The 218,283-nt window shown below is 56.5% G+C and overlaps 7 protein-coding genes across 7 annotated transcripts; 5 read left to right on the forward strand and 2 right to left on the reverse strand.

Moving 5' to 3' along the window:
- The first annotated feature begins 5,254 nt into the window (after nt 1-5,254).
- On the forward strand, nt 5,255-27,975 carry LOC128897713 (elastin-like). Its single transcript, XM_054166983.1, has 22 exons — nt 5,255-5,435; nt 13,412-13,462; nt 13,907-13,933; nt 14,110-14,142; nt 16,405-16,449; nt 17,023-17,115; nt 17,491-17,559; nt 17,675-17,740; nt 17,826-17,873; nt 20,156-20,227; nt 20,463-20,492; nt 20,703-20,774; nt 23,483-23,509; nt 23,967-24,035; nt 24,325-24,369; nt 24,508-24,591; nt 25,117-25,361; nt 25,767-25,817; nt 27,218-27,394; nt 27,479-27,538; nt 27,673-27,804; nt 27,905-27,975. The coding sequence occupies exons 1-21, from the start codon at nt 5,354-5,356 to the stop codon at nt 27,799-27,801; spliced, it is 1,575 nt and encodes a 524-aa protein (XP_054022958.1). The 5' UTR covers nt 5,255-5,353; the 3' UTR covers nt 27,802-27,804; nt 27,905-27,975.
- LOC128897714 (elastin-like) lies at nt 27,856-32,142 on the forward strand. Its single transcript, XM_054166984.1, has 12 exons — nt 27,856-27,964; nt 28,638-28,781; nt 28,996-29,049; nt 29,249-29,395; nt 29,565-29,612; nt 30,017-30,091; nt 30,688-30,729; nt 30,853-30,879; nt 31,167-31,208; nt 31,677-31,706; nt 31,827-31,877; nt 31,992-32,142. Exons 1-12 carry the CDS (start codon nt 27,856-27,858, stop codon nt 32,039-32,041), a joined length of 819 nt encoding a protein of 272 aa, XP_054022959.1. The 3' UTR covers nt 32,042-32,142.
- Nucleotides 32,143-33,891: 1,749 nt separating this feature from the next.
- Nucleotides 33,892-46,721, forward strand: LIMK1 (LIM domain kinase 1). The gene is made up of 16 exons (XM_054166820.1): nt 33,892-34,054; nt 36,180-36,276; nt 39,695-39,833; nt 40,723-40,832; nt 41,448-41,639; nt 43,085-43,190; nt 43,277-43,440; nt 43,527-43,710; nt 43,832-43,918; nt 44,470-44,601; nt 44,714-44,773; nt 44,858-44,923; nt 45,020-45,176; nt 45,299-45,354; nt 45,707-45,864; nt 45,961-46,721. The coding sequence occupies exons 1-16, from the start codon at nt 33,997-33,999 to the stop codon at nt 46,112-46,114; spliced, it is 1,920 nt and encodes a 639-aa protein (XP_054022795.1). The 5' UTR covers nt 33,892-33,996; the 3' UTR covers nt 46,115-46,721.
- A 5,884-nt stretch (nt 46,722-52,605) lies between these two features.
- On the forward strand, nt 52,606-69,220 carry SEPTIN4 (septin-4). Its single transcript, XM_054166532.1, has 13 exons — nt 52,606-52,711; nt 59,439-59,561; nt 59,781-60,080; nt 60,342-60,435; nt 60,549-60,635; nt 62,411-62,534; nt 63,567-63,701; nt 63,791-63,908; nt 64,266-64,367; nt 64,770-64,866; nt 65,165-65,327; nt 67,811-67,910; nt 68,660-69,220. Exons 1-13 carry the CDS (start codon nt 52,619-52,621, stop codon nt 68,717-68,719), a joined length of 1,596 nt encoding a protein of 531 aa, XP_054022507.1. The 5' UTR covers nt 52,606-52,618; the 3' UTR covers nt 68,720-69,220.
- Nucleotides 69,221-77,264: 8,044 nt separating this feature from the next.
- CCDC183 (coiled-coil domain containing 183) lies at nt 77,265-83,664 on the reverse strand. The gene is made up of 14 exons (XM_054166985.1): nt 83,527-83,664; nt 82,344-82,465; nt 82,111-82,225; nt 81,219-81,448; nt 81,019-81,123; nt 80,705-80,827; nt 79,920-80,042; nt 79,723-79,771; nt 79,541-79,641; nt 79,102-79,262; nt 78,588-78,762; nt 78,322-78,447; nt 77,993-78,089; nt 77,265-77,374 (listed from the first exon to the last, which is right to left on the reverse strand). Exons 1-14 carry the CDS (start codon nt 83,660-83,662, stop codon nt 77,265-77,267), a joined length of 1,773 nt encoding a protein of 590 aa, XP_054022960.1. The 5' UTR covers nt 83,663-83,664.
- Nucleotides 83,665-86,852: 3,188 nt separating this feature from the next.
- SBDS (SBDS ribosome maturation factor) lies at nt 86,853-92,634 on the reverse strand. Its single transcript, XM_054166612.1, has 5 exons — nt 92,486-92,634; nt 91,130-91,259; nt 89,870-90,070; nt 88,536-88,700; nt 86,853-87,349 (listed from the first exon to the last, which is right to left on the reverse strand). Exons 1-5 carry the CDS (start codon nt 92,611-92,613, stop codon nt 87,221-87,223), a joined length of 753 nt encoding a protein of 250 aa, XP_054022587.1. The 5' UTR covers nt 92,614-92,634; the 3' UTR covers nt 86,853-87,220.
- A 244-nt stretch (nt 92,635-92,878) lies between these two features.
- LOC104300243 (S-adenosyl-L-methionine-dependent tRNA 4-demethylwyosine synthase TYW1) lies at nt 92,879-207,049 on the forward strand. The gene is made up of 16 exons (XM_054166986.1): nt 92,879-92,891; nt 94,358-94,506; nt 95,769-95,909; nt 97,457-97,558; nt 98,672-98,866; nt 100,027-100,308; nt 101,513-101,635; nt 112,721-112,847; nt 119,815-119,867; nt 126,729-126,847; nt 136,524-136,633; nt 143,435-143,612; nt 151,621-151,756; nt 178,534-178,644; nt 185,945-186,112; nt 206,591-207,049. The coding sequence occupies exons 1-16, from the start codon at nt 92,879-92,881 to the stop codon at nt 206,810-206,812; spliced, it is 2,229 nt and encodes a 742-aa protein (XP_054022961.1). The 3' UTR covers nt 206,813-207,049.
- The last annotated feature ends 11,234 nt before the right edge of the window (nt 207,050-218,283 follow it).

Genomic DNA, 218,283 nt, shown 5'->3' on the forward strand with positions numbered 1-218,283 from the left:
GTTCCTTATCAGCTGGTGAAGCAAGGCAGGAAAACACAAGGATGCTGAGCCATGGGAAGAGGAGGCTTCCCTGTCCCTTGGTGCTTTAGATGAAGCCCACAGCTCCTTGCTGGATGACACATGGTATCCAAACATGAGGCATGTGCTGCAGTGCTTCTGCTGCGTGTGCATTCCTCCCTGTGCTCCTCACTCCCTGCAGCTGCATCTCTCCCAGCACCAACTGCCTTGACTGGTCCCCTGCAGAAACTGAGCCACAAGACACGAGGGTGATGTGTTATGCTCACAGACATCTACACTGGTGTGGGCAATCCTCTCTCCTCCAGCTCACCAGGCTGCCCAGGGCAGTGGTGGAGTCCCCATCCCTGCAGGGGTTTCAAAGCTGTGGAGATGTGGTGCTGAGGGAAATGGTTTAGTGGTGACCTCACAGTGCTGGGTTAATGCTTGGACTCCATGGTCTGAAAGGTCTCTTCCAAGCAGAATGATTCTGGGATTCTTCAATTCTGTGTCTGCAGGTGAATGCAGAGCACTGGGCCCCATCATCATCATCATCATCATCATCATCATCATCATCATCATCATCATCATCATCATCATCATCATCATCATCATCATCATCATCATCATGACCCGCATGACGTCTCCTCTCCAGCTCTTCTTTCACAAGCTGATGCAGGGCAGGGCTTCCCAGGGGTGCTGTCCTGGGTGTTTCAGGACATCCCCAGCTGCAAACACATCTTAGGCCGGGACTGTGGAGAGCTGGGAGATGCCTGCTCCTGCAGGATCTGGAACCAAGGCTGCCTTGAGCCAGCGCTGGTGACGGTGCTGCCGGGAGCCAGCGCTGGGGCTGGACACCTCGGCGGGGCTGTCCCAGAGGGGTTCGTGTGACCGGCTCCTCGCACATACCTTTCCTTTGAGCGCATCCCCTGCGCTCCTACGCAGGCACGGCAAAGCCCTCTCACGCCCGTCAGTGAGCACCGTTTCCTATGACAACAGCGTCAACAGCAGGCAGCGCAGGAGTGGGGTCCTGGGGGGGTGCAGGTGTGGGGCTCCTCGGTAGCTATGGCAAAGGGATGTTTACTTCTGTGTTGTGCTTCCCGGCGCTGCACCCGGGACAGCTCGGTGTGGCGGACAGCAGGGTAAAGGCTCTTCGGGCTGCACCCGGGACAGCTCGGTGTGGCGGACAGCAGGGTAAAGGCTCTTCGGGCTGCACCCGGGACAGCTCGGTGTGGCGGACAGCAGGGTAAAGGCTCTTCGGGCTGCACCCGGGACAGCTCGGTGTGGCGGACAGCAGGGTAAAGGCTCTTCGGGCTGCACCCGGGACAGCTCGGTGTGGCGGACAGCAGGGTAAAGGCTCTTCGGGCTGCACCCGGGACAGCTCGGTGTGGCGGACAGCAGGGTAAAGGCTCTTCGGGCTGCACCCGGGACAGCTCGGTGTGGCGGACAGCAGGGTAAAGGCACTTTGGCATCTCCCCCAGTAACCAACATCGAGTTAGCTGGTTGGAAAAGATCATTCAGTCAGACCATAACCTAACATCTTCCTACACACAACTGTTAGACCATGGCCCCAAGTTCCTCATCCAAATGGCTTTTGAACACCTCCATCACCTCCCTGGGGAGTCTGTTCCAATGCCCAGTGACCCTTTTGGTGAAGAAATTTTCCCTGATGTCCAACCTAAACCTGCCCTGATGCAAGTTGAGACCATTTCGTCTCATCCCACCACTTGTTACCAGGGAGAACGGACCAGCCCACCTCACTCCAACCTCCTTTCAAGGGAGCCTTAAAGAGCAATGAGGTCTCCCCTCCTTTTCTCCAGGCTGAACAGCCCCAGCTCCCTCAGCCAGCCCTCACAGGACTTGTGTTCAAGACCCCTCACCAGCCTATGGCAGCGTTTAGGGGAACCAAGTGTGATCTGCACCTGCCAGCCACCACGACAGGACCCACACCAGAGACTGGCTTCAGGACACATCCTCCTGGGAGCTACCACAGCTGCCAGCAAAGCCCCCAGCCCTTCACCTGCCTCCACACTGGTACAGGCAGGTGCTGGACGCGGTCCCAGGTTGCTTTTGCTCCAACCCTTGCTCGTGTTGGGGTTTTTCACCCAGCTGTTGCACGGTGCAGCAAACCCCCCTCTTTCCACGGGGCCCCCGCTGAAGGAAGCATCTCTGCCTTCCCCCTCTCCCGTCAGAGCGTGCCCGTGGCCGTGGCTGCCCTGCTCGGGGCCAAGCTGCACAGCTTTTCCCCGACACTCTGCAGACTTCGGGGAAGGCTCCCAGCCCTTCCCCGCGGGCAGCTCGGGGAGCATTGAGCTCTGCTCTGGCCAGATCACAAAGGGCTTGGATCCCGCTCCCCGGATCAAGTGCCAGGGGCGGGGAGATCTTGCCTTGCATCTTTTCTTTCTAGGTACAAAACAGGCTTTCAAAAGTCAGAGCTGTTTCGCTGGCAAGAGCTGCGAGCCGGGAGCGACCGCCAGCTGCCCCACTTACGATTCCCAGCAAGGCCACTTTCCCAGTCCTCCTCTCGGCATGTTCTGCAGGCACACACGCTCAGGCTGCATCGCTCGGACCCCCAGCCAGCCCCAACCGGGGGTCTGCATGCCCATTAGCCTCATCTGAGCCCCGGGGCTGCCGGGACTGCTGCCAAGCTGCTCGACCCCGCGTCCGTCCGCTCCCGCGGGGCTCCCCTGGAGCAGAGCGCTGGTGTGTGGTGACCACGTGTGTGTTCATTCAAGCCTTGCGTCCTTCCCCACACTGGCTGACTGGGACGGGCCGGCCAACCTGCCTGCCTGGACCTTCTCCACATCATGGGGTGCTCTGTGTACCACCCCCCAGCCGTTTGCAAGGGTGCACATGAGCAGAAAATGATAGAGCCATAGAATGGATCAGGTTGGTAGGGACCCTCAGAGGTCATCTAGTCCAGCCCCCTTGCAGTGAGCAGAGACATCTCCAAATAAATCAGGTGGCTCAGAGCCCCACCAAACCTGACCTTGAATGTCTTCAGTTTTGGGGCCTCCACCACCTCTATGAGCAACCTGTGTCAGTATTTCACTACCCTTACTGTGCAGAAGTCCAGCCTAAAGCTACTCTGCTGCAGTTTCAAACCACTGCCCCTTGCCCTATCCCCACCTGCCCTCCTAAACAGTCCCTGCCCAGCCTTTCTGATACTGAAATGCAGCTGCAAGGTCTCCCTGGAGCCTTCTCTTCTCCAGACTGAACAACCCCAACTCTGTCCCCATAGGGTAGATGCTCCAGCCCTCTGACCATCTTTGTGGCCTCCTCTGGACCCACTCCAGCAGGTTCTCCCTGTGTTGAGGACTCCAGAGCTGGACACAGAGCTGAAGTCCTCAACAGTCTGCCGTCAGCCAGCTTCCATGAAAAGCCCACAGAGGAGGCAGTGGCTCCTGCACGGCCTCCATCTCCTTGCTGTGTCCCAGCACTGGGTGTGGAGGGCAAAATGCTTTGCAGTTTCCACCTCCTGGATTTCCTGTGGCCGTAGCCTGAACGAAAAGTGGGAGCTGAGAGAAGCCAGACAGCCAGGCTCCAGAGGGATGGTCCTGAGCATGGCTTTAGCTCACACTGCTTTAAGCAGGGGGTCCAGGTTTGGGACTTCACACCTCTGGCAGGCAGAGGAGGAGGAACTGGGTGGATTTGCTGATAATTCACTGCCAATTTCCGTAGCTGTGGAAGGAGCCTGGGGAATGAATGGGGAGTAGGGAATGGAAATGGGGAGTAGGGAATGGAAATGGGGAATGAGTGGGGAATAGGGACTGGAAATGGAGAATGGGGAAGGGGGAGTGGAGTTGCTGACAGGGAGCCCCGTGGGAAGGGGGTGCAGACAAGGCATTTCCTTGCACGTGTTCTTGTTGCCTGAGCAACAGATTGGAGCTCATGGGGAGGTCAGGTACTGGGGTGAGCATCACCTCGGCTCCTGGCAAAGAGGGGAACCCCCTGTGCTGGACCTGCAGTGAGGAGCCCAGTGCTTGGGCATGGGCAGAGCTGCAGGCTGCAGGGAGAGTGGTGTTTTGTGCTTCTTGCTCTTTGTTGCCCCTGTTTAACTCTGCCTGCCCCAGCTGCTCCACCACACTTGTCCAGAGACACCCCATCGGAAGGGGGATGAGGTGGCCAAGGTACCCCGAGAGAAGGAGGGGGACACACGCTCTCTGGGTTTGTACCAGCACCTGGTTTTGCACCCAGAGCTGCCGGGTCGCTCCGAGCCCGGCTGCCCCCGAATGCAGCGGGGCTGCAAGGGGGGAGCTGCCCAGCTCAGTTGCAGTGGGCTCGGGAGGTGACCGGGGGACCATCAACGGCCACGGCCGTGCCAGGTTGGGCGCTGCGTGTCCCCAGGACACCCCGGGGCCGGGGCTCTGTCCCGGTTCCAAGCGGGACATGCCTCGGCCAGCCGCTCGCTCTCCCCTCCCGCCGCCCCCCGGACACCCCGCGCCCGCCACCTACCGGCCACCGCCGGGGGTGTCCCGCCGCGTCCCAGCGCCGGCACCGGGACCGCTGCCGGGACAGTCCCCCCTACCCCTGCACCCCGCGACCGGGAGCGGCTCCCCGCTTAACGCTCCAGTCACACCCCCAGCCCTTCTCCCGGCAGACCCCCACCCGTTCCTCACCCTCCTTCTGCCCTCCTGCCACCCGGAATGTGACACTCCCCTCCTCCCCGGTGCCACCCGGGGTACCAAATCCCCTCGGGATGCCCCCCCCCCCCCCCCCGGTGCTGCTCGGGGTACTGAAGCCACCGGTGCCACCCGGGATGTAGGACACCCACCCCCGCAGGGTACCACTCTGAGAGGCAAACTCCTCCGGTGCCATCCGGGATGCAGAACCCCTCCCCCGGGTACCAAACCCCACCGGGGTGCCACCGGGGTACCAATCCCCCCCCCCCCTTCCCCCCCTCCCCCCGATGCCACCCGGGGACGCGGCGGTACATTGGGATGGGTGCAGCCCTCCTTTGCCCTCCCTTTTGGACTGCCTTGGCAGTTTCCTTCCCCCCCCTCCCCTTTTCTTCCAGCTTTTTTGGCAGAGGCTTGGGAAGAGCAGGGAGGGAGAGGAATTAGAAAAAAAAATAAAAAGGGGGAAAAAAAAGAAGGGAAAAAAAAAAAAAAAGAAAGGAAAACTAACCAACCAGGCAGCCCGATGGGCTGGAGAGGCTTGAGTGTGTTTGCCCTTTCCTCATGACGTAGTGTCCTGTGCCTCTCTCCCCCCTTCTCCCTCTCCTTTTCCCCTCCCTCCTTCCAAACCACCCCCCCTCTCGCCCCCCCTCCCCTTCCCCTCGCATCCTTGGAAGCAACAATTAAGCAGCTCTGGGATAAAACACACAGCCTGCGGGAGCACGGGGGCATTGCTTCAAGAGATGGCAAAGCAGGCAGCTGCACCCCTCCTGCCCGGAGTCCTCCTCCTCTTCCTCTCCATCCTCCCGGCTTCTCAGCAAGGAGGTAAGGAACGAAAAGGCTCCTTCCCTAGAGCCCCCGCCAGCGCTTTTCCTCTGCGGGAACCGGGGATCGGCTGCTGCGCCCCCACCCCGGGCAGCCCCATGCCTGCCCCGGCTGCGTGTCCCCGGGCAGGGACAAGAAGCTCCTTTGCTTTGCCTCGGGGACAGGCGACCCCCCTGCCCTGCCTCGGGGGCATTACCCAGCAGGAACGGGCAGCCCCCTGCCCTGCCTCGGGGACATCACCCAGCAGGAACGGGCAGCCCCCTGCCTTGCCTTGGGGACATCTCCGAGGGTGGGAGTGCAGCCCTCTCCTTGAGTGTCACCTCCCGGCAGCGCTTTTTGCCCTAACCCAGCAGGTGGCTTGTGCCATGCCCGGGTGGGATGACCCCGAGGGAGGTGACACAGAGCGGTCCAGGAGTGGCTCTGCTGCATCGGGCTGTAAGGTGTAAGCTGGTGAGAGGCTTGGGGACATGGCAGGCAAGGGGGCTTGAGATGCTCAGGGGCACGAAAGGCTCAGGACACAGGAGGCTTGGGGACATGAGAAGCCTGAAGACACAAGGGACTCAGGGGCTCAACAGGCTCAGGGACATGAGGGGCATGGGGACATGAGAGGCTTTTGGACAAGAGAAGCTTGGGGACACTGAGTCAGGGTACAGGGCAGGGCAATCAGGAGTAGCCACCAAGCCTCCACAGGGCTGACCAGTGCAAGGGGCCAGGAGAGCTGGCACCTGTGCCCCCTGCCCAGTGCAGTGGCAGTGTGAAGCTGTGGGGCACGGGGTGGGTGCACATCCTAAAGTCCATGTCCTTGGGGCTGGTGCAGCTCAACCCACCCATGCAGGCTCTGGGTGCATGGGGAGGGTCTCATGCTGCCCTTGTGCCACCAGCGTGGATCTCAGCCTGTGGCATGGGTTGTGGCTCTCTGGCTGGCCCCTGGCTGGTCCCTGGCAGGGGCTGTGTGACACCCCAGCATGCACAGTGGCACTTCTGGGGTGGGGAGGTGACAGCCACTGCAGGGATGCTCATCCCACGGCTCCATGTGACAACAGCAGAGCCACCAGAGCAGCAGGTGCCTGCCAGGGTGACTCTGCTGCTGGGGCCAGGCAGAGGTGGGGACAGCAGCTCTGAGCACAGATTGCCAGCCCACTGCCACAGCCAAAGTGGGCAGAGGTCTGCAGGGTGGGGGCAGCGTGGGCAGGAATGGAGCAGCCACCTCCAGAGTGCCAGGTGGTGGTTGCCTCCTGTGGTGCCAGAGGGAGGATGTGATGGACAGGGCCACCGTGGGGGATGGGGTCAGGGACAGAGCTGTCACAGCAGGCTTTTTGGCCAGACAGGACTGAGCAGCAGAGGAGAGGAGAGGGCAGGGGAGAGCAGTGCCAGGGCTGCATTGTGGCACCAAACAGCTCCAGGCTGGACCATTCCTTGCCCAGGGCAAAGCCCTCAGGGCTCCACTGCCAGCAGCTCCATCTGCAGCTCCCTGACCTTTCCCAGTGTGGGGGGGCTCTGGGGACTCCAAACATGGGCTGCTCTGCCCTGGCACTCTCAGGCAGCAATGTTCTGCTCTGGCTTGCTGAAGCACGGTGGCTTTGCTCCCTGGCTCTCGAGCAGTGGCCAGCTGGGACAGTCTCAGGCAGACTTTGGCCCCTGGACAAGATCCTGCAGCAGCTCCTGAGCAGTTTGGGGCTGCTGGCCCTGCTCCAGCCCCTGGCTCCAGCCCCAGGGGTGTTTCCTGGATTGGGAAGCAGCTCACAGAGGAGGTGGCCCTGGCCCTGGAGATGGTCTCAGTGCTGATGGGGACACCAGAGAACATTTCTCCATGGAGGAGTGACTGGTGTCTCTGCAGCCTGGTGTCCTGCACGGCACGGGGCAGGCTCAGCCTTGCCCTCTCTGTCCTTGGAGACTGAGCTGGGACAGAGGCACAGCCAGTGGCATGCTGGGGGGGATGCCAGAGTGCTGTCAGGGGGATGCCAGGATGCTGTGGGGTGCACCTAACCTGGAAGGGGCTCAGGGCAGCATCCTCCAGCACCTGCTTCAAACCAGCCTGGGAAGAAAGAGACCCTTGAAAGATCCCAGGGTTGAGGTAGAAAAGTCTCCCTCAGAGCAGTGCCAAGGGGCTGCTTCCCAGGTTTCAGCAGCTGGTGGTACTTGAGATGCTTACAGCAGGGGGTCAGGATCAGCCCCTGCTGCTCTGCATCCCCCAGGGAAGCAGAACTGGGCACCATGGGGACATGCATGGCTGAATCCAGACCACTCCATGGGGGGACCCACTTTTTGTGTCCCTGAAAAGTACTAAGTGCAGCATGTCTGTGTTTGGAATGGACCATCTGTCCCTCAGTCCTTCCACTCATCCCTCAGTGCTTCTTATGCCAGAGCACAGGGCATCCCCCAGGATTAGTGGGGACAAGAGAGACCTCAGGGGGTCCCAGCCCTGCAGGCTCTGGATGGGTGCAGAGGGGCTGGCACCATATATGTTGGTATTGCAGACACCCCCTGAGAACACCCAGAGTCCCTAGGGTGTCCTAGGAGCAGCAGTGCCAGTTGCAGGGCTGGGGGGGGCACCTCCTTTTCCCAGCCAGGCACCTCCCCAGGGCACCAACCTGCTGGAGCTGCTCCCTCCACAAACAGCTTGCAGGGTGCAGCTCATCTGCTCAGAGGTGAAAGCTGAAGCCTCGATGGGGAGGTTGGAGGGGTGCCAGGCTCCCTGGAGCCCCTCCCTGCTCCCTCCTGAGCTGCTACCAGCAAGCTCAGGCCGAGATGCAGCAGAGCTTCAAAGCTGCTTGCAGACTGCATGTTTCCAAACCCCATCCTCCCAAGCAAAAGCAAACAGCAGCCTGAGGGAGGAGGGAAGATCTCTGCTGGGGCTGCATGCAGAGTGATCATCCATGGGTGCAGGGAGGGTGGGGAGCCAGAAGGTTTGGTGAGGGTGTGAGCTTGTGTCCTGTGGTGGATTCCCCAGCTCAGGCTTGGCCTTGAAAGCTGTTGCAGAGAGGGAAAAAAAATAATCCCTGTTTCTTGCTTGGAAAGGAAGCTGCAAGGAGTGGGGCAGGTGGGAATGGTGCAGGTGGCAGTGGTCAGCCTGGAACAGCATGAGGGACTGGTGTGGATGTTGCAGACAGGGGCCTGTGCCTCAGAGCCAGGGGAGAACAAGTCCAGTTTCTGCAGACAAGGCTCCACACCACGTCCTGAGCACCTCCAAGGGTCAGACCCTGCACACATGGGTGAAAACTCTCCCGCCCCTGACTTGAGAGCTCATCCCCAGGGTGGGCGCTGGGGGCCAGCCCTGTGCTCTGCTTGCAGCCGGCACTGACCAAGGAGACAAGCTGGGAGGTGGGAGCAACCTCATTCCCCACAGGCCCAGCAGGCTTGGACCACGGAGAGCAGCACTCAGGGGGCTGCTGACTCAGTGTCCCCTTCCCCAATGTGCTGAGGGAACGGGGGATGGAGAGGCCAAAGGGGGAGACCAGCAGGAGGGCCACTGGCATAGCTCCGGGTGGCCTTGGGGAGCCCATGGTGCAGCCAGTGCCAAGCACGAGGGCTGCTGTCAGCACCTGAGCCGTGGGGGAGCTGCTGCTGGGTGGGACTGGTGATGCTGAAGTGAGTTTGACTGCATGAGGCTGGTCCTCAGCCAGAGAGCTGAGCAGGTCAGAGACCTCTGTGCCCCTTGGCAGTGCCCACAGCTGGGCTGTGGTCACTGCCTCCCCACTGGGACAAGCCCTGCTGTGCCAGTGCCAAGGCAGCTCCTAGCAGAGCTTCAAGAGAAGTGCAGAGCTGGCCAGGCTTGGCAGCAGAGCTGGTCAGGGAGGGCAGCAAGAGGGGGAGCAGGCTCCTGTTAGGGTCCTGAACAAAACCCTCATCTCCCCAAAGCCACATGGCAGCTCCCTCCCAGCCACCCCCCTGCCCCTGGGCAGCCAGGCTCCTGCCAGGCCTTGCTGACCTCCTCCACCTCCTGGTCTGGCCATGGAGATGGGGGATCAACAAGCACACCCCCTGCAGTCCTCCAGGAGGTCCCCCAGAGTCCCCCAGACCTCCCTTGAGGCACTGGGGTGGGCACAACAGCTTGGCCCTGGGGGGGTGCCTGGGGGCTTCCTGGGGAGAGGACAGCCACAGTGGCACTGCAGTGCCTGGCTCCACAACAGCCAGGAGGGTGACAGTGGCGAAGGGCTGAGCGTGGCTTGCAGGCAGGTCTCACCTGGACCTTCCTAGGGTCCCCCATGCCCCCCAAGAAGGCAGTGAGCCATCCTTGTTCTGTCCAAGTGTGCCAGGGGGCTCTGCCAGAGGGAAATCAGCCTGGAGTGCCTGGCATCACCTCAGCACCGGGGGTGTGGAGCCTGGGGTCACCACGGGGGCTGAGCACAGCAGGGACCCTCCCTCCCCTCTCGGTGGGGGGCAGTCACTGTCGGTGGGCATGGGGGCAGGGGGGGTCCCAGGGCAGAGCGTGGCCCTCCTGCTGGCTCTGGCAGGGGGGTGTCCACCCCCAGCAGGGCGGGGGGCGGGCACTAGGGGCGTGTGGACGCTGGGAGTTTGTTTGGAAACGGGCAAGAAGCTGGGATTTGTTTTTCCAAGCCGGGGGGATGGGGGAGTGTTGGTGGGCGGGGGAATGTGCCGGGAAAAGGAGCCGCTCCATCAGCCCCTGGCCAGCAGCCGGGCCGGGCTGTGCCGTGCCAAAGGGGTGAGCTGGCTGGAGGGCGACCAAGCACATGTCCCCTGCACCGCTAGCGACAGCAGCTGCTCCGGGGCGGGATGTAGCCCGCGGCCCCGGCAGGGCTCCGGGAGGTGGCTTTTGGGGAGGCACAGGGTCGAAGCCTACACCTTGGCATCGCTGGGGAGTGCGGGAGCTGGGTGCCAGGTCCTGGCGCGGCTCCCGTGCCCGCCTGCGCGACCCGGAGGGTGTGCGGCTGTGACTCCTGCCGGGCTGAGGCTGTGTCCTGCCGGGCTGAGGCTGTGACTCCTGCCGGGCTGAGGTTGTGAGTCCCGTCGGGCTGAGGCTATGACTCCTGCCGGGCTGAGGCTGTGACTCCCGCCGGGCTGAGGCTGTGACTCCTGCCGGGCTGAGGCTGTGACTCCCGCCGGGCTGAGGCTGTGTCCTGCCGGGCTGAGGCTGTGCGTCCTGCCGGGCTGAGGCTGTGAGTCCCGCCGGGCTGAGGCTGTGAGTCCCGCCGGGCTGAGGCTGTGAGTCCCGCCGGGCTGAGGCTGTGTCCTGCCGGGCTGAGGCTGTGACTCCTGCCGGGCTGAGGCTGTGTGTCCCGTCGGGCTGAGGCTGTGACTCCTGCCGGGCTAAGCCTGTGCGTCCTGCCGGGCTGAGGCTGTGACTCCTGCCGGGCTGAGGCTGTGCGTCCTGCCGGGCTGAGGCTGTGCGTCCTGCCGGGCTGAGGCTGTGACTCCTGCCGGGCTGAGGCTGTGTGTCCTGCCGGGCTGAGGCTGTGACTCCTGCCGGGCTGAGGCTGTGTCCTGCCGGGCTGAGGCTGTGACTCCTGCCGGGCTGAGGCTGTGACTCCTGCCGGGCTGAGGCTGTGTCCTGCCGGGCTGAGGCTGTGACTCCTGCCGGGCTGAGGCTGTGCGTCCTGCCGGGCTGAGGCTGTGCGTCCTGCCGGGCTGAGGCTGTGAGTCCCGCCGGGCTGAGGCTGTGAGTCCCGCCGGGCTGAGGCTGTGAGTCCCGCCGGGCTGAGGCTGTGTGTCCTGCCGGGCTGAGGCTGTGACTCCTGCCGGGCTGAGGCTGTGTGTCCCGTCGGGCTGAGGCTGTGACTCCTGCCGGGCTGAGGCTGTGACTCCTGCCGGGCTGAGGCTGTGTGTCCCGTCGGGCTGAGGCTGTGACTCCTTCTGGGCTGAGGCTGTGAGTCCCGTCGGGCTGAGGCTGTGAGTCCCGCCGGGCTGAGGCTGTGTCCCGCCGGGCTGAGGCTGTGAGTCCCGTCGGGCTGAGGCTGTGACTCCTGCCGGGCTGAGGCTGTGAGTCCCGCCGGGCTGAGGCTGTGAGTCCCGCCGGGCTGAGGCTGCCCCCCCTGCCGGGCTGAGGCTGTCCGTCCTGCCAGGCTGAGGCTGTCCGTCCTGCCGGGCTGAGGCTGTCCGTCCCGCCGGGCTGAGGCTGTCCCCCCTGCCGGGCTGAGGCTGTGACTCCTGCCGGGCTGAGTCCTGCCGGGCTGAGGCTGTGCGTCCTGCCGGGCTGAAGAGGGGGGGTGTGTCCCACCTGGAGGGGTGTCCCACCTGGGTGAGTCCCACCTGGGGGTGTGTCCCACCTTGATGTGTCCTGCTGGGGGGGTCTGTCCCACCTGGGGGTGAGTCCCACCCACACTTGGTTGTGTCCTCCTGGGGGGTATGTCCCGCCTGGGGGTGTGTCCTGCTAGGGCATGTGTCCCAGCTGGGGGTGTGTCCCATCTTGATGTGTCCTGCTGGGGGGGGATGTCTCACCTGGGTGTGTCATCCTGGGGGTTGTCCCCCACCTGAGTGTGTGTCCCACCCAGGTGTGTCCTCCTGGGTGTGTGTCCTGGCACACCTGTGGGTGCATCCTGGGGACCCATGCCAGCTGCTGTGGGCACAGGGGAGCAGGTGTGAGCAGGGCCCAGGGGAAGTTCTATTCAGTGCCACCTTGCAGTGGGCGCCTGCTGCAGCGCCATGGGGCACTGTAGGGCACTCTGGGATGCCACCAGAGTCTGTAGCACACCTGAGATGAGATGTGCAGTCCCATGGGACTCTCTGCCACCTGCCTGGCATCTGCTTGTGCTGGCTGCTTGCCCGGCCCCCGGGCACCATGCAGCCTGCAGTGGGGTTGCCAGGGCCATGCAACTGCAGGCACCCAGCTGCTGGAGGTGCCAGCTCCCTGCCATCCTGGCTGGGATGCTGGGGAAGCAGCCTCAGAGGAGAACAGCAGCTCCTCAGGTCCCACAGCCATGCCACTGCAGGATCCCCTGTGCCCATCTACCCTGAACTCCCTCTTCTCAGCCCAGAGGAAGCAGGACAGGACAGCTGGGTGCAGCAGGACAGCTGGGTGCAGCAGGCCACTGGGGTGCTGGCCTTGGCATCCCTCCACTTGCCTACACATGGCCACCCTCACATCCTCCTGCAAGCTCCACTGCAAGCTCTGCCCAGCCCTTCTGCAAACCCTGCTTGCAAACCCCATGGCAACCACCAAGCCCCAGTGCCACCAACGTGCTTCAGCCAAAAGCAGAGCATCCAACCTCCTTGTGCCACCCACCCCCCTGCAAGCCTCCCCCTGCCCCATGGTCCTGATGGAGCAGCAGGGACCAACCCAGGGCACGGCTGCCCCCAGGTCTGCAGCAGAAAGACCTTTGCCAGGGTCCAGACCAGTCAGATAATGTTGCTGTGGTGCCTGAGCATGACCTCTGAACGTGAGCTCTGGATGCCCTGGGAAGTGGTGGCACCGGGGTGGTGGCACCTGGGTGCTTATCTCAGCTTCACAGGGATGGGTAGAGGCACACAGGTGGTTTCCATGGGTCTCAACACTGTCCCCCCAGTCCTGCTGGCCTGAGCTGGCTCTTCCCACTGGCAGCTCAGCAGGCAGCATGGGCATGGGGCAGGCACAGCCAAGCAGGTTTGGCTGGGAGCAGTGTGGGCTGCAGGGCTGAACTGTGACAGCCTCACCCCCAAAGCATGCCCATGCCAGAGCCATGTGGAGCTGCAGGTGATGGAGAAGGAGATGGCTGTGGGACAGGTTTGGGGAAGCAGAGCTGGGCACCAGCCACCCCTGCTCCCTGCCAGCTCTGTGTTCCTCCCTCCCTTGCTGGGCCAAGTTCTGCTGACACCTCCACCAGGATGCCCTTCCTGGCTCCTAGCTGGGGCACCTCCAAGCCCCATTACCAGTGGCACAGTGGGCAAACTGACATGCACAAGCAAAGGGCCTTGCCCTTGAGCCCTGCATCCCCCACCTCCCTAGGGAGCACCTCCCTGTCCCATGGGGTGGCCCCAGCTGCAAGCCCTTGGGCACACTTGGATCTCTGAAGGGGTTTTCACAAGGCTCTCTTTCCTGACAGGGGTCCCTGGTGCTATCCCGGGAGGAGTACCAGGAGGAGGCTTTTTCCCAGGTAAGGGGGTCCAGGCAGTGTTGGGCTGCGGGGCATCATCCTGTTTGCAGGGATGGGACAGGTGTCTGGGGAGGTCCCCTGGTGCCTATGAGAAAGTACAGAGAGCTAAAGACCTGACAGCTGGGGTCAGGGGACAAGGGGACTTCCTTTCTGGCTGCTCAGCTCCAGCTTGAGGATGAGGGGACAGGACTAGGTGGCAGTGCCAGGCTTACAGTGCCCAGGGCTGGTACCTGCACCTTACCCAGCTCTGTCCATGGGAGATGCTCAGAGCTCACAACCTGTCCCAAGTGTTTCAAACCAAAAGCCTGGGGACATCTCAGGGGGAGTGCCTCACCCCCTTTCATTCTTGTGACCCTCTCTGCCTTCTCGTGGCCCCCCAAGAGCCTGGCATGGGTGGGTGGGTGCTCACAGGGATGGGTGCTGACACTGTGCTGGTGCTTGCAGGTGCTGGAGTTGGAGGTTTGGGAGCAGGTGAGTGCTGGGACCCCTTTGCCCAGGGTGTGCTGGAACAGGGAGGGGGGCATCACCCCCAGCAGTGCTGCCCTGTGGTGGGCACTGAGGTTGGCACTGTCCTGCATGGTGTGTTGCCCTCAGGGGGTGCTCAGAGGAAGAATGGCTCTGACCCCTCTTTGCTTGCTCTCCCCTAGGACTCGGGGCTGGAGCAAAACCTCCCAAACCAGGTAAGATCCTTCCCTTGGCTCTCTCACCATCCCTGCCCATGCCAGTGGCCAGGATGCTTCCTGACCCCTGCTGCCTTCCTGCTCTTCCCATGCCACCAAGGCGACCCTCCCCACCCTGGGCACCCCCATGGCCATGGCACACAGCAGCCAGCGCTTTCTGCCATGCCACTAACCCCTGCCAAGCCCCCAGAGCTGCAAGGCAGCCTTCCTCCCTTGTCTCCCCAGTTGCTTCGGCACACTGCCCCCCCAGGCTCCCCATTTTGGGGTGCTTGCTGCCTGCAAACCTGCTCCAAGCTGCTGGGGAAGCTGCCAAGCTGGGTAACGCTCGCTCAGCCCTGCCAAGAGCTGGTGCCCACGGGAAGCTGGCAGCATCTTCCTGGCTGAGAAGCTTTTGCTGGGGCTCCTGCAGCCCACGCTGGGGTTTGTCTGGCCCAGAAATGAGCAGCTTCTGCTGGAGCTCCCGTAGCACACGCTGGGGTTTGGCTAGTCTGGAAACGAGGAGGAAAGAAGGGGCATCACCGGGAGAGAGAGGAGATGCTGGCAGGAGGATGCACAGCCTGAGGGCACCAAGGCAGGAGGTGCCTAGGGCACGTCTGGGAGGCGCTGGGGCAGCAGAGACCAAATGTGCGGGGGGGGGGGGAGGGGCAAGTCCGGTGCTAGTGGAGATACCCAGGGCAAGATGCTTTTAAAGGAGGAGAGGGGACTCGCCCTCTCTGCCCATCCCAGGGGTCCCCTCTTCACGCCCAGGGGCAGGGGCACCGCAGCGCAGCCCTCAGCCTTCCCCCCCGGCAGCCCGAGCCGTCTGCGCGGCGGGGGCCGGCAGCCTCCTCCTGCTCCGATTTCAGCTGGTGGAAAGCATAAAAACAAGTCCTTTATTTGGGCCTAATTAAAACCAAACACGGGGCGGCCGCGAGAGCCCAGCCGGAGCAGTGTCCGCAGCCAGCCAAGGGCCCTGGAATCCGCGCCTGGAGGCAGCGAGGGCTGATCAGCCGCAGATGTTGGGAGGCAGCGCTGGCCGGAGCCGCGGGGACTCATTCCTCAGCCATAAACATTGCAGCTCCGTCCCCTCACGGCCCGCCGGGGTGGGAGGCGGCTTGAGGCCGAGAGGAGAGAGAATCCTGGAGGCTGGGAAAGAGCTTCAGGAGGGGTCGTGTCCGCCCGGAATCGTCACAGAGTGGGTTGGGTTGGAGGGGACCTTAAAGATCATCCAGGTCCAGCTCTCCTGCCGTGGGCAGGGACACCTGCCACTAGAGTGTGTCCAGTTCTGGGCCCCTCAGTTTAAGAAGGACATTGAGATGCTGGAAGGTGTCCAGAGGAGGGCAAGAAAGCTGGGGAGGGGTCTGGAGCACAGCCCTGGGAGGAGAGGCTGAGGGAGCTGGGGTTGCTTAGCCTGGAGAAGAGGAGGCTCAGGGGAGACCTTCTTGCTGTTTAAAATTCCCTGCAGGGAGGTTGTAGCCAGGTGGGGGTTGGTCTCTTCTCCCAGGCAACCAGCACCAGAATAAGAGGACACAGTCTCAAGCTGTGCCAGGGGAGGTTTAGGCTGGAGGTGAGGAGAAAGTTCTTCCCAGAAAGAGTTATTGGCCATTGGGATGTGCTGCCCAGGGAGGTGGTGGAGTCCCTGTCCCTGAAGGTGTTCAAGAGGGGATTGGATGTGGCACTTGGAGCCATGGTTTAGTAGTCATGAGGTTTTTGGTGACAGTTTGGACTTGATGATCTCTGAGGGCTTTTCCAACCTTATTGATTCTGTGGTCCTGTGATAGAGCAGGTTGCTCAAGACCTCATCCAACCTGGCCTTGAACGCCTCAAACCTTCCTGGCCAACCTGTTCCAGTGTTTCCCCACCCTCACTGGAAAGAATCTCTTCCTAATCTCCCCTCCCCAGGCTCCAATCCATTCCCCCTCCTCCTACCACTACAAGCAGTTGCTAAAGATCCCTCCTCAGCTTTCTTGCAGGCTCCTTTCAGGTCATTTCCTTGAACAGGTTTCAGGAGATTCACACATTCTAGGAGGCCAAGTTCCAATTTGGTTTCCATGAGACAGGCAAATCAGCCTCCTCCTGAAATGCTAACCCCACCTCCTCCAGATTAAGTCCTTTCCCTCCTGTCCTGTATGCCCACCTATAGTGCTGGTGGGCAGTGTTTGTCACCTGTCCCTGTGCCCATCCCCATGGGATGGTGCCACCCCATGGGATGTTCCTGTTCCTCTGGCCTTGGCCACGTGCCCCCCTCCCCCATCCTCCACCTCACCCCCCTTCTCTTTTCAGGGGTCGGAGGACTCGGGGGACTTGGCCCACTTGGCCTGCAGCCAGGTGAGCACAGACCACCAGCCTCTCCCCCACTCTGAGCTGTCCCCAGGATGATGGCCCTGGAGAAGCACCTTGGCACAGGTGCTCTCCACCGCCTGCCTGGTGGGTGCCATCTGTGCCCCCGAGGGGCTGGAAGCCACCAGCAGGCAGCCCTGTGTTCCCCCAACATCATGGCATCCACCATGGGTGACCCCAAGCAGGGATAGGCAAGGAGGGTCCTGGGGTCCCTGTGGTGTCTGCAGCAGAGGGATAGTGTCTGCGTGCCACCAGCCAGCCTGACCAGTGCCAGAGCAGCTGGTGACACCACAGGGTGCCCTGAATGGTGCTGGCACAGCTGGTGATGGGTGGGATGTGGATGGGAGAAGTATTCTGTGGGGGGAGCAGGGAGAAGCCAGGGCAGGACAGGGCAGTGCCTGCTAACCACCACCTTGCCCAGCCTAACGCCAGCCCCCAGCACTGCCACACAGCCCCTCATGGCTCACCATCCCCTGTGCCCACTGTGGCTGGCATGGAGGGCAGGACACCTTCTTGCCAGCCACTTTTCAGGGATCCTCAGGCTGCCTCTCCTCGCTGCAGGTGCTGCAGGGCTCTTCCCTGGAGGTGTCTACCCCGGGGGAGTCTTCCCAGGTGCTGCCTCTGCTGCTGCTCTCAAGGCTGCTGCTAAAGCTGGTGAGTGCTGGGGGTGCCCTGTGCCATGCCAGACGACGATGCAGGAGGCTTGGGCAGCCCACAGGGGACACTTGATGCCCCCTGAGAACCTGGGTTAGATGAGCTAGGGAGCTGCAAGCGAGAGGTGCTGCTCTCATGGGACTCTGGCAGGTCTTGGTGTGATGGAGAAGGGGCATTGGCCAAACCTGAGCCCCCAGGAGCAGAGGGCACCGAGCTGGTCCTCATGCCCAGGGCTGGAGGACAGATCTCTGGTACTGCCTCAGGGTCTTCCCATTGCCCCTTAAGTTCCATCCTGAGCTCATCCCTTCCTGTGGCACCCACCCATAGCCCAGTGGTGGCATCTCACACTGGTACTCCTCTTCCCAATGCCCCCAGGTGCTGGTATTGGTGGCGTGGGTGGCATTGGTGGCGTTGGCGGTCCCGGTGGCCTCGGGGTCTCCACAGGTAGGAAACGCTCCTCGTCCCCAGCATAGCCAAGCCTGGGGCAGAAGTGTCCCACATGCCTGCCAGGGTGGGCAGGAGCCAGTGCCGGGGGCTCAGGGGTCTCTGCTGCCTGCAGGTGCGGTGGTACCGGGCGGGGTACAGCCCGGGGTTGGCGCGGCAGGGAAGCCCCCCAAAGTACCAGGTAGGTGCAGGGCCCCGAGGCCAGGGGCCGGGGTGGGGGCCGGCTCTGCCCGGGAGCTCAGCCCTGGCTTCCTCTCTCCTGGCAGGTGCTGGGATTCCTGGAGCTTTCCCGGGGGGTGTGCTCCCAGGTGCAGGTAAGCTGGGGTTCCAACAGCACCCCCAACCTCTCAGTGGGGCTCCTCACCCCACTGGCAGCACCCCAAACTCTGAGGGGTTCCCCGTTCCACCAGCAGTGCCCCAAGCTCCGAGGGGGTCCCCAACCTCCAAGCAGTGTCCCAAGCTCCAAGGGGGTCCCCAGCCTCCATGCAGTACCCCAAACTCTGAGGGGGGTCCCCAGCCTCCAAGCAGCACCCCAAACTCTGAGGGATTCCCCATTCCACCAGCAGTACCCCAAGCTCCAAGGGGATCTCCACCCCACCGGCAGCACTTCAGTCTCCAGGGGGATCCCCACCTTAGCAGCAACACCCCAACCTCTGAAGGGGTTCCCCATCTTACCCACAGCATGCTGAGCCCTGAGGGGGACCCCACTCCACTGGTAACACCCCAGCCTGCAAGAGGGTCCCCACCTGGTGCCAAGACCCCAAGCCTTGTGGCCAGCTGCACCCTGGGCAGTATCCCAGCTCTCCTGCCTCACTCCTTGCCTGCCCACTCACTGCTGCCTGCAGCCTCCAAACCCTTTAGCTGGGGCCAGAGTGACATTTCCACCATGCCACAGGCTGCAGGACCTGGTGGCTCTGGGGGGCTGGTGCCAAGCTCTGTGGGAGCAGGCAGCAGCAGGAGAGGAGCTGGCACAGAACACACCAGGGCTGGTTTGCCCAGCCAGAGGAGAGGAGCTGGCACAGACCACACCAGAGCTGGTTAGCCCAGCCAGAGGAGAGGAGCTGGCACAGAACACACCAGGGCTGGTTTGCCCAGCCAGAGGAGAGGAGCTGGCACAGAACACACCAGAGCTGGTTAGCCCAGCCAGAGGAGAGGAGCTGGCACAGGCCACACCAGGGCTGGTTTGCCCAGCCAGAGGAGAGGAGCTTGCACAGAACACACCAGGGCTGGTTAGCCCAGCCAGAGGAGAGGAGCTGGCACAGGCCACACCAGGGCTGGTTTGCCCAGCCAGAGGAGAGGAGCTGGCACAGAACACACCAGGGCTGGTTAGCCCAGCCAGAGGAGAGGAGCTGGCACAGACCACACCAGGGCTGGTTTGCCCAGCCAGAGGAGAGGAGCTGGCACAGGCCACACCAGAGCTGGTTAGCCCAGCCAGAGGAGAGGAGCTGGCACAGGCCACACCAGAGCTGGTTTGCCCAGCCAGAGGAGAGGAGCTGGCACAGACCACACCAGAGCTGGTTAGCCCAGCCAGAGGAGAGGAGCTGGCACAGGCCACACCAGGGCTGGTTAGCCCAGCCAGAGGAGAGGAGCTGGCACAGACCACACCAGGGCTGGTTAGCCCAGCCAGAGGAGAGGAGCTGGCACAGGCCACACCAGAGCTGGTTTGCCCAGCCAGAGGAGAGGAGCTGGCACAGACCACACCAGAGCTGGTTAGCCCAGCCAGAGGAGAGGAGCTGGCACAGGCCACACCAGAGCTGGTTAGCCCAGCCAGAGGAGAGGAGCTGGCACAGGCCACACCAGGGCTGGTTTGCCCAGCCAAAGGCAGCGTGGGAAGGAGGAGGAGGAGGTGGTGGCTGGAGGAGGGAGAGGGAGAGGAATTCCTCATTGCAAAGTAATTTGGGGGAGGAAAACTTGTGAAAACAAGCTGTTTGGACACTGTCAGGAGGAGAAGTGTGTTTCTGGTCAGGAATGTCTTTTCCATGTCTGAGAACATGTGAGCTCTAATGGAAGACATTTGTAAAAGGGAAGAACTGAAAACAAACAAACAAACCACCCCCAAAACCTAGCCCAGAAGGCTGCAAGGGCAAAGCCCTGCCTGCTGCTGCTGGAGGGCTGGGGTTCAGTGGGTGGAATGCTTATCCCCCTCCCCTCGTCCTGCTCCCCACAGTGCCCTGGCTCACACGAAGCCACTGAATGTTGCCAGGGCAAAGAGCAGCACCCAGGCTTGGTTATACCATGGCATGGGCTGGCACTTTGGGGTCACAAGTGGGATTCACTTGTGGGTGCTTTGTACCTGCTGTCACCACAAGCTCCTACATAGGCAGCTCTGCCCCTGCCCCCAAACCCAAAGCCTAGACACTACCACAGCTGGAGCAAACCTTTCCCTGGCAGCTCTGCCTGAGGGTATGGGGAGGTTGGCACAGAAGGGTCCCAGCAAGCCCCTGGAGGATGAGGGCACCCTGTGGCAGGGTAGAAGGGCCAGTGCTGAGCCAGAGTTGGGTAATGAGGGCTTGGGAGCTGCATGCAGGGTTCTTAGGTGCCAGCAATGCCATGATGCTGCACCATGCTCACCTGTCCCCTTCGGTCTATGCTGCAGGTGTTCGCTTCCCTGGTGTAGGGGTGCTGCCCGGGGTACCCACTGGTGCTGGAGTCAAGCCAAAAGGTCCAGGTAGGTCCCCTCCATCTCCTGGGGACACTGGGTGGAGGGCAGGTCCAGGGCTGTCTCTCCAGCTTTGCCCTCATCCCTATGCTCCGGGGGCTGGCTCAAGCTCACCTTTGGGGGTCGCAGCCCCTCATGAGACAGGGGCAAGCAAAGCTGACCTCCAGCTGAGCCCACACAGAGTGCTTGGGACCCCAAGAACCTGCCGTGAGGCTGACGTGGTCCCCTTTGTGTTTCCGTCTAGGAGTAGGAGGAGCCTTCGCAGGAATCCCCGGTGAGTGTCCCATCTCTCTCGCCCATCCTTCTCTTCCTTCCCAAGCCTCTTCGTCACAGCCGTGGCTTCCCCACGCCAGAAGGTGCCTCAAGGGCTTCCTGAGCCACCGGCTCTCCTCCTCCCGGGGTGCGCCGGGGCACTCCCCTTGGGCAAGGACCGGCGGCAGCCTAGGCGCGGGCTCCAGGTGAGAGTCTGCTGTTGGCTTTGCAGGACTGGGAGGTTTTGGAGGTCAGCAGCCCGGTGTCCCTCTGGGGTATCCCATCAAAGCTCCTAAGCTCCCAGGTAAGCTGCCACAGCCCACGGGGCTAGGGGTGAAGGACCCCTAGCAGTGCCAGGAGAAGGACCCGCCGTTCCCCAGGGCTGAGCCGTGGTGGCCTCAGGTCCCCTGGACCTGGCAGTGCCGCTGCTGGCCCTGGGACAGCAGGACAGAGCGAGGGATGCTGGGCAGGTGCCTTCAGCAGCAGCTGCCTGGCTGCTGCTCCTGGTCTTGCCCCCAGCCCATGAGGGTGATGCTGTACCTCTCTCACACTGTCATAAGATAGGAAAAAGCATGTTCTGGGGACATGCTGTGGGCCAGGTCACCCCAGGCTGTCCCTGCCAGCTCCTCCTGGCATGGGGCACAGCCCTTGCAGACTGTCTGCTTTCTGTGGCTATGGGGCTGTGCTGGGCTGTGCTGGGCATTCACCTGGGCCAAATGTCCTGGCTGAAGGACCTCTGGCCAAGGTCACCACCAGCAGGCATGCAGGTGAGGATGGGGCTCCTGGCAGGTGTCCCTCTGCACTGCCCATCCAAACACAGCTCAGCCCCAGCCCAGGGGATCCTAGGGGTGCTCAGCAGCTCCATCTCCTAGTTCTCTGCTGGATGCCAGCTCTGCCCATCACCCCATAGCCACACAGGGACAGTGGCAGGGCAGGCAGTGCCAGGCAGACACTACTGGGTGCTGCACCCTCTCCAAGGGCCATGTTGCCAGCCTACTTGTCCCAGGATCATCCCTAAGGAGTAGGACATCCAGCTCAGTGTGGGGCCCCACATCCTTGGGGTGCTGGGGAGCAAGTAGATCCGTGGGCATTTCCCCACGGATCCATGGGCAGGACAGGCTTGAGGGAGGGGACCCCAGCGCTGCGGAGCGTCTCCCAGCCCAGCAGAGGCTCCAGCCCCAGCAGCTCCAGCAGCTTCCCCTCCGCGGGGCCCGTCTCGGCGGTGCTGCAAATACTTGGCCGGCTCCGGCTTCCTCCCGCAGAGGCAGAATTCCGCTCGTTAGGGCGACCGGGCCCCGCCGCCATCGGATACTGTCTGGCCCCAAACCGCCTTTCATGGGGTGCCCAGAGCGGAGAGCAAACCACCAGCACATGGCGCGGTCACGCCTGGCCCCCGCCCGTGGCAGCTCCACCGGTGGCCTCCAGCCCGGGCGGCACAGCGCCGCCGGCTGAGCCGCGCTGTGGGGAGCCGGTGCTGAATGCACCGGGGGAGGACGTCCATCCCCTTGGCCAGGGAGCCCCACCGAGGTTGTCATGCCTCTCACGGGGATCAGCAGGACGCTGTCCCCAGCTGTGGTTTGTAGCTTTTGGGTGCCAGTCTGGGCACCCTGCAGGTCGGGAGGGTGCTGGTTTGTCACCTCTGAGGGCTTGGGGCAGCACAGGGACTCACTGGGCTGGCTGCAGAGGTTCTGGTTTTGATGATGTAAGGCAGACCCTGGATGGACCCTCTGTGCCTGCCTATGGCAAGAGGGTTGCAACTAGATGATCTCTAAGGTCCCTTCCACCCCAGACCATCCAATGATTCTGTGACCCCAGGGCCTGCCATACATCCTCATGTCCCCATTGTGGTGTCCCAGCTGGGGTAGGTCTGACTGGAGAGGAAGGGACAGCAGGGAAAAGAACATTTTCAGTGGAAAGTCTCCTTTTTAGATGATTTTCTCCAAATGTCCATGCCAGCTCCTGCTCTGGTCTGTCCCTGCTCAGGAGGTGGTCCTGGGGCCACCCCCACTCACTTGGGGTTTAGCCTGAAGCTGTGGTTGAAATTAGAGTCCCACTGTAGGACTGGAGACTGCTGCCCACTGCCCAGTCCTTTCACATCCATTTGGGGGTGGGGGGGAGCTGGGCTTGGAGCTGGCAAAACCCTTGGAGACCCAAGGGCTTGGCCTCTTGGCCTTTGGAGTCGATTCCATGTGTGTCACCCAGTGCTGGACCGCTCTGCAGCTTTGGGGTAAGTGAGGTGCTGAGGAGGTGCCTCAGGATGGCCAAGGGTGCCCCCAAGGTGGGGGTCACCCAGCATGGCTCATGGCCAGCACAGCCTGGAAAGCCTCCACCTTCCAGCAACACCGTGCTGGCGTGGGACAGCCTCGCAGGGTGGAGGGAAATCTGGTCCCTCCAACAGGAGGGACCCCCACCCCCCATGGTGATGTGACAGCCCATCACCCCTCCTCAGGCTGCTGCCAGCAGTGCTGTGGGTGTGGTGCTGCCAGCTCTTGAGGGCACGGCCCCTCTGAGCCCCGGACCTCCCTGTGCCATCCCACGAGGTGGGATCCTGCTCTTTCACAAGGGGACATTTCCCTGGCCACGCCGTTCCCGCTCCTAATCCCTCCCCGTCCTTTCGTGCCGACCTCCTAACGAGGTCAGGTTTCAGCGGAGGCTCCCAAGCCCTGATTCCAATTAAAACCTTTCCTTCGGAGCTGGCCGCGGTGCAGCCATCTGGGTACAGCTCTTGCCGCGGGGCTCCCGGGGGACCCCCCACCGAAGCCGGGTCACGGGAGGCTCCTGCAAACCCAGCTTTGGGCTGCTGGGGCTGAGAGCGAGTGGCTCTGTGAGAACATCTCCCCGGCCCTTCTCCGTTACGGTGGGTTTTATCCTGGAGGATTTGCTATCCCGGTGCAAGGAGCCCCGAGGGCTGGCACCACACGGTCAGCTGGCAGAGAGGGGCTACTCCGAGGGGCAGAGGGGGCACAGCCACGGGCAGCCGGGTGCTAACCAGCTGCTTTCTCTCCTCTCCAGGTGGCTATGGATTGCCCTACAGCGCTGGTAAGCTGCCCTATGGGGAGTTCTTGTAGCTCTTGCTCCACGGTCGTAGTTCCCTGGGGCTCTGCTGGCTGCCACCCTGGCCCTGTGTTCAGCCCTGATGCTGCCAGGGCAAGGTGGTCCCTCAGGTGACCTGTATCTTACCCTGCTTTGATGCTTGTGGACCTAGATGGGAGCATGCTGGCATTCCTGGCATCCCATTCTATGGGGCTGGGATCCTCCAGTCTGCTGGTTGGCTTTTCCTGTCCTCTTCCTGAGCCGCAGCCAGCTCCAGGGCTGGTTGAACTGGCATCTCAGTGGGGGGTGGAGGGGGAGGTAGCTGGCTCTGGCATCCTACTCCACATCCCTTGATGCCAGAGTGGGGAGATTGTTTGGGCCAAGGAAGCTGCTCCAGCTGCCTCCTTCCCCCTTCCTGGGGACAGCACCTGACCTGGCTTTGCCTTTCTGTTTGTGCCTGCAGGCTTTGGGCCTGGAGGGATAGGAGCTGGCATCGGAGCCGGAGGAAAGGCAGGGTATCCCACTGGGACAGGTGAGATCCCTGCCCAGGCAGCCCCAGGGACTGGCAGGGGCATGGCAGGGGCACCGAGCCCCCAGTCATTTCACCAGTTCTTGGATGGGGTGCTGGGCACCGCCTGGGTGTCTGGTGGCCCCAGGGTGGCAGTGTCACCCCAGAGACAGCCCAGAGAGGTGTGTCACCTCCCAAGGGAGAGGGAGATGGATGCTGACAGGAGGGGCTGGTCCTCAGGGTCCCTGTGGGATGGGGGAGTGGTGGTGGGCATGCTCTCAGGACCTCAGCAGCTGCCCATGTCCCTTCACAGGAGTCGGAGCACAGGCGGCGGCGGCGAAAGCGGCAGCCAAGTATGGTGAGTCCATGGCACCTCCAGCAGCCTTCTGCCCAGCAGGGCAGCTGCTCCCTCCCTTCCTCCCTCCCAGGCTGGAGCGAGGGGGTGCTGGTGGTGTCCCTGCATCACCCAGCTGACAGTGTCCTTCTCCCCTGGCAGGAGCCGGAGTCCTGCCTGGTGCTGGTGCCATCCCGGGAGTTGGGGGATTGGTGCCTGGTGCTGGCGTTGTCCCAGGAGCCGGAGGTGAGGCGGTGGTGGGGCTTGGAAGGAAGCTCTTTACTCTGAGGGTGATGGAACCCCAGAACAGGTTGCCCAGAGAAATGGTGGAGGCTCCATCCCTGGAGCCATTCAAGGTCAGGCCACCTGCAAGGCAACCTGCTCCTGTTGGGGATGTCACAGGTTCTCAGGATGTTAGGGCCTGGAGGTTCCACCTCACCCTGAGGAGGAACTTCTTCCCTGTGAGGCTCCCAGAGCCCTGGAGCAGGCTGCCCAGAGAGGTTGTGGAGTCTCCTTCTCTGGAGCCTTTCCAGCCCCATCTGGATGTGTTCCTGTGTGACCTGTGCTGGATTCTCTGCTCCTGCTCTGGCAGGGGGGTTGGACTGGATGATCTCCTGAGGTCCCTTCCAGCCCCTACTTTCTGCGGGGGGGTTGGACCAGGTTGCATCTAGAGGTCTCTTCCAACCCAGTGCATTCTATATCTTGTCCCTGGGGCTCGGGGAGGGTCACCTCTCACCGTCCCACCCCTGATTCTCTCCCTCTCTCTGGCAGTCGGAGGGCCGGCAGCGGCGGCGGCGGCAGCGGCGGCGGCGAAGGCGGCGGCCAAGGCAGGGGTGGTGCCCGGGGCTGCCGGGGTCCCCGGCCTCGTGCCCGGCGTTGGCGGTGTCCCCGGCTTGGTACCCGGTGTCGCAGGCGTCCCGGGAGTAGTGCCCGGCGTCGGAGGTGTCCCCGGCGTGGTGCCCGGCGTCGGAGCTGTCCCCGGGGTGGTGCCCGGTGTTGGAGGTGTCCCTGGAGTGGCAGGTGACGATTCCCAGGAGCGCTGTCCCCACCGCCCAGCTCCGCGGCGGCCGCGGGGGATGGTGGCTGAGGGTGCTCTCTCCCCTGTCCCCATCGCCCAGCTCCGCGGCGGCCGCGGGGGATGGTGGCTGAGCGTCCTCTCTCCCCTGTCCCCACCGCCCAGCTCCGCGGCGGCCGCGGGGGATGGTGGCTGAGGGTCCTCTCTCCCCTGTCCCCACCGCCCAGCTCCGCGGCGGCCGCGGGGGATGGCGGCTGAGGGTCCTCTCTCCCCTGTCCCCACCGCCCAGCTCCGCGGCGGCCGCGGGGGATGGTGGCTGAGGGTCCTCTCTCCCCTGTCCCCACCGCCCAGCTCCGCGGCGGCCGCGGGGGATGGCGGCTGAGGGTCCTCTCTCCCCTGTCCCCAGGAGTCGGGACGCCAGAGGCTGCAAAGGCAGCAGCGAAGGCAGCTAAATATGGTAGGTTCTGCGCAGTGCGAGGGGGTCCCCAGCAGCTCCCGGGAGACCCCTGATGTCCCTACCCACCCCTGGCACTCCAAGTGCCCCGGCAAAGCAGATGTTCCCTGGGCATCACTCCTCATGGCTCTTTACTGGGAAGCAGCCAGGGATGGGATGTGCCCAGCCCAGCTCCCAGCCGCTGTGTCCGGGCTTGGCTTCACCCCCAGGGCAGGACCTTCTCCCTCTCTGGGGTTTCTGCAGGCTGCTTGGTGGAGGTGAACAGAGGAGACCAAACTTAAGTCTTTGGACCTTGGAATTCTTGGGTTTTGTACCAAGTCTGGTTTTCCAGCAGCAGACCTGACCCAGGGTCTGGTGCCCACGGGCTCAACCTTGCTGCCCAGGTGGGCAGAAATCGCTGGCACAAGGATCCTTGGCCAGGGTCACCACCTTCCAAAGTCCTGGTGGGATGCAGCAAGTGCATCCAACTTGGTTTAGCAAGACCCAGGTGCCCAGCAGGGGGGTTGGACTGGATGATCTTCAGAGCCTCTGTCATTCCATGGTAACCTCTGCCAGCCTCTGCCAGCCTCTGCCAGCCTCTGTCATTCCATGGTAACCACTCCCAAGGGAGTTCCACTGAGCAGGAGCCTGGAGGGGATGAGGGACATCACCAAACAGCAGAAAGCTGTGAGCCTGGTGCAGAAAAGAGGTAGAATTGGTCCCAAGGCTCCATGCAGAGTCCCCTGGGGAGCAGCCATGCTTGATGGCAGCTTTTCTTTGAGCACTAAACCCTTGCTGGATATAATTTCTCCTCTGCATCATGAATAACTCCACCACAGGCCTGGGGAAGGATGGGATTTAGGGATAAACTTGGCAGTGTTAAGTTAATGGATGCTGGGGTGCTGGGCACCTATCAAGCAAAGAGCCATAAGGACAACTCCTCTGGCACTCAATCATTCCAGAAGTGATCTGATGCTTGTCCCTTGCAATTCCCAGCAAGTCAAGGCTGTCACTGTCACTGGGCAGCTTCCCAGTCTGGCCAGTTCCCAGGGCACCCAACCCTTCCATGCAGCTACTGGGAACCCCCAGCCACTTGTCCTTCATGGCCTGTTTGGCTGCAAGGCTTGACGTCCCCATGATGATGACCATCTGGAGCCCCTCATTATAATGAGGATCATCATAGTGCCCTGTGCTGATGATTTCCCAGCCTCCTTTTCATGACAGCAGATTTCCTATCCTCACTGGGGCCTCTTGGGAGACACAGGACCAGTCCCTCCCTTGCACTGCAGTGCATCTCTCCTGGGAAGAGGCAGTGGGATGCTCCTCTCCCCATGGCACGATGGCAAGAGCAGAGCTGTGAGGAGCTGCCACCTTCCAACTGGTGCTGCAAGGAGATCTAACTCCTCCCCTCTTGCTGCCTGCAGGAGCTGGTGTTGGTGTTCCTGGCATTGGTGGTGTCCCTGGTGTCCCTGGAGTCCCTGGTGTCCCTGGAGTCCCTGGTGTCCCTGGTGTCCCTGGAGTCCCTGGTGTGGCTGGGGTTCCTGGTGTGGCTGGAGTTCCTGGTGTGGCTGGAGTTCCTGGTGTGGTGCCCGGTGTTGGAGGTGAGCAGATGGGCTGGCACAAACTGCTAGGGTGGTGCTGGCCTCGCTGGTGGTCCCCTGACTCCCTTCCTTCTGTCCCTGCAGTTGGTGGCCCAGCAGCTGCAGCGGCGGCGGCGAAGGCTGCAGCTAAAGCCGCGGCTTATGGTGAGTCAGCATAGGACAGGACAAGAGGTGCCTGCAAATGGGCAGGGTGGGGGCACCCCTGGCACTGGGGAGGGCAGTAGGGCCCTTGCCTATGGAACCTGTCTGCTCAGACACATCCCCAAACCTCTCTGCAGGAGCAGGGCGTGTGCCCGGAGTTGGTGTTCCCGGTGCTGCCGTGCCCGGAGTTGGCGTGCCTGGAGTGCCTGGAGTTGGAGTGCCTGGAGTTGGAGTGCCAGGTCTGGTGCCTGGGGTTGGACCCATAGCAGGTGAGATGGTGCCTACAGGATGCTTGGGATGTCCCCAGCAGCGTGGCCATCATGGCCATCATGGCCCATGGCTGCCCCTCACACTGCCCTTCTCCCCCAGGAGTCGGAGGTCCAGCGGCCGCCGCTGCTGCCAAAGCAGCTGCCAAAGCAGCCAAGTATGGTAAGCTGGGGGCAGCCTGAGGCTGCCCCACACCTCCTGCCACCTCCCCACCCCAGGCCAGTGTCTACCCCTTGGGGCTGAGGCCTGGCACTGCACAAGTTCCCTGTGGAACAGGGCAGGTCCTGGCTGCTCTCCTGGGGTGCTCTGAAGAGAGCTGCTCTGAGTGGAGGGTCCTAGGTTCACCATCCATACAACTTCTCAGACATTTGTCCATCCACTCTCCCTTCTACCAACCTATCCACACCACCTGCCAGTCAGCTGACCACCTCAGTACCCATGTATCCACTCATCTGTCCAGCCATCTGCACAAACATCCATCCATCCATCCATCCATCCATCCATCCATCCGTCCATCCTTCCATCCATCCACCCACCCACCCATCCATACACCATCCACCCATCCATACATCCACCCATCCATCCATAGAATCACAGAATCAGTCAGGGTTGGAAGGGACCACAAGGATCATCTAGTTCCACCCTGCCTGCCATGGGCAGGGACACCTCACACTAGGTCAGGCTGGCCAGAGCCTCATCCAGCCTGGATCCATCCACCCTTCCTTCCCTCCCTCCCTCCCTCCCCTCAGCCCAGCCTGCCATCCTTCCTCATGCATCTCCTTCCACCACCTCTCCTCCTGGGCTGAAGTCCCAACCCTTCCCTCTCTCCTTGCAGGAGCAGGTGGCCTGGCTCCTGGCGTGGGTGGCCTGGCTCCTGGTGTAGGTGGTCTGGCTCCTGGCGTGGGTGGCCTTGCTCCTGGTGTTGGTGGCCTTGCTCCTGGTGTTGGTGGCCTGGTCCCTGGTGTTGGTGCTGTCCCAGGTGAGGAGGAGGAAGGCAGGTGGTGGTGACAGCCTGGCTGGTATGGGAACAGATCTGGGCCCAGGACAGGTGTGAGGAGGACCTCGGTGGTCTCCATCAACTCCTGGCCATCCCCTGGGGGATACAGACAAGGTGGGAGGGATGGGGTCTGTCCAGCACAGCTGGAGAGGACCACCCTGGGGACACTGACCCTGCTCTTGCTGTCTCTGCCCAGGGGTGGGAGCTCCAGCAGCAGCAGCGAAAGCAGCAGCCAAGGCAGCCAAATACGGTGAGTCGGCCACAGGAGCCCGCAGCTGGCAGCCCCACCTGCCCTGTGGGCATCTCCCCCAGAGCCCTGCCCTGGCACAGACTGCTCAAAAAGAACCTGGGGGGCTTCCAGGGTGGGCAGCCCGTGGCAGGCACATCCCATGGGAGGATGGGGATCTCACAGGGGTCACCCTGCACTGTCTCATCCACCCTCTCCACAGGTGCCGGAGTCGGAGGGGTGCCCGGAGCGGTGCCCGGAGCGGTGCCCGGCGTTGGTGGAGTGCCAGGAGTGGCACCTGGTGTTGGTGCTGTGCCCGGGTTGGTACCGGGTGTGGGGGTACCCGGTACTGGCATCCTCCCTGGGGCAGGTACGTGCCTTGCTGGAGACCAGCCTGGGGCCAGCGGTGCCGCTGAGCCTGGCACCAGGGTGAGGGGGTGGCAGGTGGGGATACAGGGGGGGGACTGGAGGGATGGTGGCACAAAAGAGGGGTGCAGGGGAGCGCCATCCTGACTGCAGCCTCCTCGTTGTCTTTGCAGGCATCCCTCAAGTAGGGGTGCAGCCTGGTGCTAAACCTCCCAAGTTCGGTACGTATCCACCACGCTGCCCCAGGCCCACCCTGGGCACCCTCCTGTGTGGCCATCAGGGTGCTGGCCTCAATGTGTGTCCCCTGGGTGCCCCCTGGTGACCGGTTGGAGGGTGGCCCAGGCGTGGGAGGCGGTGTGCTGTCACCCGTGGGTGCAAAGTGCCACTCGTGCCTCATCTCCTGGACTTGCTGGGGGCATTCCTCTCTTGCTCTGCATTGTGGCAATGCCATGCAGGGGCTGAGTCTGCTTTGGGTCTTCTTGCTCTGGGTGCTGTGAGGTGGGTGCTGGAGACACCCAGAATTGGTGTTGGGGCCATGCCAGTGGGTCCAGCACTGGCTGGGGGTGTCCTGGGATGGGGGTGCTGGGCTGTGGGGGTACTGGGGTTGATGGTCTCTCTCTGGCAGGTGTTCCTGGGGCTGGTGTGCCAGGAGTTGGTGGTGTGCCAGGAGTTGGTGTGCCGGGAGTCGGCGGCATCCCAGGTAGGTGCTGAGCCCAGGCAGTGGGGGTGTGCAGGCAGGAGGATGTTCCTCCAGAGGGATGTGGGCAGGGGGATGCTCCCCCAGATCCTGGGGGGAAGGATAGGCACACATGGGGCTGAGGTGGGGAGCGGAGCAGGAGCTGTGCTCACCTGGGATTCCCATCACAGGTGGACTTGGAGTCGGTGGCCTTGGAGTCGGTGGGCTTGGTGCTGGTAAGTGCTGCTGGCCCCTGGGTTGAGATGCAAGGAATGGAGCAGCCTGCTGACAGAGGTCCAAAAAGGAGAGGAGATGCATGGGATGGGATGGGTGTAGGGTCCCCTCCTGGTCCCAGGCCATGGGCCCAGCCCCACCTTGTCATGGTGCCCTGTGCCCTGTCTGCTGCCTGCCCTGCTCCTGGGGTGTGATGGGGCAGGAATGCCATCCTGAGGAGGTACCAAGGGCCATTGCACCGGGGTTGCCCATGCCATGGGGGCTGGGGATGGTACTCTACCAAGTCCCCAACCTGCAGAGCTGCAGGTCCCTACCTGGGAGGCTCACAGTGGGGTCTGTGCTGAACCCCTTGGTGGGGGCTGCACTGACTCCCCTCTCTGACACAGGGGGCTTGTTTCCAGGAGCTGCTGGGAAACCCCCTAAGCCAGGTAAGAAACAGGGGCTCCTCCAGCTGGGTGAGCAGGAGGTGTGACCCCCATCCCTGTCCCCATCCCTGTCCCCATCCCTGTCCCCATGCGCCCTGTCCTCACTAGGGCTCTCCCATCCCACAGGTTTTGGTGTTGGGGGGCTGCAGCCAGGTGAGTGTCACGGTTTGGGGCTGGGGTGGGAGTATGTCCCCATCACATCCTGCTTGTCCCTTGCTTGCTGTCCTCACCCTGCTGCTGTCCCCCACTCTGCACACCACTGCCAGGGCGGGCACTCCAAAGCCAGAGAGGTGCCATGCCGGGCACAGAGGCTTTTACAGTGGCTTCTGCATTGAACAGAAGGCTCTAGCTCGGCTGTCCCCAGCTGGGGTGTCCCCAGCCAGGGGGTCTGGGGTGGCACTGCTGTCACAGGCTGTCACTGGCTGTTGCTTTTTCCCCAGGAGCTGGAGTTCCCGGCTTCGGCGTGTCACCGATATTCCCAGGTACCATCCCCAGCTCGGTGCCTTGGCACTCACCTAGGGCACATCTGAGTGCCTTGGTGCTCACTGAGGCCACATCTCGGTGTCTTGGCACTCACTGAGGTCACATCTCGGTGCCTTGGCACTCACCTAGGGCACATCTGAGTGCCTTGGTGCTCACTGAGGTCACATCTCGGTGTCTTGGCACTCACCTAGGGCACATCTGAGTGCCTTGGTGCTCACTGAGGTCACATCTCGGTGTCTTGGCACTCACTGAGGTCACATCTCGGTGTCTTGGCACTCACCTAGGGCACATCTGAGTGCCTTGGTGCTACTGAGATCACATCTTGGTGCCTGGTTGGCTCATGGGGACATGCACAGCCCACGGAGCATGGGGACACGGGCTTGGGGAGGGACCTGGGGGGCTGGGAGGGTGCAGGGCAGCGCAATGTGGATGCCATGTGGGTGCTGAGGGCTTTGCTCTCCTTGCAGGTGGGGTAGCCGGCCAGCTGGGCTTCGGTGGTGAGTGTCCAGCCCCCAGGAAGGGCTTTCCTGGGGGGGCATGTGGGGGGTGCATATCCCCCTTGTACCCATCTGCTGAGCAATGTGTGGGGGTCTCACGTTCTGCCTCCCCCCCTCTAGGGAAACCCCCGAAGACCTATGGAGGAGCCCTTGGTGCCCTTGGATTTAGAGGTGAGTGAGTGACCTCCTGCTTTGGTGGAGGTCGGCTCCTGCCTGCCCTGCCCTTCTCCCAGGAGTCTGGGGGGTGCAGGGGGGGCTCACCCCGTGTGTCCCCTCCCGTGGCAGGCGGCGTGGGCTGCGCACAAGGGAAGTACTGCGGGAGGAAGCGGAAGTAACCGTCCCCCATCACCGATGACCTCATGAACTTTGGTGCTACTGCATGGTCCAGAATGTAAACCCCAAGCAAAGCTGAGACAGCCCCCCTCCCCACCCCCCCCCCCCCAGTCTCCCTCCTCCTCCCCAATCCCAGGGCCATCCCTGGCCCCACGTTCCCAGGAGGGATCCCACACCTCCAACAGTGCCTCGTTGTTGTCTGTCGTCCCCTCCCCCCTCCAGCCCCTCCGTCCTGGCAGGGAGTGGGGAAAAAACTGTGGGGAGCAGCTGTCCCCCTTGGTGCTATCGCTCCCTGCTGGATTTGCGGGGGGGGGAAGGGGGGGTGCGTGTCTTGGGGTGTCAATCCCCCCCCTCCCAGCCCCGGAGTTGACCCTGGAGAGGGGGAGCAAGATGAGGGGCACCCCACATTGGAGGGAGGGAAAAGGGCTCCCGGCGGTGGAGAGCTGCACGGGAGGAATGTCCCTGTCAGCTTGGGGTGTCCCCCCTGGAGACCCTGCGCTCCCCCCCGGCCCGGGGGGGCTGTGGCAGGAGGGGCTCAGTCCCTTCATGTTACTCACTTTGCTATACCTGGGTGGGACACCCTGTACCGAGGGACTCGCTTCCGACAGACTAATAAAGGACAAGTTTTTAAAGGACTCTGGCTCCACCTCGTGTCCCTCTCCCCCCGCCCCGTGGTGGTGGCAGTGGTGGTGGCCTGGCACAGCAGGTGGCACTGCCCCATGTCTGGTTGTGCCCGAGGTTAGGGACTTGTTGAGTCCTTGGTGTGGGGATGATGTGTGCTCCACTGCGTGGTCACAGCCCTGAGACACAAGGGGGTGGGTGAGGGGATGGCCTGGGCACCCAGTGCCCATGTCCTGTCCCACAGTGACAACCCTAAGGACCCAGGGAGAGGTCTGTGACCCTATCCCAGCAATGATGGCCTGCGGGAGGAGTGGGACATCCATGCCCTGTCCCATGGTGGCAGGCTAGAGACCCAGGAGGAAATCCATGCCTCATCCCATGGAGATGGCCTGGGGATGACAGATTTTCATGCCCTGACCCATGGTGACAGCCTGAGGACACCAAGGGGGGATGTCCATGCCCTGCCTTTGATGACAGCCCAGGGGATGAGTGATGCATCCATGCCCTATCAGATGGTGACAGTCATGGGAATAAAGGGGATGTCCCCACCCTCCCCATGGTCACAATGCAAGGGATGATGGACACTGACTGCCCAGGGACCCATGGAGGTCTCTGCCCTGGCCCATGGTGACAATCTGGGGGATGAGGGAGATAACCATACCTGGTCCCATGGTGACTGGTGAGGGGATGAGGAATACACCTGTGTGCTGATCCATGATGGCAGCCCGGGGGTGCCATCCCTGCCCTCCCTATGGTGACAGACTAAGGGATGATGGGGATGTCGATGACCTGTCCCGTGGTGACAGCGTGAAATGAAGAGGAAACGCCACGGTGACATCCTGGGGAAAGATGGGAACACTCGTGTCATTGTCTGCCCACGGTGACAGGCCAGGGTGGGGACACCCATGCTGTTCTCTGCCCACGGTGAGCGTCCGATGTGGGGGATAGGGACACCCATGTCGTGCCCTGCTCACAATGACAGCCCGGTGACAGTGGGGGACACTCGCGTCATGTCGTGCCCACGGTGACACCCGGCGGAGGCCGCGGGGACACCCCGGCCTTGCTCTGCCCGCGGCACCACCCCCACGCCCCCCCGAGACACCACCCACTCCCTCCTGGCTCCGCCCACATCCCGATAGCCCCGCCTCTTTCACCGAGCCCCGCCCCTGCCCCTCTGGCCCCGCCCCAGCACCGCCCCCTGGCCGCTGCGCCTGCGCTCTGCTGCCGGCCTCCCGTCCCCGCCCGCCCGCCGGAGCCGCAGCGGCAGCGGCAGGGCCGGGGCCGGGGCAAGGGCAGGAGGGGCAGGGCCTGGCGCGGCGCCGGGCAGCGCGGCTGCATGAGGTTGATGCTGCTGTGCTGCACCTGGAGGGACGAGCCTATGGGAGAGGACGAAGGTGCGTGACCCGACCCCCCACCCCCCCAGCCCTGGATCCTCACCCCCCTCTCCCGGCTGACTCAGCGCTTCCGCCGCCACTGGGGTCCTGCGACCCCTTCCCCACCATCTAGTCCACGTCACTCCCTGCATCTCCTCTGCATCCCTTCTGCATCCCTGCATCACCCCTGCACCCCTCATCCAGCCCGCATCACCCCCTGCAGCCTCGCATCACCCCCCGCACTCTTCCAGCCTGCATCCCCTCCTGTATCCTCCTGCACCCACACATCACCCCCTGCCTCCTCCATGCATCTCCCTTTCAAGCCCACATCACCCCCTGTATCCCCCCTTCTAGCCCGCACACCCCCACACCCCTTTTCCAGCCATCACAATACCCTGCATCCCCCCTGCATCCTCACATCACCCTTTGCCTGCCCCCTGCACCCCCATTCGGCCCACATCATCCCCTGCATCCCTGCATCACCCTCTGCCCCTTTCATCCAGCCTACATCACCCCCTGCTCCCACCCTGCGCCCTGATCCAGCCCACACAGCTGCTTGTACCCTCCCCGAACCCCCACATCCCTCCCTGCACCCCCTTTCCAGCCTGCATCCCTCCCTGCACCCCCACATCCCCCACACTCCTACATCTCCCCCTGCACACCCCATGTCCTGCTACTGCAGCCCCTCCAGCCTTCATCCCTTCCTGCAGCCCACAAACACCCTGCACCTCCCTCTATGTACCCTGATATCCCCCCATATCCCCTTGCCTCCTTCCCCCACATCCCTACTGTGCACCCCCTGAACCCCTCATCCCTGCCTGCACCCCCATTGAACTTGCACCCCAGTACCACTGCAGCCACCCTATGTCCCCCCACCTCCCCCTGTACTTCCATCTCTTCTGGCTGCACCCCTGCATGCCCCAGCACCCCTTTCCATCCTGCATCTCCCATCCTGCATCTCCCATCCTGCATCCCTCTGTGTCCCTTCCATGTATCCTGCACCCCCCAGCACTCATCCTGCACCCTTGTATGTCCCCCCATGCACTTTATGTCCCACTGAATCTCTCTCTTACACTGCTTTCATCCTGCCCCACTTCATCTCTCCCCCTCACACCCATCCTGCACCCTTTAATCCTCTCTTCTGCACATCCCCAGCACCCCCCCAGTCACCCCTGCAACCTGCCTGTTTCCTGTGCTGGATGAATCCTGCACCCCCTCCATCACCTCCGTGGGACACCCCTGGGTCCCCAGTGCTACCCCTTGCCCTCATCCCACCTCTGCACCCATCCTACACCCCTGAATCCCTCCCTGCACCCCTTCTTTCCTCCTTCAACCCCTGCTCTCTGTGCATCTATCCTGCACCTTTACATTCTCCTTCACCCTCCCTTCATGTTCCCTGCACCCATCCTGCACCCCTTTGTCCCTCCCTGCACCTATCCCGTACCCCTTCACCCCCGCTGCATCCCCCCTGCACTCTGTGCACCCATCCTATCCCCTTGCATCTCCTCTTCATCCTCCCTGCACCCATCCTGCACCCCTTTGTCCCCTTGTGCCCTGTGCACCCGTCCTGCCCCCTTGCATCTTCCCTTCATTCTCCCTGCACCCCTGTGTCCCCCGTGGCATCCCTTTGCCCCCCTGCACCCTGTGCATCCATCCTGCACACTGGCATCCCCCCTGTATTGCCCCCTTTACCCATCCTGCACCCTTTTACCTTCCCAATACCCCCTGCACCCTGGCATCCCCTCCTGTATCTCTCCCACCCACGCTGCACCCTCTGCCCCTCTCCTGCACCACATCATCCCTGTGTCCCCCCACCCCCATGGGTTCCCAGACGTTGGAACTCATGGTCACAGCAGTGCCCCCGGGGGAGGGGGGCTCTAGAGGTGGCCTGGCACAGTGCAGCCCTGGCTGGCACCACCATGCTGTGTCCCTGCCCTGTCCCCAGCCCCGGGGGTATCAGCACCACGACCTTGTCCCCACTGTGGGATCGATGGGTGGCGGGGGGTGTGTGTGGAATTCATCAGGCTGGGCAGAGGGACTTCACGCTAGGGGCTGTGCCTGGGGGCTGTTGTGGGGAGGCTGGGGACAGTGGGAGGGTGACAGCCTGGTCCCCGTTGTGTCCCCCCCTCCCCCCGAATCCGCGCAGGGAGCGACTTGCCGGTGTGTGCGAGCTGTGGGCAGGGCATCTACGATGGGCAGTACCTGCAGGCGCTGAACGCCGACTGGCATGCCGACTGCTTCAGGTAGGAGGTGGCCCTGGGGACCCCGGCACGCGGCCCCCCCCGGTGCCAGCCGTGGCACGGGCACGTCACAGGCGCCCGGATGCTGGCACATCCCATGGGGCAGTGCAGGCACGGGGTCAGCCGGCGCTCCTGGGGCGATGCCCAGCCTGGCGGGAGGGCTCTGCTGCCTGTCCCCCCACGCTGTCCCTTCCTGCCTGGTGACAGGGTGCGTGGGGCTGATGTCACCCAGCCCCCTCCCTCCCTGTTTCCTCTTTCACTCGAGCCCTCCCGGCCGCTCCACACCGAGGAGGAGGAAGATCTTGGGCTGGGGACGGCGGGAGGGGGGTGTCCAAAGGGTGACGGCGACCTATCGGAGCTCCCCGTGGGGCTGGGGATATCGAGCGTGGTGGGGGGCCTAGGGTGGTGTCCCCCTCCCCATCCCGTGGAGGATGCTGGCAGCGGTGCTGAGGAAGAGACGGGTCCTGAGCTCCGGAGCCAAGTGAGTGTGAGCGGGTGGGGATGAACCCGGACCTGCGGGATCCCCCCGACACCCCTGGACCCCCGGGGTGCTCGGCCTCTCTCTCGTCTCCCCCATCAGCCCCAGCAAAAGCAGTGCGGGGACCACAGCTGGATCCGGTCCCCCCTCGCCCCCCCGCGCTGACCGGCTTCCGGCAGCCCTGGGCTCGCTGCTGCCAAAGCCATCCTCCTCCTCCTCCTCCCCCTCCCCCTCCTCCTACTCCTTCTCTTTCTCCTCTTTCTCCTCTTTCTCCTCTTTCTCCTCTTTCTCCTCTTTCTCTTCTCCCTCCACCCCCATCCCGGTCCCACTTGCACCCCTGGAGGGGATCGTGGCCTCAGCCCCCTCACGCGTGGGAGATGCGGGGCTGGGGCGGGGGGGAAGCGGCAGCGCAGGGGTTAAGGGGGCGAGGCCACCCGGCCCTGTCGTGTGCCCCTCCACAAGCCCATGGGAGGCTTCGGGCTGAGCGATGGGGCGGGGGAGATCTGCCGCGGTGACGTCACGGGGTGGGGAAACTCCGTGCCGTGACGTCACGGCCGGGCTGGGGTTGGTGTGGCACCTGCGTGTGCCCGCCCCCGGCAGAGGAGCGGGGGGGAGAGACTGCGGCAGTCCCTCAGCACCCTCCTACAGTATCCCCTAGAGCACCCCCTACAGCAACCCCCTACAGCATCCCCTATGAACCCCCCTACAGCAACCCCCTACAGCATCCCCTATGAACCCCCCTACAGCAACCCCCTACAGCATCCCCTATGAACCCCCCTACAGCAACCCCCTACAGCATCCCCTATGAACCCCCCTACAGCAACCCCCTACAGCATCCCCTACAGCAACCCCCTACAGCATCCCCTATGAACCCCCCTACAGCAACCCCCTACAGCATCCCCTATGAACCCCCCTACAGCAACCCCCTGCAGCATCCCCTATGAACCCCCCTACAGCAACCCCCTACAGCATCCCCTATGAACCCCCCTACAGCAACCCCCTGCAGCATCCCCTATGAACCCCCCTACAGCAACCCCCTACAGCATCCCCTATGAACCCCCCTACAGCAACCCCCTACAGCATCCCCTATGAACCCCCCTACAGCAACCCCCTGCAGCATCCCCTATGAACCCCCCTACAGCAACCCCCTACAGCATCCCCTATGAACCCCCCTACAGCAACCCCCTACAGCATCCCCTATGAACCCCCCCTACAGCAACCCCCTACAGCATCCCCTATCAACCCCCCTACAGCAACCCCCTACAGCATCCCCTATGAACCCCCCTACAGCAACCCCCTGCAGTATCCCCTATGAACCCCCCTACAGCAACCCCCTGCAGTATCCCCTATGAACCCCCCTACAGCAACCCCCTACAGCATCCCCTAGAGTAACCCCCAGCAACCCCCTACATCAGTCCCTGCACCCCTCCTGCAGCACCCCAAGCACTCCCCTGTAACAAATCCCCTATAGCACCCCCTGCACCCCCATAGTGAATCCCCTGTAGCACCCCCTGCACCCCCATAGTGAATCCCCTAGAGCACCCTCTGCACCCCCATAGTGAATCCCCTATAGCACCCTCTGCACCCCCATAGTGAATCCCCTAGAGCACCCTTTGCACCCCCATAGTGAATCCCCTAGAGCACCCTCTGCACCCCTATAGCAAATCCCCTAGAGCTCCCTCTGGACCCCCATAGCACCCCCTGTACCCCTCCTACAGCACACCCCCAGCACTCCCCCCCCAGCAAATCCCCTCTAGCCACCCCCCACAACCCCTGTAGCTCCCACCCAGGTGCAGCACCCCACTGCACAGCCCCCATGCACCTGCTTGTGCACCCCCAAAATTCACAGCTCCCTCTGCACCCCTCTTGCAACCCCCTGCACCCCCATCTCATAGTGCCAGAGCAGCCCCCTGCACCCTGTTTGCAGCACCCAGGGCATTGCACCCACAAGGCTGGCATGGTGGCATGCCCATCACCAGGGTGTCACCTCTGTGTGTCTATGTTTGTGACCAGGGTGACGTCCCTGTCTGTGTCTGTGACCAGGCTGGCACGTCTGTGACCAGGGTGGCATATCCCTCTGTGTGTCTGTGACCAGGCTGGCACGTCTGTGACCAGGGTGGCATGTCCCTCTGTGTGTCTGTGACCAGGCTGGCACGTCTGTGACCAGGCTGGCATATCCCTCTGTGTGTCTGTGACCAGGCTGGCACGTCTGTGACCAGGGTGGCATATCCCTCTGTGTGTCTGTGACCAGGCTGGCACGTCTGTGACCAGGGTGGCATGTCCCTCTGTGTGTCTGTGACCAGGCTGGCACGTCTGTGACCAGGCTGGCATATCCCTCTGTGTGTCTGTGACCAGGCTGGCACGTCTGTGACCAGGGTGGCATGTCCCTCTGTGTGTCTGTGACCAGGCTGGCTGTGCCAGGGTAGTGTGTCTGTGACCAGGATGGAGCATGGCTCCGTGTATCCATGACCAGCATGGCACATTCTCTGTGTGCCTGTGCTAGGTGGAGATGCACCCCCTCCATGTGTCCATGACACCAAGCTGGCACATCCCTCTGTGTGTCTGTGACCAGGCTGGCACATCTGTGACAAGGCTGGCACATCTGCAACCATTCTAGCACATCCCTCCCTGTGTCCATGACCAAGCTGGCACCCCTCTGCAGGGCTGGCACCTCCTTTCCCCATGCTTTTTCCCTGCCTCATATCCCCTGCCTCATCCATCCCAGTGCTGCTGCATGTCCCCTCGCTGCCAGCCTGCACTGGCACCCCCAGAGCCATCTGCTGCCACCCTGGGGACAGTGACACGTGGATGCGGTGGCCCTGCAGCAGGGTAGGGAACGGGGGATGCAGCTTGCCCAGAGAGCCCTGGGGCAGATGGGCACTGGCTGCCCCTTTGGGGGGACAGTGGGGCCAGGGTGATGTGGTGTCCCTGTCCCCTGCACAGGTGCTGTGAGTGTGGGGCCTCCCTGTCCCACCAGTACTACGAGAAGGATGGGCGCCTGTACTGCAAGAAGGATTACTGGGCACGCTTCGGCGAGCTCTGCCACGGCTGCTCCGAGCAGATCACCAAGGGGCTGGTCATGGTGAGCACCACGGGGGCCTGGGGGTCACCAGGAGGGACACACAGAGCCCTGGGTCATGGTGAGCACCACAGGGGCCTGGGGGTCACCAAGAGGGACACACAGAGCCCTGGGTCATGGTGAGCACCACGGGGGCCTGGGGGTCACCAAGAGGGACACACAGAGCCCTGGGTCATGGTGAGCACCACGGGGGCCTGGGGGTCACCAAGAGGGACACACAGAGCCCTGGGTCATGGTGAGCACCACGGGGGCCTGGGGGTCACCAAGAGGGACACACAGAGCCCTGGGTCATGGTGAGCACCACGGGGGCCTGGGGGTCACCAAGAGGGACACACAGAGCCCTGGGTCATGGTGAGCACCACAGGGGCCTGGGGGTCACCAAGAGGGACACACAGAGCCCTGGGTCATGGTGAGCACCACGGGGGCCTGGGGGTCACCAAGAGGGACACACAGAGCCCTGGGTCATGCTGAGCACCACGGGGGCCTGGGGGTCACCAAGAGGGACACACAGAGCCCTGGGTCATGGTGAGCACTAGGGGGGCTCTGGGAGTCCTCAGGGGACACCCATATATGGAGCCCTGACACATGCCTGAGCTCCCTGGAAGGGGGATGAGGTGGGGAGGGGGTGCAGCTCCACCAGCACAGGTTGGGATCTAGGATAGCAGGGGACCCTGGATGGGATGTGCCCTCATGTGGGGACTGGGATACAGTGGGGTGGCTCAGGGTGGTGGGGAGATGCCCCTGCAGCCCCCTGATGCCATGGCCATCCACCCCCCGATGCCATGGCCGACTACCCCTCCGTGCCTCAGCCTTGCCGTTCCTTTGGCCTCGGTGCACCCGTGGGTGCTCCCAGCACGCCTGGATCCCCAGGGCTGATGGCATCTCCCCGCAGGTGGCTGGGGAGCAGAAGTACCACCCCGAGTGCTTCAGCTGCCTCAACTGCCGCAGCTTCATCGGGGACGGGGACACCTACGCGCTGGTGGAGCGCTCCAAGCTTTACTGGTACGGCCCAGCCCGGGCGGGTGGCTGAGCGGTGGGGAGGGACACACACATGTGGAGGCATAGAACTGTCAGGGTTGGAAGGGACCTCAAGGATCAGCCAGTTCCAACCCCACTGCCGTGGCCAGGGATGCCTCACACTACAGCAGGTTGCTCACAGCCACCTCCAGCCTGGCTGCAAACACCTCCAGGCAGGAGGCTTCCACCACCTCCCTGGGCAACCTGTGCCAGTGTCTCGCCACCCCCATGGGGAACAACTTCTTCCTAGCATCCAAACTGAAGATTTTCACAGCAAGGGTGGAAATCCTCCTTGGAGGTGTTCACAAGCAGCCTGGACAAAGCCCAAAGCCACCTAGTCACTTGGGGCTAGCCCTGGGTGGAAATCCTCCTTCCTAACATCCAATCTCAACCTCCCCATTTCTAGTTTTGTTCCATTCCCCCAGTCCTATCCCTCCCTGACACCCTCCAAAGTCCCTCCCCAGCTTTCTTGGGGCCCCCTTCAGATACTGCAAGACCAGAAGAAGGTCTCCCAGAGCCTTCTCTTCTCCAGACTGAACAGCCCCAAGTGCCTCAGCCTGTTTTCATAGGCACCCCCACCCCTGCTCTCTGTCCCCGCAGTGGGCACTGCTATTACCAGATGGTGGTGACGCCGGTGATCGAGCAGATCCTGCCGGAGTCGCCGGCCGCCCGCATGCCTCACACGGTCACGCTGGTGTCCATCCCCGCCTGCTCCGACGGCCGCCGCGGCTTCTCCGTCTCCATCGACCAGGGCTGCGGCACCGAGCACCCGCGCACCGTCCGCGTCCGGGAGTGAGTCATGCAGTCATGGAACTGTCAGGGTTGGAAGGGACCTCAGGGATCAGCCAGTGCCAACCCCCCTGCCATGGCCAGGGACACCTCACACTGCAGCAGGTTGCTCACAGCCACCTCCAGCCTGGCTGCAAACACCTCCAGGCAGGAGGCTGCCACCACCTCCCTGGGCAGCCTGTGCCAGGCTCTCACCACCCTCATAGGGAACAACTTCTTTCTCACATCCAATCTCAATCTCCCCATTTCTAGTTCTGTTCCATCCCACCCAGTCCTATCCCTCCCTGACACCCTCAATAGTCCCTCTCCAGCTTTCTTGGAGCCCCCCTTCAGATACTGGAAGGCCACAATTAGGTCTCCTCAGTGCCTTCTCTCCAGAATGCACAGCCCCAACTCCCTCAGTCTGTCCTCAGAGCAGAGCAGCTCCAGCCCTCTGCTCATCCTCGTGGCCCTTCTCTGGACACCTTCCAGCATCTCCAGATCCTTTCTGTAATAGAGGCTCCAGAACTGGCTGCAGTACTCCAGGTGGGGTCTCCCCAGAGCAGAGTAGAGGGGGAGAATCACCTCCCTCGACCTGCTGGCTATGCAGGCCCTGGCCTCACTGCTGCCCTCCCCTCCCCTGGGCCCCTTCTGCCGGTGCCATCCACGCTCAGGCATTACAGGCTGCGAGGGTGAGGGGTAGGGCTGCGGTGCCCCTATCAGCTGGAGGTGGCCAGGGGGACACATGGTGGCATGTCCCCAGCTGGTGATGTGGTTTGTGTGGACCATGCTGGTGTGTCCCAGGGTAGGTTGGTAACATGCTGGCATTGTCCCATCTGCCAGGGAGGGGGAGGGTGTCCCCCATATGCTTGGGATGGCTCATGGGTACTGTGCCAGCATGTCCCCATCCAGGAGGAGTGACTCGTGGGCAATGTGCCTGTGTGTCCCCATTTGGTAGGGGAGACCTGTGGGCAGAATGCCTGCCTGAGTGTCCCCAGCTAGCAGGGGTGACTTGTGGGTACTGTGACTGTGTGTCCCCATGCTGGAGGGGTGACTTGTGGGTACTGTGACAGCAGGTCTCCATCGAGCGAGGGCGGCTCGTGGGCAGCATGCCTGCGTGTCCCCATCCAACACGGGCACCTTGCCTGCGTGTCCCCAGCTAGCAAGGGTGATCCGTGGGCAGTGTGCCTGCTTGTCCCTGTCTAGCAGGGGTGGCCCATTGGCAGTGTGCCCACGTGTCCCTGCCGAGCAGGGGTGGCCCGTGGGCTGCTCTCCCACTCGTCCCCATCTCACAGGGTTGACTTGTGGGTACCATGACGACATGTCCCCAGCTGCCCCCAGAGGTGACTCGCAGGAGGCATGACAGCCTGTCACCATTGGCTGAGGGTGGCTGGTGGGAAGTGGCTCAGCACATCCCCACCCATGACAGTGGGTGGGATGTTGACTCCCCTTGCCTGCTGGCCCCGCAGGGTGGATCCAGACTGCATCAGCCCTGACATGAAGAACTCCATCCACGTGGGCGACCGCATCCTGGAGATCAACGGCACCCCCATCGGCCACGTGCCCCTGGACGAGGTACGGAGCCTGCAGCACCGCCCCTCAACCGGCCCCCTCCCTGGGCTGCCCCCCAAACCACCCCTGCCATCCTTTTCTGCCCCCAGATCGACCTGCTGATCCAGGAGACCAGCCGCCTGCTCCAGCTGACCATCGAGCACGACCCCCACGAGCCCCTCGCCCGCGAGTCGGGGCTGGCCTGCAGCCCCCTGCCCACCCCGGCCCCTGCGCCCTGCGGGGAGCCCGGTGCCATGCGCCAGCGGACCGTCATGTGAGGGCCACCTTCCCGGCCAGCCGTCCCGTTGGGGTCCCTCCTCAGGGGTTGGCTGACCCCGTGTCCCTCTGCCCACCCCGCAGGAGGAGCTGCAGCACAGACAAGTCCCCGGGCTCGGGCTCCGTGGGCTCCCCTGCGTCCCAGCGCAAGGACATCGGCCGCTCCGAGTCGCTGCGCGTCGTCTCCCGCGCCCACCGCATCTTCCGCCCCTCCGACCTGATCCACGGCGAGGTGCTGGGCAAGGGCTGCTTTGGCCAGGCCATCAAGGTAGGGTGGTGAAAAGAGGGGCTCAGCGCCCCACCCCCACCAGGGGGGAGGGGGAGAGGGTAGGCCAGAGGTGAGGGTGGCAGCGGGGCACTGGTGGCTCAGCCCCCGTGCTCCCTGCCAGGTGACACATCGGGAGACGGGCGAGGTGATGGTCATGAAGGAGCTGATCCGCTTTGATGAGGAGACACAGAGGACCTTCCTCAAAGAGGTGAGCATGAGGGTGTGCAAATACCTGAGGGGTGGGTGTCAAGTGGCAGGGGCCAAGCTCTTTTTATGGAGTGCAATAATGAGAGGAGAAACAAAAGGGTCAAGCTTGAACAGAGAACGTTTCACCTCAACATGAGGAGAAACTTCTTTACAGTGAGGGTGCCAGAGCCCTGGAGCAGGCTGCCCAGGGAAGCTGTGGAGTCTCCTTCTCTGGAGCCTTTCCAACCCCACCTGGATGCATTCCTGTGCAGACTACCCTGGGTGATCCTGCTTTGGCAGTGGGGTTGGACTGGATGATCTCTGGAGGTCCCTTCCAACCCCTAATGTCCTGTGATCCTGTGATCCTGTTTCTGTAATCCCACTGGTCTGCAGTGGGGCACACAAGGGGTGGTGCTGTCTGTTCCTGGTCCCCACCCTGACATGGGCTGCTGGAGTGGAGGTGGCCAGGCAGTATGAGGTCTGGGCTGTTCAGTGGAGAACACACGAGCAGTGGGTCTTCCTGGGTGGGTGCTGAGTGCCTCGGGGTGTCACGGGCATGGGGGTGTCCTGCAGGTGAAGGTGATGCGCTGCCTGGAGCACCCCAATGTGCTGAAGTTCATTGGGGTGCTCTACAAGGAGAAGAGGCTCAACTTCATCACGGAGTATATCAAGGGGGGCACCTTGAGAGGCCTCATCAAGAACATGGTGAGCACTTGTCAGGAGCAGGTCAATCCTCCCCCACCCCACAGCTCCAGTGGGGTTAGGGGACCCTTCTCCTTTGTCCTCTTGTCTGGCAAATTCCCCTTCCTGCCCCCAGGACAGCCAGTACCCCTGGAGCCAGCGGGTCAGCTTTGCCAAGGACATCGCTGCTGGCATGGTGAGTGCCACTGGGGGATGGGTACTGGTGGGTAGGGGACCATGGGGATGGGGTGCCCCAACTCTCAGCCCATCATTCCTCCAGGCCTACCTCCACTCCATGAACATCATCCACCGTGACCTCAACTCTCACAACTGCCTCGTGCGGGAGGTGAGTCCCACCTCAGTGGTGTCCTCCCCCAGCCCAGGCAGGGGTCTCAGCCCCCTGTAGGGCTCCCCCATGCCTCACCCCTCTCCAACATCCCAGAACAAGAGCGTAGTGGTGGCTGATTTTGGCCTGGCACGGCTGATGGTGGATGAGAAGAACCAGCCTGAGCATCTCAAGAACCTGAAGAAACCAGACCGCAAGAAGCGCTACACGGTGGTGGGAAACCCATACTGGATGGCCCCTGAGATGATCAATGGTGAGTCTGGTGCAGTGCCAGGAGGGGAATCCTGGCCAGCCAGGGTCCTCTCTCCAAGCAGGGGACACCTAGTGGGGCATGGAGAGGATGTGAAGCATGGCTTGACCCATCTCTCCCTGCAGGGAGGAGCTATGATGAGAAGGTGGACATCTTCTCCTTCGGCATCGTCCTGTGCGAGGCAAGTGCCACTGAGCCTGGGGTCTTCCCTCTGGGATGAGGGTTCTTACTGGGGTTGAGCTCTCGGGCTGGGATTTCTGTTCAGGACTGGAGTCTTCATTGGGCCTGTGGTCTTCAGTTGAGGCCTCCTTGTTAGGGTTGGGATGTTCCATGGGAGTTGGGATCTTCACTGGAGCTGAGATGTCCCACTGGGTTTGGGTTCCTCGTTGGGTTTGGGTTCCTCATTGGGTTTGGGTTCCCTGTTAGGTTTGGGTTCCTCATTGGGTTTAGTTCCTTGTTAGGTTTGGGTTCCTCACTGGGTCTTGGTTCTCTGGTTGGGGCTGAACCTGCTCCTCCCTCCTACCCTCCCCCAGATCATCGGCCGGGTGAGCGCTGACCCTGACTACCTGCCCCGCACCACTGACTTTGGCCTCAATGTCAGAGGCTTCCTGGACCGCTACTGTCCCCCCGCCTGCCCCCCCAGCTTCTTCCCCATCGCCGTCTGCTGCTGTGACCTGGACCCCGAGAAGCGGTGAGCGGTTGGGGCCCCCCAGCCCAGGCCCTCACCCTGGTGGTGGGGTGGGGGGGACAGGGCCAGTGGAGCTGCCACTTGTCCCTTCTCTCTCAGGCCGTCCTTCAGCAAGCTGGAGCAGTGGCTGGAGACCCTCCGCATGCACCTGGAGATCCGCCTGCCCCTCAGCTCGCAGCTGGAGCAGCTGGACCGAGCCTTCGGGGAGACGCACCGGCGGGGCGAGGGTGGGCTGCCCGCACCCCCCCGGTAGAGCACCTGCGCCCCCCTGAAGCCACGGGAGAAGGAGCTGCACCCCGCCGCCACCATCTCCTATGGCTGCCACCCCCCCGCCCCGGGGCTGGATCCCCGGGGACTCCCCGGACGAGACCCCCACCAGGGCTGCCGAGTGCTGCTGCCCACACCGCTGCCCACCCCTGCCCCGGGAGCTGGCTCTCTCTGGGGCTGCATCCTCCCCTCCCAAGCCGTAGCTCTTGCCCCCAGGACAAGCCTGGCCGGCCACACTGTGGGGACAAGTCCCCGTGTCCCCCCACCCTCCCATCCCGGCTCACTTCGCCTTTGCACGCCCGGGGGCTGCGTGGCTGCCGCGCCCCCCGAGCCCCGTGGGCTCCCCCGTACAGAGCCGCGGCCTCGCGGCGGTGCCTTGGCTTTCCGTGAACTTGCACTGCGACACAGCAGGGACCCCCCGGGTCCTTTGGGGGGGGACATGGCCACAGGTCATCCCTCACCAAGGGGAGCGCAGGTCCTGGGATGTCCTCGTAGCAACACCCTCATCCTCGGCCAGACCCTCTCACGCTGCTTCTACCGGTACCCCAGGCTCGGGGGGCTGCCGGCACCCCTGGCCGAGTGAGGGATCCATGGTGGGGGGCTAGGGGGGGGAAGATGTGACACCCCTATGAGGTGGGGGCAGGCACGTAGCAGTCCCTGCCGTCCCCACATCCCTGCTGCCCCGTGACCACGCATCCCTAGGGCGATCCAGAGGGATGGTGGTGGTGGGGGGGATGGATGCAGCTCGTCTGGGTGCCCTGGAGCAGAGGTGGCCGTGGGGTGGGGGCAGGGGGGGGGGTTGTGGTTGCGCCACGCGGTGCTTTTCATGCTCTTTATTCAGGTTCATTTTTCTGTAAGATATTTAAAGAGAAGAGTTTGTATTATTTTTTCATACGACCCCTAGCGTTTGCCATTTGTCACTGCCTCGGTTCTGCTTTCCCCCAAGGGATCAATCAAACTGTGAAGCCTCTCCGCGCACTTTTCTTGCCCGGGAAGTCCAAGGCGCTGATGTCCTCTCTGGAGGTGGGAAGGGAACTCAAAACTGTGATGTACCCCGAGCCGTGAGTCAATAAATCCTTCCCCGCTCGCTGCCCGGCCTGCTTGGGAATCGCTCGGCTCCCCCCCGCCCCTGCCCGGCCAGCTGGGGAGCTGTGGGGAAGCTGAGGCAGGAGGGGACGGTCCCTCACTGCCCGAGGTGGTACCAGGCGTGGGGGCATCCGCCCAGGCTTGCGCGGCAGCGCTGTTGGACCTCGTCGCGCCGTTCCCGCCCTCCGTCATGGTCCTCCCCCAGCCCTGGGGCTGATGCCCTCTCTCCCTGCACAGCCTGGAGCCCAGAGCCCTGCGTCCCCTCCCTGCCTGGCTGTGCTCACTGTCCCCTTCCTGCCTGGCTGTGCCCACTGTCGCCCTACAGCTGCCAGAGCCCACGGTGGTGACCGGCAAGCGATGGGGCTGCACAGCCGTGGGCACAGCAATGTGAGACAAGCTCCAAGGGACACTTGAGGGGCACTGAGGTGGCCTGTGCCCCACACAGGGGTGGTCCTTGGCCATCTGTGCCCTTGTCACCTTCCTCAAGGTCCTCAAGGTTGGGGAGCTCCATCATCAGGGGTGGTTTGAACTTCAGCTAGAGAACATCTTGACCCCAAGCAGCACATGAAGGGGTGACAGGGAAGGGACTGGGGGATGTCCTCAAGGATGTCCCTAGGGATGCAGCAGCTGGACAAGGAGGGGAGGGGACAGTACAGCCCAAAGTGGTCCTGGAATCCAGACTGGACCCCTCCTTTGGGGGGACCTTGTGGATTATTGCTCTGGGGGTGCTCAGCCCCAGTACAGGGGGGGTTGAGGTGGGGCAGGAGCATTGGGTTGGTGCTGGTGGCTCAGTTCCCAGTGGGGGTGTCTCCTTCATCTGACTGCCTGTCCCGTGCCACCCCAGTGAAGGGACAAGGACAAACCCCCTGCCACCATCATGGGGCTGTCATGACCCCCTTGGTGACATCACACTGTGTTGGTTCTTTGTTCTGGGAGCAGGACACCATCCCTAGGAATATGAGGGGGCTGAGGGACTCATTGTGGCTGTCACTCCTGGGGAACACTGTGGTCCCCCAACTCCCTGCTGCCATAGCAGAGCAGGACCCAGGGGGACCCCCAGCCCCACAAGATCCCCAGGTCCCTCACATCCTCTGGCCCAGCTGGATGCAGCTGCAGAGCAGGATCTGTCTAATCTGCTCCAGTGCCACCAGGTCCCCAGGCCTGGCACCAGAGATGGGCAGCACTGGCTGGTGAATCCCTTGCAGAGAGTTTGCTGAGGCTGGTGACATGTGCTGAGTTGTGGCAGGGCTCAGCCAGGGCTGGGACAGGCAGAGGCCTGCAATGGCTGGGGCTTGGAGTGGGACCTCCTAGGCTTGTGGGTTTGGATCACTCTCCCCACTGCTATGCCACTGTCCCGTGGAGCTCACCCTGTGCCCTGCTGAAGGGCTGGCACTGGCCAGAGACAGGGGATCACAGACCCCAGACCCACCTACCCTGACTGGGGACTGGAGCTGCCTGGAGGGAGAGCATGGGGGACTTGGAACTGGGATGGAGTGACTGGTGCATGGGCTTGGGGGGCTGGGAGCCCTTGGTGTGGAGGTTTAGGGCCTGGGAGACACTGGTGCATGGGATTTTGAGGGGTGGAAGACCTCAGAACATGGGTTTAGGGGGCTGGAAGACTCTGGCATGTGGGTTTAGAATTTGGGGGATGCCAGCACATGCATTTGGGAGCCATGTGCTGCCCGGCAGGGGTCTGGCATGGGGAGTGACCCTGGCAGGGGCGGCTGGGACAGGCTTGGGTCAAGGGCAAGGAAGCAAAAGGTAGGAATGAAACTCCACCCAGGCTTTTGTGGTGCCAGGCTGAGCACAGCCCCTCAGCCCTGCTGGACCACGCTCAGGGTGGCTGGAGCAGAGCTAGGAGGTGAGGGAGTCAGTATCCTTGGAGGCAGTCAAAAAATCCCTAGACATGAGACTTTGGGCCATGGTTTAATGGCCACAGTGGTGTTGGGCTGGTGGTTGGACTCAGTGGTCCTGGAGGTCTTTTCCAACTGAAACCATTCTGTGATTCCATGGAGGGAATCTCTTTGCTGGGAAAAATGAGTTGCTCTCCAGTTTGGAAGCTGTTTGGCTGCTTCAGAGACTGGAAAGAGCAGCTCCCCTCCGGGCCTGGCTGTTGCCTCTGCCTGTCCTTTGGAGTGGCTTTTGGGTTGGACCCTTTAGGGCTTTGTCCCCTGGGACATGTTGTTGGGTGCAGTGGCGAGGTGCTGAGCTCTGGCCAGCATTCCTCAGCCCAGCCTCCACTCTGGGAAGGCTCTGAACTGGACCCCTTGCAGCAGGGCTAAAAATAACGTTTCTCACGGTGGATGCAGAGAAGCATCCGAACTGCTGGCCTCTGAACCTGTCAGCACCCCAGGGATGGGGCTGCCCACCCCCCCTCAGCCCCACCCCATGGCCAGCAGACGCTCCTGTGACCTCCACAACCCCAAATCCTCCCCCACTGAGCCTCACCTTGGAGATCCTCCACGCCAAAGCCGTCATTAATGCCGGGGCAGAGCGGGGAGCGTGCAGCGAGGAGCAGGCAGCCTCCTGGGTGGGGGCAGCGAGGAGGGCAAGGGGTTAAGCTCCCCACGCCTGCCGGGTGCAGCATCCTGGGCTGGGCCCTTTCCATCTTGTTTTGGTTTGGAGGAATCAAAGCTCTGGCAGCAGCGTAGCAGCTTCCCAAAATAACTCTGCCTCCCATGGTAATTACAGAGCTCCGGTCCCCAGCAGCAGCCCGTGCTGGCTCCTCAGCTCTGCTGGGCCGTGCCAGGGACCTGGCAATGTGCTGCCAGCTGGGCTGAGGGAAACTGGGGTACCTCAGGGACCTCTCCTCCTGCCTCTGCATCACCCTTGCCCCCCTTGCATCGTGCCCTGACCAAGGGAAATGCAGACCCCGGTGTGTGTCGCGTCCCCCCCTCCCCCAACTCCACAGCTGATCCCTTCAGCTTCTAATGCTCTATTTAAAGCCCAGGCTGCAGCTCACCAGCTTTGATGGGCACTGGGCTACTGGGGCAGAGCTGGGGCAAACTGGTGGCTGTGCCAGGCTGTGCCCAGCAGGCTGGCTGAGAATGCCCAGCTTAGCCCAGCAGTGCCCAGCCTGCCCTTCCCGGGGCTTAGCACAGTGCCTTGAAGGGCAGGAGGGAGAGGGCTGAGCTCCTGGAGCACCCAAGCCCCTAATCCCCACTAATCCCGGAGGAAAGCGCTGCCTGAGGGGATTAGGGATGCCAACAGCCACCCTCACCTGCCTGCCCCTGCTTGCCCCCATGCCTGCCCCCCCTGCCAGTGCTCCCCTGCCCCGCAGTGGCTGGGGCAGAGGCGCCAGGCGAGTGGGCTCGCTGCCCGGGCACCCCAGATGGTCCCAGTCTGGGTGGCTCCTGGGGCTCCCCCACCCCGCGCTGAGCCTGCGTGGGTTATTCCTGGGAATAAAGGGAATGTGGAGCCATCTGCTCACAGCCTGGCACCGAGATGGAGCGAGGGACCAGGCCCTGGGCGGTGACAAGGTTGGAGACGAGGCTGAGATGGTCCCTGCAGCATCAGCCAGCCCCAGAGGGAGTCTCTGTGGGGCTAGGGCTGGCATTTCCTGCCGGGACATTGCCACCGGCAATGGCGTGGGGAGGGAAATTGAGGCAGGGAGGAGCTGCCAGGAGAGGGATGCCCTGGGGATGTGGGGGGCATTGTCACCCTCCCAGCATGGGGGGCGGTTCGGGGGGGGCGGGGACAAAACAAGGGCATCCTGGACCAGGAGGCTGAAATCTGAGGGTGGCTGAGCCTCTGCCAGCTGCTCACCACAGGGAATGGCCACCACCAGCCAAGACCCCCCCAGCCCCTTTCATGGCCAGGAACACAAGCACCCCATGCCACCCGGGCACTTGTGCCAGTGTCCTCCCCTGCCCTCAGCGGGGACAAGGGGACAGCCACATGCCAGTGGCCCTCACTGCCTTTGAGAGCACAGGCCTGGAGCCAGGGGCATCCCAGGAAGAGGCTGCAACCCCTGGCATGGGATGGGCATGGGGACAGGGACACAGCCTGTGGGTTACTGGTTTCTTTTACCAAGTTTCCAGCCTGCCAGCTGTGCCAGGGCTCCAGGAGGGGCAGGCAGGCTGGACTGTGCAGAGTGAGCACTGGGAAATAGTGCCCCATGCCCAGTGCTGAGTGTGGGCCTTGGTTGTGTGGTGCCCCATGTGTGGTGCCAGCGTGTTTGCATGATTCCCAGTACCCAATACTCACTAACTGGTACCCAGTGCTCCCAATACCCAGTGGCTGGTGTGCCCAGTGCCCAATGCCCAGTACCTGCTGAGCAATGCCTGGTACTGGTGCTCACTGCCTGCAGGTCCCTTCCTGGTGCTGGGGCCATTCCCTCTCACCTGTACCAGTGCCTGGTACTGAGGTCTTGTACCCACTGCCCACTGCCTGCTCCCTGTGCTGGAACCCTGCACCTGCTGCACTCTGCTGGAGCCCAGTACCCAGTTCCTGTGCCCTGTACCTGGCACTGGTGCCCTCTACCTGGTGCAGGTGTTCCATTCCCAGAATCCAGTGCTTTGTACTGAGGTTCTGGTGCCCCATACCCTGTACCTGGTGCCCCAGTGCTGCTGCTGCTGCTTTGTACCACATGTGCCCCATGTTCAGTGCCTGGTGCCAGTGCATGATGCCAGTGCTGGTGCCTGGTATACAGCACCTGGTCCCACTGCCTGGTGCTGAAGAGAGTGCCAGTGCTCAGTGTACAGTGCTTGGTCCCAGGGCACAGTGCCTGGTCCCACTGCCTGGTGCCAGTGCCTGGTGCCAAGTCCATGAAGTCAGTACTGGTGCCCAGTGTAGAGTGTTGGTCCCAGTGCCAATGCCCATTCCTAGTGCCTGGTACTATTGCTGGTGATGCCCAGTGCCAGTGCTGGTTCCAGTGGTGCAGCTAATGCCCAGTGGTGATGCCAGTGCTGGTGCCTGCTGTTCAGTTCCTGGTCCTAGTGCACATTACTGGTGCTGGGTGCCAGGTGTATGATGCCAGTGCTGGTGCCCAGTGTCCAGTGCCTACTTCCAGTGCCCAGTACTGATGCTGGGTGCCAGGTGTGTGCTGCCAATGCCGGTGTCCGGTCCCAGGGCCACTGCCGATGCTGCTGCCGGTGCCCAGTGCTAGTGCCGGTGGCCGTGCTCAGCGTTCAGTGCCCGGTGCCGGTGCCCAGTACTGAAGCTGGGTGCCAGGTGTATGATGTCAGTGCCGGTGGCAGGTCCCGGTGCCAGCGCCGATGCCGCTGCTCCCGGTGGTGCCGAGCGGCCGCCCCCGCCCCGCCCCGCTCCGCCCCGGGCCGCCCCCGCCCCCGCCGCTGCTATTTCTACTAATCCCGGCGGCGGGGCCCGGCCGAGCCGCTCGGAGCCGCTGCTCCCGGACGGCGCCCGGCGCCGCAGCCATGGTAAGGCCGGTGCAGCGCCGGGGATGGAGGGGGACGCCGGACCGCACCGCACCGGGCTGCGCCGCACGCCAGCGGGGAGCCAGCCCCGCTCCCGCATCCCGCTGCCCTCCGTGAAGGTGACGGTGCGGCGGGGGCGGAGCGGGCCGGGGCTGCCGGTGCCGCCGGTGCCGCAGCGGGGCGGGGGGGGGGACGGACGGGGACGGGGGACGGACAGGCGGTGCGGCAGCACCTGCCCGGTCCCCGGTGGACAGCGTCGTCCTGGGAATGGCGTTAGGAGACACAGTCGGGGGTGGGGGTACAACGGGACCTCCTGCCCGCCGCCACTCTCCCTGGCACCGGGGCGACGCTGCCTGCCAGACGCAGCTGCGTGTCCCTACGTGTCCCCCGTGGTGTCCCTGCGTGGGCAAGGAGGGGGAGGGGGGCTGCACTCGGGTGGCTTCGAGCAGAGCATCGGTCACCCAGCAGTGCCTTGGCAAGTCCCCCGGTCTGCGGTGGCACTGCCAGGCTGCCCGGGCCCTCCTGCGGGGACCATCACAGGGAGCCTGGTCGCGCTGTGGAGCCGCTTCTGCCGTTACCGGCGTGGTCCGGAGCCATTCATGCCCCCCGCCCCAGCAGCCTGTCCTGCCCTGCTCGTCCTCCTCACCCCTGCTTGCTGGTGGCAGGTCCCGAGGAGTCACTCTTCAGGGCCACGTCCCCACAGGGATCTTGAGGCACTTGCCATGCCCAGGGTGGGGATGAATTTGGAGGGTTGTGTCCGTGGCCCGCGTGGCACCGGCGTTGTGGCCGCTGGGCCAAGTGCCCTTGGTGGGGACCGTGGTGGCCTTCCTTCCCTGGCAGCCGCCGTGGGAACGGGACCGGCACATTCCTCTGGAGCAGGACATAGCGGAACCAGGGAGCAGCTGGCCCGGCGTGCTGCAGCCGGCTCCATGAGCCCCTTCCTGAAAGGCTCCAAACCGTGGCCTTGGGCACAGACGGATCCAGGCTTGGGGACATCTGAGGGGGAGGGTGACAGCCGTAGCTGGGAATTGGAGCGCAGCTGGGCTCTTGTGAATGTAGATGTGGGGTGAGCTGGGGCTGGAGGTGGGTGTGGATGAATCCAGAAGGACCCACAGAGGTGGAGCTGATGCCCCTGACACCAGTGCCACATCCCTCTGTCCCCAAAGCGACCCATGGCTTGTCTGGTGAAGCAGGATGAGCAATGATTCCCCTCAGACTGTACTCCTGGCTCGTGGTGGCCAGGGTCTTCTCAGCCATCCCCACGTGCTGACATTCTGCCTTGTGTCCATCCTGGACAGGCTCTGCTGTCACTTGTAGGGAGCTAACCACACATGGTCCCCTCCCAGTGCCTGCACACAGGCACCTCCAGATCCTTCAAGCTGAAGGATTCCCTGCAGGAAAGGGGCAGGAGCTGCTGCTCTGAGGGTTAGGAAAGGGGCAGGAGCTGCTGCTCTAAGGGTTAGGAAAGGATCAGGAGCTGCTGCTCTGAGGGATGTTAGGAAAGGGGCAGGAGCTGCTGCTCTGAGGGATGTTAGGAAAGGGGCAGGAGCTGCTGCTCTAAGGGTTAGGAAAGGAGCAGGAGCTGCTGCTCTGAGGGATGTTAGGAAAGGGGCAGGAGCTGCTGCTCTGAGGGATGTTTGGAAAGGGGCAGGAGCTGCTGCTCTGAGGGGTGTTTGGAAAGGGGCAGGAGCTGCTGCTCTGAGGGATGTTTGGAAAGGGGCAGGAGCTGCTGCTCTGAGGGATGTTAGGAAAGGGGCAGGAGCTGCTGCTCTGAGGGGTGTTTGGAAAGGGGCAGGAGCTGCTGCTCTGAGGGATGTTTGGAAAGGGGCAGGAGCTGCTGCTCTGAGGGGTGTTTGGAAAGGGGCAGGAGCTGCTGCTCTGAGGGATGTTTGGAAAGGGGCAGGAGCTGCTGCTCTGAGGGGTGTTTGGAAAGGGGCAGGAGCTGCTGCTCTGAGGGATGTTTGGAAAGGGGCAGGAGCTGCTGCTCTGAGGGGTGTTTGGAAAGGGGCAGGAGCTGCTGCTCTGAGGGATGTTTGGAAAGGGGCAGGAGCTGCTGCTCTGAGGGATGTTAGGAAAGGGGCAGGAGCTGCTGCTCTGAGGGGTGTTTGGAAAGGGGCAGGAGCTGCTGCTCTGAGGGGTGTTTGGAAAGGCTCTCATCCTGTGTGCTTGTGTACCTGGTGCTGACGCCCTGCCCAGCCCTGTTCCACTGCCTGCAGTGCCCAGCACCACCCCTCCTCCTCCTAGCAGACTCAGTTTCACAGCTGGGGTGCTGCTGATGGGGTGAGGGGGGAGAACTGTGACAATAAACTGGTTTCAGCACACCAGTGGGAGCATCCCGTGCATCTGAGCTGCTCCTGGGAAGAGCCAGGCTGGTGAGGGCCACCATGCCCTTGTCCCCCATGGAGCCTGTGCTTCTAGGACAGGGTATTTGGCACTGGGATGCTCAGCTGTGCGGTGCTGTGCCGTGGGTGGCACATCGAGGTGCCACCTTTATAGGCTGGGTATCCCCACGGCTGGCCCAGCACCTTACTGGGACATTCCCTTCCTTTTCCCTGCAGAAACAGGCTGGGAAAACACATCCCATGGGAACACTGCGCCGGGCAGCAAGTTGGTAATGGGCAGCCAGGGGTTTTCCCAGCCGAGGCTTTACCCAGTGCCCCGGTGCCCCGCTCTGCCTCGGGCTGTCGCTGCGTGGGGAAGGTGAGATGCGATGTGACAGGCAGGGGACACGCCAGCTCGTGTGGCACCTCGCTGGAGCTGGCGGGGGCCGGTGACAGCCCCGGCGCCGAGCGGCGGCTCACACTCAGCCGGGCATGTAATCCGCTTACGGGGGCACCGGCGCGGCCCCGGGCTCTGCCCGCCCTAAATCCCCGCTCCTGCCGGGACTGCGGGCGGTGGCGGTCGGGCAGCGGTAAGCGCTGGAGCAGAGCTGTGCTGCGCTGCGGTGCTGGGGTGCTGCAGCTTGTGATTACAACTATCTGAAGGTGCCAGCCTCTTTCGGGGGTGTGCTGTGATAGGACGAGGGGCAACGGACGCAGGCTGGAGCCCAGGGAGCTCCACCTCAACACAAGGAGAAACTTCATTACCGAGAGGGTGCAGGAGCCCTGAAGCAGCCTGCCCAGAGAGGTTGTGGAGTCTCTTTCTCTAGAGACTTTCAAGACCCATCTGGACACGTTCCTGGGTCATTGCCCTGGGTGATACTGTTTTGGCAGGCGGGTTGGGCTTGACCTTCAGAGGTCCCTTCCAGCCCCTACCATTCTGTGGGGGGAAATGGGCTGCAAAACCATCGAGGAGGTCCCTTACCCAGGTGTGGTGTCAGCTGGGGATGGTGGCACAGTTCTGTGACTGGGCTGAGCAGGGACAGCTGAGTTAGGGTGGGGACAGCAGGGTCTCTGCTGCTGGTGTTGAATGGCCTCAAAGCTGGGTTGAGGTAGATCTGTTGCTGGAATTAGGAGCTGGAGACTGGCACAGGAGCATCCAAGCACTTCTTCATATCCAGCAAGGCCAAGGTTCATTGCACCAGGCCCAGCTGATGCTTCTTGCCTTTGAGTGCTTCCTTGGGGAACACAGCCCTTCCAACCCCAGCTCCATGCCTGAGCTGCTCTGTTGGGTTTGTGTGGCCAGCTTTTGGCAGTGGCAGGGGTACAGGGGTGGCTTCTGTTGCAAGGTGCTAGAAGCTTCCCCAGTGTCTGACAGAACCCTTGCCAGCCAGCTCCAAGATTGACCTGCTGCTGGCCAAGCCCAAGCCCAGCAGCAGCAGTGGCAGCGCCTCTGGGGTAGCATAGTTAAGAAGGGGGAAAAGTTACAGTGCAAGAACAAGGGGAGTGAGAGAGAAACCACTCTGCAGACACCAAGGTCAGTGAAGAATGAGGGGGAGGAGGTGCTCCAGGCACCAGAGGAAGGAGGCTGTGACCCTGTGGGAAGCCTGCACTGGAGGAGGGTCCTGGCACGACCTGAGGACCCACAGGGGACCCACACTGGAGCAGTCTGTTCCTGAAGGACTGACTCCTGTGGAGGGGTCCCACACAGGAGCAGTTTGTGAAGAACTGCAGCCCATGAGAAGGACTCAGGCTGGAAAAGTTCATGGAGGACTGATTCCTGTGGGAGGGACCCCACGATGGAGCAGGGGAAGAGTGTGAGGAGTCCTCTTCCTAAGGAGGAAGGAGCAGTGGAGACAACAACAGTGTGATGAGCTGACCACAAGCCCCCATTCCCCCTCCCCCTGTGCCACTGGGAGGGAGGTGGCAGAAAATCAGGAGTGAAGCTGAGCCTGGGAAGGAGGGAGGGGTGGGGAGAAGGTGTTTTAAGAGTTGGGTTTATTTCTCATTACCCTGCTCTGATTTGACTGGTAAACAGTGAAACTAATTTCCCCAGGTCAGGTCTGTTTTGCCCATGAAGGTAACTGCTGGGTGCTGTCCCTGCCCTTATCGTGGCCCATGAGAGCCTTCCTTGTGCTTTCTCTCCCCTGTCTAGCTGAGAAGGGCAGTGACAGACTGGCTGTGGTGGGCACCTGGCATCCAGCCACCCAAGCTGCTCTGATGCATCTTGACATGCATCAAGGTGAATCACCATCCCCTGTGACCTCGATGCCACCCGCAGCTCCTCCTGAGGCACCATTAACCCTTTGCCTCCCCAGGGAAGCCAAGGCAGAGCTACTGCAGATCCTGCCAGGAATCCCTGTGCTGGGCATCATCCCTGCTCCTTTCAGCCCAGGGTTGGGTCCTTCCCAGCTGGACCCATCAGGCCCAGCCCCAGCAGTGACTTGGAGCCTTGTTGGGAAGCTTTTGGATGCAAAATTGTTGAGTTTTCAAACAGTCTTTCAGGGCAAACCAGGTTTCTCCTCCCAAAGAGGCTGAGAGGCTGTGCTGGGGTGGCTATGGAGGGCTCCAGGGTGAGGAGTGGAAGAGGACCTGGTGCACCCTGGGGCACCTGTCCCAGGATGGGGGAGATTTTTGCCCTGTGTTAGAGGATTTTTTTTTGGACCTGGGATGAAGGAGGTTCTAAGTCCTGAATGTCCTCCTGGGCTGTAGCCAAGCTGTGTGCTCAGATCACGAGTTGTGCTGCTGGTGGTGGGGCTGCTGCTGGTGGTGGGGCTGCTGCTGGTGGTGGGGCTGCTGCTGGTGGTGGGGGTGCTGCTGGTGGTGGGGGTGCTGCTGGTGGTGGTCATCCAGCTCCCCAGAATTTGCTTTTCCACCTCCTTGGCCAACAATGCTCTGCTGGGTCCTTGACATCTCAGCAACTGGGCAGGAGCTGGGTTTGGTCTCTGCCATGGTCTCCCTCTCCCCTCCTGTGCCCCCCGCACTGGTCCTGCCCCCAGCACCCACAGGGACTGTGCCTGGGTGCCACGGGGCCTGCCCAGGGTGGAGTTATGCTAATGTTGCTCCCCAGCCCTCGGCGCAGTCGGTGCCGCTCGCTCCGCATCTTCTCCTGGCCGCGGGTGACACCGGCTCTGCCATGGCCACCACCGAGCTGCAGCCTGGGCAAGAGGTACGGGAGCAGTGTCCCTCCTTGGTGGGGCGAGAGAGGGACAGACGGGCGTGGGGGACCCAGTGCACCCCGGCGCTCTGGGGAGGTATCAGAGTGGATGCTCCGTTCTTGGGGTGGCCCTGCTGGGAGCTCTGCTTGCTGCAGGACCCCCCAGGATCTGTTGCGACCTCCCCACCCCATGCTGCAGCATCGCCGAGCCCATCGGCTTCACTGAGGTGGGGACTGAGGGGCACCCCAAAGGGCTGCAGCCCCGTGGGCTGGGGCTGGGAGCGCTTGGTGGTGGTAGCACCACCTCCTATCCCTGTGGGGCTCCCGGCTGTGCTGTGCTGGGGGCTGGTGCCGACCCCCCCACACACCTCCAAGGTCCAGGTTGGTGAGGAAGAGGATGCTGCGGTCACAGAGAGCCACCAAGCGCTACCGACGCGCCGGGAGAGAGAGGAACGTGGGGGATCACAGCCCACACCGTGGGGGCACCTGCTGCCCCCCCAGCCTGGCACCGTGTCCCGCAGTGCTGGTGGCTGCAGGGGCAGCGGGGAGCAGGGGCAGGCGTGCGAGCGCAGCCCCCCAGCGCTGTGACCTTGTTTCCAGACCGCTGCCTCGCTGCGCTTCGCCTTGCCGCCGGCACGGCTGCGCCCCGCCGCTGGAGCGGGGACACGGGTGGCGGAGGACACGTGTCCCCACGGAGGGCTCTCGCCTCCGGGCTCTGATGGGGGGGGAGGGCACAGACCCCTCGATGTCAGCCAGCAGGGTTGGGGGCTTCTTTGGGGGGTGTCGCCTCGCCCATGGGGCTGAAGTCAGCTGGCACTTGCCGCGGTGAGGCAGTGGGGACTCTGGTGCCTGCTGGCTTGGTCCCGTGGGACCCGCTGCCGGACGTGCCCTTGGGAACACGTCTCCTCCCACCAGTGCTTGTAAACAGGATGTGGAACCATCCCAGTCCCAGCGTCCTTGTCCCTCATCCCAGCTCCGACACCCCACAGGGCCACCAGCTTGGGGACCGCTGCGCCCGTCCCTGCTGGGGCTGCTGCTTGCACCGGCTCTGCGATGGGGAGAGCTGGGCCGAGGGAGTGTGGGGGTCCCGGTGCGTGTGAGGACATGGCCGTGGGGTTTGTAGCCCTTTTGCAGCTGAAGCTGATGACAGCTGTGGCTCAGGTCCCTTGCCCTGCCTGTCCCCTGCCCTGCAGGGATGGGAGTCCCTTGTGCCATCACTCGTGAGAGTGGGCAGGCCGGGGGGCACAGGCAGACACCTGCCCACCATCTGCCTCCCCACTGGGCTTGGCTCTCCTGACAGCTCCTCCGCTCTTCATCTCTTCTTGGTGTCTCTCCCTCCTCCCTGGCACTCCCTCCCTGTCGTCCTGGCAGGCCATGGGGTGTGGGGGTGTCCTGGCTACCCCAGAAGATCCTGAGGAGCGGCAGGGTGCCCAGGGGAAATGTCCCTGTCCCCCGGAGTGCCAGGAGCTGGCTGCTGTCCCCATGCCACAAGCTGTAAGCGCCCAGGGTGCATGGGACCATGGCTGTCCCCACTTCCATCCCCGTGGCTGACCCCCGGGTGGTGTCCAGTCCTGCCTCTCCTTCCATCCCTGCCACCCTTGGGGTGCATGTGCCTGGCTGCTGCAGCCCGGGGGGCTCGTGATGCTGAGGTGGGTGATGCCACCTGGAGCTGGCCCTGCCACCGTCGGTGTTCTCTCCTTCCTCGGTCCCCAGATAAAGCGTTTCCTGAAGGAGGACTCGGAGGAGGCTGAGCTGACCCAGTTCCTGCGGGATTGCCCCCCGGCCGACAGCCCCAGGAAGGTGGAGCCCCCCGAGAGCCGGCGGGAGGCCGGCCACCCCCCCTCTGGCGTGGGCAGGGTCCCCTCTGAGGAATCTGCTGACGAGAGGGACGCCAGGATCCTCTCCCGGGCACGGCCCTCGGATTTCCAGCAGCACATTGCAGCCCCTCCGCCCCCCAGCCCCAACCGCCCACGGAGCCCCTGGGGACAGCTGGACCCCTACGACTCCTCCGAGGTGCAGGATGTGTCCGTGGGGAAGTGGAGGGGGGGAGGGGGGGGAGCGGCGGGGGGGAGCATGGGGCTAGGGGCTGCAGGAGTCATGCTGGAGGATGTTCCCACTCTCCAAACCCAATGGGTTCAAGCAGGCATGGCCACATCCTACAGCACTCCAACCATGGAGGACCCCTTAGGGTGGCAGTGGGGAAAGGGGTGGCCTGCCAGGATGAGGGTGGTGGGATGGGGGTGTCCCCTTGTGCCACGTCCTCTGTGCCCTCAGGATGACAAGGAGTACGTGGGCTTCGCCACGCTGCCCAACCAAGTCCATCGGAAGTCGGTGAAGAAGGGCTTCGACTTCACCCTCATGGTAGCAGGTATGGAGGGGCCCTGCCTGGCACAGGGACCCCACTCTGGAATCCCAAAAGGCCTGGAGTGGGGTGGGGGTGTACCAGCTCCACCCCCGCACCCTTGTCCCCCTTTCTCCTAGGGGAATCTGGGCTGGGCAAGTCCACCCTGGTCAACAGCCTCTTCCTGACGGACATGTACAGGGACCGCAAGCTGCTGAACGCTGAAGGTGAGGAGGGGGACAGCCCCTCTGGGGTGTCCTGGAGCAGGTGGCAGAGCCTTGTGCCATTCCCAGGGTCTGCAGCCCCTCTCATTGCCCAGCTGGGCTCCTCTGGGTCCCTGAAGCAGTGTATGGCACATTGCCAGCTACCCACTGGCCCTGGGGTCCGCTCAAAGGCAGCAGAGACCTCCCCTGCCCAGCACAAGGACCTCCCATGGGGACTTTGTCCCTGCTGGGAAAACAAGCCCCAGCTTGTTGAGGATCTGCTGGAGCTGATCTGGGAGGCTGGGGGGGCGGGGGAAGGGGGCAGAGCTGGCTCAGCTGCAGCCAGGCTTTGACTGAATGCTGCCCACACTTGTCCAAATCCTCAGGGCTTGTTTGGACTGTTTGGTGGAGGTTGTTTGATTTGTTCCTGTTGCTTGGAGCAAAAGCCAAACCCCTGTGGCCAGAGGATGCAACAGGAATGTTCTTGAGGCTGCAGGGGCATGGAGAGGTCCTGGGGGTCAAGAGGAATGTGCAGTCCTGGAGCCATGGGGGCACATGTTGGGGGGTACAGGGAGCCAGAAGTGCTCCCACAGTGATGCCCAGCCCCAGCAGCTCCCTGTGCTGCTGGAGCTGTCACAGGGGTGGTGGTGGGACTGCCACCCGGGGATGGGTGCCCATCCATGTGGATGAGGGGGAGGGCATAGCTTGGAGCATCATAGATTCATAGAATGGTTAGGAAGAGACCTGAAAGATGCTCTAGCTCTAAGCCCCCTGCCATAAGCAGGGACACCTTCCACTAGCCCAGGTTGCTCAAGGCCTCATCTAATCTGGCCTTGAAGCCCTCCAAGGTGGGAGCATCCACCACCTGCCTGGGCAACCTGTGCCAGTCTCTCACCACCCTCATGGGGAAGAATTTCTTCCTAACACCCAGTCTGTATCTACCCATTTCTAGTTTCGCTCTAGTTTTGTTCCAGTGTCTCACCATCCTCACTGGGAAGAATTTCTTCCTGATACCCAGTCTATAGCTACCCTCTTAGAATCATAGAATTGTCAGGGTTGGAAGGGACCTCAAGGATCAGCCAGTCCCAACCCCCCTGCCATGGCCAGGGACACCTCACACCGCAGCAGGTTGCTCACAGCCACCTCCAGCCTGGCTGCAAACACCTCCAGGCAGGAGGCTTCCACCACCTCCCTGGGCAGCCTGTGCCAGGCTCTCACCACCCTTCTTAAGAGGACACAGTCTCAGGCTGCGCCAGGGGAGGTTCAGGCTGGATGTTAGAAAAAAGTTCTATACAGAAAGAGTGATTGCACATTGGAATGGGCTGCCTGGGGAGGTGGTGGAGTCGCCATCACTGGAGGTTTTTAGGAGAAGACTTGACGGGGTACTTGGTGCTGTGGGTTAGTTGTTTGGGCGGTGTTGGATTGGTTGATGGGTTGGACGCGATGATCTTGAAGGTCTCTTCCAACCTGGTTTATTCTATGTATTCTATGTATTCTATGTATTCTGGGGAACAACTTCTTCCTCACATCCAATCTGGATCTCCCCATTTCTAGATTTGTTCCATTCCCCCCAGTCCTATCACTCCCTGACCCCCTAAAAAGCCCCTCCCCAGCTTTCTTGCAGGCCCCCCTCTTCCAGCTTAAAGCTGAATCCCAGTGCATGTCGAGACTGATCCTGCCAAGCCACCCCAGCTTCCTAGGCTGGGGGTGACGCCTGGGGGCTGCAGCACCTCCCCAAGTCACTCCCATCACCTCTCACCCCTGGTGCCACCCCCTTGGGATGTTTCTTGCCGCTGCAGAGCGCATCACGCAGACGGTGGAGATCACCAAGCACGTGGTGGACATCGAGGAGAAGGGCGTCAAGCTGCGCCTGACCATCGTGGACACGCCAGGCTTTGGGGATGCTGTCAACAACACTGAGTGGTGAGTCCCAAGGAGGGGTGCTGGGGTCCCCCCAGGGAGGTTATAGCCAGGTGGGGGTTGTTCTCTTCCCCCAGGCAAGCAGCAGCAGAACAAGAGGACACAGTCTCAAGCTGTGCCAGGGGAGGTTTGGGCTGGAGGTTAGGAAGAAATTCTTCATAGAAAGAGAGATTGGCCATGGGAATGTGCTGCCCAGGGAGGTGGTGGAGTCCCCATCCCTGGAGGTGTTTAGGAAGAGACTGGATGAGGCACTTGGTGCCATGGTTTAGTTGGTTAGATGGTGTTGGGTGATAGCTTGGACTTGATGCTCTCAAAGGTCTTTTCCAACCTGGTTAATTCTATTCTATTCTATTCTATTCTATTCTATTCTATTCTATTCTATTCTATTCTATTCTATTCTATTCTATTCTATTCTATTCTATTCTATTCTATTCTATTCTATTCTATTCTATTCTATTCTATTCTATTCTATTCCTGCTCTATTCTATTCTATTCTATTCTATTCTATTCTATTCTATTCTATTCTATTGTATTGTATTCTATTCTATTCTATTCCTGCTCTATTCTATTCTCCTCTCCTCCCCCCTTCTCTCTCCTCCCCCCGGGAGATACCAGCTTGCTTCTGCCTGATCCTTGGCTGCATTGTTTTGGTTAAGTCTAACAGCAACTTTCTCTGCTCCTGTCTCCCTCTTTTGTGCACGAGGGGGTCTGGGGAGGCAGAAAAGGAGCAGCTGGTAGCTTCCCCTGGTCTTTGCCCAGGGGGTTGGTCCTTGTGCAGTTTACCAATTGCAAATACTTGCAAATATTGTGAACCCTGTAGGTTTTGCACACATCCATTGCATCCCATTGTAGAGCGCAGGTTTGCCTGGGCACACAGCTTTCACTTGCTTCCAGCTGGGCTGCTCTGGCCAAGTTCACGCTGGGGGCGCACTTTCAACCCACCGCACATGGGAAGTGTTGAGCTGGGGGTCCAGGGAAGGCACGGGGAGGGGGTCCTGCAAAGGCCTGTGGTGGTCACCCCCCTGCCCCCCGCAGCTGGAAGCCGGTGGCCGACTACATCGACCAGCAGTTCGAGCAGTATTTCCGTGACGAGAGCGGCCTCAACCGCAAGAACATCCAGGACAACCGCGTCCACTGCTGCATCTACTTCATCTCACCCTTCGGCCACGGGTATGGGCAGCCCCTGCCTGTGCCGCCGGGAGGGGGGGCTGCTGGGGAAGGGGCTCGGTGGGACAGCGCTCACCAGGCTCCCCCCGCAGCCTCCGGCCCCTGGATGTGGAGTTCATGAGGGCCCTGCACCAGCGGGTGAACATCGTGCCCGTGCTGGCCAAGGCTGACACCCTGACCCCCGCCGAGGTGGAGCGCATGAAGAACAAGGTAAGGGGAGGCTGGCCCAGCCTGGAGGCATCTCAGCGGCTACCTGGGCATGGGACTGCCTTGGGGGGTTGGGGGCTTTGCTTGGCTGGGAGCTCTTTCCAGCCCCTGCTTGGGTTTTGCTGTGGAGCATCCTCCGTGCCCGCAGCACCGTAGAGCATGTGGCCACCAAGGAACCGTCTCCCTGGCGCTCATCGGGGAGCTAGAAGCGTGCAGGGGGCTGTTCATGGCATCTAGCCTGGGGGTTCCTGCAGGGGCTAGGGGTTTGTGGGTCCTTGGGGGACACTGGAGCTGTGTGGTGCTTCTCACCACACTTCCAAGAGCCAGAGCCCTGTGCTCAGCAGAGCTGTCTGCCTCCAGATCCGGGAGGAGATTGACCACTACGGCATCCGCATCTACCAGTTCCCTGAGTGCGACTCGGACGAGGATGAGGAGTTCAAGCTGCAGGACCAGGCACTGAAGGTGGGTCAGAGAGTCATAGAATGGTTGGAGTTGGAAGAGACCTTTTGAGGTCAGCTAAGTCCAACCCCCCTGCAAAGGGTTGGACTCCTCCAGCCCTGTGGATGGGAGCATTTGTCATCCTGGCGTACCCCTGGGACCTTCTGGGGCCAGGCAAGCCCTCCAGCAGCCCCAGCATGGTGGGGTTAGTACATAGTGCACTATGTGGGCATGTTACCCAGACCCTGACAGGTGTCACCTGTAGCTTGGTAGGATGATGTGAAGAAACCCATGCTGTGATATCTGCTGCCCCACCTCCCTATCTCCCGGGTGCCTTGGCAAGTGGATGCTGGATACAGCAGGGGAGATATGTGTGGTGGATGTGGGCCACGGTGGACAGGACCAAAGCCTGCTGTCCTCTTGCAGGAGAGCATCCCCTTCGCTGTCATTGGCAGCAACACCATCGTGGAGGCCAAGGGCCGGCGTGTCCGTGGGCGCCTGTACCCCTGGGGCATCGTGGAAGGTAATGCTGGGCTGTGTCCCACCAGCCCTGTGGGGATGGGGGCATCATGGAATGCACTGGCTTGGAAGGCACCTCTAAAGGTCACCTAATCCAACTGCTCTGCAGCCAGCAGGGACATCCCCTACTACAGCAGGTTGCTCAGAGCCCCATCGAGCCTGGCCTTGAGCGTTGCACCTCCCGGGGCAGCACTGCAGGCTCCATCTCCACGCTGCTCAGTCTGGGGCGGGAGGGGGGAGGTTGGGTGGGGGTGGGTTGGAGGGGGCTGGCTGTGGCCCCCTGACCCCTGGCTCCCCCGCAGTGGAGAACCCTTCCCACTGCGACTTCGTGAAGCTGCGGACGATGCTGGTGAGGACTCACATGCAGGACCTCAAGGACGTGACGCGGGAAACCCACTACGAGAACTACCGCACGCAGTGCATCCAGAGCATGACCCGCATGGTGGTGAAGGAGAGGAACCGCAAGTACGGGGCTGGGAGAGGGCTGCCCGCCTCGGGGAGGGGCGTGAGGGGGCGGGGGGGACGCGGGTCCCCTCTCTTTAGGGTGACCCCAGCCCGCTGTCGGTGGTTGATCTCGGAGCGGGAGGCTGGGGCTGTGTGCGGGTCCCTGCGGGGCAATGTGGAGGGCTGGGTGAGGAAACTTTGGCAGCCTGGTGGGGGGTCCTGGTGTGGTGGTGGGGGGTCCTGGTGTGGTGGAAGGGTCCTGGTGTGGTGGGGACTCCTTCCTGTGCAATTGGGCTGGGGCTGGGTAGGAGTGGGAGGTGTTCTGGCAATGAGGGGCACCCTGCACCCCCCCAAGTTGGATAGAGTGGGATACTCTAGCAGTGATGGGGACCCTGTGTCCCCCCAACCTGGTGGAGGGGGATGCTCTAGCAGTGATGGGGACCCTGTGTCCCCCAACTTGGATAGACTGAGATGCTCTGTCACTGATGGGGACCCTGTGTGTCCCCCCCATTCTGACTGGAGGGGGATGCTCTAGCAGTGATGGGGACCCCGTGTCCTCCCCATGGCTGGGTGGGTGTGGGAAAATGCTCTGGCAACAAAGGGGACCCTGGTGGGGCCAGGTGGGGGATGATGCTCCAGCAGTGAGGAGGGTTCTGTGTGTCCCCCCTGGGCTGGATCTGTCTGAAGAGGAATTGCTCCAGCAGTGAGGGGGGAACCCTGTATCCACACCAGCTCCAGGGCTGGAACAGGAGCCAAGCAAGAGCTGGTGCTGGGGCTCTGCCACCAGTACCACCTGGTTCCCTGGCAGTCACATTCCCTTTAGCCACCCTGAGATGCTAGGGGGAGTCCCCCAAAGCAAGGTCCCTGGTGAGAGCCTCCAGCTGGGGGGCTGGAGTGGTGTGGGAGTGAGCAGGAGCTGAGTGGGTGGTGGGGGGCTGAGCAGTGGGGCTGCTGGTGGCTGTAGGTGCCTCTAAGCTGCTGTCTCCATCCGTGCCTCCGGAGAAGGCGGCATCCCTCCGTGCTGAGGCTGTGCTGTGCCAACTGCTGCTCCGACTGAGCCAGGATCTGGCCAGGGCCATCTTGGGCCCCCACAAACCTCCTCCTCCCCCTGCCCGACCCCCTGGCCCCTACATAAAGTGTTTGCTGGTACCTAACGCTGTCTTGGTCCTTCTGTGCCCGTGCAAGGGCCAGGCAGCCACGCTCAGGGAGACCTGGCCCTGTGGCCACCCACCCGTTGCCCACACAATTTGCCCTTGGGATGCTGGCACCACTGGGCAGTGCCAGGAGGATGCTGTGTGCTGGTGGCATCAACCCAGTTCACCCAGGCAAAGTGGTGTTGGGGAGACATGTCCCTGTTTGGTGGCACCAAGCTCATCCCTGCCAAGGGCTACCCAAGGGAAGGGCTGCAGGATGGGCACCCCCATCCTGCTGCCCTCCCAGGGGATGTGATTTGGGGGTGTAGGAGGCAGCAGCAGGAAAAACTTGGACCCTTTCACGTGAAGGCAGCTTGTCCTGGGCTGGTGAAGCTACTTGCCCCATTGCCAGTGCCCAGCTCAAGCCTTGTCCTGCTGCCAAGGCTGGAAGGAGCTCGATGTGCTCCCCTCTGGCTTCCCCCCGTGGTGAGGAGCCAATGACAACGGGCACCGACTTCCAAAGCAGCTCCAAACGTGGTCAAAAGCCATCCTCTTGCCACGGCACACTGGCACAAGCCCTCAGGCACAACAGGACCCCAGAGGGCAGGGGCAGCCCAGCAGCATCCTCCGTGTCCATCACCCCTTGGCACGCAGGGAGGCTGCCCTGGGGGTGGCATGGGGCGGTGGCACGTGGCAGCACGCGTGACCTCTGCCAGCCCTGCCGACGGTGTCCTGGCCACGTGGCCACCACTGGGGCAGTGTATGGCCTCCCCAGGGACCCAGCAGGTCCCTCCCCACTGCTGTAGGCATGGGAGAAGCCATGGATGGGAGAAGCCATCAATTTGACAGCTGCGGTCCTGCGCGGTGAGGGGCCCCGGGGGGCTGCCTGCAGCTCCCTCCAGCTTGAGGGAGGGCTTGAGCAGGAGCTGAAGCCTGGGAAAAGAGATGTGGAGCATCCCTGGGGCCGGTGGGGCAGTGGGGTGCCCGCCCTGCAGCAGGGCTGTGGGGGAGGAGGGAGATGCCAGGTTTAAACACTTCAAAATAGCAGAGAACCTATTGGGTGACCCCAGCAAAAAGCACCCAAGCAGGGCCCTGTGCCTGTGCTGTGCTGGTGCCACCCTGGCTCCCCCCACATTGGTTTGCAGTAGGTCCAGGGTGCCAGGGTTTGGGGGGTGCCTGGAGCTGCGTCCCTCTGCGCCAGGAAAGGGCCAAGCGTGGCCCTGGCCGGGGATGCGCAGGGTCTGTGCAGGTGGGTGCTGGGTACCTGCGAGGTTTGGGGTCTCTGGGGCTGCAGTCCCCACGAGGGAATGTCCCCCACGGAGGGGCTGGCAGGGCTGTGGCAGCCTCCTTAGCTCTTCTCTCTGCCCACAGCAAGCTGACACGGGAGAGTGGGACAGACTTCCCCATCCCTGTCATCCCCCCGGTGCCCGACGCCGAGACGGAGAAGCTCATCCGGGAGAAGGACGAGGAGGTGAGTGTGGGGGACAGCTCAGCCCCCCCTGACCACCCTCACCACGTCCCAGCCATCCCTCCTGCAGCATCCCAGCAGCTGCTGCTCCTCAGCCCAGAACGAGGAGGTGTTGGAGGGGCATCAGAGGGTTCCCCCTCACTGCCCAGCACACAGCTTTTGGGGGCTGGGGGCTTGGACAAGGCAACCTCTGAGGGTCCTTTCTAACCTGCTGCATTCTGTGGGGCTGTACCAGGCTGCTGGTCCCCACCCTTCCCAACCCACTGCTCTTGGTGGTCCTGGTCTACTGTTCACCCTCACCTTTCCCAGCCCACAGCTCTGGGTGCTCCCAGTCTGCTGTTCACCTTTCCCAAGCCACAGCTCCCAGTCTGCTGTTCACCTTTCCCAAGCCACAGCTCTAGGTGCTCCCAGTCTGCTGTTCACCTTTCCCAGCCCACAGCTCTGGGTGCTCCCAGTCTGCTGTTCACCTTTCCCAGCCCACAGCTCTGGGTGCTCCCAGTCTGCTGTTCACCTTTCCCAGCCCACAGCTCTAGGTGCTCCCAGTCTGCTGTTCACCTTTCCCAAGCCACAGTTCTGGGTGCTCCCAGTCTGCTGTTCACCTTTCCCAGCCCACAGCTCCCAGTCTGCTGTTCACCTTTCCCAGCCCACAGCTCTAGGTGCTCCCAGTCTCCTTAGGACCCTGGACCCTGATATGTTTGCATGCCTGGGGGGTGCCAGCATCCCACCCCCATCCCTGCTCTGCTTTCTTCCAGCTGCGGCGGATGCAGGAGATGCTCCAGAAGATCCAGAAGCAGATGAAGGACTCTCACTAGTCCCCTCCTTCTCCTCCCCCTCCTTCTCCTCCTCCTCCTGCCCCTCCCCCTCGATCAGAAATGTTTACATCGTGCTCCATCCTGCCCCAGCCCTGCTGTGACACTCGGTACCAACACTGCACCCGTCACCTTAAGCTGCTGCGGTATCGCCTTATCCATGGGGACAGCCCGGGGACAGGGACAGCCTGGGAGTCCCCTGTCCCAGCCAGGTCACTGCCCCGGCTGCCCCCCAACCCCACCAGGCTGGGATTGCTTTGTTCCCCGTGGTTTGGCTTTCTCTGTTTCCTTCATGGCTCTGGGGAGGGTCAGCAGCCAGCCTGTGCCCCACGTCGTGTCCCTTGTCCCCACGTCACCTCGGGCTGCCTGCTTACAGCCTTTGCACTCAGCTTAGCCCTGGCTTAAGGGAAGAGGGGAAGGAGGGGGGACTGGTCCCTGCTGTGGGGGACAGAGTAGCTCTCATCTGGCCTTGGCTGGCACGGGGGGAGCAGCAAATCTTGGGCACTGCAGGTGGCCAAGGGGATTTAGGGGCAGCCCCCATCCTGGCCAGGGGGGCAGCTGGCTCCCAGCCCCTTGGCTACCTGCATGCCAGCACCAGCATGAGGTGGGATGGAGGCTCAGGGGTGAGGTGGGGGACAGCCATGGCATGGGGAGCACTGGGAAAGCACAAGTCCCCAAAGAAAGTCCCTTGAACCCCCAATCAGAGGCTGGGTCCCCAGCCTGCTCCCCTCTTGATGTCGTCCCTGTAAAGCAATAATGACTGTCCCAGCCCGTGGCATCAGCCCTTGCTGGTGTTTCAGCCCCTGCTGCTGCTTGGCTGTGGTGTCCCTGCGTGTCCCCAGGGTGTCCCAGCCCGTGCTGCTTCCTGGCCTCTGCATCAGTGTGTCCTGCAAGGATGTCCCCAGCCCTGTTTCTTCCCAGCAAAGCACTGCAGCCTGCCCTTGCATTTCCCCCTCGATGTCCTCATCACTGTTGCTGCCCTGCAGAGCACTGTGGTGTGTCCCCCTGCTCCCCTCCAGTGTCCCCACGGGTGTTGCTGCCCTGCACAGCACTGTGGTGTGTCCCCCTGCTCCCCTCCAGTGTCCCCACGGGTGTTGCTGCCCTGCAGAGCACTGTGGTGTGTCCCCCCCAGGCTGTCCCCATCCGTGTTTCTTCCTGGCAAAGCACTGCTATGTGTCCCCAGGGCAAGCCCTGGGCCTGCACACCTCCTGGCCAGCAGCCACAGGACATCCCTGGGGAGATGCAGCTGACCTCCCCCCTCCCCAGCTCCCTGCACCCCCTGGGTATGGGTGGAAAGCGAAGGGGACAATGAGGCTGCAAGCCGGAGGCAGAACCTGCAGCAGAAGGATCACTGGGAGCTTGCTGGCATGCAGACATCTTCTCCCTGGCAGGGCCACCTGAGTGGGGGGGGGTCCCCTGGGTGGGCTCCCCCTTGGGTGAGGGGTCTGCATCAAGGCTTGGCCGGGGGGGGCTGTGTTTGGCTGAGGCTGGGGGTGGCCGGGTACCGCCGGGGCAGCACCCAGCGTGTGCCACTCGTGTCCCTGGGCCAGGCAGAGGGTCCCTTGCCCACCCCCCTCCCCGGGCAGGGGTCCCCCCCACGGGCAGGGTCCCAGAGGGGTCTCTTTAGTGCTTTCCTTTTTTTAATCTAGCTCTTTTCTTACCGAGGAAGCTCCCTGGGCCCGGGGGCAGGGAGGTGGCTAGCAGGGGGTGAGCAGAGCAGAGGTTTATAGATTCTTACAGATAGAGCTCGTGGAAATATTTTTATCCCTCCACAACTGTTCTCAATAAATGCAGCTGACCTGGCTTGTCTGCAACACCCCCTCCCCCCCCAGGCCTTTCTGTGTGGGTGGTGGGCACCCCACTTCCCCAGGGAGATGACAAGTGGGGGGTGATGGTGGCCAGCCCCAGGGGCTCTGCCTCCTGCCTCCCTGGCAAAGGCTCAAAAGGGACAGGGGGGAGGTGGGGGTTGTGCTGCACCCCAGGGACAGCCTCCTGGGGTGGCGGGGGGGAGGGCTGGGACCCAGCTCTGAAGGGACACAGGAGGATGAAGTCCTTCCTGCTTGCTGCTGGCTTGGTCCCTTCTCATGGAGGGGTCCCATGGCCCCCGGGCTTCTGGTTTGGGGGCCACGATGGGAACCTGGGGTGGGAGCAGCATGGAAGCATGAGCCAGGGGTTGGAACCTGGAACTGCTCCCCACACATCCTCGTGCTCCCCGTGGTGGGGTGAGCCCTGCTGGGAAGCACCACGGGCACCCAGTGTGGCTGGGCACCCCCTGTGAGTACCAATGCCAAGGGACCCCAGCTTGCCTTTGCCAGGAGCTGCCAGGGTGAAGGGGTGAGCTGAGTGGCACCAGGGTGGGTGAGCACTCTGCAGACCTGGCCTCAGCCCAGGGCAGCAGGTGGGGGTGACTGTGGGTCCTTGGCACCCAGCAGGTGGGGGTGACTGTGGGTCCCTGGCACCCACCACGTAGGGGTGACTGTGGGTCCCTGGCACCCAGCAGGAGGGGGTGACTGTGGGTCCCTGGCACCCAGCAGGTGGGGGTGACTGTGGGTCCCTGGCACCAACCACATTGGGGTGACTGTGGGTCCCTGGCACCCAGCAGGGTTCTCAAACACTGGAACAGACTCCTCAGGGAGCTGGTTGAATCCCCGTCCCTGGAGGTGTTAAATAGCTGTGTAGATGTGGTGCTGAGGAGCAGGCTTGGCAGAGCTGAGAGAATGGTTGGACTGGAGGAGCTTCGAGAGCTTTCCCAGCCAAACAATTCTGGGATGCTGTAAGACACAGCAGGTTTGGTTCTCCACCAAGCTGAGTGGTGCAGTCAGGGTGCTGGAGGGACTGGGTGCCATCCAGAGGGACCTGGACAGGCTGGGTCTTGGGCACAAGGTTAGGGAAGGGTCTGGAGCACAAGGCTGGGGAGGGGTCTGGAGCACAGCCCTGGGAGGAGAGGTTGAGGGAGCTGGGGTTGCTTAGCCTGGAGAAGAGGAGGCTCAGGGGAGACCTTCTTGCTCTCTCCAACTCCCTGAAGGGAGGTTGTAGCCAGGTGGGGGTTGGTCTCTTCTCCCAGGCAAGCAGCACCAGAACAAGAGGACACAGTCTCAAGCTGTGCCAAGGGAGGTTTAGGCTGGAGGTGAGGAAGAAATTCTTCCCAGCAAGGGAGATTGGCCATGGGAATGTGCTGCCCAGGGAGGTGGTGGAGTCCCCATCCCTGGAGGTGTTTAGGAAGAGCCTGGATGAAGCACTTGGTGCCATGGTTTAGTTGATCAGATGGTGTTGGGTGACAGGTTGGACTTGATGATCTCTGAGGTCTCTGAGGTCTTTTCCAACCTGGTCTATTCTATTCTATTCTATTCTATTCTATTCTATTCTATTCTATTCTATTCTATTCTATTCTATTCTATTCCCATTCCATTCCATTCCATTCCCTTGGTGCCATGGTTTAGCTGCTCAGATGGTGCTGGCTGCTAGGTTGCACTGGCTGCTCTCTGAGGTCTGTTCCAGCCTGGTGAATTCTGTGCTCCATCTAAACCCCAGCGCTGGTGACGATGCCAGCCTGCACCTAGCCTGGGCTGTGCTTCACTCCATGTGATTTTGCTCACACCTTTAAAAATAAAGAGCCCCAAGCCCACTCTGAGCCTTGCAGGGCAGAGATATTTCCGTGCAGGCTGCGCTGCAGCTTCCCTGCTGTCCTATTTTGGGCTTCTCCCCGGCGCTGGCTGCAGCGATTGGTGCTGGATGGCTGCTGGCTCTCCTGCCGAGACGTTGGCAGGCACTGCAGGGGGAAGGAAATCTGGGATGCTCAGGGCAGGAAAAAGCAAATCTCACTTAGAAACACAGAACTGTCAGGCTTGGAAGGGACCTCAAGGCTCAGCCAGTCCCAACCCCCCTGCCATGGGCAGGGACACCTCACACTCCAGCAGGTTGCTCACAGCCACCTCCAGCCTGGCTGCAAACACCTCCAGGCAGGAGGCTTCCACCACCTCCCTTGGCTGTGCCACCCCATGGCTGCCACCTAATGAGCCCCCAAATGGCATCTGCCCTTAATTCCCCTCCCTCTGTTTCAGAGAATCAGAGAATGGTTCAGGTTGGAAGGGATCCCAGAGGTCATCTACCCCAACCCCCCTGCCATGGGCAGGGGCACCTCTCAACTAGACTTTGTTGCCCGGGCTTGGGGCAGAGTAGCTGGAAACTGCCCAGCAGAGAAAGACCTGGGGATGTTGGATGATAGCTGGCTGAGAATGAGCCAGAATGTGCCCAGGTAACCAAGAAGGCCACCAGAATCCTGGGCTGGGTCAGTAGTGTGACCAGCAGGACCAGGGCAGGGAGTGTCCCCCTGGACCCTGCTGAGGCCACACTTTGTGTACTGGGTTCAGTTTTGGGCTCCTCACTCCAAAGAGGACATTGAAGGACTGGAGCAGGTCCAGAGAAGGACAAGAAAGCTGGGGAAGGGTCTGGAGAACAGGGCTGGGGAGGAGCAGCTGAGGGACCCTGGGGGTGTTTAGTGTGGAGAAGAGGAGGCTGAGGGGAGACCTCAGTGCTCTTTACAACTCCCTGAAAGGAGGTTGGAGCCAGGTGGGGGTTGGGCTCTTCTCCCTAGTAACAAGTGATAGCACAGGAGGAAAGCCTCAAGTTGCCCCAGGGGAAGCTCAGGTTGAATATGAAGAACAATTTCTTCCCCCAAAGGGTTGTCAAGCCCTGGCCCAGGCTGCCCAGGGCAGTGGTGGAATCCCCAGCCCTGGAGGGCTTTCAAAGCTGTGTAGGTGTGATGTTGGGGACCATGGCTCAGTGGTGACCTGGCAGTGCTGGCTTGATGGTTGGACTTGATGGTGTGAAAGCTCTTTTCCAAGCAGACTGGCTCTGTGATTCCATTCCACTTGTTAATTCATTCCTTCTGTCATTCATTCAATTTTCTCCCATTGGAGAGCCCTGGTGCAGCCCCACCTCGTTCTCCACTACTGGGGATGGGTGCACAGGCTGAGCCCCGGTTTGAGAACCTATCCTGCATGGTTCTCTTGCCCTACAGTCTGTGGGGTGAGGACAGAGCCCTGCCATGCCCCCTGCAGCTCCTCTACCCTTTACAGGCAGGGAGGTCCTGCCTGGCCCAGGGCTCACTTTAGCAGGAGGATGCTTGGATGCTCCTGAGCTGCTCTTCCTGCTGCTGCCTTCCCGGGGCCCCCCACGGCTGGGTTTGGGTGGTGGTTTGTGGGTTTTTTTTTCAATCCAGAAGCCAAGGCACTGTGTGTCTGGTCTCTCCTGTCTCTCTCTCACACCTCACCACCGCTTGTCACATCCATTTCCCCTGCTGCCTCTCTCGGCTCTGGCTCCGGCGGCAGCAGTCAGCCTGATTGCAGCCCGGCGCTGCGTGGCTGCGAGCTGCCGCCTGCCAGGCTGACGCTGCTCCCCCTGGCCTGGCAAACGTGATGAGGATTTGGGATGAGGGTTTGGGATGCCCTGTCTGAAGGCATCCAGCCAACACACGTGATGGAGCAGGGAGCCTTTGTGTCCCCTGCTCACGGCCGGGTGCGTTCAGCAGACCTGAGACCTGCTGCGTGCTGCTGCTCCTCCTCTCCTTTGTAAGCAGCTGAAACATCCCCAGATGAGCTTGCAGCTGGCAAATGGGCCACAGAGCAGCTTCTCCAGCCAGCTCTAACCAAGAGAAGCCTTCCACGTGTCTTGTGGCTTCTCTGTTCCCCATAGCCCGAGTGGGAAAGAGCAGACCAGCAGCGTGAGAGCAGGTGATGGGAACCCTGTGTGCAGCCGGGGGTGGCTGGCTCTGCTCCTCACCAGGTGCCTGTCAGAGGCTGAAGAAGTAACACTGCAGCCCTTTAGGGAGGTCTGCCCCAAAGCTTTCCAGTGTCTCTTTTTGCTCCTTTCCCCCTCCTCTCCCTCTCCTTTCCCCCTCCTCTCCCTCTCCTTTCCCCCTCCCTCTCCCTCTCCCCCTCCCTCTCCTTTCCCCCTCCCTCTCCTTTCCCCCTCCCTCTCCTTTCCCCCTCCCTCTCCTTTCCCCCTCCCTCTCCCTCTCCCTCTCCTTTCCCTCTCCTTTCCCTCTCCCTCTCCTTTCCCCCTCCCTCTCCCCCTCCCTCTCCTTTCCCCCTCCCTCTCCCCCTCCCTCTCCTTTCCCCCTCCCTCTCCCTCTCCCTCTCCTTTCCCCCTCCCTCTCCCTCTCCCTCTCCTTTCCCTCTCCTTTCCCTCTCCCTCTCCTTTCCCCCTCCCCCTTTCCTCCTCCTTTCCTCCCCCTTTCCTCTCCTCTCCCTCCTCATGCTCTCCTCCTCCTCTCCTCTTTCTCTTCCTTCATGCTGTCAGAACACCTGGAAGTGGGGCATTGAAGGGAGGTTGGAGCTTGGTGGTGTCACTGCTGAGAGGAAGGTTTCTCAGCTACCTGAGACGTTGGCAGGTGTCTGGGGGCTCACATCTGCTCGAGGATTCTTGCTGAGGGGAGAGATGCAAACCTCTGCTTGCCCTTGCAGCACGCCTGGGCTGCATGCTGGTATCTGCATCACCAGGGGAGGAAGGGAAGGCCTTCAGAATGTCCTGGGGACATCACAGGAGGAAGCCACACCCCAGGTAGCTATGTGTACACAGCTGGAGTCTCTTTGTGTTATCAGCTGGGTTCAAACCCTTCCTATTGTCTCAGAGCTGTGGTGGCTGTTGTCTAATAGGCATAGTCTGGAGCTGCTGCTTCTGAGCCAGTTGAGATGCACATTGGTGTTGGGGAACTCATACTGTTGGGGAACCCTTTCAGTCAAGAAGTTTTTTCCTATTGGCCAACCTAAACCTCTCCTGGGGCAGCCTGAGGCCCTTTCCTCTCCTCCTATCCCTTGTTACCAAGGAAATGAGACCAACCCCCAGCTGGCTACAGTCTTCTTTCTGGGAGCAGTAGAGAGCAATGAGGTCTCCCCTTAGCCTCCTCTTCTCCAGACTCAACACCCCCAGCTCCCTCAGCTGCTCCTCCCCAGCCCTGTTCCCCAGACCCTTCCCCAGCTTTCTTACCCTTCTCTGGACCTGCTCCAGCCCCTCAATGTCCTCCTTGGAGTGAGAAGCCCTAAACTAAACCCAGGATTTGAGGTGTGGCCCCAGCAGTGCCCAGGAGAGGAGCACCATCCCTGTTCTGCTCCTGCTGGCCACACTATTGCTGATCCAGGCCAGGATGCTGGTGGCCTTCTTGGGCATTTGTGCACATGCTGGCTCATGTTCAGATGGCTGTTGACACCTCTGGGCTGCATTCAGAGGAGTGTGTCTCCTCCCCCTCTACTCTGCCCTGCTGAGGCCACACCTGGAATATTGCATCCAGCTCTGGGCTCCCCAGCTCAGGAGGGACAGGGATCTGCTGGAGACAGTCCAAGGGAGGGCTGCAAGGATGCTGAAGGGACTGCAGCACTGCCTGGGGAGGAGAGGCTGAGAGCCCTGGGGCTGTTCAGTCTGGAGAAGAGAAGGCTGAGAGGGGATTTAATAAATGTCTATCAATATCTGAGGGCTGGGGGCAGGAGGGAGGGGACAGGCACAGGGACAGGCTCTGCTCAGCTGCACCCTGGGGTAGGACAAGGGGTAATGGATATAAACTCCAGCCCAGGAGGTTCCACCTCAGCATGAGGAGGAACCTCTTCCCTGTGAGGCTCCCAGAGCCCTGGAGCAGGCTGCCCAGAGAGGTTGTGGAGTCTCCTGCTCTGGAGCCTTTCCAGCCCCATCTGGATGTATTCCTGTGTGACCTGTGCTGGGTTCTCTGCTCCTGCTCTGGCAGGGGGGTTGGACTCAATGTCCTCCTGAGGTCCCTTCCGAGCCCTCCTGTGAGTCTGTGATCCATGGCTGGGTGTGTGTGCCCCATCAGCAGGGCTGGGATTCCATCATGGAGCCAAAGGCTTAGTGCAGCATCTCCTGCTGTCCTTGGTCGTGCTGGGTTAGACCTTACCTCCAGGCACCTCCCTGCAGCCTGGAGGTAACCCCTGATGTCTGCTCTGAGCTCACAAAGCCTGTGCAGAGGGGAGGGGAGGGATGAGGCATGAAAGGTCCACAGACAGCGCAGACAGCTCCAGGTTAGGAGCTTCCCCTCAGATGTGACTCTCCTCTTCCAGCACAGGGGCTGCCCCTCTGCTCCCACACCTGCACACAAAGCCACCCAGCCAGAGGGCAATGCCCATTCAGGTCTTGGCCCCACATTTCCCCACAGCTGCCTTGGACAGATGCTGTGGGGCTCCCAGAGTGGTCTGGGGGGGCAGAGGTCCCAGGAAGGTGTTGGTGCCACAGGACCAAGGGTGAGAAGGCCACCCTGGCTTCTGTTCTGCTCTGGCTGGGAAAGCTGAGCCCACCCAGCCCAGCCCATGGCCAGCTCTGCAGGGAGAGCAGCTGGCTGGGGTGGGCAGGGAGATGGAGCTGCCTCCCAACCGACCTCAGCACCCTTGCCTGTGTTCTGGGTCACACAAGTGAGCAGGAGCCCTCATTCCTAAGCTTTAGCACGGGCTTAGGAGGAAGGAACAAGGTCTGCTCTATTAAACCTGCTGGGAAAAAAAGGCCCAATGGGTGGTGCAGGGCATCCAAAGTTCTCTTGGAGCAACTTCTAGTGCTTGGCACTCTTCTTCTTCTTCTTCTCAATCAGCTGCAGCCCCTGCTTCTTGATGTACTCCCGGGAGGGGACATGGCCGTGGCCCTTGTCAGCAAAAGTCAAGTCTGGAGTAGAGAGTGGAGAGGAGCAGGCTTGGGAGAGGGCCTGTGGGACCACCTCTGTTGTGCCCTCATGAAGAGGTGGCACAGTTTTGAGGGCTGGTGGCATCCCAGAGGCCTTGTGGCGAACCCTTGGGCACAGGCACTGCTGACTCTCTCTTCCAGCCCACCACCACCCCCCAGTCTCCCAGGGTGAGCTGCAGGGTCTGGTGATGCTGTTGCCCATCCTCAGCTTCCCATAAAGAGGTCTGGAGCTGCAGGGTGGTGGTACAGCTCCAATAGCTCATTGTCTCCACCAAGAGCATCAAGCAGGAGGAGGTCAGAGGCAGGGCTAAGTGCTGAAGTCCTGCTTGCTCTGCACAGCCAGGGGCTTGTGAAGGTGAGGGTCTCCCTCCTCGCCCTGTGACACCTCTCCTCCTTCCTGCTGTGGGTCGACACTCACCCCCCCACCAGCTGCCTTTGTTCTCCCCTGTTCCCACCCAAACCCACCACCTGTGCTTGCAGACAAAACCAGCCCCAGGGTCTGGAGGCAGTTCATGAGTTGGGGTTAAGGATGTCCAGAAGTCCCTGTGGGCAGGAGCTGGGACAGTCCCTGTGGGGCATGGCCCTGCTCTGCCCTCCTACCTTGGATGCTGCTGTCTGAGTCCTCCAAGGAGATCTTCAGATTCTGTGGATCATTTGTGGCTGCTTTCTCCAAGAGATTTCTGACCTTGGTGAATGTCTGTGAAGGACACCCTGGGTTACTAGCTGGAGGGGAGCTGAATGTCACAGCCCAAAGGGTGCCCCACCTTGACCGCCCCCCAGAGGGGACACCCTGCAGTGCCACCCAAGCCTGAGCTCTTCTCTGGGGCCACCTCCCTCCTCCCAGCCGGGAGAACAGCTTGGCAGGAGCTGTCCAGGAGAGCTCCATGCAGGTGCTCAAAGCCCAGAGCAGGGATGTGGCCTCCACACACCTCATTGTCCTCGTCAGGGCCGTGAGTGTCTGGGGGCAGGTCAGCCACCCTCCGCAGCAGGAACTGCAGCTTCTGCTGGCACTGCCGCAGCTTCTCCTCCGCCTCCGTGGCCTCAGCTGAATCATCCTGGAGTCAGAAGGAGGAGACCACCACCTTGGTGGGGGAAATGAGCCACCTGGGGTGATGGGGGCTGCACCAGGCGTCACCATCCTGCGCAGCAGCTGGGGCCAGCCGGGGCCACGCTCGCCCCAGTGCCCCGCGGGTACCTGCTCGGGCAGGGTGATGCCCCCCAGGCGGGCACTGAGGCTGTTGATGCCGCTTTCAAACTCAAGCAGGAGCTCCTGGTTCCTCAGCACCCGGCCTTGCAGCTGCCGCAGCCGAGCCTCCTCCCTCTGCAGGTTCATCCTCCTCTCCTCCTCCAGCTGCCTGAAGCCAACCACGCTCACATGCCCCAGCCGCAGCGGGGACCCCCCGAATCTGCTGCCCAAGCCGCCCGGGCTGCCTCCCTCCTCCCACTGCAGAGCAGAGATGCTGCCTGCAGCCCAGCCCCATGCTGCTGGTACCACCTCCCATGCCCAGGGGAGGAGCGAGAGTCCTCCTGCTGACACTGTGAGGGCTTTAGAGGAACACCCTGCTCAGGAAAGCTCCTGGGGCAGAAGCCAGGGGTGGCTGCAAGTGGGATGGAGAGAGGGATGCCCTGTTGGGACACCTCTGACACACAGTCGTCCTCCCTAAGGATGGTGGCCCAGCTGACAGGAGTGCCCCTGAGGCCAGCAGCACCTGGTTGTGCTGGGGGGCTGGTGAAACATCAGCTCAGCCAGCTTCAGCTCCAGCTCCTTCAGTGTCTCCTTCAGCTGCTCCTTCTTCTCCTTGCTCTCCTTGATGCACTGCTCCAGGTCTGCTGAGCACTTCTGCTGTGCCAGGAACCTGCTGGGGATGTCCTGGCCAGGGCAGAGCATGAGGACTCAGCCCATGGCACTCCTGCAGGGTACAGGATCTGGGGCCATGGCCTTGAGGAGCTCTCTGCACCACGGAGCATTGCCAGCTCACATCATGCAGAGGAGCAGCTCCATCCCTGCCCACACAGGAGGGGCTCTGGGGAGTTGCAGGAGCAGAGGAGAGCAGAGAACTCCCCAGTGAGACAATGTGAGCAGAGAGGTCTCATCTCCCTGGGACCTGAGCAGCCCTGGGGCTCCCAGGGGATGGGTTTTGGCATTACCCAGAGGCAGGAGCACTGCACCACGGCCTTGGCCCTCTGCACCTCCTCTGTCACCCGGGCCTCATGCTCCAGCTGCATCTTGGTGGCCTTTGTGTCAGCATCTGGGGTGGGAGGGAAGCATCAGGGAAGGACATCTGCAGCTGTGCCCCCTTCCAGCCCCCTGCAGCCCACCAGGCACTCACCCACCAGTGGTTCCTGATGTAAGTCCGTGGTGAGGTCATACCTGGATTGCTGCAAGGATGTTCATGGTCACCCTCTGAGCTGCTGGCACTGGGGGGGAGCTGGCCCTGCAGCACCCCCTCCCCCTCCATGGGAGGCTTGGCACTGAGCCCTGCCCTCTGCCCACAGCCCTGCCCGTGCCAGGTCCCCCCCAGCTCACCTCTATCCTTGCCCTGGCTTCCTTCAGCCACTGCCTGTCAATGGGAACCCTGGCAGAGGCCAGGGAGTGGAACCTGAGCTCTCTCTCCTTGACGAACTGAGCTTCCACCTTGGCCATGTCCTCCTGCAGCACACCAGAGAAAGGAGCACCACAGAATCCCAGAATGGTTTGGGCTGGAAGGGACCTTGAAAGCTCATCTAGTCCAACCCCCCCTGCACCCAGCAGGGACATCCCTGCTCAGAGCCCCAAGCAACCTGACCTGGGATGGTTCCAGGGCTGGGGCAGCTCCCACCTCTGTGGGCAACCTGGGCCAGGCTCTCACCACCCTCATATCTAGTCTAAATCTCCCTCTTTTAGTTTCAAACCACCACCCCTTGTCCTGTGGGGTTGCTACAGCTGGGATGGACCTTTGTGAGGCAGCTGAGCTTCTGGGAGGGCCAGCTTCCAAAATTATCCCTCCCTCCACCTCCCTGGGGGAACAGGCTGGGAAGGACACCAGGCAGCAAGGGCTGGATGATGGAGCATGCTGTCTTCACCATGGCTGGTGCTTCAGGGGGCCTGGCCCATCAATGAGTAGAGTAGAATAGAATAGAATAGAATAGAATAGAATAGAATAGAATAGATCAGGTTGGAACCCAGGAGGAGCTGTGAGGGCATCTGGGTGCTGTGGGCAAGCCCTGCTCAGTCTCTGTTTCTGCAGGAAGCCTCCTCAGTTCAGGTGTGTGGTGCCATCTGTGGGCTCTGGAGGGTGGGAAGGGGCCCCAAGAGGCTTCAGATCATCTCACCTTGGTTATATGAGTGGTTCTGAGGGTGTCAGAGGCCATGAGCTCCATGTCTTCCAGCTCCCCATGGTACAGGTTGGCTGTCCCACACAGGAGGTCCAGATGGCTAGGCAGGTGGGCCAGCTCCTGGGACACAGGGAGCCAGAGCCTGTCACCTCCCCAAGCCTCGGGGGCAGCTCACACTGTTGCAGGGGAGGGGGTGAAGCAGGAGGAGCTGGCTGGTCCAGGAGGGCATCCTGCCAGCATCCCCCTTTGGGCACCTGATGGCCTTTGCAGGGCTAGCAGGTGGGATGATGACAGAGAGAGGAGGAGCTCACCTTTCTCAGGACCTCCCCTAGCCCCAGGTACAGGGCTGTCACCTTCTCCCCAGCCCGGCCTTTCGTCAGCATCTTCTCAATGCTGTTCTCCACCTGGTGAATCACCTGGGGCAGAGATGGGGGGGGGGGGGGGGGGGGGTGATAAGGGGCCACTCAGAGCCCACCCAGGGGTGCAGGGGTTGGAAGAGTGTCCTGTGTACCTGCAGCTGGTCCTGGTTGTCATCCACCTCAACGTCCTGCAGCTGCTGCAGGCACCTCTGCAGCTGCTCCCGGGCCTGGCTCCGCTGCCTCACCTGGTACAGCAGCAGGTTGCACAACTTCACCTGGTCATAGATTTCATCCTGAAGCTCCTCCTGGGCTGCCTGGATGGATAAGTTCACCAGGTTGGAGACAGGGCTCACCAGGCACTCATAGAAGAAGGAATTCCTGCCTGCAGGAGAACTCCCCCCCGCTCCCAGGCAGAGCTGGGGGTGCTGGGATGTGGCTCCAGGACATCACTGCTCCCTGGCAGGACCTGGGCTGGGGGAGCTTTGCTCTAGGGGGGGTGGTTGGGGCAAGGCAGAGGGGAGCATCTGCTGATGGCAGTGGTGGGTTGGGCTTGGGGACCCTGCAGAAGGCAGACCTAGGGCTGGGTGTCAATAATATTGACTGGTGCCCCAGCTGTGGGGGCTGGCACAGAGCGCTGGCACCGCTCTGTCCCTGCCCCCGGGGCAAAGGCAGCTCTGTGGGGCCACTGCCTCCATCTCCATGAGCTGCTAACCAGGTCATAACCTTGGGGCAGGCAGTGAAGGGCAGAGGCAGCATCTCTCTGCAAGGGGTACAGCTGGACACCACGGGAATCCAGACAGCCCTGGGCACATGCAGAGTGGCACAGCCAGGAGCTCTGCTGGCACAAAGGATGTGCTCAGGGAGCTAGAGGAGGACCTGCACGGATGGGACCCGTGGTGGAAAGGGACTCATGGGACCACACATGAGCACTTTGTGCCTTGTGGTATCCTTGTGCAGCAGGCACCTGGTCTCTCCAGCATGCACTGCTCTTCCAAGCATCCCCAGAGCCCCAGCCCCCCGTGGACGGCTTGTGCCCTCCCGAGCCCGTTGTTACCTCTGCTGTCCTGCTGGTGAAGGCCATGTCCGAGTGCTCCCGTGCTCCAAAGACCTTAGAGACAGCGAGCTTCCTGCTCTGGGGGCAGGAGAGGGCTCTCTCCACCTGTGGGCAAGGGAACCTGTGCTGTGCACCGGTCGCCTGCTGCTGCTGCCCCATGCTGCCTGCTGCGGGGAGAGGAGCGGCACGGGGCAGGGGTGCAGCACCCAGGACCTGCTGGTACCTTCTGGAGGGCTTCCAGGGCTTGGCTGTCCTCCTGCATCAGCTCACGCAGGCCGGGGAGCAGCTCTCCGTTCTGGCTGAGCTTTTCCTCACACCATTGGGTGAAGAATTTCCTGCCTTGCTCTGAAGGACATGGAAGAAGCACGGAGCCACAGACTTGGTTTGGTTGGAAAAGCCCTCTGAGATCACCCACCAGCAACCCAGCACCAGTGGGACCACTAAAACAACTCCCCAAGGGCCATGGCCACGTTTCTTGAACACCTCCAGGGATGGTAACTCCACCACCTCCCTGGGCAGCCTGTTCCAACCCCTGGCAACTCTTGCAGGGAAGAAATTTTTCCTGATCTCCAACCTAAACCTCCCCTGGCACAATTAAGGTGCTGTTGGTACTGTGCAGGGTGATGGAGGGACCAAGAACCAGCACCCCCCCCCCCCCCCCCAGCCTCCCCCTGCCTCAGGTCACAGAATCAATGAGCCAGCAGTGTGCCCAGCTGGCCAAGAAGGCCAAGGGCATCCTGGCCTGTATCAGGAAGAGTGTGGCCAGCAGGAGTAGGGAGGTCATTGTGCTCTGTGCTCAGCACTGCTGAGGCCACACCTTGAGTCCTGTGTCCAGTTCTGGGCTCCTCAGGTTAGGAAAGATGTTGAGATGCTGGAAGGTGTCCAGAGAAGGGCAAGAAAGCTGGGGAGGGGTCTGGAGCACAGCCCTGTGAGGAGAGGCTGAGGGAGCTGGGGTTGCTTAGCCTGCAGAAGAGGAGGCTCAGGGGAGACCTTCTTGCTCTCTCCAACTCCCTGAAGGGAGGTTGTAGGCAGGTGGGGGTTGGTCTCTTCTCCCAGGCAACCAGCAGCAGAACAAGAGGACACAATCTCAAGCTGTGCCAGGGGAAGTTTAGGCTGGAGGTGAGGAGAAAAGTTCTTCCCAGAGAGAGTTGTTAGCCATTGGGATGTGCTGCCCAGGGAGGTGGTGGAGTCCCCATCCCTGGAGGTGTTGAAGAGGGGATTGGATGTGGCACTTGGAGCCATGGTTACGTCATGAGGTCTGTGGTGGACTTGATGATCTTGGAGGTCTCTTCCAACCTGGTTGATTCTGTGATTCTGTGAATCCAACCAAGGTTGGAAGAGACCTCCAAGATCATCAAGTCCAGCTGATCACCCAAGCCTAACCCAAGAAGCCCAAGGGGCAGCACCTTGCAAGCCTATGACGGCACACAGCTCCGGGACGCGCTGGCTGAGGTTCTTCTCCTGTCTCTGCATGGTGCTTGGGCCCTCCAGGCTGGCTGTGTGAGGGGCAGCCATCGTGGCTCCCCTGCCCACTGGAGACATTGCCATCATGGCTCAGCTGCCCACTGATGTCACCAAGCTGTGACCACAGAGCAGCAGAACCGTTGCTGTGGTGCCTCCAGCTGCTTCAGGCCATCCACCTCCTACTTGCCCATCGCCTCCCACTTGACCTCTGCTGCCCACAGCTCTTTCCACTTCTGCAGGGAGCAGGTTAGTGAATAAGCAATGATGGAGCTCTCTGAGGTAGCCCCCAGGCAGGGTGGGCAGCTGGGATCCCAGCTCTGTTTCCTATCACCATGGCTACGGCACTCAGAACCCACCCTGCCTCGGGAACTCTCCAAGGCTCACCAGAAACAGGGTGAGGAGAGTTGCAGGGTCACTAGGTTGTCAAGGCTTTGGGCTGGGCTGGGTGTTAACCCTCTGATCATCTTTGTGGCCTCTTCCGGACCTGCTCCAGGAGCTCCAGGTCCCCTCCTATGCTGGGGACACCAGCACTGGATGCAGTACTGCAGGTGGGGGTCTCACTAGAGCAGAGGGGCAGAACCACTTCCCAGTTAGCTCTGCTCTGACTCAGAGCAGGACACTGGTGCCCACTTGCAGGCAGACACACCAGCAGAGCTCTCCTGGAAGCTGCCAGCTTGGCTGGAATGGCCTAGAGAGAGAGCTCAGTAAAGCAGAGTTAATGAGCTAGGAAAGGCTTGCACAGGGAGTCAGGCTCCTGTTGGGACTGGGAAGGACACAGCAGCTACCAGTTCTGGCATTTATTTAGGTGTTCACCACATGCTCTTGCTGCACTACAAGTATGACAGGAAATGCAAGCATGTACATTCATTTGATGAGAAATAAAGGCCAGCTCCTCTTCCCAAAGGAACCCCTGGGGGGGCAGAAAAAGGCTTTGCAAGGAAACTGCCTCCCGAGCATCAAGCTCATCAGCCAGCTTAGATTAAGCTTCTGTGCCTCAAGCTCTTTCACCTGCAGCCATCCTGCTGTGCTCCAGGGTCTGAACACAGAAGACAAAGAAGTTCTAGGATGGTGCCATCAAGTTTTACCCACACAGCATCACCTGAGGCTCTTGCCCAGGGTCTCCTTTGCTGATGTATTATTTAGTGCTAAGTGGCAGTGAGAAGCTAAAGGGCAGCATTGATCCCCTTCAGTGCTCCAGGAAAGGAACAGGAAGAGGTGGCCAGCTGGAAACCCAGCAGCTGAGGGCTTGCAGGCAGGAGGAATCTCACCAAGCTGATCATGTATGCAGAGATCTCCATGCTGAGGCTGTCTCCTCGGGGCCAATACAGTAACTAGGCCACTCTCTTCCCCAGGCAGCATTTGAGATCACCTTGGGGGAAAAAGAAAGCACCTGACAGTGGATAGGATGGTTCAGGAAGCTCCATTTCACTGGTCCTCAGCAAAGTTCCACAGTGGCAAGTGCTTCCAAAGTGTCACTGCAGAACTGCAACCCAGCTGTGCCCAAGCTCCTGTCAGGAGACTGCTGAGGAAAACAGCTGCCAAGAGGAAGCTTTTGATCAAGGATCTAGCCCTGAAGGTCACTCAAGCAGCCAAACCTCTACTCCTCCAGCTGACTTCATCTCTCCCTGCTTCAGTTACAGAAAATCCACAAGGTGTCAGTGGTAGGAAGGAAAAGGTCCCACCAGGATCTGTTTAACTGCCCTAGAACAGGCAGTGTCCTGCACTCAGAGCATCAGCAGCAAACAATGAACTCAGCGCGGGCTGGAGAGATGCAGCCCTTGGCTACCTGCAGCTCCTGGCGTGCTGCATACCCTCAGCATGGGAGCAGGTCCAGAGCACTAAAGGCTTCCTAAATGCCTGCTGGTTTAGCTTGCAGTCCCCCCAAACACAGACTGTGCCTGGTGGTTTGTATTTTTAGCATCTCCTTCCCCAGCTGTTGTGGATCTCCAGGAAAAAAGGGAGGCCAAGCTCAACTTCAAGGCATTTGTTTTAAGATGGCTGAAAGAAGACTCCACAGAATTACCAAGAGCCACATCCTGTGCCTCAGCAGCTGGCTGCAGATTGTGTGTGTGTGTGTATACTAGAAAGCAGCAGAAAGAGACAAGAGGATAAAGGAGAACTGCCAGGATTGTCCTCTGTCAGGCTGGGGGGGAGAAAAGGGCACACACAAACAGTTACCTCTGGGGCACGAGGGCCCAACACAAACCTGTCTCCATGGCCAGGGGGCACCGCTGCCTGCCTGCTCCAGATTCCTTTTGTCACCAAAGGAGAAGAGCTCACACTCACCCTTCAGCCCTCAGAAAGGCAGAGAGAGCTTCTGGATGGTTAACAAAAATAATGACTTTATTTCTGTCTCTAGAATATATATAAATAGATGCTCAGCCTTTTGCATTTGCTGCAGCTCAAGAGATTTGATCAATAAGTTATCTGGAGGACCCTTTTGGTTCCTTCCCCTCCCTCCCCTAAGTCAGCAAGTCCTCTTACAGCCAGGGAAAAGAAAATCTGTAGGAAAGCTCCTTGAAATGACTCCAATTATCAAGCAGCCAACCATGGAAGTCTCAGTGAACTTTCATGCTGCCAAGAGGAAAGAATAGAATAGAGTAGAATAGAGTAGAGTAGAGTAGAATAGAATAGAATAGAATAGAATAGAATAGAATAGGAATGGAATAGAATTAACCAGGTTGGTAGAGACCTTTGAGATCATCAAGTCCAACCTCTCACCCAGCACCATCTGATCAACTAAACCATGGCACCAAGTGCCTCATCCAATCCCTTCTTGAACACCTCCAGGGATGGGGACTCCACCACCTCCCCAAGCAGCACATCCCAACGGCCAATCACTCTTTCTATGAAGAATTTCTTCCTCACCTCCAGCCTAAACCTCCCCTGGCACAGCTTGAGACTGTGTCCTCTTGTTCTGGTGCTGCTTGCCTGGGAGAAGAGACCAACCCCCTCCTGGCTATAACCTCCCTTCAGAGAGTTGGAGAGAGCAAGAAGGTCTCCCCTGAGCCTCCTCTTCTGCAGGCTAAGCAACCCCAGCTCCCTCAGCCTCTCCTCCCAGGGCTGTGCTCCAGACCCCTCCCCAGCCTCCTTGCCCTTCTCTGGACACATTCAAGTGTCTCAATGTCCTTCTTAAATTGAGGAGCCCAGAACTGGACACAGGACTCAAGGTCCTAGATGGGGTTTAGACACTCTTCACCTCTTTAGAGGTGCAAATGCAGCTCCCTTGTCCTAAGGCAACCCTCCTCCCATCCAAACCCCACCCCCCCTATGCCACCTTCCACTCCACGCCTGACGATTTGCCGTAAAACCAGCTGGCAGCGTGGCGACCAAACACTCTGCAACAGCAACCCTCCAAGCAAACCAAAGCTGGGCCAACCTCCCTGCCATGTTACAAACTCTTTCACACAGCCCTGACACAAAAGGCTCCCCCAGGCAAAGCCATTTGCAAACCAAGCCAGTGTCACACGAGTTAGAAGAACAAAAACCACCCCAACCAACCCCCACTGCATGGACAAATCCCAAGGGATCAGTGTCAGAATGTATTTGGCAGCAAGAGATGGGGGAAAAAAAAACCATGAAGGCCTAAGAGAAGAGAGGGGCTGAGGCCAGGGCTTCTGCAGGGTGCTGCTTCCATCACTCCAGCTTTTCGTCTCCTTCCTCCACGTCTTTCAGGCTGAGCACTTCCAGAGCTCCTTTGCCTTTGGTCTCGCTGCGGACCAGCTCATCCAGCTCCCTGAAGCAGCCAGGGTCAATAAGGCACACCTGAAATGGTCCACAGGGCAATGGTCAAACAGCAGCACTGGATTTGCAGCAGCCCCTTCCCAAGCTCTGCCATGAAAACTTCAGTTTTAAAAGGAAAAAAGAGGGTTTAGTTCCTAAGGAGGACCCTGCAGAGCGGCCGAGTGAGTTCCACCACCCTCTCCATCCTGTTCAGTAGCTTTGTTGATGATCTGGAGGAGGGCACTGAGTCCATCAGCAGTAAATGTGCAGATGACACCAAGCTGGGGCAGGAGTTGATCTGTTAGAGGGTAGAAGAGCTCTGCAGAGGGACCTTGCCAGGCTGCACAGATGGGTAGAGGCCAAGGGCAGGAGACTGAACACATCCAAGTGCCAGGTTCTGCACATTGACCACAACAACCCCAGGTAGTGCTACAGGCTGGGGGCAGAGTGGCTGAGAGCAGCCAGGCAGAGAGGGACCTGGGGGGACTGGTCAATGGTAGGCTGAACATGAGCCTGCAGTGTGCCCAGGTGGCCAAGATGGCCAATGGCATCCTGGCCTGCATCAGGAAGAGTGTGGCCAGCAGGAGCAGGGAAGTCATTGTGCCCTGTGCTCAGCACTGCTGAGGCCACACCTTGAGTCCTGTGTCCAGTTCTGGGCTCCTCAGTTTAAGGACATTGAGACTCTGGAAGGTGTCCAGAGAAGGGCAATGAGGCTGGGGAGGGGTCTGGAGCACAGCCCTGGGAGGAGAGGCTGAGGGAGCTGGGGTTGCTTAGCCTGGGGAAGAGGAGGCTCAGGGGAGACCTTCTTGCTCTCTCCAACTCCCTGAAGGGAGGTTGTAGCCAGGTGGGGGTTGGGCTCTTCTCCCAGGCAAGCAGCACCAGAACAAGAGGACACAGGCCCAAGCTGTGGCAGGGGAGGTTTAGGCTGGATGTTAGGAAGAAATTCTTCCCAGCAAGAGAGATTGGCCATTGGGATGTGCTGCTTGGGGACGTGGTTGAGTCCCCATCCCTGGAGGTGTTTAGGAAGAGCCTGGATGAGGCACTTGGTGCCATGGTTTAGTTGATGAGATGGAGTTGGGTGATGGGTTGGGCTTGATGACCTCACAGACCTTTTCCACCCTGCTCAATTCTGTACTGTCCATCACCTCCCCTTGCTGGGCATTGAGAGATTCTAAGCTCTTCTCAGAAAGGTTTTTACTACTGCCCAAGGACTGGTTTCATCACTTACAATTTCCAGCTGCTCATGGAAGTCTTCACTCTCAATAACTTTAATCAGAGGCTTGAGCCTCTCTTTCAGTTTCTTGCCCTCCTTAAGTGGAAGGATGAATCTCAGCCTCATGTGAGCACGTTCGATTTGCATCGTCTCCTTCAACTGCCTGATCACTTCCAGTGCCTGTGGGGACATGAAGAAGAAAGAGCATTTACACTGCTCTGGAAAACCCACCACACACCCCAAGACCTCCAATCCCTTCCATTGCCTTCATGGAACCATTCTGAATGGGACAGACCTCTAAGCTCATCCAGTCCAACCGTTCTCTATCTCTGCCAAGGCTGCTGCTAAACCATGGCCCTCAGCACCACATCTCTGCCTCCTGGAAACGCCTCCACCTCTTCCTAACATCCAATCTGAATCTACCCACTCCTAATTTGGCTACTTCCCCCTCCCCCCCAGCTGTATCACCACCCAACACCCTAAAAAGTCCCTCCCAGGCTTTCTTGTAGCCCCCTTCAGATACTGGAAGGCCATAATAAGGTCCTTCCTGGAGCCTTCTCCTCTCCAGACTTATGAAAACTGTACCATAGCATAGCATAGCATAGCACAGAACAGAACAGAGCAGAGCAGAATAGAGTGGAGTGGAGTAGAGTAGAGTAGAGTAGAATAGAATTGAATAGAATAGAATAGAATTAACCAGGTTGGAGTAGAGTAGAGTAGAGTAGAGTAGAGTAGAGTAGAGTAGAGTAGAATAGAATTAACCAGGTTGGAGTAGAGTAGAGTAGAGTAGAATAGAATAGAATAGAATAGAATAAACCAGGTTGGAAAAGACCTCAGAGATCATCAAGTCCAACCTCTCACCCAACACCATCCAATCAACTAAACCATGGCACCAAGTGCCTCATCCAGGCTCTTCCTAAATACTTCCAATGATGGTGACTCCACCACCTCCCTGGGCAGCCCAGTGCAATGGGCAATCTCTCTGTCTGGGAAGAATTTCTTCCTCACCTCCAGCCTAAACCTCCCCTGGCACAGCTTGAGACTGTGTCCTCTTGTGCTGCTGCTGGTTACCTGGGAGAAGAGCCCAACCCCCACCTGGCTACAACCTCCCTTCAGGGAGTTGGAGAGAGCAAGAAGGTCTCCCCTGAGCCTCCTCTTCTGCAGGCTAAGCAACCCCAGAAGCTGCTTGCAGCCAGCATTCAGCTGCCAGGGGGCTGAGCAATCCCTCTGTGGGCTTTGGACCACGGGGCTTTGCTGAGCCCTCTGCCACTGCCAACAGAGACACTGCACTTGGAAAGACTACAGCTCTGAGCAGGAGCTGACTGGGAGAGGAGCAGAGGAAAACCAACCTGCTGCTTTGTGCTCTTGTTGGGTTTGACAGAGTAGTGAATGTCCTTCATGGCTCTCTCTATCAGGATGACTGTGTATGGCCTCTTGGTCTCGGGGTTCACACACTTGTCGGCCACGATGGTGGCGATGTCCCGGAACATCTGCTCCAGCTGCGTGTGCCTCTCTTTGTCTGACACCTGCAGCTCCCCCTTGGACAGGATCTGAACAGCAAACACAAAGGAAAGAAAGGTTATAAGCATCACACCTCTGACCAAAGAGCAAGCACTCCAACAACTCAGTTACATTTCATTGCTTGAACGGATTCGTTGGATGTGGGGGGAAAGAGCAATCAGTTAGGATAGGATAGGATAGGGTAGGGTAGGGTAGGGTAGGGCAGGGTAGGGCAGGGTAGGGTAGGATAGGATAGGACAGGATAGAATAGAATAGGATAGAATTAACCAGGTTGGAAAAGACCTCAGAGATCATCAAGTCCAACCTGTCACCCAACACCATCTCATCAACTAAAGTTGGAACCAAGTGCCTCATCCAGGCTCTTCCTAAACACCTCCAGGGATGGGGACTCCACCACCTCCCCAAGCAGCACATCCCAATGGCCAATCTCTCTCTGTATGAAGAATTTCTTCCTAACATCCAGCCTGAACCTCCCCTGGCACAGCTTGAGACTGTGTCCTCTTGTTCTGGTGCTGCTTGCCTGGGAGAAGAGACCAACCCCCACCTGGCTACAACCTCCCTGCAGGGAGTTGGAGAGAGCAAGAAGGTCTCCCCTGAGCCTCCTCTTCTGCAGGCTAAGCAACCCCAGCTCCCTCAGCCTCTCCTCCCAGGGCTGTGCTCCAGACCCCTCCCCAGCTTTGTTGCCCTTCTCTGGACACTTCAAGTCTCTCAATGTCCTTCCTAACCTGAGGAGCCCAGAACTGGACACAGGACTCAAGGTGTGACCTCAGCAGTGCTGAGCACAGGGCACAATGACTTCCCTGCACCACTGAAAAGATCCTGGCACCTTCTTCTTGACAGCCACCCTTCAGATATTTGTAAACATTGATAACATGGCCTCTCAGTCTTCTCCTCTCCAGAGTAAACAGCCCCAGGACTCTCAGCCTGTCCTCCTCACAGAGAGGCTCCAGTCCCTCCATACAGCAGCACTGTATTTTGTGAAGAGCTTTCATTATCAACCAATCTAGCACATCCATGTGATCCTCAGGGAAGACATTCAGAAAGCCTCCTCTGAGCTTTGTTTTCAAAGCAAAGGGAGTGAAACTTACCATCTTGCAGATTTCTGTTTGGTCATCTGTCCCAAATGCTTGGACCAGATCTTCCTTTTTCGCCACCTGCCCTTTGGAAACGTTGACAAACACTGTGTGTGTCTGCAGGACCTCATCCAGATCTTTCTCCCTGGAGAATGGAATAGAATAGAATTAACCAGGCTGGAAAAGATCTCAGAGATTATCAAGTCCAAGCTATCAACCAGCACCATCTCATCAACTAAACCATGGCACCAAGTGCCTCATCCAGGCTCTTCCTAAGCACCTCCAGGGATGATGACTCCCCCACCTCCCTGGGCAGCACATCCCAATGGCCAACAACCCCTCCCCAGCTTTGTTGCCCTTCTCTGAACACCTTCCAGCAGCTCAACATCTTTCCTAACCTGAGGAGCCCAGAACTGGACACAGGACTCAAGGTGTGGCCTCAGCAGTGTTGAGCACAGGGCACAATGACTTCCCTGCTCCTGCTGGCCACACTCTTCCTGATGCAGCCCAGGATGCCCTTGGCCTTCTTGGCCACCTGGGCACAGCTGCTGTCCACCAGTACCCCCAGGTCCCTCTCTGCCTGGCTGCTCTCAGCCACTCTGCCCCCAGCCTGTAGCACTGCCTGGGGTTGCTGTGGCCAATGTGCAGAACCTGGCACTTGGATGTGTTCAGTCTTCTGCCCTTGGACTCTGCTCATCTGCCCAGCCTGGCAAGGTCCCTCTGCAGAGCTCTCCTACCCTCTAAGAGATCAACTCCTGCCCCCAGCTTGGTGCCTTCTGCAAACTTACTGATGATGGACTCAACCCCCTTGTCCAGATCATCAATAAAGATACTGAAGAGCAGATTGGGGTAGGGTTAGAGAAGCTGCTAGGTCAGCAATGCAAGAAAGCACACAGGAGCTTTTAGCGACGACGCACAAGTCCTGCTGCCAAGGGCTGAATCACGAGAGCCTGGAAACTTCTGTCACCGAAACGTCAACAGAGGGGAAGGGCAGGGGCACCACACAGCGCCCCGGGGTGCTCCCTCCCCCTTCCCTGCTCCGCACCGTGATTCACAGCTGGCTCCCACCCGAACTCGCTGCCTCTCTCCACACCCGGCCCCACACCGGCCTCTCCCCCTCGTCATAACCAGGTCCCGACAGGGCCCTCCCCAGCCCCTCCATATGCAGGCCCCACACGAGCCTCCTCCTCCTCCTCCTCCTCTCCCGAGCTCTCCCCGCAGCCGGGCCTCACACCACCGCCCTCCTCTGACTCCCTCCATAGTCGAGGCCCACACGGCTCTCGCCGCCGCCCCAATCAGGGCCCCATAGTGGCCTCCCCCTAAGCCCTGCTCCCCTCGGCCGGGCCCCGGCGGCGGCTGCCGGCGACTCACGCTCCGCTGCGCCATCCCATGACCTTGTTGCGGTAGCAGGCGATCTCGAAGCGCTTCCCGCCGCGCCGAGCCCGCACCACGGCCACGTTTGTGAGGCGGATCTGGTTGGTGGGGGTGAAGATGGACATGGCGGCGGCGGCGGCGGCGGCGGCGGCGGCGGCGGCGGCGGCGGCTTCCCCGGCGCCGGGCGAGCGCGGGGCTGAGGGGGCGCTGCCGCCCCACGCTGCCTCCCCATTGGGCGGCGCTGCGCTATGCCCGCCCGCTGGCGCACCAACAAAAGGCGTCCGGAGGGAAACAGGCAGGGGTGGCGGCGGTGGTGGCCGGCCGGAAGGGGAAAGAGAAGCGCGTGGCGCATGGCCTGAGGAGAGGGGGTTCCGCTAGTGGGGAGCGGGCATGGAGGGCCGGGGTGAGTGCGAGGGCTGTGTCTGGGGGGCTCAGCCGTGAGGGAGGGGTGCGTGTGGGGGGCAATAACCCTCATGTCGGTCCCTCGGGGGGGCTGTACCTGGGGGACTCACGCCGGAGGGCTCAGTCCTGGGAGTTACCTGTCCAGGGGGCTCCAAACCGCGAGGGAGGTGTCGGAGGGGCGGGGAGCGGGGGGCTTGCAACCGTAAGGAAGAACTCTGTGTGGTGTGGAAAGAGGGAGGGATGCACCTCAGGGGGGACATGACCAGGAGGGGGTGTGCACGTGGGGTGCAGCTGCGGGGAGGGATAACCGTGAGGGATGTGTCCGAGTGTCGGCTAATAACGGGGGGGGGAATAACGGGGAGGGGGACGGGGAGAGGGGGAGGAATAACGGGTTGGCGGAAATAACGGGGGCGGGGATAGGGAGAGAGGGAGGAATAACGGGGGGGGCAGTAACGGGGAGAGGGGTGTGGGGGGATAGTTATTTGGGGAAGGGGTCATAACATTAAGAGGCAATGTCTGGGTGGGGGTAATAACCATGAGGGAAGGGGGTAATAATAGTGAGGGGGTAACCAGCTCCTGAGGTCTGCATGTGTTGGGTCTGTGCAGAGCCAAGGCCAGCAGGATACAGTGGGTGCTTCCCAAGGGCTTGCTCTTGTGCCACCCTCAAATAGAGTGTCCAGTTCTGGTGTCCATGGAGCAAGTCAAGAGGAGGGTCCCAAGGTTGATCCAAGGGCTGGAGCACCTCTGCTGTGAGGGTGGGCTGAGGGAGTTGGTTTTTTTCCCAGCCTGGAGAAGAGAAGGCTTTGGGAGGGACCTCAGAGCTGCCTTCCAATACCTAAAGGGATCCTACAGGAAGGCTGCAGGGGGACTCTTCATCAGGGTGTTCAGTGATGGGACAAGGGGGGATGGTTTGAAGCTGGGGGAGAGCAGGGTCAGACTGGATCTCAGAACTTTAGTACAAGGGTGGGGAGACCCTGGAACAGGCTGCCCAGGGAGGCTGTGGGTGTCTCCTCCCTGGAGGTGCTCAAGGCTGGGTTGGATGAGGCTTTGAGCAACCAGGGCTGGTTGAGAGGTGTCCTTGCCCATGGCAGGAAGGTTGGAGTAGGGGATCTCTGAGGTACTTTCCAACCCAAGCCATGCTCTGACTTTTTACCTCCAGACACTTGCACAGCACAGAAGTTCCCTGTGTTGCCTTAGACCAGACCCTGCCAGTCCAAGAATGAACCCAGAGTTTCTTTGTGGCAGTCTAAAAATACTAGCTTGGATGCACAGAGAGAACTCAGCTGACACCTCTGAGGAGGCAAAAAGCTCCTGTGATCAGCTGATTTTGTTGTCTTTAGCCAAAAGCTGCTTCCTGCAGAGCCAAGGGAATAGCTAATGGCATCAAACTGGGTACTGGTTTTTGTGTGTGCCCATTATGACCTCCTCCTGTAGGAATCACCTTGTGCTAAATCTGATTTCTCCTAGGTTTGGATACCTCAGTGGATGCATGGAACTTCTTCTCTACTTCCCTGGTGTCCTTATGGCTGCAGAGGTTTTATATCTATGCTGCTGTTGCTTTGGGGCTCAGCATTTGGCTCATCATTCACTTCACCACCACCACAGGAAAAAAGGAGGTAACTGAAGAGGTAGGAAGAGCCCCAAAATCTGTCTGGAAGTGAATAGTTGCCAGGTAAAGAAACCCCTGGTGCAGTGAAATGAGCTCCTGCTCTGTGTGTCCACCTGGGTGGTCTCAGACCCCAGTTCATGGATTCACAGAATGGGTTGGAAGGGACCTTAAAGATCATCCAGTTCCAACCCCCCTGCCATGGGCAGGGACACCTCCCACCAGCCTCATCCAACCTGGCTTTGAACACCTCCAGGGAGGGGACATCCACAACCTCCCTGGGCAATCTCTTCCAGTGTCTCCCCACCCTTCACTGGAAAGAACTTCTGCCTAATCTCCAGTCTGAATCAGCTCTCTTCAATCATTTGAGGGTTATAACCCTGTCTGGATTGTTTCATCTTTGTGTTTCATCAGTCCCCTTCTTGCTCTGATGCTAAAGCAGATCTCAGCTGACCTCTTGTTACTGGGAGAATGTTTCGGCCTGGGTCACTCTGTTAGCTCAGGTAAATCACTCTGTGCCCAGGGTTTTCACTTTCATGTTTCCATGTTAATGCCAAGATTAGGCTGGGTTTGGGATGGGAGTGGGATGAAGCTGTTCAGCACATGAAACCCTCCTTGTGCAGGTGAGTGAAGTTGTGCTGGGGGAGTTGGGAGGCTCTTGGATCCAGGTGGATCCTGTTGTCTCCTCATTGTGTGGGAGGAGTGTATTGTAGCATGGCTTGCTACAGAGAAGTAGTTCCTTCTGTGTCTTAGAGGAAATAAAACCAGTTGGGGCTGTTCAGCCTGGAGAAAAGAAGGCTCTGGGGAGACCTTAGAGCAGTTTTCCAGTACCTGAAGGGGGCTGCAGGAGAGCTGGGGAGGGACTCTTAGAGGGCTTGTAGTGGCAGGGTGAGAGGCAATGACTTTGAGCTGGAAGAGGGGAGACTGAAGCTGCAGATGAGGAAGAAATTCTTTCCAGTGAGGGTGGTGAGACCCTGGCACAGGTTGCCCAGGGGGGTTGTGGATGCCCTCTCCCTGGAGGTGTTCAAAGCCAGCTTGGATGAGGCCTTGAGCAACCTGGTTGTCTGGTGGGGAGGTGTCCCTGCCCGTGGCAGGGGGGTTGGAACTGGATCATCTTTGAGGTCCCTTCCACCCCAAACCACTTTTTGAATCAATGAAAATACTTCAGCTGTTTGTGTAGTGCTGAGAGTCTGGCCTTTAAATGCTTTGGGGGGGGAATGGAGTTAAAATCCCTTTGAAAAGGAAGTGAATGTGACAGTGCTTGTTTCACAGGGCAAGAACTCCAAGGGGAGTCCCACTGCTTTGGAAGGAGCAGAAGACAAACTGGTGAATGGCTCTGCCACCCTGAAGGCAAAGGAGGTCTATGTTGCTGGGGTGAAGATTTTCTATGGGTCTCAGACTGGCACAGCAAAGGTAAAAGTTACCTTTTTCTCCATGTATTGAAGTTGTTCTGACATCCTCAGCTGCAAGGATGTTGCCTACCCTGCAGAAAGTACACCATGTGAAAGGTCATTAGAAGCCATTGTCTAACATGAGTGACAGGCTGGGGTCAGAGTGGCTGAGAGCAGACAGGCAGAGGGGGAGCTGGGGTACTGGTTGATAGTAGGATGAACACGAGCCAGCAGTGTGCCCAGGTGGCCCAGAAGGCCAATGGCATCCTGGCCTGCATCAGGAAGAGTGTGGCCAGCAGGAGCAGGGAAGGCATTGTGCCCTGTGCTCAGCGCTGCTTAGGCCACACCTTGAGTCCTGTGTCCAGTTCTGGGCTCCTCAAATTAAGAAGGACATTGGACACCTTCAAGTCTCAGAGAAGGGCAACAAAGCTGGGGAGGGGTCTGGAGCACAGCCCTGTGAGGAGAGGCTGAGGGAGCTGGGGTTGCTTAGCCTGCAGAAGAGGAGGCTCAGGGGAGACCTTCTTGCTCTCTGCAACTCCCTGAAGGGAGGTTGTAGCCAGGTGGGGGTTGGTCTCTTCTCCCAGGCAAGCAGCACCAGAACAAGAGGACACAGTGTCAAGCTGTGCCAGGGGAGATTCAGGCTGGATGTTAGGAAGAAGTTCTTCCCAGCAAGAGAGATTGGCCCTTGGGATGTGCTGCCCAGGGAGGTAGTAGGATCCCCATCCCTGGAGGTGTTTAGGAATAGCCTGGATGAGGCACTTGGTGCCATGGTTTAGTTGATCAGATGGTGTTGGGTGACAGGTTGGACTTGATGATCTCAAATATCTTTTCCAACCTGCTTAATTCTAATCCAAAAGGAAATGATGCAATTTTTCTCCTCCCTTGAAGTGGGACATGCAGTAGAGGCATCCATTGTGAAGCTCTGACTCTTAATTTGCTAGCAGGTTGTCTTAGGCTGGTTTGGGTGCTTTCTCAAGCTGGAATTCATGTGTAAATGTGAATTCAGTCCCTTAAAATCCATGTGATCACCTTTCAGCCTCTTTCATATCTCATCTGTGAGGAATTGGAGGCCCAGTGTCCAGTTCTGGTGTTATTGTTCTTTCTGTGCTGGGAGAAGTAATTGGCCATTGGAATGTGCTGCTCAGGGAGGTGGTGGAGTCACTGCCCCTGGAGGTGTTCAGAAAAGGCTTGGATGTGGCACTTGGAGCCATGGTTTAGTTGTCAGGAGGTGTTAGGTATTAGGTAACAGGTTGGACTTGATGATCTCTGAGGTCTTTTCCAACCTGGTTGATTCTATGATTCTGGTTGTAAGTGGCTGCCCACAGCAGGGCTTCTTTGAGCCTTTAGTTCATAGAATGCCTTGGGTTGGAGGGGACCTTAAAGACCATCTGGTTGCAACCTCCTGCCATGGGCAGGGACATCTCCACCAGCCCAGTTTGCTCAAGGCCTCGTCCAAGCTGGCTTTGAACACCTCCAGGGAGGGGACAGCCACAACCTGTTCCAGTGTCTCCTCACCCTCACTGTAGTTGTGTTGCAGTAATTGCTAACTTTCCCCATCTCTTCTCTCAGAGGTTTGCCAAAGGCCTGGCTGAAGCTGTTACTCCCCTTCATTTGCCTGTGGAAGTCATTAGCATGGGAGACTATGATCCAGAAGATTGCTTATCAGAGGAGGTGGGTGTCATTGAGTATGATAAGTGCAAGATTTTTTTCCTGGGCTCCCTGAAGGCTCTTTCCTGCTTCTCTTTATCTCCTGTTAGCCTGCAAATCTCCAAACCTGTGTGGTTTCCTCCTGCTTGCAGCACTGGTGAGGCCACAGCATGTGTACTGGGCTCAGTTTTGAGGCCCCCACCACAAGTAGGATCTTGAGGGGCTGGAGCATGTCCAGAGAAGGGCAACAAAGCTGATGAAGGGTCTGGAGAACAGGGCTGCTGAGGAGCAGCTGAGGGAGCTGGGGTTGCTTAGCCTGGAGAAGAAGCAGCTCAGGGGAGACCTTCTGTCTCTCTGCAGCTACCTAAAAGAAGGCTGGAGTGAGGTGGAGAGGTTCATAGATTCATGGAATGGTTGGGGTTGGAAGGGACCTTAAAGATCATCTATTTGGTCTCTTCTCCCATGTAACAAGTGACAGGAGAAGAGAAACTGGCTTCAAGTGGCACCTTGGGGGGGCTTTGGGCTGGCTACTAGCAGGCATTTCTTCCCTGGAAGTGTTCTGCACCCCTGGAGCAGCTTGATCTCTGCTGGCTGTTGTAAGATGGCTTTGCAGGGGGGTGGATGCTCACCACCAGTGGGATTATCACCTGCTCCACCCCCACCAAGCTGGAATTCATCTGTAAAGGTGAATCCAGTCACTTAAAATCCATGTGATCTACTTTCAGCCTTCTATACCCTCATCTGTGTGAGGAATTGGAGGCCCAGTGTCCAGTTCTGCTGGTGGTGGTCTTTCTGTGCTGGGAGAAGTAATTGGCCATTGGAATGTGCTGCCCAGGGAGGTGGTGGAGTCCCTGTCCCTGGAGGTATCACAGTATCAGTCAGGGTTGGAAGGGACCACAAGGATCATCTGGTTCCAGCCCCCAGTGTGCCCAGGTGTTTGCAAAAGGCTTGGATGTGGCACTTGGAGCCATGGTTTGGTTGTCAGGGGGTGCTGGGTGATAGGTTGGACTTGATGCTCTCTGAGGTCTTTATTAGCCCCCCCTGGTGAAGCTCTGCTCTCCTGACATGTTCCAGCTGCCTTCTGGGTGTGAAGTGCTCTGAAGCATGGGGTGATCTCTGCTCTGCTTCTCTCCTCAGACAAGCAGCAGGAACATTTGTGTGTTCCTGGTGGCTACATACACAGATGGGCAACCCCCTGAGAGCGCAGCCTGGTTCTGCAAGTGGTTGGAGGAGGCTGCCAGTGACTTCCGCTACGGCAAGACCTACCTGAAGGGCCTGAGCTATGCTGTCTTTGGCTTGGGGAACTCAGTTTATGTTGATCACTACAACACAGTAAGTATCTGCTCTGCAGCTTTGCCTTGGGGTCTGCTCTCCTGAAAGGCCTGGTGTGGGAGCACCAAGGTGCCACAGACCTGAACACCGCTGGCGCTCCGCGTGGGGATCGCAGCTGCTGCGCACGCTGGAGCAGGGGCTGGGGGTCAGGGCGCAGGCAGTGCAGCTCTGAAGCAGCCTGTGCTGCCCTTTGGAATGGGGAAGGAGGCCCTCTGAGCACTGTGCTCCTCTGGGAATGCACTTGGTAAACCCTCAAGGAGTTCATCTCCCACTTCTGAAAGCTTTCTGTTACCCCCTGAGGGCCCAGGACTGCCCAGCCTCTCGCTCGCTGTTCAGAGGGCTTTGAGCTTTCTGCCTGGCTGCACTGTGGGGATTTGGGCTTTACTTCCTGGTGTCAAATGTGAAGGTTTCAGCCTGATGATTTAGTTTCAGCCACAATAATGGCATGGCCTGTCACTGGGGCATGCCTGTGTAGCTGGGGCTATGTGAAATGTGTTACACAGTGAATGAGAGACACGGGGTTGTGGTTAGCTTGGGGTTGAACCTGGGTGATTTGCTGCAGCAGGGGAAGCTTAGGCTGGAGGTGAGGAGAAAGCTCTTCACTGAGAGAGCTGTTAGCCATTGGAATGTGCTGCCCAGGGAGGTGGTGGAGTCCCCATCCCTGGAGGTGTTCAAGAGGGGGATTGGATGTGGCACTGGGTGCCATGGTTCAGTCATGAGGCCTGTGGTGCCAGGTTGGACTTCATGATGCCTGAGGTCTCTTCCAGCCTTGGTGATTCTGTGAATTTCTCTTCTTGCTTCTTTGCTCTGGGAGGGAACCTGATTTGCTTCTGCTTGGCTCTGGCTGCGTTGCTTTGGTATTAACTTCTCTGCTTGTCTCTTCTGCCTCTTGTACAGGGGGGTAAGGGAGGGCAGAGAGGGAGGAGCTAGTGGCTTCCCCTGGTTCTTGTGCTGTTTATTACTGGTCAATCCCTCTAAAGATTGTGACTCCTCTTGGGTTTGGACACATTCATTGCATCCCGTTGTGGTTTTGCCTGTGGATACAGCTTTCATTAGATTCCAACTGAGCTGGCATGGCAAATTTGATGTTTGGGGGGGTTGGAATTGCAACCCCTCTCCAGTTTAATTGCCCTCTGAACTGTTTTTTCTCCCTCTCCCAGGTTGGCAGGAAGGTTGACAGGTGGCTGTGGATGCTGGGTGCCAGCCGTGTCCTGACTCGAGCCGAGGGGGACTGCAACGTGGCCCAGAGCAAGCATGGCAGCGTGGAGGCTGACTTTGAAGCCTGGAAAACCAAGTTCCTCAGTAGGCTCCAGGCCCTCTGCAGGGGGGAGAAGCAGCCCTGCAGTGGGAAGTGCAAGAAAGGGAAGTGCAAACCTCGGGGGAAGCAGAGCAAGGAGAGCTCAGATCAGGAGCGTGGAGCATCAGAGTCTGAGACTGCTGAGGTACAGCTCAAATTCATGGCACCTCTTCTCTGCTTCCTCTTACAGCCCAGAGGGGTGTGGTGGGAGCTTAGTGCTACTTTGTGCTGCTGCAGAGGGGGAAGAGGGATGGAATCCTGTGGCAGATAAGCCACAATGGGCAGTCCAGAAAGAGTTGGTGATAGGCCTAGGCTGGATGTCATTTAGTCAAGAGGAAGACTCCATCCTCTAGAGGGAGGTGTGTGTTGTGACGTGCCCCAGGGAGCCAGTCTGGGCTCTCATTGGAGTCTTTACTTTGTCTTATGGATCTCTGAGGTCTTTTCCAGCCTGGTTAATTCTATTCTATCTGAAGAAGTAATTCCCTCTCTTGCTCTGCAGTGCAGAGCTGCTGTGGCACTTCAATGCTCCTTGCAGGCCATTTGTTGTGGGTTGGAAAAGGCTGCTGTGGCCCCATGGAGTTTTGTAGGGAAATGGGGGATCTTGTGGCTGAGTTGGTTGGGGAGTGCTGGGACAGGAGGAGGAAACCCTTGGTGTTCCAGCAGTGCAGTTTCCAGAAAGGGAGACAACTTCTCCTGGGCTTGCACAGCAGATCTCTCACTCCCTCTGCATTCAGACAGGGACACTTGGAGGGGTTAAGGGCACTTAACCTTCCAGATCATCACAGTGAGCAGTTGGGAGTTGGAGTTCTCATGGGAAGAGATACAGATGATGAAAACAGAGCAGTGAGGAGGCAGGATACATGGAGTGAGTTTTCATAGGACCAGTCAGGGTTGGAAGGGACCACAAGGATCATCTAGTTCCAACCCCCCTGCCATGGGCAGGGACACCCCACACTAGATCAGGCTGGCCAGAGCCTCATCCAGCCTGGGCTTAAACACCTCCAGGGCTGGGGCCTCAACCACCTCCCTGCACAACCCATTCCAGGGCTTTACCACTCTCACAGGGAAGAACTTCCTCCTCACCTCCAGCCTGAATCGCTCCAGCTACATTCCATCCCCCCCAGTCCTATCACTCCCTGTCACCCTCAAAGGTCCCTCCCCAGCTTTCTTGGAGCCCCCTTCAGAACCTGGAAGGCCACAATGAGGTCACCTCAGAGCCTTCTCTTCTCCAGACTGAACAGCCCCAACTCCCTCAGTCTGTCCTCATAGCAGAGCAGCTCCAGGCCTCTGCTCCTCCTCATGCCTGGCAGAGCTGAAGGTCTCATTTCACTTTTTCTCTGGTCTCCTAGGCAGAGGAGGTGTTTGAAAGCAGCAGTGAGGAGGAGGCTGGTGCTGAGGCAGCTGGAGGCACAGACTCGGTCGTTGATGTTGAAGACCTTGGCAAGATCGTGAGCCACGTCAGGAGGACAAAGGTACAGTGAGGAAGGAACTCTCTGGTGTCTGTCACTGCTCAGCTGAGCTGGTTGAAGTACCACCTGCTGGCTTTGAAGCTAGAGGATCTAGTTAGAGGGAGAGCAAAACACAAGCTGTTGGAGAGCCTGTCCCCAGGAGTGTTTGCTGTAGTGATCTGCTAACTGTGACCTGTTCAGTGGTCATAGAATCAATCAATAAGGTTGGAAAAGACCTCAAAGATAGTGTCCAAGCTGTCACTCAACACCTCATAACTAAACCATGGCTCCAAGTGCCACATCCAGTCCCCTCTTGAACACCTCCAGGGATGGGGACTCCCACCTCCCTGGGCAGCACATCCCCAATGGCCAACAACTCTCTCTGGGAAGAACTTTCTCCTCACCTCCAGACTAAACCTCCCCTGGCACAGCTTGAGACTGTGTCCTCTTGTTCTGGTGCTGGTTGCCTGGGAGAAGAGACCAACCCCCACCTGGCTACAACCTCCCTTCAGGGAGTTGGAGAGAGCAAGAAGGTCTCCCCTGAGCCTCCTTCTGCAGTCTAAGCAACCCCAGCTCCCTCAGCCTCTCCTCACAGGGCTTGTCCTCTAAGATCAAGTCCAGCCAACAACCTAAGGCCACTGTGGCACTTGCCCCCAAGTGCCATGTCCTATGTGGCAAACTGCTTGGCTTTCCTTTGGAGGGAGCAAGTCCTGCACATGGGAAGGAAGAATAAACTGGGAGGGGATCTGCTGGAGAGCAGCCCTGTGGAGAAGGACCTGGGATTCCTGGTAGACTCCAGGTTCTCCATGGGACAGCAAGTGCCCTTGTGGCCAAGAAGGCCAATGGGATCTTGGGCTGCATTCAGAGGAGTGTGTCCAGCAGGTCCAGGGAGGTTTTGCTCCCCCTCTACTCTGCCCTGGTGAGGCCACACCTGTAATATTGCATCCTACTCTGGTGTTCCCAGTTCAAGGGACAGGAATCTGCTGGAGAGAGTCCAAGGGAGGGCTGCAAGGATGCTGAAGGGACTGCAGCACTGCCTGGGGAGGAGAGGCTGAGGGCCCTGGGGCTGTTCAGGCTGGAGAGGAGAAGGCTGAGGGGATGTAGTGTCCATAAATATGAGGGCTGGGTGTCAGGAAGGGAGGGTCAGGGACAGGCTCTGCTCAGTTGTACCCAGTGACAGGACAAGGGGCAATGGATATAAACTACAGCATAGAAAGTGCCATCTCAACATGAGGAAGAATTCCTGTACTGCAAGGGTCACAGAGCCCTGGAGCAGGGTGCTCAGAGAGGTTGTGGAGTCTCCTTCTCTGGAGCATTTCCAGCCCTGTCTGGATGTGTTCCTGTGTGAGCTGTGCTGGATTCTCTGCTCCTGCTCTGGCAGGGGGGTTGGACTGGAAGATCTCCTGAGGTCCCTTCTGACCCCTAACATCCTGGGATCAGTGTTTCTCACTCGTGCTCTGCTGGTCTCCTTCCTCTCCAGCATGTGCTCACCACTAGAGGTCAGTGACAAAAAGGGAACTTGGTTTTCTGCAGCTGGGAGATGATGTGGAGCAGGGCAGGGAGGTGGTGTGGTCCAGCAGCCCTATGGAATCTCAGGCATGGAGCTGTCTCTAAGTGACAAATCAGAGCAACACCAGGAGCCAGGAGGAGAGTAAAGCAGGAAACCCACAGGCTGTGGATCAAAAGTGAGCAGAGCAGTGGAGTAAATCCTGCTCTTAGCTCCTCATGCTCCCTGTCCTGGGAGTGAACAGGGCTGAAGTCATCATGGCATGCTCTTATGCATAGGCAGTGACACTTCAGTGCTCTCTGGCTTTGGCTGATGCATTTTTCAAGCAATTAACTCTCCTTGCTTTGCTTGAGCAAAGACTTGCAGATGACACCAGGCTGGGGGCAGGAGTTGATCTGTCAGAGGGTAGGAGAGCTCTGCAGAGGGACCTTGCCAGGCTGCACAGATGGGCAGAGGCCAAGGGCAGGAGACTGAACACATCCAAGTGCCAGGTTCTGCACATTGGCCACAACAACCCCAGGTAGTGCTACAGGCTGGGGGCAGAGTGGCTGAGAGCAGCCAGGCAGAAAGGGACCTGGGGGGACTGGTTGACAGCAGCTGAACATGAGCCAGCAGTGTGCCCAAGTGGGCAAGAAGGCCAACGGCATCCTGGCCTGCATCAGGAAGAGTGTGGCCAGCAGGAGCAGGGAAGTCCTTGTGCCCTGTGCTCAGCACTGCTTAGGCCACACCTTGAGTCCTGTGTCCAGTTCTGGGCTCCTCAGCTTAAGAAGGACATTGAGAGACTTGAAGGTGTCCAGAGAAGGGCAAGAAAGCTGGGGAGGGGTCTGGAGCACAGCCCTGTGAGGAGAGGCTGAGGGAGCTGGGGTTGCTTAGCCTGGAGAAGAGGAGGCTCAGGGGAGACCTTCTTGCTCTCTGCAACTCCCTGAAGGGAGGTTGTAGCCAGGTGGGGGTTGGTCTCTTCTCCCAGGCACCCAGCACCAGAACAAGAGGACAATGTCTCAATCTGTGCCAGGGGAGGTTTAGGCTGGAGGTGAGGAAGAAGTTCTTCATAGAAAGAGAGATTGGCCATTGGGATGTGCTGCTTGGGGAGGTGGTGGAGTCCCCATCCCTGGAGTTGTTCAGAAAAGGCTGGGATGTGGCACTTGGAGCCATGGTTTAGTTAGTCAGGAGGTGCTGGGTGATAAGTTGGACTTAATGATCTCTGAGGTCTTTTCCAGCCTTGTTGCTTCTATGATTAAACTTTTCTCTGTTAGAGAACAAGAACATTCCTCACAAAACTGGGTCACCAAAATCTGCCCAGCTGACTGTTTCCCAACCCCTCCAGAGCAAGAGTTTAGTATATTATTATTACTATCACTCATGCCAGCAATTCATAAGTATGAAGGTTAATAAAGCCACTTCCTGCCCTGGGAACAAGTCTGGAGTGATCTGGCTCTAGTTTATCACAGCCTCCCAGCTGTGAAAGATCATCTACAAGCAGGACTGGTGTCCCCATGATTAATGGCAGACTTGCAGGCCACAGGCAGCCCCATTAGAGCTGACATTGTAACTGATAAATCTGTTTCAGGGGAGTCACTTTAGAGGACAGGGAAAGTGGGGCACAGTTGTAAGAGTTCTTAAATCCACTGCTCATAGAATCAATAAGGTTGGAAAAGACCTCAGAGATCAGCAAGCCCAACCTGTCACCCAGCACCTCATGACTAAACCATGGCTCCAAGTGCCACATCCAATCCCCTCTTGAACACCTCCAGGGATGGGGACTCCACCACCTCCCTGGGCAGCACATTCCAATGGCCAACAACTCTCTCTGGGAAGAACTTTCTCCTCACCTCCAGACTAAACCTCCCCTGGCACAGCTTGAGACTGTGTCTTCTTGTTCTGGTGCTGGGTGCCTGGGAGAAGAGCCCAACCCCCACCTGGCTACAACCTCCCTTCAGGGAGTTGGAGAGAGCAAGAAGGTCTCCCCTGAGCCTCCTCTTCTGCAGGCTAAGCAACCCCAGCTCCCTCAGCCTCTCCTCACAGGGCTGTGCTCCAGACCCCTCCCCAGCTTTCTTGCCCTTCTCTGGACACCTTCAAGTCTCTCAATGTCCTTCTTGAACTGAGGAGCCCAGAACTGGACACAGGACTCAAGGTGTGGCCTCAGCAGTGCTGAGCACAGGGCACAATGACTTCCCTGCTCCTGCTGGCCACACTGAGTCTGCTAAAAATCACAGAATGCCCTGGGTTGGAAGGGACTTCTGGAGGTCACCTAGTCCAATCCCCTTGCAGTCAGCAGGGACACCCCCAGCTAGAGCTGGTGGCTCAGAGCCTATCCTCAACTGCCTCCAGGACTGAGGCCTCCACCACCTCCCTGGGCACCTGTCCTGGTGTTCCTCACAGATACTCTGGTCCCCTCATCACCTCTGTTGGATACTGCTCAGCATGTGCCTGTCCCTCTTGAACTGGGGAGCCCAGAACTGGCCACAATCCTCCAGATGTGGTCTCAGCAGGGCAGAGTAGAGGGGGAGGAGACTCCCCCTTGCCTAAAGGAACAGCACAACACATGCAAGCAAGAATCTCACTGCACACACTCAGAGCTACTAATGTGAGGGTGGGACTGAGAGAGCCTGGAGTTAAACAACAGAATCCTCCCTCCTGGGAGCAAGAGTCTGATCAAGACAAATTATTTTCATAACTGCAGATCATCCTCCTCCTTCCCAGCAAGCCTGCAGCATTTGTTTTCATTACAGTAAATAACTGCCCCTCCAGGATCACTTCACAACTCAAGTGTTTGCATAAACCTGTTCCAAGCCAATGCTCACATCTCCCAGGAGGTTCCCCACCAAGCCAAAGTCATTCTTTCTCCTGGCTAATGAGAGGGATAGCCAGCAGTTCAGGCTCCCTCATGAAATATTCACACAGCTAGAGCCTACCCTGGCTCTGGAGGTGACATCCCCCCTCCCTCCCTTCCTGCTCCAGAGTGGAGGACTTACATGGCAGTCACCACTGAAGGCCTTTTCTCCATTACCTGCTCTGCTTACAGAAGCATGAAAGCAGAAATGTAGGTTGCAGCCATGCAGAACAGCAGCAGAGGGGCCAGCAATGAGAGCTACACTGGTTAAGGCTTTAACAATTAGTCCAAAGAAGAAAACCCCTCTTTGAGTAGAGCAGCACAGTTCAGTGGCAACAGCAACAGAGAATGAACTCCTGGAGGGAGTTCTGTGGAAAGCCACAGATGAAGGGACTGCTGCTGGCCACAACAACCCTAGGCAGCACTACAGGTTGGGGCTGGAGAGCAGCCAGGCAGAAAGGGACCTGGGGGTACTGGGTGACAGCTGCTGAACATGAGCCAGCAGTGTGCCCAGGTGGCCAGGAAGCCATTGGCCTTCTGCATCAGGAAGAGTGTGGCCAGCAGGAGCAGGGAAGTCATTGTGCCCTGTGCTCAGCACTGCTTAGGCCACACCTTGAGTCCTGTGTCCAGTTCTGGGCTCCTCAGGTTAGGCAAGATGTTGAGCTGCTGGAAGGTGTCCAGAGAAGGGCAAGAAAGCTGGGGAGGGGTCTGGAGCACAGCCCTGTGAGGAGAGGCTGAGGGAGCTGGGGTTGCTTAGCCTGGAGAAGAGGCTCAGGGGAGACCTTCTTGCTTTCTGCAATTCCCTGAAGGGAGGTTGTAGCCAGCTGGGGGTTGGTCTCTTCTCCTAGGTAAGCATCACCAGAACAAGAGGACACAGTCTCAAGCTGTGCCAGGGGAGGTTTAGGCTGGAGGTTAGGAGAAAGTTCCTCCCAGCAAGAGAGATTGGCCATGGGAATGGGCTGCCCAGGGAGGTGGTGGAGTCGCCATCCCTGGAGGTGTTCAAGAGGGGACTGGATGTGGCACTTGGTGCCATGGTTCAGTCATGAGATCTGTGGTGAGAGGTTGGACTTGATCTTTGAGGTCTCTTCCAACCTTGGTGCTACTGTGATACTTGAGCTGTGAGGGGCAGTGACACTTCTACCTTGGTGTGGAATGCTGAGGTCTGTCCCTTATCAGACACCCTCTGCCCTAGACTCATCAAGAATGGGCTTCTGCCTGCCCATGCAGGACAGGCTGCCTGTATGGCAGTGAAAGGGAAGAGATGAGGTCATGAGGTCTGTGGTGACAGGTTGGACTTGATGATCTTTGAGGTCTCTTCCAACCTTGGTGATTCTGTGATTGTTTTTGTCCTCATTTGTAGAGGAAGGAAACCAAATCCTTTAGCATGAGGGGGGAATGGATTGAAGCATCAGGAAGGCAGGTTGAGGCTGGAGATGAGGAAGAAATTCTTGACAGTGAGGGTGCTGAGACCCTGGCACAGGTTGCCCAGGGAGGTTGTGGGTGTCTCTTCTGGAGGTGTTCAAGGCCAGCTTGGGTGAGCAACCTGTGCTAGTGGGAGGTGCCCCTGCCCATGGCAGGAGGTTGGAAGTGGATGGTCTTTAAGGTCCCTTCCAACCAAACCAGTCTATGATTCAGTGAATCCTTACACTTGAGCCTCAGTAGCTCTTACCCAGGTCTGCTTTAGTAGCAGCAGTGGAAAACCCAAGTGGCTTCAGCAGGAGCTGTGCTGAGCCTTGAGGTCCCAAGGAGCTGAAGGGTGTCTCTAGGTGTCCTTAGCTGTGGGCTCCTCTTTGTGAGCACAGAGCAGAGGGTGGCTCCTCAGATGTATTTTGGCAGTGCAGTATTTCAAGGGCAGGAGGAACTCTTGTCACCACTGGCTTGATTTGTTAGGGAGAGGCAGTGATTTGCCTTGGATTTACTGCAGAGCTCTCTGCTAAATCACCAGGCCTGGAGAAGTTTGCTCTGTGCAGAGTTAACTTTGTTCTCTCCACTCCTTCCCTAAATAAGAGCTGTGACAGCTTTATTAAGCAAAACAAGTAAACCTCCTGGGGCTGTGAATTCCATTTCCTCCCAGAAATACCTGAAGGCAATCACTTGCCCCAGCTGAACAAATCAGGCTGTTGCTTATGAGAGGGAGGGGGAAGGAAAACAAACCCCAAGTGATTGTTTTGTTTGCAGCCTCTTCACATCAGGCTGAGGGGAGGGGGGAGGAGAAAAAACTCTCAGAAGGGGGGGAAAAAATGATGACTGAAATATTTCAGGCCTTCCTGGGAGGTGGTTTTCACCTGTCAGCCTTGCCTCTGGGGGGGGCTTCCCTTGGATCTTGCAGGAAGAGGCAGGACAGGCAGGCAGAAATGCAAACCCCTTGCCATGAAGATGTTGCTTCTGTCTCTGAAGCCTCCTTTGTACTCCAGTCACTCACTGCATCTGCTGAGGGCTGCAGCCATCCCACTCAGGTCTGCAGATGATTGGGGGGAAAAATAGAAGTGGGGAGATTGAGATTGGATGTGAGGAAGAAGTTGTTCCCCAGGAGGGTGGTGAGAGCCTGGCACAGGTTGCCCAGGGAGGTGGTGGAAGCCTCCTGCCTGGAGGTGATTGCAGCCAGGCTGGAGGTGGCTGTGAGCAACCTGCTGTAGTGTGAGGTGTCCCTGGCCATGGCAGGGGGGTTGGAGCTTGCTGAGCCTTGAGGTCCCTTCCAACCCTGACAGACCAAGCTGTGTGGTGTGGTTGGCATGCTGGAGGGAGAGGGTGGCATCCAGAGCCCTCAAGAGGCTTGAAAGGTAGGCCAGTGCCACCCTCAAGAAGTTCAACACATCCAAGTCCTGCACCTGGGTCAGAGTAGTCCCAAGCACAGCTGCAGACTGGGTAGAGAATGGATGGAGCAGTGCTGAGGAGAAGGACTTGGGGGTGCTGGTTGAGGAGCTCAGCATAAGCTGACCATGTGTACTTGCACCCAGAGCCAGCCCTGTCCTGGGCTGATCCCCAGCAGCCTGGGCAGCAAGGGCAGGGAGGGGATTCTGCCCCTCTGCTGTGCTCTGCTGGGGCAGCTCTGGGGTCTCTGATGCAGGAAGGGCATGGAACTGATGCTCACTGAGTGTTCAGAGGTGATCAGAGGGCTGGAGCACCTTCTCCCATCACCTGTTCCATGGGAGGAGAGACCTGACCCCCACCTGGCTCCAGCCTCCTTTCAGGGAGTCATAGAGAGCTCAGCCTCCTCTCCTCCAGGCTGACCAACCCCAGGTCCCTCAGCAGCTCTTCTCTAGACCCTTCACCAGCTTCATTACTCTTCTCTGGGACTCACTCCAGCCCCTCAATGTCCTTGGAGTGAGGGGCCCAAAACTGAACCCAGCACTCCAGCTGTGACCTCACCAGTGCTGAGTACAGGGAAGCAATCCCTGCCCTGTTCCTGCTGGCTGCACTGTTGCTGATCCAGCCCAGGATGCTGTTGGCCTCCTGTGCACACTCAGGGGAGGTAGAAATTGGTTCCTGCAGAAGCCTCAGCCAAAGGGAGCAGGGAAGAGGCTTAACCTCTGCCCCTAAACAAATGTGTTGCTTAAGCCTGTGCTTACTGGGAGCTCTTTGTCCTTGAGCCTTTGAGCCTGCCTGGGCTTTCTTTGGTGCTGTTGTTTGTTTGGGGTTGGTGTTGTTTGTTTTCTTTCTGAGGCCCCTCTATTTTGTGAAACTCTGCTCAGGTACAGAAGGAGCCCATCTGTTGTGCAGGCACAGCCTGGTTCCTCTCCCTCCTTTGTGAAGAGCCCAGTTTGGCAAGTCAAGAGCAGTGGTTTCCTTAGTGATGCTAACAGTTGCAATAGGATAGGATAAAACCAGGTTGGAAGAGACCTTCAAGATCACTGCCTCCAACCCATCATCCAACACCACCTAAGCAACTCAACCATGCAACCAAGCACCCTATCAAGTCTCCTAAACACCTCCAATGATGGTGACTCCACCACCTCCCTGGGCAGCACATCCCAATGGCCAATCTCTCTCTCTCTGTAGAATTGCTTCCTAACATCCAGCCCAAACCTGTCCTGGCACAGCTTGAGACTGTGTCCTCTTGTTCTGGTGCTGGGTGCCTGGGAGCAGAGACCAACCCCCACCTGGCTACAACCTCCCTTCAGGGAGTTGGAGAGAGCAAGAAGGTCTCCCCTGAGCCTCCTCTTCTCCAGGCTAAGCAACCCCAGCTCCCTCAGCCTCTCCTCCCAGGGCTGTGCTCCAGACCCCTCCCCAGCTTTGTTGCCCTTCTCTGGACACCTTCCAGCATCTCAACATCTTTCCTAACCTGAGGGGCCCAGAACTGGACACAGGACTCAAGGTGTGGCCTAAGCAGTGCTGAGCACAGGGCACAATGACTTCCCTGCTCCTGCTGTCCACACTGTGCCTGATCCAGGCCAGGATGCCCTTGGCCTTCTTGCCCACCTGGGCACACTGCTGGCTCATGTTCAGCTGCTGTCCACCAGTCCCCCCAGGTCCCTTTCTGCCTGGCTGCTCTCAGCCACTGGGACCCCAGCCTGTAGCACTGCCTGGGGTTGTTGTGGCCAAAGTGTGAACACATCCCAGGGCCAGGTTCTAATCTCATGCCCTTGGCTTCTGCCCAGCCTGGCAAGGTCCCTCTGCAGAGCTCTCCTACCCTCTAACAGATCAACTCCTGCCCCCAGCTTGCTGTCATCTGCAAACTTACTGCTGATGGACCCAATGCCCTCCTCCAGATCATCAGTAAAGATACTGAACAGGCTGGGTCCCAGCACTGATCCCTGGGGGACACCACTGGTGCCTGGCTGCCAGCTGGCTGTGGCACCATTCACCACCACTCTCTGGGCTCAGAACCCCCCACAGTGTGCTGCTGTCCAAGCCATGGTTGGTGGCAGGGTTGGGGGGGGGGAACACAAACTGGGGGACACAAACTGGGAGTGTTTTGTTGAACTCCTTGATGTCTTTGGCACCAAAAGAAGCTCCAGCTCTGGGCAAGCAGAATGTCCTCTGTTGGTTGTTGGGGTGTGTTTTGGTTTGGTTGGTTTGTTGTTTATCCTTAACTCCCTTCATGTTTCAGGGCAGCCATCAAGGCCTGGCAGATTACAAGCTGCATGAAATATTGAAGTGATTATTTCCACTTTCCTGCTTCTCTTGTGCAGGCATCAAACCATAAATACCCATAAAGGCTCTCAGGAGGGAGACTGAATGGGGGAGGGTTTGCTTCTCCTGCTTGTAACTTTGTGCCAAGGGCTGAGGGGGCTGAATGTCACAGAAGCAGAGAATGGCTTAGGGTGGAAGGGAGCTCAGAGGTCATCTGCTCCAGCCTTCCTGCCATGGGCAGAGATGCCTCTCAAGGTTGCTCAAGGCCTCATCCAACCTGGCTTTCAACACCTCTCTAGGCAACCTGTTTCAGTGTCTCCCCAGCCTTGTACTGAAGAACTTCTTCCTCAGCTCCAGTCTAACCCTGCTCTCCCTCAGTTTCAAACCCCCTTGTCCTGTCCCTAGACACCCTTAGGAGAAGTCCTTCTCCAGGCTTCCTTTGGGATCCCTTCAGGTGTTAGAAAGCAGCTTTAAGGTCCCCCTGGAGTCTTCTCCAGGCTGAACAACCTCAGCTCCCTCAACCTGTCCTCATAGCAGGCATGTACACAAAAGGGTTTAGTTCTTCTTTGTGCTCTGTGGAGAGATGAGGTTGCTGTCTTCTCCCTATAGTATCAGATGATGGGATGAGAGGAAATGTCCTCAATTTGTGCCAGGGGAGGGTAAGGTAGGAGATTAGGAACAATTTGCTGCAAGAGTGGTCAGAACAGGCTGCCCAGGGAGGTGATGGAGTCCTCATCCCTGGAGAGGCTCAGGAAACCTGAGTCCTGTGTCCAGTTCTGGGCTCCTCAATTTAAGAAGGACATTGAGAGACTTGAAGGTGTTCAGAGAAGGGCAACAAAGCTGGGGAGGGGTCTGGAGCACAGCCCTGGGAGGAGAGGCTGAGGGAGCTGGGGTTGCTTAGCCTGGAGAAGAGGAGGCTCAGGGGAGACCTTCTTGCTCTCTCCAACTGCCTGAAGGGAGGTTGTAGCCAGGTGGGGGTTGGTCTCTTCTCCCAGGCACCCATCACCAGAACAAGAGGACACAGTCTCAAGCTGTGCCAGGGGAGGTTTGGGCTGGAGGTGAGGAGAAAGTTCTTCCCATCAAGAGAGATTTGCCATTGGGATGTGCTGCCCAGGGAGGTGGTGGAGTCCCCATCCCTGGAGGTGTTCAAGAGGGGATTGGATGTGGCACTTGGAGCCATGGTTTAGTAGTCAGGAGGTGTTGGGTGACAGCTTGGACTTGATGATCTCTGAAGTCTCTTCCAACCTTACTGATTCTATTGTTTATGTGCTTTAATGGCCATGGTAGTGTTGGGTTGATGTTATCCTTGATGATCTCAAAGCTCTTCTCCAGCCAAAACAATCCCATGGTTCTGTGATCCTGGAGCCCCTCTTGCTCTCAGATGTGATTCAAGCACCTTTATTTCTTCAGATGTCCTGGAGCATTTTCCTGCTGCAGAACAAATCTGGTGAGGAGTGTGTGTGTGATTTCTTTTCCTCTTCAAACTTGCTGTCCTATTTTCCTGAAGGGTGAGAACATGATGGGGAGAGGGACATCATGCAGGACTCCACCAATGCACCAGGTCCATGTGAATCCACAGGAAGTTGTGTGGGCACTTGTGTCAGCTTTAAGTTTAGCAGGTTTGGGGCTGAGCTGTGTCAGGGCTGCTCAGAAGCTGATGCTTGGATCTAAATGGCTGCAATTCACTGTCTTGAAACAGAGAGACCCTGAGCTCCAGGAAGGAGATGGTGGCATGAGCTTGACCCAAGGGAGCATTGAGAAGAAGGAGAAGGGTGAGAAGAGAGAGATGATAACCCCAGCTCTGAGAGAAGCACTCACAAAGCAAGGTGAGGTTCTGCACAAGACCCAGTGGGGAACCAGGCTGAGTGCAGGTTTTGAACAGGGCAAATGGCCTCAAGTTGCTTCAGGGGGAGGTTTAGGTTGGGTACTGGAAGAAACCTCTTCACTGGAAGGCTTCTGGACCATTGCAACAGGCTGCCCATGGAGGTGGTTTAATGCCCACCCCTGGAGGTGTTTAAGGGGCAGAGATGTGGTGCTGAGGGATGTGGTTTAGCACCAGCCTTGGTGGAATCATCAAAAGAATGCATCAGGTTGGAAGGGACCCTTGAAGGTCATCTAGTCCAAGCCCCAACTAGATCAGGTTGCTCAGGACCCCATCAGCTTTGACCTTGAATGTCTCCAGGGATGGGGCCTTCACCACCTCACTGTCTTGCCACCCTTGTTGCACAGAGCTTCCTCCTAGTCCAGCCTAAGTCTACCCTGCTGCAGTTTGAAACCATTGCCCCTTGTCCTAGTGCTCCAAGCCCTTGGAAACAGTCCCTCCCCAGCCTTCCTGTAGGTCTCTTTCAAGTAGATAATGGCTGGACTGAAGAATCTTATAGGCCTTCTGCAACCAAAATGATTCTATGATGTTCTTTATGTTAAAGATCCTGCTCTGGCCCCTCCTTCCCAGCAGGACAGGGACATCTCCAACTAGATCAGGTTGCTCAGGACCCCATCAGCTTTGACCTTGAATGTCTCCAGGGATGGGGCCTTCACCACCTCACTGTCTTGCCACCCTTGTTGCAAAGAGCTTCCTCCTAGTCCAGCCCAAGTCTACCCTGCTCCAGTTTGAAACCATTGCCCCTTGTCCTAGTGCTCCAAGCCCTTGGGAACAGTCCCTCTCCAGCCTTCCTGTAGATCCCTTTCAGGTAGGTAGTGACTGGGCTGAAGGATCTTTGTTGGATCTGAAGGCCTTGCCCAGCCAAAATGATTCTATGATGTTCTTTATGTTAAAGATCCTGCTCTGGCCCCTCCTTCCCAGCAGGACAGAAGTGAGGCAGGGGCTGGCTCTACCTGCTTGTTGCAGGGGAGGAAACTAAAGCCTCAGGTAATGCCTCAGCACAATGCACACCATAACATGTGGAGAGGGTCTCAGAGTTCACAGGGCTTCATGTAGTCATGAGGTGTTGGGTGGCAGGTTAGACTTGATGATCTTTGAGGTCTTTTCCAACCTTATTGATTTTGTGATGCCCCCCACAATAACAGGTGCAATTAGCCACAAAATAATCTCACCTGTTTAGCAACAGCTGCATGTTGTGGGGAAGGTGGAAGTTCAGTGTCTTTGCAAGAGAATCCCTGAGGGAATAATTAGCCCAAGAGAAAGGTGTGGGGGGGAAATCCAGAGAGAAAGATTGGGGTTGTGAGACAGAGGTTTGCCTTTGAGAGGCTTCTCTTCAGCCTCCTGAAATGCTTTTTTATTTTCACTCACCTTCAGACAGATTTACCTTCCTGGAGGTAAACTGAATATTGCTTAGGCAGTGGTTTGCTCTCAGCCCTGGCATGGGATGTCAGCTAAATATAACCCCTGCTCCTGGCTCCAGTCGCTGCTAGCCCTTGGACTTCCTTGCTTGCAGAGGCTTTTTTGTCAGGGGAGAGGTGCTTTGTGAGGGCTGCTTTGAAAAGCTGCAGCCAATCTTGTGTTGTCAGAAAAAGCCTCTGATGCCCTTGCCATCAGGGCTCAGTCTTGCATAAAATAGAAGCACAGCACAAAACTCTTTAGTGCCTGCAAGTAAGAAGCCCGGGGAGAGGCTGGCAGCTGGAGCACTGGGCTGTGTTCTATCTGCTGGGCTCCCATTCTGCTCTGCTTAATGCTTTGCTAATTTGACCTCTGGAAGTGGATGCCACAAAAGAAACTGAAAATAGAAGCCAACTTTCTCCTGTTGATGTTTCCTGGGGTGCTTGGTGGGTACAGCCTGCCAGGTTCAGCAGTGGGCAGTGGCAGCCTAGGCTGCAGCGAAAGCAGCTGTGGCCAGCAGGTGGAGAGAGGGGATTCTGCCCCTCTGCTCAGACCCCAGCTGCAGTGCTGTGTCCAGATGGGGGGGCCCTCAGTGTAAGAAGGACATGGACTTGATGAACAGGGTCTAGAGGAGTGCTCTAAAAAGACAGGTTGTGAAGGTTGGGGCTGTTTAAGTCGTTCTGCCCCTGTGCTCAGCACTGGTATAGGCCACCCCTTGAGTCCTGTGCCCAGTGCTCAGCACTGGTATAGGCCACCCCTTGAGTCCTGTGTCCTCACCATCACAAACGTGTCTGGGTGTCCTCATGGCTCACCTGAGTGATGCCTGCCAGGCTGTGCCAGCCAGGAGGGCACAGCTGTGGTGCTGGAAGGGACGAAGTCAAGTCACAAGGAGCTGTCCCTCTCTGCTTGCTCAGCAGCAGGAGGCCAGGGGATGGATTCAGCTTTAGTACAACTGCTTTTCACCTTTCATAGAATAGTTTGGGTTGAAAGGGACCTTGGAAGGCTTGGATCATCCAGTTCCAAACCCCCTGCCATGGGCAGGGACACCTCACACCAGGTTGCTCAAAACCTTTTCCAACCTTGCCTTGAACACTTCCAGGGAAGGAGCATCCACAACCTCTCTGGGCAACCTGTTCCAGTGCCTCAGCAGCCTCAGTGCAAAGAATTCTCTGGACACCTTCAAGAGTCTCCATATCCTTCTTAAACTGAGGGGCCCAGAACTGGACACAGTCTGCTTGTCCTGGCTGGGTGCTAAAATGTTTGCATGCAGAGAGAGAGAGTGCTAAAACAGTGGGAAGAGGTTGTTCAGGAGTGTGGTTGAGGCCCCATCCCTGGAGACATTCAAGATCAGGCTTGATGTGGGCCCTGGGCAGCCTGCTCTAGCTGGAGGTGTCCCTGCTGAGTGCAGGGGGGTTGGACAAGAGGACCTGTGAGGGTCCCTTCCAGCCCCATGCAGTCTGTGGGGTTTGGTGTGCTTTCTGTCTAGGTGTTAGACTCCAGGTGGCAGTGGCAGCTCACAGCTGGCACAGGGATTAGTCACAGTGGTGCAGGGCCTGAGATGTGCCACAGGATTCAGACACTGGCCAGGGGAAGACTGCAAATCAGTTTTCAGAATAGTGAGGTCTTTTACAAAGCAGAGCAGATGAGGTCCAGAGGAGGCCACAAAGATGACCAAAGAGCTGGAGGCACTCCAGGGGCTCCTCAGCCTGGAGAGGAGAAGGTTCTGGGGAGACCTTAGAGCAGCCTTCCAGTACCTGAAGGGGGTTGCAGGGAAGCTGAGAGGGCTTTTACAGAGGCTTGTGGTGACAGGACAGAGGGGATGGCTGCAACCTGGAGGAAGCTGGATTTACATTAGACCTCAGGAAGAAATTCTTCTGCATAAGGTTGGTGAGACACTGGCATAGGTGGCTCAGAAGTTGTGGAGGCTTCAAGCCTGACAGTGTTGGATGGGGCCGTGGACAACCTGGTCTGGTGAAAGATGTCCCTGCCCATGGCAAGAGGGTGGAACTGGATGGTCTTTAAGGTCCCTTCTAACCTAACCATTCCATGAATCTATGAATCATGAGTTTGTAGGTAGCAGTGTCCTGTCTCAGTGGCTGAGAGCTCAAGGGGTTCCTTGAAGGGACTCAAATCTTTGAGTCCTTCCAGAGAATGGACAGTTAGAACTCTGATTCAGTTGAAAAGCTGCAATGTGGTCATTAATGAATAGAATGGAATGGAATAGAATTAACCAGGCTGGAAAACACCTTTGAGATCATCAAGTCCAAGCTATCACCCAACACCATCTAATCAGCTAAACCATGGCACCAAGTGCCTCATCCAGGCTCTTTTTGAACACTTCCAGGGATGGGGACTCCACCACCTCCCTGGGCAGCACATCCCAGTGGCCAAGCTCTCTTGCTGGAAAGAATTTCTTCCTCATATCCAGCCTAAACCTCCCCTGGCACAGCTTGGGACTGTGTCCTCCTCTTCTGGTGCTGCTTGCCTGGGAGAAGAGACCAACCCCCTCCTGGCTACAACCTCCCTTCAGGGAGTTGGAGAGAGCAAGGAGGTCTCCCCTGAGCCTCCTCCTCTCCAGGCTAAGCAACCCCAGCTCCCTCAGCCTCTCCTCACAGGGCTGTGCTCCAGACCCCTCCCCAGCTTTGTTGCCCTTCTCTGGACCCCTTCCAGCAACTCAGCAGCAGGTCTTGCCTTGGACACTGGGGCAGTCCCCATCAGTGACACTGGCCAGCTCTTGGGTCTCTCTGTGGTTCATTTAGCTGAATTGTCAGGATGAGCAATCACCACATGCTTATCAGCCCAGAGTCCTTGCCTAATAACACTCATTTCACCCCAAAGCTGCTTTCAAAGCAGCAGCTTGGTGTCTTAGTGTAGTTAAAAAAAATGACATTTAATTTCAGGGGAGCTTGGCAAGCTTCTAGGTCATTCAAATTTTATCATCTAGAGCAGGATTAACTAATATAGACTTCAGATTAAACATTCTTGTGCCTTAAGTCAGCAGCTGAGCTGATTACTGTGAGCCTGCTTATAAATGAAGGAATCCTTTGACTACCAAGGCTGTAGAAATAATAACTGGATTGGCTTTGTTCAGCCTTAGTAGCTGAAGATCCATGGGGACTGTGAGCAAAGGCATATAGAATCAACCAGGTTGGAAAAGACCTCAGAGATCAGCAAGTCCAACCTATTCCCCACTCCCTAACACCTCCTGACAACTAAACCATGGCTCCAAGGGCCACATCCAAGCCCTTTTTGAACACCTCCAGGGATGGGGACTCCACCACCTCCCTGGGCAGCACATTCCAATGGCCAATCTCTCTTGATAGGAAGAACTTTCTCCTCACCTCCAGCCTGAACCTCCCCTGGCACAGCTTGAGACTGTGTCCTCTTGTTCTGCTGCTGGGTGCCTGGGAGAAGAGACCAACCCCCACCTGGCTCCAACCTCCCTTCAGGGAGCTGGAGAGAGCAAGAAGGTCTCCCCTGAGCCTCCTCTTCTGCAGGCTAAGCAACCCCAGCTCCCTCAGCCTCTCCTCACAGGGCTGTGCTCCAGACCCCTCCCCAGCTTTGTTGCCCTTCTCTGGACACCTTCAAGTCTCTCAATGTCCTTCTTAAATTGAGGAGCCCAGAACTGGACACAGGACTCAAGGTGTGGCCTCAGCAGTGCTGAGCACAGGGCACAAGGACTTCCCTGCTCCTGCTGGCCACACTCTTCCTGCTCCAGGCCAGGATGCCGTTGGCAGAGGAACTGGAGCAGCATGCTGTGCATGCTGTGTGTGTCTTCAGAGGGTTTCATTCTCAGCTGGTGGTGGCATCTGCTGTCACTGTGGTGCCTGCCTGGCTTTGTGTGGAGGGCTGTGGGGCACAGCTGCACTCCCCTGGGGTGCCAAGCGGGCAGGGTAGGGGTATTGTGCTACTTTTGAACTGTTAGGAGGTGAAGGTCAGTTCTGAGCAGAAGGCTTTCCCACTGCTAAATTGATGCTGATAGGCAGGATGGAGGCTGTGATACCTAAAACTTGGTGTTGCCCTTGCAAGTGTTAATCAAAGCAGCTGGTTGAGATGTGCTGGGCTAGGGGACAAGCAGGCCATCGAGCTATAAATGTTTGTGTGGGTGACACAGAGAAGCTCCTCAAATCCCTCTTAGGTTCATTTTGTTACCTATTTTAATGCTGATTTTGAAGGGCTCTTTTAATCCCCCAGACATCTTGGTCTCTAAGCTCTTCCTTTGAAAGGGGAAAACAACCAACTGCAGCAGTTTGGGAAAGAATGGCACTTAGTGCTTAACGAGCATGGGGGAATTAATCCTCCTGGAGCACTGAAGTTTCCCATGCAACTGTGTTGATCTTGGCTGGGAAGCTGGGGAGTGATGTGAAATCAGCTTTCCTCTGGGTGTGCAGCAGCAGATCCCTCACCATGGCTCCAGCAAGACTGGTGGAGATGGAATGGGTTCGAGCTGGGCCCTGCCTTTGAGTTCATAGAGTCACAGAGTGGGCTGAGTTGGGAAGGACCTTAAAGCTCATCCAGTTCCAGCCCCCCACCACAGGCAGGGACACTTCCTACTAGCCCACATTGCTCAAGGCCTCATCCAGCCTGGCCTTGAACACCTCCAGGGAGGGGACATCCACAGCCTCCCTGGGCAGCCAGTTCCAGTGTCTCCCCACCCTCACTGTCAAGAATTTCTTCCCAATCTCCAGTCTCAATCTCTTGTCTTCCAGCTCAAAGGCATTCCCCCTTGGCCTGTCACTCCTGTTCCTTGTCAAAAGTCTCTCCCTGGCTCTCCTGTAGTCCCTTCAGGTAGTAGAAGGCTCTAAGGTCTGCCTGGATCCTTCTCTTCTCCAGGCTGAGCAGACCCAGCTCTCCCAGCCTGTCTTCATAGGGGAGGTGCCCTAGCCCCTTGGTCATCTTGAGGGAGCTGGGATTGTTTAGCCTGGAGAAGAGGAGGCTCAGGGGTGACCTCATTGCCCTCTACAACTCCCTGAAAGGTGGTTGTAGCCAGGTGGGGGTTGGTCTCTTCTTCCAGGCAAGCAGCACCAGAACAAGAGGACACAGTCCCAAGCTGTGCCAGGGGAGGTTTATACTCGAGGTGAGGAGAAAGTTCTTCACTGAGCGAGTCGTTCGTCATTGGGATGTGCTGCCCAGGGAGGTGGTGGAGTCCCCATCCCTGGAGGTGTTCAAGAGGGGACTGGATGTGGCACTTGGTGCCATGGTCTAGTCATGAGGTCTGTGGTGACAGGTTGGACTCGATGATCCTCGAGGTCTCTTCCAACCTTGGTGATTCTGTGATCTTTGTGGCCCCCTCTGCTCCAACAGTTCCTTGTGCTGAAGGCACCAGACCTGGCTGCAGTGCTCCAAGTGAGGAGTCTCACAAGAGCAGAGTAGATTCTCTACTGGAACCAGATGACCTTTGAGATCCCTTCCAACCCAAAGCAGCCTATGAATGCTTGTGGGCAGCAGCTGGTGTGTTCTGTGTGTCAGGCACTGCAGGGTAAAAGCCAGGCTCTGACTTGTTTGTGCTGTTCCAGGTTACAGACTGATTGGAAGCCACTCTGGGGTGAAGCTCTGCCGATGGACCAAGGTATGTGCTCATCATGTCTCATCACAGAGATCCATCAAGGGGGAGCTTTGCTCAGCTGTTGCCAGTCCCAGATGAAATGTCCTTCACAAGTGTGCTATTGCTTGCACACAAGTGGCCATGAAGGTGCACTCAGAGGAGTGTGGCCAGCAGATCGAAGGAGGTTCTCCTCCCGCTCTGCTCTGCCCTGCCCTGGTGAGGTCACACCTGCAATATTGCATCCAGCTCTGGGCTCCCCAGTTCTGGAGGGACTGGGATCTGCTGGAGGGGGTCCAAGGGAGGGCTACTAGGATGCTGAAGGGACTGAAGCACTGCCTGGGGAGGAGGGGCTGAGAGACCTGGAGGGGTGTGGTGCTTTGAGCCTTAACTGGGACTTTAAGAGCTCAGATGGGGGCAAGGCTGAGAATCCCTCCCCTGCTCCCCCCTCCTCTTTCCCAAGAGAGAGGAAAAGAAAGTAACCTGGCGACAACTTGGAGGTTGCAACCCAGATGGAAGTACAGCTTCGGGGTGGAGAGTAACTTGCTGAAGGCACTGACAGTCACAGGCTGCTGAGGTCACACCTTGAGTCCTGTGTCCAGTTCTGGGCTCCTCAGGTTAGGAAAGATGTTGAGATGCTGGAAGGTGTCCAGAGAAGGGCAAGAAAGCTGGGGAGGGGTCTGGAGCACAGCCCTGTGAGGAGAGGCTGAGGGAGCTGGGGTTGCTTAGCCTGCAGAAGGCTCAGGGGAGACCTTCTTGCTCTCTCCAACTCCCTGAAGGGAGGTTGTAGCCAGGAGGGGGTTGGTCTGTTCTCCCAGGCAAGCTGCACCAGAAGAAGAGGACACAGTCTCAAGCTGTGCCAGGGGAGGTTCAGGCTGGAGGTGAGGAGAAAGTTCTTCCCAGAAAGAGAGATTGGCCATTGGGATGTGCTGCCCAGGGAGGTGGTGGAATCCCCATCCCTGGAGGGGTTCAAGGAAGGCTTGGGTGTGGCACTTGGAGCCATGGTTTAGCTGTCAGGAGGTGCTGGGTGTTAGGTCCTAGGTTGGACTTGCTGATCCCTGAGGTCTCTTCCAAGCTAGCTGATTCTATGCTCAGGATTCTAAAGGGAAAGAGCAAATCCACCAAGAAATAAATTGGAACTGGCTTGGGAGAAATGTCTGGACATGGCACTTGGGGACATGGTTCATGGTTCCACCTCAACATGAGGAAGAGCTTCTTCCCTGTGAGGCTCCCAGAGCCCTGGAGCAGGCTGCCCAGAGAGGTTGTGGAGTCTCCTTCTCTGGAGCCTTTCCAGCCCCATCTGGATGTGTTCCTGTGTGACCTGTGCTGGATTCTCTGCTCCTGTTCTGGCAGGGGGTTGGACTCAATCTCTGGAGGTCCCTTGCAACCCCTCACATCCTGTGATCCATGGCACTTGGGGCCATGGTGTAATGGCCATGGTGTTGTTAGGCTGATGGTTAGACTTGATGATCTTGGAGGTCTTCCCTGACCAATTCTGTGATTTTTATCTTGTAGTTTTGCCTTCTGAGCCCTTAGAATCACACAGAGGGAGAATGTGACCATGGCAGAGCTGGGAACATCATTTGCTGTTGCTTTCCTTTTCTTCTGCTGCCTACTGAAACATCTCCTGCCTGCTAAAAATATATGGCAGGAGCAGGAGAGCACAGAGGGAAGCAGGAAGGTTACATCACTCATGTGAGGGCTTCTGAAACCAAGATAAGGCAGTCCCTCATTACACTCCAGTGGGCACACAAGGGCATTTTGGAGCCTGTTGTTCTGTGACTGATAGATCTGGTTTGTGACAGCCAGAGCCTCTCCACTGGTGAGGTTTAGCTAATGAGGTAACTGTCACTTGGTAATGCCAGGGCTGCTGCACTGCTCCTCAGTGGGAGAGTGTGTGTGCATAGAGAGTCATGGTTTGGCTGGGAAGGGACCTTGAAAGGATGTCCAGTCCAACCCCCCTGCAGTCAGCAGGTTGTTCACACCCCCAGACAACCTGACCTGCAATGGCTCCAGGGATGGGGCATCTCCCACCTCTCTGGGCAGCCTGGGCCAGGCTCTCACCACCCTCACTGGCAAAGATCTTTTCCTTGAGTTGCTGAGATCTGCACCTCTGTAAGTCAGCACAGTCATGGAACCATCTGGTGGGAGGTGTCCCTGCCCATGGCAGGGGGTTTAGAACTAGATGATGTTTAAGGTCCCTTCCAATCCAATCCAATGCATTCTAAGATTCTGTGACACCTGTAAGCAGTAACTCTTCAGTGCATCCTTGGCTACAACACCTTCCAATGATAGAACCACAGAACAGTCTGGGTTGGAAAGGACCTTGGGTGACAGGTTGGACTTGATGATCCCTGAGGTCTTTTCCAACCTTACTGATTCTATTATCTAGTTCCAACCCCCTGCCACAGTCAGGGACACCTTCTACCAGACCAGGTTGCTCAAGGCCTCATCCAAGCTGGCTTTGAACACTTCCAGGGTTGCAACCTCCACAACTTCTCTGGGCAACCTACAGTGCATTGTCTTGATGGGACAATGTTTAGCCTGGAGAAGAGGAGGCTCAGGGGAGACCTTCTTGGTGTCTACAAGTCCCTGAAGGAAGGTTGGAGCCAGGTGGGGGTTGGTCTCTTCTCCCAGGCAGGCAAGCAGCACCAGAGCAAGAGGACACAGTCTCAAGCTGTGCCAGGGGAGGTTTAGACTCGAGGTGAGGAGAAAGTTCTTCCTATCAAGAGAGATTGGCCCTTGGGATGTGCTGCCCAGGGAGGTGGTGGAGTCCCCATCCCTGGAGGTGTTCAAGAGGGGACTGGATGTGGCACTTGGAGCCATGGTTTAGTTAGTCAGGAGGTGTTGGGTGGCAGGTTGGACTTGATGATCCTTGAGGTCTCTTCCAACCTTCTTGATTCTGTGATTCTATTTGTGAGGTGCACTGATGCCAGGGCTGCTTCTGCTGTCTGCTCTTACAAACAGTTCTCCCTTCTGTCACTGGTGTGTGTGTGTGTGTGTGTGTCAGGAGAAAGCCATGAAATGTCTAAAGGAAAACTTGTCAAAGTCTGTTAATGCTGTGACTGAGGGGGAAAAAAAGCAGAGAACTTGGTGTTTTCTATTGAAGGACTGGAATTTAATGCAGCCCTGCAAAGCCATTTCACAAAATAAATAGCAGCTCTGTGTGCTTAGATAGGACCAGGCCTATTTTTAGCTGAAGCAGGGAGCTGAATGTGAAGCATTCTAATAAATGGAGCTGAAATTGGTTACAGGCAGTGGCTTTGACTTGGATTCACACTAATATGTGAAGATCTTCAGGAGGCTTGTTTGAGATTTGTATCAGCAGAAAGCAGGAGGCAGGGACAGGAGGATTAGTACTAAGCAGAGCTGCCTAGTGAGAGCTTAGATTAAAATGATTGTGTTCTGTCACCTTCTGCAAAAGAGCATCTTAGGAGGAGGGTGATTTGCCTGCCTTGGGGAAAGCAAACTGGAACTTGGTCTCCTAGAATGTGGTGAATCTCCTGAAACCTCTTCAAGGAAGTGACCTGAAAGGAGCCTGCAAGAAAGCTGAGGAGGGACCTTTGGCAACTGCTTGTAGTGGTAGGAGGAGGGGGAATGGGTTGAAGCTTGGGGAGGGGAGATTCAGACTGGAGGTTAGGAAGAAATTCCTTCCATTGAGGGTGGGGAGACATTGGAAGAGGTTGGCCAGGGAGGTTGTGGATGCCTCCTCCCTAGAGGTGTTCAAGACCAGGTTGGATGAGGCCTTGATCATTCAACCCCCTTGCTTATGGCAGGGGGTTGGAACTGGATGATCTTTGAGGTCCCTTCCAGCCCAGGAATGGGTAGAGTAGAGTAGAATAGGATAGAGTAGAATAGAGTAAGCCAGGTTGGAAGAGGCATTTGAGATCATCAAGTCCAACCTATCATCCAACACCATCTGATCAACTAAACCATGGCACCAAGCACCCCAAGTCTCCTCCTAAACACCTCCAGTGGTGGTGACTCCACCACGTCCCCAGGAGGCAGCACATCCCAATGGCTAACTCTCTGTGTAGAAATTTTCTCCTCACCTCCAGCCTAAACCTCCCCTGGCACAGCTTGAGACTGTGTCCTCTTGTTCTGGTGCTGGGTGTCTGGGAGAAGAGACCAACCCCCACCTGGCTCCAACCTCCCTTCAGGGAGTTGGAGAGAGCAAGAAGGTCTCTCCTGAGCCTCCTCTTCTGCAGGCTAAGCAACCCCAGCTCCCTCAGCCTCTCCTCCCAGGGCTGTGCTCCAGACCCCTCCCCAGCTTTCTTGCCCTTCTCTGGACACCTTCCAGCATCTCAACATCTTTCCTAACCTGAGGGGCCCAGAACTGGACACAGGACTCAAGGTGTGGCCTCAGCAGTGCTGAGCACAGGGCACAATGACCTCCCTGCTCCTGCTGGCCACACTCTTCCTGATACAGGCCAGGATGCCATTGGCCTTCTTGGCCACCTGGGCACACTGCTGGCTCATGTTCAGCCTACTCTCAACCAGCACCCCCAGGTCCCTTTCTGCCTGGCTGCTCTCCAGCCACTCTGCCCCCAGCCTGTAGCACTGCCTGGGGTTGTTGTGGTCAATGTGCAGAACCTGGCACTTGGATGTGTTCAATCTCCTGCCCTTGGCCTCTGCCCATCTGTGCAGCCTGGCAAGGTCCCTCTGCAGAGCTCTCCTACCCTCTAACAGGTCAACTCCTGCCCCCAGCTTGCTGTCATCTGCAAATTTACTGCTGATGGACTCAATGCCCTCATCCAGATCATCAATAAAGATGCCAAAGAGCATGTGGTGCTGAGAGCCATGGGTCAGCACCAGCCTTGGTAGAGAATGGTTTGGCTGCATGCTCTTAAAGGGCTTTGCCAACCAAAGTGATTGGGTGAGTCTCTGCTCCAGGCAACCTGTGTGCTAAACAGGAGTTAAATCCTGGTGGGGAAAAGCTGCTGTGCTTCTGTGGAGGCAAATGCAGCATCCTGCTGGAGCTGCTGACTGCTGTGAATGAGGCTTTATGAGGTCAGGGTATTTAATTTAGTGCTAGCAGGGAAAAAACCTCTCCTAGACAAATGAAAAGAATTGAGTGCTGGGGAGGGCAGCCCTGGAATTGATCCTTGGTACTCCTCAGGGAGCTTTTACCATAATATTTCTTGCAGCTTAAGTGGCTTCACCTGCTTTCAGAGCTGATTCAGTTAAGAGCTCCAGCTAAGCACGTTGTTAGGCTGTGCTGAGAAGTTATTGATGATGTTAAAGGTTCTGGCCTCTAAAGCAGTTGTGAATTTGACATCATAAGTTCCTTTCCCCCCACCCCCCCCTTCCTGTAGGGCTGTGCATAAGCAGTCATGCTGTGTGCTGATCTGAATTGCTCCTATGGATTTGCCCCAGCAGACAGCATCTGTCCCTATTCAGAGCTGTGACCTTGCTTGCAAGGTCTCTCCCAGGTGACTTGGGACACCAAAGTTCACAGATTCAGTTGGGTTGGAAGGGATCCTCCAAGGTTCTCTTGTCCAACCCCACTGCAGTCAGCAGGGACACCACCAGCTAGAGCAGGCTGTCCAGGGCCACATTGAGTCTGATCCTGAATGTCTCCAGAGGCAGGGCCTCAACCACAGCCCTGGGCAACCTGTTCCACCCTCACTGTGCAGAACTTCCTCCTGATGTCCAACCTAAATCTCCCCTGCTCCAGATTCAAACCATTTCTCCTTGTCCTATCATCACAAGCCCTTCAAAACAGTCCCTCCCCAGCTTTCCTGTAGGTCCCCTTCAGACACTGAAATGCAGCTCTCCCTGGAATAGAGTAGAATAGAATTAACCAGGTTGGAAAACACCTTTGAGATCATCCAGTCCAACCTATCACCCAACACCATCTGATCAACTAAACCATGGCACTAAGTGCCTCATCCAGGCTCTTCCTAAACACCTCCAGGGATGGGGATTCCACCACCTACCTGGGCAGCACATCCCCATGGCCAATCTCTCTGTCTGGGAAGAATTTCTTCCTCACCTCTAGCCTAAACCTCCCCTGGCACAGCTTGAGACTGTGTCTTCTTGTTCTGGTGCTGGCTGCCTGGGAGAAGAGACCAACCCCCACCTGGCTACAACCTCCCTTCAGGCAGTTGCAGAGAGCAAGAAGGTCTCCCCTGAGCCTCCTCTTCTCCAGGCTAAGCAACCCCAGCTCCTTCAGCCTCTCCTCCCAGGGCTGTGCTCCAGACCCCTCCCCAGCTTTGTTGCCATTCTCTGGACACCTTCCAGCATCTCAACATCTTTCCTAACCTGAGGAGCCCAGAGCTGGACCCAGGACTCAAGGTGTGGCCTAAGCAGTGCTGAGCACAGGGCACAATGACTTCCCTGCTCCTGCTGGCCATACTGTTCCTGATGCAGGCCAGGATGCCATTGGCCTTCTTGGCCTCCTGGGCACACTGCTGGCTCATGTTCAGCTGCTGTCAACCAGTCCCTCCAGGTCCCTTTCTGCCTGGCTGCTCTCAGCTACTCTGCCCCCAGCCTGTAGCACTGCCTGGGGTGGTTGTGGCCAATGTGTGGAACCTGGCACTTGGATGTGTTCAATCTCCTGCCCTTGGCCTCTGCCCATCTGCCCAGCCTGGCAAGGTCCCTCTGCAGAGCTCTTCTCCCTCATACAGCTCAACTCCTGCCCCCAGCTTGGTGCCCTCTGCCCATTTCCTCTGATGGCCTCCATCCCCTCCCCCTGACGATCCGTAGGGACGTTGCCTCTTCTCCAGCTGAGCAACCCCGACTCTTCTTGGCCTGTCTGTGGAGGAGAGGTTCAAAGAAGTCCAAGGCTGAAAGCTGCCAGTGTGCCCAGGGAGCAGGCTTCCCAGCCTTGGCTGGGGTCTGGGTGGTGTGGGTTAACACTCTTGGCCTGTGTGCCTTTGCTGTCAGTCGATGCTCCGAGGCCGCGGCGGCTGCTACAAACACAGCTTCTACGGGATCCAGAGCCACCGCTGCATGGAGGCCACCCCCAGCCTGGCCTGTGCCAACAAGTGTGTCTTCTGCTGGAGGTAAGATGCTTTTGGGATAGGGGCTGTGCTTCCCTCTGCCCTCTCCTGCTTCTCAAACCCGAGGCAGTCTGCCCTTTTCACCTGGGGCCTGGGGGAGGCAGGGTTGGGAAGGAAGCAGCTTTGTTCCTCCTTTCTCTGCTGCTCCCCTGAGAGCTGTGGAGCCCTGCGGGTCAGGGGTGGTAGAAGGTGAGCCCTGTGAGTGGGCTTCACATCTTGGAGGCTGAAGAGGGTCTGAGGGCCTCCCCATTGTCACTCCCTGCCTAGAGCTGTGTCTTCTGCAGCCAGGTGTTGAGCCCCAGCAAGTCCCTGCTAGCTGGAGCCCAGTGTAAGCAGGAGTCAGGGAGGGACAGGCACTTCTCCATCTCCTGCCCTCAGTTCCCACTGCTGCCTGCACAGGGTGCTTGGGAGAGGTTTGGTTCCATCTGGAGGTCGCTATCTGGGGCTCCTCATGGCTCCCTGTGCTCTGGAGAACATGAGCTTGGCTCATCTTGTGCCATGCCACCAAGAAGGTTCAAACTGGACTCTAAACTTAAGCGCCTTCACCTCCACCAATTCAGTTGGTGTTCTCACTGAGTAAAGAGGGATGACTTGCTAAGTGTGGCCCTCCTGAACCAGGGGTTAATGAAAGAGTTTTAGTCAGGAAAGTGACTGCTCTCAGGGGAATTTCTCTGCTGATGCTTTAAAGGCAATGAGCTTGGCTCTGAGCTGGGAGCTGCTCTCCCTGCTCACTGAACTCAATGCCTGGCTTTCCAAGGGAGGGTTTGGCACAGGGAGGGCAGTGCAGGATGGGATCAGTGAAGGAAATGGAGGCACAGCAGGAGGAGCTGTTAGGTATTAGGTAATAGGCTGGACTTGATGATCTCTGAGGTCTTTTCCAACCTGGTTGATTCTGTGGTTCTGTGAAAAGCAGTGAGGTGAAAGCCTGCTGAGTGGGAGGGTGTGGTGGCTAGTCCTTGGGTTCTTTTGTCTTCTGCCTTGCTAGCTGCTGCACTTTGGCCACAGCCACAGGCAGTGCTACAGGCTGGGGTCAGAGAGGCTGAGAGCAGCCAGGCAGAGAGGGACCTGGGGGTGCTGGTGGACAGCAACTGAACATGAGCCAGCAGTGTGCCCAGGTGGCCAAGAAGGCCAAGGGCATCCTGGCCTGCATCAGGAAGAGTGTGGCCAGCAGGAGCAGGGAGGTCATTGTACCCTGTGCTCAGCACTGCTTAGGCCACACCTTGAGTCCTGGGTCCAGCTCTGGGCTCCTCAGGTTAGGCAAGATGTTGAGCTGCTGGAAGGTGTCCAGAGAAGGGCAAGAAAGCTGGGGAGGGGTCTGGAGCACAGCCCTGGGAGGAGAGGCTGAGGGAGCTGGGGTTGCTTAGCCTGCAGAAGAGGAGGCTCAGGGGAGACCTTCTTGCTCTCTCCAACTCCCTGAAGGGAGGTTGTAGCCAGGTGGGGGTTGGTCTCTTCTCCCAGGCAAGCAGCAGCAGAACAAGAGGACACAATCTCAAGCTGTGCCAGGGGAGGTTTAGGCTGGAGGTTGAGGAGAAAGTTCTTCCCAGCAAGAGAGATTGGCCATTGGGATGTGCTGCCCAGGGAGGTGGTGGAGTCCCCATCCCTGGAGGTGTTCAAGAGGGGATTGGATGTGGCACTTGGAGCTATGGTTTAGTTAGTCATGAGGTGTTGGGTGCCAGGTTGGACTTGGTGATCTTTGAGGTCTCTTCCAACCTTGGTGATACTGTGACACAGGCATGTTTAAGGTGCAATTGTTGTGCTTTCCTTCAGAGCCCTCTCATGCCTGGGAAGACAGGCATGGGTTGACAGGAAGACAGGAATGGGTTGTGCAGGGGGGTGGTTGGGGCCCCATCCCTGGAGGTGTTTAAGCCCAGGCTGGATGAGGCTCTGGCCAGGCTGATCTAGTGAGGGGTGTCCCTGCCCATGGCAGGGGGGATGGAACTAGCTGATCCTTGTGGTCCCTTCCAACCCTGACTGATACTATGATTCTAAGACAAATGTACCTCTCCTGGCCTGCTCTTTTCCCCCCTTCTGTGTCAGCCAGTCATGGTGCATTGAATTCTGCAGTGGTGACTGGGCTGGTTAGGAGGAGATTGCATATTATTGCCTCTCTGTCCCTACACAGAAGGTAGATCATCAACAGCAAATAGAAAGCAATAACATCATGAGAATGAGGCATTTTGTCCCTGCTAGTGTACTGCAGACCAATTCACTCTGCTCCCCTTCAGAATGGCCCAGCTCAGTATTTCTGTGCAGCAGCAGCAGCCTGTCTGGAGTGTGGGCCTGGAGTGGGGAAGCCAAAGCAGTGTGAATTGAAGAGTGCTCTAATTGGGATAAATGGCCACGTGGGAGCCACTCTGTGTGCCTCCAGCTCAGCCTGCAGCTCGTTTGTCACTTGAAGAGCAGGCCTGGAAGCAGTAGCCCTAATGATAATGAATGCTTGAGGCCTTATTTCACTAATGGCAACAACCTGAATGCAAGGAAACAGCTTTCCAGGGGCCTGTGCTGAGAAGTGTTCTCATTTATTTACCTCCTGTGAGGGGAATGGGTTGCAGTTCTTTGCCTCTTCCAGATGGACTGCAGCTGTCTGTCTTCTCTTCTCAGACCTCTGCCATGGATTCACAGAATGGTTTGGGTTGGAAAGGAGCTTAAAGGTCATCTGGTTGCAATCCCCAGCCATAGGCAGGGACGCCTCCCACCAGCCCAGGCTGCTCAAGGCTTCATCCAACCTGGCCTTGAACACCTCCAGGCAGGGGGCACCTCCAGCCCACCTGGGCAACCTGGTCAGTGTCTCCCTGTTTCACCAGGTGGGATGAACTCCTGGGAGACCTGGGCTGGGGAGACACTGGAACTGGATGCCCAAGGAGCTTGTGGATGCTCCCTCCTTGGGGATGCTCAAGGCCAGGGTGGATGAGGCCTTGAGCAACCTGGGCTGGTGGAAGATGTCCCTGCCCATGGCAGGGGGCTGGAGCCCTCACTCTCCACAATTTCAAGGCAGAAGCCTTGAGCTCAATGTAAGACTCATCCCAGGGCTCACTTGATGCACACTTCAGCCTTGACAGAAACCAGAAGTGCCTTGAAAGAAGCTGCTTTATTTTGTCCCCTTTTTCAGATGCTGTGCTTGGGTTGCTGCAGCCTGTGTGTGTCTGGGAGCTGTGCTGGTCAGGTGGATGTGGTGTAGGAAGAAGGGACTTCCATACCTACTCTCCTCCCATGTCAGCATGGTTCATAAACCCTGCAGCCTCTCTCTTGCTCTCTCTCTCTTTCTGGATTTTTATCCAAAACATGTTTCCCTGCAAAGTGAAGTGAGCAGGTTCCCAGGTTGGAAGGGACCCTCAGAGGTCATCTTGCCCAACCCCCCTGCAGTCAGCAGGGACACCTGCAGCTAGATCAGGCTCTCCAGGACCACATAAAGGCCGATCTTGAATGTCTCCAGGGACAGGGCCTCGAGAACATCCCTGTGCAGCCTTCTCCAGTGTCTCACCACCCTTACTGTGCAGAACTTCCTCATGTCCAACCTAAATCTACCCTGCTTCAGTTTCAAACCATGATCTTTAAGGTCCCTTCCAACCCAAGCCACTCTGTGAATCATCAGATTAGAGCATTTCCTTCTAATATTTCCAATGCAAGAGAGCCATGGACCTGCTGGAGTGGGTCCAGGAGGAGGCCACAAAGATGATTAGGGGGCTGGGAAATGTCCCCTATGGGGACAGGAGGAGAGAGTTGGGGCTGTTCAGCCTGGAGAAGGGAATGCTCCAGGGAGATCTTAGAGGTGCATTTCAGTATCTGAAGGGGAGCTAGAGGAAGGCTGGGGAAGGACTTGTAATGATAGGACAAGGGGTAATGGTTTGAAACTGGAGCAGGGGAGATTCAGGTTGGACATCAGGAGGAAGTTCTGCACAGTGAGGGTGGTGAGACACTGGAACAGGCTGCCCAGGGATGTGGTTGAGGCCCTGTCCCTGAAGACATTCAAGATCAGCCTTTATGTGGTCCTGGAGAGCCTGGAGGCCTCATCCACCCTGGCCTTGAGCATCCCCAAGGAGGGAGCATCCACAACCTCCTTGGGCATCCAGTTCCAGTGTCTCCCTTAGCCCAGGAGTTCATCCCACCTGGTGAAACAGGGAGGCACTGACCAGGTTGCCCAGGGGGGCTGGAGGTGCCCCCTGCCTGGAGGTGTTCAAGGCCAGGTTGGATGAAACCTTGAGCAGCTTGGGCTGGTGGGAGGTGTCCCTGCCTATGGCTGGGGATTGCAACCAGATGACCTCCTTTCCAACCCAAACCATTCTGTGAATCCATGGCAGAGGTCTGAGAAGAGAAGACAGACAGCTGCAGTCCATCTGGAAGAGCATCCACAAGCTCCTTGGGCAACCTGCTCCAGTGTCTCCCTTAGCCCAGGTCTCTCAGGAGCTCATCCCACCTGGAAGAAACAGTTCTTCCAAGTGCCCAATGTCACCATCCATTTTCACCCATGCTGAGAAGCTTTATTGCCCTCCATGCAGGCCAGGTTTTACTGGAAACCAACCACCTTGATCAGCTCAGCCTAAATGTATCTCTGCAGGCACAGGTGCCTGGGTGGGATAAACCTGTTTCCACCTTCTTAGCAGCTGCCATCTGTGTTGCAGACATGAGGCAATAGGGTTTTGTGACCTACTCTTGGCCAAAGGTGGGGTGTTTGTTTTTTTTAAGCCAGGTTTTATGTCTTGCTGGCCTTGCTGTGCAGCTCTGCACACTAAGCCTGCAGATAAGACTGCTGTGACTCCTTTTATCTTGATCTCTTCTCCCTGCACGGTGACATTTGTGCAGCCTGCCAACGGTTCTTGCTGCAGAACCACTGCAGCTCTCTCCCAGGATGGCTGAGGAAAAGGCCATGGAGCTTGTTTGTTTGCTTTGCCATGAAATGCTGGAGTTCAGCTGCTTTCCCTGGGAGCTGGCTGTCATTTGCAGTGGGCTGGCTCTGAAGCAGGAGTCATGGGTGGAGCCAGCATCCAAACACACTCAGGTTTAGAGGTTTTGTGAAAGGTACAGCTTGACCTTGCACTGGAGGCCTTCCCTGCTCACTGAACTCAATACCTGCCTTTCCAAGGGAGGGTTTGGCACAGGTAGGGCAGTGCAGGATGGGATCAGTGAAGGAAATGGAGGCACAGCAGGAGGAGCTGTTAGGTATTAGGTAATAGGCTGGACTTGATGATCTCTGAGGTCTTTTCCAACCTGGTTGATTCTGTGGTTCTGTGAAAAGCAGTGAGGTGAAAGCCTGCTGAGTGGGAGGGTGTGGTGGCTAGTCCTTGGGTTCTTTTGTCTTCTGCCTTGCTAGCTGCTGCACTTTGGCCACAGCCACAGGCAGTGCTACAGGCTGGGGTCAGAGAGGCTGAGAGCAGCCAGGCAGAGAGGGATCTGGGGGTGCTGGTGGACAGCAACTGAACATGAGCCAGCAGGTTTAGAGGTTTTGTGAAAGGTACAGCTTGACCTTGCACTGGAGGCCTTCCCTCTCCTTCCTCTCCCTGGAAAAGGTTTGGCCCTGGGAGGCTGATAGAATGGAGGGGGTTGGAAGGGACCTTGAAGTCTCCAGGCAGACCTGATTTGATTGTTCCCTGGCTGAGTGTCCAAAGCCCAGCCAATTATTGTGGAGCCCTGGAACAGCTAATTAAGATTTAAGTGAATGGGGTTGGTTCTTTTTGCATTTGAGGGGAGGAGGACAACCAGGCAGAGAGAAGTGCCCTGTGCAGAAGCTGCTTGATCTTTCTCTTCTGTACCTTTATGATCATAGAGTCACAGAGTGTTAGGGGTTGGAAGGAGCTCATCCAGTCCAACCCCCCTGCCAAAGCAGGATCACCTAGGGCAGGCTGCCCAGGAATGCATCCAGACAGGTCTTGAAAGTCTCCAGAGCAGGAGACTCCACAACCTCTCTGGGCAGCCTGCTCCAGGCCTCCAGCACCCTCACAGCAGGGAGGTTTCTCCTCAGGTTGAGGTGGAACCTCCTGGGTTCCATCTGCTACCCATTGTTCCTTGTCCTGCCACTGAAATGATCCTGGTCCCTTCATCTTGACTCCCACCCCTCAGATATTGATAGACATTGATCAGATCCCCTCTCAGCCTTCTCTTCCTCAGATTAAACAGCCCCAGGGCTCTCAGTCTTTCTCCACAAGAGCGATGTTCAAGGCCCCAGGTCATCCTCATTGCTCTCTTTTGGGCTCTCTACAGCAGATCCCTGCCTCTTGAACTGGGGAGCCTGAAACTGGACATGATATTCCAGGTGTGGTGTCACCAGGGCAGAGTAGGGATGCAAGAGAACCTCCCTAGACCTGCTGGATCCACTTCCCTTGATGCACCCAGTTTACCATTGGCTCCCTTGGCCACAAGAGCACATTGCTATCCCATGCAGAACTTGCTGTCCACCAGGACTCCAAGGTCTTTCTCCATGGGGCTGCTTTTCAGCAGGGTGTCCTCTAGTCTGGACTGGTGCCTGATGGTGTTCCTCCCCAGAGGACTTGTCCTTACTGAACTTGTGCCCCTATGCTCAGCACTGGTTGGGCCACACCTTGAGTCCTGTGTCCAGTTCTGGGCCCCACAGTTTAAGAAGGACACTGAGAGACTTGAAGGTGTCCAGAGAAGGGCAAGAAAGCTGGGGAGGGGTCTGGAGCACAGCCCTGGGAGGAGAGGCTGAGGGAGCTGGGGTTGTTTAGCCTGCAGAAGAGGAGGCTCAGGGGAGACCTCATTGCTCTCTGCAACTCCCTGAAGGGAGGTTGTAGCCAGGTGGGGGTTGGTCTCTTCTCCCAGGCAGCCAGCAGCAGAACAAGAGGACACAGTCTCAAGCTGTGCCAGGGGAGGTTCAGGCTGGAGGTGAGGAGAAAGTTCTTCCCAGGAAGAGTAATTTGCCATTGGAATGTGCTGCCCAGGGAGGTGGTGGAGTCCCCATCCCTGGAGGGGTTCAAGGAGGGATTGGATGTGGCACTTGGTGCCATGGTTTAGTAGTCATGAGGTGTTGGGTGCCAGGTTGGACTTGATGATCTCTGAGGTCTTTTCCAACCTTATTTATGCTATGATTCTATGAGGTTCCCATTGGCTCAGCTCTTGAGCCTGTCCAGATCTCTGCTTGACTGTTTCAGCTTTAGCTTGTACAGTAGGGAGGAGCTGGAGTTCTGCTCTGATGATCTAAACAAGTGTGGCCACAAGCCAGTGCTCACAGACAGTAAGCTCCTCCAAATGAAGAGATTAAAAATTAATCTCTCATAGGAGAGGTACTTAAGAAGGCCATTAAAAAAAATTAAGAGGGAACTGAAAGCACAGATTAAAACAAAAGCTTCTGCTCATTAAGGGACTTGACTCCAGAGGTTAAATGCTTCAGGGAGATGGGAAATGTTCTCCTATCAGAGGAGTTGGCACTACAGGTCTGTGAAGCTTGGGATGGGAACATGAAAGCTCAGCCTCCGTGGATCTCCAGCCACCAACTTGTTCTGCCAAGTTCACAGAATCACCAAGGTTGGAAGAGACCTCAAAGATCATCAAGTCCAACCTGGCACCACAGACCTCATAACTAAACCATGGCACCAAGTGCCACATCCCAATGGCTAACAACTCTCTCTGGGAAGAACTTTCTCCTCACCTCCAGCCTAAACCTCCCCTGGCACAGCTTGAGACTGTGTCCTCTTGTTCTGGTGCTGCTTGCCTGGGAGAAGAGACCAACCCCCACCTGGCTACAACCTCCCTTCAGGGAGTTGGAGAGAGCAAGAAGGTCTCCCCTGAGCCTCCTCTTCTGCAGGCTAAGCAACCCCAGCTCCCTCAGCCTCTCCTCCCAGGGCTGTGCTCCAGACCCCTCCCCAGCTTTCTTGCCCTTCTCTGGACACCTTCCAGCAGCTCAACATCTTTCCCAACCTGAGGAGCCCAGAACTGGACCCAGGACTCAGGGTGTGGCCTAAGCAGTGCTGTGCACAGGGCACAATGATTTCCCTGCTCCTGCTGGCCACACCATTCCTGATCCAGGGGTATTCAAGGTTCAGCCTCACCAGTGCCAGAAGTGGGTTCTGAAAAGGTCCTGAAGTTCAGTTCTCTCTCAGTTCAGAGCAACCAACACAACCATCCTGGGCTGAAGTCCTCACTGCTGGTACTAGGAGTTGCTGCCTGGTGGTGTAACAGGACCAAGGGGTCTTGCTCTGCTTTTCCTTTGCCTGCAAGGACCAGTGGTGGTCTTGGCTTGCAGGTCCCTGCTGGCTGTGACCTCTCTCAGTGCTGCATTCTGGGGCTCTCAGACCCCTGTTTTAACCCAGTGTGTCTTCAGCAACTGGAAGTTAAGAGGGGCTGGGGCAGAAATCTGTCGCCCCTGCTAGAGTGAGCTCTGCATTTGAGCTTTACCTGTGTGTTTTAAATCACTTTTTATGTGCTCCTCAACAAACTTTCAGCTGATTGCTAGTGACTGCTGCTGTCAGCCAATTCATCCAGTCTGCTCTAGGGTAGCTGTAACTATCCCAGTGCAGACATTTCCTTCTGATAAAACAGCTCTAACCTGTCATCTTCCTAATCCAGTCTGGGCTCTTCACCTTGCCCTCAGGAGAAAGCAGAAGGAAAGGAGCAAACAGCTTTCTTGGCATCACAGAGAGACACTGAGCACTGCTTGCTTGTTGCACTGGACAAGCTTTTTGCTTGCTCTTCCTCTTGCTTCTCACATCATTATAGGGAAAGTCCTTCCTGTAGCCCTTTTCTGTGTCCTTTGCTGGCTGGCTCTGATTTTTTTTGCCTTGACCTTCCTGATGCTGCCCTTCTGTTCTTGTGCTCTTGGCTCTCATTTGCAGCTGGAGGATCACAAGGTTGCAGACAAGGCTGTGATTCTGCCAGGCTGGCTTCCTCTCACTCTTCAGATCTGTGCTTCTTGTGGCTGCAGTTTGCACTTCTGCATCAATAGGTGTTAAAGACCTGCCAGGTCTGAGCTCCTTTGAGCTTCAACTTTTATCTCCTCAGGGATCTCACCCACCAGTTGTCAGTGGCCACCAAAATCTGCTGCTTGGACTCTTGGGTTTTTATCCTTCTCTTTCCCCTCCATACCTTCTGGGAAGAAGGGCAATGAGGCTGGGGAGGGGTCTGGAGCACAGCCCTGGGAGGAGAGGCTGAGGGAGCTGGGGTTGCTTAGCCTGCAGAAGAGGAGGCTCAGGGGAGACCTTCTTGCTCTCTGCAACTCCCTGAAGGGAGGTTGGAGCCAGGTGGGGGTTGGTCTCTTCTCCCAGGCAACCAGCAGCAGAACAAGAGGACACAGTCTCAAGCTGTGCCAGGGGAGGTTTAGGCTGGAGGTGAGGAGAAAGTTCTTCCCAGCAAGAGAGATTGGCCATTGGGATGTGCTGCCCAGGGAGGTGGTGGAGTCCCCATCCCTGGAGGTGTTCAAGAAGGGCTTGGTTGTGGCACTTGGAGCCATGGTTTAGTTGTCAGGAGGTGTTGGGTGACAGGTTGGACTTGATGACCTCTGAGGTCTTTTCCAACTTTATTGATTCTATGATTCTTCTTGCTGGGGGAGACCAAAGCCCTGAAGGAGGGGTGGGGTAGGAGAGTGGTGTTCAAAGGTGCCACCTGAAAGCTGTGTCAGAAGCTGGGAGCTGTTTCTTGCTTTTTATGCTCTTAAGCAGTGCCGAGGTGCCCTGGGTGACAGAGGGGTGGTTCTGGCTCTGTCACAAGTGACAAAGGGAATGTTTCTTTCCTTCAGGCATCACACAAACCCAGTGGGCACAGAGTGGCAGTGGAAGATGGACCAACCTGAAATGATCTTGCAGGAGGCTATTGAGAACCATCAGAATATGATCAAGCAGTTCAAAGGTAACTTCCTCCCCCTACTTCTTCCCTGTTAATGATCCTTTGGAAAGGTAACCAGCAGCAGGGTCTTCAGAGCAGAGGGGGAAATGCCCTGGCCAAGTGTGAACTGCTGGGAAGGAGATGTGAGGTTTAGAATGTCAGAGGGATGGGTGAGGAGATGGGGCAACAAAGCTGGAGGAGAAGGCTGGTGAGGAGCAGCTGAAGGGATTGGGATTGCTCAGCTTGGAGAAAAGGAGGCTGAGGGGAGACCTTCTGACTCCCTACAGGTCCCTGAGAGGAGGTTGGAGTGAGGTGGGTATAACAAATGACAGAACAAGAGGAGACAGGCTCAAGTAGCACCAGGAGAGGTTTAGATTGGATATTAGGAACAAGTTGTTCTCTGCAGGAGTGGCCAGGCAGTGGAACAGGCTGTAATTCTTCATAGAAAGAGTGATTTGCCATGGGAATGTGCTGCCCAGGGAGGTGGTGGAGTCCCCATCCCTGGAGGTGTTTAGGAAGAGACTGGATGGGGTGCTTGGTGCCATGGTTTAGTTGATCAGATGGTGTTGGGTGATAGGTTGGACTTGATGATCTCAAAGGTCTCTTCCAACCTGGTTAAATCTGTTCTGCTCTAAATGTGTGTGGAGATCTGGGGTGGTTTGCTCTGTTCCCCAAGGTGGTTAACTTTGCTACCAGCAGGGTCAGTGGTGTGTGGTGGGAGGGCTGGCCAGCCTGGCAGGACAGCTCTTGGCCTCTGCTCTTCCTGAGTAGCAGCAGAATGTGGAGAGTGAGCCTTAGCCTTGGCTGTCAGTTTGGGAACCTGTTTGTTTCTGTTGGCTGTGCAGAGGGAAGCTGATGGATGAAAAATGTGACAGGCAATAGCCCTTCTGTCAGCAGAGCAGGGCTTCTCTCTCCTTCACTGCAGTTACAGAGCAGACCAACCCAAAACATAAAGTTCAGGCCTCCTGAGCTTCCTTTTCATCGAGTGGCTGAGTTTAATAATAGAATGGCTTAGGTTGGAAAGGACCTTAGAGATAGGATAGAATAGAATAGAATTAACCAGGTTGGAAAAGACCTTTGAGATCATCAAGTCCAACCTATCACCCAGCACCATCTAATCAACTAAATCATGGCACCAAGTGCCTCATCCAGGCTCTTCCTAAACACCTCCAGGGATGGGGACTCCACCACCTCCCTGGGCAGCACATCCCCATGGCCAATCTCTCTTGCTGGGAAGAACTTCTTCCTCACCTCCAGCCTAAACCTCCCCTGGTGCAGCTTGAGACTGTGTCCTCTTGTTCTGCTGCTGGGTGCCTGGGAGAAGAGACCAATCCCCACCTGGCTCCAACCTCCCTTCAGGGAGTTGGAGAGAGCAAGAAGGTCTCCCCTGAGCCTCCTCTTCTGCAGGCTAAGCAACCCCAGCTCCCTCAGCCTCTCCTCCCAGGGCTGTGCTCCAGACCCCTCCCCAGCTTTCTTGCCCTTCTCTGGACACCTTCCAGCAAGTCAACCTCCTTCCTAACCTGAGGAGTCCAGAACTGGACACAGGACTCAAGGTGTGGCCTCAGCAGTGCTGAGCACAGGGCACAAGGACTTCCCTGCTCCTGCTGGCCACACTTGTCCTGATGCAGGCCAGGATGCCATTGGCCTTCTTGGCCACCTGGGCACACTGCTGGCTCATGTTCAGGTGGCTGTCAACCAGTACCCCCAGGTCCCTCTCTGCCTGGCTGTTCTCAGCCACTCTGCCCCCAGCCTGTAGCACTGCCTGGGGTAGTTGTGGCCAATGTGTGGAACCTGGCACTTGGATGTGTTGAATCTATCCTCTGCTCCAACCTCCCTGCTGTGGGCAGGGGCAGCATCCACCAGCTCAGGTTGCTCAAGGCCTCATCCAGCCTGGCCTTGAACATCTCCAGGAAGGGGACATCCACAGCCTCCCTGGGCAACCTGCTCCAGTGTCTCCTCACCCTCACTGGAAAGAAGTTCTTCCTAATCTCCAGTCTCAATCTCCCCTCCTCAAGCTTCAATCCATTCCCTGCCATCCTGTCACTACCAGCCCTTGTCACAAGTCCCTTCCCAGCTCTCCTGTAGCCCCCTTCAGGTACTGGAAGTCTGCTCTAAGGTCTCCCTGGAGCCTTCTCTTCTGCAGCCTGACCAGCCCCAAATCTTGCAGACTTTTCTCATAGGGGAAGTGCTCCCAGCCCTCTGATCATCTTTGTGGCCTCCTCTGGACCCTCTCCAACAGTCCCATGTCCTTCTTATTACTCTGGGGGGGCACCAGAGCTGGGTGCAGTGCTCTAGGTGGAGTCTTAGCAGTCTCTGGGCACTCCCCCAAAAGGATTGGAGGGAGGGAAAGTTAGAGATGGACTTGGCAACAGCCAGTGCTATTCCTGGGTTGCTTTGAGAGGCCTCTAAGGACATCACAAACCTCTTTTTGGAGCTTCTTTTCTATGAAGTTAGTAAACACCCCCTGAAAGCTGTGTGTGCATCCTCAGCCTGGTTTTACCCTTCAGCTGGCAACTGTGAAAGGACAAAGACAAAAGAGGAAAAGTCAAACTCAAAAGGCTCTGGGCTGGAGCTGTGCTGCAGAGTGGCAACAGCAAAAGATGGGTTGCTTTTGCAGGGTGATAGATGGCAACATGCTGCCTGTCTTGGGAGCCTAGAAGCAAAAGGTTTATTAGGGAGAAGAAGGATGGTGAGACAAGGCCAGCAGCTGGCTGCTACACTTTTGTGATCCTTACCTTGTCACTTTCCCTCAGGTGCAGGAGAAATGTATTGTTGGAGTGGAACCAGTGCAAGCAAAATTGAGCTGAAACACTGCAGTGAGCTGAGGGCAGGGAGAGTTAAGTGATGGGCAGTGCCTTGCAGGACTTGTCCAGTTCTGGGCCCTTCAGGTTAGGAAAGAAGATGTTGAGATGTTGGAAGGTGTCCAGAGAAGGGCAAGAAAGCTGGGGAGGGGTCTGGAGCACAGCCCTGTGAGGAGAGGCTGAGGGAGCTGGGGTTGCTTAGCCTGCAGAAGAGGAGGCTCAGGGGAGACCTTCTTGCTCTCTCCAACTCCCTGAAGGGAGGTTGTAGCCAGGTGGGGGTTGGGCTCTTCTCCCAGGCACCCAGCACCAGAACAAGAGGACACAGTCTCAAGCTGTGCCAGGGGAGGTTTAGGCTGGAGGTGAGGAAGAAATTCTTCCCAGCAAGAGAGATTGGCCCTTGGGATGTGCTGCCCAGGGAGGTGGTGGAGTCCCCATCCCTGGAGGTGTTTAGGAAGAGCCTGGATGAGGCACTTGGTGCCATGGTTTAATTGATCAGATGCTGTTGGGTGACAGGTTGGACTTGATCTCAAAGGTCTTTTCTAACCTGGTAATTCTATTTACTCTACTCTACACTGCTCTACTCTATTCTGCTCTACTCTGGTTGGAAAAGTCCTTTAAGATGATGCAGTTCAGCCATTGCCTAACTTTACAAAGGCTTGCTGCTAACCCATGGCCCTCAGCACCACATCTCTACCTTTCTGAAACCCCTCCAGGGATGGGGTTTTGACCACCCCTTAGTGGAGTCTGTTCCATTTGGACTATTGGAGAAGAAAAGCATGGGGGAAATGGCTCTAGGGAGCCCTCAAGGCTCTTGAGTGTCTGGCAATGCTGCTCAGGTGACACCAAAGTGACCTGAATAAATCAGAGCTCTCTCTAGTCCCCCAGCTTTTCACACACTCACAGTCATCTGTGAGCCAGAGGAAAGGGAAATTTGCTCTGATGCTTGAACTCCACCTGTTGTAGGGAAAATGAGATTCACAGGTTGCATCAGGTGGGAAGGGAGCCTCAAAGGCCTTCTTGCTCAACCCCCCTGCAGTCAGCAGGGACATCTCCAACTAGATTGGGCTGCTCAGGGCCACACTGAGTCTAATCTTGAAAGTCTCCAGGGATGGGGCCTCAACCACATCCCTGGGCAACCTGTTCCAGTGTTTCACCACCCTCACTGTGCAGAACTTCCTCCTGATGTCCAGCCTAAGTCTCCTCTGCTCTGGTTTCAAACCATTGTCCCTTGTCCTCTCACTGCAAGGCCTTGGGAACAGTCCCTGCTTGGCCTTCCTATAGGTCCCCTTCAGATATTGAAATGTAGCTGCAAGAAGTCCCTGGAGTCTTCTCTTCTGCTCTCTAGGCAACCTGTTTCAGTGTCTCCCCAGCTTTGTACTGAAGAACTTCTTCCTCAGCTCCAGTCTAACCCTGCTCTCCCTCAGCTTCAAACCCCCTTGTCCTGTCCCTAGGCACCCTTAAGAAAAGTCCTTCTCCAGGGATCTCTTTAGGTGTTAGAAAGCAGCTTTAAGGTCCCCCTGGAGTCTTCTCCATGCTGAACAACCCCAACTCTCTCAACCTGTCCCCCCAGGAGAGCTTCTCCAGCCCTCTGACCACCTCTGTGTCCCTGATCCTTTGTTTTCCTGAAGGAACAGAAGAATTCCTGGGAGTCCTCCACCCTGTAGGATATCCTCCTGTCCTGGCAGAGTCCCTGTGCATGATGTGTCATCTTCTCTCTTATTGTTGCCATAATCTGTGCTGCTTTTGAAGCCCTTAGGCATTAGCCAATGTCACAATTCTCTTTCCAAGTGCCTGATGGAGAGTCCTGTTGCTGATAGGGAGCTGAGGTGGGAAGGTGTGAAGCAGTTTGCTTGATGGATACATTTTCTAGGTGGTGCACAGCCAATCTCTGTGCTCTTGTAAAGGGCACACACAGGGTGGAAACATCATTCAGGAGCAGGAGAGTGGGAGTCTCTGATAACACAGAGCCCTGGTTCAGCTTGGGGGGAAAAAGAAAACATAGAAACCCAAGACAGCCAACAACAGCAATGAAAAAACTCCCAACAACCAACCCCCAAAAAAGCCCCAAAGCAACAAAGCCAACCCCAGAAAGCCCCAGAGCAGCCAAACCGACCCCAGAAAGCCCCAGAGCAGCCAAACCGACCCCAGAAAGCCCCAGAGCAGCCAAACCGACCCCAGAAAGCCCCAGAGCAGCTAAACCGACCCCAGAAAGCCCCAGAGCAGCCAAACCAACCCCAAACACCCCCCCAAGCAACAAAACCAACCCTCAAAAGCTCCCAAGCAATAGGTCAATAAGGTTGGAAAAGACCTCAGAGATCATCAAGTCCAACCTGTCACCCAATGTGCTGCACTTGGTGCCATGGTTTAGTTGATTAGATGGTGTTGGATGGTAGGTTGGGCATGATGATCTTGAAGGCCTCTTCCAGCCTGTTCTGTTCTGTTCTATTCTATTCTATTCGCTCCTGCTCCTGCTCCTGCTCCTGCTCCTGCTCCTGCTCCTGCTCCTGCTCCTGCTCCTGCTCCTGCTCCTGCTCCTGCTCCTGCTCCTGCTCCTGCTCCATAATGCTGGTGGGCCAAGCCATCACAGTCCCTTAGGACAGAGCCTGGCTGCTGAGCTTAGCTCTGCTCACAAACCAGCTGAAGCAGCATCTATCCCCACCCCCCTCTTGTTAGCTTGGCTTTGCAGCAGAGCATGGGACCTCTCCCTGCTTCCCTGGCTCTGGCATCCAGGCAAGGGGGAAGTGAGCTGAGGCCCTGGCTTCCCAGCTCCAGCCTTTGGTGCTCTGCATCAGCCCAGCCCCCCTCAGCTCTTCTTGGCGGCCATCAGGGCACGGCCAAGGAAATGCAAAGTGACAGATTGGGAACAAAAGCTTGTTTGTAGTTAGGTGATTTCATCCCGGGGCCTGAGAGCTTGGTTGGGGATGGGTGAGCTGGGGCAGCCTTCTCCTCTCCTCTGCCCTCCCCTGGGTATAATAGATGCTGGTTGGACCTGCAGAGAGCATTTTCAGGTGGATGCTGCAGTGGAGCTCCTGCTGTTTCCCAGCTGGGACAGTTCCTGCTCTTCTGGACCAGGGCATGTGTGGGATTGGTCTTTCTGTAGTGGCATTTCAGGTGGTTGGATCCAGGGCTGGTGGTTGGTGCTTTGCTTGGTGGAGGGTGCTTGTCTCCTCTGAGAGCTGGGCTTTGTGGGGCTGGGGGGTGAGGGAGTCGGTATCAGTCATATCATAGTATCAGTCAGGGTTGGAAGGGACCACAAGGATCATCTGGTTCCAACCCCCAGGGTGGTTTTGGTTGGAAAGGGCCTTAAAAATCACAGAAACTCAGAATCAATAAGGTTGGAAGAGACCTCAGAGATCACCAAGTCCAACCTGTCACCACAGACCTCATGACTAAACCATGGCACCAAGTGCCACGTCCAATCCCCTCTTGAACACCTCCAGGCATGGGGACTCCACCACCTCCCTGGGCAGCACATTCCAATGGCTAACAACTCTCTCTGGGAAGAACTTTCTCCTCACCTCCAGACTAAACTCCCCCTGGTGCAGCATATCATCCAGGTTCAACCCCCCTGCCATGGGCAGGGGCACCCCTACCAGCCCAGGGTGAGATTGTCCAGTCCAACCCATCATCCAACACCATCTCATCAACTAAACCATGGCACCAAGCACCCCAACAAGTCTCCTCCTAAACACCTCCAAAGATGGTGACTCCACCACCTCCCCAGGCAGCCCATTCCAATGGGCAGTCACTTTCTCTGTGTAGAATTTCTTCCTCACCTCCAGCCTAAACCTCCCCTGGCACAGTCTCACTGTGTCCTCTTGTTCTGCTGCTGGGTGCCTGGGAGAAGAGACCAACATCCGCCTGGCTACAACCTCCCTTCAGGGAGTTGCAGAGAGCAAGAAGGTCTCCCCTGAGCCTCCTCTTCTGCAGGCTAAGCAACCCCAGCTCCCTCAGCCTCTCCTCACAGGGCTGTGCTCCAGACCCCTCCCCAGCCTAGTCTGAAGCCTGTTTTCCCTCTCTGCAGGTGTGTCAGGAGTGAAGGCAGCTCGCTTGGAGGAGGCAATGACAGTGAAGCACTGTGCCCTGTCCCTGGTGGGAGAACCCATCATGTACCCACAGATCAACCAGTTTGTGAAGCTCCTGCACCAGCATGGCATCTCCAGCTTCCTGGTCACAAATGCACAGTTCCCAGAGGAGATTAGGTAAGAGGTGGACAAAACATCTCCCTCCTGAAACACTGCAGTGTTGACCTGGGTGCTTCTTAACTCCAGGTTTATCTCTCATCAGAGTCAGCTCTGCAGGAGCACTGGCAATGAAAAGCCTGCTCAGCATCTTAGTGATTTTGAAGCTTAATCTCCCTGTGTGCTCTTTCTCTGTTCCCCCAGCCTGACTTTCTGTTCCCTATCTCTTAAACAAAAGTGTGATTACTTCTGAAAGTGAAGAGAATGTAATGCAGAATCTCCTGGAGCTGTGAGGGAAGGAGGAGAGCAAATGAGCTGTGCTTTGTGCTCAGGGACCTGCAGAGCTGGTGTGAGTGCTTCTGACAAGCTGGAGCAGGAGGCTGAACTCAGAGATAGCCTTTTTGGTTTGTGTGCTTTCCCTTGCAGTCTGATGTTTGCTCTGACTCCACAAGACCAGCCATAATAGCTCAAACCCATCTCTACAGCCCAGCAGCTCCAGCAGGACCTGGAGTGCAGGAGTAGAGAAGATGAACAGCAGGTCCTCTGCAGAAGTGGGATCAGCCTTGAGCCAAGTGTACAAAGCCCTTGAATGAACTCATGGTGTGGGTTGGAAGGGACCTCTGGAGATCACCCAGTCCACCCCCACTGCTAAAGCAGGGCACCCACAGCAGCTTGCCCAGCATCACAATGGCCAGGTGGGGCTGGAATCTCTGCAGGGAAGGAGATTCCACAACCTCTGTGGGCAGCCTGCTCCAGGGCTTCAGCACCCTCACGCCGGAGAATTCTCTCCTTAAGTTCAAGTGCAACCTCCTGGGTTGCAGTTTCTACCTGTTGCTCCTTGTCCTGTCAGGGAGCACCACTGCAGACTCTGAAAGAGTCTTTGCAAGTGCAGTGAGTCCCTGCTCCTGATCTTCTGGAGCACCCAGGCTGGTTTGAGTCAAATCTGAAGCAATGCAGCATGGCTGTAGAGTCAGGCCGTTGGGAACTGTACCTCAAGGGGGCTACAAGAAAGCTGGGGAGGGGCTTTTGGAGTGACAGGATGAGAGGCAGTGGATTTGAGCTGGAAGAGGGGAGACTGAGACTGAAAGTTAGGAAGAAATTCTTGGGAGTGAGGGTGATGAGACACTGGCACAGGCTGCCCAGGGAGGCTGTGGATGCCCCCTGCCTGAAGGTGTTCAAGGCCAGGTTTGATGAGGCCTTGAGCAGCCTGGGCTGGTGGGAGGTCCATGGTAGGAGGCTTGAAACTGGATGATTTTTGAGTTCCTTTGCACCCTAAACCATTCTGTGTCTCTCTGAACTTGTCAGAGATATCATCAGCTGCTAACAGTGACCAAAGGAGTTGATCTGCTGGGGGGCAGAGAGGCTCTGCAGAGGGACCTCGACAGGCTGGGCAGATGGGCAGAGGCCAAGGGCATGAGATTGAACACATCCAAGTGCCAGGTTCTGCACATTGGCCACAGCAACCCCAGGCAGTGCTACAGGCTGGGGTCAGAGTGGCTGGAGAGCAGTCAGGTGGAAAGGGACCTGGGGGTAGTGGTTGATAGTAGGCTGAACATGAGCCTGCAGTGTGCCCAGGCAACCAAGAGGGCCAATGGCATCTTGGCCTGCATCAGGAACAGTGTGGCCAGCAGGAGCAGTGAGGTCATTCTGCACTGGTTAGGCCACACCTTGAGTCCTGTGTCCAGTTCTGGGCTCCTCAGTTTAGGAAGGAGGTTGACTTGCTGGAACGAGCCCAGAGAAGGGCAACAAAGCTGGGGAGGGGTCTGGAGCACAGCCCTGTGAGGAGAGGCTGAGGGAGCTGGGGTTGCTTAGCCTGCAGAAGAGGAGGCTCAGGGGAGACCTTCTTGCTCTCTCCAACTGCCTGAAGGGAGGTTGTAGCCAGGTGGGGGTTGGTCTCTTCTCCCAGGCACCCAGCAGCAGAAGAAGAGGACACAGTCTCAAGCTGTGCCAGGGGAAGTTTAGGCTGGAGGTTAGGAGGAAGTTCTACACAGAGAGAGTGATTGCCCATTGCACTGGGCTGCCCAGGGAGGTGGTGGAGTCGCCATCAGGAGGAGACTTGATGGGATGCTTGGTGCCATGGTTTAGTTGTTTAGGTGGTGTTGGATTGGTTGATGGGTTGGACACAATGATCTTGAAGGTCTCTTCCAACCTGGTCTGGTCTATTCCATATTCCATTCCATATTCCATTCCATATCCAGCCCTGGGGTTAGGTGAGCCCAGGAGCAGAGCTGCCCACAGGCTGCTTTTTGGTGTGTGGTGGCTCAGCTTGTCACTTCAGCTCAGTGCCTCTCTGCTAGCACTTTGTGGCAGGGCTTCCTTCTCCACTTCCTCCTCCTGGTCTGCCTGTGGCAGCAAGGGAAGGGAGGGCATGCACTTCTTTTTTTTTTGAGTGAGTAATTATACACTACAAAGGCATTCCAAATGATGGAATAATTGTGTAATCAAGTCACTTTAAGCCCTGTATTATGGTGCCTGACAGACAGAAATTGCTCTTCCCTAAAAATAGCCCTTGGAAGAAGAGAGGAGCACAGGCACTGTTTTCAAGCCCTGGTCCTTGGGAAGCTGCTGAATGTTTTTGAAGAGAAGGGGAAAAAAAAGCACACCACCAAACCCCCAACCCAAAACACAACAAAACCAAGGGGTGGGGGGGAAAGAAAAAAGAGAGAAAGTCATCAAAATTGCAACTGATCTTTGGCTCATCAAAGCAAATGGGGTTGCTTAATATGGGAGCTGAAGGATGCACCAAGCTGCCTCTTCCATTGTCAAGCAGCCAGCTGGAGGCTGAAAGTTTGGGCCTAAAATAAGCTGTGTGGCCTCTGGGTGCTGGAACAGGTTGAAGCCTCATCCCTGGAGGCTTTCAAGGTCAGCCTCACTGTGGCCCTGGGCAGCCTGTCTCAGTGCTCTGCCACCTTCAAGGTGAAGAGTTTTTGCCTTACATTTATGTGCCCACTGGTCCTTGTCCTGTCACTGGACACCACTGACTTGGCAGCATCAGAGCTTCCCCCTTGGAGAGTGTCCATTCCTGTCCCTGTAGAGAGGTCCCTGCAGGTTTGATCTAGCTGGAGGTGCAGCCTGATCTAGTTGGAGGTGTCCCTGCTGCCTGCAGGGGGGTTGGACAAGGTGACCTTTGAGGGTCTCTTCTAACCTCTGACTCTGTGATTGCAGTGTGCAAGTAGGGAGCATGGCCTGGGGAGGGCTTCACTGGGTTTAGGAGAGGGCCCCCTGGTGCTGCAGATCGTTTGAGTAAGGCTACAGCATGATGCTGCCCATGTCTTGCTTGCTTCTCTCCTAATCACAAGCAGGACACAGAACTGTTGGAGGGAGTCCAGAGGAGGGCCACAAGGATGATCCAGGGGCTGGAGCACCTTTGCTATGAGGACAGGCTGAGGGAGCTGGGGTTGTTCAGCCTGGAGAAGAGAAGACTCTGGGGGACCTTAGAGCTGCCTTCCAATACTTGAAGGGAACCTAGAGGAAGGCTGCAGAGGGACTTTTCATAAGGGTGTCTAGAGCCAGGGCAAGGGAGAATGGTTTGAAGCTGAGGGAGAGTAGAGTTAGGCTGGGTCTTAGGAAGGAGTTCTTCAGTGCAAGGGTAGTGAGACTCTGGAATAGGTTGTGGATGCTCCTTCCGTGGAGGTGTTCAAGGCCAGGCTGGACAAAGCCTTGGGCAACCAAGTCTAGTTGGGAGGCATCCCTGCCCATGGCAGGAGGGTTGAAGTAGCTGATCTCTTGAGTTCCTTTCCCACCTGAACCATTCTTTGCTCCTCCTCATTTTAGCCCACAGCTCTGCCTGCCTCCAGGCACACTCCTGTCCCCATGAGCTGCAGCAGGCTTCATAGCACAGGAGCTTGTGCTGAACACTTACCTGGCTCTTAGCCTCTGCCTCCTCTTGCCCACAGCCACTGATCAGAAACAAGCAGCCTTGGCTCTGTGTGTGCCTTTATGAGCAGCAGCAATAACAGTGAGCAGATGTTGGTTACTGCTCAGAAATGCTCATTCTGGTTTATTGATGGCTGTGTCCTGTCTGCCTTCTGCAAGCACCTCGTGGCTGGTGGCCTGAAGTCAGCTTACTGCTCCTGAGTTGTGCTGTGCCCTGTGGTCCTGATTTCTGCCCAAGTTCATGTGTGGTGAATGCTGTGAGCTTGAGCCTCCTGGATGTGATCTCAGCTGTCTGAGCTAGCTTGGGAATGACAACATAGAATCATAGTATCAGTCAGGGTTGGAAGGGACCACAAGGATCATCTAATTCCAACCCCCCTGCCATGGGCAGGGACACCTCACACTAGATCAGGCTGCCCAGAGCCTCATCCAGCCTGGGCTTAAACACCTCCAGGGATGGGGCACCAACCACCTCCCTGGACAACCCATTCCAGGGCTTCACCACTCTCCTGGGGAAGAACTTCCTCCTCACCTCCAGCCTCAATCTCCCCCCGTCCAGCTTCATTCCATTCCCCTTAGTCCTATCACTCCCTGAGATCCTGAGAAGTCCCTCCCCAGCCCCCTCTTGTAGCCCCCTTCAGATCCTGGAAGGCCACAATTAGGTCACCTCAGAGCCTTCTCTTCTCCACACTGAACAGCCCCAACTCCTTCAGTCTGTCCTCAGAGCAGAGCAGCTCCAGCCCTCTGCTCATCCTCATGGCCCTTCTCTGGACACCCTCCAGCACCTCCAGATCCCTCTTGTAACAGGGGCTCCAGAAGTGGCTGCAGTACTCCAGGTGGGGTCTCCCCAGAGCTGAGCAGAGGGGGAGAATCACCTCCCTTGCCCTGCTGGCCACACTTCTCTTGCTGCAGCCCAGGATCTGATTGGCTTTCTGGGCTGCAAGTGCACACTGAGAGCTCCTGTTGAGCTTCTCCTCCCCCAGCATCCCCAAATCCCTCTCCTCAGGGCTGCTTTCCAACCAGTCCCTGCCCAGCCTGGATTTGTGCCTGGGGTTGCCTCGACCCAGCTGCAGGACCCTGCCCTTGGTCTTGTTGAACCTCATGAGGTTGGCTTGTGCCCACCTCTGCAGCCTGTCCAGGTCCCTCTGGATGGATCCCTTCCCTCCAGCCTGTCTGCTGCACCACACAGCTTGGTGTCATCAGCAAACCTGCTGAGGGTGCACTCAATGCCACTGTCCATGGCACTCACAAAGATGCTGAACAAGCCTGGTCCCAGGACTGATCCCTGAGGGACTCTGCTTGTCTCTGACCTCCACTGGGACATGGACCCATGCACAGCCACTCTCTGGGTGCAGCCATCAAGCCAGTTCTGTATCCATCTAGTGGTGCACCCATCAAACCCATGTGTCACCAGCCTGGAGACCAGGCTGTGGTGTGGGACAGGGGAGGAATGGAGGGGGAAGGTTGGGGAAGCCATCCCAGTACCATGCTGTTACATAATGAACAATTTCCTGTTAATTATCAGCTGTAGCTGTGTTCCAGGAGCATCAGTTTGTTCTCCCTGCTGCTGGCTGGACCTGTGACTGCCCTTTAGAATAGAATAGAATAAACCAAGTTGGAAGAGACCTTCAAGATCATTGCTTCCAATCCATCATCCAACACCACCTAATCAACTAAACCATGGCACCAAGTGCCTCATCAAGTCTCTACCACCATCCCTGGAGGTGTGCTTCCCAGAAAGAGAGATTGGCCATTGGAATGTGCTGCCCAGGGAGGTGGTGGAGTCCCCATCCCTGGAGGTGTTCAAGAGGGGATTGGATGTGGCACTTGGAGCCACGGTTTGGTCAGGAGGTGTTGGGGGACAGGTTGGACTTGATGATCTTTGAGGTCTTTTCCAACCTTGTTGATTCTATGATTCTCTGAACATTTAGAATGGACATTAGGAAGACATTCTTTCCAGTGAGGGTGGTGAGACACTGGAACAGGTTGCCCAGGAAGGTTTGTGGCTGCCTCCTCCCTGGAGGTGTTCAAAGCCAGGTTGGATGAAGCCTTGAGCACCCTGGGCTGGTGAGAGGTGTCCCTGCCCATGGCAGGGGGGTTGGAAGTGGATGATCTTTAAGGTGCCTTCCAACCCAAACCATTTTATGAATCTCTGAACTCTGCTTGATGTCATTCTGGACTATTCTTGTCCTGCTCCAGAAGGGCAGGAGGTTTGGTGTATTTTTAGGAGGCACAGTTTGGCAGCTGAGCAATAGCTTCTAATCTTCTGTGAAGAAACAAATCAAGCTGGGACTGTGGCCTGCTCATTAAGAGGCTTCACAGAATCACTTCCAAAATGTCACAGAAACATTCAGGTTGAAGAAGAGCCTTAGAATCACCAAGTCCAACCCAGAACCCTGCTCTGCAAGGGTCACCTCTAAACCATATCCCCAAGCACCACATCCAAACACATCCCCCATCCAGTCTCTTCCTAAACACCTCCAGTGATGGTGACTCCACCACCTCCCTAGGCAGCACATTCCAACAGCTAACAACTCTCTCTGGGATGAACTTTCTCCTCACCTCCAGCCTAAACTTCCCCTGGTACAGCTTGAGACTGTGTCCTCTTGTGCTGGTGCTGGGTGCCTGGGAGATGAGACCAACCCCCACCTGGCTACAACCTCCCTTCAGGCAGTTGGAGAGAGCAAGAAGGTCTCCCCTGAGCCTCCTCTTCTGCAGGCTAAGCAACCCCAGCTCCCTCAGCCTCTCCTCCCAGGGCTGTGCTCCAGACCCCTCCCCAGCTTTCTTGCCCTTCTCTGGACACCTTCCAGCATCTCAACATCTTTCCCAACCTGAGGAGCCCAGAACTGGACCCAGGACTCAAGGTGTGGCCTAAGCAGTGCTGAGCACAGGGCACAATGACCTCCTTGCTCCTGCTGGCCACCCTCTTCCTTATCTAAGCCAGGACTGATACACCCCACAGCCAGGAGTATCACCTGCAGGGGCCCTGGCTGACATTCTCCTGTCCAGCAGTAGAAACTGGCTGCATTATGGCTGTGGAATGGGATTATTTTTCCATGGGCCAGGGCAAATAGAACTTGGAAGGGGCTGAGCTTTAAGGTTTTGAAGCATGGGGGCTGTCTGTGGTGAGAAGCAGAGCCTTTCACTGCCTTGAGTGATAGCCTGGCAGCCTGCTCTGGGAAGCCTTTCTTGAATGTGTTACAGCTTCACTGGAGTGAAATATGTTCCAGTTCAGTGAGGAAGAGACAATGAAAATGTCAGCCAGGGCTGCTGTGGGTGATGATCCTGGCTTTGGGGTCTATCATTTGCAGGTTGGAACATTCACAGCTTCACAGATTGCTGTGGGTTGGAAGGGACCCTCAAAGATTGTCTTGTCCAACCCCCCTGCAGTCAGCGGGGAAACCTCCAACCAGATCAGGCTGCTCAGGGCTCCATCAAGGCTGATCTTGAGTGTCTCCACAGATGGGGCCTCAGCCACATCCCTGGGCAGCCTGTTCCAGTATTTCTCCACCCTTATTGTGCAGAACCTCCTCCTGATGGCCAGCCTCAATCTCCCCTGCTCTGCTTTCCAACCATTGCCCTTTGTCCTGTCCCCTCAGGCCCTTCTAAACAGTCCCTCCCCAGCCTTTTTCCAGGTCCACTTCAGGTACTGGAAGGCTGCTCTAGGGCCTCCCTGGAGCCTTCTCTTCTCCAGGCTGAACAACCCCAACTCTCTCAGCCAGTCCTTGTATCAGAGGTGCTCCAGCCCCCTGATCATGTTTGTGGCCTACTCTGGACCTGCCCCAGCAGATCCATGTCCTTCTTGTGTTGCTGTTCAGATGCTGGTCACTTGGCAGAGGTGAAGCAGTGGCCTGCTTGTTTTTCCCTGTAAATACTCAGAGTTCCTATCAGTACTGGAGCAGCAGAGCAGCTTGCTTTGAAGAGATACAGTGTTCTGTCTGTGTGCTTTGGTGGGGAAAGACAAGCTCAGCCAGCAGGCATGTCTGAAAAGAGCCATTCCCTTTTCCTTTATCCCTGGAGGTGTTGAAAAGGGGCTTGGATGTGGCCCTTGGAGCCATGCTTTAGTTAGGCAGGAGGTGGTGGGTGACAGGGTGGGCTTGATGATCTCTGAGGTCTTTTCCAACCTTCCTGATTCTATGGTTCTCTCTCCAAGGAACCTGGGGCCAGTGACACAGCTGTATGTCAGCGTGGATGCCAGCACCAAAGAGAGCCTGAAGAGAATCGACCGACCCCTCTTCAAGGACTTCTGGCAGAGGTTTCTAGACAGTCTGAAGGCCTTGGCTGAAAAGGTACCCAGTTCAAAATGTGTTCTGGCATGACCTTTGCAATTGCCTTCTGTCCTTTACCTGCTCAGCACAACAGCAGGAGGCTTGAGATGGACACTGGAGTGGGTTGTGGAGGTGTTGGGAGCGTGTTTAGATGTTTTGGACGTGAAGGGGTCTAAAGCCCAGCAACATTCCAGCCCCTACCATTCCTTGAGTCTAGGAAAGTTGATCAGTTTTCCATGTGGGAAGAAATGTGATGACAAGGTGCCCAGGGGGCCAAGAAGGCCAATGGCTTCCCGACCTGCATCAGGGGCAGTGTGGCCAGCAGGAGCAGGGAAGTCATTGTGCCCTGTGCTCAGCACTGGTTAGGCCACACCTTGAGTCCTGTGTCCAGTTCTGGGGCACTCAGTTTAAGAAGGACATTGAGACTCTTGAAGGTATCCAGAGAAGGGCAAGAAGGCTGGGGAGGGGTCTGGAGCACAGCCCTGTGAGGAGAGGCTGAGGGAGCTGGGGTTGCTTAGCCTGCAGAAGAGGAGGCTCAGGGGAGACCTTCTTGCTCTCTGCAGCTCCCTGCAGGGAGGTTGGAGCCAGGTGGGGGTTGGTCTCTTCTCCCAGGCACCCAGCACCAGAACAAGAGGACACAGTCTCAAGCTGTGCCAGGGGAAGTTTAGGCTGGAGGTGAGGAGAAAGTTCTTCCCAGGAAGAGTAATTTGCCATTGGAATGTGCTGCCCAGGGAGGTGGTAGAGTCCCCATCCCTGGGGGTGTTGAAGAGGGGATTGGATGTGGCACTTGGTGCCATGGTTTAGTTGTCAGGAGGTGTTGGGTGACAGGTTGGACTTGATGGTCTTTGAGGTCTTTTCCAACCTTATTGATTCTGTGCTTCTATGAGAGAAGGAGACCAGGATGTGTGTCAAGTGGGACAGTAAGCTCTGGCATCTCTATAAGATACAAGGAGAGAGGAAGAGAGCATAAAAGAGAACTGTCTTAGGAAGTGTTTGCACTGAAGGCAGGCTGCTAAAGGAAACATGGAACTTCAGGGAAGCCTAAGAAGGGCACTAAGGACTGGTACTCAAAGGTACCCTAGAAACTGCAGTGCATAAGGGCCATTGAAATGTGTGTGCTGGAGTTTGCTGGCTCTGGCCAGCCTCCTGCTGCATGGAATTCTCTGTTTCTGGAAGATTCAGATTCACTGAATGGTTTGGGTTGGAAGGGACCTTGAAGATCATCCAGGTCCAATCCCCCTTCCACTAGCCCAGGTTGCTCAAGGACTCATCCAGCCTGGCCTTGAACACCTCTAGGGAAGAAGCATCCCCAACCTCCCTGGGTAACCTGCTTCGGGGCTGCAGCAGCCTCACAGGGAAGAAGTTTCTCCTCATGTTGAGGTGGAACTTCCTGTGTTCCAGTTTGTGTCCACTGACCCTTGTCCTACCACAGGACACCATTGAAAAGGGCCTGGCTCCTTCTTCTTGACACCCACCCTCCAGATATCTGTAAACACTGCTCAGATCTCCTCTCAGCCATCTCTTCTCCAAGCTAAACAGCCCCAGCTCCCTCAGCCTTTCCTCACAGGCACATGTTCTGGTCCCTTCATCACCCTTGCAACCTCTCTTGGCACCCTCTGGCATATCCCTGTCCCAGAGCTGGACCCAGTGCTCCAGATGTGGCCTCACCAGCTCAGAGTAGAGGGGGAGTAGAACCTCTCTTGACCTGCTGGCCACACTCCTCTTAATGCCCCCCAGATGGTGGTGTTCTTTCCCTTGCTGTGTGTTGTCAGGAAGTTCCTTGCACAGAGCTGAAGGTGAAAGTATTGGCAAGTGTGTCCATTCAGCTAAAAATACTCTGGTCAAGGTGAAGAGGAGAGGGGGGGAAAAAGCAGCTCCACTAGCAGGTGCATTTTCTTCTCTAAGCCACTGCACATTGAAGGGTCCTTGAGGCACTGCTAACACAAGAGCCAATTAATAGTTGCTGTGGTTGGTAATACTCTGTTCTAACAGCCCCTGCTCAGCTGCACATTGCATCAGCACCCATGGAGGACAGCAAGAGCTCTTGGGGAAGCTGCTCTGGGTTAGCTTTTGCTCTTGCTGTTGGAACAGGCTGCCCAGGGAAGTGGTGGAGCCCTGGAGTTGTTCAAGAAACCTCTGGCCGTGGCAGTCTGGGAGGTGGTTAATGGCCAAGGGGGTGTTAGGTGAATGGTTGGACTCAATGGTCTTAAGAGAGCTTGTCCCACCACAATGATTCCATGATTGTAATGTTATACATGACTCTAGGACCCCAGCATTCTCTTGGAACTGCTTTTGGGCAGAAGCACCTCTCTGTTTTCCTCTGGGCCCCTTGCTTGGTGTTCATAGATACATAGAATGGGTTGGGTTGGGGAGGGGCCTTGAGGAGAGGGGAGGAGAGGAGAGGAGAGGACAGGACAGGACAGAATTGAGTAGGATAGGATAGAATTAACCAGGTTGGAAGAGACCTTTGAGATCATTGTGTCCAACCTATCATCCAGTTCCAGCAGCCCTGCCATGGGCAGGGACACCTTCCACCAGTCCAGGTTGCTCAAGGCCTCATCCAACCTGGCCTTGAACACCCCCAGGGAGGGAGCATCCACAGCCTCCCCTGGGCAACCTGTGCCAGTGTCTCCCCACCCTCAGTGGAAAGAATTTCTTCCTCTGCAGCACCATTCTGTTGGATATGATGTGTGGAAGGCTCTGGAAGCTAATGCAGCTCCTCTTCCTGAATAGGTGGGGAGGTGCTGATGAGTTGTGTGGGGAAAGGGATGCTGATGTGTCTGGAAACAAAACACCAATCCCATATTTTCACAGTCCCTGACAGAGCAGCCAGGTTGCTTCTCCTCAGCTCTCCAGGGGCTCAGGCAAGCTGGCACTGCAGCTGATGTGAGTCACTGGCAGCAAGAATCATGGGCAGCTTTGATCTCTGCATATTGGGGAACTAAAACTGAGCAAAGGGGGATTTGAAAGCCACAGATTGCGCCTTGGTGTGCTCCTCCCTGTGGTCTTTGGCATCTGCTGTCCCTACACAGTTGCTCTGCTTGTCTGGGTGTCTGCTGGTGCTGCAGGGATGGGTAGTTTGGGACAGGTCCTGCTGTGTGCAATGCTGGTAATCCAAACAGATGAGTGGGAGAAAGGAAGAGGAGAGGATGTGGTCTTAGGTGAGAGAGGAGTCAGGATGCTCAGGAGTCATGGCTGCTCTTTCCTGCCAACAAAATGTAGACTGATTCTTGTTCAAAGTGGGAATTCCCAAATCTCAGCATGGTTCAGGTTGGAAGAGACCTCTGGAGATCATCCAGTCCAACCCCCCTGCTAAAGCAGGGCACCCACAGCAGCTTGCCCAGCAGCACAATGGCCAGGCAGGGTTGGAAGCTCTCCAGAGGAGACTCCACACCCTCTCTGGGCAGCCTGCTGCAGGGCTCAAGTACCCTCACAACCAAGAAGCTTCTCCTCATCTTCAGATGGAACTCCCTGGGTACCAGTGTGTGCCCCCTGCCCCTTCTTCTGTCACTGGGCACCACTGACAAGAATCTGGCCCCATCCTTTTGCCTCCCACTCTTTAGCTCTTGCTGAGCATTGAGAGGAACCCCCCTCAAGCTGCTCTTCTCCAGGCTCCAGAGCCCCAGGGCTCTCAGGGCCCTCAGCCTTCTGATCACAGATGCCCTCCCCCAAAGGTGCTGTTGGAGCAAGGAAATAAGGAGCTGATGTTCTGTGAGCTCTTCTCCAGCAGCAGTCAGGCTGTGATCCATTGGGCTTTTGACTTTGAGCTCTGTTTCTCTCTGTTGCAAGGTTCTGTAAGGCAGAAAACTCACAGGAACAGTTGTTGTGACCCATAAATCACCAAGTGTTTGCCCAAGGGCTGGGGATGGTGACTGAGACAAATGGGACTGCTGCTCTGAGTGGCTGAGAAATGAAGTGGGGAGGCAGTGACCCAGCATGGCTGAAGTGCTGAGTGGATTTCTACCCAAGCACTCTGAAAATAACAGGAGAGGAGATGGTGATGGACATAGCAGCAGAACACAGCCCCTTTGTGCTTCTGCACTGCATGGCAGCAGAGAATCAGTTGGGTTGCAAAAACCCTCTCAGACCATCGAGCCCAATCATCAACCCAACACCACCATGGCTCTTAAACCACATCCCCAAGTGCCAAGGACAACCAAGCTGGGGAGGGGTCTGAAGCACAGCCCTGGGAGGAGAGGCTGAGGGTGCTGGGGTTGCTTAGCCTGCAGAAGAGGAGGCTCAGGGGAGACCTTCTTGCTCTCTCCAACTCCCTGAAGGGAGGTTGTAGCCAGGTGGGGGTTGGTCTCTTCTCCCAGGCACCCAGCAGCAGAACAAGAGGACACAGTGTCAAGCTGTGCCAGGGGAGGTTTAGGCCTTTTTGAACCTGGTTGATTCTATTCTATTCCATTCTATTCCATTCCATTGGCACAGGTTTCTTGAACACCCCCAGGGACAGTGACTCCACCACCTCCCTGGGCAGCACATCCCAATGGCTAACAACTCTCTCTGGGAAGAACTTTCTCCTCACCTCCAGATTAAACTTCCCCTGTCACAGTTTGAGACTGTGTCCTCTTGTTCTGGTGCTGCTCTTCTGCAGGCTAAGCAACCCCAGCTCCCTCAGCCTCTCCTCACAGGGCTGTGCTCCAGACCCCTCCCCAGCTTTCTTGCCCTTCTCTGGACACCTTCAAGTCTCTCAATGTCCTTCTTAAATTGAGGAGCCCAGAACTGGACACAGGACTCAAGGTGTGACCTAACCAGTGCTGAGTACAGGGCACAATGACCTCCCTGCTCCTGCTGGCCACACTGTTCCTGATGCAGGGAGCATCTTTGAGCTCTCTTCCACCTGTTGAGAGCCTGAGTCAGCTCTTGAGGCAAGTGGCTGCTGGGCCCTGGCTGTTCCTGGGCCCTGGTGTCGCTGCCGTGCTCCGAGGAGCAGCCCTGCCATGGTGTCACCTCTTCTGTCTGTTATCTTCTTGACTGAATCATGCTAAATCCTGTCCAATCTGCTCATTACAGTGTGCCTTGGTACTTGCTGTGCTGCCAGACACCAAGCAGACACTGCTGAACTGCTTTACCTTGCAGAGGAGAGGTGCCAGCGTCCTCTTAAACGGCTTGGAGCCACCCAAAACAAGCAGGGAGAAAGCCCTTCAGGTTAATAGATGTTGTGGCACTGCTGGAACTGATGATGAAGCAGAACATGATCCTTCCTGCCCTTGCAGGGGTGGGGGGGGGTCACCAAAAACAAGAGGAACAGCTCATTGGCACTTTGTGAAGGTCAGCTAGACCTGTGCTTTCAGACATCAGACACAGCTCTTGCTTCAGATCTCAGGTACAAGCTGGCCCTCAATCTTTTTGGTACTTCAAGGGCATGAAGGCTTTTGTGGAGAAAGAAGGTTGTGGCTGTGTAGGTGAGGGGCAGCAAAGGTCTTGCCTTGATTTGGTTATTTTTTCTCCTTTATTAAAAAAAAGGCCCCAAAAGGGCAACTTCTTAGCCCTGTTGGGTTTAGAAGTTGTTTAGAAGTTTTAGGTTGGAAAAGAGCTTTGAGGTCATCAAATCCAACCTATCACCCAACAGCATCTGATCAACTAAAGCATGGCACCCAGTGCCTCACCCAGGCTCTTCCTAAACACCTCCTGGGATGGGGACTCCACCACCTCATCTTGTTTATGATCATAGAATCAATAAGGTTGGAAAAGACCTCAAGGATCATCAAGTCCAACCTGTCACCCAAGACCTTATGTCTACTAGACCATGGCACCAAGTGCCAACCTCCCTGGGCAGCACATCCTAATGGCCAATTACTCTTTCTGTGAAGAATTTCTTCCTCACCTCCAGCCTAAACCTCCTCTGGCACAGCTTGAGACTGTGTCCTCTTGTTCTGGTGCTGCTTGCCTGGGAGAAGAGACCAACCCCCACCTGGCTACAACCTCCCTTCAGGGAGCTGGAGGGAGCAAGAAGGTCTCCCCTGAGCCTCCTCTTCTGCAGGCTAAGCAACCCCAGCTCCCTCAGCCTCTCCTCACAGGGCTGTGCTCCAGACCCCTCCCCAGCTTTGTTGCCCTTCTCTGGACACCTTCCAGCATCTCAACATCTTTCCTAACCTGAGGAGCCCAGAACTGGACACAGGACTCAAGGTGTGGCCTCAGCAGTGCTGAGCACAGGGCACAATGACTTCCCTGCTCCTGCTGAGGAACACTCCCCATCCTAGCAGGCACAGTCCTAGAACCATTCCCATTTAACAGTGTGGATTTGGTGCTGTGGCTCTGTGGTCCTTGATACAAGAGCACCAAAGCTGGTGAAGAGTCTGGAGAAGAGGGCTGGTGAGGAGCAGTTTAGGGAGCTGAGGCTGTTTTGCCTTGAGAAGAGGCTGAGGAGAGACCTCATTTCTCCCTACAGCTGCCCAAAAAGAGCTTGGGGTGAGGTGGGGGTTGGTCTCTTCTCCCTAGTATCAAGTGACAGAATGAGAGGAAATAGCCTGAAATTGTGCTGGGGTGGCTTAGATTAGAGATGAGGAAGAATTTCTTTGCTGCAGGAGTGGTCAGGGATTGGAACAGGCTGCCCAGGGTTCTTCACAGAAAGAGTAAATGGCCTTTGGGATGTGCTGCCCTGGAGGTGTTCAAGAGGGGATTGGATGTGGCACTTGGTGCCATGGTTTAGTTAGTCAGGAGGTGTTGGGTGCCAGGTTGGACTTGATGATCTTTGAGGTCTCTTCCAACCTTGGTGATACTGTGACACAGGCATGTTTAAGGTGCAAGTGTTGTGCTTTCCTTCAGAGCCCTCTCATGCCTGGGAAGACAGGCATGGGTTGACAGGAAGACAGGAATGGGTTGTCCAGGGAGGTGGTTGGGGCCCCATCCCTGGAGGTGTTTAAGCTCAGGCTGGATGAGGCTCTGGGCAGCCTGATCCAGTGTTGGGGTGTCCCTGCCCCTGGCAGGGGGGTTGGAACTAGCTGATCCTTGTGGTCCCTTCCAACCCTGACTGATTCTATGATGCAAGTTCCCCTTGGCCTCTCTGCCATCCCAAACATGATGCAAACACAGTGACTTACACCTCCAGCCCCTTTTAGTGCTGTAGGATCCAAGTTATGACAGGAGCAATTGTGTTTTGATGGGAAATGAAAAGCACTTTTGATTTATGTGCAGATTGTTGCTGTGGCTCCTGGGGTGGGGGGGGGGAGGAAGGGAGTCGGTTTGGTGAGCCCTGGCTTGGTGTTTTCTGAGCTAAGGAGAATTTAAATGGCAGACCTGCAGCAGCTGTTGGAATCAGTAATCAATTTTGCCACTATAAATTCAGAAGAAGTTGACTCTCCTGCACAGTAACTGCTCTGCACCAGCTGTGTGCTTGTGTTGATGGGTTTGCTAATGAGGCTTCTGGTGTAAGCCTTTGGAAGGGCAGCAGCAGCAGCAGGAGCGTTGCAGAGGCGCAGTGTTGAAGATGGAGTTACTGCCTCTGGAATCCACCATCCCCTTCCAGCTTAGCTGGCAGCCAGCAGGAAGCTCAAGGAGCCTTCAGCAAGAGTCTTGGCTGCAGAGGGAGTGACATCTTAGGATGGGATGGAATAGGATGGGATGGAATAGGATGGGATGGAATAGGATGGGATGGAATAGGATGGGATGGAATAGGATGGGATGGAATAGGATGGGATGGAATAGGATGGGATGGAATAGGATGGGATGGAATAGGATGGGATGGAATAGGATGGGATGGAATAGGATGGGATGGAATAGGATGGGATGGAATAGGATAAGAATTAGAATGGGATGGAATAGGATAAGAATTAGAATGGAATGGAATAGGATAAGAATTAGAATGGAATGGAATAGAATAAGAATTAGAATGGAATGGAATAGAATAGAATAGAATAGAATTGGAATAGAATAGAATTGGAATAGAATAGAATTGGAATAGAATAGAATTGGAATAGAATAGAATTGGAATAGAATAGAATTGGAATAGAACAGAATTGGAATAGAATAGAATTGGAATAGAACAGAATTGGAATAGAACAGAATTGGAATAGAATAGAATTGGAATAGAACAGAATTGGAATAGAATAGAATTGGAATAGAACAGAATTGGAATAGAACAGAATAAACCAGGTTGGAGGAGACCTTTGAGGTCGAGTCCAACCTATCACCCAACACCATCTGATCAACTAAACCATGGCACCAAGCAGCCCATCCAGTCTCTTCCTAAACACCTCCAGGGATGGTGACTCCACCACCTCCCTGGGCAGCAGATTCCAATGGGCAATCTCTCTTGCTGGGAAGAATTTCTTCCTAACATCCAGCCTAAACTTCCCCTGGCACAGCTTGAGACTGTGTGCTCTTGTTCTGGTGCTGGTTGCCTGGGAGAAGAAACCAACCCCCACCTGGCTCCAACCTCCCTTCAGGGAGTTGGAGAGAGCAAGAAGGTCTCCCCTGAGCCTCCTCTTCTCCAGGCTAAGCAACCCCAGCTCCCTCAGCCTCTTCTTCTTTCTTTCTTCTGCCTCTTTCAGTACCTCTTGGTTTGCTTGCAGGCAAGAGAAGGGTGGGGGGGGAAATGTTCACAAACACTCCACAGTCAAGGTGATTTGTGAACAGAATGTTAGCATGGCTAGGGGTTCAAGAGACCTCTAGAGATTGAGTGCAACCCCCCCTGCCAGGGCAGGATCACCCAGGCCAGGCCATACAGGAACATGGGGCTTGGTCTGTTCTCCCAGGCACCCAGCACCAGAACAAGAGGACACAGTCTCAAGCTGTGCCAGGGGAAGTTTAGGCTGGAGGTGAGGAGAAAGTTCTTCCCAGAGAGAGTTGTTAGCCATTGGGATGTGCTGCCCAGGGAGGTAGTGGAGTCCCCATCCCTGGAGGTATTCAAGAGGGGCCTGGATGTGGCACTTGGTGCCATGCTTTAGTAGTCACGAGGTATTGGGTGATAGGTTGGACTTGATGATCTTTGAGTTCTTTTCCAACCTTATTGATTGGTGGCTTTGGAGTCTCTCCAGAGGAGACTCCACAACCTCTCTGGGCAGCCTGCCCCAGGGCTCCAGCACCCTCACAGCAAAGCAGTTTCTCCTCCTGTTGTGGCAGAACTTCCTGAGTTCCATTTTGTACTCAGTGTTCTGTGTCCCATCAGTGGGCACCAGTGAGAAGAGACTGGCACCTTCACCTTGACCCCCACCCTGCAGCTACTTGTCAGCATTGAGCACATCCCCTCTCAGGCTGCTCTTCCCCAGGCTCAACAGCCCCAAGGCTCTCTCAGCCTTTTCTCCTCCCAGAGATGCTCCAGGCCCCTCAGCATCTCTGTTTGCCTTTCTCCAGTAGTTCCCTGTCCCTCTTGTACTGAGGAGCCCAGAACTGGACACAGTCCTCCAGATGTGGCCTCACTGGAGCAGAGTAGAAGGGCAGGGGAAGCTCCCTGCCCACACTGCTGGGTGCTACTGTGTGCTATGCAGAGCAGTGAGGCAGAGGAGGAAGATGAGGTGTCTGTGGCCACCCAGTGAGCCTGAGGCAGAGGTGGGGTTAAAATCCATGTTGTCCAATGCTTTGTTTGTTGTCCCACATCAATCCCCCCCTCCTCATTACTGCCTGGTGCTTTGGGGTAGCCAGGCTGTGGGCTAATCACTTGCTGCTGCTTCTTGCCAGGGGAGCAGTTGTGACTGCAGGGAGGCTGCCCAGCTGCCCCCTTGGTGATGGTAGAAGGCATTTCTCCCCCTTTTGGGAACTAGCTGTGACCTGTGAACTGTCAGTAGGAGAGAGAGAGTCTCTTCATCCAAGTTCAGTCTTCTCTTTCACCCCTTCACTGGCACACACTATTGCCTTGCCAGCTTTGCTGCTGCTTAACACTTCAGAGCATTTGCTGTCCTTGCCCTTCATTAACTGTGATCTTTCCTTTGCCTTGAGCTCTTCCTAGAGGCTGCATGAGAGATGCCAGGCTTGGCTGTTGGAGAACTTGGTTCAAACCAGCCTCTCTTCCCCCTTCCAGCCCTTCTGCTGTATGTTTAGCCCAATCACTAGCAAAGGGCTGCTGTGTTCTGGCTTTGGGAGCCAGACTTGCCACCAGGCCCTGTGCTCTTGGGGCCACCTTCTCCCCTTTTCATCCTCAAGTGGTGGAGCAGAGCAGCAGCCTTCATGGGAAAGCACCTCCAGAAGACAGAGCTTGAGTGTGAGTTTGTGTCTGCTCTTCAAAAGGCAAAAGGGGGCCTGAAATTCTGCTGGTGGCCACCAGGCAAAGGAACCTTGTGGCTGTGTTTCATTTTAGAGCCTTGATTTTATTTAAGCCTATTAAGTGGAAGGATCTGGGCCAAGTGCCATAGCATTGCATAATAGTCCCTGCTGCTAACTGCCTTAGCTGCTGGATTTCTCCACTCCCCAACTGATTATCAATGGCTCTGGCATTGTGATTCAGATAAGAAGCATTTATTGGGCTTACTGAATCTATTCATTTGACATTTCAGGGAGGATGAGTGGAGAAAGTGTCTGCAAGGCTGCTTTATTTTCTCATCTGGGATGGGGAATGGATAATCGAGGCAAGACCAATGCAGATGTGAAAATGGGGCTTGGGGGGAGGTTTGGGGTGGCTCTGCTGGTGCTCCTGTGAACCAAGGCTGGTGCTGAACCATGTCCCTCAGCACCACATCTCTGCCTCTTAGAATCAGAGAGCTGTCAGGGGACCTCAGGGATCAGCCAGCTCCAACCCCCCTGCCATGGGCAGGGACACCTCACACCACAGCAGGTTGCTCACAGCCACATCCAGCCTGGCCTTCAAAACATGAGGCTTCTACCACCTCCCTGGGCAACCTGTGCCAGTGTCTCACCACTCTCTGGGGAACAACTTCTTCCTAGCATCCAAGCTGAATCTGGTTAGGCCACACCTTGAGTCCTGTGTCCAGTTCTGGGCTCCTCAGGTTAGGAAAGATGTTGAGATGCTGGAAGGTGTTCAGAGAAGGGCAAGAAAGCTGGGGAGGGGTCTGGAGCACAGCCCTGTGAGGAGAGGCTGAGGGAGCTGGGCTTGCTTAGCCTGCAGAAGAGGAGGCTCAGGGGAGACCTTCTTGCTCTCTGCAACTCCCTGAAGGGAGGTTGTAGCCAGGTGTGGGTTGGTCTCTTCTCCCAGGCAAGCAGCACCAGAACAGGAGGACACAGTCTCAAGCTGTGCCAGGGGAGATTTAGGCTGGATGTTAGGAAGAAATTCTTCCCAGACAGATTGGCCCTTGGGATGTTCTGCCCAGGGAGGTGGTGGAGTCTCCATCCCTGGAGGTATTTAGGAAGAGCCTGGATGAGGCTCTGGGTGCCATGGTTTAGTTGATCAGATGGTGTTGGGTGATAGGTTGGACTGGATGATCTTCGAGGTCTTTTCCAACCTGGTTAGTTCTGTTCTGATCTATCCCATCCCATCCCATCCCATCCCATCTCATCCCATCCCATCCCCATGTCACCTCCTGGCACCTCTTCCTCACGCAGCAATGCTCCCAGTCCCCAGCTCCAGCTAAGGCTCAACAATTTAATAGCATGGGCAGTTCAGCTGTTTAAAGCTGATTTACCATTCCACAGCAGTTGTTACTTCAGAACTCCTGAGTTAGGGCTTCCCAAGGAGCCTGGAAGGATTGCTTCATCAATAAGCACAATGTTTTCCAGCCTCCTCAGCTGGAGCTCCTTTGTTGAGTGCACTGGGCAGGATTCTCAGCCAACCATGGTGGTGGGGCTCTCAGTTCTATTTTTAAACCATTTGGCCAAAACCCAGAAGCAACAACAGCAACAACAAAAAAAAACCCCATTCTAAATCCATTGCTTCACAGCCTGAGAGAGTGGTTTTTAACGAGGTAATTATGGTTTTATGGCAGATTAATCTTGGCTTTCACCACTGGACTCTTGAAGTTGCATGGCTGGGCTGTTGTTTGCTGAGATAACAAGTGTCAGCTTATTCTCTGCCATCCAACAGCCCCTTCCCAGGCTCTGGGCCAGCCTGGATGCTGTGCTGTTAGTCACCCATCCATGTGGGCATGGCTGGCTGCTGCCCTCTGAGTGACCCCCAGGAGAGTGAGGGAGCTGAGGGGCTCTGAGTGACCCCCAGGAGAGTGAGGGAGCTGAGGGGCTCTGAGTGACCCCCAGGAGAGTGAGGGTGCTGAGGGCTCTGAGTGACACCCCTGAGAGTGAGGGAGCTGAGGGCTCTGAGTGACCCCCAGGAGAGTGAGGGAGCTGAGGGGCTCTGAGTGACACCCCTGAGAGTGAGGGAGCTGAGGGGCTCTGAGTGACCCCCAGGAGAGTGAGGGAGCTGAGGGGCTCTGAGTGACACCCCTGAGAGTGAGGGAGCTGAGGGGCTCTGAGTGACCCCCAGGAGAGTGAGGGAGCTGAGGGCTCTGAGTGACACCCCTGAGAGTGAGGGAGCTGAGGGCTCTGAGTGACCCCCAGGAGAGTGAGGGAGCTGAGGGGCTCTGAGTGACCCCCAGGAGAGTGAGGGTGCTGAGGGCTCTGAGTGACCCCCAGGAGAGTGAGGGAGCTGAGGGCTCTTTAGTTTGGAGAGGAGCAGCCTGAGGGTGACCTCATTGCTGTTGCTAAAGCTGTGCAGGGTGAGTGCCCAGGGGCTGGAGCCAGGCTCTGCTGGGGGATGCCCAATGCCAGCACAAGGGGCAGTGGTGGAAGCTGAGGCAGAGGAAGTGCCATGGAAACAGGAGGAAGAATTCTTTCCCTGTGAGAGTGACAGAGCCCTGGAGCAGGCTGCCCAGGGGGGTTGTGGAGTCTCCCTCTCTGGAGATACTCCAAACCCACCTGGATGAGTTCCTGTGTGACCTGCTCTAGGTGGCCCTGCTCTGGCAGGGGGGTTGGACTGGATGAGCTTTTGAGGTCCCTTCCAGCTCCTCACACTCTGTGAAATTGCTGACACCTTGTTAACTCCTGGGTTCTTTGTACCTCACACCTGTGGTGCCTCTTCCTCTTTCCTTCTCCTGCAGCTGCTCACTGAAACCATCCCTATTCCAGGATTGTTTGTGTCACCCACTGCTGAGCAAAACCACAGTGATTTTGAGGAGCAGTCTTGTAGAGCCCTGCAAGATTGCAGTGGGGGAGGTTGGTTTCCTGGCTGAGATTTATCACAGACCCATTTTGGCTGGAAAAGACCTTTAAAGGCCACAGAGTCCAACCATTATCTAACTCTACCAAGTCTGGTGCTAAACTCTTTCCAGCTGTGGAGATCCATCAGGAGTCACAGAATGCATCAGGGTTGGATTGGGTTTTTTTTTCCCCCCTGTGTCACTCTGGCAGGGTTTGAGTTTCTTTCCCTGCTCCTTTCACCACCAGTGGTGAATAGTTAGTGCAGTTCTGGTGGTAGCTGAGCTATTGAAGTGATCCTACAGCCAGGCTGCAGTTACTATTTGTCAGTCAGTGCTGCCCTGAGAGGAGTGGGGAAAGCCCTTTGAAGGCACTTGGAGCAGTTTGTAGTTTTAGGAAGTGCTTGGACTTGAAAGTTAAGGCTTTGAACATGAGCTGGGATGTGTGTTGAGGAGCAATAAGACTGAGATTTAAATGGGGGGGGGGAACCCACCTCCCTTCATTGCTGGAAGAGGAAACCCTCACAGAGTCACAGAATGCAGCTGGTCATAGAATCAATAAGGTTGGAAAAGACCTTGGAGATCATCAAGTCCAACCTCTCACCCAACACCTCCTGACAACTAAACCATGGCACCACATCCAATCCCCTCTTGAACACCTCCAGGGATGGGGACTCCACCACCTCCCTGGGCAGCACATCCCAATGGCCAATCTCTCTTTCTGTGACAAATTTCTTCCTCACCTGCAGCCTAAACTTCCCCTGGCACAGCTTGAGACTGTGTCCTCCTGTTCTGGGGCTGGGTGCCTGGGAAAAGGGACCAACCCCCACCTGGCTCCAACCTCCCTTCAGGGAGTTGGAGAGAGCAAGAAGGTCTCCTGAGCCTCCTCTTCTCCAGGCTAAGCAACCCCAGCTCCCTCAGCCTCTCCTCACAGGGCTTGGTGAACTGGTGATGTTTCCTCCTCTCCACAAACCTCTTCTGGTGAGAGAAGGGACCCTCAAAGGTCATCTTGTCCAGCCCCCTGCAGCAAGCAGGGACATCTCCAGCCAAACCAGTTGGCCTGCTCAGCTGGAAGGGAAGTGGCTGCTGTGGTCAGCTCAAAGCAGTGACTCCTGCATTTTGCACCTCTCTGGTGAAGAGGCTGTTTTGCAGATGGTTTGGAGCCAAGGTGGCTGAGCAGGTCAGCTGCTGGCCAAGCTCCTGAGCTCATCCTCACTTTGTGTTGAAGAGCAGCAGCTGGAGCTGGCCAAAGTGCTTGTCACTCAGTGCCTGCATGGCAGGTCCCTGCTGCTGCAGCAGCTGCTGCTCTGACCCCTGGGACTGCTGCTGCGCTTCAGTGGAGGATGCTTGTGCAGAAAAGGTGCTGACCTCACCTATATTTGGGAGCCTTCCTGAGAGCATCTCCTGTCAAGCTTCTGCTTTAAGTCCTCTCAAAGTCAGTGGGACCTGGGCACAAACTTGGAGCCTTGCTGAAGATGGTTTTTTTTGCCTTGGTGAAAGGCCTTTCTTAATTGCAGGAGTTCACTGCCTGCTCAGGTTTGAGCCTGGCTTTGGGCTGTGATGCCTCTTCAGCACAGGCTCCTGCTGGGTGCTGTTAAACACACTCAGTTTCCCCAGGAAATGCAATACCATCAGGCTGTGTGGTCTGGCTCCCAGCAGGCTCAGCAGGGGCTTTTAATTGATGCTTTGGTATGATCTGGGTCAATGCTGTGCTTCTATATGTTTAGGAAGAGCCTGGATGAGGCACTGGGTGCCATGGTTTAGTTGATCAGATGGTGTTGGGTGATGGGTTGGACTTGATGATCTCAAAGGTCTTTTGCAACCTGGTTAATTCCATCTTATCCTGTTCCATCCTATCCTATCCTATCCTAATCTATTCAATTCTATCCTATCCTGTTCAATTCTATCCTATCCTGTCCTGCCCTATCCTATGTTACTCTTTTATACTGGACCAATTTTCCCTCCCTTGGCATTAATTTTGCATGATAATTCCTTGCAAGTGACCTAGAAATATCGACTAGAAATAAACAATCCCTGACAAAAATCTTTGATGCTCTTCCCTTGCTCTTAAGTAGGAGCTGAGATGCTGTGGGTAAAGCAGAGGGCAAGGATTTCAGTCCTGTCCTACTTGCCCTTTAATCATTGTCCTCTCAAGAATTCCTTCAAGTAGCTCTCCACAGACTTCTATTAGAAGCAGCTCTGCCTCTAATTCTCTTCTCAGGACACTGACTCCTTGGTGGTGTCAGCTCCTTGCTTGTGTTTGCCCCCCAGGGAATTCTGCACTCACAGAATCATTGGGGTTGGGAAAGCCCTTTCAGCTCCTCCAGTCCAAGCCTTCTCTAACTGTAGCAAGGCTGCTGCTAATCCATGGCCCTCAGCACCACATCTCTGCCTCCTCAGAAAGCCCTGCAGGGATGGGGCTTCAGCTACTTCCCTGGGCAGCCTTTGCCATTGTTTGAGAAGCCTTTCAGTGAAGAAGTTTCTTCTCATGGCCAAGATGTTGAGTAGCTGGAAGGTGTCCAGAGAAGGGCAATGAGGCTGGGGAGGGGTCTGGAGCACAGCCCTGTGAGGAGAGGCTGAGGGAGCTGGGGTTGCTTAGCCTGCAGAAGAGGAGGCTCAGGGAAGACCTTCTTGCTCTCTGCAACTCCCTGAAGGGAGGTTGTAGCCAGGAGGGGGTTGGTCTCTTCTCCACAACAAGAGGACACAGTCTCAAGCTGTGCCAGGGGAGGTTTAGGCTGGAGGTGAGGAGAAAGTTCTTCCCAGCAAGAGAGATTGGCCACTGGGATGTGCTGCCCAGGGAGGTTGTTGCCATTGTTTGAGAACCCACTCAGTGAAGAAGTTTCTTCACAGGAGTGAAGTGCATTACCAATGAGCCCCTGGGAAGGGAGCAGGAGCAGTCCTGGCCCTGGATTTCGCTGTCATATTTTTAGGTCTCAGAACAAAGCTGCTGCTGCTGCTGCACTTTTGTTTTATTTTGAGAGCTTCTGAACTGAGAGTGATTAATTTCTACTGAAGCATGAAGCAATAAAGCAGATTACAAGCAATAGGTGGTGAGTACAGACAGGAGGACTGTGGAGGCGAATGTGCCTTAGGATGCTAGTTTAGGAAGGTAAGATAATGAAATTAGATGAATTTCCCTCCCTGCTTTCCGGCCTGGATCACTTCTTCTTCTGCTCTGTACATCAACAGGGCTGCTCACAGGCTGAGAGGGGCTATGTTTGCTTTCAGAGGCTGCCTTGGCAAGGATGTGCTCACCAGGAGGTCTGTCCTTCTTCTCTCATTCTAGGAGCTTCTTTTGCATTTGGTGTCAGGGCAGAGTTTCAAAGGTGGTCAATACAAACTGAGGGAGCTGGGGTGCTTCAGCCTGGGGAAAAGGAGGCTGAGGGGAGATGCTGATCTCCACTACCTGTGAAAGGAGGCTGAAGCCAGGTGAGTCTTGGTTTCTTCTCCCTAGAAACAAGTGATAGGATGATCAGAAATGGCCTCAGGTTGCACCAGGGGAGGTTTAGAATAGACTAGATGAGAAGAGGCGAGGGGAGGGAAGAGGAGAGAAGGGGAGGGAAGAGGGGAGAAGAGGAGGGAAGAGAAGAGAGAAGAGGAGAGGGGAGAAGAGAAGAGAATTAACCAGGTTGGAAAACACCTTTGAGATCGAGTCCAACCTATCACCCACCACCATCTAATCAACTAAACTATGGCACCAAGCACCCCATCCAGGCTCTTCCTAAACACCTCCAGGGATGGGGACTCCAGCACCTCCCTGGGCAGCCCATCCCAATGGCCAATCTCTCTTGCTGGGAAGAACTTTTTCCTAACAGCCACCCGCTGGAGTCGAGCACCCTCACTTTCTCGGCAGTAAACTCAGAAGTTCTGAGCTTAGCTCTGCTTTCACAGCAGAGTAGCTAATGTCTTAATTATCCTGTGGTAATAGGCCCCTTTTTTAGCAATGAAGACAAAGCCTCAGCTTGCTGTAAGCTGGGGTATTAATAGCAGATGCCTGAACAATCTCTGTTTTCAGGAGATACCTACGCAGCAGAACCTGCTCGGGTTTTTCTTGTTGCATTCATGACTCTATTAACCTGAAGAAAGGAAGCTGCAAACTTTTGTGCTCTGTGCTGAGTTCATCTTTGGAGAAGGGGGATTGGGGGGGTGTGTGTGGCACAAACAACCCCTGTGCTGTGCAAAGTCTGCTCAGCCAAATGCTCTGAGGTGTTTGCAATGTGACTCGCAGGAGCACATCATCTCCCCAGTGCTTGTGCTCCACGTTTGGCTGTGTAGTGATAGATGAGCCCCAAGGAGGTGATGAGCTCTTTTATTTCAGGGGAGGGTCCTGGCTGCCAAAAGAAAAGATGAGTCTGCCATCCTTTCAAGGGCACTGAGTCTGTCCCTGACATTCTCTTGGAGTGTGTAGGGTGCTGCAGCTCATCTGCAGAGCTGCTGGGAGCCTGGAGGCTCAGCCAGGCTGAACCTGGGAGAGGCAGAAGCGATTCACAGGTTGCATCGGGTTGGAAGGAGCCCTCAATGGGCTTCTTGCCCAACCCCCCTGCACTCAGCAGGGACACCTCCAGCTAGAGCAGGCTGCCCAGGGCCACATCAAGTCTGATCCTGAATACCTCCAGGGACAGGGACTCAACCACATCCCTGGGCAACCTGATCCACTCTCACTGTGCACAACTTCCTCCTGCTGTCCAACTTGAATCTCCCCTGCTCCAGTTTCAAACCACTGCCCCTCATCCTGTCACCACAGGCCCTTTAGACAGCCCCTCCCCAGCCTGCCTGTGGGTTCCCTTTGGCTATTGACAGGCAGCTCCAAGGTGTCCCTGGAGCCTTCTCTTCTGCAGGCTGAACAGCCCCAACTCTCCCAGCCTGCCCCTGGAGCAGCGGTGCTCTACCCCTCTGATCATCTTTGTGGCCTTCCTCTCGACCCACCCCAGCAGGTCCATCTCCAGTCCTCTTACTGAGACTATCTCCAGGCTGAACTGAAGAGTCTGGAAGGCTGTGAAATTTGGGGGGTGCTGGCATCTGAGCTTTTCTTTTGGCTCTCTCCTCCTTCCTGGGGTTTCATGCATAAAGATGTGTTATTGACTATGGTGAGGAGCTGCTTGGCTGCAGGCTTGGGGGTTTGTTTCTGATCACATCCCTGTGACAAGTAATTTCCAAGTGTGAAAATTGCTTTGATATCTTCATTCAGGACTGGCTCACTTGGTGAGGAGTTGCATAACCCAAGCAAAGGAACTGAATCCAGCCTTTGGAGGGGATGTGGCTTCTCCTTCACAGGGAGCTCGTGCTCAGGAAGGGCAACTCACCTCCTGCTGCTGCACGAGAGCAAGGAGCCTGCTTCAGGCAGCCTGTTTCTGTTGTGATCAGAGCAGGTCCTTGCCTGCTGGGAAGCTCTGAAAACATGTCACAGAGTCAGTTTGTAAGTGGGGCCTTTCATAGCATGGTAGGGGGTGGAAGTAACCTCTGCAGATCACCTCGTCCTCTCCCCCTGCTGAAGCAGGTTCACCTAGATCAGGTTGCACAGGAATGCATCTGGGTGGGTTTTGAAAGTCTCCAGAGAAGGAGACTGCACAACCTCTCTGGGCAGCCTGCTCCAGGGCTTCAGCACCCTCAAAGTAAAGGAGTTTTTTTCCTGAAGTTCCTCTTCCTTGAAGGGAATAAGGAATGCTACTGAAAAGGTGGTGTCTCCACCTCTGGAGCCATTCAAAACCTGCCTGGATGCCATCCTGTGCACCCTGCTCTGGCAGGGGGGTTGCACTAGGTGATCTCCAGAGGTCCGTTCCAACCAGTCTGGAGAAGAGGCTGAGTGGAGACCTCATTGCTCTCTGCAACTCCTTGAAAGGAGGTTGGAGCCAGGTGGGGGCTGGTCTCTTTTCCCAGGAATCAGGTGATAGAATGAGAGGAAATCAGGCACAAGCCCTAAGAGGAGAGGCTGAGGGAGCTGGGGTTGCTTAGCCTGCAGAAGAGGAGGCTCAGGGGAGACCTTCTTGCTCTCTCCAGCTCCCTGAAGGGAGGTTGTAACCAGGTGGGGGTTGGTCTCTTCTCCCAGGCAAGCAGCACCAGAACAAGAGGACACAGTCTCAAGCTGTGCCAGGGGAGGTTTAGACTGGATGTTAGGAAGAATTTCTTCATAGAGATTGGCCCTTGGGATGTGCTGCCCAGGGAGGTGGTGGAGTCACCATCATTGGAGGTGTTTAGGAAGAGACTGAATTGGGTGCTTGGTGCCATGATTTAGTTGATCAGATGGTGTTGGATGATAGGTTGGACTTGATGATCTCAAAGGTCTCTTCCAACCTGGTTTATTCTATTCTGTTCTATTCTATGTCTAAGGCAGGCAGGGGAGTGGTCAGAATACAGAGTCATAGAATCACCTTAGCTGGAAGAGACCTTTAAGACTGAGTCCAACCATTGATTTTTAAGGTGTCAACAGAAAAATCTGAGGGTTGTTGGAATCACAGAGGTGTTTTGGTTGGAAGAGACCTCCAAGGTCATCAAGTCCAACAGTTTACCTAACACTGTTGTCCTTCCTTCTGAGGAGCAGGACACTGTTGCTCTGCTTCATCAAAAGTACAAGCTCCACCATCACAATCCAAGCCAAGGAGCTTCCCACAGATTGCACTGGGTTGGAAGAGACTCTCAAAGGTCATCTGGTCCAACCCCCCTGCAGGCAGCAGGGACACCTCCAACGAGACCAGGATGCCCAGTCACAATGCCTCCAGGGACAGGGCCTCAACCACACTCCAGGGCAAGCCAGTTCAGTCTTTCACCACTCTCACTGTGCAGAACTCCCTCTTCCAACCTAAACCTCCTCTGTTCCAGTTTCAAACCATTGCTCCTTGTCCTATCACCACAGGCCCTTCTGAGCAGTTCCTCCCCAGCCTTCCTGTAGGTCCCCTTCAGAGATTGAAATGTGGGAGCTTGTAGGTCTTGTAGGATCTTGTAATCTCCTGTAGGGCCTCAGTGCATGGTTTGGAGGTGGAGGTTTGTCTGCTCCTCACCCTTTGTCCCAGCCTTCTCCACGCTGTCCCTGCTGCCTCCCTGCTTTAGCTGGAGAAGAGAGCTGCCCCCTGCCCCAGCCAGGGTTGTATCAGTGCAGCAACCTTCTCTTTGCAGCACAGTTGACATCTTCACCCTTCCCTCTTCCTCCTGAGATTAGACCTGGGATGTTTCATGAAGAATAATTACATTTGAGGTAGGGCAAGATGAATGCTGAGGAGGAGGGAATTAAAAAGGAGTGATTAAAAGCAAGCAGAGAGCTCCAATCCCTCTTGGTTATTGAAGCGAGAGGCAGCACTTTGTCAAACTGACATCTGAGTCTTCTGCTAACATCCTCTGGGACAGCAGCTTCACCTCAGGGGCTCAGGCTTGCTTGGAGGGGTGTTCAGTGCTTTGTCCTGATGATGTGGCCATCTGCAAAATGTGTGGATGCAGAAAATGTTCCTCTGCAGGGGGTCTGGGACTAAGAAACTTTCAGGATGGCTTCAAAGGGAGAGAGACCTTAAAGCTGCCTCCCAACCCCTGAAGGTGCAGAGAGACTTTTCATGAGGGTGCCTGGAGACAGGACAAGGGGGAATGGTTTGAAGCTGAGGAAGAAGTTCTTCAGTACAAGGGTGGTGAGACTGAGAAATGGGCTGCCCAGGGATGCTGTGGATGCCCCCTCCCTGGAGGTGTTCAAGGCCAGACTGGATGAGACCTTGAGAAACCAAGTCTAATTGAGAGGTGTCCCTGCCCATGGCAGAGGGGTTGGATTAGATGATCCCTGAGGTCCCTTCCAACCTCAGACCTCAGAGATCATCAAGTCCAACGTGTCACCCAACACCTCCTGACAACTAAACCACAGCTTCAAGTGCCACATCCAATCCCCTCTTGAACAGCTCCAGGGATGGGGACTCCACCACCTCCCTGGGCAGCACATCCTAATGGCCAACAGCTCTCTCTGGGAAGAACTTTCTCCTCACCTCCAGCCTAAACTTCCCCTGGCACAGCTTGACACTGTGTCCTCTTGTTCTGGTGCTGCTTGCCTGGGAGAAGAGACCAACCCCCACCTGGCTCCAACCTCCCTTCAGGGAGTTGCAGAGAGCAAGAAGGTCTCCCCTGAGCCTCCTCTTCTCCAGGCTAAGCAACCCCAGCTCCCTCAGCCTCTCCTCCCAGGGCTGTGCTCCAGACCCCTCCCCAGCTTTCTTGCCCTTCTCTGGACACCTTCAAGTCTCTCAATGTCCTTCTTAAACTGAGGAGCCCAGAACTGGGCACAGCACTCAAGGTCTTGGAAGCAGGCAGAAACATCAGCGCTGCAGAAACACCAGTGCTGCTGTGTGCTGCTCCAAGGGCTGGGCTGGGGCTGGAGTGAGCACACCCAGCGCAGCTGGCGAGGTCTCCAAGCAGTGTAGGTACCTTGGAAGGTTGGCAGCTCCAGCAGGGAGCTTGGAAAAGAGTTAGCAGGCATTGCCTGGGGGGCAAGTGCTGCTTTTGTCCAGACTGGTTCTTCATTCCTTTGTTTTCAGGTTCTTCCTTCCTTTGTTTTCTGGTTCTTCCTTCCTTTGTTTTCAGGTTCTTCCTTCCTTTGTTTTCAGGTTCTTCCTTCCTTTGTTTTCAGGTTCTTCCTTCCTTTGTTTTCAGGTTCTTCCTTCCTTTGTTTTCAGGTTCTTCCTTCCTTTGTTTTCAGGTTCTTCCTTCCTTTGTTTTCAGGTTCATCATTCCTTTGTTTTCAGGTTCTTCCTTCCTTTGTTTTCAGGTTCATCATTCCTTTGTTTTCAGGTTCTTCCTTCCTTTGTTTTCAGGTTCTTCCTTCCTTTGTTTTCAGGTTCTTCCTTCCTTTGTTTTCAGGTTCTTCCTTCCTTTGTTTTCAGGTTCTTCCTTCCTTTGTTTTCAGGTTCTCCATTCCTTTGTTTTCAGGTCATTGTTCTCAGGTGTTTGGGGCATGCTGAGCTGGCCTCTTGACTGGCATTTTTGGCACCCCATAAGGGGTGACTTTTCCCATTGTGCCTTATCCTTTCCCTGGCCACTGCTGGGAAGAATCTGGCTCCATGTGTTCCCCCCCCCCCCCAGGTATTTATTCACAGGGCCGTGTTCCCTTGGCTTCTTTCCCTTCTCTTATTTCCTTTGCCATCTGATGGGTATGGCAGGCACCCAGGGCTCCCCCTTCCTAACAGGCTGCATAAAGAAGCTTTCTTTGCTCGAAAATGGATGTGGCCCCACACCCTCAGCTTCCCCCTTCTGAAAGGCTCATTGTGTTAACTTTCTCTTCTCCGCTGATGCTCTCCTGATGGCTGTCTGAAGTGAAGGGAACTGCTTCCCCCCGCCCTGGAAACACAGCCCTTAAAGCACTGCAGAGTGGTTTGGATATCCTGATAGTTTAGATCATGAAATGCTCGAGGCTGAAGCTCTCCTTCCTTGTTGTGCAGTGCTGTAAGAGGCTCTCCTGGGGCCCTGTGGTACAACCCCAACACAAATAACACACCAATAAACCAGGATTGTGTGTTTGTACTGCTGGCAGCCTGCAAGGACTGCTGGTGGAGAACATTTTCTGCTATTAGACCTTTAGTCATTTTGATCTGTCCCTTCCACCACTCCTTTGGAAGTGGCTTGCTTTCTTGTTTTTGCCTCTCTTGAGAGATGTTGCCCTCTGGAAAGAAATTTCTTCAGTCTCAATATTAATTTCTGTTGGTTTCTACCTTTTTTTTTCTTCCCCTCCCCCTGTATCCCTCTGGCAGCCTTTGAGGTTCTTTCCCTGCTCCTTTCACCATCAGTGGTGATTAGTTAGTGCAGGTCTGGTGATAGCTGAGTTATTGAAGTGATCCTACAGCCAGGCTGCAGTTATTACTTGCCAGTTAGTGCTGCCCTCAGTGGGGGGGAGGAAAGTAGCCCTGTGAATGCACTTGGAGCAGCTGGGAGTTTTATGAAGTGCTGGGACTTGAATGTTAAGGGCTTTGAAAATGATCTGGGATGTGTGTTGAGGAGTATGAAAAAGGAGCTTGAAATCCCTGCAGCATTACCTGTGTGTCTGTCCTGTGCTATGGGTCTGGACCTGTCTGTGTGTCCTGTCCACATTCCCTAAACAGCAAGAGAGCTGCTGTCTGAATTCAGAGATTCACAGAATGGACCTCAAAGGTCATCCATGGGCAGGGACACCTCCCACCAGCACAGTTTGCTCAAGGCCTCATCCAGCCTGGCCTGGAACACCCCCAGGCAGGGGACATCCACAACCTCCCTGGGCAACCTGTGCCAGTGTCTCCCCAGCCTCACTGTTCCACAGCCCTCTCTGTAACAAACTTAGGCAAGTTATTTCCTCACCAAGCATCCAGCTAGCTTGAGAGAGAAAATGTGCTGGAACATGGCAATTGTGCAGCACCTCCAAGGAGAAGATCATAGAATGGGTTGGGTTGGAAAGGACCTGAAAGATCATCCAGTTCCAGCAGCCCTGCCATGGGCAGGGACACCTCCCACCAGCCCAGCTTGCTCAAGGTCTCATCCAAGCTGGCCTTGAACACCCCCATGGAGGAGGCATGCCCAGCCTTCATGGGCAGCCTGTTCCAGTGTCTCCCCACCCTCACTGGAAAGAATTTCTTCCTTCTCTTCCAGTCTCAATCTCCCCTCTCCCAGCTCAAAGCCATTCCTCTCATCCTGTCACTCCAAGCCCATGTCAAAAGCCCCTCTCCAGCTTCCCTGTAGCCCCCTTCAGGTCCTGGCAGGCTGCTCTAAGGTCTCCCTGGAGCCTTCTCTTCCCCAGACTGACCAGCCCCAGCTCAGATCAAGTGCACTTTCCCATCCTTTCATCTCACAAAGGGATTTTCTCTACTTCAGTTCTCTGTGCTTAAGGCTGAGATTTCCTTTTTCTCCTTGCTCACACTGCAGACCCTTCAGCCAGGCCCAGGCTGGGTCTAACACAATGCACTCTTCCCCCTTGCTTTGCTCATTCCCAGGCTGCATTTTCCATCCAGAGGAGAGACATCCTGAACTTGTCATGTTTGCTCTTCATTTTGGCTCAAACCCATGCCCAAATAACATTTAAAGCAAACAACAACAAGAAGCAGACAAAGAAATGCCCCTGAAGGCTTCACTCCATGGTGAAGCCTGGGTGAGCTGGGGACCCAGGCTCCCAGCCTGAGCAGTGGGTCTGGCTCAGCAGCCTTTGCTGGCAGGGCTTGAGCTGAAAAGGTGATTCTTGTGTATTGTTTCCCTGATGCTGCCTGCACTTGTTTACCACTCAGAGCTGACCTTTGGGGAGACATTTCTGGATTAATTGGCTCTCTAATCACTTCAGACAATTGACAGCCCTGTGTGCATTGCAGTTTTGCCTCCTGTTGGATCTCTTCTCTCTGCTCTCCTCTTCCCCTCTTCCCTGGCAAATGATGTGTTTATGTTTTGGATCAGTCCCTTCATTGTTTTTTCTCCCCAGTAATTAGTTGTTGAGTTGATCCTTGCCTCTTGTCTCTTGGCCTGAACCTTTCTCTCTCTAATCCCATCACGTTGGAAGAGGCTCTTGCTCTTAAATAGGAGCTGAGATGCTGTGGGTAAAGCAGAGGGCAAGGATTTCAGTCCTGTCCTACTTGCCCTTTAATCATTGTCCTCTCAAGAATTCCTTCAAGTAGCTCTCCACAGACTTCTATTAGAAGCAGCTCTGCCTCTAATTCTCTTCTCAGGACACTGACTCCTTGGTGGTGTCAGCTCCTTGCTTGTGTTTGCCCCCCAGGGAATTCTGCACTCACAGAATCATTGGGGTTGGGAAAGCCTTTCAGCTCCTCCAGTCCAAGCCTTCTCTAACTGTAGCAAGGCTGCTGCTAATCCATGGCCCTCAGCACCACATCTCTGCCTCCTCAGAAAGCCCTGCAGGGATGGGGCTTCAGCCACCTCCCTGGGCAGCCTTTGCCATTGTTTGAGAAGCTTTTCAGTGAAGAAGTTTCTTCTCATGGCCAAGATGTTGAGCTGCTGGAAGCTGTCCAGAGAAGGGCAATGAGGCTGGGGAGGGGTCTGGAGCACAGCCCTGTGAGGAGAGGCTGAGGGAGCTGGGGTTGCTTAGCCTGCAGAAGAGGAGGCTCAGGGGAGACCTTCTTGCTCTCTGCAACTCCCTGAAGGGAGGTTGTAGCCAGGTGGGAGTTGGTTTCTTCTCCCAGGCAAGCAGCACCAGGACAAGAGGACACAGTCTCAAGCTGTGCCAGGGGAGGTTTAGGCTGGAGGTGAGGAGAAAGTTCTTCCCAGCAAGAGAGATTGGCCCCTGGAATGTGCTGCCCAGGGAGGTGGTGGAGTCCCCATCCCTGAAGGTGTTCAAGAGGGGATTGGATGTGGCACTTGGTGCCTTGGTTTAGTAGTCAGGAGGTGTTGGGTGACAGGTTGGACTTGATGATCTTTGAGGTCTTTTCCAACCTTACTGATTCTATGATTCTGTCTGGGAAAGGGTAGGAGCTTAAACTTTTTAACAGCCTTAGGCTGGGGCTCAGACTCCTGGGGTCCATCCCTGCTTTGCCCCTGGCCAGTGGATGCTGTCAGAGGTCTCACAGTCTGAGGTTTAGTGGTGGCAAGTTGAGGTCAGCATCTGATCTCCTTTATTAACTTCTCTTTCTGGCTTGAAAAATGGAATAAACTGCAGAGTGTGTTTGCTGCTCACACATGGCACTGCAGGTCAGGCAGCCTTGTGCCCTGGGCATGGGATGAGTCATTGGGAAGGGAGAATCCCTTAGCTCAGGCTCAGTCTGAGCTTAGACTTGCTGGAGCTGGAGAATTTGATTCCAGCCCTGGGATACAGCCTGAGCCAAACCCTGGACTCTTGGGTTGCTGTGAATTTGTCATGCTGCCCTTTTGCTCTGGCTGAACTGGTGCTTGTGCCAGGTCTTGCAGTCTCCAGTGTGCCCAGGAAGGAAAAGGAGTTAATGCAGAAAGTGGATTGCTGGGAGATTGCTTTACCAAGTCACTCCAGAGATAAGTGAAAGGAAACAGAAAGGCAAGATGAAGGGAGGAGAGGGCAAAGAAGGGAGCAAGGAGATGTAGTTCTGGGCTCCTCAGTTTAGGAAAGATGTTGAGATGCTGGAAGGTGTCCAGAGAAGGGCAACAAAGCTGGGGAGGGGTCTGGAGCACAGCCCTGTGAGGAGAGGCTGAGGGAGCTGGGGTTGCTTAGCCTGCAGAAGAGGAGGCTCAGGGGAGACCTTCTTGCTCTCTCCAACTCCCTGAAGGGAGGTTGTAGCCAGGTGGGGGTTGGTCTCTTCTCCCAGGCAAGCAGCACCAGAACAAGAGGACACAGTGTCAAGCTGTGCCAGGGGAGGTTTAGGCTGGAAGTGAGGAGAAAGTTCATCCCAGAGAGAGTTGTTAGCTGTTGGAATGTGCTGCCCAGGGAGGTGGTGGAGTCACCATCCCTGGAGGTGTTTAGGAAGAGCCTGGATGTGGTACTTGGTGCCACGGTTTAGTTGATCAGATGGTGTTGGGTGAGAGGTTGCCCGTGATCTCTGAGGTCTTTTCCAACCTGGTTAATTACTATTCTGTTCTACTCTACTCTACTCTACTCTACTCTACTCTACTCTTTTCTATTCCATTCCATTCCATCCCATTCCATCCCATCCCATCCCATCCCATCCCATCCCATTCTATAATTTATTGTGTAGTAGTCAAATTTTGCTGTGAAGATTTAACAAGTGAGGTGACTCCTGGTTTGGGTCTGGTTTCTTTTAGCAGCTGGGTTACTGGAATAAATAAATGCTTTAATTGCTTTCTCCCCTTCTTCAGAAGCTGTGTGCAGGGCTGGGGCAGCCTCCCTGTGGCAGAGTGTTGCTGAGGGCCTCTTCTCCTTTCTTTCAGCAACAGCGCACGGTGTATAGGCTGACCCTGGTGAAAGCTTGGAATGTGGATGAGCTCAGAGCCTATGCTGACCTGATAGCCCTTGGCAAACCAGACTTCATCGAGGTCAAGGTGAGCTGCATGAACCTCTTGCCCTTTTTTCCCATCAGTGTTTGACCTTTTCCCACCCCCCCTTCCTCATTCCCTCTTAACCTTCCAGCAGTAAACACATTTCCTCCAAAGGTCATAGAATGGCTTGGGTTGGAAGGGACTTAAAGGTAACAGAATGCTTGGGCTTTTATAATGAGCTGGGATGTGAGTAATAAAAATGAGATTTAAATGGGAGGGGGGAAAAAAAGCCCACCTCCCTTCATTGAGGCTTCTTTGCTGGGAGAGGAAACCCTCACAGAGTCACAGAGTGCAGCTGGTCATAGAAACAATAAGGTTGGAAAAGACCTCAGAGATCATCAAGTGCAACCTATCACCCAACACCTCCTGACTACTAAACCATGGCTCCAAGTGCCACATCCAATCCCCTCTTGAACACCTCCAGGGACAGAGACTTTACCACCTCCCTGGGCAGCACATTCCAATGGCTAACAACTCTCTCTGGGAAGAACTTTCTCCTCACCTCCAGCCTAAACCTCCCCTGGCACAGCTTGAGACTGTGTCCTCTTGTTCTGCTGCTGGCTGCCTGGGAGAAGAGACCAACCCCCACCTGGCTGCAACCTCCCTTCAGGGACTTGGAGAGAGCAAGAAGGTCTCCCCTGAGCCTCTTCTTCCCCAGGCTAAGCAACCCCAGCTCCCTCAGCCTCTCCTCACAGGGCTGTGCTCCAGACCCCTCCCCAGCTTTCTTGCCCTTCTCTGGGCACCTTCAAGAGTCTCAATGTCCTTCTTGAATTGAGGAGCCCAGAACTGGACACAGGACTCAAGGTGTGGCCTCAGCAGTGCTGAGCACAGGGCACAATGACTTCCCTGCTCCTGCTGGCCACACTCTTCCTGATGCAGGCCAGGATGCCATTGGCCTTTCAGTTCCAACCCCCCTGCCATGGGCAGGGACACTTTCCACTAGCCCAGCTTGCTCCAAGCCCCATCTAACCTGCCTTTGAACACTGCCAGGGTTGGAGCCTCCACAACTTCCCCAGGCAACCTGTTCCAGTGCCTTGCCACCCTCACAGGGAAGAATTTCTTTCTAGTGTCTAATCTCAACCCAGCTTCTCCCAGTTTGAAGCCACTACCCTTGGTCCTGGCACTCCATGCCTTTGGACAAATTCCCTCTCCAGCTCTCCTGTAGCTTCCTTTCAATGCTGGAGGACTGCTCTGAAGTCTTCCAGTGTCTTCTCACCTTCACTCTAAAGAATTTCTTCCTCCTCCTGTCTAAATCTGCCCTCCTCAAGCCTCAATCCCCTCCCCTTCATCCTATCACAAGCCCTTCTCAAAAGTCTCTCCCCAGCTCTCCTGTAGCCCACTTCAGGTACTGGAAGGCTGCTCTAAGGTCTCCCTGGAGCCTTTGGCCCTCTCCTCCTCATCATCCTTCCTTTGACCCTCTCCTCCTCCTCCTTCCTTTGCCCTTTTCCTCCTTCTTCCTTTGCTCCTCTCCTCCTCCTTCCTTTGCCCCTCTTTACTACCTCTTTGAAGAAAAAAACCTGGAATTTTCTGCACTTTGCTTCTGGACCAAATCCCAGAGGTTCTGCTGCTGTCAGTGCTGGGAGGTCTCTTTCCCTGTCAGTGTGCTGAAGTTGATGGCTCATACAAAACAAGACTTTGAGCATGGCCAGGGGGCAAACACCTCATTTTTGTGCAGTGCACCAGACTCTGTTCTATCCCTCCAGGTAAAAACCAGCATGAGCAGTGCTCCTCTGGGGCCCTCCCCACCTTGCATCTCCTGATTTCTTAGCAGCCAGGCTGCAGGGCCTGGTGACCCTGCCAGCAGATGAGGAGGGCAGAGATGAGAGTGCAGAGCAGTGTGGAGGATGAGGCTGGCAGGCTGGGTGCTGCCTGGGCTGCTGTCATGTGCAGCAGCTTTAATTAGTGAAATGAATTGGGTGTAGGTTAATCAGTGCCTCTGAGCATGGGTTCCCCCAGGTGCTCTCCAGGGCAAACATCTGGTTCATGCAAGGCAGAGGGCTGCTCTTCCCTTTGCCTGGGGAAGGAGTCAGCCTTGTAGCCAGGAAAGAATTTCTTGACAGTGAGGCTGGGGAGACCCTGGCACAGGTTGTCCAGGGAGGTTGTGGCTGCCTCCTCCCTGGAGGTGATCATGGCCAGGCTGGATAAAGCCTTGAGCAACCTGGGCTGGTGGGAGGTGTCCCTGCCTAGGGCAGGGGGCTGGAACTGGATGATCTTCAAGCTCCCTTCCAGCCCAAACCTTTCTGTGAACTTATGAACTTGCTGTTTCCTCCACCTGACCCACCCTTTCCCACCCTAAACCCTTGGCCTCAAGAAGCCTAAATCCTTAAGCCATTATTCACCAGGTGGATGATCCTTAAGATCCCTTCCAACCCAAACCAGTCCATGAATCTATGAGTTAAACAGGCAAAGAGCAGCTCCTGCTCAAAGCAAACAAACAAAGAGAGGTTCCAAGATGCTCCACAAGCATCTGCCAGAAGCTGAGGCTGATCTCAGCAGGCTGTCCTGCTTAAATACTTGAGATAAGTGACATTCATTTCAAACCAGCACAGCTAATCCAAGGCTGCTCCAAAGAGGCTCACAGGGTGGAGTGGATAGAGATTTAGATTCTTGCAGGGCTTAATACTTGTTCTCATTTCCATGAGGGTTCTACAGGGGTGTTAACTCTGTGGGACCCCATTCTCTTGTTTAAGGCAGGACTGAGGGAGTTGGGGTTGTGCAGTCTGGAGAAGAGAAGGCTCTGAGGAAACCTAATTGTGGCCTTCCAGGATCTGCAGGGGGCTCCAAGAAAGCTGGGGAGGGACTTTTAAGGGTGTCAAGGAGGGATAGGACAGGGGGGGATGGAGCAAAACTAGAAATGGGGAGATTGAGATTGGATGTTAGGAAGAAGTTGTTCCCCAGGAGGGTGGTGAGAGCCTGGCACAGGTTGCCCAGGGAGGTGGTGGAAGCCTCCTGCCTGGAGGTGTTTGCAGCCAGGCTGGAGGTGGCTGTGAGCAACCTGCTGTAGTGTGAGGTGTCCCTGCCCATGGCAGGGGGGTTGGGACTGGCTGAGCCTTGAGGTCCCTTCCAACCCTAACAGTTCTATGATTCTATGAGAGCCTGGTGGTCCAGAGTGGGGTCCTGCTGCATCAGTCACCATGATAATTCCTGCTTTCCATCTTCAGCTGACACCATCAACCCCTGTCCTTCATGACACCAGCTTGAAGAAGGGCATCAAGGCCGGGGAGAGGCCTTGAGCACAAGCCCTATGAGGAGAGGCTGAGGGAGCTGAGGTTGTTTAGCCTGGAGAAGAGGAGGCTCAGGGGTGACCTCATTGCCCTCTACAACTACCTGAAAGGTGGTTGTAGCCAGGAAAGGGTTGGTCTCTTCTCCCAGGCAAGAAGAAGCAGCAGAAGAAGAGGACACAGTCTCAAGCTGTGCCAGGGGAAGTTTAGGCTGGAGGTGAGGAGAAAGTTCTTCACTGAGAGAGTCATTAGTCATTGGAATGTGCTGCCCAGGGAGGTGGTGGAGTCCCCATCCCTGGAGGTGTTCAAGAGGGGATTGGATGTGGCACTTGGAGCCATGGTTTAGTCATGAGGTCTGTGGTGCCAGGTTGGCCTTGATGATCTCTGAGGTCTTTTCCAACCTTATTGATTCTATGGTTCTATGATCTCAAAGGTCTTTTCCTGGAGACAGGTTGGACTTGATGATCCTCGAGGTCTCTTCCAACCTTAGTGACACTGTGATACTAAAGCCAAGGCATGAGCCCAGATCCTCCCCAGGGAGGAGCAGATGTGCATGAGAGCTCGTGTCTGTAATTTGGACAGTGCTGATGCTCAGATCAGGAGTGTTTCTGCTGCAGAGGGGGCAATCTCTCAACGTGTCACTTGAGGCTTTCTCTCTTTCTCCCGGGTCTCAGCAGCAGCTCTGTCACTCAGCAGCTTGGCTCACGCTTTGTTCCCTTAATTCACACCAGCCTCAATTAAGCAAAGTTGTAATTTGTGGGCTAGGAGTTAAGCAAAATGCTCTTGTGCAGTAATTAAGTTGGGAAGCTGAGAGGGGAGAAACAAAGCCCTGTCACACTCAGCACCCCAGGCACATTCCCCTGCTGGGCCCTGCGGGCTGCAGCGATCGCTGGCTGTCGGGATCTCCAGCCAGGAGCCTCCACGTGCTCCTCCTGCTCCTTGCTGCAGCCAGACTCATCCTGGCACGAGAGGTGGCTTAAATACAGTTGGAAGAATCATCTTGGCACAAGATGTTGCTTAAATGCTGTTGTGCCTGCTTGGCTCTGTGACAGCAGCACAGAGGTCCAGAGCACGCCCAGCACCGCGTCTCTGGCTTCCTACCAGCACAGGCAGGAGGAGCTGAGATGCTTTTCAAAGGGCTTCTGAGCTTCAAGGTGTTTGGCTAAAGCTGTGTGGCATCATTAGGATGCTAGAAGCTCCCTTATTAAAGATGATTAAGAGGCTTGAAAGGCTGCAAAGATGATGAGGGAACCAGCACACTGGGCAGGTCACTGGAATGGGCTGCCCAGGGAGGTGGTGGGGTCCCCATCACTGGAGGAGTTTAAGAAGAGCCTGGATGAGGCACTTGGTGCCATGGGTTAGTTGATCAGATGGTGTTGGGTGATAGATTGGACTTGATGTTCAATATTTTTATTGATGATCTGGATGAGGGGATGGAGTCAGTCATCAGTAGATTTGCAGAGGACACCAAGCTGGAGGCAGGAGTTGACCTCTTAGAGGGCAGAAGGGCTCTGCAGAGGGACCTTGCCAGGCTGGAGAGATGGTCACAGTCCAACAGGATGGCATTCAACAAGTCCAAGTGCCAGGGGCTGCACTTCAGCCACAACAACCCCAGGCAGTGCTGGGGTCAGTATGGCTGGAGAGAAGCCAGGCAGAAAGGGACCTGCGGGTACTGGTTGATAGTGGGCTGAGCCTGCAGTGTGCCCAGGTGGCCAAGAAGGCCAAGGGCATCCTGGCCTGCATCAGGAAGAGTGTGGCCAGCAGGAGCAGGGAAGTCATTGTGCCCTGTGCTCAGCACTGCTGAGGCCACACCTGGAGTCCTGTGTCCAGTTCTGGGCTCCTCAGGTTAGGAAAGATGTTGAGATGCTGGAAGGTGTCCAGAGAAGGGCAAGAAAGCTGGGGAGGGGTCTGGAGCACAGCCCTGTGAGGAGAGGCTGAGGGAGCTGGGGTTGCTTAGCCTGCAGAAGAGGAGGCTCAGGGGAGACCTTCTTGCTCTCTCCAACTCCCTGAAGGGAGATTGTAGCCATGTGGGGGTTGGTCTCTTCTCCCAGGCAAGCAGCAGCAGAAGAAGAGGACACAGTCTCAAGCTGTGCCAGCTGTGTTTAGGCTGGAAGTGAGGAGAAAGTTCTTCCCAGCAAGAGAGATTGGCCATTGGGATGTGCTGCCCAGGGAGGTGGTGGAGTCCCCATCCCTGGAGGTGTTCAAGAGGGGGTTGGATGTGGCACTTGGAGCCATGGTTTAGTCATGAGGTCTGTGGTGCCAGGTTGGCCTTGATGATCTCTGAGGCCTTTTCCAACCTTATTGATTCTATGGTTCTATGATCTCAAAGGTCTTTTCCAACACACTTGATGTCTTCATAACCCTCTTGGTTATAGCACTGAAGAATTGAGCCAACCACCCTGCTCAGGTGTTCAGAGGGCTATCAGCCCTGTTAATCACCTGGGGTTTGAGGAGCTGGGGAAGCTGAGAGCTGCTGTTGCTTTCTCTGGGTGTGCTAAGCTGCTTTTCATTGATTTGTGCTTGGGAGTTAATCAGCCAGCCCAGCCCTTAGTTAATATCTCTTTGCTTCTGTGCTTTCTTTTGCTCGTAAATGATACCTTTGAAGTGTATTAAAGGACTGAGTCGTGCTGGAGCTCCTTACATTCCTTTTGGTTGTTTGTTTTTCTCCCCCTCCCTCCCCCCGCTCTTAGTCATCCATTTTTCATGATGTTCAAATCATAATCTGTGTAATGAACCTGGGGAAAACAAGGATCTGGAGGTGCTGGAGTGTGTCCAGGGAAGGGCCACGAGGATGAGCAGAGGGCTGGAGCTGCACTGCTATGAGGACAGACTGAGGGAGTTGGGGCTGTTCAGTCTGGAGAAGAGAAGGCTCTGAGGAGACCTAAGGAGACCTAATTGTGTCCTTCCAGGATCTGAAGGGGGCTCCAAGAAAGCTGGGGAGGAACCTTTGAGGATGTCAGGGAGTGATAGGACTTGGGGGGATGGAGCAAAACCAGAAATGTCCCTGAAAGCAGCCTACAAGAAAGCTGGGGAGGGACTTTTGGCAAGGACTTGTAGTGATAGGATGAGAGGGAATGGATTGGACCTGGAGGAGGAGAGATTTAGTCTGGAGATTAGAAAGAAATGCTTTGCAGTGAGGGTGGGGAGACACTGAAACAGGCTGCCCAGGGAGGTTGAGGATGTCCCCTCCCTGGGGGTGTTCAAGGCCAGGCTGGATGAGGCCTTGAGCAATCTGGGCTGGTGAAAGGTGTCCCTGCCCATGGCAGGGGGTTGGAAGTGGATGATCTTCAAGCTCCCTTCCAGCACAATCAATTCTACTATTGTGCATCAGGCTGCTCAGAGAGGTTGTGGAGTCTCCTTCAACAAAGCTGGGGGGGAGTCTGGAGCACAGCCCTGGGAGGAGAGGCTGAGGGAGCTGGGGTTGCTTAGCCTGGGGAAGAGGAGGCTCAGGGGAGACCTTCTTGCTCTCTCCAACTCCCTGAAGGGAGGCTGTAGCCAGGTGGGGGTTGGTCTCTTCTCCCAGGCAAGCAGCACCAGAACAAGAGGACACAGTCTCAAGCTGTGCTAGGGGAGGTTTAGGCTGGAGGTGAGGAGAAAATTCTTCCTAGAAAGAGAGATTGGCCATTGGGATGTGCTGCCCAGGGAGGTGGTGGAGTCCCCATCCCTGGAGGTATTTAGGAAGAGCCTGGATGAGGCACTTGGTGCCATGGTTCAGTTGAGCAGATGGTATTGGGTGATGGGTTGGACTTGATGATCTCAAAGCTCTTTTCCAACCTTGTCCATCCCATCCCATCCCATCCCATCCCATCCCATCCCATCCCATCCCATCCCATCCCATCCCATCCCATCCCACAGACTTTCAAAACCTGCCTGGATGTGTTGCTGTGTGACCTGCCCAGGGTGATCCTGCCCTGGCAGTGGGGCTGGGCTTGATCTCCAGCGGTCCCTCCAACCAGTCTCTGATCCTGGTGACTCTCCAAGGCGGGGAACAAACAGACTCTCAGGCTTTGCTGCAGTGCCAGCACTGCCCAGAGCCAGTGGAGGGTTAAACTAACAGTGATGCTTTCTGTGTCTCTTCTCAGGGTGTGACCTACTGTGGTGAAAGCTCAGCCAGCAGCCTGACCATGGCCAACGTGCCCTGGCACGAGGAGGTGGTGCGCTTCGTCCAGGAGTTGGCTGACCTCCTCCCCGGCTACGAGCTGGCCTGTGAGCACCAGCACTCAAACTGCCTCCTCATAGCTCATCAAAAGGTGAGGCTCCACCAGGCTCTGCTGCCAACCCCTCCCCATCTCACCAGGGAAGAGGGCTGGAGAGTAGAGCAGGGGTTAGACATCTGCAGGAAGCTCTTGACAGTGAGGGTGGTGGAACACTGGAGGAAGTTGCCCAGGGAGGTGGTGCAGGGTTAGGTGCAGGGTTAGGCCCCATCAAGTTTGAGCAACCTGATCTGGTTGGTGATCATAGAATCAGTAAGGTTGGAAAAGACCTCAGAGATCATCAAGTGCAACCTGTCACCCAACACCTCATGACTAACTAAACCATGGCTCCAAGTGCCACATCCAATCCCCTCTTGAACACCTTCAGGGATGGGGACTCCACCACCTCCCTGGGCAGTACATCCCAATGGCTAACAACTCTCTCAGTGAGGAACTTTCTCCTCACCTCCAGCCTAAACCTCCCCTGCCACAGCTTGAGATTGTGTCCTCTTGTTCTGGTGCTGCTTGCCTGGGAGAAGAGACCAACCCCCACCTGGCTCCAACCTCCCTTCAGGGAGTTGGAGAGAGCAAGAAGGTCTCCCCTGAGCCTCCTCTTCTGCAGGCTAAGCAACCCCAGCTCCCTCAGCCTCTCCTCACAGGGCTGTGCTCCAGACCCCTCCCCAGCCTCATTGCCCTTCTCTGGACACATTTGAGTGTCTCTGCTTACTGAAGGGGGGTTGGAGGAGGTCTTCAAGGGTCCCATCCAGCCAAATGCATTCTATGATTCAGGTCCAGAGGAGGCCACAAAGATGATCAGGGGGCTGGAGCAGCACCCCTATGAGCACAGGCTGTGAGACTCTGTGCTGTTCAGCCTGGAGGAAAGAAGGCTCCAGGGAGACCTTAGAGCAGCCTGCCAGGACCTGAAGGGGTCTACAAGAAAGCTAGGGAGGGACTTTTTTGCAAGGGCTTGTAGTGATAGGATGGGAGGAATGGCTTTGAGCTGGCAGAGGGGAGACTGAGACTGGAGAGGAGGAAGAAATTCTTTACACTGAGGCTGGTGAGACACTGGAACAGGTAGCCCAGGGAGGTTGTGCTTGCCCCCTCCCTGGAGGTGTTCAAGGTCAGCTTGGATGAGGCTTGGAGTAGCCTGGGCTAGTGGGAGGTGTCCCTGCCCATGGCAGGAGGGTTGGAACTGGATGATCTTGGAGGTCCCTTCCAACCCAACCCATTCTATGATCTTCTCCTTGGAGGTGCTGCACAATTGCCATGTTCCAGCACGTTTTTCCCTCTCAAGTTAGCTGGATGCTTGGTGAGGAGATAAACTGCACAGTTTGTTACAGGGAGGGCTGTGGAACACCTGCTGGAGCTGCTGCAGGCTGGAGCTGGTTGTGATAACCCTCAGGCAAGAAGCATTTAACAGCTCAGGGCAGCACCTCCTGTGCTGTGCCAGCCTCTCCTCACTTTGAGGAAGGCAAAGCCACATCTTGTCGGCGTGGCTCTGCTGGTTTCTCTTGCTCCTGTTTGTTTCCATGATGCTTTTCAGTGCTATTCACAGCTGGGTAAGGATTTGGAGAATGGTTTAGGTTAGAGGGGACCTCAAAGATCATCTAGTTTCACTCCCCCTGCCATGGGCAGGGACACTTCACACTAGAGCAGGTTGCTCGAGGCCCCTACAACCTGGCCTTGAACGTTGCTAGACTTGGAGCCTTCACAGCTTCCCTGGGCAACACATTCCAGTACCTCACCACTCTCCTAGGGGTGAATTACTTCCTAATGTCTCATTTCAGTCCAGCTTCTTCCACTTTGAAGCCATCCCCCCTCATCCTGTCACTCCATGCCTTGGCTAAAAGTCTGCCCCAGCTGTCTTGTAGCCCCCTTCAGATACTGGAGGGGTGCTCGAAGGTCTCTCAGGAGCCTTCTCTTCTCCGGGCTGAACAACCCCAACTCTCAGCCAAGCTTCACAGCAGAGGGCTTCCAACCCTCCTGTCATTGCTGTGGCCCTGCTCCAGCAGGCCTCTGTCTCTTCTGAGCTGAGGACTCCCAGCACTGCAGATGGAGTCTCAGCAGAATCCCCTCCCTGCCCCTGCTGCCCACACTGAAAAGCCGCCCAGAAAGCTAATGAACATTGCAACACTGTGCTAGCTGAGCAACTGCTGGAGCTGCTCCTCGTTATGCTAATTGAGCTCATTATACTCTTTGCATGTTCCTCACTTGTGTTTGAAGTTAGGAGCACTCTGATGTGCCTCACATAAGTGGGAGCTGCTTCCAGGGAGTGGTGGTGCAGGGCTGGCCACGTGAGGTGACCGGCAGCGCTCGCCTGCAAGCCACCGCCTGCCCAAGCCCCAGAATAGAATCAGACAATCCACAAGGCTGGAAAAGACCTCAGAGATCAGCAAGTCCAACCTGTCACCCAACACCTCCTGACTAACTAAACCATGGCTCCAAGTGCCACATCCAATCCTCCTTGGAACACCTCCAGGGATGGGGACTCCACCACCTCCCTGGGCAGCACATCCCAATGGCCAATCTCTCTCTTTGAGAAGAGCTTTCTCCTCACCTCCAGCCTAAACCTCCCCTGGCACAGCTTGAGACTGTGGGGAACTTTAGACTGGAGATCAGGAAAAACTTCTTTGCTGCAAGAGTGGTCAGGGATTGGCACAGGCTGCCCAGGGAGGTGGTGGAGTCCCCATCCCTGGAGGTGTTCAGGGAACCTGTGGCCGTGGCACTTTAGGCCATGGTTTGGTGGCCACAGTGGTGCTGGGTTGAAGGTTGGACTAGATGACCTTGGAGGCCTCTTCCAACCCAAACAGTTCTGTGACTCCATGGGAAGAGCTGGAAAGGAGCAGAGGGAAGCAGAACACTGAGCCTGGGCTTTGCTTTAACTCACCTGAAAGTTCCTTTATTTACACTCTCAGCCTCAGCTGTTGCCACGGGCAACTGTGCCTGAGCAAACCCATGGAGGCAGGAATCTTCTTCTCCTTTGGAAGTGAGGGGCCCAGGGAAAGAAAGGAAACAGCTTGTCACCTAACTTACTGGTGCATAATTTAAGGAGCACCATTAGTAACAAGAATAGATTGATGCTGGCCCAGGAGGAATTCACCAGCTGCTTTGCTTTCCCCAGCAACATTAGCAGGAGGAGCCCTTGTGGAAGCAATCTAAGCAGGGAGACTGAAAGCAGCTAATAAAACAAGGAGATTTACTTTTATTATGGTTAATTCTAAATTTCAGGCTCCAGTGGAGGATAAAATTTGTCAGGGTGTGTTGTTTGCAGGGGGTGGGGTGGGGGAAATAAAAAGAACCTGTGCTCTGGGAGCAATTAAACTGCAGTGAGTAATTGCCAAATCAAAAGGTGTCTTAAAAGTTTAAGGAGTTGCAGGAAGGCAGCACTAAAAAATCATTAAGGGGTGTGATTTATTTGCCTGTGTCCTGCTAGGGCTGAGCTTGGAGGGGCTCAAACAATGCTCCTGTGAACGGTTTGAAACACCAACAGTGCAGTGCCAGCTGGTATGGAAGAGGCTGGAAGCGTTGGCAGAGGAATGATGCACCTCAGAGAGTCAACCAGCTTGGAAAAGACCTCAGAGATCACCAAGCCCAACCTATTACCTCATGCCTAACACCTCCTGGCAACTAAACCATGGCTCCAAGGGCCACATCCAAGGCTTTTTGGAACACCTCCAGGGATGGGGACTCCACCACCTCCCTGGGCAGCACATTCCAGGGGCCAATTGCTCTTTCTGGGAAGAACTTTCTCCTCACCTCCAGCCTAAACCTCCCCTGGCACAGCTTGAGACTGTGTCCTCTTGTTCTGGTGCTGCTTGCCTGGGAGAAGAGACCAACCCCCACCTGGCTACAACCTCCCTTCAGGGAGCTGCAGAGAGCAAGAAGGTCTCCCCTGAGCCTCCTCTTCTGCAGGCTAAGCAACCCCAGCTCCCTCAGCCTCTCCTCACAGGGCTGTGCTCCAGACCCCTCCCCAGCTTTCTTGCCCTTCTCTGGACACCTTCCAGCATCTCAACATCTTTCCTGACCTGAGGAGCCCAGAACTGGACACAGGACTCCAGGTGTGGCCTAAGCAGTGCTGAACACAGGGCACAAGGACTTCCCTGCTCCTGCTGGCCACACTCTTCCTGATGCAGGCCAGGATGTCCTTGGCCTTCTTGGCCACCTGGGCACACTGCTGGCTCATGTTCAGCTGCTCTCAACCAGTACCCCCAGGTCCCTCTCTGCCTGGCTGCTCTCAGCCACTCTGACCCCAGCCTGTAGCACTGCCTGGGGTTGTTGTGGCCAAAGTGCAGCCCCTGGCACTTGGACTTGTTGAATGCCATCCTGTTGGCCTCTGCCCATCTGTCCAGCCTGGCAAGGTCCCTCTGCAGAGCCCTTCTTATGTTCCAGTTTCTGCCTGTTCCCCCTTCTCCTGTCACTAAGGGAAAGCCTTCAGGACTTGCTGGGTCTCAGGGGATGAGATGTGTCCCACTTAACCTTGGAGAGCTTTGGATCTGCCACTCCTGCACTAACCAAGGACAGCCTGGGGGACATAGTGGCCTGAGCAAAGGTGCTCATCAGCCTCTCCATCAGCCAAGAAATCTTCCCAGCAAAGAGGAAATCAGCCTCTCCCTTCCCATGCGTGTCCTGTGGGGGCTCGGGTGGGATGTGGAGGCTTCACGTGCGCCCTGGCTGCGCTTGCAGGAGGCTCAAGAGGTTGGGTGAAAGGCATTGAAGTTGTTCCATGCTGAGCTTTTCATCTATATTTAGGGAGGAAAAGGAAGCACTTAACTACCAGCTGCAGATCCACTAACAAGGGTTACATCAGAGAAAAATAGGCCCTAACATTTGGTTTCCTTCCTGCCTTGCAAGTCATCTGGAGGCTGTGAGCTGTCCTTGGGATCCAGCAGCCCAGATCCACAACTGGGAGCAGTTCTCTGCCTGCTCACCCATCAGCACTTGCAGCCATGGTTTAGTTGTCAGGAGGTGTTGGGTGACAGGTTGGACTTGATTTGCCTGTGGCAGCACTGCAGTGCAAGGGGGAAAGCAACCTTGAGCTGCTGCTTCATGTCAGAAGGTCACCAGCACTGGTTAGGCCACACCTGGAGTCCTGTGTCCAGTTCTGGGCCCCTCAGGTTAGGAAAGATGTTGAGATGCTGGAAGGTGTCCAGAGAAGGGCAAGAAAGCTGGGGAGGGGTCTGGAGCACAGCCCTGGGAGGAGAGGCTGAGGGAGCTGGGGTTGCTTAGCCTGGAGCAGAGGGAGGATCAGGGGAGACCTTCTTGGTGTCTCAAACTCCCTGAAGGGAGGCTGTAGCCAGGTGGGGGTTGGTCTCTTCTCCCAGGCACCCAGCACCAGAACAAGAGGACACAGTCTCAAGCTGTGCCAGGGGAAGTTTAGGCTGGATGTTAGGAAGATGTTGTGATCAACCTGCTGTAGTGTGAGGTGTCCCTGGCCACGGCAGGGGGGTTGAAACTGGATGGTCCTTGAGGTCCCTTCCAACCCTGACAATTCTATGACTCTGTGATTCTAACACATCAAAGACCACTGAGTCCAAGACCACCATGGCCACTAAACCATGGCCACATGTCTTTGGAACACTGGGAAGTTTAGGCTGGAGGTGAGGAGAAAGTTATTCCTAGCAAGAGAGATTGGCCATTGGGATGTGCTGCCCAGGGAGGTGGTGGAGTCCCCATCCCTGGAGGTGTTTAGGAAGAGACTGGGTGGGGCACTTGGTGCCATGGTTTAGTTGATCAGATGGTGTTGGGTGATAGGTTGGACTGGATGATCTCAAAGGTCTCTTCCAACCTGGTTAATTCTATTCTGTTCTATTCAAAGAGGAGCAACATCCTCCTGTCTGCAGCAGACACGGGATGGGGTTGCTCCCCAGCTGAGGACAAGGTGCCTCAGTGCCCAAGCAACAGCCATAGTGCAGGTGGCAGGAGGAAATGTTCTGTTCCTGCAAGGAGTTTTTCTTCCTCTTGTCTCCTTCAAAATATGGAGGTGGCTGTGGATCAGGATCCCTGATAGCAACACAGACTGGGGGTGAAGGGCTGGAGGGCAGCCCTGTGGAGAAGGACTTGGGGATGAAGAGCTGGACATGAGCTGGCACTGAGTGCTGCCAGCCCAGAGCCAGCCTGTCCTAGGCTGATCCCCAGCAGTGTGGGCAGCAGGGGCAGGGAGGGGATTCTGCCCCTCTGCTGAGACCTCCCCTGCAGTGCTGGGGCAGCTCTGGAGTCCTCAGCACAGCACAGACTGGGACCTGTTGGAGCAGGGCCAGAGGAGGCCACAGCAATGCTGGCAGGGCTGGAAGCCCTCTGCTGGGAGACCAGGCTGAGAGGGTTGGGGTTGCTCAGCCTGGAGAAGGCTCCAGGGAGACCTTCTGGTGGCCTTTCAGAGCTTCAAGGGGAGAACAGAAAGCTGGGGACAGACTTCTGAGCAGGGCCTGTTGTGACAGGAGAAGGGGGGATGGTTTGAACTCAAAGAGGGAGATTCAGACTGGAGAGAAGGAAGAGAGGTTTATGATGCCAAAGGTGGTGAGAGCCTGGCCCGGGTTGCCCAGAGTGGTGGTAGAAGCCCCATCCCTGGAACCACTGCAGGACAGGTTGTCTGGGGCTCTGAGCAGCCTGCTGTAGTTGGGGATGTCCCTGCTGACTGCAGGGGGGGTTGGAGTGGGTGACCTTTGAAGGCCCTCTTCAACCCAAACCTGTCTGGAATTCCCTGGCTCTGCCGTGCTTGATCTGGCGGTTATTAAAAGAAGCTCCCAGTCCTGCTCAGGTAATCCAGCTTTCATCTGCTGGAATTAAAACTGGCTGGATGTAGCCCTGCCTTAATTGGCAGAGGAGATGATGTGCTCTGCAGAGGGTAGGGATTAAAGAAGCCCTCTGCAATAATGAAGCCTGTCTTCAGAAGAGCTCAGGCAAGAGCAGATGGCAGAAACAGAAGCAGACCAGGTGCAGAGGAGCAGACCCAGGGGGCTGGGGCTGTGCAGCTCTGGAGAGGGACCCAGCAGTGCCTTGGGGATCACCTTTTATTTGTTTCTCTCTCTCTCTCTTGAAAATCTCATCAGAAAATCCCATTTCCCATTTGTGGTTTGCCAGCTTTGGGAGGTGTTGAGGTCTCTTCCAGCCTTGGGGATTCGGTGTTCTGGCTGCTCAGGGATGTCTGTCTGTTCCTGAGCACCTCAGCCTCTGAGAGTGCAACTAACTGCAGGGCTGCTTTTTCAGATTCACAGGTTGCACTGGGTTGGAAGGGACCCTCAAAGATCCCAGGCTCACAGGAGGTCAGGGGTTGGAGGCAACCCAAAGAGGTGATCGAGTCCAACCCCCCCTGCCAGAGCAGGACCATACAATCTAGCTCAGGTCACACAGGAACACATCCAGACAGGCCTTGAAAGCTTCCAGAGAAGGAGACTCCACTCTGGGCAGCCTGCTCCAGTGCTCTGTGACCCTTACAGTAAAGAAGTTCCCCCTTGTGTGGAGGTGGAACCTCCTGTGCTGCAGCTTCCATCCATTGCTCCTTGGCCTATCCCAGGGAGCAAGTGAGCAGAGCCTGTCCCCTCCCTCCTGACCCCCAGCCCTCAGATATTGATCAACATTCATTAAATCCCCTCTTAAGTCTTCTCTTTTCCAGACTAAAAGGCCCCAGGTCCCTCAGGCTCATCTTGTCCAAGCCCCCTGCAGGCAGCAGGGGCACCTCCAACTAGAGCAGCAGGCTGCAGAGTGCCACATTGAGTCTAATCTTGAATGTCTCCAGGGATGGAGCCTCCAGCACATGCCTGGGCAGCCTGTTCCAGTGTCTCACCACCCTCCCTGTGCAGAACTTGCTCCTGCTGTCCAGCCTAAGCCACCCCTGCTCCAGCTCCAAACCATTGCCCCTATCACTCCAAGCCCTGCTAAACAGTGTGTCCCCAGCCTGCCTTTTTGTTTCCAGCTGAAGCTGATGGAAGCTTTTGGCTCTGTTCACTGCTCACAGATCCTCTCTGCAGAGTTCCTGAGGGGTTTAAAGCTCCTTCCCTGAGCTTGCTGTCACTGCAGACGTGTTCAGCTTCAGGGCTATGGGATGTAGGGAGACTCTTGGCATGCCTGGTGTCCTGGTCATTGCCTTCTCTTGCAGCCCTTGTAACTTAATAACCAGCTTAATCTTAATTATTTCCCCCTGCAGCCTGAAGGTTACAAGTGGCAATTAAACAAAGGGAAGGTTTTAGCTATTCAAGAAGCAATATGACCCTGTTAAGATTAATTTCTCTCCCAATATTTCCTCTCCTCTTCCTGAGTGGCTCCAGTTCAGTCACTTCCACTGCCAAACAAAGAGAGCCTGAAATAATTGTGAGCCTTAATTAGATGAGGAACCCTGTGCAATAATTCAGTCAATGGCTTGTTTGACTTGGAGAGCTTCAGCCTGGCAGGGGGTGGAAAACAGTCCTTGCAGTTGGGAAATGAGAGTGCTTTGCACTCCTGTGATCTATGAGGTGGTTACTAATAGCCTGTGTCAAAGTGGGGAAAGCTGCTTGCTTCCAGAGCAGTCATGAGCTGTCTTCAGGGTGAAAGGAAGGGGCTCAGGGTTGGGGCCATCAAGATCAGTTTTCCAGCTGCCTTTTGAATGTTAGAGCTCAGAGAGGTGGCTGGTGGTGGAGACAGCAGAAACCAAACCAACCCAAGCACCAAACAAAACACAGTCTAAATAACCAACTGTAGAAAACCAGTGGCTGAAAGCTGCTGCATCACCAATGTTGAGTGCCCCAAAGGCAGCAGTGAGCTGCTACAGAGGAAAGAAAGGGAGATGGAAGCCATCAGGAGCTCCACACAGCCTGTGGGTGGGAGCAAAACCTTCACCCTCACCAACATCTCATGTCCTGCTAAACCAAGCTCTAAAGGCAGAAAGAGAGAGATGAAGGTTTGAACTTGTCCCTGGGGGCTGTCTGGTGGCAGCTGCAAGGACAGCTTGAAGGTGTCCAGAGAAGGGCAACAAAGCTGGGGAGGGGTCTGGAGCACAGCCCTGTGAGGAGAGGCTGAGGGAGCTGGGGTTGCTTAGCCTGCAGAAGAGGAGGCTCAGGGGAGACCTTCTTGCTCTCTCCAACTCCCTGAAGGGAGGTTGTAGCCAGGTGGGGGTTGGTCTCTTCTCCCAGGCAAGCAGCACCAGAACAAGAGGACACAATCTCAAGCTGTGCCAGGGGAGGTTTAGGCTGGAGGTGAGGAGAAAGTTCTTCCCAGAGAGAGTTGTTAGCCCTTGGGATGTGCTGCCCAGGGAGGTGGTAGAGTCTCTGTCCCTGGAGGTGTTCAAGAGGGGATTGGATGTGGCACTTGGAGCCATGGTTTAGTTGTCAGAAGGTGTTGGGTGACAGGTTGGCCTTGATGATCTCTTAGGTTCTATTCTATTCCAACTATATTGATACTATGATTCTAAGTTGTCCCAGGGGGAGGTTTAGGTTGGCCATTAGAAGAAACTTCTTCATTGAAAGGGTTCTCCAAGGCTGGCACAGGCTGCCCAGGGAGGTGGTTGAATGCCCATCCCTGGAGGGGGTTCAAACATGCAGGGATGTGGTGCTGAGGGCCATGGTTTAGCCCCAGCCTTGGCAGAGTTAGAGACCAGTTGGACTGGATGATCTCAAGGACATTTTCCAGCTGACACAACTCTGTGATGAAGATGACCCTCCTCATCTCAGTCTGGTTCCCCCTGAAGGAAACAGAGCATCATTCTTGTTAGGACAAACTGATTGAATTTTGGCTGAGTTCCATTTTTCAGTGGTAGCTTTTCCTGTGTCACCATCTCTGCCTCTCCTCTGTGGTTTATCCCTTCACAGAAGGCCTCAGTCTAGTTCCTAGCAATTGTGCATGGCTGGGGAAATGTAGTAAATTGTGCTGCTCTGTATTGTCCTCACTCTAGGCACAGGTTTTTATCACCCCCACCCCCCCAGTTGCTCATGCAAGGATGTTGATAAGAAATCTGTCATGTGTGGCCCTGCCAGGGAAGGGCTACAAGGATGAACAGAGGGCTGGAGCTGCTCTGCTCTGAGGACAGACTGAGGGAGTTGGGGCTGTTCAGTCTGGAGAAGAGAAGGCTCTGAGGAAACCGAATTGTGGCCTTCCAGGATCTGAAGGGGGCTCCAAGAAAGCTGGGGAGGAACTTTGGAGGGTGTCAGGGAGGGATAGGACTGGGGGGGATGGAGCAAAACTAGAAATGGGGAGATTGAGATTGGATGTGAGGAAGAAGTTGTTCCCCAGGAGGGTGGTGAGAGCCTGGCACAGGCTGCCCAGGGAGGTGGTGGAAGCCTCATGCCTGGAGGTGTTTGCAGCCAGGCTGGAGGTGGCTGTGAGCAACCTGCTGTAGTGTGAGGTGTCCCAGCCCATGGCAGGGGGGTTGGGACTGTGTGGTAGGTTGAGAGAGGGCTTAGCTCTCCCTCCTCCACAGAGTAAGAAACCACAGCTAACTCAGTCGAAGAGCAAAAGCTATATATTTACAAGCATATATGGAAAGCAGGTTATATATAACACAATATATACAGGTATTTACAATATATACACAGAAATACACAGCAAAGACAAATAACACAACAAAAATCCCTCCCTCAGGGAGGGATCCCCTCTTTGGAACCCCCTCTCTCCCCCCCTTACCTCCCTTTTTCCCCAAAAAGGGGTTAGAGAGAGAGAAAGGCAAGTTACTAAGGAAAAGAGTTGTTAGCAAGCTTCAAAAGCCCATGCAGGATTAGTGTTTGCTTATCTGAAGGCCAAGTCCAGCAGTTCGCAGAAGAAGCAGGCAGGGAGAACAGGCTGAAACACCAAACTCCCCCAACTCCCAAACCGAACTGAACTGAGGAAAAAAAAATTTTCCAACCGCTTCACAATCTAAAGCTGAATTTTTGTTTATCAACCAATGAAATTCGTTTAGAATATCAGAATGTTTTGGTTCTAGTACCAAAAACATTAGCCAGTGTGTTCCAGCAGTGTTTGTTCTTAAAGGCACAGCCTCAAACGACCACAGTCCACCCCTTTCTAAACAATTTCATTGGCTGTTCGTACTGTCCATCCAATCCAGAACAATATTTACAGTTCGTAAGTTAAGTTCATCGTCCATTCCGGCTATACTCAGATGTAGATGATTCAGAAGTCCAAGAAAATCCAAAATCAAGAAAATGGAAAACAGTTTGTCTCTCCGCAGACGAAGCGAAGAAAAAGGGAAACAGGGACTCAGGGACTCTCAGTTGACTCAGGGCTCTCAGGGTTCTCAGGGTTTGTGCACCGTAGATTCCTCAGGGACTCTTTCCTTTGGACGCGCTGTAGCTGTACAACATTCTGAAATTAAACTCTCTCAGCTAAAGTTAAATCTCTTTGTGGAATACACTGAATTTCACCATTCTCTTGCATTACCCAATAAGTGTGACCCGGACCTTCTGCTGAAACCACCCCTCGGACAGGTTTAGCCTCTCCTGAGGGCGAAAATACCCAAACAGTTTTACCTAACAGATTCTTTTCCCTAACAACAGGAACTCTATCACCTTCTACTTTCTGTAGCAGATCAGAATGTGCAGGTCCAGCTCGGTTCACTGAACCTCTACTGTTCACCAGCCAGGTTGCTTGTGCTAAATGTTTCTCCCAGTTTTTCAAAGATCCACCTCCCATGGCTTTGAGAGTGGTCTTCAACAAACCGTTGTAGCGTTCAATCTTCCCTGCAGCTGGTGCATAGTAAGGAATATGGAAAATCCACTCAATACCGTGCTCTTTTGCCCAGCTCTTTACAAGGTTGTTCTTGAAGTGAGTTCCGTTGTCTGACTCAATCCTCTCTGGAGTTCCGTGTCTCCACAGGATCTGTCTCTCCAGACCGAGAATGGTGTTGCGTGCAGTTGCATGTGGGACTGCGTAAGTTTCCAGCCATCCAGTGTTTGCCTCTACCATAGTAAGCACGTACTGCTTACCAGAACGAGAACGTGGTAGAGTGATGTAGTCAATCTGCCAAGCTTCACCATACCTGTATTTGGACCATCTGTCACCATACCACAAGGGCTTAATTCTCTTTGCCTGCTTAATAGCAGCACAAATGTCACAGTCATGGATGACTTGTGTGATGGCATCCATGGAAATGTCTATGGATCTGTCACGAGCCCATTGGTATGTTGCATCTCTGCCTTGATGTCCTGACGAATCGTGAGCCCACCGAGCTAAGAATATCTCACCTCGGTGTTTCCAGTCGAGATCAAGTTCAGAGTCCTTGTCTACTTGAGAAACTCTTGCAGCTAGATCTGCCTGATGGTTGTGCTGCTGTTCCTCAGTAGCTTTGCTCTTAGGAATGTGAGCATCAATGTGTCTCACTTTCACTGGAATTCTCTCGATTCGATCAGCAATGTCTTGCCACAGTTCAGCTGCCCAGATGGGTTTTCCTTTCCTCTGCCAGCCATTCTTTTTCCAGTTCTTTAGCCAACCCCATAGAGCATTGGCTACCATCCATGAGTCGGTGTAGAGATAAAGCTTTGGCCATCTCTCACGTTCAGCCACGTCGAGAGCTAGCTGGACAGCTTTTACCTCTGCAAACTGACTGGATTCTCCTTCTCCATCCTTCGCCTCTGCAACTCGGCGTGTTGGACTCCACACGGCAGACTTCCACCTTCGCTTGTTCCCGACGAGACAACAGGAACCGTCTGTGAACAAAGCATATTTCTTTTCATCATCAGAAAGGTCATTGTAAGGAGGAGCTTCCTCAGCACGAGTTACTCTCTCCTCTGGAGGTTTAGCACAGTTGGTATCTTCAGGCCAACTTGAGATCACCTCCACCAGACCAGGTCTTTCAAGATTTCCCATTCGAGCTCTCTGTGTTATCAGGGCCATCCACTTAGACCAGGTGGAATCTGTGGCATGATGTGGTGTGGAACCTTTGCCTTTGAACATCCAATTCAAAACTGGCAATCTGGGAGCTAAGAGAAGTTGTGACTCAGTTCCAATTACTTCAGAAGCTGCTTTCACTCCTTCATAGGCAGCTAGAATCTCTTTCTCTGTTGGAGTGTAATTAGCCTCTGAACCTCTGTAACCTCGACTCCAGAAACCAAGAGGTCGTCCACGTGTCTCACCTGGAGCTTTTTGCCACAAGCACCAGGTTGGACCATTGTCACCTGCAGCCGTGTACAAAATGTTCTTAATGTCTGGACCATCTCGCACAGGTCCCAGACCCACTGCTTGGACTACTCGCTTTATCTGGTCAAAGGCTGCTTGTTGTTCAGGTCCCCAGTGGAAACTGTTCCTCTTTCGAGTCACATCATACAGAGGTTTCACAATCTGACTGTATCCAGGAATGTGTAGTCTCCAAAATCCCACTATCCCCAAGAAACGTAGAGTTTCTTGCTTGTTCGTGGGATTTGCCATGGTAGAGACTCTATTTACCACATCCACTGGAATGTGTCGGCGTCCATCCTGCCACTGCACTCCCAGAAACTGGATCTCTGTGGTAGGACCTTTCACTTTGTCTCTCTTGATGGCAAAACCTGCATTCAGGAGAATGTCCATGATTTTGTTACCTTTCTCGAAGACTTCCTCAGCAGTTTTACCCCAGACGATGATATCATCGATGAACTGGATGTGTTCTGGAGCACCACCTTCCTCCAGAGCATCATGGATCACTGCATGACAGATGCTGGAGCTGTGGATCCAGCCCATTGGCAGTCTGTTGAAAGTGTACTGGATTCCTCTCCAGGTGAAAGCAAACTGAGGCCTGCATTCCTTTGCTATGGGAATAGAGAAGAAGGCATTAGCAATGTCTATGGTAGCATACCATTTGGCCTCTTTGGATTCCAGCTCATACTGGAGTTCCATCATGTCTGGTACTGCTGCACTCATAGGCGGAGTTACTTCATTCAGGGCTCGGTAGTCCACTGTCAGACGCCAGTCTCCATTCGGCTTTCGCACAGGCCACACTGGACTGTTGAAAGGTGAATGAGTTTTGCTGATGACTTTCTGACTCTCCAACTGACGAATCAGATTCTGAATGGGCAACAAAGAGTCACGGTTGGTTCTGTATTGTCTGTGATGCACAGTCCGAGAAGCAACCGGCAACTTAATGTCCTGAATCTTGTGTTGTCCCACAACTGCAGATTCATCAGAAAGCTCAGGTCTAGCAGACAGCTTCAGTTTTTGTCCATCAATTTCTACAGAAGCTACTCCAAAAGCCCATTTGTAACCTTTAGGGTCTTTGAAACGCCCTTCTCTCAGAAAATCAATTCCCAAAATACAAGGTGCATCAGGTCCGGTCACAACTGTATGCTTTTTCCATTGTTTACCAGTTAAGCTTATATTAACCTCCACTTTACTTAACTCTTGAGATCCACCAGTGACTCCCAGAATAGTTATGGACTCTGATCCCTGATAATTTGATGGCAATATGGTGCACTGAGCTCCTGTGTCAACCAAGGCCCTGTACTTCTGAAAGTGTGAAGTGCCAGGCCACTGGATGTACACATCCCAATAGATTCTGTTATCTGTATTACCCCTCTCCTCCCCCTGGCGGGAGGCAGGGCACCCCTAGTTATGGGGAACATGTCCACAGGTGCAACGAGCACACTGTGCAGTGTTAGAACTGGAGCCACTGTTGGAGCTACTAGAGTTGTCCTGGGGAACTGTAGAAGTAACAGCTACCCTTCTGGTATTGCTACCTCGGGTTCTGCCACTTTGCAGTTCTCTCAGTCTCCTGAAAAGATTAGAAGTTGGTTGACCATCCCACCTGTTCATGTTCTCACCAAACTGATCACGCAGGGTAATCCAAATAGTCCTACGTGACTGCCTTGGTGGTCTGTTTTGGTTTGATCTGTTTTGGAATGACCTCCTTGGAGGATGTCTATTCCTCACAGATGAAACCTGTACCCACCTGGAGGAAGAATTGGAATCATCTCTTTGTGCCAATTGGGAGATGGTGTTTTTAAATTCATCCTTCAGCTCTTTCATGCAATTCTCCAGTTTTCCAGACAGAGTTTCAATGGCTGAAACCAAAGAAACACGTGTCATGCTATCATCCAATTGTCTCAATTGATCAGTGAATTGGCCAACCGTAAGAGGAGCTCCACCATAATTTCTTGCTACAATTCTGCTTGCCAGAATGTTTGCATAATTGGAAGGAGCAAGCTTGATGAGCTTTTTAGTAAGACCATTTCCTACAGGAACATCATCAGGATTCAGAGATTCATGTTCACCATAGAGTACCTCTCTAACAGCAAATTCTCTCAGACGCTTGATTCCCTCATCTATGGTAGTCCAGGGCTTAGGATTCCATGGAAGATCATCTCGGGAAGGGTATCTCATGAGAACCGCCATTAGAAGGCGTATCCACAGATTAACCTTACCGAGAGCCTTGCCTAGATGTCTATCTATTCCATTATCCTTCGAGAGAGTTCCTAGCTGGGCTGCTGACTTGTCTCCAACCATTAGAGCTGGAGCACCTGTATCATAACATCTACCAAGCCAAGCGAGAACTGGCTCCTTATCTGCTCTGAGATAGTCTTTTCTCACATTTCTAAGCTCCTCACGTGGTGAAGAGCAGTCGGTTATGTCATCTTGTTCTTGCTCCTCTGCCTCCTGTTCCTCAACTTGTGGTCCCAACAACCTCTCAAAGATCCCTTTAAGCTGAGAAGCACCACCACTAGCTGCTGTCCTACCAAGAGATGCATCTCGATCCTCTGATGATCTCAATAACTCAGCTATATTTTTAAGACAGATTTTCTCTTCCTCCCCAGCAGAAGAACCTTGCTGTGCATCCCCGTCAGCTCCTGAATCAGCTTTAGTCTTACCCTTCCTTGTTGTTAAAACTGCTACTTGCTTTACTGGAGCTGTGTTTGGGTTTCCAGCTGCCTTATTATCAGAAGCTGATAAGCTTTGAGACAGATTAGCTGCTTTGGAGGACGCTTCCGCTCCTGCCATGGAAGAAGGAGGAAATGACTCTGCCTCGTTAATGGTGGCTGCCTGGGACACGGGAGCCGCCATGTTTGGGGCAACTGCAGCCCCTGGCTGCTTGCCAGAATCATTAGCAGTGCTATTCAGAGCTGCCTTGCCGATTGACTTTTTAGCTTTATCTTTAACTGACACAGATTCTCCATTATCATCCTCACTGGATGTTCCTGAAACAGAGCTAGGGTGGCGTTTTCGTCTCTTAACCCTCCGTTTTATAACAAAACATGCCTTGGACACTTTTTTCTCCCGGTACAGTGCTACCAACAAATACACATTAATTATCATCATCAGCAGGACTACACACATCAAGAAAATCAGCTTTGGATCCCAGCCATCACTTAAAATTACCCTTTCACCGAGCGGAATCTTAAACTCTTTTATCTCAATAGGGAGTGTGCTAGATGTAACATTCCTGTACTTTTTAACATAAAAGAATTCCAGGCACTGATCATACAGAAGCCGAATCTTGTACTTAAACCACAAATATAATTTTTGCATTATATATTTACCTATCTTATCGATAATCATACCCAGGCAATACTTGTAGATCAATACACCAAAGACCGAGAAGAACAGACGCTCAAAAAGCCAAAACACCTTCATGTTTGCTCGTTCGACTTAAGCAAGCAATAAATCAAACTAATTTGTCAGCAAACCCCGAGTTGGGCAGCCAATAAATGTGGTAGGTTGAGAGAGGGCTTAGCTCTCCCTCCTCCACAGAGTAAGAAACCACAGCTAACTCAGTCGAAGAGCAAAAGCTATATATTTACAAGCATATATGGAAAGCAGGTTATATATAACACAATATATACAGGTATTTACAATATATACACAGAAATACACAGCAAAGACAAATAACACAACAAAAATCCCTCCCTCAGGGAGGGATCCCCTCTTTGGAACCCCCTCTCTCCCCCCCTTACCTCCCTTTTTCCCCAAAAAGGGGTTAGAGAGAGAGAAAGGCAAGTTACTAAGGAAAAGAGTTGTTAGCAAGCTTCAAAAGCCCATGCAGGATTAGTGTTTGCTTATCTGAAGGCCAAGTCCAGCAGTTCGCAGAAGAAGCAGGCAGGGAGAACAGGCTGAAACACCAAACTCCCCCAACTCCCAAACCGAACTGAACTGAGGAAAAAAAAAATTTTCCAACCGCTTCACAATCTAAAGCTGAATTTTTGTTTATCAACCAATGAAATTCGTTTAGAATATCAGAATGTTTTGGTTCTAGTACCAAAAACATTAGCCAGTGTGTTCCAGCAGTGTTTGTTCTTAAAGGCACAGCCTCAAACGACCACAGACTGGCTGAGCCTTGAGGTCTCTTCCAACCCTGACAGTTCTATGATTCTCTGATCTGCTGACTTCAGGCAGGTCTGGCATTGCTGGGCACCAGTGCCACATCTCCAGGGAACAATTAGTGGTGGGACCACGAGGAGCAGAGCCTGGGGACCTGGGAGCATGAGGTCCAAGGGGGAGGTGTGTGCTGGCTCCTGTGTCCTCTCACTGCTCAGGCAGAGCCCTCGAGGAGGCTGTGTTTGCCTTTCCAGGCAGCACAGCCTGGTTTCAGAGCCAGCTGAAGCAGCTGTCTTGCTATTTTCTGCTATGATGCTAGCTTCAAAAGAAAACAAGGGAAAGGTTTGAGCCATTTGTCTTCTGTTGATGTATTTATCACCTTAAAAGCTTTACCAGGGGGTGAAAGCCTCATGGAAAGCCCTGATGGCACCAGGCTGGACTCAGCTCAGTGTTTACTGTTGGCTTGCCAGTTGCAAGGAGGTGGTGGAACTGGTTTTGGGTCTTCAATCATTTAGCTCTGGAATGATCACAAGGTTGTTAAAACCCAACCTGTAAATCACAGAATTGTTCTGGTTGGAAAAGATCTCTGAGATCATTGAGTCTAACCATTGGCCCAACACCCTCATGGCCACCAAACCATGGCCCCAGATGCCGTGGCCACAGGTTTCCTGAGCACCTCCAGGGGTGGTGGCTCCACCACCTCCCTGGGCAGACTGTTCCAATCCCAGACCACTCCAGCAGCAAAGAATTTGTTCTGATACCCAAGCTAAACTTCTCCAGGCACAACTTCAGGCCATTTCTTCTCCTTCTGTCTCTTGATACTAAGGAGAAGAGACCAACCCCAGCCTCACTCCAACCTCCTTGCAGGGAGCTGTAGAGAGCAATGAGGTTTTTCCCCTCAGCCTCCTCTTCTCCAGACTAAACACCCCCAGTTCTTTCAGCTGCTCCTCCCCAGCCCTGTTCTCCAGACCCTTCCCCAGCGTTGTTGCCCTTCTCTGGACCTGCTCCAGCCCCTCAGTGTCCTTCTTGGAGTGAGGAGCCCAAAACTAAACCCAGCACTCAAGGTGTGGCCTCACCAGTGCCCAGTACAGGGGCACAATCCCTTCCCTGCTCCTGCTGGCCACACTACTGCTGATCCAAGCCAGGATGCTGGTGGCCTTCTTGGCCACTGAGCACACTGCTGCCTCATCTTCAGCTGCTGTTCACCAGCACCCTCAAGTCTTGGGGGCAGCTGGGGGCTGCTCTCCCCCAGCCCAGGGCTCTGCTTTTCATTCCTCAGCAGCAGCAGCTGCTTTCTGTGTCACACTTAGAGGATTGCTGCCAGCTACCTGATGGGGCAGAGCAGGGCTATTGCAGCACCAAAAATCTTTAATGGTCTTTAATCTGCTCTTGCAAGCAAGCCTGGCAGCCTTCTTTGGGTTGTTCTGGTGGGGATGGCATTGTCCCCTGGGAAGGGAAGGGAAGGGAAGGGAAGGGAAGGGAAGGGAAAGGAAGGGAAGGGAGCACAGGGCAGAATGACTTCCCTGCTCCTGCTGGCCACACTCTCCCTGATGCAGGCCAGGATGCCCTTGGCCTTCTTGCCCACCTGGGCACACTGCAGGCTCATGTTCAGCCTACTGTCAACCACTACCCCCAGGTCCCTCTCTGCCTGGCTGCTCTTCAGCCACTCTGTCCCCAGCCTGTAGCACTGCCTGGGGTTGCTGTGGCCAATGTGCAGCACCCAGCACTTGGATGTGTTCAATCTCCTGCCATCTCTAGGCTCATTCAGAGCCCACCTGGATGCTGTCCTGTGCAGCCTGCTCTGGGTGACCCTGCTCTGGCAGGGAGGTTGGACTGGATGATCTCCAGAGGTCCCTTCCAACCCCTCCCATTCTGTGAGTGTTAAGTGTGTGAAGAATGAGTGCTGGATGAGTTGATTCCCAATGGGACTCACCCCTCCCTGGGATGACTCTGCACTCTCTCATCCCTGCTCCGTGCAGGACTCTGCTGGAGCAGTGCAGGCAGCCCACAGCTCAGCCTGAGCAGTGTTTGATTGCAGGAGGTTTGCAGGGCTCAGCAGTTTTCCCAACCAAAAAAGCTTTTAGCTCTTGGGCAGAAAGTCAAGAGCCATTTTAAATGCAGAGCCATCAGGGCTTGGAAAGAGCCAGGGAGCCAGTCTGGTTTCCTTCTTTTTTTTCTTCTCCCCCTCCCTCCTTTTCTTCTCCTTTTTCTTTTTTGGATGGAGTGCATAATAAGCTCTCAGCTCAGATAAATCCTCATTGGGGATTCAGTCAGGGCTCTTGCTAAATGAGCAGAGCAGGGCTGCTAGACAAATGCAGCTTGAGCCTGGCAGAGGCAGCACTTCTGAAAGTTCTCCTGTGGAAAGAGGATTTGTGGCATTAAACCTTTTTACCTCCCCCCTTCCTCTTCCCAAACTCAGCCCCCTTGCCCCTTCCAAGAGGCACCCAAATCCAGCCTGAGCTGCACTCTGCTGTTGCTGTCAGAGAATCACAGAATCAACCAGGCTGGAAAAGACCTCAGAGATATCAAGTCCAATCTATTACCTAACACCTCCTGACAGCTAAACCATGGCTCCAAGTGCCACATCCAAGCCTTTTTGGAACACCTTCAGGGACAGGGACTCTACCACCTCCCTGGGCAGCCCACCAGCACTCCCAGGTCTTTTTCCACAGAGCTGCATTCCACCAGCCCAGCCACCTCACCTGCACTACAGGTGGCCAAGAAGGCCAATGGCCTCCTGGCCTGCATCAGGAAGAGTGTGGCCAGCAGGAGCAGGGAGGTCATTGTGCCCTGTGCTCAGCACTGCTGAGGCCACACCTTGAGTCCTGTGTCCAGTTCTGGGCTCCTCAGGTTAGGAAAGATGTTGAGATGCTGGAAGGTGTCCAGAGAAGGGCAACAAAGCTGGGGAGGGGTCTGGAGCACAGCCCTGGGAGGAGAGGCTGAGGGAGCTGGGGTTGCTTAGCCTGCAGAAGAGGAGGCTCAGGGGAGACCTTCTTGCTCTCTCCAACTCCCTGAAGGGAGGTTGGAGCCAGGTGGGGGTTGGTCTCTTCTCCCAGGCAGCCAGCCCCAGAACAAGAGGACACAATCTCAAGCTGTGCCAGGGGAGGTTTAGGCTGGAGGTGAGGAGAAAGTTCTTCCCAGAAGGAGGAATTGGCCACTGGGATGTGCTGCCCAGGGAGGTGGTGGAGTCCCTGTGCCTGGAGGTGTTCAAGAGGGGACTGAATGTGGCCCTTGGAGCCATGGTTTAGTTGTCAGGAGGTGTTAGGTGTTAGGGAATAGGTTGGACTTGATGATCTATGAGGCCTTTTCCAGCCTGACTGACTCTGTGATTCCCTTCTGTGATCCTCCTTGCAGTTCAAGATCGACGGCGAGTGGTGCACCTGGATCGACTACGACCGCTTCCAGGAGCTGGTGCGAGAGCACGAGAGCAGTGGTGGCTCCCAGAGCTTCACAGCAGCTGACTACGCAGCCAGAACTCCTCACTGGGCACTGTTTGGGTCCAGAGAAAGGGGATTTGATCCCTTGGAAGTGAGATACCAGCGGAGGAACAAAGGCAGAGACGTCTCTGGGTGCTGAGGTCAGGTCGGACTCGCTGCACCCTGGGCTGGCTGCTGACTTTTGCTCTCTGTTTCTCGGCTAACAGCAATTTTGAAACCCATTCCCCTAGTTTTTTCCCTGCTGTTTGATATTGAGAAGGAAGGTGGAGCCTTTATTTAACCCTTCCCTCCTGTTTTTTGTCCTCCAAGAACCTCTAAACCCTGCCCCTGCTCTCCACCTCGTGATCGACGCCCAGGGCCATGTGCCAGCGACTGGCAGAGCCGTGAGGGATGCTGTGGCTGTGGTCTCCACAGTGCAGTGTTTGGAGCTGGACTTCTCTGCCCTGCTGTGAGGAGAGCCTGGCATCTGCTGGCACCCAACTCAGCAGCAAATCATTCTGCATCCATAAGTGCCTGGGGGACTTCAGCACACCACAGGCTGGGTGGCTCAATGCAAGTGGGAGCGCAGGAGGACCTGGATCTAGAAGCCCCAAGCACAGCTGGAGGTGTCACTGTGCAGACTAATAAAGGTTTCTCTCTTCTAAACAGTGGTGCCAGTTCCTGGGAAGAGCCCAGCCCCAAGGAGCTGAGGTTTGGGAATGGTCTAAGCAGCAGCACCACCACTCTTTAATATCTTCAGCCTCTGAAGGTGGTGAGACACTGGAATGGGTTGCCCAGAGAAGCTGTGGGTGCTTCATGCCTGGAAGTGGTTAAGACCAGGCTGGATGAGGCCTTGAGCAACCAGAGCTTGTGGGAGGTGTCCCTGCCCATGGCAGGTGGGGGTTGGAACTGATGACCTTTAGGGTCCCTTCCAACTTCAACCATTCCATGGTTCTGTGATCTGCAACTTCTGCTCTGTCTCCAAGGTATCTTGCAAGCTCATGGCTTTGGCAGTGAAGATGGTGACAGGTTGGACTTGATGGTCTTTGACAGGTTGGACTTGGTGGTCCTTGAGGTCTCTTCCAGCCTTGATGATTCTGTGATTTTCTGAGGAGTTTTCTCCAAGTCCCTCAGCAGCCCCCAGCAAAGCTTCAGGGCCCTGCTAGGCTCCCCCTGTGTGTGCCCAGTGTTCTGCTGCTGGTGAGGATGTGCTGTGGGGAGCCAGCAGGCCTGGGGGGCAGCAGATGGCTTCCAGTGCTCCACCTGAGCAGTGTCCCTGCTGCTTTGGGCAGGATTGGCTCCTGCACTTGCACTGCAGTTGCCTCCTGCTCAAAGCAAAGCTCTCAGCACAGGTCCCCAGCAGCAATCCTCTGGCAGGAGCAGCTTCACTTGTGCAGCCTAACACAAACCTCCAGCTCCTGCAGGGACTTGCTGCATCCATGTCCTGGCCAGTGTGGGCTGCTGCAGCTCCAGCCTCCTGGTGGGGGGAATCATGCTCTGGGTGTGCTGAAGCTCTGGGGAGCTTCACTTCTGCTGGGTTGGGGGAGGTTTCACCTACTCTCCAAGGCAGCATTTCATGCCTCACCTGAAATTACTCCTTTTATGCTGAAAATAGATTGCTGCTCACCAGGATGCTCCTCTGGGCTGGGGCCTGGGGAATCTTCATGGGGCTGCACACTGGAAAAACACAGCCTTGAGTTCAGTGAGGTCTTTGGGAGTCTGCCAGGGATTGGGCACAAAGTTCCAGGCTGGGAAGACCTCTCCAAAGTGAGGATTTCAGGATCAGGCCATGCTCTTGCCATGGTGGTGCTCTGTCACCCTGACTGGTGATTGATGATCTGGATGAGGGGATTGAGTCAGTCATCAGAAAATGTGCAGATGACAGCAAGCTGGGGGCAGGAGTTGATCTGTTAGAGGGTAGGAGAGCTCTGCAGAGGGACCTTGCCAGGCTGCACAGATGGGCAGAGGCCAACAGGATGGCATTCAACAAGTCCAAGTGCCAGGGGCTGCACTTTGGCCACAACAACCCCAGGCAGAGCTACAGGCTGGGGTCAGAGTGGCTGAGAGCTGCCAAACAGAGAGGGACCTGGGGGTACTGATTGACAGCCACCTGAACATGAGGCAGCAGTGTGCCCAGGTGGCCAAGAAGGCCAAGGGCATCCTGGCCTGCATCAGGAAGAGTGTGGCCAGCAGGAGCAGGGAAGTCCTTGTGCCCTGTGCTCAGCACTGCTGAGGCCACACCTTGAGTCCTGTGTCCAGTTCTGGGCCCCTCAGGTTAGGAAAGATGTTGAGCTGCTGGAAGGTGTCCAGAGAAGGGCAAGAAAGCTGGGGAGGGGTCTGGAGCACAGCCCTGTGAGGAGAGGCTGAGGGAGCTGGGGTTGCTTAGCCTGCAGAAGAGGAGGCTCAGGGGAGACCTTGCTCTCTCCAACTCTCTGAAGGGAGGTTGTAGCCAGGTGGGGGTTGGTCTCTTCTCCCAGGCAAGCAGCACCAGAACAAGAGGACATAGTCTCAAGCTGTGCCAGGGGAAGTTTAGGCTGGAGGTGAGGAGAAAGTTCCTCACTGAGAGAGTTGTTAGCCATTGGAATGTGCTGCCCAGGGAGGTGGTGGAGTCCCTGTGCCTGGAGGTGTTCAAGAGGGGATTGGATGTGGCACTTGGTGCCATGGTTTAGCCATGAGGTCTGTGGTGCCAGGTTAGACTCGATGATCTTTGAGGTCTCTTCCAACCTTGGTGATTCTGTGACTGTATTTACCTTAACTGAGTGATGCCAAACCATTTTCCATAGGTTTCAAAGTGGGGCAGAGCCAGCCTCCAGCAGCATGTGCCTGTGGTGCTGCAGGATGCTCTCTGTTCTCCTTGCTGCCCCCAGGGATGCCCAAGACCACCCCCAAGAGCAGCCCTCCCTTTGGTTTGGGGGGTGTTGACCAAAGCCAGGGCATGATGTGGTGTCCTGGGCACCATTTCCATTGCTTCAACAGCCAGCCTGGGGGCTTGGGGCATTCCATCCTGAAGAGCTTTCAGTTCTTAAAGAGGGCAATCAGAAAGCTGGGGACTTAACCCACCGCTGCCTCTCCGAGCCGCGTCCTCTTTGGCAGGGGCTCGGCTCGGCTGTTTAAATCATCTTGGTGCTAAATACCTGCGAGTGGGGAAGGGAGAGAAAGCAGCGAAGCCGCCGATCATTAGCTGCTATAACTGCCAGGCGCAGCAGCTTGCCCCAGGGAGCAGCAAGCCTCTTGTCACCTTATCCCCAGCAGCCTCCCTCTCCAAGCTGTTGAGCACCTGGCGATGGCTCCTCTCGCCGGGGCCGGGGGAGGATGGCAGGTGAGCCCCTGCCGGCAGCTTGGTTTCATCCTGAATCACACCGGCAGGACCTGGCTGTGAAGTCTGGCAGCCAGATGGGCAGGTAAGTGCCTGTGGAATCTCTTCTGCCCTGCCTTTCACCACCTGCTGCTCTGCTGGGGGCCGACCAGAAAGTGTCCAGAGAAGGGCAAGGAGGCTGGGGAGGGGTCTGGAGCAAAGCCCTGTGAGGAGAGGCTGAGGGAGCTGGGGTTGCTTAGCCTGCAGAAAAGGAGGCTCAGGGGAGACCTTCTTGCTCTCTCCAACTCCCTGAAGGGAGGTTGTAGCCAAGTGGGGGTTGGTCTCTTCTCCCAGGCAGCCAGCCCCAGAACAAGAGGACACAGTCTCAAGCTGTGCCAGGGGAGGTTTAGGCTGGAGGTGAGGAGAAAGTTCTTCCCAGAAAGAGGAATTGGCCATTGGGATGTGCTGCCCAGGGAGGTGGTGGAGTCCCCTTCCCTGGAGGTGTTCAAGAGGGGACTGGATGTGGCACTTGGAGCCATGGTTTAGTTGTCAGGAGATGCTGGGTGACAGGTTGGGCTTGATGGTCTCTGAGGTCTTTTTCAACCTTATTGATTCTATGACCTCCAGGGAACCTGTGCCAGGTCCTCCCAGCCAGGCCAGCAATGCTTGGACCTCCTTTAAACGAGCTCCTCTGGGCTGTGAGGGTGGGAAGGGAGAGCAGAACTAAAGGGAACTGAGAGCCCTCAAGCTCTTCAGTGTTGCTAATTTAAAAGTGCTTAATCTGTAAGAATGGTCTAAATATAATGTGTGTGTGTGTGTGTGCAGTGCAGAAGGGGGGGTTCAAGGGAGGGCTGCCAAAGTCACCTCTCCTTGAAGGCCATGCCCAAGGAGGATGCAGATGGACTCCTGTGGGCACAGACAGCAGCAAGGTGCTGGTGTCTCAGGGAGTGAGAGGTGCACAGCTGAGGAGCTAGAAGAGGGCAGCAGGAGCTGGGGGTGCCCATGTGCTGGTGGTCCCCTGCTGCTGTGGCTGGTGCTGCTCTGGAGCTGTGGGCTAAGGAGAAGCTGGGCTGAGGGGCAGGTGGGATAAGAGCTTGGGATGTGTGCTAAGGTGATCTGGGTGCTCAGGGCTGAGGTGAAGGAGAGGCAGTGTCCTCTTGGAGGACACAGCTGGTGTCCTTGGGAGGGATGTCTGGAGAGGAGGCTGTAAATCTGCTGAGCATTGTCAGCAGGAGTAGCTGCAGGCTGCTCCTCACCTCCTGTGCCATGGGGCTGCAGCTTCTCTGCCGTCACAAACCTGTGTCACTGTGGCTCCAGGCTCTCAGGTGTTTCACACACCTTAGATCCTGGTGTCAGCTGCCTCCAAAGCAGCTGCTCCTGCAGGGCTGTCTGCCCCTGTGCAGGGGTTGGAGGGGAGGTGTTTTCCCTGCAGCCTCCCATCTTGGACTCCTGCCCCCTAAGACACAGAGTCTCACAGAATCCCTGCATGGTGAGATTGGAAAGGACCTCTGGAGATCAGCCAGTCCAACCCTCCTGCTCAAGCAGGGCACCCACAGCAGCTTGCCCAGGATCACAATGCTCAGGGGGAGTTTGGAATCCCTTGCAGGGAGCTCCACAACCTCTCTGGGCAGCCTGCTCCAGGGCTCCAGCACCCTCACACCAAGGAAGTTTCTCCTCCTGTTCAGATAAAACCTCCTGGGTTCCACTCTGTGCCCCTTGCTGTCCCTTGGCCTGTCTCTGGGCACCACTGACAAGAGTCTGGCCCCAGCCTCTTGCCCTGCTTTAGCTCTTGCTGAGCATTGCTCAGCTCCCCTCTGGGGCTGCTCTTCTGCAGGCTCTCAGCCCCAGGACTCTCAGCCTTTGCTCCTCCCAGAGCTGCTCCAGGCCCCTCAGCATCTTCAGAGCCTCCCCTGGACTCTCCCCAGCAGTTCCCTGTCTCTCTTGAACTGGGCAGCCCAGACTTGGACCCAGGACTCCAGATGTGACCTCCCTAGGGGCAGTGTGTGGCTGGGTCACTCCTCTGTGCTCTGCAAAGGGAGTCAAGCCCCTGGTGTGCTACAGCTGAGGGAAGGGATCCAAAAAAGCCTTGCTATGAAACTTGAACCCCCTGGGAGTGGCTGAACTCAGCTGACCTGAGCACTCTGCAGGAATCTAACAGCCATTGATTTATTCTGCTGATGTTAAACCTTTAGCTCTGGGAGGAGGCTCTGTGCTGCCCAGGACAATGTGTGAGCTGGGTAGTGAGCTGCAAAGACTCTGTCTGCTGTCTTCTCCCTTCCTGACTGCCCTGAGAACCTTTTCCAGACCCCTCTGATACTGCAAGGCTGAGAGTCCTGGGCTTGTTTGGTCTGGAGAGGAGAAGGCTGAGAGGGGATGTGACCAATGTCTATCAGTATCTGAGGGGTGGGGGTCAGGATGAAAGTGCCAGGTCTCTTGGGGTGGTGCCCACTGAGAGGACAAAGAACAACAGGTACAGGCTGGAACCCAGGAGGTTCCACCTCAACATGAGGAGAAACTTCTCTGCTGTGAGGGTGCTGGAGGCCTGGAGCAGGCTGCCCAGAGAGGTTGTGGAGTCTCCATCTCTGGAGGCCTTCCAAACCTGTTTGAATGCATTCCTGGGTGGCCTGCCCTAGGTGATCCCCTAACCAAAGCAGGGGAGCTGGACTCAGTGATCTCAAGAGGTCCTTCCCAACCCCTTATATAAGAAGTTCTTCATAGAAAGAGAGATTGGCCATTGGGATGGGCTGCCCAGGGAGGTGGTGGAGTCCCCATCCCTGGAGGTGTTTAGGGAAGGGACTGGATGAGGCACTTGGTGCCATGGTTTAGTTGATCTGATGGTGGTGAGTGATAGGTTGGACTCAATGATCTCAAAGGTCTCTTCCAACCTGGTCTGGTCTGGTCTATTCTATTCTATTGGGACAATGCCATCCCCACCAGAACAACCCAAAGAAGGCTGCCAGGCTTGCTTGCAAGAGCAGATTAAAGACCATTAAAGATTTTTGGTGCTGCAATAGCCCTGCTCTGCCCCATCAGGTAGCTGGCAGCAATCCTCTAAGTGTGACACAGAAAGCAGCTGCTGCTGCTGAGGAATGAAAAGCAGAGCCCTGGGCTGGGGGAGAGCAGCCCCCAGCTGCCCCCAAGACTTGAGGGTGCTGGTGAACAGCAGCTGAAGATGAGGCAGCAGTGTGCTCAGTGGCCAAGAAGGCCACCAGCATCCTGGCTTGGATCAGCAGTAGTGTGGCCAGCAGGAGCAGGGAAGGGATTGTGCCCCTGTACTGGGCACTGGTGAGGACATCCCATCCCATCCCATCCCATCCCATCCCATCCCATCCCATCCCATCCCATGATTCTCTGGAGCCCCTTTGCCAAGGGCTGGTGCCCAGCACCCCTCTGGTCTAGAGGATGTCCTTTGGGGCATGGCCTCTGGGACCTGTGGGGCTTGCTCCCTCCAGGACCTGCACAGCCAGGTCTGGGTGGTGGTGGTGGGCTGACCATGGATGATGTTTGCTGAGCTCTCGTCTCCCAGTTCATGCATCCCAGTGTGGTGCCAGGAAAGCATTCCTGGTCCAGACTGTCTGCTGTCTGCATGGCTCTGCTCCATGACCTATCTTCTCCTGGCTGTAAATATTAACAGTAGAAGTTAAGTGGAGCTAAGAGGCCACATTAATAATTAAGTTGTTCCTCTGCAGCCTTTTTTATTTCCTCTAGGAAAATACTGTGGCACAGCAGAGCTTTACCTTCATAGTGCAGACTGAGTGCCCTGAGCAGTCCAGCAGCACCAGGTTGGCTCTTTGTGGCCTTTGCTTTTGCTGCCTGTGAGGTTGAGGCACCAGCTCCACCACCCCAGAGCAGCAGGTGCAGGATGTCCTGCAGAAATCAGTGATGATGATGATGATGAGCATTAAGCTCACCCAGAGCTCAAAGGCAGGCAGGCTGCACTCCTGGCTTGGCCAGAGCTTCTCCTTCAGTATGGGCTCTGCTCCTTGAGCAGAAATGCAGAGCTCCCAGTGAGAACCCTCAGTGCTCCTCAGGCAGGGCTCTCACAGTGGTCTCAGTGCTTCACATGGCAGAGTTGTGGAAGCTGTGTGTTAAAGTCACAGGACAAGACCAGCAAGATCATAGAATCAATAAGGTTGGAAAAGGCCTCAAAGATCAGCAAGTCCAACCTGTCACCCAAGACCTCCTGACAACTAAATCATGGCTCCAAGTGCCACATCCAATCCCCTCTTGAACACCTCCAGGGATGAGGATTCCACCACCTCCCTGGGCAGCACATTCCAACAGCTAACAACTCTCTCTGGGAAGAACTTTCTCCTCACCTCAAGTCTAAACCTTCCCTGGCAGAGCTTGAGACTGTGTCCTCTTGTGCTGGTGCTGGGTGCCTGGGAGAAGAGACCAACCCCCACCTGGCTACAACCTCCCTTCAGGGAGCTGGAGAGAGCAAGAAGGTCTCCCCTGAGCCTCCTCTTCTGCAGGCTAAGCAACCCCAGCTCCCTCAGCCTCTCCTCACAGGGCTGTGCTCCAGACCCCTCCCCAGCTTTGTTGTCCTTCTCTGGACACCTTCCAGCATCTCAACATCTTTCCTAACCTGAGGAGCCCAGAACTGGACACAGGACTCAAGGTGTGGCCTAAGCAATGCTGAGCACAGGGCACAATGACTTCCCTGCTCCTGCTGGCCACACTCTTCGTGATGCAGGCCAAGATGCCCTTGGCCTTCTTGGCCTCCTGGGCACACTGCTGGCTCATGTTCAGCTACTATCAACCACTACCCCCAGGTCCCTTTCTGCCTGGCTGCTCTCAGCCACTCTGTCCCCAACCTGTAGCACTGCCTGGGGTTGTTGTGGCCCAAAGTGCTGCACCTGGCACTTGGATGCTGCAGAAGGAGCATGGTGGGGACACAGGAGTGCCTGCTGGAGAAGCAGTCAGGCTCAGTCCCAGCCCTTCAGCCTTCCCCCTGCAATTTGGCAAATGCCAGCAGCTTTGTAAAGCTCACAGAATGCCCCCATGGTAGGGGGAGGGGGGGAGAGTAGAAGGGACCTCTGGGGATCATCCAGTTGACACCCCCACACACACACACTAATGCAGGGCACCCACAGCAGCTTGCCCAGGATCACAGTGCTCAGGGTGGGGTTGGAATCTCCTGCAGAGAACTCCACAACTTCTCTGAGCAGCCTGCTCCAGGCCTCCAGCACCCTCCCACCAGGGAAGCTTCTCCTCCTGTTCAGATAAAACCTCCTGGGTTCCCGTTTGGGCATGTTGCCCCTTGTCCTGTCCCTGGGCACCACTGACAAGAGTCTGGCCCCAGCCTCTTGCCCTACTAAGGTCCTTTAGCTCTTGCTGTGCATTGCTCAGCTCCCCTCTGGGGCTGCTCTTCTGCAGGCTCTCAGCCCCAGGGCTCTCAGCCTTTGCTCCTCCCAGAGCTGCTCCAGGCCCCTCAGCATCTTCAGAGCCTCTCCTGGACTCTCTCCAGCAGCTCCCTGTCTCTCTTGAACAGGGGAGCCCAGAACTGGACACAACTGCAGGTGCAACCTCACAGGGCAGAGCAGAGGGGGAGGAGACCCTTCCTCACCTGCTGGCCACACTCTTCCTCATGCACCCCAGGAGACTGTTCACATATTTCTGGGTCTTTGCTTGAAGCAAGGCCATGTTCTGACATCCTTCCTTTTGTCCTCTGCCTCATCCCTTTGTGAGCCACTCATTAAGCCCACAAAGGTCAAACGTTCAGCAGCATCTGGTGCACTCATTGCACATCAAACTGGCTGTGAGCTTCCCATCAGAGGCTGGTGGCCATTGTTTGAAGTACTTGAGGCTTATTTTGGTGCCTGGGGGAGAGCTGAGGTCTGCAGGAACCCTGCCCATGTGTGCTTGCTGCCATCTCCACTGTACCAGAAGGCAAAATGCCTGCAGCCTTGTGTGCAGAGACTCCCTGCAGCTACCTGAGGAGTGCAAAGTGGTTTCAGAAATGACCTCCTCTCCTGGGGACTAATGCAACCGAGCCTACAATCCACCCAAGCCTGGGCTTTGATGTGCAGACAGCAGCAGTGACTGAGCCAACAAACCCAGGGGTCCCAAGGTCCAGAAAGTAACTTTGTGGAACCCTCTGCCTTGCTGGTAGATCAGCCAAAGTGGAAGGGCTGCAGTGATAACCTCACACTGGCCTGTCCCTCAGCACCATATCAACCAGCTTAGCAAAGCTTTGCTGATAACCTCACACTGCCAAGCTCCCTGGAAGCCAACCCACAAAACCACAGAAGGGAGAAAAAGCTCTGATGGAGTCCAAGATTTCAGGAGAAAAGTCCTTCTGGGAGGTGGAAGGGAAGGGAGGAATTATCCTCCCAGCAAAGAAACTGCTGTGAACATCTTGCATTGGGCAGCTGGACCTCCACAGCAGCACCTGGGGAGGCAGTTCTGAGCTCAGAGGAGGATGTGAGCACTGCTTGGTGTGAACTTCACCTCCTACCAAGCACAGTCCTCCTGCAGTTATGCAAAAGCAACTGAGAGTCTTTGCTGCTTGGAGAGAGGTGCTTCAGGTCCTGCTTGTTGGGCTCAGCTGGCAGGACAACTCCTGTTGCTCTGAACTCAGCAGACTCAAGCCTCTGCTGCAAAAGTTGGGACTAAAGCAAAGTTTACTCTTCCAGACATAACCAGGTGGGATGGCTGGGCCTCATCCTCATAGGTCCTAGACACTCACCTGAACCCCAGGAAGTGGAACCTCCAGAGATGGGGATCCAGCCACCTGCCTGGGCAGCCTGTGCCAGTCTTTGAGAACCCTTCCAGGGAAGAAGTTTCTCCTGAGGCTCAACCTCTGAGAACCCTTCCAGGGAAGAAGCTTCTCCTGAGGCTCAACCACTGAGAACCCTTCCAGGGAAGAAGCTTCTCCTGAGGCTCAACCACTGAGAAGCCTTCCAGGGAAGAAGCTTCTCCTGAGGCTCAACCTTTGAGGACCCTTTCTACCAAGGCTGATGTTGAACCATGGCTCTCAGCACCACATCTCTGCCTCTTTGAAACACCTCCAGGGGAGAGGAATTCAACCACCTGACTGGGCAGCCTGTGCCAGCCTTTGTGAGAACCCTTTCAGTTCCTACTAATGTCCACCCTAAACCTCACCTGCTGCAGCTTGAGGCCATTTCCTCTCCTCCTATCAGCTGTTACTAGGGAGAAGAGATCAGCCCCCACCTGGCTCCAATTAGGGAGTTGGAGAGAGCAATCAAGTCTGCTCTCAGCTTTCTCTTCTGAAGGCTAAACGACCCCAGCTCCTTTCCAGCCCTGTTCTCCAGCCCCTTCACCAGCTTTTGTGCCCTTCTCTAGGCACACTCCACTCCCTCACTGTTCTTCTTGGTGTGAGGGGCTCAGAGCTGATCCCACTACTCAAAGTGATGACCCAGGCTGAGCTGCTGCTTCAGGAGGCTCCAGTGGGAGAGCTTCCCTCGAGCTACAACCGCTCTGGTTAATCAGGAACTCCTGGGTGCAAGGTGGGGAAGATCACCACGGGCCCTGGGCAGGAGCCTGGCGGGCTTGGAGAGCAGAAAGCAGAGGTAAGACACAGGGAGGCATTTTCATTGCAGCCTTTGAAAGAAGGGCTCCCCAGGCAGCTGTAACTGGGGCCCCAGTGGAACCCCTGCATTTGGGGCAGGTGGGAGGGGGAGGTTTGCTCCTGGCTCTGCCTTTAGGCTGAGAGAGAGTCAGCTCAAAGCTGGGCACTTCCAGCCCAGGTTCTTGTCTCCAGAGGTGATGCATCCTCACCTGTGAGCCCCCAGCTCTCAACATTTCCCTCCCAGCTCTTGCCCCCCAGAAATCAGCTCTGCAGGCAGGATCACTTTCTGCTGCCTGCTTTCAGGCTCCCAGGACCACTTTAGTGTTATGGAAGCTCTCCCAAACAGATGCTCCTTGGTTTTCCTCTTCTGGAAGCCTTCCAGTCTTGCAGCCCTGGAAGAAGTCATTGCTGGATTACAATAGTTTCCCCTGCATTATGTGTTTTCACTTACTGCTTCCATTAGTTTGCCTCCCTCTGCAATTTACTTTCATGTTGTGCTCTGTAATGCTCTGGCCAGGCCTGGAGATCTTTTTCAGCTGGGGTAACGATTGCAGGAGTGCTGATGGACATCCTGCTGGTGCCACCTGTGTGCATCTGGCTGCTTGCTTTGTGTCTCTCCTAACAGAGCCAGACAGGGGCAGAGGAGGTGGTGTGCCATTTGCCTTTGAGCCCTCAGGGAGAGTTGCCAAGGGGTCTTGGAATGGCTTAGGCTGGAAGGGACCTCAGAGATTACAGAGTGGCTTATGTTGGAAGGGACCTTAAAGATCATCTCCTCCAAGCTCTCCACCATGGGCAGGGACAC

The sequence above is a fragment of the Dryobates pubescens genome, chromosome 13, assembly GCF_014839835.1.
Source record: "Dryobates pubescens isolate bDryPub1 chromosome 13, bDryPub1.pri, whole genome shotgun sequence".
In the NCBI taxonomy this organism is placed as follows: Eukaryota; Metazoa; Chordata; class Aves; order Piciformes; family Picidae; genus Dryobates; species Dryobates pubescens.

Coding starts and splice junctions, on each gene's coding strand:
- LOC128897713 (XM_054166983.1), top strand. CDS start 5,354: ATGGCAAAGCAGGCAGCTGCACCCCTCCTGCCCGGAGTCCTCCTCCTC. Junction 16,450..17,022: donor CCCACTTGGCCTGCAGCCAG/GTGAGCACAGAC, acceptor TCCTCGCTGCAG/GTGCTGCAGGGCTCTTCCCT. Junction 23,510..23,966: donor TGGATTGCCCTACAGCGCTG/GTAAGCTGCCCT, acceptor TTGTGCCTGCAG/GCTTTGGGCCTGGAGGGATA.
- LOC128897714 (XM_054166984.1), top strand. CDS start 27,856: ATGGCCATCATGGCCCATGGCTGCCCCTCACACTGCCCTTCTCCCCCA. Junction 27,965..28,637: donor TGCCAAAGCAGCCAAGTATG/GTAAGCTGGGGG, acceptor CTCTCCTTGCAG/GAGCAGGTGGCCTGGCTCCT. Junction 31,707..31,826: donor CGGCCAGCTGGGCTTCGGTG/GTGAGTGTCCAG, acceptor CCCCCCCTCTAG/GGAAACCCCCGAAGACCTAT.
- LIMK1 (XM_054166820.1), top strand. CDS start 33,997: ATGAGGTTGATGCTGCTGTGCTGCACCTGGAGGGACGAGCCTATGGGA. Junction 39,834..40,722: donor TCACCAAGGGGCTGGTCATG/GTGAGCACCACG, acceptor ATCTCCCCGCAG/GTGGCTGGGGAGCAGAAGTA. Junction 44,602..44,713: donor GAGGCCTCATCAAGAACATG/GTGAGCACTTGT, acceptor TCCTGCCCCCAG/GACAGCCAGTACCCCTGGAG.
- SEPTIN4 (XM_054166532.1), top strand. CDS start 52,619: ATGGAGGGGGACGCCGGACCGCACCGCACCGGGCTGCGCCGCACGCCA. Junction 63,909..64,265: donor TGGAGCGCATGAAGAACAAG/GTAAGGGGAGGC, acceptor GTCTGCCTCCAG/ATCCGGGAGGAGATTGACCA. Junction 65,328..67,810: donor GTGAAGGAGAGGAACCGCAA/GTACGGGGCTGG, acceptor CTCTGCCCACAG/CAAGCTGACACGGGAGAGTG.
- CCDC183 (XM_054166985.1), bottom strand. CDS start 83,662: ATGTCTCCAGTGGGCAGGGGAGCCACGATGGCTGCCCCTCACACAGCC. Junction 82,466..83,526: donor TGCCGTCATAGGCTTGCAAG/GTGCTGCCCCTT, acceptor CATGTCCTTCAG/AGCAAGGCAGGAAATTCTTC. Junction 78,763..79,101: donor CAGCCCCCCAGCACAACCAG/GTGCTGCTGGCC, acceptor GGGGCATGTGAG/CGTGGTTGGCTTCAGGCAGC.
- SBDS (XM_054166612.1), bottom strand. CDS start 92,613: ATGTCCATCTTCACCCCCACCAACCAGATCCGCCTCACAAACGTGGCC. Junction 90,071..91,129: donor AAACAGAAATCTGCAAGATG/GTAAGTTTCACT, acceptor TTTGCTGTTCAG/ATCCTGTCCAAGGGGGAGCT. Junction 88,701..89,869: donor ACAAGAGCACAAAGCAGCAG/GTTGGTTTTCCT, acceptor ATGTCCCCACAG/GCACTGGAAGTGATCAGGCA.
- LOC104300243 (XM_054166986.1), top strand. Junction 100,309..101,512: donor CAGAGTCTGAGACTGCTGAG/GTACAGCTCAAA, acceptor CTGGTCTCCTAG/GCAGAGGAGGTGTTTGAAAG. Junction 112,848..119,814: donor AGAAGCACTCACAAAGCAAG/GTGAGGTTCTGC, acceptor GTGCTGTTCCAG/GTTACAGACTGATTGGAAGC.